Here is a 288,358-nt window from a genome sequence, read left to right on the forward strand (position 1 = left end):
CACTATCCCGATGGTCGGCATGCCGACCAACAGGGACTATTTCCACTCGTAGGTGTCCACGACACCCATAGAGTGGGAATAGTACCCGTGGCGACCACAGGTCGCCACCGAGCCCGCAGCGTGGCGAGCACAGCGAGCCCGCAAGGGGCTTGCTGCACTCGCCCCTCCCCGCCGGGATCCCGGCGTCGGTATGCTGCCGGGATCCCAGCGGCGGTCTCCTGACCGCCGGTCAGACATACTACACCCAATAATATGGTTATAATGTGGTAACATAATAATGTGGTAGTATTGTGGTAATTTTACGATAGTAAAATAGCTGTAACATGGTAGTAATATGGTAGTAATGTAGTAATGTAATAATGTGGTAGTAATGTGGTAATGTTGTGGTAGTAATATAGCTGTAATGTGGTATAATGTGATAGTAAAATATCTGTAATGTGGTAGTAATATGGTAGTATTGTGGTGCTGTAATAATGTGGTAGTAATGTGGTAATGTTGCAGTAGTAATATAACTGTAATATGGTAGTATTGTGGTAATGTAATAATGTGGTAGTAATGTGGTAATGTTGCAGTAGTAATATAACTGTAATATGGTAGTATTGTGGTAATGTAATAATGTGGTAGTAATGTGGTAATGTTGCAGTAGTAATATAGCTGTAATATGGTAGTATTGTGGTAATGTAATAATGTGGTAGTAATGTGGTAATGTTGCAGTAGTAATATAGCTGTAATATGGTAGTATTGTGGTGCTGTAATAATGTGGTAGTAATGTGGTAATGTTGCGGTAGTAATATAGCTGTAATATGGTAGTAGTAATATGGTAGTAATGTGGTAATGTAATAATGTGGTAGTAATGTGGTAATGTTGCGGTAGTAATATAGCTGTAATGTGGTAGTAATATGGTGGTAATGTAATAATATGGTAGTAATGTGGTAATGTTGCGGTAGTAATATAGCTGTAATGTGGTATAATGTGATAGTAAAATAGCTGTAATGTGGTAGTAATATGGTAGTATTGTGGTGCTGTAATAATGTGGTAGTAATGTGGTAATGTTGCAGTAGTAATATAGCTGTAATATGGTAGTATTGTGGTAATGTAATAATGTGGTAGTAATGTGGTAATGTTGCAGTAGTAATATAGCTGTAATATGGTAGTATTGTGGTGCTGTAATAATGTGGTAGTAATGTGGTAATGTTGCAGTAGTAATATAGCTGTAATATGGTAGTATTGTGGTAATGTAATAATGTGGTAGTAATGTGGTAATGTTGCAGTAGTAATATAGCTGTAATATGGTAGTATTGTGGTAATGTAATAATGTGGTAGTAATGTGGTAATGTTGCAGTAGTAATATAGCTGTAATATGGTAGTATTGTGGTGCTGTAATTATGTGGTAGTAATGTGGTAATGTTGCAGTAGTAATATAGCTGTAATATTGTGGTATTGTGGTAATGTAATAATGTGGTAGTAATGTGGTAATGTTGCAGTAGTAATATAGTTGTAATATGGTAGTATTGTGGTAATGTAATAATGTGGTAATAATGTGGTAATGTTGCAGTAGTAATAATGCTGTAATATGGTAGTATTGTGGTAATGTAATAATGTGGTAGTAATGTGGTAATGTTGCAGTAGTAATATAGCTGTAATATGGTAGTATTGTGGTAATGTAGTAATGTGGTAATGTTGCAGTAGTAATATAGCTGTAATATGGTAGTATTGTGGTAATGTAATAATGTGGTAGTAATGTGGTAATGTTGCAGTAGTAATATAGCTGTAATATGGTAGTAATGTGGTAATGTAATAATGTGGTAGTAATGTGGTATAATGTGATAGTAATATAGCTGTAATGTGGTAATAATATGGGTGGTATTCATGTGACCGGCGGTCGGGTGACCGACGGTCACATGAACTCCACCGACATCCCGCCCCCTCACTATCCCGATGGTCGGCATGCCGACCAACAGGGACTATTTCCACTCATGGGTGTCCACGACACCCATAGAGTGGGAATAGAACCCGTGGCGACCACAGGTCGCCACCGAGCCCGCAAGGGGCTTGCTGCACTCGCCCCTCCCCGCTGGGATCCCGGCGTCGGTATGCTGCCGGGATCCCGGAGACCGCCGGTCAGACATACTACAGCCAATAATATGGTTGTAATGTGGTAACATAATAATGTGGCAGTAATGTGGTAATGTTGCGGTAGTAATATAGCTGTAATGTGGTAGTAATATGGTAGTAATGTGGTAATCTAATAATGTGGTAGTAATGTGGTAATGTTGCGGTAGTAATATAGCTGTAATGTGGTAGTAATATGGTAGTATTGTGGTGCTGTAATAATGTGGTAGTAATGTGGTAATGTTGCAGTAGTAATATAGCTGTAATATGGTAGTATTGTGGTAATGTAATGTGATAGTAATGTGGTAATGTTGCAGTAGTAATATAGCTGTAATATGGTAGTATTGTTGTAATGTAATAATGTGGTAGTAATGTGGTAATGTTGCAGTAGTAATATAGCTGTAATATGGTAATGTAATAATGTGGTAGTAATGTGATAATGTTGCGGTAGTAATATGGCTGTAATGTGGTATAATGTGATAGTAATATAGCTGTACTAATGCAGTACATATAATACAGTACGTGGTAGTGTTTTCCCTGTTCTGTCATCGGGGGTGATTCCGAGTTGTTCGCTCGCTAGCTGCTTTTAGCAGCATTGCACACGCTAAGCCGCCGCCTACTGGGAGTGTATCTTAGCTTAGCAGAATTGCTAACGAAAGCTTCGCTAATTTTCTCGTAACGATTACCCCGCAGTTTCTGAGTAGCTCCAGACTTACTCAGCCATTGCGACCAGCTCAGTCCTTTTCGTTCCTGGTTTGACGTCACAAACACACCCAGCGTTCGCCCAACCACTCCCCCGTTTCTCCAGCCACTCCTGCGTTTTGCAACTCGAACGCCTGCGTTTTTCCGCACACTCCCATAAAACGTCCAGTTTCCGCCCAGAAACACCCACTTCCTGTCAATCACACTACGATCAGCACAGCGATGAAAAAGCTTCATTATGCCGTGAGTAAAATACCTAACTTTTGTGTAAAATAAATAAGCGCATGCACTCTGCGAACCTTGCGCATGCGCAGTAAGCGACTAATCGCAGCATAGCGAAAATCGGCAACAAGCGAACACCTCGGAATGACCCCCTTTGTCTGCATCTATTTTTAGAATTTAAGTATTAATATATTTTGGTTTATGTTAATGTAATAGTTTAAACAAAAATATTGACATCATTATCTACTGACAAAACAGGCAATCAAAGTAATTGATCATTAAGGTATTGATGAAAACCATATAGACACAGCCTAAGCACGGCAGACCTTGTAGACACCGATAAACTGTATTGTACATAGGCTGGGGAAAACCATTTCCAAGCAATGAATTAGAGCCGTGAGGGTGGTCTGATCTCTGCTCACCTCAGCTATAAAAGTTAAAAGCTAAACTCCCATTATAAATTAGTGTTTATCACAAATGCAAACACTGCATCAAGGACATAAACATGGATTAACCCTGACAATTTACAGAACAGGGATTTGTAAAACCCGGGTTTTTCCTTTCGTTTCCATTTTTGGTAAGTGGTTGCGTTGCAGGAAACTAAGCTGTGAAAGAAGACGTGGAATGAGCGCAGGACAGGCTTGAGTTGGCTAATGGCTAACTCCCGCCACAGATTGTACAAGAATATACACTGTGCTACTGCACAGCAGCTTCTGGTGCTCAAGTCCTGTTATACTAATGTCATAGCAAGATATATATACAACACACTCCAGACATATGTATAAAGATGGCAATAACACATTCCTGCAGCCCAGTCCAGAAAGGATAACAGTGTGTCATCTACTTCCAATTTAACATATACAGATGCGTCCTCACTAACCTATTCTCTAATAGTGCCAAATGGCCCCGTTTGGTGCCTCACCAAAAATGCAACTAAGCCCCACTATGCGTCCCAGCGGGAAACAGCGGTGGCTCGCAGAGGCATAGCCAGAACTTTGTGGGCCCCATAGCAACATTTTGAAGGGGCCCCGTCTCAATACTTCTAGAGAGACACCTCTCTGCAGCAGTTGTTAATTTTATGCCCTATAATAGTGCTCTAGTTCATTTTCTGAACCATAACAGAGCCTTATTTAATGTTAGAGCCCTAGTTTCTTTTATGAATCGTAGTAGTGCTTAAGTTCACCCTATGTCACATATCAGAGCTGCCAGTACACATTATGCCGCAGAGTACCCCCAATTCACATTATGATATATAGTGCTCCCCATTCATATTGTGCCTCATTACAGTGCCCTGGTTCATATTATATAAGATTAAAATGCCCTAAATATATTGCAGGCCCCAAGAAAATTTTTGAAAGGACCCCTACGTACCACCCAATGGCGAAAAATTTATATAACACATGTAACTTTGACAGGGAAGGTGGGCCCTTCTCAGCTCTGGGCCTCATAGCAGCTGCACTGCCTGCACCTATGGTAGCTATGCCCTTGGTGGCTCGCATAGCTCCTGGCTAACGCATAGAACTCTGAAATAAATCCTGTATACTGTGAGAGAGAACGCAGCTGCCTGCACAAACTCGCCCCATTACAGGGCCACAACACCACCTCTTTTTGAGTTTAATTTTGTTTACCACCCACATTAGCAGAGGCCTACGCAACTGAATGCGCATTTGCAAATGCAATTCGTGCATGCGCAGTAAGGGTTTCTGAGGTTATTCGTGCTTGTCTAGTAGCGAAACCCCGGCCATTTGTAAAAACATCGGTATTGCGTACAAAACGGAATCAGGCCCAGTGTGCATAACTTGTACACCACTGGTGGATTTGCGTGATATACAGTAGCAGCGCAACAAGACGCCTAAGTGCGCCTTTGCATTTATGTACATGCACTTGTGCAATTGGAAAGTTCTAAATATTAGTATGAGATGCAAACTATGAACTTTCTACCATGCCCACTAAGGGGGTTATGTAATATGGTCCCAGATTTATCAAGCATTGGAGAATGATAAATTGCACGGTGATAAAGTACCAACCAATCAGCTGTCATTTTTCAAACACAGCCTGTAACATGGCAGTTAGGAGCTGACTGGTTGGTAAATTATCACAGTGCTATTTATCACTCTCCAAGGCTTATAAATCTAGGCAATGGTCTGATATGAAGGAACAGATGTGATTTTGGTACGTTCAATGCAAAATTAGGTGGCAAATGTACAGAAATCACGCCGGTTCCTTCATCTCAGAACCTATTATACAGTATAACCCCCAGAGTCCCTGCCCACAAAATTAAATATTTCTGAAATTAAGTCCAAAAGTAAGCACCTCTATAACTCCTAACCAGTGTCCAGCTGCCAGCTGACCTAACTTATTATATGCATCTTTCTCAGAGTGACAACATATGTGCATTTTGAACGGTGCTACTCCACGTGGATGTCCTGCTGCTATTACTCCACATGGATGTCCTGGTGTTACTACTCCACATGGATGTTCTGTTGCTACTACTCCACATAGAAGTTCCTGTGCTACTGCTCCACATGGATGTCCTGTTGCTACTACTCCACATAGAAGTCCCTGTGCTACTACTCCACATGAATGTCCTGTTGCTACTACTCCACATAGAAGTCCCTGTGCTGCTACTCCACATGAATGTCATGTTGCTACTACTCCACATGAATGTCCTGTTGCTACTACCCCACATGGGTGCTACTACTCCATATGGATGTCCTGATATTACTGCTTCACATGGATGTCTAGGTGCTACTACTCCAAATGGATGTTCTGCTGCTACTACTCCACATGAATATCCTGCTGCTAGTACTTTACATGGATGTCCTGGTGCTACTACTCTACATGAATGTCCAGTTTTAGAATCAGAGGAATTTGTGTTCCCGGACTACTAATCTGGGTTGGATCTGGTGTATTAGTTGAAAATAGGAAACTAGGTGACTTTATAAAATTCCTATGCATGAGAGGGCCATTGAAGAGGAGGCATTAGATTATGAGAGCTGGTTGCTGTACTGGGACAAGCTAGGCTGAATGCCCGGCTGGGAACAGCTATGAAGGGAATGGCTATGTTGAATTACCCGCCTAGACCTGATATTGCTGGAAACTGGGCAGGAACCAGTGTGAAAGAAAATTGTTCTGCATGTGGGATTGCTAGAATCAGTAGTTCTGCAAGAACCACAAGAGTTGATCCTTGGGCGAACTAGTTTGGAAGTGGTATTGCTGGATACAGTAGTACTGCAGGGCAGATTGGAACTGGACATCTGGACTAACCAAGCTGGAACTGAAATTGCTGGGAGCAGTAGTACTGCAGAACAGGTCTGAGCTGGAGAATGTTTTAACCAGGCTGCAACTGGCATTGCTGACTGCAGTAGTGGCGCAGAACAGGTTAGAGCTGGAAGCTGTATTAACCAGTCTGGAATTGGTATTGCTGGGAGCAGTAGTGCTGCAGAACAGGTCAGAACTGGAAGCTTTATTAACCAGACCGGAATTGGTACTGCTGGGAGCAGTAGTACTGCAGAACAAGTCTGAGCTGGGGAATGTTTTAACCAGGCTGCAACTGGTATTGCTGACTGCAGTAGTGGCGCAGAATAGGTTAGAGCTGGAAGCTGTATTAACCAGTGTGGAATTGGTATTGCTGGGAGCAGTAGTGCTGCAGAACAGGTCAGAACTGGAAGCTTTATTAACCAGACTGGAATCGGTATTTCTGGGATTAGTAGTGCTGCAGAAGAGGTCAGACTAGGAGCCACTTGCAACATTGCATAGTGACGTTGCACTGGCAAGTGGCCAGCTCTTCAGGAAGCACTTTTATAGGGACAGTTGCACTTGTGATTGGAGGATGGAGTCATGGGACCTGAACTATGCTCACGTTTGGCTGAGATGCTGTTAGGTAACACTTCCCAAGATGGCAGAGCCCAGTAACCGGAGCCGACAGGAGAAGATTGAGAGTGAAACCCCTAAAGCGGTGTACGGACCAGCGTAGTGGTAAATGCTGGGGACCTGACATCCTGCTGCTACTACTCCACATGAATGTCCTGGTACTGCTACTCTACATGGGTGTCCTGCGGCTACAACCCCATATGGGTGTCCTGGTGCTACTACTCCACACGGACATCCTGGTGCTACTATTCCACTCGGATGTCTTGCTGCTACTACTTCACAAGGATGTCCCCCACCAGTATCTGCTCCTCAATACAATTGAATCCATCTGCTTGCAGTTACTATGTCCGTTCCATACTTCACTGGTTTCTGTGTTTTGGCTTCACTTAATAAGGGCACAGCTTGAGTGGATTATGTCATGGTCTGCAAGGACTAAGGTTGTCTCTATTTTTTGCCCCACAATATTAGGAGATGTGTACTAGAACACTTCACAAAGCTCACTAGACAAAACAAGAACTTGTGTCTCTTGTTTGATTTCTCGCCTGCCGTCAGCGTATAAGATCCAGCAAGCAGGCCCGTCTCACCTTCATTATGAGTTCCCGCAGTGCAGTTACTTTACAGTATATTCAAACGGGTTCTCTCTCCTTTTGCAAAGCGCGTGAAATCATAGAGCACAATATATAGAAACACTGATAAATCGACCATGCTACGCCTTTTACGAGCTTCCTCGTTGACTTTGGACAAATGGAGCAAAGCAATGCACGCTCTTGCGACGAAAGCAAAAAGAGGCAAAAGCAGACGCCGAGCCGCTGGTCCACGTTCTCCGAATATTTGTTTTCTCAGCAAAAATAGTAGCCTGTTTGTGTTGCACGACGTGCCAGTGGGCTGTCTGCTGAGATTGGAAGCACATCCACGTTGACTAGGCACAGCATCAGCCTATTGTTTCACACAATATTCCGTTACAGGGAATGAACTGTGAGCTACTTGGATAAAGTATGTCAAAAACGATACCAAGCAAAACAAAAAACAATAAAAAAAAAGCAGCCTGAAACCCAGTAACAGCGAGATGCCGATCCTAACGGACTGAGACGCTATTGTTACATTTTCTTCCATGGTGTGGAAGAGAGCCAGTGGCAATAAAAACGGACAGAATGACTGATTACCGCCGACAGAAATGCTCATTTTTATTACTGCCAAAGTGAAGCCACTGTCGGAGGAAAAGATGAGAGCGAGATGTGTGATATTTTTCTTACTAATCCACAAAACAGGGTGGCAGCTCTCAATGCGGAGGCTACGGCGCCACGTTCTACCCTGTTTTCAGAATAAACTCAAGAAATTGCACAAATTCAGCCATTTCAATGACTTAAACGTGTCACACGGTCAGCAATACAATACAGACATGTTAATAGATTAAACAGCTTGACTTGTGAGTCTTATTACAGGAACAATATATAAAATATTTGTATATATGTTATATATTAAGACTGGGTTTCCAAACTCCGCCATTACAGTCCAAGGTTTTAATATCCGTGCTTGAGCAGAGGTGACTTAATTAGTACATACAAGAAAAACCACCAGGCGCATTCTTATATAGCTGCTCCCCAATAAGTATGGTATTTTTGAATACCAAATAAATTAACTCTTTAAGGGCCTAAGTCAAGGTTGATTGCAAAACAACATTTTCCTCTTATGGGCAAAACCATGTGCAGTGCAGGGGAGGCAGATATAACATGTGCAGAGAGAGTTAGAGTTGGGTGGGTTATATTATTTCTGCGCAGAGTAAATACTGGCTGCTTTATTTTTACACTGCAATTTAGAATAGAACACACCCCACCCAAATCTTACTCTCTCTGCACATGTTACATCTGCCCCCCCCTGCACCGCACATGGTTTTGCCCATTAGAGGAAAATGTTGTTTTGCAATCAACCTTGAATTAGGCCCTATGGAAAGTGACTATTAAAGTTCAGATTATAAACTTTCTATATCAGGCACCATGTAAATCTATAATGATTTCACTTTCCTCATTAATGACATTGGTTGGGTTTATGTGCTATTAAGGAACATTTTTTATTGTTTCAGATGGAAGAATTGTGTGTCTATGAATTTATGTTTGTATATTATATTGATGCTTAAAAAATATATTTTTATATGTTTGATTAAATAATCGTATGCTTACCCCATTGGTGAGTTTTCTCCCCATCTGCATTATTTATATTTTACTTAATTAGTACCTCAGTCAATTTGATTTAAACATCTGGACTTAAGTGTGGATATCCTTAAAACCTTGACTGCAATGGCAGTGTTTGGCATTAGGTAACTGTACATAATATTTGGCTTATTGTAGAATTTTCTTTGTAACACTGCATTGCAGCCCAACTTTGATTGTCATGTCGGTTTTTAGTGAGGAGGCAGGTGTAGTATGGTATGCCGGCGGCCGGGCTCCTGGCGACCAGCATACCTGCGCCGGGAGGCCGACCTCTGGCATACCGACAGCGTGGCGAGCGCAAATGAGCCCTTGCGGGCTTGCTGCGCTCGCCACGCTGTGGGCACGGTGGCGCGCTACGCGCACCACGCTATTTTATTCTCCCTCCGGGGGGGTCGTGGACCCCCACGAGGGAGAAAAAGTGTCGGTATGGCGGTTGTCGGGATTCCGGCGACGGTATACTGTGCGCCGGTATCCCGACAGTCGGCATACTAAAGACCACCCAAGGAGGCCATTGTGTTGTCCGATCTAATATTTATGAAAATGGAGCATATCAAGTGGCCACAGTGATGTCACATGGAGTGACCATAATGATGTCACATGGAGTAACTACAATGATGTCACATGGAGTGACCAAAATTATGTCACATGGAGTTGTCAAAGTCAGAAAAATATCACGATGCACACTGCCATATTTGCACCTCATACAGGTCCGCGCTGCGCATGCGTGCGCTCTCCCGTGCGTGCGCATACTCGCTGTTGCGGGCACCCGCAGGCGCACGGTATGTGCATTTACGGTAGAGTTTATGTGTTCGTAGCGTGCGACTCAATCGTTACATATTTTAACCATATAATGTATTTTGTAGATCATGGTCCCTTTGATAGATTCTGAAAGTTTAGTTAATATAGCATGTTCATGGACAGAGAGATCCCTCTTTGTTTGATACGAAGGGTCAGACATGGGTCATACAGTGGTGTTTAGTATCCATCGGAAGAGTATTTAATTAGCAATATTCCGGTGTTGGTTTGAAGCGAATTAATCGCTCGTGCGAATAGTTATGGACATAAGAAGTTTATGTCCATTTACTATTATTTGCACTTACTTATCCATGCGGCGGGAAACCTAGTTTCCCACCCACCTGAGCAGTTGGAAATGGTCTCAGCCCACCTGTATGAATCAACCTATGACCTCTTGTTATTATGCGAAGACGAATTCCTGTGTCCAATGAACAATGAGATTGTAGGGACCATTGAATTGTATTGTGTGTGGGGCATAAATAGACAAGCCGACCATATCCAGCTCACTCTCTTCAACGGTTCTCATTGCTGATAATCGGGAGCTGGATATCGAGGCGCATGCGATCGTTCCCCTTTGTGCGTAAGTTTTCTCCGCAATCATATTGTTTTTCTTGTTATTGTGAGCCATATCTCTCTATCTATCTCTCTCTCTCTCTCTTCTCCTCTTTCTCTCTCGTATTCCCTTAAACGTAATAGTATTGTATTGTATTTCCTGTGTAGTTATCTGGTTAGTTAGTCTATGTTATATTGTAGTGTATGACTTGTACTGTATTATTCTTTTTGCAAGTATAACATTCATATAAGGCGTTAGACCCTAAGCCCGGTAGTTGTGTATTTCTTATAGTGTTAAGTATTCTCAGAGCGTCGGTGACGCTCGAACAGCTTTTAAGTTAATTAGGTTACATCGTGTTGCATCTACACCCTATCTCTACTCTAAGGTTTTACTGCATATTACATTGTTTATGGTTTAGATATAAAGGTTTAACATTGTGAGCGTCTGCGCCGCTGGTGATCTCCTCGTGGTCCCGAGCGTCCGCTACGCTATAGCGAACCATTACGTTAGTCAGCAGCCAATAGCGTGCCTGCCTGTGATCTCTTGGCCGTGAGCGAACGTGACGCTTGAGCGTCTCGACCACGGCTAAGCGATTGTTACGCAACGTGCGTACCCTTACGGTACTCCATACGTCAATAGCGTACAGTGTTCTTAGACCTCTTAAAGGGTTTTAAATAAGATAAATATTTAGCTTTATCAATTGGCGGCTCGTCCAGTCCTTCACATATCTCTGCTAGGTAATTCCAGCAGACATTATCCATCAGCAAAGGGCGGGAGATCATATTCTTCGCAGCGCTGACGGGATAAGCGTCTGCTTCACTTAGTAAAGGGTGCTGAGGGAATCCGGAACCGGAGGTAAGAACAACACGCTAGTGTCTTTTAAAACTGTTTATTTCTATCTTGCGTACGCACACACGCATATCTGCATTTCTTTTTCGTGTATTTTCATATATCACTCTCCTGTTTGCCATTTTATAATTGATAAACGTGCTAAAAGAGATTTGTCGCTATTTCATAGTTAAAGTGTAAAAGTAATATATTAAGGGATAAATTGTAAAGCGCACACGCAACTCTACCTAAAAGTACAAGGAGAGATTGGTGTGGTGCTCGGTAGATGATCGAGGATCATCTACATTGATAAACGTGTTAGTTGTGTTACGGTGGACATTGGCTTTGTGTACACGTGTCTCTAACAAAGGGCTGAGACTCGCGTACGCAAAGGCCGACGCACGCAGCGTAAATTACGCAACGGAGCGTCTGGGTACGCCCACGTAACTCAAGTCACACGATAGTGTTGATTTTAACAGGCGATAAATAGCGCAACAGGCGATAAATAGCGCAAATCTATTTTAATATCCGAAATTTAAATTAACAGATCCTTCTCCAAATTTACAACACATCTGGTCTAAAGAAAAATTTCTGCGCAGAAATAGAAATAGAAACAAAAGTGTACATGTGGTGAGTGAGTGTGTTGTATACAATTTTGAGGTTGAACCACAAGAAAAGTATCGAGTTCTCGTGAAGGTACATACATGTAAGTGACGTGCATGGTGGCTAGGGAGGCATCCCTGGTTAAACATAAAATTTGAGCATTAGAGTATAGCAGACCAGGAGGTCATACTGTAGCACAGACCAGGAGGTCCAGAACAGACCAGGAGGTCCAGGTACAGCAGACAAGGAAGTCCGCTATAGAGACGAGTAGCACAACACCAAGAAGGGTTGGTGCGGAACCCATATAGGCCATTAAGCTCTGGCTGAAGGAATTCGCAGCCGTAATTTTCGATTCCGTTGGTCGCTCCGTACATGAGATTAGTTGCTTATGTACTGAACGATTGTACCGCACGTAATTGTGTGCATTAGTAAACCTGACCGGTACCATTTGTGTACGAAGGTCATAAACGCTATTTGTACATTTTAACGTGATTTGTGAATTTTTTTTATTTTAAGGGAAGTTCGCTGGTCACTCAGGAACTATCCAACAACCGATACTTGCTGGGGAACGCGCCCCAGTAAATAAAGGTTCACAGGGGCCCTAGGTTGGGTACAACAGCTCTGGATACAGTGATTGCAGTACTGGCCAACGTGGGCGAGAAGTGAGTGGAGTACTCGGTAAACTTCACCGCCAGCCTGCCCCGGACATCTTGGTTTTTGTAAGGGTTCGCTGAAGAAAAGCAACACCTGCAAGTTATGGGGGCCAGTTGTTCAGGTAGGGGGTGATCAACCTCGGTTCGGGTTGATTTAGTAAACCGACCAATCGGGTCGGCAAGGTATGTAATGTGTGAAAAATACGGTTCACACACAGAGGTTTTATGTGATGAATGGGAGAGAATGACGGTACATGACGGGGAGAAATTCCCAAGAGTAGGTAGCTTCAGCCCAGAAGTGTTAATGAATTTAAGGAGGAGGATATGTCTCATTAAATCAACAAAGAGACGAATCCAACATTATGATTATTTGCAGTTATGGCAACAGGAGGGTGAAATACAGAGAGGATTGGCTCTGGCGGCGGAATCTAATCCTATCAAGAAATTGATGGCCACGGCCCCGCCGCCGCCACCATACATTGCAGGAGAGAAATTGGTTGCGGAGAATGACGCACTAAGGTGTAACAAACAAACACTTAGCAACTGTGTAAATGTTAAAGATAATGTTAACCAATTAACCAATGCAAGTATTAACCCGTGCAAGTTGTACCCTGTTTTGAACTTTCCCCAGGAGTGTGATCAAGAGGACGAATCGGCAACAATATCAGCGCTCTCTCTAGCAGCCACCATAGCAGAGACAACAGTAGGCACAGCTCCACCCCCGAGATTAGTAACAAAGGCCCCTAGTGGAGGGATAGGTGAGGTCGTATCAACGGGTAAGTACGGCACCATACACTATGCTGAAACTGTTTCACCACAGGCTGTAGAATCTACACAGAATGATGCTGTTAGACTTAATCCTGTTAGGGTAATAGCAGTGCCAAATGGGAAAACGGACACTTCAGGAGTCACTCCTGTTAGGAACATTGCCATGTACAGCCCGTTTTCCCGAATGGAATTAAGGACCATAGTGTCTGAATTCCCTGACCCCAGAAAAGATTTAGTTGCTAGACAAAAATACATCAGAGACCTAGGAAACACTTTAGAGCCCAATAACAAAGATTGGCAGATATTGCTGAGGGCATGTTTACCCTCCAATGTCGACGCAGCTCAATTTTTAGCTGACTGTGGATTAGATCAGGATGTACCTCTTACAGATGTGTACAACAAAGATAATGTAAAAAGAATAAGTTTACAGTTAAAGGAGTATTTCCCAGCCGTAGTTAAATGGAACAAGATATTCTCCATTAAACAAAAGGAGTCAGAAACAGCTGCAGAATATTTTCACAGGGCATTATTAGAAATGGCAAAATACACAGGCATAGAGGACATCAAAACAAACATAAACCATCGAGAAGTAGCAGTATCTGTACTAATGGATGGTTTAAAAGAGACATTAAAAACAAGGGTGCAGACCACGCAACCATGTTGGCGAGGTCTGTCGGTGGCTACTTTGAGAGAGGCTGCTATTGATCACAAACGGAATATCACCAAACACAGGGAACAACAAGGTGATAAATTAATGGCCGTAAGTATACAGGCCCTGACCACAAGGCAGCCTTTGTATAATTCACCAAACCCTGTGGGTAAGTCAAATGTGGTTACTTGTTATTCTTGTCTTAAACAGGGACACATAGCACGAGACTGTAGAGTGAAAAATTCACAGAGATCATACCAACCCCCTAGACAACGACACGAGACACGACATTGGGAGCAGGGTCCGCAGAAACGGAGTTATGAGCCACATGCAGGGGAAACAAAAAGATACCCCCCGAACAGAGACTGGCAAGCAACTGGTAGTTCCCAATTAACTCCGTCACAAGTAGTTGCTGCCAGCGGGATTCAGGGAGGTCACCATACCCAATAGGGGTGTGGCCATACCTGTAATCTGCAGCCAGTAAAATTGATTGCAAGTCTTGGAAGTGAACCCGAAATTGCAATTGATGTAGCTGGTAAAACATTAAACTTTCTTGTAGATACGGGGGCGGCCAAATCAGTGATAAATTCGACAGTGGGCATGAGAACCACTGGTAAGACAATTCCAGCCATGGGAGTAACAGGAGTAGTCCAGCACTACCCTGTTAGCAAACCAGCCGAGATTACAATAGGGCCTTTACATACCAAGCATTCCTTTTTGCTGGCTGCATCGGCACCGACTAATCTCCTGGGAAGAGACTTATTGTGTAAAATGGGGTGCGTCATTTATTGTACTCCTGAAGGTGTATTCTTGGACATACCTGAGAATCACGCTCAGGAAGTGCGAGACATGTTAGACTCCCCATCAAAATTAATGTCACATACCATTATGACAAATAGGACTCCATCCCAAGTAGAAGAAATGACATCCCAGATACCAGAGTCACTTTGGACTAAAGATGGACAGGACACTGGATTAATGGCAAACGTAGCTCCGGTAGTTGTACAAGTAAAAGATGGTAGGATAGCTCCAAAAATCCCACAGTACCCTCTGAAGCCAGAGGTGGAGTTAGGAGTGTATCCCGTAATAGAGCGCTTGCTACAACAGGGCATTCTGGTAAGAACATCCAGCACTGCCAATAGTCCCATCTTCCCTGTGAAAAAGAGTGGGGGGAGGAGTTACCGGCTAGTGCAGGATCTAAGGGGGATTAACAAAATAGTTGAGAGTCAGTTCCCCGTAGTGCCAAATCCAGCTGTCATCCTTATGCAAATCCCTCCCACTGCGAAATTTTTCACTGTTATTGACCTCTGCTCCGCTTTCTTTTCGGTACCTCTGCACCCTGACAGCCAATATTTGTTCGCATTTACATACAAAGGAGTCCAATACACATGGACTCGATTACCACAAGGTTTCATAGATAGTCCAAGTATATTTTCTCAGGCTTTGCATGATTGTTTACAGTCTTTCCAACCAGGGAGTGGATCAATATTGATACAGTACGTGGATGATTTACTACTGTGTTCAGATTCATTGGAAGCCTCCCTGAAGGATACGAAACAGCTCCTGTTTCATCTTTCAGACACAGGACACAAGGTTTCCAAAGACAAGTTACAATTATGCCAAACTAAAGTAAAATATTTGGGACACTGTCTAACACAAGGACTGAGACACCTGACCGCTGATAGAATTCAAGCAATTAGAGACATGACTCTGCCACAAACCCAGCAACAGATCAGAACGTTTTTAGGAATGTGTGGGTATTGCCGTAACTGGATCCCAGGATTTTCCATTCTAGCGTTACCTTTGCAGGAGATGGTCTCCTCAAACAAACCTGATCGGATTTCGCATACAGACGAATCCGAGATGGCATTTGAGAGACTTAAACAGTGCCTAACGCAGGCACCAGCATTAGGTATGCCAGACTATGGGAAACCCTTTGAGCTGTACGGAACAGAAAGTGCTGGTTGCGCGGCAGGCGTCCTAACCCAAAAGCACGGTGATGCCAGCAGGCCAGTAGCATACTACAGCGCTCAGCTAGATACGGTAGCGCGATCCCTCCCCACATGCTTGCGAAGCGTTGCTGCGATAGCATTGCTAGTAACAAAAAGCGAAGATGTAGTGCTAGGTCACAACCTCACAATTCATACACCACATGCAGTGTCAGCCTTGCTAAATTCTGCCCAAACCAGGCACGTCTCATCAGCGCGGTTTACAAGATGGGAATTGGCACTAATGGCCCCCGTAAACATCACCATAAGGAGATGCAGGGCATTAAATCCTGCAACATATCTCCCAGGTGTGCCTGGACAGGCACAAAGGGTGGAGGATGAGAGTGGTGGGGAAGGAGGATTTAATACAAAGGAAGACACACATGATTGTATGGAATATTTGACCCAAAATTTTACCGCAAGGCCTGACATCAGTGACAACCCACTGGAAGATGTAGAGCTCACGTTCTACACGGATGGTAGTTGTCATAGACAGTCAGACTCGGGAGACTTGTGTACTGGATACGCAGTCGTAGATGACCAAGGCACCATAGAAGCAGAACCGCTAGGCCCACCTCACTCAGCCCAGGTTGCTGAACTGGTCGCCCTAACCAGAGCATGTGAATTGGCTAAGGGTAAGTCAGCCAATATCTACACCGATTCTAGACACGCAGTCGGGGTAGTCCATAATTTCGGAGCCCTATGGCGCCTCAGAAATTTCATGACGGCAGCTGGTACACCGGTAGCGCATGCAGCTCACATTAAAAGGCTTCTAACAGCGATACAGGAACCCGACAGAGTGGCTGTTATCAAGTGTAAAGCACACACATATAGCCAGGACCCAGTATCACTTGGTAACAGCCGAGCAGACGAAGCTGCTAAGTTAGCAGCTGGTACCCCCAGACAGACAGACACCACACAATTGATGGTATTTAATACCATCAACACACAGAAGTTGTGTGAAATGCAAAATTTGTGTTCCACACAGGAAAAGGCAGTCTGGAAGGCAAAGGGATATGGCCAGGAGTCCTCAGGACTCTGGACGGATGGACAAGGTAAACCAGTGGCCCCCAGAGCATATCTTCCATGTTTAGCTGAGGCAGCTCACGGGCTGACTCATCTGGGCAAGGAGGGAATGTGCAAGTTGGTAAGAGCATATTGGTGCGCCCCAGGATTTTCATCCCATGCAGGTAAGAGAGCAATGTCATGCCTTACCTGTTTGAGAAAGAATATCGGAAAGGCAATACCAACAGAACCATCTCATATCCCACCTACAGGCGGACCTTTTCAGGTAATACAAATTGACTTTATTCAATTACCCCCTTGTCGAAATTTGAAATATGTACTTGTTTGTATAGATGTATTCTCAAATTGGGTCGAAGCATTTCCTGCGGCCACAAATACCGCTATGTTTACTGCTAAGAAAATTGTGCAGGAATTTGTATGTAGATATGGTATCCCTAGAATAATTGAGAGTGATAGGGGTACCCATTTTACAGGTGACGTCTTTCAAGGAATGTGTAAGTTGATGGGAATTGATAGCAAGCTGCACACTCCATACCGTCCACAGGCGAGTGCGAAGGTGGAAAGAGTGAACAGCACTATTAAAAATAAACTGAGCAAAGTTATGGCAGAGACAGGATTGACATGGCCAGAAGCTTTACCCATTGTACTGTACAGCATCAGAACCACTCCCAGGTCCCCTCTTAATCTGTCTCCCTTTGAAATCTTGTTTGGTCGACAACCGCATGTTATGATTAACCCTCAGGATGATTTGAAGTGTAACAATGAAGTGACTGTAAAGTACCTGGTTAACATGAGTAAACAGCTAAGGAATCAAAATGATAATTTGAAGTTGGTGATTCCTGATTTACCAGATAGTAATTGTCATGACATTGAACCTGGGGATTATGTAATGATACGGAATTTTCTACGCTCAGGTTGCCTTATTGACAGATGGGAAGGACCATACCAAGTCTTATTGACCAGCACTACAGCATTGAAGGTTGCCGAGAGAGAGACTTGGGTTCATTCGTCCCACTGTAAGAAGGTTGCTGATCCAGAGAGGTCCCGGGATAAGGAACAGACGGTAGAGGAAGTTGTATCACTGGAGTGTCTGTTCCAAGAGGACTGAGGCGGCACCTGAGCATTGAAGATCACAAGATCAAAAGCAGTTGTCGATTCCCTGTTCCCTTTTATTGTTTTTCTCCACTTCCCATCCCCTTTCCCTCAATTATTTTTTTCCCCCTTCTCATTCTTCTCCGTTTCCTCCTATAAGATGGACTTGCCCCAAGAGACTGTGATCCGGATTTTCCTGTTGACCATGATGTTGACCAGAGCAGTCTGTTCCGGCGAGAGTACCATGGAGGTCGAGAGAGGTTCTGGAATGGGTTCTGATGACAAAGATGGAGGCGTAGTTTTCCAAGAACAACTTAACCAACAAGTAAAGGCGAGTATCAGAAAACGATCCGATAGCATTGATAATAGAAGGAATTGTGAAGGATTGTTAGCTGAAGAAAACTGTATCTGCAGGCTTTGTGACAATGTAGTTGAGGATGGGTGCATTAAGAAATGCCAATCCAGTTTTAATATCCACATGGACCGGCATCCATTGAGTGACTATCACTCCTTAGTGGGTAGTGTGTTAAATCAAACAGATTGTTGGGTATGCTCTCAAGTACCTCAAGGTCATAGCAAATCAGGACTAGTACCATTTCCTTTGACGGTAGGGGAGGTACTTGAGCTAAAGGGTGGGAGACCGGTGGACAGGAGGTTTAATATCTCCAGTTCTCCTAGTTTGAAGCTCCACCAATATCTTGTGGATAGATCCCTAATATGTTTTAACATTTCCAATCCCCGAAAGCCCGGGAAATTGGGAAGTGTCATGGAGCAACCAAACCATGACCTTTTCATATAGGGCAGATAGAATGCCTACAGATACAGAGCTTATACGCCATATAGCCAGTAGAGAAAAATCTTTCCGATATAGGTATACCCTAGGAAGTAGGATTATGAGAGTTGGAGAGGTATCACCAGGATACTGTGCACATATCGTACAAACTGGTACGTGTACTAGACAGATGGGAGAATTAGGGTTAGGAGATTTCACATGGAAAATGTGTAATATGGTTATGTCCTACTCCGTCCCATATGTTCTCCCCGATGATGCATATTTCATATGCGGGAGAAAGGCGTATAAGTGGCTTGCCCCAAACTCTGAAGGATTGTGTTATATTGGAAAAGTACTGCCTGAAGTAATGACTGTATCACATGCCAAAATGAAAGATATACACCGTGTTGCCCAAGCTCCTTATACTCATACTCATTACGAGCACGTAGTTAAACGGCACCTGATAGAAAGAACAGAGCATCCGGCCTCTGACATGATCCATGAATCCACCGGGATTCAGGTTCTGCTTGCGTTAGATTTCACTCGCACCGCTAGAGGAGTGATGAACTATAGATACATCTCTGCGCTTGCAAATTTGTTAGATAATATCACTGAAATGTATGATGACACGTTTAGGTATACTGGAAGAGAACTTCAAGCTTATAAAACAGAACTGGTACAGCATAGAATGGTTCTCAATTACCTCACAGCAGTGACAGGCGGATATTGTGTCACACTGGCAACACAGTACGGCGTGAAATGTTGCACATATATTACGAATAGCACCGAGGATCCGGTCGAGGTCATAGACCAAAAGATGGACGATATTCTCCAACTGAAGTGGGAATTTCGCAGGAGACACAATCTCACTCTTGCTGCTGTAGGTAATGAGCTGACTGGTTGGGTGTCATGGTTGAACCCGCGAAATTGGTTCTCTGGTTTAGGAGAATGGGCTCAAGGAGTCATAATGGATATAGGGAAGTTTCTCCTATGTATCTTAGGTGTTGTCATATCAATTGGCTTGATATTTAGATGCGGTCAGGCTTTAATGAAGTGCAAACGTCGTACCAGGGTAATGAGTCTAAGGAGTGAGGAAATTGTAATTCCAATGGATTTGATTTATGACCCAACGGTAGAAACAATGATGTGATGAAAATGCGATTATACGGTCCGTTTCTTTCACCTGTTTTTCCGTTTTCTCCAAGGTAAAAAGACCCACTTGGACGAGGAATTTGATGATCCTGTATACAGACAACTGATGGATTAAAGAAGAAGTTTTGACAACCTTATACACAGATATTTGATGAACTATGCCATAGACCCCCAGTTTCCCTAGAAATTTTAAAATTACGCTAGCCCAACACTTTTGTAAGTCTATGGACATTGACAAAGCTTTTGCTCGCACCTTTTGGGCAAAAGCACAAAGAAGACTGCATTCAACAGACACCGAACAAGACTTCAACCGACAAATGTTCATTAACCTGACATAGAATACCACTGCATTTACCATAAGTGTTCTTTTTCTTCATCTCTACAACCTTCAGGTAATGACACACATAGTCGATAGGGAATACAGGCACAAATATCAGCAATCACATATTCCCCCATTCATGTATCATCAACTAAAATGTGCTCCCCCATTTTGTTGCAACCAAAATCCGAAAAGAGCTCGGTAGAGTTTGACAGCCCATCCACAGACCCGTACCGCGGGATAAGAAGGAATTCAAATGTATACTTCGCAATACCTTGAAGCTTGATTTACAACACGTACGGCACGATGATACATGACCCCCCAAACATGGATTCATACACACATGCTTCTGCTATCTCACTAGGTCATACCCTTTTTCCTACCTTCTCCTCTCCTCCCTTACCCAACCATGGAAATGTATTTACATTTGACATATATTTTTCTCGTTTTGAAATGTTTTAGGAAGTGGCAGTTATTGTTGACTGCCAAAGGGTGGACTGTCAAAGTCAGAAAAATATCATGATGCACACTGCCATATTTGCACCTCATACAGGTCCGCGCTGCGCATGCGTGCGCTCTCCCGTGCGTGCGCATACTCGCTGTTGCGGGCACCCGCAGGCGCACGGTATGTGCATTTACGGTAGAGTTTATGTGTTCGTAGCGTGCAACTCAATCGTTACATATTTTAACCATATAATGTATTTTGTAGATCATGGTCCCTTTGATAGATTCTGAAAGTTTAGTTAATATAGCATGTTCATGGACAGAGAGATCCCTCTTTGTTTGATACGAAGGGTCAGACATGGGTCATACAGTGGTGTTTAGTATCCATCGGAAGAGTATTTAATTAGCAATATTCCGGTGTTGGTTTGAAGCGAATTAATCGCTCGTGCGAATAGTTATGGACATAAGAAGTTTATGTCCATTTACTATTATTTGCACTTACTTATCCATGCGGCGGGAAACCTAGTTTCCCACCCACCTGAGCAGTTGGAAATGGTCTCAGCCCACCTGTATGAATCAACCTATGACCTCTTGTTATAATGCGAAGACGAATTCCTGTGTCCAATGAACAATGAGATTGTAGGGACCATTGAATTGTATTGTGTGTGGGGCATAAATAGACAAGCCGACCATATCCAGCTCACTCTCTTCAACGGTTCTCATTGCTGATAATCGGGAGCTGGATATCGAGGCGCATGCGATCGTTCCCCTTTGTGCGTAAGTTTTCTCCGCAATCATATTGTTTTTCTTGTTATTGTGAGCCATATCTCTCTATCTATCTCTCTCTCTCTCTTCTCCTCTTTCTCTCTCGTATTCCCTTAAACGTAATAGTATTGTATTGTATTTCCTGTGTAGTTATCTGGTTAGTTAGTCTATGTTATATTGTAGTGTATGACTTGTACACTATTATTCTTTTTGCAAGTATAACATTCATATAAGGCGTTAGACCCTAAGCCCGGTAGTTGTGCATTTCTTATAGTGTTAAGTATTCTCAGAGCATCGGTGACGCTCGAACAGCTTTTAAGTTAATTAGGTTACATCGTGTTGCATCTACACCCTATCTCTACTCTAAGGTTTTACTGCATATTACATTGTTTATGGTTTAGATATAAAGGTTTAACATTGTGAGCGTCTGCGCCGCTGGTGATCTCCTCGTGGTCCCGAGCGTCCGCTACGCTATAGCGAACCATTACGTTAGTCAGCAGCCAATAGCGTGCCTGCCTGTGATCTCTTGGCCGTGAGCGAACGTGACGCTTGAGCGTCTCGACCACGGCTAAGCGATTGTTACGCAACATGCGTACCCTTACGGTACTCCATACGTCAATAGCGTACAGTGTTCTTAGACCTCTTAAAGGGTTTTAAATAAGATAAATATTTAGCTTTATCAGAGTAACCACAATAACCCACCAGGTCCACCAGAAGCCTCAAAAGTTTCTTTCCCCAAGCGGTTCGCCTGCTGATCTCCTGAACATTGACTAACTAGACGTACATGTAACTCACTTATGTCCCTACGGTATTCTTATCTGTCTGACTTTACTTTACCCCCCACCTGCTTATCTGTCACCTGCTTGGCTGTTGTATAGCAAACCGAAGACAAATTCCTAGTATACGCAAGAATACCTGGCCAATAAAGCGGATTCTGATGTCACATAGAGTGACCACAATGATGTCACATGGAGTGACCACAATGATGTCACATGGAGTGACCACAATGATGTCACATGGAGTGACCACAATGATGTCACATGGAGTAACCACTCTCAGTGTTAAAGTGCATATTAACATACGGAAACAATGAAAACTTAATTTCAAGGTCCAACTTATTGTCACTTGTGGGCCACCTCCTTGCGTGGGCAGATTTCGTCACATCTTAGTATCGTTCAAAATGCGAGTCCATGTAAATGGAGGTGAAAACAGCTTTTTTCCTGGCAAGGATAATGCTGTTCACCCTCCTGGATAATAGCTCCCCCCCAGTGCTGTACATAGAATGGGTTCCAATATAGAGGTCAACAACGTCTAGGTTGACAGTCAATAAGTCAACCCTATATGGTCGACATGCATTAGGACAACAGGTACACAAGGTCAACATGGTCAAAAGGGTGAAAAGTAAAAGGTAGACAGTGCTTAAGGTCAACAGGTACAAAAAGTTGATATGACAATGGACAACACACAAATGGTTGACACAATTTATTTATTTTTTCATGTTCTTCCAACTTTTGCTTGATTTACTATCCACGTGGACTACGATTGGGAATAGTAACCTGTGCTAAGTGCTGCAGCAGCGAAGTAAGCCACGTTGCCCACAGCGTGACGAGGGTACGCGTTTCCACTAATTGTGTTTAGACATGGTTAAACATACAAAACGACACCCCAAAAAAAACAAAAACTTGTGTTGACCATTATCATGTCAGCTTTTTGTAGCTGTCGGCTTAACTCGTCGTCTATTTTTTACCTGTCGACCTTTCGACCCTGTCAGCCTAATGACTGTCTATCTAGACAGTGTAGATCTTCTATACCTGAACCCATAGAGGGGACGGTCCCAGTAATCACGTTACCCACAATTACACTAGTGCTGCATGCATAAATTCTCCCATCACTCATCCTGTGCCAACAAATAGTCCCAACGTTTCTGTTCCATACAGCAAACCACTCTGACTTGTACTGTACGGCAGGAAATGTAAGACTACAGCCTGAATGTGTGTGGTGTCAGCTATCCAATCCATCTGTACAGACAACGGTTTGTTTAATCATCCTAAAACATTCTTGTGAATGAGATAACTAGTTCGATTGGGGGGAGATTTATCAAATCTTAGGGAAAAATAAAGTGGAGAAGTTGCTCATAGTAACCAGAGATACATACAACTGAACAGATGGGCGAATATCCATGTTTAGTTCCGTGCACGCAATACAGGCGCAATTAGGTGGCCTGCGTTCATCTCTGCATCGGCCTGCAGTGTCTGTGTCAGTTTCCTCAAGGTGCTCCCGTATCCCAACACACTCAATGAAACATAATGGTAGTTTGATAGGCGCAAACTATACTGACCCTATTGTTTTTGAGATGACAGAAACTAAACTGGCCAAAGATAGGTGTGCCAAGCTTGTGGCATCCTATTCAAAAAGACTTGAGGCTGTAATTGCTGCCAAAAGGTGCATCAACAAAGTATTGAGCAAAGGCTGTGAATACTTATGTACATGTGATCTTAGTTTTTTATTTTTAATAAATTTGCAAAAATCTAAAAAAAAAAAACTTTTCTCACATTGTCATTATGGGATAATATGTGTGTAGAATTTTTAGGGAAAACATTAATTTATTCCATTTTGGAATAAGGCTGTAACATAACAAAATGTGGAAAAAGTGAAGCGATGTGAATACTTTCTGGATGCACCGTATACACATGTGATGATATGATGGAGAATAGCGGAAATGAAATGAGGAGATGGAAGAATGAAAAATGGAAGGATGGAAATGATACAACTGAATAGGGCAGATGTTCCCAAACACAGTCCAACGGTCAAGGTTTTACGTATATCCATGCTTGGCCTTAGGTGACTTAATTAGTACCTCAGTCAATTTGATTTAACCATCTGAGCTGAGCCATGGATATCTTTATTACCTGGTCCGTTAAGGTGCCTTGAGGACTGCGTTTGGGAAACTCTGGAATATGGAATAAAATGTGGAAGGCTGCGGGTAAAAAGTCAGGGACTAGGGACAAAATTTTGGGACTGAGTGAAGTATGGAGGGATATGTATGATATATTGTAGGATGAGATAGAACATTAGGACATGATTTTCACACGTGGGATGGTGGGAATAGAATTAGCAGCTATGGATCCAAAATGAGGAAGGATGAGCCCATAACATGCAAACTGGTAGAGGTGAAATGTGATGGATGGAATAAGAGGGCCTGTATGTGTGGTAGGCTAGAGATTAAATGTGTTTAGTTTATATAAGGCAGAGGATAGAATGTGTGGGTATGATATAAGGTAGAGAATGAAATGTATGTCATGTATATGAAGTTTGAAAAGAATGGTGATGATGATGAAATATATTGGAATGAGTAGCACATCGGAAGATGGAGAGGGGGATGAGTGTTAAGCAAAACACTTCTCTTCAGCCAATTCATGGCAAGCATTTTACTAGTTGACTTGATTGCATCTACACAGTGCAAAGAGGAATCTGCTATATGTTAAGTGTTCTTGGAGGTTGATGTGTTTTGTCATTGATGGATTTTGCTACTGCAGAAACCTCAGTCTATGTATTACAGCTTACTAGACGAGTAACACTAGTACTGCTGTTATCCAGGAGTGTCTGTTTAGGAGTGTCTGTTTCATCATGAGGGAGTGTGCAGTGACTAAGGGTCATATTTAATTAGTTGCATTGAGCATTTTTCAGCAAATTACGGTAGGCAGATACTGTTCGCAGTGCTATAGACTGCAGTTAACGCGCAAATGGACCCCATCATATTTAGCTGCCTTTTGAATCTGCCCCTACGTATGAGAAATAAGGAGTGTTTGGAGACTGTTGATGCATTTTATGCCGTTACTCTCTAGAAGGAACATCAAAGACACTGGTGGGAGGGGTCAGAGCTCATGCTGTCATCATTCCAATGTGATGACATCATTTTTATCAATCTCCTGCTCCATAGATCAAGACAGAGGTTGGTTTAATGCACAAAATGTCATGTTGGAATTGTAATTCATTGTTATATTTTGAGTTGAATTAAGGTAGATTCAGCTTTAATTGTTTATTACCCCTTTTTGGGTATTCCATGTATTCATTTTCCAAGGAAGTAGTAGATAACAGAAGATCAGATATTTTTTTTTTGGGGGGGGGGATTTAAGTAGTAAAAAACAAAGTGAGTGTCTTAATTTACTTTTCTCAAATGTTTACTGTACAGTAATACTGCTTACACACTGTGATGTCAAAGCTATTGAACAGGGTGGACGGGTAATCCTCAGAATTATAGTATAAGTGTAAAAGGAAAACAAAATAAAAAAAAAGACAAGAGATCAACCAGATCTGAACCATAAGCAGATTTTATGAAAGCTCCATATGGCACATTTTATACACATCTTACTATACAAAAATGTATAATATACACTTTTACATGTCTAGATGCAAAAACAAAATGACATAAAAAGGGCGATTATTACACAGGATTTATTATAAGGCATTTAGCTTCATTAGATAAAACACGACCATTTACACACGCACACACAAAAACAAAAAAAACTTTGTCATTACCAAAAATAAAATCTTATAAAAAGATATTCTGCCCAGAAGTTGGGAATTTATTTTATCTGTACAAACACACCTAACAAAATTAGATGAATGTTTCCATATGTTTCATGGATGGTGTACGCGGTTGAAACTAATACCCCTTTCACATCGCACAAATAACCCGGTACCGACACGGCATATTGCTGTGTCGAACCGGGTCAGTGTGCGATGTGAAAGCACACTGGGCGATTTAGCGGGTCGCCTGACCCGGTAAATCAACCCGGTAAAAAAGAAGGGTTTTACCCGGGTTGATTACCGGGTCAGGTGCGGTGTGAATGGGAGCCGTGTCGATGCGACACGGTTCCCATTCACAAGATAGGGAGAGGCGGCGCTGGAGATGAGCTCATCTCCCGACGCCGCCTCCACCCCCGCCCCTGCTGCTGCTGCGGCCTCCGTTGTCATGGCAACCGACCCGGTATATTGCCGGGTCGGGAAGCCTGCAACGGAGCGCAAATGCCGGATCCCACCCGGTAAGTACACGTTTGTCTTACCGGGTAGGACCCGGCATTTGCGGTGTGAATGCAGCATAATATTTAATAACTGGCTTTACTGAATAGGTTTGGAAAAGGGTCTTGTGAGAATTCTCACTACGGAAATAAAAATATGTAACAACCCATTAGACCATGCTAGGCAAACGTACAATGGCCTGGTCGTCCTGGATTTACTCACCAGTTTAGAATGTCTGAGGAGATTTTATTCACATATTTGAGGTTGAGAACTTGCCTGCAATCCACATCAGCAGCCATCTTGTGCGCTGGGCCAATATTAGGCTGTAGACTAATAATTCTCTAGGAATGAATACCATGGGCCGTATGTAATGCAGTGCAAGACGGCCGAAGCTTCGAGATTCCAGCCAAACTTGTACTTTTTTTTTTTTTTTTTTAAGCGGCAATCATTTACAAAGTTGGTTTTGCCTTATAAATGATTGGCGCTTTATAAAAACGTACAGGTTTGTCCAGCACTCGGAGCTCCTGCAGTCTCGCACTGCATCACATCCAGCCCCATGTGTCCTCATACATCAAGCCTCAATATGCCATGCAATGTGAGACGCCTGTGCACTAGTGAGCCGCCAGGTCCTGTGTGACTCAGCCGGCGCCGGGTGACTTTTTGTTTGAAAATGCGTCTTGTTCGCAATGCGTTGCGACTAGGACACACCAAGAGACTGTACTGATCAATTTGATGTGCAGCACTTGTATATTTGTGTGTGACTGAATTTGTATATGAAGCACAATGGAACTTGGCGTGGAAAAATCCCATGACCGCTGCATTGTAGCACTTCGTAAACAGATGCAGACTCACACAACTGATACGTTGCAAATCAAATTAATTGGTGCAGTCTCCCAGGAGAGCACATAGCAGATAAGACACACATCGGGCAATAAAGCAGTGAAAGAGATATCCAGTGCTAGCAGCGTCACGGGGGACCTGGCCTGCCAAGAGTGGCTGTTTGGCATGCATGCATGAGGACACATCTGTATTGAGGCTGCAGTCTTATGAACATACCTTGTTTTTCGGCAGGGCGGCCCAGATTTGCAGAGCTTTAAAAGGGCATGCATTACACAAAGGTGGATGTATTGGGGGGATGAAATGTTGGAAGGTATGCATTGATAGTGGGATCACCTCACAACATGGCTGCTGATACCATGTGCGGCTACTGGAAAAATGTAAACACAAATAACAATGTACATTTTTTTTTAAATTATTATTAGAAATGAGTGAAAGGTGAAACATTATTATTCTGTGTGTGGCTTTCATTATACAAACAAAAACCATAGCCCAGTAGTTTTCTTTAAACAGACAAAAAGATCCTAAGGCACGAGGACGATATAACCATATACATATGTTTGGCTAGATACTAGCAGTGGCATTTGGCGTAATTTCTTAATCGTATGGTATGAAAAATGTTATGTCTCAATTAGAAAGAAACATGTGCTATTGTTATTTTAAACTAAAAAAAAATGTGCAAACATCTATTGTTGCTTTACCCCTCGATACAGTGCCGGTTTATTGGCTTAATCGGGTTGGAGATATAATTTTAAATAATTAGCAAATTGTTGTTTTGTGCCAAGAAATGCTGTTTCTAAGGGGTCTATTTATGAAGCAGTGAAAAGTGTGGAGAATTGAGCTAGTGGAGAAGTTGCTCATGGCAACCAATCAGCATTGAAGTAACATTTATCATTTGCATACTGTACAATTGTACGGAGCAGCTGATTGGTTGCCATGGACAACTTCTCCACACTTTTCACCGCTTCATGAATAGACCCCGAAGATCATCTTGTAGTAGGATTTTATCGTAAATAATTAATTAAATAAGCTTTCCAAACCCAGCCTCCCAAACCCGACTGGTCAGTTCTCTTCTTTCAGCGGACATAAGGGGTGTGGCCTATGAATTAGAGGTGTAGCCTATGGATTGGAGGCATGGTCAAGGTGAATTCATGAAATCACTGTATACATTTGGGGTGTGGTTATGAGGATACAGAGGCACTGATAAGTGTGTGCATATACTAACATTGGGAATGCTGACAGTCGGTGATCCGGCGCCGGTCTACCAGAGTGGTGTCGGGCTTTCAGCGTCAGTCACGTGACTGCCGGGATGGTGACGGGTATAGTTACACTCCAACACAAAAACCCACATCTATTTGAGAATAGTACAGAAGTTTATCTTGGCAAGAAAAAGGACTTCCTTTTATTATAATCACTGCTCTGCAGTCCCGCCACGGCTCTCAATATTTTGTCCACTAGGTGGCGCTGTTCTACTGCTGTCTGTGGATTATGGTTCTTTTTAATTCCACAGGGCAAGCATATATTAATAAATAGCGATTTGGAAAGCATTAAGTCTCTCTGCGAGAAATAGCTTCTGTCTATATATCCTGCTGGACCCTTGTAGAATAAAAAACTTTAACTAAAACCTTGGTTTATTTTAGTTATCTTTTTCCTTCTAGATAAAACGTAAATAGGTCTGCAGAGGCACACGCAAGACTCGGAGATTATTAGGATTCGGCAAATGTCTGATAAAGCTTTGACCTTAGCAACGAGGGAGAGTTCTGTACAGGATTGTCAGGATCACTGTTCTTACAGAAAAGTGTACAAAAATAAGACTCCAACTTTGTTGGCAATTTAAAAAGACTACAGTAAGGTCAATGTCATCCCAATTACTAGCCAACATCATTCCCCCAATACGGCAATACTTTAGTCTTTAAATTGACATTGTTATTTGCTACATTATTACACTGATGGAGTCGCATCTGAACAAATTCACTCGAAAAAAAACAAAAAACAAAAAATATATATATATAGAAATTAACATTTTGTTGAAAATAATATTTTACATAGACATTTTCTTTCTGCTTAACAAAATAAATTAAATATACATGGCTTTAGTTTAAAATCTATATAGAATTACACATTTTCTATAGTCACAAAACGCTTTGTAAAGTCTGTATCATTATAGTAATGATTATAAGGCATCATTGAAAGCCACTGAAATGTTATTGCTTGTATCGGCTGTAAAATATTGCTTTTCAAAAGTATACGCCATCTAGGGAGACAATATCCACATGGTTTTTCTAAGCGGTTGGGTTAAGTTAGATTAGATCAGAGAGGTCTTAGGGGTTCCTTCCTCTATCTTCTCTCTTAGAAAATAATAATAGTGGCTGGGAAGACATGAGACTTCAATAGGTAGAGTGTGGCTTTGCGATAAGATGATCACGGGAAGGAGGCACTTTAAAGGGACATGAAAAACACCCAAAGACTATGATATTGTCCATTGCTGGAACATGCTAGCTTATATCTAATGTTATGCATGACTGTCTGTCTACAGCAGCTCCTTCCACCGCTTCCTTCCCACTGAGCTGAACCTCTCAGATGCCCAAACCTTGACCAGACAGTCAAAAAAAGGCCCCAGCGTGACAAATTAACTATTGAGTGACCCTTGAGTGGAAGAACCGTGACCGATTTACATCCCACTTGCGCAGGAACGCAGTGCTTCTTTTTTTCTTCTTCTTTTTTTTTTACCCCCCAAAAAAACAAACACAAACAACATAAAAGTAAAAAAACAAAAAACAAAACAGAAACATTGTCCCCCGATTACAGAGATTCTTTAATCCTTCATGATTCCATTTCTGAGTTGATCAATGGCGTTGGGTTAACCACAACCTTCCGCTATCCATGTCTACTGGCAGTGTGCGCTGATCCAGGCAGTCTGTTTCTGAGGTACCGCTGAGGAAACGAGTTCTCCTTAAGTACGACCGTTAACACTGATAGTGAATGTGTTGGTGCTGGTGAACTTTGCCTTCTACGTGAGAGTGCGTATGAGTGTGGATATCTGTGTAAATCTTTGGGTACATTTTTGACACGACTCCGTTGGCCATAAGAGGTCCTTGGGGAAGTAAATGTTGCTGTTGGGCAACGTACTCCTCATAGTTTATGGAGGAGATACAGTCTTTATCCACTATTGGCGGTATGCAAACCCTCGGCTGCGGTCTGTGGACAGCTGTCGCTGTGGGAGGGGAGCAAGGCCTCTTCTTGGTCTGGCAAAGCCACAAAAGAATTGTCCCAAATATGAAGACGGCTCCGGCTGGAACGCCAATTATCACCGGCCATGGTAGACTGCTGGACGACCCGCTAACAGGTGCAATTGGAGGCTTCGGATCTGTAAGTTGCAGGAAAGTAGGCGAAAGGGATAAAAAAAAAAAAAAAAGGATAGAGATGATTAAAACCAGAAAAGGACAATGAGAAACAGATGTCAAGCATAGCTACGGACTACTAGTGCACTACGGTTTTCTGATAACAAAACATCTGCCAAGTAGTAACGCGCTCAGCCAACATATAAAGCCTTCTTGTAGGTGTCTCATTAAGGTCTTAGAGGACAAACAAACAGTTTGCTTTTGTTCGGCGCAGATCTCAGAGGTTCTGTTTTATTTTCTCTTGCCTCAATGTAGCAAGAATAAACCTCCCGTCGGCAACATGTGGTTTCAAAATACCATCGCTCAGCAGTGAGCCTCGCCGCCTAGCACAGCCTAGGAACGAAATGTGGTTAATTGTCTCTAATACCCTCCTCGGATGTCAACGAGCCAGAAGCTGAGACTGCGAGGTCCAGTTGCGCATATCTGCACATGCCAGATTCCACTCTGCCAGACAACACGATGTTCATCCAGTGCTTTCCATTTAATAGCAATCATTTTCTGGGACAATTTAGAGCACTCTGGAGAATATCTAGTTTATGGTATTACACTACGCAGTGGTTGTTATTTACCCAGTTCTACTCAAAATAATGGATCAATCTCAAACGATTCAGCTGTCCTGCTTAATTCAGTATCATGGATCTAAACATTTACATAAAACACAAAGCCGTCAAGAAAGTACTGATTATCTAGTCGTATATTGAGTATAAGAAGTATCTAATAATTATCGCATGTCTGTTTATTTATGTATAATTAATGCTGCTTCCACAAATAAAAAGGCAGGCAACGCCGTCTGCTGTGGCACTATAAATTCCAGCAATCCTAAGCAGCTACAAATGCTAAAAAGCCATAGATTGCCTATGTTCTAAAGGCTTCCAAACTTTTTTTTTTATTATTATAATGTTACAGTAAGAAAATTGTAAATGTTTGATAATTTCATGAATTAAAAATATGAAAGCCCAAATGCCTCGTAAGCCATAACAGACAATGGGGTATATGCAATTGCGGTCGAATTGCCGCAAATGTCGAAAAACGGGGCATTTTCGACAAAAAAAAATGTCGAATTGGATTCGACAAAGCAATATAGTACTTTTCGACAAAAAAAACGGCCGTTTCAGATTCAACTTTTTCAAATTCGACAGTTGTCAAATTCAACATGTCTGCACTGTTAAAAATGCGGCTTTTCGACAAAAGTATATTCAATTGAAGAATGTCGATTCGACAACAGTGCTTTTCAACAGTAATTTCGTCAATTTCATTCCGCCTCACTTTGCTGGCGGAATGTAATAAAAAAATGTAAACCACGGGATTTTTATTGCTAATAGCATATCTATTTATATTAGAAGGGATTATGTACTTGGTTTGTCTATTAGGAGACACAAGTATTATTTATAGATTTTGTAAAATAATTTTTTTTTAACTGACTAAAATAGAGAGAGTATGGTTTTCAGTGGGAATGGGTTAAAATCACGAAAAAAAATGCGTGGGGTCCCCCCTCCTAAGCATAACCAGCCTCGGGCTCTTTAAACCGGTCCTGGTTGTAAACATACGGGGGAAAAATTGACAGGGGATCCCCCGGATTTTTAGAACCAGCACCGGGCTCTGCGTCCGGTCCTGGTGCAAAAAATACGGGGACAAAAAGCGTAGGGGTCCCCCGTATTTTTTGAACCAGCACCGGGCTCCACTAGCTGGAGAGATAATGCCACAGCCGGGGGACACTTTTATACCGGTCCCTGCGGCCGAGGCATTACCCCCCCAACTAGTCACCCCTGGCCGGGGTACCCTGGAGGAGTGGGGACCCCTTAAATCAAGGTGTCCCCCCGCCTCCAGCCACCCAAGAGCCAGGGGTGAAGGCCGAGGCTGTCCCCCTCATCCATGTCCCAGCAAGCCTACCCCGCAAGCTGGTACTTGGAGAACCACAAGTACCAGCATGCGGGGGTAAAACGGGCCCGCTGGTACCTGTAGTTCTTCTGCAAAAAAAATACCCAAATAAAAACAGGACACACACACCTTGAATGCCGACACACACATACTTACCTATGTTGACACGCCGACTCTGGCCACGTCTCCAAGTAGAATCCGGGGTACCTGTAAATAAAATTATACTCACCCAAATCCAGTGTGTCCTGTTCTTTTTTTTGTAATCCACGTACTTGGCAAAAAAACAAACCGCATACCCGATCCACGAACTGAAAGGGGTCCCATGTTTACACATGGGACCCCTTTCCCCGAATGCTGAGACCCCCCGTGACTCCTGTCACAGAGGGTCCCTTCAGGCAATCAGGGAGCGCCACGTCGTGGCACTCTCCTGATTGGCTATGCGCGTCTGAGCTGTCAGACAGCGCATCGCACAGCCCCTCCATTATCTTCAATGGTGGGAACTTTGCGGTCAGCGGTCAGGTTACTCGCGGTCAGCCGCTGACCGCGGGTGACCTCACCGCTGACTGCAAAGTTCCCACCATTGAAGATAATGGAGGGGCTGTGCGATGCGCTGTCTGACAGCTCAGACGCGCATAGCCAATCAGGAGAGTGCCACGACGTGGCGCTCCCTGATTGCCTGAAGGGACCCACTAGTTGGGGGGGTAATGCCACGGCCGCAGGGACCGGTATAAAAGTGTCCCCCAGCTGTGGCATTATCTCTCCAGCTAGTGGAGCCCGGTGCTGGTTCAAAAAATACGGGGGACCCCTACGCTTTTTGTCCCCCGTATGTTTTGCACCAGGACCGGACGCAGAGCCCGGTGCTGGTTCTAAAAATACGGGGGATCCCCTGTCCATTTTCCCCCCGTATGTTTACAACCAGGACCGGTTTAAAGAGCCCGAGGCTGGTTATGCTTAGGAGGGGGGACCCCACGCATTTTTTTTCGTGATTTTAACCCATTCCCACTGAAAACCATACTCTCTCTATGTCCCCTGTCCATTTCCCCCCCCGTATTTTTATAACCAGGACCGGCTCAAAGAGCCCGAGGCTGGTTATGCTTAGGAGGGAGGACCCCACGCAATTTTTTTCTGTGTTTTTTAACTATTTTTGCGCCGTCTGAAAAGTCGAATCCAGGACGCACTTATCCGTCAATTGGTCCGTTTTTCGACAGCGGGACTGTCGAATTCGTGTTTTATTGAATATGTTGAATTCCGGCACCCGCCAGCCGGAATTCGACGGTCGAATTGAGTCGAATTTAAAAACGGGCAAAAAAAAGCCGCAATTCGCCCGGAATTGTATATACCCCAATATATCTTTCAAATTGCACCATATAAAAATTAAGTGTTACATGGATTTCTAGGGGTTAAGCGGTCAATCCTGCTACGTACACACATAGGGGCGGATTCAGAGTTGCACGCACACGTGGCCGCATTACGGAAATCAATGAGGATCTCTGGCTGTATTTAGAGTTGCAAGCATCTGTGCGACTTCTCCGCCCCCATGCAACCGCTTGCAAAACTATCTGTCATCACCATTGGTGTGCATTTGCAAAAGCCCTATAATTTGTACAAGAGACCTATCCGAAATACAGAGAGCTGTACACGCATAACTGAACAGCCTGCAATTCCCCCTACAAGCCCATGAAACACACTCAGAACAATGCAGCAGCGAGGGGGCATACAAATGAAATGCTCTGAATGACCCATAGTTGCATACAAACTGCTACGGAGCATGCACAACGCTAATGATTAATTATCCATCTACAAAACGGGATTTGCCTAGGACTGTGAATGAGCCTCACAATGACAAAAGTGGGCAAGATCTGAGGCCCAGCGGCCGACAGTTTCCTGCATGACGGGGGCCTATTAACACACACACACTGCTAGCAGAATTTGTAGTCATCTATCAGATGTCCATCTTTACCAATCTGATAATGTTACATAGACCATTATATTCAAATGGACTGGTCACCTAGGCACAGTGGAACCAATGCTCAGCCTATCAATTTACTAGGAACAAGTGACATCACCAAAGCATGAGCCACAAAATGGCTGCCTCGTATGTGTGTGTATGACAGATCCATTTTAAATGAGCTCTATTTTTTCTCTGTTTGCATGAGTTACACAGATTATGCTCACCTGGCAACACAGTCAGAAATGCACTCTTGAAACTGTATCCCATTGTGTTAGCACCGAGGCAAATGTACATCCCAGCATCCTCTTCTTTGGCCCGTGTTATGATAAGTTTATTCAAGTAGGAACCATCAGGCCGAGACCAGACGTCTCCAGTGGGGAGAACAATGAATTTCTGTCCACCGACATCGATGGTGGAATTGTACTTATTCTCTAAACCATACTCGACTCTCTTTAACCACTGGATCACTGGCTTCACATCGCTGCGGACCTTACACTGGAAAGACGTGGTGCCGCCAAAGTCCACCGTTGTGTTGACAGGGTGGTTCCCAGTCAGTATCGGTTTAGATCTTGTTCTCTCTGAGGAAAAAACAAAACAAAAATCAATGCAGTCGTTAAGTTAGCAAAGTGGTCACTGCTTTACATCTGCTAAGATGTGAATAGAGCTGTTATTTCGACTACAGCAAATGGATGACCGGTCATTGTCTTTCCTGTAGCTATTAATAGACAATTAAAGCAAATTTTCGAAAGGTTTCCAATACTGTAATTTGGCCTAAGTAACGGAATCAGGGTCCAATTCGGACATCCTGATAGATAGCAAAATTGGATGAAATCCGGCGGGAAAATATCTGAAACAACTCCGGCCTGCTAATTTAACGATTATGCATTATGGGATGTAACTAGCCAAGATGCGCAATATATTTGTGCTTGTGGACAACATTGCTGTAAAATTCCCAATTTGAATAAAGTTATTTTCAATGACCTCTTAAACACAAGTCTACAATCCTAGATGTGCATCAGATTTGCCCTTAAAGCACATCACCTAAACATCCGGAAGACTATATATATATATATATATATATATATATATATACATATCTACGTATCTATAATGGGTGCAGCTTGCCCATAGCACATGCTCTGCGCTCATTGCTTTACTTATCCCTATGCACGTCCTGCCAGAGACCCACCACATATTTCCAGCATCACCTGCGACTGGCCCCATATTCTTGAATCTGCTACTGCTGCCATATTTTTGAAGATATTGCCAGAAATCTGCGCATGTCTAGAAGGCTCTGGTATCTTTCTAACACTGTGTCCATCTTTAATAGTGTGGGGGATGCAGACGTCTGCATGCAGACCCCCCTTCAGTTTTAAAACGTCCCTGGCTCAATTGATATTTTATAATAAATCCTGTCCCTAATTGGACCTAACAAAGAAAAAAAAAAAAGAAGAAGAAGACGGAGCGTAAGAAAATAGGCCCTCATTCCGAGTTGTTCGCTCGGTATTTTTCATCGCATCGCAATGAAAATCCGCTTAGTACGCATGCGCAATGTTCGCACTGCGACTGCGCCAAGTAACTTTGCTATGTAGAAAGTAATTTTACTCACGGCTTTTTCATCGCTCCGGCGATCGTAATGTGATTGACAGGAAATGGGTGTTACTGGGCGGAAACACGGCGTTTCAGGGGCGTGTGGCTGAAAACGCTACCGTTTCCGGAAAAAACGCAGGAGTGGCCGGAGAAACGGTGGGAGTGCCTGGGCGAACGCTGGGTGTGTTTGTGACGTCAACCAGGAACGACAAGCACTGAACTGATCGCACAGGCAGAGTAAGTCTGAAGCTACTCTGAAACTGCTAAGTAGTTAGTAATCGCAATATTGCGAATACATCGGTCGCAATTTTAAGAAGCTAAGATTCACTCCCAGTAGGCGGCGGCTTAGCGTGTGTAACTCTGCTAAATTCGCCTTGCGACCGATCAACTCGGAATGAGGGCCATAGTGCGATAGTGAAGCAGATAAAAGTAGCATGGCAGGAGATGAGAACCAGAACTATTATATCGCCAATGGTGAGTGATTCCACACTTCATAAAAACTTATTTTTTTTTATTGGCTGCCTTTTGTTATTTTGATATATCTAATATTACTATATTTTAGACTCCTGTAACCCAGCCAAGAGGGGTCCAGACGAGCAGACTCATTGCGCGTATAAGCCACTAGGAACTACAGTGCAGCTTGTGTTCACCCTGGTTTGGGATTCTTTTTTTCCCTTTGGTTTCGATACAGTGAAAATGCCAAATCTGACATTAGGATGAGGTTTGATTCATTTTCCTGTCTGTGCTCCTGGTTTTAGTGTAAACACGTGTTTTTTTGTGTCTCTACACAGCTGATTCCTGATCGTTACCAGATGTCTCCTAGGTTTCCTCTTGTGAGCACCAGACTGCCGGCTCATGTGCTTCTCATTTTTTATACCAGAGAGGAAGAGAAAAGACTCCATCACTCGCTAGGCCGGCTCTGGTACTTACGTATAACTTCCACTTTGTACGTCGCGTTGATTTGTCCCACTCTGTTGAACACTTGACACGTGTATTTCCCGCTGTCTTCTGGCTTGAGGCTCTTGAGGTTGAGTGTCCATTTCTTCTTCTTGTTCTCCCCAATCTCCTGATTTGTCAGGGGCTTGTTGTCTTTTAGCCACGTGATCTCTGGTCGGGGATTCCCGCTGGCAATACACTTCAGTCGGACAGAACTGCCCACTGGACGGGCTATAACTCTCTTCCTCATTTTTGCTGGCTGGGTAAACCGAGGTCGGGCTGTGAAAAAGAAAGTGGATTATATTTCATATAGCCCAATATTAAAATATAAGCCATCTGCAATGTCAATGGTCCCAGCAAGAGTCTGTATTCCTGACCTGCCAATGGTCTAGTTACATTGTGCACTATTTCTCAAGATAGAGAAATATACTGATGGTTTTAGGCCTAAAAGATTCCATAGTCAACAGTAGGTCTAAATAGCATTTCCCCAACTCCAGTCCCCTGAGAACCCAAACAGTGCATGTTTTCCTGATCTCCTCACAGAATCAAAAGTGAAATAACCAGCACCACCTTTTGATCTTTTGAAATGCGTCCATCAGTAAATAAATACATCTGTGCACCTAAAGGCAACATTGAAAACGTGCACTGTTAGGGTTCACTGCGGACTGGAGTTAAGAGACCCTACGATAGAACCTGTAGCCCTCCAGTTACAGTTGTAGCTACACATCCCAACATTCCCTGCCACATTTTTACCATGCCCTGACAGCAAAACTGTGGCAGGGCATGTTGGGATGTGTAGTTCCACAGCAGCCGGAGTGTGACACGTTTGCCTAACCTGGCTAAAGAATAATATAGGTCATACAATTCATTTGTTAACTGGAATTTTTTTTTTAGTTAATCTTCTTGTGTTTAGATGGATGGGAGTAGAGACAGCCCCCTTCCAAACAGGTGGCATTGTCAATATTATATACGATATAAATATAAGTAGATATGCTTTATCCATTCCAATATTTAGGGGAAAACGAGAAGATCAATAGTGCCAATTTACCCCACTGCTTGTTGGAAAACTCTTCTAAATCTGGACTGTGCCCAGCAGGAGGCTGGTTGGGTTTTCCTGCACTGGAATCATCTGCAAAATATAAGAAAGAAAAACATTGTTACATTACGCACATTCACCATCAGGGATACAAAGGGGGACATAGGCCTGTTATTTATTCAGCAGTCCGGGCAACCTATGGATGCAGCTATAGCACAGGCATATAGACACTAGCACAACGTATAACATGGCCCATACAGCTGCATGTGGTTCTGTAGTACCCAGTCTGTTGCAATCATTTTTTTTGCAGATTTACAGTACATTGTTAAAGGCATCATCCCAACACATCCTGATACATGAGTAATGCGAATACAGAAATATTTCCTTATCTTCATCAACTGTTAATGCTACGTGTATAGACATTATCAAGATTGATGATGCAACATTACAGCGGATGCAGCCCACAGGGACTACATATGAACAGTGAAGCGAAGCAAAGCAAGCGCAATTTATTGATTATAGTCATGGCCTTTCCTGCCATGTAATTCTGAAAGGAAAATAACATTTTTGCAATATAGCACTGAACCAGGGGGAGGGGGTGTGGCCACATTGCGATGGGCACATGGTTACACCCTCAGGGGCTTGCTTTTGAAGTGTTAGGATGCCACTTACCCCTCTGCACTCACCCATTTGGCCTCAAATCAAGGGATTAGCTTTAAATTGAAGCATTTGCCCATACAGGAGCTATGACCTACACATACTGTATATAGGTTTTTGCTACATCACGTGCTGGTTGTCCAATGACGTGGATTCTTGGTATTTGCCCTGTGCCAATGCTACTACCACCTGTAAACTCAAGTGTGGCTGCTGCCCTGCTTGCTTATATATATTTATCCCTCCACGTGACTGGCATTCCCCACCACCACTTGATGGCCTGCCAGCTCTTTGATGTTGGCTGCAATGCTTGAAATGTTTTTCATCCTTTGAAGATGTTACTTTCCCCTGGTTATCCAGCCAACTATCAAATAATCCTGTGCAGTTACTGACAGGACAGAGGCTGCATCCCAAAGACATTAACACAGAAAAAACTACATGACAAGGCTCAGAATGTAGCTGTACACGGGGAATGAAGTGTGAGAGGGAAAAGCTCCACAGCAGCAGGAAAAGGGGTTTTTACATCCCAAACACTCACAAGACGTACGTCTCCCTTAGCAATGAATTGTCACTTTATTAAATGACAATATATTAGTTTATTAAATGAGAATTACGTCACACGCAGCCGCTCCCATTTAAAAAAAAATGGCGGCCACTAATGCGGCCAGATCTGAATCAGCCCCTTAATTCTGAGTTGGGCAAAGCAGAGGGCAGCCTCCAAGTTCTAACGTTCTCAGCTAAAATGAAACAATATTGGCCCCTCTGAAAATCAACCACACTCTATCACAAAGAGTGGTACAAGCCGCTAATTCTCATTCTGCATAGGATGAATTACACATTTTTCTCCTTTTCTGCTTTTTAACAGTTACAAGCAGCGATATTTTTGACAGGCTAATTTCCTTTCTTCCAAATCGGAAGTTCAGGTCCTGAAATAGCGCCAAAGAAAACTTTAATAAGTCCACTGGAAAAGGTATCATATTCAGCAGATGTTTTTACCTTGTGCTAAATGACAGGGGGCCTTTCAGTTTCAGCCTGTTCACACACTGCTCCTGTCTCCATTGGAATTGTATATGCACATATGTCTATGTGATTGCGGACTGTGCGTCTGATGCCGAACGCTCAAGAACTCTACTAGGTTACAGTTTACTGTCATTCATATTTAGGGGCAGCAAGATGAAGGGAAGTCATTTAAATAAAAAAAAAATTCACACATAAATGAAAGAGCAGCACAGATTGTGTAATGGTTAGCATTACTGCCTCAAAGAGGTCATGGGTTCGATTAATGTCATGGCGCTAACTGTGTGGAGTTTGTATATTCTCCCCATGCCTGCATGGGTTTCCTCTGGGTACTCTGGTTTCCTCCCACAGTCCAAAAATATACTGGTAGGTTAACTGGCTCCCAACACAATTAACCCAAGCGTGTGTACGTGTACATGCGATAGGGAATATATAGGGGCAGATGTATTAACCTGGAGAAGGCATAAGGAAGTGATAAATCAGTGGTAAGTGCAAGGTGATAAAGGCACCAGCCAATCAGCTCCTAACTGTCGATTTGCATATTGGAGCCGATTGGCTGGTGTGTTTATCACCTTGCACATATCACTGGTTTATCACTTCTTTATGCCTTCTCCAGGTTAATACATCTGCCCCATAGATTGTAAACTCCACTGTGGCAGGGACAGATGTGAATGGGCAAATATTCTCCGTAAAGTGCTACGGAATATGTGTGCGCTATATAAATAACTGGTAGTAGTAATAATAATAATAATAATAATAATAATAATAATAATAAAAAAGGACAAATAAGCCTGTACCTCACCAAAACTCACTTCACATATATTCATAATATATAGAAATTAACAATTGCATGGATTATATAACACTTGATCTAGTATGGTCAACGAATAACATTAGGTATACATTATTTGTATATTTAATATTTTTGGTTTAAAAAACAAACAAAAAAACCCCGCTTTGCACCTGCTGGTTATGAGAGGTACCACCGCTTGCTGTTTATTTTACTTTTTTTCACCACTTTTGTTTAAAACTTTTATGATCAATATTTCTTAACGGAGAAGACTCCGAATAACCGTATTCCTACATAAAAATGATGTTACCTTCACCTAACAAGGATTTCTGCTTTAGACTTTAGAAAGGAACTGAGCTGAACGTACAGCTGTTTGCAGAGCGTAATCTGAGTGTTTTCATGCTGCGCATGTTCCGGAACTGTGCACGAGCACGTACAGGTGCTGCAGGGCAGTGTGCTTTATAATTGCATCTCCACTTATAGCCAATGAGGCATCACTGAGCTGTAGCAGTGCTATATTAACTAAGCAACGTTCTGTACGGCATGTCTATGGACCTGCGGGCTATAGAGAGCACATACTGACTCCGCACAAGGTCGATGAGGAGGAAATAGATCAAACCTGCTGCAAAGTGGAGATGTTGCCCATAGCAACCAATTGCCTTCTACCTGACAATTTATACAATGTACTTTATAAATGCTAGTTACAACCTGATTAGTTGCTATGGGCAACTCCACTTGTCTACTCTTTAGGAGGTTTGATATATTTCTTTCTATGTGGTTTAAAGTCTTGATATTAGACGGTAGCAGGGTTGTCCAACAGGGACTGATTGAAAGAGCGGTGGAGTATGTTAAGACATTCCAAAGAACGTACCCAAACACACATCTGAAGCATGCAAATAGGTCCGGCAAGCGGGATCAAGCACATGTCCTTACAAATGACCTGGCCTATGCCACGCATGATGAACATTTCCCTAGAACAATGTCTCGCTTGCCGCCTAATTATCACCACCATATAAAACCTAACTCGGGCCTACTGTTTTCCTCTTCATCTCCTCTTAGGTGCCTTAATTTGTTCTAAGGCCATGCCAGTGGCTGCTACCACCTGATAGTCCCAGATCTGCAACGTTTGATGTCAGGGGCCTTGAAAGCCCCATTTCACAGACAATCCAGCTTTGCATAAATAAACAGAGTGACCCCTGAACTTAATCCTGAGACCAGAGCACACTTCAAAGGGAACGCTCGGGGAATGAAGCAATCAGTAAGCACCAGTGCGGCAGACCCCGCTCAACACTTCTGGAAGAACAAGGGGTGAACACGGAATAAAAGATAGGGAGGGGGTATAGAGAAATGAGGGAGAAAGTGATGTAATCCTGTCAGGCTTAGGGGAAGCAGAGTGAGGAAATGCTTTTCGAATAGAGGCCAGGCCTCGTTAGGGCCCACTCACCACAGCACAGAGGATGTCTCGTTTGGGGGATGTAGTGCGTGCTCAGATGTGAACAAAAAGGATTGATCGGGAGAACAAGGTGTAGCATATGTTTATGAAATAAAGCCTAAAGTGTTGGTTGTGATTTCACCTATGGCTACTATGGCTCTTTATTGTTTCATAAGCCCCAAAAACTGCATAGTGTGCCAAAATGTACCTTCCAGCCAGAGAAATGAAAATAGAAAATGAAACCTGCGATGTGATTGTTGGCTGATATACAGGCCGTTAGGGCACAGTGCACCGTTTTAGGAAATAAGCATTAAACTACAGTAGTGCACATATACTTTGTTCACAATCAATTTTGCGTCACTGCAGTGCTGCTCTAAATGTATTAAGCTTTAACAAGAGATAAAGTGGAGATGGATAAAGAGTGATAAATGACCAGCCAATCAGCTCCTAACTACCATGTCACATGCTGTGTTTGAAAAATGACAGTTAGAAGCTGATTGGCTGGTCAACTGTCATTTTTCAAACAGAATGTGACATGGCAGTTAGGAGCTGATTGGCTGGTCATTTATCAGTCTTTATCGGTCTCCATTTTATAACTCTTAAGGCTTAATACATTTGGGCCCCCCACCCACTACAGTATTTTGCAATGCGATAACAGCAGTTCACTTATTACTGCGTTGAAGGAATAATAAAAATAAGGCAGTATTAGAGGACTGATAATTCAGTTGATGTGAATGCTCTCAATGGGATATGGATCATTAGGTCAACCCTACTTAGGGTCGAAAGTCACTAGGTCGACCCAAGATGGTTGACATGGAAATGGTCAACATAGTCAAAAGGTTGACAGGGTCATCAGCTCAACAGGTAAAAAATGGACACTGGCAAAGCTCGACAGGTACAAAAAAAGGTTGACACATGAAAAGGTCGACATGAAAAATGGTCGACAAAAAGTCAACAACATTTTGGGGTCAATTCTATTCGGCAACTAAAGAATAGCGCCGGGAATTAGCTCCCGACGCTATTCAATTCTGCTACTAGCTACTAGCAAAAGTGCTGCCTCGCGGCCGGCGCGAGGCTGATTCTGTCGGGAATCAGCCTCGCGCCGGGTAGTTAAGTCGGAGAATGCCCGTTCTCCCGACAAAACTACCTGTTAAGTCGGCGAGAACGGGACATCGCCGACTTAACTTTAGCTGAATTGAATAGCGTCGGGAGCTAATTCCCGGCGCTATTCTTTAGTTGCCGAATAGAATTGACCCCTTTGTTATTTGGTGTCGTATTCAGCATCAAAGCACACGGAACCCCAATTAGTGCAATGCTTCGCTTTCCATGCTTCAGGCAAGGTACCTCGCTCCGCTACGGCTACGCTCGGCACAGGTTACTATTCCCAATCGTAGTGAAACAAAATGCAAAAAAACCCTAAAAACTGTGTCGACCATATGAGGTCGACCTGTCATCATGATACCCCGCAGGGTGAAAAACGATGTCAGTTGGGTAATTTGATGGTTTATGTTGTCAATTTCACAGCAAAACCTCAGGATGCTGGCTAAAATGACCAGGGAATTAAGGCATGCAAGTATTGCACTAAGCATATGAATTAAGAAAAAGAAAGAAAAAAAAGAGAAAAAAAAAAAAGAAAAAGGAGGAAGACGTCCATCTCCGGTTAATGGTTTACCCGCATGAGAAATCTACTTCTACATTGTGTGGGACAAAAAAGGCTTTGTTTCTAAATTTTAGCAGAGCCATTAAAACGGATTAGTTCACACCACATATTTACTATTAAGAACATACATTTAGGTCCTAATAAGGTTGAATAACGAACGTCTAGAATATATTAAATGCTGCATTGTGAATAGTGAGAAATTACCGAATTAAGGGTTTGTTTGGGAGGAAAGGATGGAAGAGCAAATAATGGAAGGCTGTAGTGTGCGGAATACTGAACAAAAATGAAATGGCAATGTTTATTTGAGTGATGGGCAATTGGCGGCCCCAGGGCCACATGCTGTTTTCCGTGCCCTTCCTACTTTATTGCCAGAGTCATTTGTTATAGCTGGTAACACTGGTTGATCTTAGATTACAGTTGCTGCTGCATTTGATGAATGAATCTCCTCTGCTAATAAAAGATATATGAATAAGATCTTACATGCCCACAAAAATCCTGGGCTTGGAATAGCTAGCTATAACTCACTGCTCCAGCTAGGAAGCGTAGTGTGCGACACTAAAGAACGGCTACATTTGAGGAGACACTGGAGTCAGGTGATGTATAGTCTTGAGCTGGTTTCTGGCTCAGTCAGTCACATCTGTCTAAACTCTAAGAAAATGTGTTAAAAACAAAAAGAGAATTTCTTTTGTGGTAGTCAGGTCATGAACCCAGCAGATAGGAACGTAGAATGGAACTGAGGGAAGGCTCATTGCTCTCAGTCCAGATTGTATTATTCTTTTTCACATCAATGATGAAACAGATAATATTGGAGTAGGAATTTGAGATCAGACTGGGAGGGCCGAATCAGTGTAGTAGAAGACCAGGACAGTTTGTTTCCATGGTTACAAATGCTGCCAAGTTAGGTCAGATAATCTAAATTTATTGGTCAAGCGCCAACAATTGTGTGTGTCTGAGTTCTTAACAGGAGATTTCAGGCAGAAGTCCTAGTTATTCCACTGCAGTAGCCAGTGTAAGTATTTTCACTAGGCTACAGTCATGTGCTTCTGAGCTTTTGAAAACTGCGGTACTGCACAAAACATAGTCTATGCTTTTGTACAAGATCACAAGGCCACTGAGTAGACGCGATGTAGTGTTGGACATTCCAGTGCATTAACCAGAAGCCTTCACCCACTCTCTCGGAATCCGGTCACTCGTAGGTCCTGCTGGTCAACCCTAGAAGTGAATTTGTGAAGATTAATCTACAAAGAGGTTGGGATTTTCCAGGGTGGCAAGTTACATCTGTCACAGTAGAGGACACCGCTGCCCGCAGCGTAACCCTCATCTTGCCTCAAAGCTTTCATCACCCAAATCACTTTCCATCAAACGTGCCACCAACTTTGTGAGTAGGTGAGGTCTTCTAACGGGCAGTACGTATTGATAGCACATACATGGGAGTCTTCCCTCTTCGTTTGCACATACTATACTACAGCTGCTGAAAGTAACCCTAGCAAACATCAAGGGGAACAGGAGGCTTTAATGAATTAAAATATTTTAAATACTGGCTACTCATCGTTCCCTTTGAAACTAATACCCGGCCTTGGATTGGACTACATAGAGACTACCGCAGTCTTTCCATACCATAGCCCCAAAAAGTTCAGAGGGAAATACATTGTTTTACAGTAGTGCCGGCCTGTAATATCCAATAACTTCTCACTTGCAAGCACAAACGACAACATAACTTTACTAGTGACTTATAATAACAACCACTGCTGGTGCCTCATGTACAGGGCTCAATTTCTTCGCTAAGAAAAGTAAGGAAGGCGCGGGTTTACAGATCAATCCTTTGTTATTTCTGTTACTATGGATAGTTTATAAACAAGTACAAAATGTGCACGATGTGGTGGCCCACGATGCTTACTATACAATAATACGTAGTTAACTACATACAACATACATACATATATATTTATTTTCCCACAGAGTGTAAAACATGCACGTTGTCAGCTGTGCAGTGTCATGTTTGTCATGCTCTACATTCTAGGCATATCCCCGAAACGCCAGATGTATATCCTTGTATATGGTTATAAATATTGCTATGTATATAGTTATACTGTAAGAAGGTGACCTTACAGTATGATTATATAAAGAATTCACTTTTTCTAGCCACATCCGTTTCACGGAAGAGCTATGGGATATGGAACCATATTATTCTAACCAGTTCTGGAACGGCAAAGACAAATGTTGAATTTTCCGAATGGCGTTTCACTTCCAAGATCCTTATGAAACAGGACTAGCAGGTGATTCCAACCTCAGCGGACAGCGCTAGGTCCTTGGGGCATATAGGTAAACCGGTCCTGGACGTTTGGTCAACACACACATGCAGTAATTTGCAACTAACTAGTTAAAAAGAGTGCGTGCTGACAGCTATTGTGACTGGGGATTGGTAAAAAATGTATAAAAGTTTCATTAGAGATATTAATAAGAAATCTGTAGTAATATATTAAAAGGGGATAAACAAAAACATCACAATTTGATGATCAGACTTGCAATATACAGTGTCATAAGTACTTGTTACTTAGGCCTATACTAACAAACTGATAACATACTTATACATGGATAATTGAGTTATATGCTGATCATGTGCATTTGGAGAAGGGATAGGGACTTGATGTTTCAAACACAGATATTACATAAAGAAGAGATTACAGATGTTGGCTATAAATAGAGAGACATTTAAAGAATCTAAAAAGTGCTACATATATATATATATATATATATATATGTATATATAATAAGAATTTACTTACCGATAATTCTATTTCTCGTAGTCCGTAGTGGATGCTGGGGACTCCGTCAGGACCATGGGGAATAGCGGCTCCGCAGGAGACAGGGCACAAAAGTAAAAGCTTTAGGATCAGGTGGTGTGCACTGGCTCCTCCCCCTATGACCCTCCTCCAAGCCTCAGTTAGGATACTGTGCCCGGACGAGCGTACACAATAAGGAAGGATTTTGAATCCCGGGTAAGACTCATACCAGCCACACCAATCACACTGTACAACCTGTGATCTGAACCCAGTTAACAGCATGATAACAGCGGAGCCTCTGAAAAGATGGCTCACAACAATAATAACCCGATTTTTGTAACAATAACTATGTACAAGTATTGCAGACAATCCGCACTTGGGATGGGCGCCCAGCATCCACTACGGACTACGAGAAATAGAATTATCGGTAAGTAAATTCTTATTTTCTCTGACGTCCTAAGTGGATGCTGGGGACTCCGTCAGGACCATGGGGATTATACCAAAGCTCCCAAACGGGCGGGAGAGTGCGGATGACTCTGCAGCACTGAATGAGAGAACTCCAGGTCCTCCTTAGCCAGGGTATCAAATTTGTAGAATTTTTCAAACGTGTTTGCCCCTGACCAAGTAGCAGCTCGGCAAAGTTGTAAAGCCGAGACCCCTCGGGCAGCCGCTCAAGATGAGCCCACCTTCCTTGTGGAATGGGCATTTACATATTTTGGCTGTGGCAGGCCTGCCACAGAATGTGCAAGCTGAATTGTACTACACATCCAACTAGCAATCGTCTGCTTAGAAGCAAGAGCACCCAGTTTTTTGGGTGCATACAGGATAACAGCAAGTCAGTTTTCCTGACTCCAGCCGTCCTGGAAACCTATATTTTCAGGGCCCTGACAACATCTAGCAACTTGGAGTCCTCCAAGTCCCTAGTAGCCGCAGGTACCACAATAAGCTGGTTCAGGTGAAACGCTGACACCACCTTAGGGAGAAACTGGGGACGAGTCCGCAGCTCTGCCCTGTCCGAATGGACAATCAGATATGGGCTTTTGTGAGACAAAGCCGCCAATTCTGACACTCGCCTGGCCGAGGCCAGGGCCAACAGCATGGTCACTTTCCATGTGAGATATTTCAAATCCACAGATTTGAGCGGTTTAAACCAATGTGATTTGAGGAATCCCAGAACTACGTTGAGATCCCACAGTGCCACTGGAGGCACAAAAGGGGGTTGTATATGCAGTACTCCCTTGACAAACTTCTGGACTTCAGGAACTGAAGCCAATTCTTTCTGGAAGAAAATCGACAGGGCCGAAATTTGAACCTTAATGGACCCCAATTTGAGGCCCATAGACACTCCTGTTTGTAGGAAATGCAGGAATCGACCGAGTTGAAATTCCTCCGTGGGGGCCTTCCTGGCCTCACACCATGCAACATATTTTCGCCAAATGCGGTGATAATGTTGTGCGGTCACCTCCTTCCTGGCTCTGACCAGGGTAGGGATGACCTCTTCCGGAATGCCTTTTTCCCTTAGGATCCGGCGTTCAACCGCCATGCCGTCAAACGCAGCCACGGTAAGTCTTGGAACAGACATGATCCTTGCTGAAGCAAGTCCCTTCTTAGTATCTCTTGAAGTTCCGGGTACCAAGTCCTTCTTGGCCAATCCGGAGCCACGAGTATAGTTCTTACTCCTCTCCGTCTTACAATTTTCAGTACCTTGGGTATGAGAGGCAGAGGAGGGAACACATACACCGACTGGTACGCCCACGGTGTTACCAGAGCGTCCCAGCTATTGCCTGAGGGTCTCTTGACCTGGCGCAATACCTGTCCAGTTTTTTGTTCAGACGGGACGCCATCATGTCCACCTTTGGTCTTTCCCAACGGTTCACAATCATGTGGAAGACTTCCAGATGAAGTCCCCACTCTCCCGGGTGGAGGTCGTTCCTGCTGAGGAAGTCTGCTTCCCAGTTGTCCACTCCCGGAATGAACACCGCTGACAGTGTTATCACATGATTTTTCGCCCAGCGAAGAATCCTTGCTGCCATTGCCCTCATGCTTCTTGTGCCGCCCTGTCTGTTTACGTGGGCGACTGCCGTGATGTTGTCCGACTGGATCAGCACCGGTTGACTTTGAAGCAGAGGTCTTCCTAGGCTCAGAGCATTGTAAATTGTCCTTAGCTCCAGTATATTTATGTGGAGAGAAGTCTCCAGACTTGACCACACTCCTTGGAAATTTCTTCCCTGTGTGACTGCTCCCCAGCCTCTCAGGCTGGCATCCGTGGTCACCAGAACCCAGTCCTGAATGCCGAATGTGCTGCCCTCTAGTAGATGAGCACTCTGCAGCCACCACAGAAGAGACACCCTTGTCCTTGGAGACAGGATTATCCGCTGATGCATCTAAAGATGCGATCCGGACCATTCGTCCAGCAGATCCCACTGAAAAATTATTGCGTGAAATCTGCCGAATGGAATCGCTTCGTAAGAAGCCACCATTTTTCCCAGGACTCTTGTGCATTGATGCACTGACACTTGGCCTGGTTTTAGGAGGTTTCTGACTAGCTCGGATAACTCCCTGGCTTTCTCCTCCGGGAGAAACACCTTTTTCTGGACTGTGTCCAGAATCATCCCTAGGAACAGCAGACGTGTCGTCGGAAACAGCTGCGATTTTGGAATATTTAGAATCCACCCGTGCTGTCGTAGAACTACTTGAGATAGTGCTACTCCGACCTCCAACTGTTCTCTGGACCTTGCCCTTATCAGGAGATCGTCCAAGTAAGGGATAATTAAGACGCCTTTTCTATGAAGAAGAATCATCATTTCGGCCATTACCTTGGTAAAGACCCGGGGTGCCGTGGACAATCCAAACGGCAGCGTCTGAAACTGATAGTGACAGTTCTGTACCACGAACCTGAGGTACCCTTGGTGAGAAGGGCAAATTGGGACATGGAGGTAAGCATCCTTGATGTCCAGGGACACCATATAGTCCCCTTCTTCCTGGTTCGCTATCACTGCTCTGAGTGACTCCATCTTGATTTGAACCTTTGTATGTAAGTGTTCAAAGATTTCAGATTTAGAATAGGTCTCACCGAGCCGTCTGGCTTCAGTACCACAATATAGTGTGGAATAATACCCCTTTCCTTGTTGTAGGAGGGGTACTTTGATTTTCACCTGCTGGGAATACAGCTTGTGAATTGTTTCCAATACTGCCTCCCTGTCGGAGGGAGACGTTGGTAAAGCAGACTTCAGGAACCTGCGAGGGGGAGACGTCTCGAATTTCCAATCTGTACCCCTGGGATACTACTTGTAGGATCCAGGGGTCCACTTGCGAGTGAGCCCACTGCGCGCTGAAACTCTTGAGACGACCCCCCACCGCACCTGAGTCCGCTTATACGGCCCCAGCGTCATGCTGAGGACTTGGCAGAAGCGGTGGAGGGCTTCTGTTCCTGGGAAGGGGCTGCCTGCTGCAGTCTTCTTCCCTTTCCTCTACCCCTGGGCAGATATGACTGGCCTTCCATGTGCCGTTTGGAATCTGCATCACCTGACCACTGTCGTGTCCATAAACATCTTCTGGCAGATATGGACATCGCACTTACTCTTGATGCCAGAGTGCAAATATCCCTCTGTGCATCTCGCATATATAGAAATGCATCCTTTAAATGCTCTATAGTCAATAAAATACTGTCCCTGTCAAGGGTATCAATATTTTCAGTCAGGGAATCCGACCAAGCCACCCCAGCGCTGCACATCCAGGCTGAGGCGATCGCTGGTCGCAGTATAACACCAGTATGTGTGTATATACTTTTTAGGATATTTTCCAGCCTCCTATCAGCTGGCTCCTTGAGGGCGGCCGTATCTGGAGACGGTAACGCCACTTGTTTTGATAAGCGTGTGAGCGCCTTATCCACCCTAAGGGGTGTTTCCCAACGCGCCCTAACTTCTGGCGGGAAAGGGTATAACGCCAATAATTTTCTATCGGGGGAAACCCACGCATCATCACACACTTCATTTAATTTATCTGATTCAGGAAAAACTACAGGTAGTTTTTTCACACCCCACATAATACCCTTTTTTGTGGTACTTGTAGTATCAGAAATATGTAACACCTCCTTCATTGCCCTTAACATGTAACGTGTGGCCCTAATGGAAAATACGTTTGTTTCTTCACCGTCGACACTGGAGTCAGTGTCCGTGTCTGTGTCGACCGACTGAGGTAAATGGGCGTTTTAAAGCCCCTGACGGTGTTTGAGACGCCTGGACAGGTACTAATTGGTTTGCCGGCCGTCTCATGTCGTCAACCGACCTTGCAGCGTGTTGACATTATCACGTAATTCCCTAAATAAGCCATCCATTCCGGTGTCGACTCCCTAGAGAGTGACATCACCATTACAGGCAATTGTTCCGCCTCCTCACCAACATCGTCCTCATACATGTCGACACACACGTACCGACACACAGCACACACACAGGGAATGCTCTGATAGAGGACAGGACCCCACTAGCCCTTTGGGGAGACAGAGGGAGAGTTTGCCAGCACACACCAAAACGCTATAATTATACAGGGACAACCTTATATAAGTGTTTTCCCTTATAGCATCTTAATATATAATAATATCGCCAAATAAGTGCCCCCCCTCTCTGTTTTAACCCTGTTTCTGTAGTGCAGTGCAGGGGAGAGCCTGGGAGCCTTCCTAGCAGTGGAGCTGTGTAGGAAAATGGCGCTATGTGCTGAGGAGAATAGGCCCCGCCCCCTTTTCGGCGGGCTTCTTCTCCCGTTTTTCTGACAACCTGGCAGGGGTTAAATACATCCATATAGCCCCAGAGGCTATATGTGATGTATTTTTAGCCAGCATAGGTACTTTCATTGCTGCCCAGGGCGCCCCCCCCAGCGCCCTGCACCCTCAGTGACCGTTGGTGTGAAGTGTGCTGAGAGCAATGGCGCACAGCTGCCGTGCTGTGCGCTACCTTAAGAAGACTGGGAAGTCTTCAGCCGCCGATTTCTGGACCTCTTCTCTCTTCAGCATCTGCAAGGGGGTCGGCGGCGCGGCTCGGGTGACCCATCCAGGCTGTACCTGTGATCGTCCCTCTGGAGCTAGTGTCCAGTAGCCTAAGAAGCCAATCCATCCTGCACGCAGGTGAGTTCACTTCTTCTCCCCTAAGTCCCTCGTTGCAGTGAGCCTGTTGCCAGCAGGACTCACTGAAAATAAAAAACCTAACAAAACTTTTACTCTAAGCAGCTCTTTAGGAGAGCCACCTAGATTGCACCCTTCTCGGCCGGGCACAAAAACCTAACTGAGGCTTGGAGGAGGGTCATAGGGGGAGGAGCCAGTGCACACCACCTGATCCTAAAGCTTTTACTTTTGTGCCCTGTCTCCTGCGGAGCCGCTATTCCCCATGGTCCTGACGGAGTCCCCAGCATCCACTTAGGACGTCAGAGAAACATACATACATACATACATACATACATACACACACACACACACACACACACACACACACACACACACACACACACACACAGTATATACATACAAACACGCACACATACATACACATTATAGTGTTAGAGAAAAATCACAGTTGCTAAGACAGACAGTCCAGCGATTGTTTTTTTTCTTGGGTCAGTGAAAATCAGCTTAGAAGAGGTTAGGACCAGGCAAGGGTAACATGTTTAAATTAATTGGTTCATCTCTTTTCCATCTTTCCACCGCTATCTATGGGTCAGGCTGGACTAGAAAGCTTTCCCCAAGCCCATAATTAACATGGATAGAGACAAAGGGAGAAGGTTGTTAGAGAGTTCCATTAGGAGAAAGGATTCTTGTTCCTACAACGTGTCACACAAAAGGAACGCCATTAGGAATCCGCAGAGAAGAAATTCTTGAAGGTACCCAACCCTTTGAGCACCATCCCAAGTGCCTTTTCAAAGCAGCCTTCCGACATCACTAATCCCTCCACCGCTTAATGAACTACAAGCTTTCTTTTCACTTGGACAAAAGCCTCTCCCATTCTTCAGTCTAATCGAGGACAAATGGTACCCACCATGATATCTGGTAAAATCCCACTCCCCGTTTTAGTGCTGGGTTCTCACCAGGAATGTTTTCCTGCCAAGAATGGAAACTCTTGAAGTTCTCTGAGGATGCTGAGACACAAGTGGGGCGCGACATGGGAGAAAGGGAAGTTACGCTGCGCGGCATCTGCTGTTTCAATGGCTTCATCCTTCCTTTTATGTTTTATATATGTACACAGTAAAGTATTTCGTACTGTCGCATCGGTGAGAACGTCGCCCCCACACTGACACAGTCGCGGTCTGTTCCCCGAGTGAAAAACTTTTAAAATCACTGATATGCAGATTTCCAGGATTTAATGCGAGTGTTCCAGAATGGCCAGGCGTTCCCACAGAATTATAACTTTGTTTTCCTAATTCTTTGGAGTCTGCACATATAGGAAAGCATTCAGAGTTGAATGGAGTTTAAGTCTAAGCGCAAGTGTGAATTGCACCCAAGTAGGGCCAGATTAAGGTTTGCGGGGGCTCGGTGCAACTAAGCTGTGGAGGCTGCCTTCAATAAAATGGCCCCTTGCATTACTTCCCCCCCTTCCCCCCAATATGGCTACAACAACCCCCCCTGTATGCGTCACAGAGAAAGAAATATATTAAAACATTTTTTAAACGAGTTTTCAGTACACTGTAACCCTGCTATAACATCGCACGAGTTATGTGAAATTTGCATAACTGGGTGTGTCTTATCGTTAGACTAATCAAACGCAGACGCCCATAATCACAACTTGTGCCAGAGTTTGAGTACCATTTGTTCCTTTCAGGTGGCCATCTTGGGCACAATTTTCATCTAAATTACAGTTCTTTAGCCGCGCACTCCCCCTTTAACCGGAACATCTCTTAGCAGTTAAACATATATACCCCTTTCAGACCGTCAGCTAGTAACCCAGGTTGCTGTGTGATCTGAAAGGGCCCAGGGTAAATATCCCAGTTCGACCTGGGTCGCTGTGCGGTGGGAGTGGGAAAGCCAGGTCGATGTGACCCGTTTCCCGTTGACCCTGTATGGACAGGCGGTGCTTGGAGATCACCTGGTCTCCAAGGGCCACACCCGCATATGTCCCCACTGATGTCACCAACCCGGCAATATGCTGGGCAGGGGACAGAGATGTGAAAGGGGCTCATGGCGGTTCACACACGGGAAGCACCCGTGTACGGCTCCCGGGTGCGACCCGCCTATTGCGGTCTGAAAGGGGTATTCGTTTTAAATCGTTCAATGAAAGCAATCCCAGTGGGCCCTGATGCTCTACTCGTGCCTACCCTACATAATGTAACTGTAGGGGCCTATTTACTAAACCTTTGGTGGAGCTAAAGTGGACGGAGATAAAGTACCAGCCAATCAGCACACGACTGTCATTTTTCAAACCCAGCCTGTGACATGGCAGTTAGGAGCTGATTGGTCTGTACTTTATCTCCGTCCACTTTATATCCATCCAAGAATTAGTAAATAGACCTGTAAGTACTTTTTATTTATGTTTGTTTCTATTTGTTTTCATACAAAAGCACGGCGACACGCTGCAACATAGTTGTTACATTGGAAATGCTTTCCAAAGCCAAGAAACAGAATTGAATCCGCCATGCAGAAAGTAACAATATGTACCGTGACGCCGGTCAGTACTCATACTTGCCAAGGTTTGAAAGTTCTCCCTGGAGGAGAGACGCAGGAGGCCAATGAGTGTGTCTTACGGGGGGGCAAGTACCCAAAAAGTCTTGCGGATGTTCTGGGAGAGCGGACAAGTCTTCCGAACTCTAAAAATGGACTTTATTAGATGCTCCCACCGGGCTGCAATGTGTACCTTGAAATGGTTTTAAAATGCTGCCAACGATTCAGGATGATCAGAGAGCACTGTAAATGCATGTGTAAGACCTAGAATAGTACAGCAACGCCTGACTAACTTTCTTCTCACAAATAATAATAAATAAAGATTTTTGTTGTTGTACTGTACTACAACTCTTGTACAGGAAGCAATTCCAAATCACTCATGCTCTCACTCCCCAGAGGCCTAGTGTTCCAGAAAACCAGTTTATTAAGAGCTGTGCACGACATACAAAGGTGTCAGAATGACTGTTAATCAGCTTACAAGGGCCTTCCACTGCTGGAAAACAAAGCCCAGGCTTTTTTCAGACCTGGCATATATGATTCAGCAAAGCGCTCTGCATGACTTCCCAATACCTGCTGAGAGGCACAAATACGCAGCTTCACAGGCCACAATAGGACAATTAGCCGAGGATAATGTATGAGAATATTCAGCGCAAGGCCAGGGAAACTTGGAAGATGTGGAGTGATCTTGGCTTTGGCATTAAGAAAATGTGACTATTGCTTTACACTGCTGGTTGCAGCTGTGTGGCTTTTTTTAAGGGTAAAGAAAAAAAAAATCCCCACTTTTCCTCACCTGTAATCGAGTAACGCAACGGGAATAGTCTACTAACATGGCGTTACTGTTCGCCTTCTGAGAACATTCAGTACAAATTCACACAAAATGAGCGCACAACTCACTCTGCATCAGTGAGCACAAATATACTCATACAGTACGTACATACTGTACGAAGCACCAAATATGGCCGTCAAGGACAGTTCCTAAAAGCAGACAGGGCAAGGTGAACAGCAGCCAGTACTGTTGTCTTCATCACATTGAATGAAAGCAAGTAACCGCATACAGCTGTCCACACAATACACAATTTAGGCTGATTCATTCAAACAAATGGAACCTCTGTTGCATCACGTGCGGGCACAGCAAAACCAATCAAAAGCTGCTTTGCCTGGTTTGGATTTGACCAATTTATTAGAGAAAACGTGGTTCCCTCCACCAGGTGTGGGTTAATTATTCTGTTTAGGAAATCAGGAGCATAAGACTAAACTAAAAGACAAATCTTTAAGAAATACTGTCCTGTCGTGGTGATGCCCTTAGTCCATTCAGCCGTGTCCCATATCATCGTGGCCGTAGCATACTTTGACTGGAGGCAGGAATTTGGAATGGTCGCATTGAAAATGTTGGAAGATACTTGCTGCGATCCATTTGTTGACTGACGGCTGCATAACTTGATCCGTGTAATTAGGCCCCACAATCCGGTGAGCAATTTGTTCAACTATAGGCTTACTGCAGTGGTTCCCAAACCTTTTTAAAACCAGGGCGGACTAGAGTATCAGAATTTTTTTCACGGCACCCCTAGGCCAAACGTTTCTTATGGAGAAATTTAGAGAGAGAAAAAATACTGCATTAAGTAAATTGTGTTTATAGGTCATCCATAGGTTCAGTTATATGGTGAGGAACAGGATTTGCTTTTGTTTGTCCACATTATTTTGACTGGCAGCCCCACCAGCACTGGTTTTCCTATTATATTGACCATAAATAATTTGAATTGGTCCTGGACCACCAACCCAGGGCACTCTTGCAAGTGCCCTGCAGTACCCAGTTTGCGAACCACTTACTGACTTTCAAAGCCTTACATGACCCAGGCCCAAAGTACCAGATGCAACATTTGATTCCTAACTGTTCCACTTGATTACTGTAGATGAAGGACTATTACAAGAACTTAGAATCTCCCTGAATTCATCTGGGGGTCAAGCTTTCAGCTTTGCATCTCCAAATCTATGGAACAGTGCAAGAGGTCTTCAAAAATAGACTCAAGACTTACCTTTTCACTCACACATTTCACTACTGTCCCTTGTAGAGATAAGAGAGTTCATATTTACTCGGTTCTTAACGCCAGAATTATCGCAAGTTCTTTTTTTCTGGATTTTTCTTATTGGCTAACCAAAACAAGTGACGTTCGTGAGCCAATAAGGAGATTCGGGTAAATCCGTGTAAAACCGAACTCACTCATCTCTAGTCACTTGTCAAGCTGTATTGAATCGGATGTTGTAAAGGGCAAATGTAAAGCACTTAGGGGGGCATTAAAATGTTTGCACAGGCAGCTCTCACTGCCGGGCACCTGACAAAGCAATTCAATTGTAGATCTGTCTGGGTGTGAACAGTTGCTGGTGACTGCATTTCTACTCGCTGCCTCCGGTGCAGGCGAGCATAAATGTGCTAAAAGCAACCCGTTTGGGCGTCCACGGCACTTTTCGCATTGCGTCCAGCACTTTTGGTTGGGTTTAGCAGTTTTCCGTAGCTAAACCCGACAATTATGGGCGCAATCACTTTAGACGGGACATCGGGTATGCATAAACAATTGAATTGTCTACTTTGAGTCCTAATGGAAGAAAACGGATATTATTATTATTATTATTATTATTATCTTGCTCAAACTCTGAACTAATCGCAACTCAAAGGGCGGTATTCAATTCTTTACACCCCCCTTCCACACCCATTCTGTTTCTGCCCTCGGGGGCGTGGTATCAATTCAGCTCGCTACCCCCGGGGTAGCGAGGCACCCAACCCTTTACATAGCTAAACTTCATTACTATGGGCGCAATATGCGCGATAACAGGGATCATTTTAGAAAGGAGATTGGGCGTGATATATCATTTGAATACTGCCCACAGTGCGTGGGGCCCACTACGTCACGAAAAATATGGCTTTTCATGCTTTACACTTAATTCATTTGGGTCTAGAACGTATTAGTCCTGGAAATGAGAGATTCCACCCTCACGCAATGTTTTAGTACGCGGAGTCCAATTATTGCACATGCGTTAGCGTTATCTGTATGCGCTGTGCAAGCAGTCCTGTCTTGAGCTGGTTACACTGCAAGCAGCGAGTGAAAGGCGGTCATACATGTGCATTACTCAGCTCAGGCACACAACACAGATCATTAGACAGGACTGACTATACCGGGGTTAGTTCCTTTCTAGCCTCTAGAAATTGGCCAGTGTTCTGCTAGCAAATACAGCAGAAAACATCTCAACCAAGACAATGATTATAAATGTGTTTTTCAACATCAAAGGACAGCTCGATTTCTTTTCATTCTCACATAAAAAAAACAAAAATAAATCCCCCTGAAAAATACAGTAAATTACATATGTGACCATTGTGTTGAAAGAAAGGGGTGAGGCGTCTCTCACCTGAAACGCAGTAATTCCCATTAGCATTCTATCCCCTCTGCCTTCAAAAGGATTGGTAAAGCTGAATCGCTGTCCCTACATGCAGGGCTACACGCCAGCCTTTAGAAGAGCGATCTCCTTTCTGAGATGGTTTTACCTGCAAATCCACCTATTCTAGGCCGCACCTCAGCTACAAGACGACAAAGAAAGCTACAGGCCGAGGACAAAGCAGCAGCTGTTTGATCACACGAACGTTATCTGATGTAAATATTGTAAGTCCTTCAGCTGCGGACGGTCATTTATTATAAAGTGTCAAAGTGGGAAAGTTTTGTTTTCTTTATTTTCTAAGGCATTTCTTCTGTTCCTCCTCCCCCGCATCAAGTGAAAGTGACAGAAATGGGCACATTACCAGGCACTGTACTTGCGTTTGCAAACTGACTGCGCCACACACGTCACGTACAGCACACCGATATACGCAAATACCCAGACGTCATGAGATATTAGCCAAAATTCAGTGGAACTTATTGTTTTATAGCACTGCGGTGACTGAGGGATCTCAAAAATCTTTATAAAAATACAAAATAAATTCTGTTACTCTCTCTCTGACATGCAAAAGCAGATAAGAGACAGACGGGCCAGTAGTAATTTTATCCCGATCCCGTCTGATACACTCTAAGTACACTGAGCTCCCCACATTGGGCGAAGGTGGGTACGGAAAATAGCCTGATCAATAAACAAGCTATGAATAGCTGATCATATTACTTCATTATCACATAAGTGGAAACAACAAATGTGTTTTCAGATCTGACTCCATGTGGAACGTCTGCTTTGGGGGCCTGCCCAGTCGGCCTCTCTGAAAATGGATACCCCCACCCCCGACTCATATTAACAAACACCGGAGCGTGAAATACAATCTCGCATCTGCAGCGCTGCCTTCCCTTATGGTGCCAAAGTGTCAGCAGCTGCTTTTCACCTCTTCTTACTGATTGCAAGTAATCAGTGACAAAGTAGTCGCGCCAAAGCACACCTGTGCATATATTAATGAGCGGCTATGCAGGCCTTGTTTTCTTTCCATTTATTCAATGAGAACTTTTTTACTAAATAAACCTACTAGTGATCAGCAGGTGGATTTTACACCACGAGTGCACATAAACGGCAGGCAAGCCCTCATTTCAGAACGGAAAAACCGCGAGAGAACAGGTCAATACAAAAAGGTCACTGATTCAAAGAGTAATCGCTATGAGTAGAATGGATATTCCCATTCGTGTAAAAAAAAATTGCAGGGCGGCATTTATTAATAAGCAGCAGTAACAAATAATTAGAAAAAAACTAAGGGGGTCATTCCGAGTTGTTCGCTCGGTAAAAATCTTCGCATCGCAGCGATTTTCCGCTTAATGCGCATGCGCAATGTCCGCACTGCGACTGCGCCAAGTAAATTTGCTATGCACTTAGGAATTTTACTCACGGCATTTCCATCGTTCTGGCGATCGTAATGTGATTGACAGGAAATGGGTGTTACTGGGCGGAAACAGGCCGTTTTATGGGCGTGTGGGAAAAAACGCTACAGTTTCCGGAAAAAACGCAGGAGTGGCCGGAGAAACGGGGGAGTGTCTGGGCGAACGCTGGGTGTGTTTGTGACGTCAAACCAGGAACGACAAGCAGTGAAATGATCGCAGATGCCGAGTAAGTCTGAAGCTACTCAGTAACTGCTACGAGGTGTGTAATCGCAATATTGCGAATACATCGTTCGCAATTTTAAGATGCTAAGATTCACTCCCAGTAGGCGGCGGCTTAGCATGAGCAAATCTGCTAAAATCCACTTGCGAGCGAACTCGGAATGACCCCCTAAATAAATCGTTATCAGTGCTTATCGCTGCGGTGTAGCAATAAAGTTTCAACAAAGCAGCTGAAGTGACTGGCTGGAGAACTATTTATCATACGCAACTTTACCTCTCTCCACAATATCTCTCAAGCTTTGGTAAATCTCCCCCCAAATCTCTTTAGATTTGTGAGGTGATGGCACCTTACAGCTGGGGAGAACTTACAGGGGTCTATTTACTAAGCCTTTGATTGAGATAAAGTGGAGAGAGATAAAAATAAGATTTTAAACCTACCGGTATATCTTTTTCTCGTAGTCCGTAGAGGATGCTGGGGACTCCGTAAGGACCATGGGGATAGACGGGCTCCGCAGGAGACATGGGCACTTTAAGAAAGACTTTAGGAATGGGTGTGCACTGGCTCCTCCCTCTATGCCCCTCCTCCAGACCTCAGTTAGAGAAACTGTGCCCAGAGGAGACGGACAGTCTGAGGAAAGGATTTTTGTTAATCCAAGAGCAAGATTCATACCAGCCCACACCAATCACACCGTATAACTTGTGATATACTAACCAGTTAACAGTATGAAAACAACATAGCATCAGCCCAAGACCGATGAAAACTCTAACATAACCCTTATGTAAGCAAAACTATATACAAGTCTTGCAGAAGTAGTCCGCACTTGGGACGGGCGCCCAGCATCCTCTACGGACTACGAGAAAAAGATTTACCGGTAGGTTTAAAATCTTATTTTCTCTTACGTCCTAGAGGATGCTGGGGACTCCGTAAGGACCATGGGAATTATACCAAAGCTCCCAAACGGGCGGGAGAGTGCGGATGACTCTGCAGCACCGATTGCACTAACAGGAGGTCCTCCTCAGCCAGGGTATCAAACTTATAGAACTTTGCAAAGGTGTTTGAACCCGACCAAGTAGCAGCTCGGCACAGCTGTAGTGCCGAGACCCCCCGGGCAGCCGCCCAAGAAGAGCCCACCTTCCTAGTGGAATGGGCCTTAACCGATTTTGGTACTGGCAATCCAGACGTAGAATGAGCCTGCTGAATCGTGTTACAGATCCAGCGACCAATAGTCTGCTTTGAAGCAGGGGCGCCAACCTTGTTGGCCGCATATAGGACAAACAGTGCTTCTGTTTTTCTGACTCTAGCCGTTCTGGCCACGTAAATTTTCAAAACCCTGACTACATCAAGGGACTCGGAGTCCTCCAAGTCGCGCATAGCCACAGGCACCACAATAGGTTGGTTCATATGAAAAGATGACACCACCTTAGGCAAGAATTGAGGCGGGTCCGCAATTCCGCTCTATCCATATGGAAAACTAGTTAGGGGCTTTTATGAGACAAAGCCGCCAATTCCGACACTCGCCTAGCCGAAGCCAAGGCTAACACATGACCACTTTCCAAGTGAGATATTACAACTCCACCGTTTGAAGTGGTTCAAACCAGTGCGACTTAAGGAAACTCAACACCACGTTAAGGTCCCAAGGCGCCACCGGAGGTACAAAAGGAGGCTGAATATGCAGCACTCCCTTTACAAAAGTCTGTACTTCTGGGAGAGAAGCCAATTCTTTTTGAAAGAAAATGGATAAGGCCGAAATCTGAACCTTAATGGAGCCTAATTTTAGGCCCAAATTCACTCCAGTTTGTAGGAAGTGAAGGAAACGGCCCAGATGGAATTCTTCCGGAGGAGCATTCCTGGCCTCACACCAAGCAACAAATTTTCGCCATATACGGTGATAATGTTGAGCTGTCACGTCCTTCCTAGCCTTTATCAGAGTAGGAATGACCTCATCCGGAATGCCCTTTTCCGCTAGGATCCGGCGTTCAACCGTCATGCCGTCAAACGCAGCCGCGGTAAGTCTTGGAACAGACAGGGCCCCTGTTGCAACAGGTCCTGTCGTAGAGGAAGAGGCCACGGATCTTCTGTGAAAATTTCCAGTAGATCCGGATACCAGGTCCTTCGTGGCCAATCTGGAACAATGAGAATTGTCTGTACTCCTCTTTTCCTTATTATTCTCAACACCTTTGGGATGAGAGGAAGAGGAGGAAACACATAGACCGACTGTAACACCCACGGTGTCACTAGGGCGTCTACAGCTACCGCCTGAGGGTCTTTTGATCTGGCGCAATACCTCTGCAGCTTTTTGTTGAGGCGGGATGCCATCATGTCTATCTGGGGCAGTCCCCACTGACTTGCAATCTGTGCGAAGACTTCCTGATGAAGTCCCCACTCTCCTGGATGCAGGTCTTGTCTGCTGAGAAAGTCTGCTTCCCAGTTGTCCACTCCCGGAATGAACACTGCTGACAGTGCGCTTACATTATTTTCCGCCCAGCGAAGAATCCTGGCGGCTTCCGCCATTGCCACTCTGCTCCTTGTGCCACCTTGGTGGTTTACATGAGCCACTGCGGTGATGTTGTCTGACTGGATCAGAACTGGTCGGTCGCGCAGTAAGGTCTCCGCTTGACGTAGGGCGTTGTATATGGCCCTCAGTTCCAGGATGTTGATGTGAAGACAAGTCTCCTGACTTGACCAAAGACCTTGTAAGTTTCTACCCTGCGTGACTGCTCCCCAACCTCGGAGGCTCGCGTCCGTGGTCACCAGGATCCAGTCCTGAATGCCGAACCTGCGGCCTTCTAGAAGGTGAGCACTCTGCAGCCACCACAGGAGATATACCCTGGCTCTGGGGGACAGGGTGATCAACTGATGAATTTGTAGATGTGACCTGGACCACTTGTCCAATCCCTTTTCTGGTCTGTATCCAGAATCATGCCCAAGAAAGTCAGACGAGTCGTAGGAACCAACTGCGACTTCGGGAAATTGAGAGTCCAGCCGTGTTGCTGTAACACCTTCAGTGAAAGTGATACGCTGTTCAGTAACTGCTCTCTTGATCTCGCTTTTATGAAGAGATCTTCCAAGTACGGGATAATTGTGACACCTTGCTTGCGCAGGAGCACCATCATTTCCGCCATTACCTTGGTGAAAATCCTTGGGGCCGTGGAAAGCCCAAACGGCAACATCTGAAATTGGTAATGACAATCCTGTACCGCAAATCTCAGGTACGCCTGATGAGGTGGATAAATGGGAACATGAAGGTATGCATCCTTTATGTCCAGAGATACCATAAAATCCCCCCCTTCCAGGCTGGCGATGACCGCTCTGAGCGATTCCATCTTGAACTTGCACCTTTTCAAGTATAGGTTCAGGGATTTTAAATTTAAAAAGAGTCTGACCGAACCGTCCGGTTTCGGGACCACAAATAGGGTTGAGTAATATCCCCTCCCTTGTTGAAGCAGGGGAACCTTGACCACCACCTGTTGAAGATACAATTTGTGAATTCCATTTAACACTATCTCCCTTTCCGGGGGAGAAGCTGGTAGGGCCGATTTGAAACACCGGCGAGGAGGCACCTCTTCGAATTCCAGCTTGTAACCCTGGGAAACAATTTCTATTGCCCAGGGATCCACCTGTGAGTGAAACCAAATGTGGCTGAAAACTCAAAGACGTGCCCCCACTGGGGCGGACTCCTGTAGCGGAGCCCCAGTGTCATGCGGTGGATTTTGTAGAGCCCGGGAAGGACTTCTGTTCCTGGGAACTAGCTGTGTTGTGCAGCTTTTTTCCTCTGCCCTTACCTCTGGCAAGAAAGGACGCACCTTGTACTTTCTTGTTTCTTTGTGATCGAAAGGACTGCATTTGATAATGTGGCGCTTTCTTAGGCTGTGAGGGAATATAAGGTAGAAAATTTGATTTACCAGCTGTAGCTGTGGAGACCAGGGCCAATATTTACTAAGAATTCGAGTTTGTCCGATTTGTGTTTTTTTTCTAAGTCCCAATCCGGGAATTCACTAAGCACCAATCTCGGCAGTGTTTGGACTATTCGTAATGGTTTGATTTGTAAAGTTCCGAAATACGAATGAATAGACCATCGGTCAAACACGGCTGTTATTTCATACAATACGGGCATTCACTATTTATTCGTATTTGGGTGTTAGTTTCTGAGTGCTCAAGTGCGGGTCTGTTTTTTTTCGATTCGTTAAAAAAAGCAGCAAAAAAATAGACCTGCTTTTTCCAGTCGAGTTTGGATAACCATGCACGGATCAGTGAGATCTGTGCATGGTCATCTATGGGAAAGGGTCTGTTTAGTGTAAAAACGGGGAAAAAAATTGCGTGGGGTCCCCCCTCCTAAGCATAACCAGCCTCGGGCTCTTTGAGCCGGTCCTGGTTGAAAAAATATGGGGGGAAAAATTACAGGGGTTCCCCCATATTTAATCAACCAGCACCGGGCTCTGCGCCTGGTCCTGGTTCCAAAAATACGGGGGACAAAAAGCGTAGGGGTCCCCCGTATTTTTGAGACCAGCACCGGGCTCCACTAGCCAGGTACATAATGCCACAGCCGGGGGACACTTTTATACTGGTCCCTGCGGCCCTGGCATTACATACCCAACTAGTCACCCCTGGTCGGGGTACCCTGGAGGAGTGGGAACCCCTTAAATCAAGGCCACCCCCCCCCCTCCAGCCACCCAAGGGCCAGGGGTGAAGCCCGAGGCTGTCCCCCCCATCCAAGGGCGGCGGATGGGGGGCTGATAGCCTTTTGAAAAAAATGTGAATATTGTTTTTAGTAGCAGTACTACAAGTCCCAGCAAGCCTCCCCCACAAGCTGGTACTTGGAGAACCACAAGTACCAGCATGCGGTGGAAAACCGGGCCCGCTGGTACCTGTAGTACTACTACTAATAAAATACCCCCAAAAAAACAGGACACACACACCGTGAAAGTATAAGTTTATTACATACATGCACACCTCCATACATACATACTTACCTATGTTCCCACGAGGCTCGGTCCTCTTCTCCATGTAGAATCCTTGGGGTACCTGTGAAAAAAATTATACTCACATAATCCAGTGTAGAATCAGACTTTTGTATAATCCACGTACTTGGCAAAATAATAAAACGGAAACCCGACCACGCACTGAAAGGGGTCCCATGTTTACACATGGGACCCCTTTCCCCGACTGCCAGGACCCCCCCTGACTCCTGTCAAAGAGGGTCCCTTCAGCCAATCAGGAAGTGCCACGTCGTGGCACTCTCCTGATTGGCTGTGTGCTCCTGTAGTGTCTGTGAGGCAGCACACGGCACAGATACAATGTAGCGCCTATGCGCTCCTTTGTAGCCAATGGTGGGAACTTTGCGGTCAGGTTACTTTTGGTCAACCGCTGACCGCAAAGTTCCCACCATTGGCTACAATGGAGCGCATAGGCGCTACATTGTATCTGTGCGGTGTGCTGCCTCACAGACACTACAGGAGCACACAGCCAATCAGGAGAGTGCCACGACGTGGCGCTCCCTGATTGGCTGAAGGGACCCTCTTTGACAGGAGTCAGGGGGGGTCCTGGCAGTCGGGGAAAGGGGTTCCATGTGTAAACATGGGACGCCTTTCAGTGCGTGGTCGGGTTTCCGTTTTATTATTTTGCCAAGTACGTGGATTATACAAAGGTCTGATTCTACACTGGATTATGTGAGTATAATTTTTTTCACAGGTACCCCAAGGATTCTACATGGAGAAGAGGACCGAGCCTCGTGGGAACATAGGTAAGTATGTATGTATGGAGGTGTGCATGTATGTAATAAACTTATACTTTCACGGTGTGTGTGTCCTGTTTTTTTGGGGGTATTTTTTTAGTAGTAGTACTACTACAGGTACCAGCGGGCCCGGTTTTCCACCGCATGCTGGTACTTGTGGTTCTCCAAGTACCAGCTTGCGGGGGAGGCTTGCTGGGACTTGTAGTACTGCTACTAAAAACAATATTCATATTTTTTCAAAAGGCTATCAGCACCCCATCCGCTGCCCTTGCATGGGGGGGGACAGCCTCGGGCTTCACCCCTGGCCCTTGGGTGGCTGGAGGGGGGGACCCCTTGATTTAAGGGGTTCCCACTCCTCCAGGGTACCCCGGCCAGGGGTGACTAGTTGGGTATGTAATGCCAGGGCCGCAGGGACCAGTATAAAAGTGTCCCCCGGCTGTGGCATTATGTACCTGGCTAGTGGAGCCCGGTGCTGGTCTCAAAAATACGGGGGACCCCTACGCTTTTTGTCCCCCGTATTTTTGGCTCAAAGAGCCCGAGGCTGGTTGTGCTTAGGAGGGGGGACCCCACGTAATTTTTTTCAGATTTTTAAGACTTTAATCAACTTTTTAAGGTACACAATGAAGCCCTGCACGGATCTCACAGATCCGGCCGGGATTCCTTGTGTTTTGTCAGGCAGTGTTTTACTCATCACTCCCGTAAAACACTGCCTGATATTACGAATCACATCGACATCGGAAAAAACGATTGTGCAAAACTCGGCAGCTTAGTGAATGATCGTATCAGGATTCAAAAAGTTGCAGTAAAATGCACCCGATACCATTCGAGTTCAAACACCCTTCAAAACGGCAAAAACACGAATCTTTGTAAATATACCCCCAGTTCCGAGAGACCTTCCCCAAACAATTCCTCACCCTTGTAAGGTAAAACCTCCACATGCCTCTTTGAGTCGGCATCACCTGTCCATTGCCGGGTCCATAGGACTCGTCTAGCCGAAATGGACATCGCGTTGATTCTAGAACCCAGTAGACTAATGTCTCTTTGAGCATCTCTCATATATAAGACCGCATCTTTTATATGCCCTAGGGTCAATAAAATGGTATCCTTATCTAGGGTCTCAATATCCGCTGATAAGGTATCTGTCCATGCTGCTACCGCGCTACAAACCCAGGCCGACGCAATTGCCGGTTTGAGTAAGGTACCAGAATGTGTGTAAATGGACTTTAGGGTAACCTCCTGCTTGCGGTCAGCAGGATCCCTGAGGGTAGCCGTATCTTGGGATGGTAGCGCTAACTTTTTGGATAAGCGTGTTAATGCGTTGTCCACCTTAGGGGAGGATTCCCACCGTATCCTGTCCGTAGGCGGGAAAGGATACGCCATAAGAATCCTTTTGGGAATCTGCAGTTTTTTGTCTGGAGATTCCCAAGCTTTTTCACATAATTCGTTCAACTCATGTGAGGGGGGAAAGGTGACCTCAGGTTTCTTTCCCTTATACATGTGTACCCTCGTTTCAGGGACAGGGGGATCCTCTGTGATATGCAAAACATCTTTTATTGCAATGATCATATATCGAATACATTTAGCCACTTTTGGCTGTAACTTTGCATCATCGTAGTCGACACTGGAGTCAGAATCCGTGTCGGTATCTGTGTCTACAATTTGGGATAGTGGGCGCTTTTGAGACCCCGAAGGTCCCTGCGACATAGGGACAGACATGGGTTGACTCCCTGGCTGTACCCTAGCTTCAACTTTGTCTAATCTTTTGTGCAATAAATTTACCTTAGCACTTAAAACATTCCACACATCCAGTCAGGTGTCGGCGTTGTCGACGGAGACACCACACTCATTCTCTCCTCCTCCTCCCCCTGAAAGCCTTCTACCTCAGACATGTCGACACACACGTACCGACACACCACACTCGCAGGGAATCCTCTTATCTGAAGACAGTTCCCCCACAAGGCCCTTTGGAGAGAGAGAGTATGCCAGCACACATCCAGCGCTATATGACCCAGGAAAAAACACTATATAAATATATGTTTACCCAGTAGCGCTGTTTGTACATATATAAATGCGCCAAATTATGTGCCCCCCCCCTCTTCTTCAAAACCCTGTTTAACCGTGGTTAAGCAGGGGAGAGTCCGGGGAGCTTCCTCTCAGCGCTGTGCTGTGGAGAAAATGGCGCTGGTGAGTGCTGAGGGAGAAGCCCCGCCCCCTCGGCGGCGGGCTTCTGTCCCGCTCAAATATACTGAAACTGGCGGGGGCTCTTTATATATACAGTGCCCAACTGTATATATATATTTTTTTTTGCCAGAAAGAGGTTTATTTGCTGCCCAGGGCGCCCCCCCCTGCGCCCTGCACCCTTACAGTGACTGCCGTGTGTGAGGTATATGGGAGCAATGGCGCACAGCTTCACCGCTGTGCGTTACCTCAGTGAAGATCATGAAGTCTTCTGCCGCCTCTGAAGTCTTCTTTTCTTCTCATACTCACCCGGCTTCTAACTTCCGGCTCTGTGAGGAGGACGGCGGCGCGGCTCTGGGACGGACGGCGAGGGTGAGACCTGCGTACCGATCCCTCTGGAGCTAATGGTGTCCAGTAGCCTAAGAAGCAGAGCCTTGAAACTCACAGAAGTAGGTCTGCTTTTCTCCCCTCAGTCCCTCGATGCAGGGAGTCTGTTGCCAGCAGGCTCCCTGAAAATAAAAAACCTAACAAAATACTTTGACAGGAAACTCAGGAGAGTTCCCTGTAATGCACCCAGTCTCCTCTGGGCACAGTAGTAAACTGAGGTCTGGAGGAGGGGCATAGAGGGAGGAGCCAGTGCACACCCATTCCTAAAGTCTTTCTTAAAGTGCCCATGTCTCCTGCGGAGCCTGTCTATCCCCATGGTCCTTATGGAGTCCCCAGCATCCTCTAGGACGTAAGAGAAATACCAGCCAATCAGCCCCTAACTGCCATGTCAAAGGATGTGTTTGAAAAAAATGCCAGGAGCTGATTGGCTGGTACTTTATCTCCATCCAAGACTTAGTAAATAGACCCCTTAGTTTCTAATTTAAGAAGGCTTTGATATAAAGAAGTGAGAAATATATTCTATTATAAACCCACATAACAAATTCAAGTCCTGCTTATTTTAAAAGAAATGATGTATGACAATTTTACGATGGAGAGATGCCAGTGTTTAGTAGACCTATAATTGTACCGCACTTGGCCCCGGGGTGCAGTCATTACACAGAGCGGGTACAGCAGTCTGCCTGCAGAAGGCGGCTGGTACATGACAAGTGTACTGAAAGACAGGGGAGTTGGATCTATCACTGCTCCTAAGAGGTGGACACTGGTAACCAGTAATGCGGGAGGCAAAGAGGCTTGTGTGCGGACAAGTAGATGGTAAACATACAGATCCATTCATCTTCAAAGGGGTACAGTTGCTCTCATTAGCAGCCGTCCTGTCCCGCTTCATCTTATTTATATCTGTGATTTACGATGACTAGTGACACTTGTCAGAGAGGCTCAAATCTGCACATTCCCTGCTGTAAGTCAAATTCCAAGGGCATGGTTATTAATAATGATGGGTTATTAATAAAGGGGTGCCCCCCGCTGAGATTGACAGGGTACAAGACTGCGCTGCAAGGCCCATTAAAAAGGGTGTGGGCACTCCCTGCACAGTGGTAATGTTACTCACGCACACCGACGGCAGCCATTTTGTAAGTTGAAACATTATTTATACCATCTGTCCTATCCTGTGTCCTATCTCATGTCCTATCAATCTAATCTTTCACTGTATCTATCTTGTACTGTATCTATCCGTACAATTTTAGGTCTACCTCATACCTATTTAATATCTACCGATATAATATTTATCTCTTTCATATATCTACCTCAGCTACAAAGGGCCGTCACCCAACATGGCATTTCCATATAATTCCAGTGGCTTGCAACCGCAATGGACCCACTCCTTCCCACACCCACTTTGCCAGGCAGACCTAAGTACCTGTTGGCGCTGTATGCTGCAGCCTATAAATTAAAGTTTATTTGCAAGGCAGACTCACTACTGTGTAACACACGCCTTTAGCATTAGGGGCAGATAGAGAGAAGCCTTGGAGAGTGATAAAGTGCCAGTCAATCAGCTCCTAACTGCCACGTTACAATGACAATTGTGAGCTGATTAGGTGGTATTTTATATCTATCCACTTTATCACTCATCAGGGTTTAGTACATCTGCCCCTTACAGAATGCTAGGCTTAGTGTATTTTAAAATATTTGCCTATGGGAAATGTTGCTTGCCGAATGCCAGGGTTTACAGGCCACCAAGAAACAAACAATTTTTTTATTTTTTTTACTTCTGAGAATACCCCGAGCAGTTTAGTTAGCATAGCAATATCTTCTGGAAAATTATAATTATATATATGAACTTTCCGGAAAATTTCCAAAGATGTAAATGAACTGGAAACAAAATCTGGTGTGACGCGTTACGATAAGCTCAAATTCTTAATTTATTTACATGGTGGAAGAAAAAAAACAAGCGGCATTCTGGGAAAACTGGCTGTGTTTGTGGTGCTCAAATAAGGATGCAAATGTTGGAACCAACAAAAAGGTCTGAGTGAGGACATGTGGGATAAGCAAACAAGCAGGGAAAAGTAACGGAAAAGGAAAAATCTAAATGACATAACGTACTTGTCATGTTCACAACACAAGCAGCCATTCTCAATGTGGATGCAGCCATTTTGTGGGCTGAATCAATGTTCATGAGAAAATGGCTTTGTCAATTCACTAGAAACCCTTGGCATCAATAATGGACAAAGACACTTAATGTCACGAACCATGTTCACGCAATGAAAATACTACTTAACAAAATGGCTGCTCCTCTGTACTGTGCGTAGGTGACCGATGCATGGCAAGCTCTCACCACTTTCTTGGTTAATGCCAGAGGCTCTACCAAGACAAAGAAAGTGATTCGAGGGGGAGATTTATCAAAACTTTCTAAAGAAGACGGCAAGCAGAGGTTGTTGCCCATAGCAACCAATTAGTACTAGACAAAGTATAGCTAGAATCTGATTGGATGCTATGGACAACACTTTAATTTGTCCTCTTTTGATAATTTGCCCCCTGAGTTCCAGAGAGTTCTTATATATGGTCATAGAAGTCATCAGTCACTTCCAATATCCATATAACTTATAGTCAGGAGAGCATTAGCCCATATACAATAAATATATATATATATATATATATATGTATTAGTACCAGTATTCCCCTACCATTAGCCTCTGTGATAGTGGTGTACTGAGCCCCCCCCCCCCCCCTCTTCTTGTAGGCAATTAATGCATAACATTCGTGCCCACATCATCCTGTCTGCAGACACATGCCTATTGAGGACCACTGAAGGACAAGTAAAGACACATTAACCAAGCTGAGAAGGACAATGCCTTAGTTAGCACATGAAAGTGTTTCTGGGGCCCAATCCTGGCGTGCTTTCAGCCTGGGAAGCAGGTGGTGTCCACATCATAGCTTATCAAAATGGCCTTTTTTTTTTTTTTTAAACAACTAGACAAGTGAAGGCATCTGCTGCAGTGAAATTATGTTTCTGCAAGCCCACACTCACTCGCCCCTCTCCGAGAACGTCCTGCTAGAAAATGACTTACAGGTGACCCTACTGCTGGAAATTAAAACAATAATATATTATGTGGGGAGTCACTTCTGTAAATACGGCAGATAATGGTCCACCATGATGGGAATGTACATTTTGTCCAGAGACACAAAACATCTGCTGGATATCAGGGGGGAAAAACAAACAACCAACCTTTGGAACCAAACAAGCTTTTTGCAAACGTGTATGTTTGTGGGACGAAATAGATAAGCATTATTCTACTTGTTGGTAAATAACAAAGGGGCCCATTTATTGAGTGATAAAACTTGTTGCGTATGATAAACGGAGCTCCAGCTAATCAGCTCCCAATTGTCAGTTTTCAAACACGACAGTTATGAGCTGATTGGCTTCAGCACCATTTATCATACGTAGCAAGTTTTATCATTCACGAGTTTTATCACTCATTGATAAATGAGCCCCTAAGACTCAAATGTATTTTCGTACAGTCCTGTAAATAGCACGTAGATTAGAAATACAGTGGCCCAGATTTATCAAGCCTTGGAGAGTGATAAATATCACGGTGATAAAGTACCAACCAATCGGCTCCTAACTGTCATTTTTCAAACACAGCCTGTGACATGGAAGTTAGTAGTTGATTGGTTGGTACGTTATCACTGTGCTATTTATCACTCTCCAAGGCTTAATAAATGGGGGCCAGTATGTGAAACCGCTCATTAATTACTATTATCACTTTTTCTTAAATAGAGTATACTCAGTTATATGCATGGCTCGCATTTGCATGAGGACACGCTCACTCAATTTTGCCCAGTTACAGATGTGTCCACATACACCTATCCTCTTAGTAATGCACGGACAAAACACAGAGCACTCATCCTAAGTACATACAACACCATACGCGAACAAATACTCAAAAGTATGGTGGCCAATCCCGGGATCAGCGGGATTCCGGGATTTAGGGCCAAAAATGTCTGGGATTCAATCCCGGGAATGGAAGCTCCAATCCCGGGGATTGAGGGATCAGCGTGCTGCCCGGCTTCCTTCTTCCGGCTCCCCAGCGCAGCGTGAGAGGTCACGCTGCGCCGGCACACAACGCTGGGAGCCGCCAGGAAAGAGCGGAGGATGTTCCCCATTTGCGCCCGCCTCTGGTATATGGTAAGTTATGTGGGCGGGGTGGGACAAGAGGGCGGCCACATAGTTAAAAGCCAATCCTGGGTAACCCAGGAATCCCGGAATTGGCTTCCCTACTCAAAAGTGATGAAAAAGTAGTAAATTTGAGGAAAAAGTACACAATCTAAGGATAAAAATGGGGGCGTGTCAGGAGCATTTTCGGGGAGGCTGCGTGACGTCAAAATGGCGCCGGACTTATCCCTAATTCCATGCGTTCCGTGCGATTGCGGGCCCTATTTCAGCTGATCAAAACAGCCTCTAATTGGATACTGCAATAATGACCATCAGTCATGCATCGTGGTATCCGTCCATTTTGATCGTCCGAAGGGGCATCAGTGCTAATAGGATACCACCCTATGGGCCTTAGTCAGGTCAGTTAGCAACCAAAAAAGGACTCAACTGGGCAAAACCATGTTGCAGTGAGATTTAGATTGGCAGCATGAACAGATGGAAGGAGAAGATGGTGCACCAAGGAGGGGCGCGGTGGGGGGTGGCATTGCTTCTCCTCTTTGGCGGTATCGGGCACCCACTCGGCCCCCCTAACCAAGTCCAGGCCTGGCTCCACTATATATATATATATATATATATATATATATATATATATATAATAAAGTATATATCATCCAGTAACATGTGCTACTACTCCAACTTGCACTGGAAAGATAAAAGCCAATGACTGATTGGTGGTACTTTCTGAACCAGATCTTCTAATTATAATGCCATGCATTAACTGCAATGACACGGAGGTTAAATGACGATATCGCTTACATAGTACGTCTGTCTACTCAAATCTATCGGAGATAATTTTTGCTTTTAAAAAAACCAGTTTGGTAAATAAGTGTAGTAAACGGTATATGCACAAAGATAAAAGGTGCTTCCACTCTGTAAAAGAGAACATGCGTCATGATTAAAGTCTATTCCTAAGAACCCTTAATAGAAAAAAAATGTCAGTCTCTTTAATCCTCGGCCTATGAACGTCAGAGATGCTTTCCTTACCAATTAAGCGAGGAACTCATGTTCTCTTATGAAAGACACAGTTCAAAGGAAGAGACATATGGACTCATATTCTGGGGAGGAAAGGAACGGTGATGTAACACTGACGTAGGGGAGACAATGCTACACGAGGGGGTATTAGATGGAAGCGTACGCTACCATATCATGTCCAGCAACTGCTGCTCATGCCTACTGTATGCTTTACATACTGGGCATCAAATAGGAAAAAAAATATTACAAAGTCATAGTAATACAGGAGAGACAACATGGCTTCCATGAGAACATAATGTAGTGGGGGAAGGGATGCGATGATGTGACCGGCATTTATACTAATCTGCAACGCCAATCCACCCGCTTTGGATAATATAATTGACCCCTATGCCAGCTAAACATTGTCCTTGAGCAGTTAAGGTCAACTGGATACACTTCATCGGCCACATTGAGCTCACTAAAGGGGAAGATTTAACAAATATTGGAGACAGCGAACGCAGAGAGAGTTAAATTACCAACCAATCAGCCCTTGTCAATTTTTTTAAAACACATCCTGTAAAAGGCAAAGACGCTATTTGGTTGGTCGCAGGGAAGCTTGCATTGCTAGGGTCACCTGTTGGCTATCGCTGCCCTAAAGCCTTCGATCAGGTACTAGCCATTAATACATCCAACCTGGGCCTAAAATGCATGCAGGTCCAATAGACAGTGACTATCCCAGGAAAAGCACTCTAGACGGGGAAGTCAATTAGCAGCGATTTCTGTCCCGCAAATTTGTGGTTCAAAAATCAGGAATACCACGGCTAATTTTCTTGATGCGCGCTTCACAGGATTCAACTGTAATCAGAGAGCGGTGGGTGTGATGAAACATTGGGAAACCACCCTGTACCCCCCAAAAAAGTGCCAAGACAGTAGAACAGTATGGAAGGCTGTTGGTGGCGATAAGCAATAAGTACTGGTGGTTCTTAAAACCTGTCAAATAGCAGAAAAAAATAAAAAAGGAAATTATTAAAGTGATGAAAAATGAAATAGCTAGCAGATGTTTTTCAGTCAAATACAGTCTTTACAGTATTTTGTGGTATATTAAAACTGTATTCTGGAATTTTTTGTGTTTTCATACAAGACTGTAAAATGTTGTAAAAAAAAAAAAACCCACACAACAAAACAAATCCCTTGCAACTCCCATCTGGAAGTTCAAAAAGGTCTTTCCCATCAATAGAAGAAAACAGAAAAAAAACACAAAACAGTGATCCAATTCACTGCAAAAACGCTAATTGGATTGCCCAGTAGGGCCCTGTTCGCGATTTGCAAGTCATCTGGACGGGGGATAGAGACGCCTGATGGAACTTCTTAGTGCAGTATTCGGACAGTTTACCCAAGAGGAAGGTCGCGTTCTACAACCCTTGCATCTGGCATTTTCATGTGACTGTGTCATTTAATAATCAACCATATGCATTCACTTAAACTCTTCAACTCTTTTTATTAATTACTTCTTTTCACGTCCACCCATTTATCTCGGCACCCAACTCTCGATGAACTTCCCCAGAGAAATATCCGGTTACTCTCCATTCTGTAAGTCTTACACCGGCGGCCGCTGCAGGCCCATCTTATAACTGTTCAAAACCATAACATTTCAGATATATACTGTAATTTAGCACACGTCCTTTCATCCAGCGAGCGCTCATTTAATTGATATGTAAAACTCAAACTCTGCACCTTCCGAATGCCAAAAATAACATTCTCAAAGAGGACCCAGTAGCCGATCCACAGTTTTTCAGCGGAACAAAAAGAAGATGAAAGGTGCACAGATGAAGTCTTTTCCCAGAGATGTCCATCTGCAATAAGCACGGTATGTGAGTAATGGTATTTATCTAGGGTGGAATGAGTTAAAAGATACCAGCCAACAGAAACAGGGTGTTCCTGCCAGGAACGGGGGCTTCAGATATAGAACTTTTATGAATTTCACAATTTAATTTTACAAGGTGTATTAAAAAGCACTTCCACAACCATATGTTTTTGTAGTATAGAAAAATTAGGAGGACACCTGGGGGAGTCATTCTACAGACTCCCGCTATTTTTTTCCCATAAAGTGTTTTATCAATAAAAGCATAAACCTAAAAACGTAGGTTGCAATATTATATCAATCTATCTATACATATATCTATATACAGTGATAAAAGTACTGGTAAAGTTATAAATGGGATATATGTTTGGTCCAGTTTCTGACCTACAGTATAGGATTTAAGCCCCCAGGAAAGAAGTCTGGTTGGTTAGGTTTTGGTCTTTAGTAAAAGCTGATTAAGGGTTCCTGGGGTATGGATGAAGACAGAGGGCGGGATTCATCCATTAAGCCCATCCGGGTCTTCAGCCTGAGAGCAGGATAATTAGTACCTGCACCTGTAAGAGGCTGAAATAAAGTGTGTAAGGGCTTCACTCAGGGTCTCACTACTTCGGGAAACAGGCAGCAGTCTAAGTTATGAGGCACTGTAATTTACGGACTGTGAGTACTGTGCATATGCCTATGTTTGTGGTAGGGGCATTAAGACCTACCATATTTTGAGAGAGGTAACCTATCTATCTGTCAGAGCCCAGACGGGCTAGGATTTATTTTCATGTTTTATATTTTCTGTACTGCACAATAAAGCTAGCTACAGCTAGTCTGCACGAAAACCCTGGACTAGTGTGCTCTTTCCTGGCTTCTCTATGTTTGGACGTGCCCATCTGCCCCAGGAGAGGTCACACCTACCTTGATCTCCTCCAACTGCCATCTTAACTTGCATTTCAGGTTTTAAGGGCCTAGTACCCTAGCATCATTGCTTTAGCTCTTTTTGAAGCTACTGAAAATGCATGGCATTGCAATACTTGAATAGAAAAGGTTTGCATATATGGAAAAAATGTTTCTTTGCCAGGATTAATAACATAAAATGTTCAGAATTCCAATTAAAAAAAAAAAAATTAAAAACACAAAAAGTGCAAAACAACCAATGGAAAGCAAGAAAAGAAGAGAAAAAAAAAAAAACACAACTGGCAAACAGAACGAAGCAGCGCCTACATTTCTTGCACAGCGTTTTATGTTCCTGTGTGTAACATTTTCAGAGCAAGGTCAATTTGGATTGAGAAAACCTGTGCATTGCATATGGAGAGGTTACTCATGGAAACAGGGAATCTGTTTTAGAGGCTTCTCATACTGATGAGCACTGAAAGGAAAACAGAATACCTTGAGTGTAGCTGTTTGAAACCTGCCAAAACCCAAACATTCACTTACGGCATCGCATAAATCATCCCTTTACAGAGGGGGGCACTACACTCGTGCAGAATTACAATGAATACCTTGACACTTTACAATTTCCTGCCACTGTACATCTGTCAGCGGTGTGTGCACTCTATCAGTCGGCATGTAGGACCAAAAAATAAACCCCCACCATAATAATATAGTGAACTTTCTTACTTTTACCTATGGGAATCTTAGGGGGTGCCTGCTAAACCATGAGAATCTGTCTGCTAGACCTATAAATCGCAATACTTCACGCTGATGTTTTGTCTTGGGAGGAAACTGGAGAATTCAATTGGCAAAAAAAGAAAAATAATAAAAATGAAACACACGACCTGCAAAATGCAATAAAACTGACAAGTCTGTATGTGCATTAATGTGTGTACATACTGTATGTGTACACCTTTCACATAAAATGACTGCACAATATGTTTGTGGGGTGAACTTTACAGTGCCAAAAATAGGTAAAACTTCATTACATAACATGAACAAGTAAGAAAACAGTTCTACAAGAGTGTACACCACTATAACAAAGCGAGACTACACACTGATAGCTTAAGACACAGCGCCACCTAATGTCCCCCCGGTATAGCCTCTCTGTCATACTGACTATAGCTGTTGCTATACTCCGATAAAAACCACCATAGCACCTACACATACACCAAAATTATACCTATTTATACGCCGAATATCGGCATGGTATCTTTCTGAAATTCTTAGGTGACACTACAAATCTTATTTCTGTGTATATTTGAATTAATTCACACAAATGAAAGCTCCAGCTTTCTTTACCTTGGCCAGCTCATACTGGGACTTTCAGTTCCACAAAATCTAAATGCCCCAGGTTGCCTTCATTTGCCATAGAAATTATATTACTATAACCGTGCCATACTGCTGTAAAATGCAAACAACTCTTTATAGAGGAAACTATATGAAACTTTTTTTCATACTTAATACACAACTGGTTTGATGTGCATGGCTAAATGCAGCAGTACACAGGCAAAGAAGTGTAAATAGTATATACAGTACAATTTTAAATATTTTAGATACTTTCATGGAAAAGTTAACTTTGCAATTTTATCCTGATGCAATATCGGCAAAAAAACATGGAAGTGAGATCTTCAAGCACTTTGGTTTCTATGCCGAGTTTTGAATCCGGTTACTTTCTCTAAATGACAGGCAGAATGGGGAGTGGTGGGAAGGATCAAGCCTGCAAGTAACGGAATCTATGATTAACCTTACAGACTGCTAAATCTACTGAGTGGTAGCTGTAAATTTGGTGAGTCTGTTTGGTGTACACTTTGCGCTTGCAGTCTGTTGTGTTTACTTTTAATGCAGGCAAGTATTAGATGTATCTTTTACCATTATGTAAGTCAGTAGGACAACTCGTAATGGGCATACCCCTAAACTGTTCTGATTCATGCACCTCAAAAGGGGTGGAGCTTACATAAAAATGGTTATAGGTTCATCCAAGAGTGGGTGTTTTGAGAAGGATGTAGGTGGGGTTTGGGCGTACCAGAGCGGAGGGAGCTCTGGTCTGATCCTCTGGGAGGTGTGCTTTGTGGGGATATTATTCCTGGGGGAAACAGATTAAATACACCTTTGTGGGTGTTAATAAGATTTTATTCATGAATAAACAAAGCAAGAAATCACAAAGAAAGTGAAGAAACTGCTTCTAGCAAAATAAATATATGAATGTAAAAAGGGGAAGGGGGGGCACAATACGTAACTCTTTCACGTACCAGGCATTTATAGAGTGTATTGGGCAACAGTTATGCCTGATCTGTTGGTACTGACGGGGTTAAAATAGCACAAATGAGCTGTTTCAGCTGTTGGCTCCGTCTCTGAAAAACCACAGAACATTCTTTGTGTTTTCAGCTCCACCATGAGGGAGGATGACATCACCGGGATTCATTGGTCTGGTGGGCCAATAAAAATACCCGTTATAAACCAAAAGCACTATTGCAGGGAATATTTTTGGAAGCAAGCTCTACATTCCAGTAAATCTCACTCTTCCTAGTGCAAACACATTGTGGCCTAGAAATTCTCCGCATTTCGCAGCCATGTATTTCCTCTAGGTTCACACAATAGTGCACTTCTTCTGAGACATAGGGGGAGATTTATCAAAGCTTGGAGAGTAATAAACTGGAGAGAAATAAAGTACCAATCAGCTCCTAGCTGTCATTTACCGTGTTTGAAAAATGTCTGCTAGGAGCTTATTGGTTGGTACTGTACCTCTCTCCACTTTACCTCCATCCAAGCTTTGATAAAACGTCCCAGAATGTCTTAAGGCCAAAACAACAACTGAGCGCAATGGCTGACCAAGATTAAACAAAATAAATGAAATGGAGTAAAACATTTTGTGCAGCTTGCATCAACAGATGCATCTCAATACATCCATCTTTGCGAGGGTAGCGTAAGAGCCAGTTTCACAGCAGGAAAGAACAATTGTATATGCGGCTGGTTGGCGCCATGAGAGAAAACAGGGGGAGGGATTCAGCCAATCAGAAGCAGCTGCTGATCAGCATCACATACCCTCCAACTGTACCTTTTTAATAGGTACAGTAACTTTTTTTAATGGTCTGTACCGATTTTTGGCTCTCCAAACTTCCATTGAAAGTATAGGAAAAGGGGCATGACCACGCCCCCTTTACCAGTGACCATGCCCCTTGTTGTACCACCACTCAAAACTACAGAAGCCTAGATAAATTCAAGGGCAAACACCAAACATCCCTCTAATAATCATTCATGGCAGATAGAGGATTGTAAATGTGAAATCCACCTATTAAATCAGTAGCAGCTAATTCTATATTTTGTTCATAATACAAAGTCTAATGGCACCAATATCAGTGAAATGGTTTATTGCATATACATTAAGCACAGGAATAGCAAGCATGGTCCTCATATTCAGAGGCTGAGGTCAGGCAATCCGGCAAAGATTCAATTTCACAGTCTCACCAGGCCTCACGTATACAGAACAGAAGCGCGTATACAGAAGGTGGCATTCACCTTCCCAGACGGTGGGAAGGTGGCATTCACCTTCCCAGACGGTGTAACCTGCTCACTTGAGATCCTTTACGTGGGAGCCTAGTTCTTGCGTGTATCTTAACACAGTCTCAGCATCCCGCACAGTCGCACACAGATTGCGAATCACAGGAGAGCGCGGTGACCAGTGCTGGGGCCAGCAACTCGCATTTGGCCAAATGTTTCACCTATTCCCAAACAGCTTTCTCAAGGACACAACTGTAAGGTTTTGGGGTTAAAAAAATAAAAAATGTAATGTAAGTTGTCTGGGTTTGGCAAGTTTAAACTTCTTGATATTGTAAGATGACTACATATTCACACTTCCTTTTCCTCTGAATCACTCATATTCCATAAACATCTCCTAAAATGAGTGTGCTTGTTTCTGAATAGGAAATATGAGTAGTGCTGTAATACACATAATTTAAAAAAAATGCCCAAAAGTAGGTTTGTCCTGGGTACAGAAAACACCTGACCTCAAGTAAGCACCATTCTGTACCATTTTGATGGCCTTTACAGGTAAACTAGCTTCATAACATACAAAACAGGTGAGGGACAGGTGTGCACATAGGGGGGAGTGACAGTTGCCCTGGACAACTAATGTAGGTTGACAATACAGACCAGTGATGTGTTAGGTGAGATCACTAGTAGACTCTGTACAGAACTACATGAGTGGGCTAATATTTGGCAATCTATGTCTGTTCTTCTAAATTAATCCCCAGCACTGCATGTGAATTGATGTTAATATCCCCTGGTTTACTGTGGGTTAAGAACTTGCATATTCTGTCCAATCAATGTGCAAGTACAGAAAATGTGAGATTTTTATTTTTTTACAAAGCAAATTAAAACTGGAAAGGATATTAACTTTATAGATCTCTGGAGATCCTTGTAGAGGAGGAAGCGAGTTCCACAAATTACTGTTGGCAGCTATAATATGGAAAAAGAACGTTTGCAGCCTGCTGAGAATCCACTGGTCGCACTAAGCAAATGACCAAAGATTAAGCTGGATAAAGGCTGCATGCAATCTCTCGAGCTGGAAGACCGCGTCACCTGGGGATGGAAGGTCAGACTTGCATGACTTCAACAGCAAGTAAAATCACTGTTTTGATCTTTGTATGGAAGGCTGTGTACTACTGAGCGGAGTAATATCCATAAAGTGTGTACACTTCTCTAATAATCCTATCATGTGTGCTCTCATTCCTCTGCAGGGATCACTATGATTTACATACAATCAAAATCCCGACAGTCAAAATCCCGACAACAATTGTCCGATGGTTAAAATACAGACAAGGTCTATATACTGACATAGCCAATATACCGACATTTAAAATGTCAACACGGTCAAAATACAGACATTTAAAATGTTGACAGGTCAAAAAGTCGACAAGGGTTTTTAAATAAATGATGTGTATGTCGACATAGGTCGACATGGACACCGTATAAGTGTACCACTGCGCTCTCCATGCTTCAGGCACAGCCCGGCACACTATTATATTCCCCCTCCACGTCCACTGGGATGGTAAAGCATGAACAAGTCGGTTTCAATGAAAAAATCATGAAAAACGCATGTTAATTTTTTGACTTGTCAACATTTTACATGTCGGTATTTTGACCATGCCGACATTTTTAATGTCGGTATTTTGACCGTGTCTGTATTTTGACCATCGGTCAATGGCTGCCGGTATCTTGATTGTAGGTAAATTGACTGCATCCCCTTCTGCAGCAGGACGCTGTGCTAGGAGGGAGTAAGCAGGCAGAGTATAGTGGCAACTCTACAATCTTGCTCTGTAGGAATGTGGGGTATTGTACAGGTGCTGCATGCTCCATTTATTTTCTACTCACTGTAAGTGAATGTAAGGGGGTCAATGGAGTGCCCTCACGAGCCCCCATCCAGTGACCCCCACCATTGGACATGTGGAGTCATTGAGGTTTTTTGATGCCAATGGACAACCAGCCAAAGTCAGCTTGGCGCTACCGTTGTCACAGTATAGTGAACCTGGGCAGTATGGATGGTGTAATGGTTAGCATTACTGCCTCACAGCACTGAGGTCATGGGTTCAATTCCCACCATGGCCCAACTGTGTGGAGTTTGTATATTCTCCCTGTACTTGCGTGGGTTTCCTCCGGGTACCCCGGTTTCCTCCCACAATCCCCCCAAAAATAAAATATATACTGGTAGGTTAATTCGATCCCCAAAAAAATTAACCCTAGCGTGAATGTGTGTGCGTGTACATATGGTAGGGAATATAGATTGTAAGCTCCACTGGGGCAGGGACTGATGTGAATGGCCAAATATTCTCTGGAAAGCGCTGCGGAATATGTGTGCGCTATATAAATAACTGGTAATAATAATAAACCTGAAAATGTGTAGACGTAAACTTCTATACAGGAAGAGCTGAGCTGAGATTTAGCGGGTCTTACAGAATTCTGCTTCTGTTCCGAGCGTAGGAAATGAGAGCTGCATTCTGTTATATATATTTGGGGCCTGGTGAAGCAGATGTACAGTAAGTGGTCCTGCACTGTGTGCATATACACCCACATACAGATATGTACGCATCTTAGAGTATGCAAATCCCCCTCTCCATATGGTGATCAGCATCTGGGCGGATTGCACCAGTCTACCTATATGTGTGCAAATGAAACGCCTGGTAACAAGCTCACGTCCAAATCTGCATATCGGCTGTTCCACCGACACTGTCACTGAACTTTGCCTATGTGACAATGCTCTGCTACAACCCAGTCCTGCATCTCCCACCACAAGCGGAAATACTCCCTTAACGGCCGGCGCTCACTCCCGAAGCATGCCCAGTAAACGAAAAAAACTAAAAAATAAATAAAAAAATCTACACTCTTCAATTTTAGATGGAAAAATAAATACATAAAAATTCCTGGAATTTTCTGCGGTAACTCAGCAGCACAGGGGATTTCAGTTTTTCCTCAAACTTCACAAAACAGCCGTCAGAGAAGGGCTGGGGCAGTCTCTGTACAAGCTCACACTACACACACTGGGCCTACTTCATGTTTGCACGCGATTTTCTAAGCTACGGAACTGCTAGTGTCAGCAAGTGAAGCTGCCGCCAGAACAGAAGAGACGCCCATCCAGAGCCATCGCAAACTCATTCACACCCTATACGCAAATACAAGGAACATCGAGGTTAAGGGTAGGCCTATGGCTACGAAGACTGGACACAGCAGTAGCAACACAGGCGCCATGTTTTTCCACGTAAGAACTTGCAGCTGACTGCAGACACACGCCTCAAAAACGCCCATGTCACCCCTTTTTTTTCCCAACCACTCCCCATTAACACCTCCAAACAGTCACTTCCTGTCAATCACTTCTTCGAGAAATACTCATTGAAAGCGAGATCGTAGCTGCTGACACATGCGCACTGTGATTGCAGCACATGCTCAGTAGGCGGATAATCGCTCCGTTGCGTGAACATGGGCCATTGCATTCAAATGTGGTTCAGGAATTTTAAAATAAAAATAATAAATAACCAAACTATTTACTGTTGAAACATAAATGAATTGCTAATATAACAATGCATCACCAAGTACTGAAATTGCACCAAGCATTTATCTTTTTTACCCTGGCACTGTAAGCAGAGATGTACAAGGCCAGATTAGGCACGATCCTCCTGCCACTGTATCTTCAGGTAATGCAAGGACATATTTTCCAAAATTGTTGTGTTAACGTAGTTCGTTAACATTTTTATAAGAGGACGTAAATACAACAGACACATAGCTACCAGGCCACTATCTGTGTGGAGTTTGCATGTCCATCTATACGCCAGAGTAGGTCTTCTGCTGGTGCTTTCGTTTCTTCTCAAAATACAAAAATATACCAGTAGGTTAATTGGTTTCTGATAATAAGCACCCTAGTGTGTATGTGTAACTAGGTGTTTGGGTTTATTATTCAAAGACAGATACTATTGCACACCTGCAATAACTTAATAAATAACTTCATAAGTAATACGAAATAACTAAATAGTAAGGATATCACGGCCAGCTGACATCCTGTGCCTGAAGTGATAGATGTCTTGTCGATAAGAAAAGGTGAATCGGAGCAGTACGGAAAAACTTAAGGAAAAAACATTTATTTATTTTTTATATAACTTTGTTACAGGTCTTAAAACACTGAGGGAAAAAAAAAAAGGAAGAGTGTGGAGGGGGTAATGTCAGGAGACAAAACCAGAATAAACTGAAGCTTCGATGTTTGTCTTCTAGCATTTCTCTGTGATTCACAGTCGCTTTGGAGACCAGAAAAAAAAAAAAAAAGGTTGGCACACTGCTTTCAGAGATGAGCCTTGTGGTTTGATTTATATATTGGCCTTTCCAAGTCCTTCGGCTCAAACATAGCAAAAGTGTGACAAGTAAACCCTGACATCTGGAAGTCGTTGGTGGAACAGATCCCGAGTAAACAGTAAATGGATGTCCACTTCCTCCATACTGGATTTCCTCCGGCTACCAAAGCTTTACTAGTGTCATCCTGGAAGATGGAGCTAAAGATAACACAGACAGGCAGAGAGCACGAGGCTGTGTGGACATAACTATAGGCAGGTGCCAATAACGGCTGGTGTATTGGAAGAGCAGCTCATCCAGCTTATAGTAATATAAACCAAAAATATTAAATGTGATACCAATATTGTCTATTCGGCAATATATTACAACACGGATAACATAGGTAACTTATGTCCTATCACGGCATTTGTCAATTCACGAAAATGATTAACCAACATCATAGAGGCAAAAAACATGCTTAAATAGATTACTTTTATCGAGTCACGATATCACTATGAAATAAAAGCAGTTACACTGTTAAAACACTACGGCCCCTGTCCAGTATGAAAGAAGTCTATTCTGCACTAGAATTTCCTGTCAGGAGTGACAAAATGGCCACCACAGAGCACAACTCCTTGGAAGGTGTTAAATTCAGAAGACGCCACCTCACTCTCCTGTCAGATTCTTGGGATTTCTGTGCGTGACTGGCAGTTGGGTTTATTTAACTATATGCTGCCATGTTTACTGCTGTCCTCCCCCCTCCGTCCCCTTATTCCCTGCACCATCACCCACACATTTCCTAGAGTAAATTCTCTGTATCCCTAATCCCGCTCATGTAACATGAATGAATGTCAACACATTGTTGGTCTGCTACAGATGCACATGGGATATTCGTTGTTCTATCCTAACTAAAGAAGGGCTCACTGATTGGATACCATGGGAACGGACTTTTAAGCATGCCCGTCGCAGACTCACAGGGGACAGCATTGTCACTAGTTCCTAGTAAATTAACAGGTGTGGATCAATAGTTCTACATGGAAAAAAATAGTCAATAGGTCGACCCCAAATGGTCGACATCCAAAAGGTCAACATAGTGAAATGACGACACAAGTTTTTTTTTTTTTTTTTTTAAGTTTCTCTGTTCTCATGTTCAATGTTTAATCATGTGACCCCAATTAGTGTACCGCTCCGCTCACCATGCTTTGGGCAAGGTTACTATTCCCAATAGTAGTCCATGTGGATGGTAAAGGATGAAATAGTTGGGGGGCAAAAAACTTGTGTCGACTATTCTCATGTTGACCTTAAGCACCGTCTACCTTTTACTCGTTGACCAGTTGACTGTCTATCTGTAGTCCAGAACCCAAATTAACAACGTGAAAATTGTTTATGCCACAAAATATCTGTCCTTAGTCACATTATTATACATGACTGTAAACATGGCATTTTATGTTAATAAAACTCAATATAATGCACAGAATAAACGCTACGACACAAAGTTTCTGTTCCATTCACTAATACTTGAGTGTCCACTGAACTTCTCCGTGAAACTAATATCTGCCCACTATATAAGATTGCCTTTGTTAGCTCGGTTTTAGTTAATGTTTCATATAGGATACCGCGCACATATTATAATACATTATTATCATTTATTTAGAGAGTTGTAGCAATTAGGAACAAACTGGTAATAAAACTAGACATGGAATTAGATAAAGAGGGCGCTGCTCACAAATTACAATCTATAGGACACTTGTGATCCACATACATTAAAACTTAGGGGGACATTTACTAAGCAGTGATAAGAGCGGAGAAGTGAGCCAGTGGAGAAGTTGCCCCAGCAACCAATCAGCAGCTCTGCATCATTTTATAGTATGCAAATTATAGATGTTACTTCAGTGTTCATTGGTTGCCATGGGCTACTTCTCCACTGGCTCACTTCTCCGCTCTTTTTACTGCTTAGTAAATGTCCCCCTAAGTCTTAAAATGTGCAGCAGTTGCCTAATTGTATGAGTTATGTTTCCACAAGCGTACAGAGAGTTTAAACTTCAGAAATATTATCATTTGTCCTTCAAATTACCATGTGGCCATCAGTGTACGTGCGATAAATTGTAACTTATACAGATCTCAAGGCTGGAGGGGTTTGAAGGGCAGAAATTAATATAAAAGTTCATTATGTAACAAAAGAAACAATAAAAGCTAATGTTTCTCAACAATGAAAATATAATATGGTCAGGGGAGTAGCCGGAACTTTGTGTGCCCCATAGCAACAATATAAATGTAGTAGTGAAATGAAGTAGTGCCCTAATTCATATTATACCCCATAGTATTGCCCAGGTTCATTTTATGCCCCCATAGTAATGCCCTGGCTCATTTTATGCCCCATAGTGGTGCCCTGGCTCATTTGATACTCTGAGGTAGTGCCCAAGTTCATTTTATTCTCCACTGTAGTGTATACTAGTTCAATTACACAACATAGTGCCCCTAGTTCATATTATGCCACATTGTAGTGCCCCAGTTCACAATATACCACACTGTAGTACTGCCAGTACAATTTATGCCAAAGAGTGCCCCCGTTCACAGTATGCCCCAGTGTCCCCAATACATGTTATGCCACACAGAATTGCCCCCAGTGGTCACACTGTAGTCTCCTAGTTACTATGCCACATCGTAATGCCCCAGTTATGCCACATTGCAGTGGCCCAGTAAATACTGTCAAATATTACAGTGACCCCTAGTTCCTATTATGCCATATTACAGTCCCGTCCCTCCCCACAGATTAAATTATTCTTAATCCCCACCTCCCCATGGAGCTCAATCCCACACCCCTCACTTCCAAAAGGCTATATTAAAAAAATAAGCTTAATCTCAGACCGTGCCAGGATCATTAGCTCAGCTGTGCCTGTGAGAGTAAAACATGGGTCATATCGGTTATGGAGTTTTACTGAGAGAGAGACAGAGACCACCACTTATAAGGGCTGATGAGACCCCCTTTCCAAGACGGGCAACGGGCCAGACCTAATTGCTTAGCAGGTAATGCCATGGTAGACAACTATATGTCATGTGTACACCATACTTGCCTACCTGACCCTCTCCATGAGGGAGAAAATGCTCTGTTCCTGGACTTTCCTGGTAATGTATGATTGCCATCACCTGAGGTGAGCTAGTTAATTGATAAGAAAGGTGTTTCACCACAGGTGGTAGCAATCATACATTACCAGGAAAGTCCAGGAACAGAGCATCTTCTCCCTCATGGAAAGGGTCAGGTAGGCAAGTATGGTGTACACTCCCCTTTAAGTCTCTGAGTCCAACAGCAATGGCACCACCTGCAGCTACCGTACTATGGCTAGCTATGCCCAGGAATATAGTCAAGGACCTTTGTTCAGGAAACATTTCAAGGCAACTTCATTTACGGAAGGACCACTAACGTTTACAAGTGAAACGGCTTGCTGTCCGCGGCATTTACCAGAAGAAAATTAGGCATCGCTTTTTATTTTTTTATTTATGTTTTAATGTGTTTTACATGAATTTTTAGTCATACAGCACATTGGACAGCTTGATGGCATCTAATACCCCTTTCACATCGCACAAATAACCCGGTACCGACACGGCATATTGCCGTGTCGAACCGGGTCAGTGTGCGATGTGAAAGCACACTGGGCGATTTAGCGGGTCGCCTGACCCGGTAAATCAACCCGGTAAAAAAGAAGGGTTTTACCCGGGTTGATTACCGGGTCAGGTGCGGTGTGAATGGGAGCCGTGTCGATGCGACACGGTTCCCATTCACAAGATAGGGAGAGGCGGCGCTGGAGATGAGCTCATCTCCCGACGCCGCCTCCACCCCCGCCCCTGCTGCTGCTGCGGCCTCCGTTGTCATGGCAACCGACCCGGTATATTGCCGGGTCGGGAAGCCTGCAACGGAGCGCAAATGCCGGATCCCACCCGGTAAGTACACGTTTGTCTTACCGGGTAGGACCCGGCATTTGCGGTGTGAATGCAGCATAAGTTAGCCATCTGCATGCGTTCCAATTGAATGGTAATCGTGGCCATTCTCTCTCCCTCCCTCCATGCAGGAGGTGCCGGTGTGCCCTGGAAAAATAGGGTAGGAGACACTGTAAAAGTTATTTTAGACTTTTTTTTTTTTAATTATCCAGTTGTTTCATTAGTTTAGTAGAAAGAGCGAGGGAGACTTGCCAAATGTTTCTTCTTGCCATTTATTATGAAGCATTTGGAATGGTTGCTTTCCCCTTCTGTTGAATCTTTATACTGTGTATTTAATTGAATTTCCTTGTTTTTATGGACAAGCTGAAGTTGGAAAACAATAAGGTTAATAGAAATGAAGTGCTACGAGGGAACTGGCAGGAAGCGGCGCTCTCCATTCCATCACAGTTTGCTTATGATATATTTGGAGAGACTGTTCCATTAATATCTTCACAGCAAAAAATATACCAGGTGCCCAGAAATATTTTTTATTGGGGAGGGGAGTGGGGGATCTGATCATCCAGGTATGATAAAAACAGTACCGGAGGGATCCGTACCAGTCTATACTGCATGCTAGAACCATAAGATCCGGTGGCAACTCTTAACTAAAACAGCTCTCTTAGCCACTAAATGTTCAATATAATTTGGACGTATTACAGTGACATCACCCATTATATTTATGGCAGTACGGACGGTGTAATGGTTAGCATTACTGCCTCACAGCACTAAGGTCATGGATTAGATTCCCACCATGGCCCTAACTGTGTGGAGTTTGTATATTCTCCCCGTACTTGTGTGGGTTTCCTCCGGGTACTCCGGTTTCCTCCCACAATCCAAAACTATACTGGTAGGTTAATTGGCTCCCAACAAAATTAATCCTAGTGTGAATGTGTCTGCATGTACATGTGATAGGGAATATAGGGGGTCATTCAGAGTTGATCGCTCACTGCCGTTTTTCGCAGCGCAATGAACACGGTACCACTGCGCATGCGTATGCACTGCAATGCGCACGCGCGTCGTACGGGTACAAAGCGGATCGTTGATGGGCGATGGATTTAACGCACAGCCGATCGCAAGGAGATTGACAGGAAGAGGGCGTTTGTGGGTGTCAACTGACCATTTTCAGGGAGTGTTTGGAAAAATGCAGGCGTGTCCAGGTGTTTGCAGGGCGTGTGTCTGACGTCAATTCCGGGACCAAAAAGACTGAAGTGATCGCAAGGGCTGAGTAAATCCAGAGCTACTCAGAAACTGCAAAAAAAACGTTTTCGTCCCGCTTGGCTGCACAGGCGTTCGCACACTTGTATAGCTAAAATACACTCCCCTGTGGGGGGTGACTATGCGTTTGCACGGCTGCTAAAAGTAGCTAGCGAGCGATCAACTCGGAATGACCCCCATAGATTGTAAGCTCCACTGTGGCAGTGACTGATGTGAATGGGCAAATATTGTCTGTAAAGCGATGCGGAATATGTGTGTGCTATATAAATAACTGGTAATAAATTTAAAAAAATGATATTGTATTCCTACCACATGATTTATGACATCAGCAGCAGAACTGCGCACTTCCTAGCAACATTCCACAAAGCAACTCTACAGAACTGCCTTGAAGAGGCGTATGTCACCTCAGTGACCATTGTGGAAATGCAATAATGCATTATCATAAGCCTTGCCCCTTCCCCCTTCCGCTTGATGTCTGACCGTCACCATCAAGTTATGCCCACCTTCGCAGTGTTATACCTCCCCTCCCAAAAGCGAGGTATGGAAGTAATGCCTAAAGGAGCCCAACAATTAAAAATAGAAATTGGCAGCAGTAGGGCAGGCTGGGCGCAGTTATCAGATGCATCAGCTCCTGGGTGTTACAATCCATAAATCTGTCATCATTACTGGGGGGTAAAGGGTCATCGTGGAATTCTCACAATAAAGGCACTGTACACAATCAGTGGGCCGAAAAGGGCAGAAAGTAGGCCTTCTACAAATACCTCACTGCTGATAGATGGATGTTTTCAAGGAACTTAATGTCTTTAGCAGCCCTGACTGAGAGCAGTCTCGTTCCTCAGAGCTCTCGGGACCGTTCGTCTAGAAGAGTCTTCTTTTCCAAACATTATGCCAGAAAAAAATGCTTCCAGCCCCCATTTCAACTCTTGAGACGGCCATTCATGCAGCCGTGTGTGCACATGAGGAATCCGCATTCATGAAACAAAGACTGGACACTCTAAATAATAGTATGATCACATTGTTTCTAGAAACAAGGGAGATGTTTTAGAAACTAAGCTTATTTGCTGCTCTAGATATATATTCATATAGGTCTACGCTTATTATGCTGACATAGTGCCTAATTCAGAGCTGATCAGAGATGTGCTATAATTAGCACATCTACAACCAGAATCTCTGACATGCTGGGGGACGCAGAGCACAGGGCTAGTCCACCGCACATGTCAAGCCCTAGACACATCCACCCCACCCCCCCGCCCCCCCGCGAGGCAAAAACATTGCACGACAGCGGTGATGCTTTCGCACCCAGTCAGTAGCTACCTGCCTATGCAGCCTAGTGTTTTGGGTCGCAGCGGCTGCGTGTGAGGTCACGCAGCCGCCGCAGCCAACCCCAGCAGCGGTCCAGACCGCACCCTCCACCAACGGCATTGAAACGCCACTGGCACGCCCCCTCCCCGACCGCCTGTGCCTGTCAATCAGGCAGAGGCGATCGCAGCAGTGAGATGCTTATGCATCTCACCGTGTGCGCGCGCACACAGCGGCTGCTGCATGTGCGCACGACACAAAGGGCATCAGGGTCTGAATTAGGCTCATAATCGTAATGTCTCCCCACAAGGTTATCACCTTTAAAAGGAAGAAATGAAGGAAAAGAAGTTGGAAAGTTCCCTCTTATATTCTTTTCCCAGCTGGGTCTTCTGCTCCCGAATCTCGAATCCTGACCGCACACTCTGAAAGAAAAACATTAGTCCTCAGGACGCTTGAAGGGCCATTCGAATAAAAAGTGTGACTGAACAAGACGGTAAACTGGCACAGTGCAAGATCCGAAGAAGAGTCCCCAAGGACAGTGGTAGCAAACAGATCCTCCATCCAATGACCCCGAGGTAGCCAAACATCACTAAGAGGTGACACACCACTCCATGTCCTTTGATCAGAGAAACAAATGCATGAAATGGAAGACACGGACAGATAAGACTATGAAAAACATCTGTCTGATCTTTGATCTCTTGCTCACCATCTGAGGCAGAAGGAACCAAATGTATGGGCCACGCTCACCGCACATGGCATTAATGAGCTGTGGAAATAGCTACCACCTGGGCACCATGGGCAATTTGGAGGGGATAATCCAGTTATGGTATAAAGAGATGGAAGTATGAGGACTGTCTTCAAGGTCAAGAGATACAATCGGTGCAGACACTCTGGCAACATGTACTGAGCAGATAAGCCAACTCCAGGACGCCCTCAGAAATAAAATAAGAATTTACTTACCGATAATTCTATTTCTCGGAGTCCGTAGTGGATGCTGGGGTTCCTGAAAGGACCATGGGGAATAGCGGCTCCGCAGGAGACAGGGCACAAAAGTAAAGCTTTTACAGGTCAGGTGGTGTGTACTGGCTCCTCCCCCTATGACCCTCCTCCAGACTCCAGTTAGGTACTGTGCCCGGACGAGCGTACACAATAAGGGAGGATTTTGAATCCCGGGTAAGACTCATACCAGCCACACCAATCACACCGTACAACTTGTGATCTAAACCCAGTTAACAGTATGATAACAGAGGAGCCTCTGAAAGATGGCTTCCTAAACAATAACCCGAATTAGTTAACAATAACTATGTACAAGTATTGCAGATAATCCGCACTTGGGATGGGCGCCCAGCATCCACTACGGACTCCGAGAAATAGAATTATCGGTAAGTAAATTCTTATTTTCTCTATCGTCCTAAGTGGATGCTGGGGTTCCTGAAAGGACCATGGGGATTATACCAAAGCTCCCAAACGGGCGGGAGAGTGCGGATGACTCTGCAGCACCGAATGAGAGAACTCCAGGTCCTCCTTTGCCAGGGTATCAAATTTGTAAAAATTTACAAACGTGTTCTCCCCTGACCACGTAGCTGCTCGGCAGAGTTGTAATGCCGAGACCCCTCGGGCAGCCGCCCAAGATGAGCCCACCTTCCTTGCGGAATGGGCCTTAACAGATTTAGGCTGTGGCAGGCCTGCCACAGAATGTACAAGTTGAATTTTGTTACAAATCCAACGAGCAATCGACTGCTTAGAAGCAGGTGCACCCAACTTGTTGGGTGCATACAGTATAAACAGCGAGTCAGATTTTCTGACTCCAGCCGTCCTTTAAATGTATATTTTTAAGGCTCTGACAACGTCCAACAACTTGGAGTCCTTCAAGTCGTCTGTAGCCGCAGGCACTACAATAGGCTGGTTCAGGTGAAACGCTGATACCACCTTAGGGAGAAAATGCGGACGCGTCCGCAGCTCTGCCCTATGTCGAATGGAAATTAAATAAGGGCTTTTATAAAACAAAGCCGCCAGTTCAGATACTCTCCCGGCCGAAGCCAGAGCCAGTAACATAGTCACTTTCCATGTGAGATATTTCAAATCCACATTCTTTAGTGGTTCAAACCAATTGGATTTGAGGAAATCTAAAACTACATTTAGATCCCACGGTGCCACCTTAGGCACCACAGGAGGCTGTATATGCAGTACTCCTTTGATAAAAATCTGGACCTCAGAGACTGAGGCCAATTCTTTTTGGAAGAATATTGATAGGGCCGAAATTTGAACCTTAATAGATCCCAATTTGAGACCCCTAGACAATCCTGATTGCAGGAAATGTAGGAAAACGACCCAGTTGAAATTCCTCCATCGGAGCACTCCGCTGCTCGCACCACGCAACATATTTTCGCCAAATACGGCGATAATGCTTCGCGGTGACTTCCTTCCTTGCCTTTATCAAGGTAGGAATGACTTCTTCTGGAATGCCTTTTCCTTTTAGGATCTGGCATTCAAACGCCATGCCGTCAAACGCAGCCGCGGTAAGTCTTGAAAAAGACAAGGACCCTGCTGAAGCAGGTCCCTTCTCAGAAGTAGAAGCCACGGATCGTCCGTGACCATCTCTTGAAGTTCCGGGTACCAAGTCCTTCTTGGCCAATCCGGAGCCACTAGTCTTACTCCTCTTTGCCGTATAATCCTCAATACCTTTGGTATGAGAGGCAGAGGAGGAAACACATATACCGACTGGTACACCCAAGGTGTTACCAGCGCGTCCACAGCTATTGCCTGCGGATCTCTTGACCTGGCGCAATACCTGTCCAGTGTATTGTTGAAGCGAGACGCCATCCTGTCCACCATTGGTTTTACCCAACGGTTTAATAGCATGTGGAAAACTTCTGGATGAAGTCCCCACTCTCCCGGGTGAAGGTCGTGTCTGCTGAGGAAGTCTGCTTCCCAGTTGTCCACGCCCGGGATGATACTGCTGACAGTGCTATCACGTGATTCTCCGCCCAGCGAAGGATCCTGGCAGCTTCTGCCATTGCCCTCCTGCTTCTTGTGCCGCCCTGTCTGTTTACATGGGCGACTGCCGTGATGTTGTCCGACTGGATCAACACCGGTCTTCCTTGAAGCAGAGGTTCCGCCTGGCTTAGAGCATTGTAGATTGCTCTTAGTTCCAGAATGCTTATGTGAAGAGACTTTTTCAGGCTCGACCACACTCCCTGGAAATTTCTTCCCTGTGTGACTGCTCCCCAGCCTCTCAGGCTGGCATCCGTGGTCACCAGGATCCAATCCTGCATGCCGAATCTGCGGCCCTCCAATAGATGAGCCTCCTGCAACCACCACAGAAGGGATACCCTTGTCCTCGGCGACAGGGTTATCCGCAGGTGCATCTGAAGATGCGACCCTGACCATTTGTCCAACAGATCCCTTTGCATGGAATCTGCCGAAAGGGATTGCTTCGTAAGAAGCTACCATTTTTTCCCAGGACTCTTGTGCATTGATGTACAGACACCTTTCCTGGTTTTAGGAGGTTCCTGACCAGGTCAGATAACTCCTTGGCTTTTTCTTCGGGAAGAAAAACCTTTTTCTGAACTGTGTCCAGAATCATCCCCAGGAACAGCAGACGAGTTGTCGGCATTAATTGGGATTTTGGAATATTCAGAATCCATCCGTGCTGCTTTAGCACCTCTTGAGATAGTGCTAAACCCATCTCTAGCTGTTCTCTGGACCTTGCCCTTATTAGGAGATCGTCCAAGTATGGGATAATTAATACGCCTTTTCTTCGAAGAAGAAATATTATCTCGGCCATTACCTTTGTAAAGACCCGAGGTGCCGTGGACAAACCAAACGGCAGCGTCTGAAACTGATAGTGACAGTTTTGTAAAACGAACCTGAGGTACCCCTGGTGTGAGGGGTAATTGGAACGTGGAGATACGCATCCTTGATGTCCAAGGATACCATAAAGTCCCCTTCTTCCAGGTTCGCTATCACTGCTCTGAGTGACTCCATCTTGAACTTGAACTTCTTTATGTACAGGTTCAAGGACTTCAGATTTAGAATAGGCCTTACCGAGCCATCCGGCTTCGGTACCACAAAAAGAGTGGAATAATACCCCTTCCCTTGTTGTAGAAGAGGTACCTTGACTATCACCTGCTGAGAATACAGCTTGTGAATGGCTTCCAAAACCGTCTCCCTTTCTGAGGGGGACGTTGGTAAAGCAGACTTCAGGAAACGGCGAGGTGGCTCTGTCTCTAATTTCAACCTGTACCCCTGAGATATTATCTGCAGGATCCAGGGATTTACCTGCGAGTGAGCCCACTGCGCGCTGTAATTCTTGAGACGACCGCCTACCGCCCCCGAGTCCGCTTGCGAAGCCCCAGCGTCATGCTGAGGCTTTTGTAGAAGCCGGGGAGGGCTTCTGTTCCTGGGAAGGAGCTGCCTGTTGCTGTCTCTTCCCTCGTCCTCTGCCTCGTGGCAGATATGAATAGCCCTTTGCTCTCTTATTTTTAAAGGAACGAAAGGGCTGCGGTTGAAAGGTCGGTGCCTTTTTCTGTTGGGGAGTGACTTGAGGTAGAAAGGTGGATTTCCCGGCCGTAGCCGTGGCCACCAAATCCGATAGACCGACCCCAAATAACTCCTCTACGCATCGCCTGTCCACTGTCGTGTCCATAAAGCTCTTCTGGCCGAAATGGACATAGCACTTACCCGTGATGCCAGTGTGCAGATATCTCTCTGTGCATCACGCATATAAAGAAATGCATCCTTTATTTGTTCTAACGACAGTAAAATATTGTCCCTGTCCAGGGTATCAATATTTTCGATCAGGGACTCTGACCAAACTACCCCAGCACTGCACATCCAGGCAGTCGCAATAGCTGGTCGTAGTATAACACCTGCATGTGTGTATATACCTTTTTGGATATTTTCCATCCTCCTATCTGATGGATCTTTAAGTGCGGCCGTCTCAGGAGAGGGTAACGCCACTTGTTTTGATAAGCGTGTTAGCGCTTTGTCCACCCTAGGAGGTGTTTCCCAGCGCTCCCTAACCTCTGGCGGGAAAGGGTATAAAGCCAATAACTTCTTTGAAATTAGCAGTTTTTTATCGGGGCACCCCACGCTTCATCACACACGTCATTTAATTCTTCTGATTCGGTAAAAACTACTGGTAGTTTTTTCACACCCCACATAATACCCTGTTTAGTGGTACCTGTAGTATCAGCTAAATGTAACATCTCCTTTATTGCCAAAATCATATAACGTGTGGCCCTACTGGAAAATACGGTTGATTCGTCACCTTCACCACCGGAATCAGTGCCTGTGTCTGGGTCTGTGTCGACCGACTGAGGCAAGGGGCGTTTTACAGCCCCTGACGGTGTTTGAGGCGCCTGGACAGGCACTAATTGAGTGTCCGGCCGCCTCATGTCGGCAAACGACTGCTTAAGCGAGTTGACGCTATCCCGTAATTCCACAAATAAAGGCATCCATTCTGGTGTCGACCCCCTAGGAGGTGACATCCTCATATTTGGCAATTTCTCCGCCTCCACACCAATAACGTCCTCATACATGTCGACACACACGTACCGACACACAGCAGACACACAGGGAATGCTCTATACGAAGACAGGACCCACTAGCCCTTTGGGGAGACAGAGGGAGAGTCTGCCAGCACACACCAAAAAGCGCTATATATGACAGGGATAGCCTTATGATTAAGTGCTCCCTTATAGCTGCTTTTATATTAATATATTGCCATTTATTTTGCCCCCCCTCTCTGTTATACCCTGTTTCTGTAGTGCAGTGCAGGGGAGAGACCTGGGAGCCTTCCTGACCAGCGGAGCTGTGACAGAAAATGGCGCCGTGTGCTGAGGAGATAGGCCCCGCCCCTTTTTCGGCGGGCTCGTCTCCCGCTATTTAGTACATTTAGGCAGGGGTAAATATCTCCATATAGCCTCTGGGGCTATATGTGAGGTATTTTTAGCCTTTTTAAAGGTTTTCATTTGCCTCCCAGGGCGCCCCCCCCCCAGCGCCCTGCACCCTCAGTGACTGCCGTGTGAAGTGTGCTGAGAGGAAAATGGCGCACAGCTGCAGTGCTGTGCGCTACCTTAAGAAGACTGCAGGAGTCTTCAGCCGCCGATTCTGGACCTCTTCTTGCTTCAGCATCTGTGAGGGGGCCGGCGGCGTGGCTCCGGTGACCATCCAGGCTGTACCTGTGATCGTCCCTCTGGAGCTTCATGTCCAGTAGCCAAGAAGCCAATCCATCCTGCACGCAGGTGAGTTCACTTCTTCTCCCCTCTGTCCCTCGTTGCAGTGATCCTGTTGCCAGCAGGAATCACTGTAAAATAAAAAACCTAAGCTAAACTCTCTAAGCAGCTCTTTATGAGAGCCACCTAGAATTGCACCCTTCTCGGCCGGGCACAAAAATCTAACTGGAGTCTGGAGGAGGGTCATAGGGGGAGGAGCCAGTACACACCACCTGACCTGTAAAAGCTTTACTTTTGTGCCCTGTCTCCTGCGGAGCCGCTATTCCCCATGGTCCTTTCAGGAACCCCAGCATCCACTTAGGACGATAGAGAAAATATATTTAAGATCTTTCCCTTACCTGGATCCTCTGAAGTCTGGAGACTTCAGTGTGTGTATGTGGTTGTCAGAGGACTACACTGTATTGTTTGCTCCTTGCAAGCTAGTTATTCACTGAATGGCCCATCAGATCCCTATAGTGTGGTTCCAAATTAGTCACTTACCTGGATGTTTGGTTTGGAAATAGGATGAACAACAGTAATTTTGCATGACTGAGATGTGCACATACGTTCAGCCATTTTAAAGTGGATCTGTCACCTACGCAGTAGAGGCAACCATTTTTTCTGAGACAAACCCAATATGGAGTCACTGGAGTCACATCGCTAAGATATGAGGCACCAACTTCACCCACCCACTTCACTAGAACCTAGGGACATAATTGAGGGATTAGGCACTAAGACTCTTCCTATCCTTTCACTACTATTAACTACAGTAGCAACATCACTGAGGGAAGAGGCATTTAAATTAATCTACAGTATTCACTTGGAACTAGTGACATCAGTGAGGACATTTTATATATATGTGGTATTATGTACACATACTTTACTGTACACTATAAGCATACCTATAAGCATACCTAAAGTCACAGAGACCACCAAGGCACAATGCTTAATGCTAAGGGGGAACCCTGGGAAGATACCCACAGCTTCTAACTGCCATTTATCTAGCACAGTCTTTGGTTACTTTTGGAAACTTCTCCACGTTAGCTCTCTCCAAGGCTTGATGCATTTCCCCTCAAGTACTTCAATACAGTTCGTGGACATTCTAGTCATCTTCTGTATACATAATAGTTATAGTAGGAGAAACCTTATATCTTATAATACACACATTTTCCTACTTGAACATTAAAGTGATAAACTCAGCATATAGGTAATGACATCAGAAGTCAACATTCGCATAGATAGGAGTTGCAGAAGTTTGTATATAGCAGTGTATTTAGAGAGAAAAAAATGTGTATTATGAGATTTAGGTGGGATTCAATTGCTAGCAAAGGGTGCCAACCAGCAATTGAATCCCCTTTTAAACACTGACCACAGCCCCCACCTCACACCCTTAAGGTGGGTACACACTAGTAGATATATCTGCAGATCAATTGATCGGCAGATATATCTATGGACGGATCGGGCAGTGTGCTGTGCATACACACCGTCGGGGACTGACGTCATGAACTGGGCGGGCGTGTACACACGCTCACCCAGTTCAGCTGTCAATCACCGCCGGCCGCCGCAGCATGTGTACGGGCGGTCGGCCGACCGCCCCGTACACACACAGCGACGCGCCAATATATCGGTAGATATATTGCCCGTTGGTTGTGCTGCACGGCCGACGCGATACGTCTGTGAACGACGGAGTTCACAGACGTATCGGCCGTACACACTGGCCGATGGTCCCGCGATATATCGGCCGTTTAAGAGAACGGACGATATATCGACCAGTGTGTACGGGCCTTTAGCCCAGCAGGCTGAATGCCAGATTCCCACAAAAGTGCTTGTTACCCTATGGGCCGGAGAACACTTATGCGTGAGACTGGGCTGGCGTGCGGCTGTTATCATGCTGATTCGTGTGTGCGAATGGATCTGCCGGAATTTAATTCTCCCCCTAAGAGCATAATTTAAATATAATTAATTGTACACAACATTTCTAAATACACCACTACATTGTCCTTATTCAACAGCACTAGTTTATGTTGCTTCAGTTCTCTTCACAGACTGGGAACGTCCAACTGAATGAAATATTTTTGAGTGAATATTACTGTTTACATAATTGGGTTAACCCGGAACACACAAAATTAATAGGAAACACACTTACTTCCTGTTAATCCCTAAGGGAAGTGATATTTGAAAGGCATTCAAGAGACGATGGACAGCATTGCATATTTCAACGAGAAATCTTTTTTTTTTTTTTTACTTTGGCTGTCTGCTTTTTTTTTTTTTTCGTGGATTTTATTCTTATTTTTTTTCTGTGTTTTCATGAACTTTGTTTTTCTTTTTACCATACTTTTTTGTAAAGTAGATAGCTGCTGGTTAAAAAAAAAAAGAAAAAAAAAAAGGTTCCCTCTCGCTGAACTCGTAATTGTCGTTCTTGTATAGTAATTGGCAGTTCCAATCTTGTGGTAAGCCACAAAGCCTGTTAAACTAGACTACTGGTTAAACACGCTCTGTTCTCTGCTGTCGCCTCGCTGTTCATTAACTTCTTTTGTGTGAACATTTGTATATTTAGATGATGCCGGAATATTATAAGCAGAACCAGGTCTAGCTGGCAACCGAAAGGTAAGTATGCTGCTTCTCCTATTTGTCTAGGAAGAAATCTACAGCATGTCGGATGCAGCAAACCATCACAAAATCTGCTTTGCGGTACCAGCAAGGAAAACAACAGCGTGGAGACACATGTCTGACTAGACAGCTCTACACAGAACCTTTCTGTGTGTGTGCCACGGCCTCCAACGCTGCACCCTTAGGGGAACACAGATTAACATGCAATTCCTATTATTCAGCAACAATATCATGTATAGCAAAGTGTAGCATAGATTTAAAAAAAATCATAGTGATTGTTAAAAGGAATCAACGCTTAAGGCTCACGGGGGCAGATGTATTAACCTGGAGAAGGCATAAGGAAGTGATAAACCAGTGATAAGTGCAAGGTGATAACGCACCGGTCAATCAGCTACAATATGTAAATTAACAGTTAGGAGCTGACTGGCTGGCGCATTTATCACCATGCCTTTATCACTGGTTTATCACTTCCTTATGCCATCTCCAGGCGTAATACATCTGCCCCACTATTCAGAGAGACTCTTGAACACAACGGCGAGGAATACAACTACGGCATAAGGAAAGCAAATGAAAAGACAGAAGCATTCATTATTTCATATTTTAACTTACTCTGGGGTCTATTCATGAAGCGGTGAAAAGAATGGAGGAGTGAGCCTGTGGAGAAGTTGCCCATGGCAACCAATCAGCTGCTCCGTACAACTGTACAGTATGCAAATTATAAATGTTACTTCAATACTGATTGGTGTACATGGGCAACTTCTCCACTGGCTCACTGCTTCATGAATAAGGGTGTGGTATGGAAGGTCGACAGTAACTATTGGTCGACAGTAAATAGGTCGACAGAGTCTCTAGGTCGACATGGTGAAGGTCGACAGGTCAAACGGTCGACATGAGTTTTTTAGGTGTCGTTTTCTCCATACCGGGAACCCCAATTAGTGCACTGTGTCCCCTCGCATGGCTCGCTATGCTTCAGACAGGTTACTATTTCCAATCGTAGTCCGTGTCGATCGTTAAGTATGAGAAAGTTAAAAAAAGTAAAATGTGAAAAACTCATGTCGACCTAGACACCCTGTCGGCAAATAGTGGTCGACCTAGAGACCGGATCCCCATGAATAGACCCCTTTGTACTTTATTGCCAGGCTAGCAAGTCTCATTAGTATTACAATACACAAGATACAGTAAACCTACAGTATGTATAACCTGCTTTAACATCACACTTTCCTCCCGGAATTTACGAGATAACTCCCAATTTCTGAGTGTTCTCCCAGACTCGAAGGTGTGTAAAGCACCCTGCCAGATCCCACCAATTTAATCAGGGAAGTGGATGGGAAAGGGCATTGCTGACACGTTTCACTATGAGCTGCATCATCAGAGGCTGGCCTCCTGCTGAGTTATGATGGTCAGAAAAAAAAAATATATATATACATAAACGCATATATCACTGATTAATAAAGCCTAAACAAAACACAGGTCAGTTTAAAAGAAAACAAATAAAATCGGGTGGGTTTTTTCCTTTTAAAAATACGGTCTAACTCCCCAGAATCACGGCCGTGCATGCTAACCGCAGGCTATTAAGAGGGCCCGAGAGTCCTTAAAAGATGTTGGCTCCACAGAAAATCCTGACAAAACCCTGGGGTCTATTTACTAAGCCTTGGAAGAGGATAAAGTGGGTGGAGATAAAGTACCAGCCAATCAGCTCCTAACTGTCATGTCACAGGCTGGGTTTGAAAAATGACAGTTAGGCGCTGGTTGGCTGGTACTTTATCTTCATCCACTTTATCTCCATCCAAGGCTTTAGTAAATAGACCCTACTGTCAAGTTGTGCCAAGGCAACAAGCATAAAATCCAACTGATCCCCATAAACAACACATACCCAGGTTGTGGTTTGTTACACAGTGCTATTACTTACAGTGAAGTATGTATGAAATAATGTATTTTTATTTTGCGGCTCTTACGTCCCCGTTCCTTGCACACAGGTCAAACACGAGCTAAAGCGATGACTGAGGCCTGACACTGTAGGGTTGGATTACCCTCATCCCTGACATGCAATGCTACACAACGCAGTACACACAGACAGTTTATGGGAGAGAGCTCCACAAAGGACATTTTTTTGGGAGCTAAAAAGTGGATGTTTATTCATTTTCTTGCACATATCCATAATCCCTGAAGCTTATCCTATATCCACACTGTACTAAGCCCAGGCATCTGGAGACAGCGTGGATGTGGGATGTGGGGGGGGAAACAGCAGAAATACTTTTTACGACTCTTCTGAACATCTGAAAATGTTAAGAAGTAATATTCAGTATTCCAAGAGTATGTTTCTGATATGGATAAACTATAAATAGTCTTCTGGAGTCTAATTTAATCTTAAAGACAGGTTATTTAATAGTGCAAATAGAAGACATGTGTGGAAACCCGCAGCAATCCATCAGATATCAGTTATCATTAGTTGGAGCGCAGCGGCACTGTAGACAGGCAATACCAAACTGGTTGCTATGGACTGAAAGTTCATCACTGCTCCGCTACACCACGGGGCCTATTTATTAGTATGGCTCGAATGGGGAGATTTTCTATTCCTGCTTATACTAGTTATAGAGAATTATTTTCAGGCCATTTCACCCAACACACACAGCTACCTGGCGATAATTGCTATCTGCAGCAATAGTACTCTTAGCACCCGCCAGGACAATGCGGGAAGTGTCTGTCCTTGTGCAAATCCTGGAGAGGTAGATGCGTACTGCACTAGGGGAAAGGTTTCAGTCGCTACAGTCTAAAAAGAAAAAAAAAATGATCAATTTTATCTGTGTCCAGCCAGATTACATTGGCCCACCTGGCTAACACTTAATACCACCTGGGTGGCTGCATTTTCTGGGGTGACCACTGGCACGCCATGTCATGGCGGGAGCGCACCAGCTGTTGCTGGTATCATGCATAATCCAATCACTGGCGGTGGGGCCTGACAAAATCGGGAGATGTTGTATTTCCGGCAAAAACCTCCAGATTTAGTACTCTTCCCCCTTTGATCAGCAGACCCCCAATGCTATGTAGAGAGGAGTATAATTTTCAAAACAGACACAAAATATTTGCCAAATTCTCACACATTTTGCTGACGGAATCTAGGCTTGAGCTTTCCCAGTCTTCCCTTAATTAACAACCACACAACAGAATGAATAATGAATCCATTCCAACTAAGCTATTTTTTTTTTTTACGTACATATGTGTCCTCATACATATTTGCTGCGTCCGCGCCAAACAGACCTTCTTAGCACCCCAGGTCCTGTGAGACTATGTTAGCATCAGGCAATACGCATCTACGTCTTTTTTGCCAAAAATGTCTCAACGCAACTAGGATGCACCAGGAGACTGCGCTGATTAATTTTATGTTTGTATATCTGTGTGTGACTAAGTCTCTCATTATGCATACGAAATGCTACGATGCAGCGGCGTGGCTTTTTTGGATTACGATTTTCTATACATACTGATTAATCAGTACAGTCTCCCTGTGCGTACTAGTTGCACTGAGTTGTGACTAAGATGCATTTTCGGTATAGAAAGACGCCAGACGCTGGCAGAGTTGCACGGGACCTGTCAGCTCACTCACGCCAGGCATCTCCCGCTGCGTGGCGTATTGAGGCAAAATGTGTGGGGACACATCTATAGCCTAGACACTTTGCAAAACACAGCATATCCTGTGAAATAGTCCGTACCAACAAGCCAGACTACAGATTTAAAAAAAAAAAAAAAAAAAAAAAAGACTCAAAATATTAATGACATGTTGGTTGGGATGACATTAAAATGACCTTTCCAACAGTAGTGCGCTGCAGCACAAGTGAGGTAACAATCTCAGGTAACAGAAGTAATTTGCCTCCACAAATACTCAAACACAATCATGTTAGCAAAACAAAAAGTTTACTCAGTTTTGTTAATCTGCAAGTAGATTTTAGAGACCCCCCCCCATCTTAAATCAGGATACCTGCCAATCGTGCAGGCCACGAATAAAGTAATGAGAAGCTGTTACCATTCTGTGTTAAAAGTTTATCTGTAATGCAAACAACTTTCAGTATTCACATCTCAAGACCAATGAGTGGGTGACATAATATGATAGGGGGCCTCCGTGGACTGGGCGAATCAGTACGCGTTTTTCATCTCATATCTGGATAACTCACCAAAACACCGATAGCAAGCCATATACATAAAAATAAACAACGTCACGCTGTGGATGTGACATCACATTAGTACTGACAACACTGATTCATATGACATTAATACACCCATAAATCACAATTCAAAACAGAGCAAGAGCCGCTTAGTCTATTTGATTTAAAGGTGCTCATACACCAGACGACCTGTAAATGGTGATTTGCTGTTAATAAAACGATACAGTACAATACACATGATGTATCTTTAAGATATATCTTAAGATCTGGGAGTGGCTACATCTAGGAGAATGCTGTAGTTGACGACCAACGACCAGTGGGACCGCGCATCGTGATCGTTCAGACACTGAACGATCTGCACTATTATGAACGATTTGTAGTTCCGATCAATCGGATATGGACAAATCTGTCATAATATCGTCTAGTGTATGGCACCTTAAGGCGTGTGAAAGCGGATAACCGTGCAGCATGGCGCACACTCAGAGCAGACATTTAAACTTGAAAGAAAAGAAAAATAAGAAATCTTCTCAACAGAGACATAAAGACAGATATCATATGGGGTATACATGTCTAACCTCAACTATACAGCATGGGCCATGTACTGTACTTCTGATATTTCACTATGGGGGGAATTCAATTAGCAGCAGTAATTTACCATACAGGAAACAGGGTGGTAGCCTCGGGCTTTAACGCCAAGAGCTAGTCAATAATAGCATTTTTTTCTCAGCCAGTTAATTACCTTGTTAATACAAGTTAACCAATAGAATCCGGGATAAGGACACAGACCTATGGGTCAACATGTTCTCGGCACCCGCAAACAGACCAATTAATGTGGATTTCTTCTCCAGCATAAATAAATTCTTGGTAACTGCAGCCTGTGGGCTGCCGCTGGCTACAACTGAATAGCCCCACTGCTTCAATTAGCCCTCCTTAAATTATCATGGCTAACGGAATTCCCTCTTATATCTTTTTGGGTCAGTGTGACATTTATATGATTATATGGATTGGGTCAGATAGGCCGGTGGTCAGGATGCCGGTGGTCAGAATATCAACTGCGGCATCCTGATGGTGAGTATCCAATGGGGGCAAAGTAAGTATATTTACCTTTCAGCAATGACCTCCTAGCCACCCCTTGCTACAGCCTAACCCTAACCGTCCCCCCCCCGTAGCCTAACCCTAACCCTCCGCGGTGGTGCCTAAACCTAACCCCCCTTGCCACAGCATAAACCTAACCCACTCGCATCTTACCTCTCCGATGGCCCAACAATCACTCATTTAGGATCCCGGCTGTCGGTATTCTGGCGCCGGGACTGTGTTCATAGTCAGGATGCCGGCACCACCATTCCGAGCAGTGTCGGGATTCCGGTGTCTGTATTTTGACTGCCAGGATGCCGATCAAATTGTATATCTCTTTGAAATTGAAATCCTGACTGAAATTATAGTAGACGATGCTCATCATATTGCTTTGGAAAGCGATCTTTGATGATCTAGAACAGTGTTTTTCAACCACTGTGCCGTGGTACACTAGTGTGCCCTGAGCAGTCTCCAGGTGTGCTGCCATAGAAGCAGAGCCAGGCCCGTCAGTGTTTTGCCGCTACTGAGGCCCTGGAACGATCAATACTGGTGGGTTTAGTGGTTGCAGAGCCAGTTCTAATTTTGGGCCCGGGCAGTGTTGGGCTCTTCTGGCTTTCTCAGAATTGGCTCAGGCGTTACCTATGGAGAAGCTGCGACATGACATCCTAGGACACACAACTGCAACATGCATCACCATTATATTTGAGTGTGCCTTGGTAATATTTAAATTTTGTTCAGTGTGTCGCAAGTGGTGAAAAGGTTGAAAATATCTGATCTAGAACGTTCAACCCCGCAAATGATTCAATCAGAAAACATTATTTTGTGTACAGAACATTCCAACCCATATCATCACAGTCAGGTAGAAGCTAACAAAAGGATCTTTCAGCAGAAAATTTACCCACAGAATCCTGAAGAATGCCAGATACACACACACACACACTATGGGATCCATCAGTCTTTTCTAGGCCTACAAAGTCCATATGGATATCCGTTTCCCCACCTCAGCAAGTCCCTGATTGATGCATTATATCCTATTGCAGCATAGGAACCACAGTCAAAATTAATTGTCTGGATAAAGGAAATCCCCATACCGATCAGCAGAGACAACCACAGTAGTGCAAGATCACGGAAATCCATTAACTTTCACAGCGGATGTAAAACGGTGGTCATCCCGCTCTGGCATTTTCACATCATGCCGTGTTACACCAGGGAATCAGAATGGATTGAACTGAAATTTATTCCCACTAATCAACACAAAGTACTCAATAATGATTTGTCAAACTTAATTAGAATGGAAAACGCAAAATGTGATCGAGCCCAGAGGGATGTCTACGTCTTACAGCTCTTTAGCGGTGACTCTCAAAACAAAACAGACCATGATCACTACGAAACCAGACATTACAAAATGCACATCTTGAGGAGGTACGTACCGATTACAATGAGCGTGTAATTGACATTGATGCTTCCAAACCCATTGGTGGCTTTGCAGATGTAGCTACCGGCGTCCTCACTCTCCACATCTTTAATTTTCAAACCTTGAACATACGTCCTGAATCGCGTCCAGCCACTGTGGATTGAGCGCCCGTCTTTCATCCACATGGTAAGAGGAGGAGGGTCGCCCTCCACCGGACACAGCAGCTTAATGGTTCTTCCCAATCTTACGGTCTGCCGGTGAATCACTTTGTCGGAAATGCGCGGAGGACCTATAGAAAACAGCAAAAACAATCGTATCACACAAATATATTTGCCATGAAATGCAGATAGATCAAGTGCGGATCCTGAAGAATTTCTACTCGGTTGCCGGTAGTAGGCCATGGTCAAAACGCCCCTTCTATTACATTGACCTTTGATTGGAAGGCATTTTGGACCGGTTTCCTGCAATATGATCTACATGGAGTGTCACCAGTGCATCAGAAATTTATTTTATCTCTAAACTCGTTTTTCTCTGTATTTTGGCTTCTGACGCGGATTGAATTCATTAACCAAAACGGTTACATTTGCTGCGCTTTTTAAAAAAAAAAATTAAATATTGACATAAAACAATACACATATTTATACTTATTATGTTAAAAATACTTTTTCCCGTTCTACGTGTCATATTTATCTTATTTCCAAAAAAATGTTGACCTTTCCCAGCGCTGAGCCAGCATACTGCACAAAGGCGATTATGGAAGCTTCATGTGGTTTCATTCTGCGATGCGCATACGATGCACTTTGTAGGAATATGATCCATCTTATTCCAGCCTGTGATTGCTGAATCGCTGCCCTCCGGCTGCTATTTTTCACGTTCAAATGCCCTTTGGCACGGGTCCCCAACCAAGTCAATAGATTTGACAAGATACCAAAATATAAATAAATAAGGGTAGCACCAGCCTCGAAGGCTCCCCGGGAGTTAAATATCAGGAGCAACATCGTTTAATGGAAATATGAATTATTTTGCCTCATAATTAAATCTAAATTTTAGGTATTGTTATGTGCAACCATTCAAACTGGATGTCAGCCCAAGCTTCCAGGGGTTCGTCCAACTTTAGCTTTTATGTTGGCAACTGCATTGTATCTTCAGAACTCCAGATTCAATATTTGGTTTCATCATTTACAAAGATTGGCCTTGTGTATACAGTAAATGCACTTTTCGGAGTAGCCGAGAAAATTAGCGACATTGCTCATTTTCACACTTCCTGAGCGACGTCGCTCATTTTCTCGGCAAGTCTGTATGCCGCTGTCGACCAGCGATGTGTGGCCCCACGGGTCGTTAACGACCCTCTCTGTCGGCCGTGCAGGCAGCTCAATCTGGACTGTCGTCCACGAGCTGCCTTTACGGCCCGGCCGCTGCGTGACGTCACTGAGCGATGTGAACGTCATATCGCTCAGTGTGTATGCCCAACCGCCGACCGCCCGGCCTGGGAGGGGGAAACACTAGGAGACGTAGCTCATAGAGCACGTCGCCTAGTGTGTGCCTACCTTTATTCTACAATGAGGACTCAAATTGGCTAAATGACGCAGTTTGTATTGTAAATTAAAAACAACAACAAATTGACTGATTAATGGGGGTAATTCCAAGTTGATCGCAGCAGGAATTTAGTTAGCAATTGGGCAAAACCATGTGCACTGCAGGGGAGGCAGATTTAACATGTGCAGAAAGAGTTAGATTTGGGTGGGTTATTTTATTTCTGTGCAGGGTAAATACTGGCTGCTTTATTTCTACACTGCAAATTAGATTGCAGATTGAACACACCCCACCCAAATCTAACTCTCTCTGCACATGTTATATCTGCCCCCCCTGCAGTGCACATGGGCCCTCATTCCGAGCTGTTCGCTTGTTGCCGAATTTCGCTATATTGCGATTAGTCGCTTACTGCGCATGCGCTTAGTTATTTTACTCAAAAGTTAGGTATTTTACTCACGGCATTACGAGGATTTTTCTTCGTTCTGGTGATCGGAGTGTGATTGACAGGAAGTGGGTGTTTCTGGGCGGAAACTGCCCATTTTATGGGTGTGTGTGAAAAAACGCTGCCGTTTCTGGGAAAAACGCGGGAGTGGCTGGAGAAACGGGGGAGTGCCTGGGCGAACGCTGGGTGTGTTTGGGACGTCAAACCAGGAACGAAACTGACTGAACTGATCGCAGTGGCAGAGTAAGTGTGGAGCTACTCAGAAACTGCTAAGTAATTTCTATTCGCAATTATGCAAATCTTTCGTTCGCAATTCTGCTAATCTAAGATTCACTCCCAGTAGGCGGCAGCTTAGCGTGTGCAATGCTGCTAAAAGCAGCTAGCGAGCTAACAACTCGGAATGAGGGCCATGGTTTTGCCAAATTGCTAACTAAATTCCTGCTGCGATCAACTTGGAATTACCCTCAATGTGCGATAGTAACAGATGCCTGTAAGATGTGATTCTATTGGTAACATGATTATACCATATTAGCAAATATATAGGACGGCGCTGTAAATTATAATCAAAAGTGGCAGGTCACGAGGAAGTCCTATGACCATATTAAAGTATAAGGCCGCAGGCCATGGAATACTGGCAAGACATATACAATAATAATAAAAAAGTATGACATTTAATATCACATTATATTATCAGTTTATAAATGTGTATATAATAATACACAGTCACATACATAGGGGGTAATTCCAAGTTGATCGCAGCAGGAATTTAGTTAGCAATTGGGCAAAACCATGTGCACTGCAGGGGGGGCAGATTTAACATGTGCAGAGAGAGTTAGATTTGGGTGGGTTATTTTATTTCCGTGCAGGGTAAATCCTTGCTGCTTTATTTTTACACTGCAAATTAGATTGCAGATTGAACACACCCCACCCAAATCTAACTCTCTCTGCACATGTTATATCTGCCTCCCCTGCAGTGCACATGGGTTTGCCCATTTGATAACTAAATTCCTGCTGCGATCAACTTGGAATTACCCCCATAAAGTATAAGAACAAATTCTTGCAGTTAATAAGTGCAAATATATTCTTGACCGTAATAGTGCTAAAGAGATAAGCAGATTAATAGCTATGGAGCTCAGGCCACTGTAAAGTCAACCTAATTACCCTGGCAAATATGTCTTTTAATGCAACGGCTTATCACAGTATACATTTAATACATCAGCTGCTTAGCTCTCCACGTAATGACTGGAGCTTCTGAGCTGTGGAATGAGGTTCGGTCATATACCCACACGTACACGTGGCTAACTCACAATTATTTACCACCGCCGACTGGAAAAAGGTCTGGACTTCCAAGTAGGGCAGTTGTGTCACTCGTGTGATGCAGGCCATCTGGAGTGTACTAATACACACTATTTGTACGTTACACATCATGAAGGAGATTGATAACTAACGGGAAGGACGGTGATGTCAACGGTTTGAGGGAAAAACAATTCTAACAGGTTTCCACTACAAAGAAACAAAACCGAATGTATTTCAGAAATGAGACAACAATCTTGTAATAAATAAGGAGATTTATGGTAAGACTTACCATTGTTAAATCTCTTTCTGCGAGGTACACTGGATTCCACAGGGAATAACATCGGGGTGTAGAGTTGGAGCTTGATCAGAGGCACCAACAGGCTAAAGCTTTGACTCTTCCCAGGATGCACTGCACCGGCTCCTCTATATCCCCGCCTCCAGGCACTGGAGCTCAGTTTTGTCAACCAGTCCAATGCAGCAGCAGGTAAGAGAGACGATAACAGTTAATAGCCACAGCGAACCACATTCTCACCACTGGAGAAGGTACCAGCGGCTAATGCCACACAAACCCAAAGAAGATAAGTGCGTCAGGGTGAGCGCCCTGTGGAATCCAGTGTACCTCGCAGAAAGAGATTTAACCATGTTAAGTCTCCCATAAATCTCTTTCTGCAGCGGGGTACACTGGTATTTTACAGGGAATAATATCGGGGATGTCCTAAAGCAGTTCCTCATGGGAGGGTACGCACTGTAGCGGGTACAAGAACCCGGCGTCCAAAGGAAGCATCCTGGGAGGCAGAAGTATCAAAGGCATAGAACCTTATGAACATGTTCACTGAGGACCAAGTAGCTGCCGTGCACCATTGTTCAGCGGACGCGCCACGGCGTGCCGCCCAAAAAGGTCCAACAGACAGAGTAGAATGGGCTTTGACAGCAGCAGAAGCTGGGAGGCCAGCCTGCGCAAAAGCTTGTGCAATCACCATTCTAATCCATCTGGCCAAGGTTTGCTTATTCGCAGGCCAGCCACGTTTGTGAAAACCAAAAAGTACAAAAAAAGGGAGTCTGACCTCCTGAGGGAGGCAGTCATCTCCACGTAAATATGGAGAGCCCGTACCACATCCAAACACCATTCTTTGGAGGACAAAATAGAAGAGATAAAGGCCGAAACCACAATCTCTTGGTAACGATGAAAAGATGATAACATCTTAGGTAGGTAACCAGGGCGAGTTCGAAGAACTGCCCGGTCCCGGTGAAAAATCAGAAAGGGTGGATGACAGGACAAAGTCCGACACCCTCCTAGCAGAGGCAATAGCCAGTAAAAACACGACCTTAAGTGTAAGACATTTAAGATTCACAGACTCAAGGGGTTCAAATGGAGACTCTTGAAGGGCATTCAAAACAGACAAATCCCATGGAGCCACAGGAGGGACATAGGGAGGCTGAATCCATAAAACACCCTGAGTGAAAGTATGAACATCAGGAAAACACGCAATATTTCTCTGAAACCACACCAACAAGGCAGATATAGGAACCTTGAGGGAGGCCAGACGAATGCCTAAGTCCAGGCCTTGTTGCAGGAAAGCCAAAAGTCTGGAAGTACTGAATTTGTATGCATCATAATTCTTACCAGCACACCAGGTGAAGTAAGAATTTCAGACCCTGTAATAAATCCGAGCTGAAGCCGGTTTACGGGCTTTTAACATAGTTTGGATGTCGAGTCAGAAAATACTTTGGCTCTCAGGAGTGATGCTTCAAGAGCCACGCCGTCAAGGCCAGTCTGGCCAGGTCCGGGTAGACACAAGGGCCCTGAACGAGGAGGTCTGGGCGTTGAGGAAGTAGAAGAGGACGCTCGATCGATAGACCCTGTAGGTCTGAGAACCAATGCAGTCTGGGCCACGCTGGAGCGACTAGAAGTAGTAATTCTCCTTCTTGCCTGAACTTCCGTAGAACCCTGGGCAGGAGTGACACTGGAGGGAACACGTATGGCAGCCGAAAGTTCCATGGAATTGCCAGTGCGTCCATGAACGCTGCTTGAGGAACCCTTGTCCATGATCCGAAGACCGGAACCTTGTGATTGTGTCGAGACGCCATCAGGTCCACATCTGGTAGGCCCCACTTGTCCACTAAGAGTTGAAAGACTTCCAGATGAAAACTCCACTCTCCAGCGTGAAAGTCCTGACTGAGGAAATCCGCTTCCCAGTTGGACTCCGGGGATGAACACTGCCGATATTGCTGGCAGATGGCGTTCCACCCAACGGAGGATTTTTGATACTTCCAGCATCGCCATGCGGCTTTGAGTGCCGCTTTGATGATTTATGTATGCCACGTGGTGGCGTTGTCTGATTGTACTTGAACAGGCCTGTTCTGTACCAGAGGCAGGGCTAATGTCAACGCAATGAACACTGCCCGAAATTCCAGAATGTTCATCGGGAGGAGAGATTTCTCTCTGGTCCACTGACCCTGGAGAGATTGTTGCTCCAACACCGCGCCCCTACCCCGCAGACTGGCGTCCATTTTCAGGAGGACCCAGTTGGAGATCCAGAAAGGATGGCCCCTGCTCAGCTGTTGGTCTTGTAGCCACCAGCTTAGTGACAGACGAACCTCCGGAGTCAAGGATATCATTTGAGACTTGATCCGGTGAGGCAGGCCGTCCCACTTGGAAAGGATTAACCTCTGCAGAGGGCGGGAATGAAATTGAGCGTACTCCACCATGTCGAAGGCAGACACCATGAGGCCTAGTACTTGCATCGCCGAGTGTATCGACACTCTTGGGCGAGAGAGGAAATATCTGATCCTGTCCTGAAGTTTCAGGACTTTCTCTGGATACATAAACAATATTCGGTTGTGTGTGTCCAGTAGTGCCCCAAGGTGCACCATGCTCCGAGCAGGGACCAGCGATGACTTTTTCCAGTTGATGAGCCACCCGTGGGCTTGTAGAAATTGGACCGTCAGTTCCAGATGACTGAGGAGAACATATTGGGAGTTCGCCAGGATCAGCAAGTCGTCCAGATACGGCAGAATCCTGATTCCCTGACGGCGGCGAAGAGCAGTCATCACGGCCATGAACTTGGTGAATATCCGAGGGGCCGTGGCCAATCCAAAAGGCAGTGGCTGGAATTGATAATGTAGGTTGCCAATAGCAAACCGCAGATATTGCTGAGGCGACATGGCAATAGGTTTGTGCAGGTAAGCATGCTGTATGTCCAGGGAAACCATATAATCTTCTGGTTCCATGGGCAGCACTATAGAGTGCAGAGTTTCCATATGGAATTTGGATACTCTGAAAAACTTGTTCAATGATTTGAGGTTGAGTATAACCCGGAAGGACCCATTTGGTTTCGGAACTAGAAACAGGGTCGAATAGTATCCCCTGTCTGAGACAGAGGAACCGGTACTACCACTCCTGTATCCAAGAGGGATTGTACAAATGAGTGTAGGGCTTGCGCTTTTAACGGATCCGCAGGGATAACCGTTGTGCAAAAAGACTGCACAAACAGAGAGAAAGAAAAATCATGCAGCAGGCTTGTCTTATTTGGAAGCAGGCTGACGGACGGCCCAGGATTGTTTAGATTTAGGCTTCGTGGTTTTGGAAGTACGAGCCTGTCGTCGATACGCTTGACCCTTTGCTTTTCCTGGAGGTCAAAAGGAACGAAAGGTGGTAGTTTTAGCCTTCAGAGCAGAAGGATTAGTATTTGGGAGACACGCAGTCTTGACAGTAGCCAAGTAAGTTACAATCGTGTTCAGTTCTTCCCCAAATAGGATGTCTCCTTTATTGGAGTCCAGGTCCACCTTCCAGGACCTCAACCACATAATTCGACAAGCCAGGACAGATGTAGTAGATGCCTTGGCTGCCATTACACCTGCATCAGAGGCCGCCTCCTGAATATAGTGGAAGGCTGTGGTAATAAAAGACAGATATTGTCTGGCAGCGTCAGAGAAATCCTGAGGCAGCTCATCCTCAACTGCCTGAACCCAAGCTTCAATTCCTTTTGCAGCCCAAGAGGCTGCCATAGTTGGTCTATGCACAGCATCGGTAAGAGTGTAAATAGACTTCAGGCAACCCTCCACACGCTTATCTGTCAGTTCCTTCAGCGTGGTGACTGTGGACAGAGTTGAGGACACCACAAGATGAGCGACATGAGAGTCCACCGGCGATGGAGTTTAACACTTGTTACTCAACTCCGCAGGGATAGGATAACGAGCTAGCATCTTTTTAGACAGGGAAAATTTCTTTCCTGGAGATGCCCAGGATTCCTGACGTATGTCAATTAAATGGTCAGAGTGTGGTAAGACTACTTTAGTAACCTTCTGATGTCTGAATTTATCAGGTTTCTTAGCTGTAGGCGTGGGCTCGATATCATCCTCCATTTGGAGAATCCGCTTAATAGCCTCCACTAGGTCAGGAACATCAACCTGTGTTGTAGATTCCTCAACAGAAACAACTGTATCAATGTCCCGACGGATCAGTATATTCCCCATCTTCATCAGAAGAATTATCCGAAATATTAGTGGACTGTAAGGAAGAAATGGCCCACTTAGAGGACCCCATGGCCCCCAAGGGGCGAGGGGTAGGTTTCTGAGCAATCAAAGATTGATATCATTTTTGCACCTGAGTAGATAGTGAATCCGCCCATGGCGGGTTCACCACAGGGACAATATGTGGCTGTAATGGCACAGGAGGTCCCACTGGGGGCGTAAGAAGCGTTACCAGCATAGTCAGCATATTTGAAAATGCTGCCCAGGGTGGTTCCTGATTGGCCACAGGTGCTGCGTGCTGGCTGGGTGATGTAAATGCACAGCGCTGATGAGACAGGCGGCTTTACAGAGGAGACAAAGCCCTGCAGTCCCGGAGATCAACCCAGCTAGTAGTGAAGATGGCGCCAAAATCTCTGTCAGGGAGTGAGGGAAAAGGATATGCAGCTCCAAGGCGTGAACACCAGCAGTAGATGGCGGCCGGAGCTGGGGTAGGGGCTACAGGTCAGCGCCTTATTCCTTATGCTGGACTTCACCACCGGGTACTGTGGAGCCTATATCAAATGGATTTTAGTAAATCCGACCTGTGCTCCCTGCCCTGGTGGATATAGCGGGGTCCCTGTGCAGTACAGTGTCCACACCAGCAGCGCGGTCCGTCTCCTGGGACCACGACCGGATTGCGATTACCGGCGGGTCCCACCTGGGGGGCCCCTCTTACCTCCTCCCTGATGTGCAGCCACGCGATCCTGGAGAGCGGCAGCGATTGTGTGCCTGATGACCAGTGCGCCTCAGCTGCAAGTACCCGGGAACCCGGCCGCGGGAGTATGCAGCGCTGCTGGGGGAGGTGATGGAGCCGTAGCACAGAATGTGAGAGTGACATAAACAGTGCTGCGGCCCTTGAAGTCTTCTTAGAAAGCTCTTTTCAGGGCTGCCTAGCGCAGCCCCACCTGTTAGTGACCTGCTCTGCTGGCACCAACTTACAAACTGAGCTCCAGTGCCTGGAGGCGGGGCTATATTGGAGACGGTGCAGTGCATCATGGGAACAGTCAAAGCTTTAGCCTGTTGGTGCCTCGGATCAAGATCCAACTCTACACCCCCGATGTTATTCCCTGTGGAATACCAGTGTACCCTGCTGCAGAAAATACGGTATCTCTTTACAATGGTAGATGTTGAGTGGCCAGGGATTCTCAAATTCTCCAGCAACGTGACAATTATTCCTGTACATCCATACACAAAAATCCCCCAGTACAATAAAGATCTTTGGGATTAATGTAGAATGAATCAGTTTCGGGAGACAAATATCTTTATAAAGTGTTGTCGGTTGGATTATTGCAAAAGGAAACATATTTCTAACAACCTATAATGTGGCCATCAGCAGTTTTAACCTTTTAAGTCCTCCTATAAGTCTCTGTATGGGGACAGGAGGAGGGGGCAGTATCCAAATGGCCCCAAAAAGGTTTGAAACATTTTCACCAAGTTTTTTAATTTTTTTATTGGACCTATCCAATGGTTACGGCTGAACCCCCCCCCCCCTTTTTTTTGTGCGAAAATACATAGGGTCCATGAAAAGCCGTAGTAAACCAATGTATTTTCGCAGCCGTGATTGCTGAAAAAAGCCTGCTTATCTTGGATATGGCCTTGCAAAACCAAACCCTCTCATAAGTGCCAGAATCTGGACTATTTGGCTACCCTCCAACACATCCATTATTCGTGGTAAATTAATAATTGGATACCGGCCTAAATAGTATGTAGCGCTTATCATGTGAATGTGTATTCATTTATATACACACAAAAATATATGTACTATCTCTCTCTACTTATATTTTCATTTTATTTTTATATTATATACATATACAGGTTGAGTATCCCATATCCAAATATTCCGAAATACGGAATATTCCGAAATACGGACTTTTTTGAGTGAGATTGAAATAGTGAAACCTTTGTTTTCTGATGGCTCAATGTACACAAACTTTGTTTAATACACAAAGTTATTAAAAATATTGTATTAAATGACCTTCAGGCTGTGTGTATAAGGTGTATATGAAACATAAATGAATTGTGTGAATGTACACACACTTTATTTAATGCACAAAGTTATTAAAAATATTGGCTAAAATGACCTTCAGGCTGTGTGTATAAGGTGTATATGTAACATAAATGCATTCTGTGCTTATACTTGGGTCCCATCACCATGATATCTCATTATGGTATGCAATTATTCCAAAATACGGAAAAATCCCATATCCAAAATTCTTCCGGTCCCAAGCATTTTGGATAAGGGAGACTCAACCTGTATATATATATATATCAGTTGAATAGCGCTGGGAATTAGCTCCAGCCGCTATTCAATTCTGCTCAAGTTAAGTCTGCGAATGCCCGTTCTCCCAGACTTAACAGGTTGATTTGTCAGGAGAACGGTCATTCACCGACTTAACTGTCCGGCGGGATGCTGATTCCCGACAGAATCAGCCTCGCGCCGGCCGCATGCCAGCACTTTTTTCGGATTTCCGCTCGCAACCCCCGGGGGTGAGAGAAGAAATCCCGACAATTAAGTGTCACATGGCACTGTACTGAATAGTGCCGGAGGGTAATTCCCAGCGCTATTCAACTGACAGCAAATTAAACTGACATAATATATATATATATATATATATATATATATTTATATTCAAATAAAGTAAAAACAAAGAAATGGACACACTGCACGCAGCGACAGGCTAAAATAAGATTAGTTCTTGGAATATGCCAGATAAAAAGAGCAAAGCAAGTAGTGACAAAAGTAGCACGTTTATGTTGTGTTGTATTTTTGGAGTATTCATTGTGAAAACCAGGCAAACCATTAGTGAATCCGATATAGAACAGGCAATGCCAGCTCACGTGCTATTGTGCAATGCTTATTTTTATGTCAGCTTCCCTTTGGTTCTATGAAATGAATACCATGGAAAAAAAAAGCTATAAAATTGTGCCTTAAATCTATTTAGCTGCTCTTTCTCCAGACAAAAGTGGCAATGTATTGGTGTGTCTGCTAGGGATAAGCAACTGCAGTGTCAATTCTCTGAAAAAGAGATGGGTTTCCCACCTGTCTCCCGGAACAGCTGTGCGACTTTCAATGTATATTCTTCTGTGGATTATAATAGGCCCCCTCCAAACTGGGAACCCATGCCAATGCAAACAAACGCTAAGCAGCTAGAAAGGCCATCTGATGCCACACGCGCAAATGAAGGGGAAACTGTGCCTCGCAGCGTAGCTTTGTCAGGGGCGCTCTTTGTACACAGTACAGTAACTCACAGCTATGTTTATTTTGCATACTTGCTAGGTTTTGTTTGTTTTTATTTGACCTTTGACCCTTTCATTATTTGGATTTCATTGAATCCTAGTATTATTATAAGATAGATAGATAGATAGATAGATAGATAGATAGATAGATAGATAGATAGATAGATAGATAGATAGATAGATAGATAGATAGATAGGATATGCAACCCTGCACCCTTTTTGTAATTACGGAAGGAACACCTCATACATTTTTTGCTTGGGCCTCTACTGGATGAAAGTGCCAATCAGCTGCTGTCATTTTTCAAACGCAGCCTTTAACATGGCCGTTAGGTTGGTACCTTATCGCTCTCCAAGTTTTGATAAATCTCCTCTTAAATCTCGCTCTCTAGAACTTTCTGGGAAATACTTTTAATGGTATCCTGGGTGCTGAGCTCGCTCAAGCCGGAGCCTTGTTATTCTGCCACTCAAAAGTGGCGTTTACCCAGAGATATCCACACATGGCTCCCATACCAATGATGAAATGGTTCCTACGAGACCATTTACCACAATGCAGTTTAATGTGTTAATAAAGACCACTTTGAACACAATTACAAAGCAGAAATTCCAAGGAAGGTCGTACAGAGCATTTTGGGGAAAAAAGGGGGAGGTCATTCTCCGTATCCTCAGTACATTAAAGTGTACAGTATATAGATATACAGTAGAAGTTGCACTGAGGAATTTAGTGGCCCTCTGACATTTGAAGGAAAATGCAATGAATATAAAAAGTGCTGTGGAAACGAAGCGATTGCACTTAGTTTAATTAATCTCTGGCTGTCACTCGTAAAACTTGGCATTTTCCCCCTGGTTACAGGAAGATTAGTACAGGTCTCACAGTACCAGTGTGACCTGTATAACTAAATGTTCACGAATACTACAGTACAACACGATAGAAGACATACATAAGCAGTGATCATTGGCAACTGCTAAGAAAAGGTTCTGTTTCTTGCTGCCATTTTGATACAGTTCAAGATGGCGTGTCAGATTGGTTGTCAAGGGCAAAACTCCCTTTCATTCTTTTTGTTGAACAGTTTTCATAAGCCCAAAATACTAGCAGAACACTTTGGGGGAGATTTATCAAACCTCTTGTGGAGGATTTGCCCATAGTAACCATTAATTGGTTGCCAGGGGCAACACCTCCATTTGTCCTCTGTCGGTTTGATAATTTTCTCTCTGTTCGCTGAATGCATATGTTATTCCACTTTAAAGAGGATATTTTTGTAAAGCAGTCACCGGAAGGGAAATTATACCACACAAAGCGCCAGATACTAATCATCCCTTTTAGTAAACTAGATCATAAACAGCTGATTTTAGCATGAACCCTCCTGAGGTATTATAGGCCCTCTGCTGCCTGGGAGTGTAATACATTCCAATGATTATAACAGTGTCATCACTCCACATCAAAGTGGGGAGTTGAAAGCCATTCAGGGAAGTCCAGAGCCTCAATGTCTATACACGCTAGGCAGGTGTCTGCCATGTTGAAACCGGCCCATTTGCGTTAATGCTATAGAACAGCTGAGAGAAATTCTAAAAGATGGGATGGAGCGTCAGCGGCCAATGAGAATGCAGCCCCCTGCGTTGGGACGATTTGCCAGGTTCCGATAATAGGGTCAGTGTAGACCCCCATCTGGAACAAGTCTTGTAAATTGTAGGTTTGATAAGTTGGCCTTCCTCCAGTTATGCTCACAGAAAGGGACACGAGATCAAAGCACAAGTCTTATTTAAGTACACCACTAGCAGAACTGTTTATGTAGGGTTCCTGTGTTGTGAATAGCTGCTGCCTGTCAGCACTTAACATGCTTTTATTTGAAGGCGGTGATTAACCATTTTATCACCAGATAAAATCCCAAACACATACTGCGAAATTCTGAAGGACGGCCCTGTAGGTCAGACTTGCACAAAACCAATGATATCCAAGAGAAATGACATTTTTCCCTTTGCATAAGGTCCAAGTTTTGTTTCAAAGTCACTGCTGTTAATTGTTCATGACTATTTGGGCACTAGGTGGCAGTGTTCTATATCTATATAAAATGAAGGGGCCTGATTAAGAGCTGGAGGCAAGCCCATGGGAGTAATTCAGATTTGATTGCTGCTGTGCGTTTTCACACAGCAGGCGATCAGGTCATAACTGCGCATGCACCGCAATACGCAAGCGCATCGGACAACAATGGGCATCGCTGGTTAGCGACAGGATGGTGCGAAAATTCAGATCGCACGGGCGTTTGCAAGGTGATTGACAGGAAGAGGCCGTTTGTGGGTGGTAACTGACCGTTTACTGGGAATGTCAGGGAAAACGCAGGCGTGCCCAAGCGGTTTCAAGGACGGTGTCCGACGTCCGCTCCGGCCCCAACCAGCCTCTTCTGATCGCACTGCAGGAGTAAGTCCTGGGCTGTGCAGAGACTGCACAAAGTGGATTTTTGCAGCTCGGCGTACACATGGGATCGCACCCTTGCACAGCAAATTTACACTCCCCCTGGGGGAGGCGACTATCTTAACGCAGGACAGCAAAGTTAGCAGCCCAGCGGAGATTCACAGTTCATGGCGATGGACACGGACTCTTGGCACGGACATGTCTACATGACACATTTAAAAAGTTGCACTTATGTTAAGATACATGCAACTCTAAATACAGCCTCGGAAACTGTGAGAGTGGATTTTTTGCAAGGGTCACATATTTACGCAATGTTATAGTGAGCACAGGCATTTTCCCTTTAACCAAGCCATTTTATAAGCTGGTACTAACACAAGTATGAGGGATATCATCAAAGCTTATTATTTACCTTCCATGGAAAAGCTTCTATAAATGACTGAACTCGGTTGCAACCAAGGAGAGTTACTGTATGTCCGCAGCACATCCCACACACAGCAAAGCCCCCTTTAGGTAATACTTCACTGTTGGGATATAAACTGTTTAAATAGCTGTCAGCAGAAGTTCTGTCATTGTGGATGAAACCATCAGAGGAATTCTTCCTCTGAAACAGAAGCCAGTCCGTCCCTGCCAGTGTCCCGACACATACAGAGACATATCGGAGGACTTAAAAGGTAAATCTCCTCTTACAGATGTCTGGTGTGACAGCATTCAAAACCCGGTCCCTCAATCTCAGAGCCAGCTCTTAGTTTTCCAGGCATGCAAAGGAAAGGGATCCAGTGACGTCACGCACTGGCACAAACCAGTCCCAATAAGGTTTCACTACGCCAGATTTTATAACACAGGGTTTTAGTATGCGCCCTATCAATATCTTCAGATTTAAGTTTGTTTCAGAAATATTTTATTCCGCCATCCATAAAACAACACCATTTCTACTAATCCTCAGCGAAAAGACGTGGAAAACCAGGCCATTACTGTAATACGGTCTTTCAGGCAGATGCCAAAATCCACATCAGTAAAACACTGGTACTCAGGAATATCATAGGTATCCCAAAGGACTCTGGGAAAATGTTATTTTCCGTGGTATTACCATCGCTGGTAAGAAATGTATTTTCCCCACCAGACAGACATGTTTCAAGTGTCCAATTTTTATTGCAATCTTTGTAAATGTAGGACCTGTGTATTTAACACAGATGTCTTTTTGGACCATAACTGCCTGGAAAGTCTTGTAGTATTGAAAGAAAAAAAAGAATAAAAAAAAGAAGAAGAACATTCTTCATATAAGAAGAAATCCCGAATCTGCTTTCCTTGGAGTCAGTTCCCTGGCACCCTGACATTTCTGGTTATCTCCCATAAATGTATTTACATTCACTGTTCAGTAGATACCGTGCGCTACTGCCAAGGCTTTGCCAGACGAAGACGGATCACCAACAAATATTTATGAAACATAAAGTGAAAGTTAAGACACTATTAAAATAAAGACTGCTGTTCTGCTCTTATTTCCAGAAGAACAGACCCAGCTCCTTGGCAGATTGTCTTGTTTAAATGCTATTAGAACGCACTTTTAATAGCTGATGGGAACCACACGCTTTACATGAACAAGAACCATTCACAACCCAATATCTGAAGTGAGTTTTTAAGATCAATAATGACAACACAACACAAAGTAACACACAAAAACAACAATATTCTCATATTCGTTCAACTCACAGAAACGGCTGCATCTGCTGTGTGGATTACCGGTACACCACTGCCGCGGTAACACATACGGAACCCATGGGATATCACCCTGCCGTCTTCCAGCCAAATAGGTAAGCATCTTCAATGTGTAATACAATTCCATCACCCTTTGTACCGTGCTCCAAAATAAGCTCATGCTATGTAAATAAGGCACAATAATATAATACTACTACCAATACATAGGGGGGTATGCAATTATCTCCGTTTTTTTGCCTAGGTGGAAAAACTGAGCTTTTTTCCCCGCTATTTTTAATGCAAATGGAGATTCGCCCTACGCAATAGCAGGGCCCGATTTTCGCCTAGGTGAAAAATGGCGGCACTGACGAAAAACACGTGGCTTGGTGAATTCACTCCCGATCCATGTGTTTTGGCGAGTTTTCGCCGGTTTTTGGGGCCATTTTCGCCAATGCGCCTACAAAACAAAGGTGAAATAGCATGGGCGAAAATGGGCGAAATTACCCGCAAATGAATACGGTGGCTCGAATTAATTCAGTTTTTTTTCGGCTAGGCGAAAAAACTGAGCTAATTGCATACCCCCCATAGACTTCAAAGTAACCCTGCCCCCAAAGGCCACTTTGAGATTACAAATATGGTACCCTGGCTGCTTTACATCATCAAGCTTTACATTTAGAATTAAGCGGTCTATTTACTAATCCTTGGATGGAAATAAAGTCGCTGGAAATAAAGTACCAACCAATAGGCTCCTTACTGTCATTTTTCGAACACAGCCTGTGGGCATGGCAATTAGGAGCAGATTGGCTGGTACTTTATCTCCAGCGACTATATCTCCATCCTAGTAAATAGACCCCTAAGGCTTAGATTTATCAAGCCTTGGAGAGAGTGATAAATTGCACAGTGATAAAGTACCAACCAATCAGCCCCTAACTGACATTTTTCAAACACAGCCTGTAACATGGCAGTTGGGAGCTGATTGGCTGGTACTTTATCACCGTGCAATTAATCACTCTCCAAGGCTTGATAAATTTGGGCCTAACGCTGGGTACACACTGATAGATATATTTGCAGATCAACTGATCTGCAGATAGGTCTATAGGTGGATCGGGCAGTGTGTTGTGCATACACACTGCCCGATCCGTCGTGACTGACGTCACGCACTAGGCGAGCGCTTCCATGCGCCTGTCCAGTTGAGCCCTCAAATCGCCAGCGGCCTCTGCAGCACGTGTACGGGCGGTCGGCTACCTGAGAGCGTAACTAACAGATTATAGTCATCATGAGAGAGGCTGCATTAACATATTCTTTAAACCCCCCACACGGTATGCAGTGGGCAGACATTTCCTTTAAAGTAGTATATAATTGTATAACTCTACTTGCAGAGATGGGATCAGTCTATTTGAAGTTGCATTTGAAGGGTAATAAAGATATGAATGCACAGATACCAGGATCAGACGATGGACCTGGATCTATGGATAAGGAACACTGACCAGCAACAGGGATGCAGCCAGCGGTGCTTCTGTTTATTCCTGCCAGGAAAAACACTAAAGGGGGGAAATAAACCTGCACACGTCCTGTAGGGCTGAGGAGATCGCCTGAAGTGACAGAATAACAGCACAGTATCAACAAATACACACTTAAAGACAGGTCACGCGTATAACTGCCGGAGCTGTCACAGGTCAATTGTAGACAACCTGAAGACAGTTTAATTTTTAGTGTTCAGCCCCCAGGGTTCCAGATCCTGTTCTTTTAATGAACACTTAGAACAACTGCCTCCCCTCATGGGACACCTGGAGTGTGATATCCAGATCTCTGACGGAAGCTCCATACAGGATTTCTATCCAGGCCTCAGCAGTCTGAGCCTGGCATGTAAAATACGTGTGCGGAGGGAGGAATGATGCTGACTGAGAGCCTGCAGCCAGCAAAAAAGCTTCCTAAAATGCAGGAACTGCCCCTCTCGAAAAGTGTTTGCTCTGCCACATCTACCCGGCCCTTCAGACCCAAATCTGCCCTGCCCCTGCGTGCCGCCCTTACCCTGCCTCTAGCTCCTCTGACCCACATTTGCCCTGCCACATCATCCGGCCTGCCCTTCCGTCCCACATCTTCCCCTGCATCCCACACTTGCTCCCTTTAGCGCCTCTGACCCACATTTGCCCTGCCACATCCGGCCTGCAGATCCATCCCACATCTTTCCCTGCATCCCACACTTGCCCCCTTATCAGCATTTAAGAAGGAGGTTGCATTAAAGCAGAGTTTCCCAAACTCCGCCATTACAGACCCAGTTAAGGATATCCATGCCTTGAGCTCAGATGGTTAATCAAATTCTCTGAGGTATTAATTAAGTCACCTATGCGCAGACATGGATATCCTTAAAACCTAGACTGTAATGACGGAGTTTGAGAAACTCTGCATGAAGGAGAAGAAGAAAACAAAATATATAAATTGTGGTGTTGTAAAATGAATGGTACATAATGCTTACTGGGTAAAAACTCGCATTAGTCATCAACAAGCTCTTCAATACAATAACCAAAATGCTATATACAAAAAAAATACTTAATTTACAGTTATGTGAAGGGACCCTCGCTGGTACCTTACACACAGCAGGAGGGGCCATCTCCTGTTATTGCCGAGTCTTTAGTGCAAATGGAAAGATTTTGCACAAAAAATAAAATAAAATAAGCTTAAACTTTTTTTTTATAGATATTTATATAAGGATTTTTATATTACTACAGCGGCAGTGCCCTTAGGAAACAGGTTTAATAAGAAAGCAATACATAACCGCGTGATGAAAAGAATAACACGAGTCTAACACATTACCTCACAGCTTACAAGCTGCTAATGGTGGCACAGAAGATGACACTGGTGTTTCATAATGCCAATGACATCCCGTCACTGGTGAGCCATATGCTGCGGCTAGCGTCCAAAAACCACTTCTTCTAACACTTGTTTCAGCATTTAATTTGGCTTGTTCCAGAGACAAAGCTCTAAAAAAAGTTGACTGTTAATGGGAACCGGGGACAGGTGGCAACTGGGAATTGGTGCATGTTGAAGTTCTCTTAAAGACAGATTTATATTGGGCTTTCACACCCGAACAGAAGTAAAACTATATTTTCTCCTGACTCCTTAGGACTATGCATTTCACCCTGTGGTAGCCCTTTGCCTAAAAACAAAAACAAACACCAAAATAAAAAAAATAAAAAAATAAAAACTCCTGATAATTGGCTAAAAGGAACTGCAATAAAATGTGTTCATATTTGTTCAGTAGTGAGAGAACTGGGAAAACAACTTCAGCTGGAAGAGCCTCGGGGCTGCGGCAGATGTCATGAGCGGCTTCCTACAAATTAGCAAAGCAAAACCACTCTTCAGGTTAATTACAAGGAGAGGCCACACACGGAGCTGAGCTACTAGCCTGCAAAGCACAGACAGAAAACACCTCCTATTGTATTACAGGAGACAGGGCATGAAATCTCTTGTCACAATTACATTACATTCATTTAAGGAGAGTATACAGGGCTAATGTTTTTTGGGTGGGGGTGGGTGGGTGCCAATTCCCTTGAAACACTTAACGTTTAAGTGGGCAAGCATACGTAGGGTGCTGCGGAGTGCCTCCGGAACCGTGATGAATACACTCTGAAACAATAGGGCAGGCTTTTTCAACCAGTGTGCCGTGGCACACTAGTGTGCCGCGACCAGTTGCAAGGTGTGCCGCGGAGCCAGAGCAGCTTCCTGCATCTACAGAGTGAACTGTTGGCCTGGGCTCTTCTTAGAAGATCAGTCATGCTCCGGCCGTGACCTATGCCTTCAAGACGCGGCGGTGTGATATCATAGGTCACGACCGCCGCGTCTCACCACCCAGCATGCCCACCCACCTGCATACACATCTTCCAGTTTCTGCCTGCATACACAGCGTTCCTTGCCCACCCACATCCACACCTGCCCGTCTGCCCACTGCTCAGTATTCGCAGCACTCCACTATGAACAACCCCCGCCACTGAGGGACAGGAAGGAGGACAGCTGACCAGTAGGGGCTAATATTTGTTATTTTAGTTTTCCTGTGGGGAACAATAGGATTTATGTGGGGAGAATAAGGATTTATGGGGGGAACAATGTGAATAATTCATGTGGGGAGCAATAGGATTTATGTGGGGAGCAATGTAATTGATTTATGTGGGGAGCAATAGGATTTATGTATTGAGCAACATGATTTATGTGGGGAGCAATGTAATTGTATTTTCTGTGTAGGCCAATGTATGTGTGGATTTTTTTTTACTGTGCGGGCTAATGTGTGTGTGTGTGTGTGGGGGGGGGGGGGGGTTTCTGTGGGCAACTTATGGTGTGCCTTAGCAATTTTAAAATATTGCTCGGTGTGCCGCCAGTAAAAAAAGGTTGAAAATCACTGCAATAGGGTCTATTTACTAGAGATAAAGTACCAGCTACAAAGACAGGGAATACATTTACCAGCCAACAGGCCTGATTTTCCAGATTGTTCAACTAGGCATGTGCCGAGCAGCCAAAGCCTAGATGGGTTAGGGAGTGACATAAAGCGTGACAAGTTTCCAGTTGGGACTGTCCGGTGGCTTTAGCATCACATGGTGTTACAGTGTACAGACTGCTACATTTCTCATGTGCAAACCTCTAGAACTCTCTAGTCAGGGAGTGCCGCCATTGCTGCTTCTTTCAGGCCAACCCTATGGTCATATTTTAGAGTACTTATCTAGGCTGAAAATGATTGGACTGAATTGGCAGAACATAGTTTGCATGCGTTTAACACCCTATTATATAGCTTAATAAACACTACATAAATAACATGGGGACGGGTGAGGGGGAAACGAGGCATGTAAAATGTCTGATAAACACCAAAAGGTTTTAATCGCTCTGTTTCAGCAAATACGCGGCTAAAACAAACACGTTATCTTCAACCATGGCACGTGCCAATGTATAAATGAGGTCAGCACGACGCAGGGCAGAAAAGCCATGGATGCAACGGGTGTGGTATGTTAGAGATAGGTCGACCACCTCTGGTCGACAGTAAGTAGGTCGACATGGTTTCTAGGTTGACAGGGACTCCATGTCAACATGTACTAGGTCGACATGAAAAAGGTCAACACGAGTTTAAAAAAAAATTGGTGTCGTTTTCTTTGTAGAGTGACCGGGAACCCAATTAGTGCACCGCTTCGCTCGCCATGCTTCGGGCAAGGTGCCTCGCTCCGCTACTGCAGCACAGGTTACCGTTCCCAATTGTAGTCCACGTGGATTGTAAAGTATGAAAAAGTTTTTTTTTATTTTTAAAAAACGTGAAAAACTCATGTCGACCTAGAGTCCCTGTTGACCTAGAAACCATGTCAACCTAAACACTGTCGACCAAGTGGTCGACATAGACATTGTCGACATAAGTCTTGTCGACCTAGAGACCGGATCCCCTCCTAAACATACAGAACTGCACTGTCTGCAGCGCAGCGTTGCAGATCTAGCCAATCAGAGGGAAGCAAGGGAACCTCCAGTTACCTCCCAACTTAAGGGACAAAATAAAAACTCAGTAAACAATGTAAAAAACAGTACATATAACATAATACAATAAAACGTTCCATTCTGTAAAGGAATGAAGGTATTTGTGACATTCTTGGGTGAGAAGAGACCATAACAAGGTTTTGAGAAACATAAATTGTGTATTGTGAGATTTTCACTCTACTGTGAAACTAATGGTGTGTACACGCGGTGAGATTTTTTTCTTACGATTTTGACTATATAGTCAAAATCGTAAGAAAAGTTAGTGCAGATCGCAAGTGAAGTCACCTTGCGATCCTGATTCAATCCCGATACGCGGTCCGGCGCGCTCGGCATCGCAAGAATAGATAGACTGTGCAGGAAAGTCAATTTCGACTAGCTCTATAGAAGAGATAGTCCAAATTGACACTTAGCCAAAATCGCACATAGTCGCGATACTGACTATGTGCCAACCTAGCCCCTGTCGCATAGTGAGAATCGGGCATAGTCCGAATCTCACCGTGTGTATGGGCCATTAGAGTTATTATTCACAGATAGATAGATAGATAGATAGATAGATAGATAGATAGATAGATAGATAGATAGATAGATAGATAGATAAAAACAGTTGTATACAAATTTGTCTACAGTGACGGATGATATGTAATTACAGGCGCCCACAACACAACTGAATCCCTCCCCCCTCCTTTACAGTCTATAGAGAAATAGACGTGCAACACACAAGGAAGTGCTACATGTTGCAGATTTTAATCCTTAATGAATGTGACAAAATAGTGACAAGTTGTTGTGTAATTGTAGCAATAAAATGCCAATGTTAAACTTGACAGGTATCTCAACTAGATAACAGCAGAAATGATTCCCTCTATTAAGGGCGGGGGTGATTTATAAAACAGAAGTGATGAGAGCAAATACATTTAGGGTTTTTCTCCCATTCCAGATTGCAGAAGATAAAATAACATCATCTCTCTCTCACTCGGGTCAGAATTGTGCTGAGAGTCAGCCTGCCAAAAAGATGACTAACCAGCCTACCTAAATCACAATTACATTAGGAGGCCAGGAAGAAGGATCAATGAGATCAGCCAATGTAAGCTACTGAGACAATCTGTCTGCCTGCCAGGCTTTTCCTAAATTCAACACCTTTCAAAACAGATTGTTCTCCCCGTCTGCTTTACAATGCCTCTGCTAAGCCATACCAGCCGCAACCCAGTCATTACAGGCCGAGCTGCCTAAGGCTGTTTGCCAGCCGGCTGAGCGGCCATGCTGGTTTCTCCTCCCTCAGACAACTCGGCCCTTCAAAGTTTAAGGGGGAAAAAAAACCAACAGATATATTTCACCGTATGCTCAGGACTGAAGACTGTACGGCAAATATCTGGCCTTCTCCTGAGAAAACCGGGACATCTTAATGTCAAACGTTGCAATATGTAGGTCTGCTCAGTTTTTATGGTTTGTTAAAACACTGCAGCGAATGTAAAAAAAATAAAAATAAATTGCAGCACCATATCTCCAACTTTTTCTTTTCACAGAATCCTGCTTCCCATATTTTAATTATAATTATAGTCTCCCTACCAAATTTATTGACATTCTGGGTGTTAGATCGCGCTATAGACAGCTCCGAGTTGGGGGAAGATTACAAAATATGGCCGCCCTGTACTAAGGGTTTGTAAAAGTTGCCAAGTTTCCCGATGCCCATCAATTACAATGAAAACAGAATATAACGTGCGGGCAATTTAACCGTTGTATTATTAGTACACTTTATTTATAAGGCGCCATAAGTGGTCTGCAGCTATGTACATAGGGCATAATTGCCTACCCTCCCGGAATGGCCAGGAGGCTCCCTAAAATCTGGTGCTATTCCCGCCCCCAGCCCAGAAAGGTGGGCAAGTCTCCCACAGCACAGCAGACCCACCTTCCTGCACCACCCCTCAGCCGCCCACTTACAGAGCACAAATGGGCGGTCCACGGGTGACTGGATAACGCGATTTGCGCTGAATTGAGTCATCGCAGCCCAACCCTCCGCTGTACAATGCCTGTAATATCGGCAATGTATAGCAGGGGCGTGGCTAAGATGACACAAGGAAGCAAGGTAAGGGTGCAAGTAAATCAGCGAAGGGCGGAACCTGTCTCCAATAGCTACGGCCCGACTAGCTGGAGAAGACCCGCTGGAAGTGATGAGTGGCTGTGAGTAAAAGGAATTTCCTGGCTAAATGGCCACAGAAGTGCTAGAGAAGAGGGCCGTGAGAACATGGAGGAGAAGGACCCTGCTCCTAGGAGCTTACAACCTAGGGGTGGTAAAGTGCTGTTATGGCGGGGTGCGTGGGTTGGACTAGGAAGCAAAATATCTGAATTGTAGGACTTGAATGAAATGATGCGAGCAGGATGTGCCGTGAAATGTGTTTCTATTAGGACATGTTCGCTGCAAGAATGAACAGGGCACATCTGCAGCAGGCTCAATAGCCAGTGCTAACAAGGAGCTAAACCAATAACATCTAATCTGGAAGGTGGAGTCTGGCACTGGAACAGAGCTACAAAACAAGAGCAGGATTTGGCTATTGTGAATCCCATGTTATTTCAGTTCAGAAAGTAAAAGCTTCTCTATACTGTGGTCTTTATGTATTTTGTGCCATTTAGAATACCCTCGATATGGCTTGCTTTGTAGATAAGAAGGCTTTTGATGAGGTCTCTGTTCAATCATCGGTGACGAGAATGTCACATATTTCACATGTATGCTTTAAAAGAGGTTTATTTGTATACTGTCCCAAAGGAGCAGCTTTAAAATCCCCCAAAGTGTTCCGGGGATGGTGACTCTATAGCACTTCACAAGCAGAGCTGAAAATGCTGCATTATCAACACCCATCCTCACATACAGACCTCAAGAGAATATACTATATACACACACATACACTCCTCGAAGATGCGGCACTCTGGTTCACTTAGGAATGAAGACGGACATAACACACACACACACACACTACCGGTCCAAAGTTTCAGGCAACAAGCAATGTTCTTTCAGCTGTCCTGCAGCAGTAAAATAGGCTTACCTGGTACATGGAGCAAGGCCAGTGCACTACTGAAGGCTGGAAGAAATTCATATGGGCCTGTTGTATGCTGCTGAGAAGCTTAAATGATGGTTCCTCAGTGCGTGAGGTTTATTTACTAAACGGTGGTATGTTTAAGCCCAAAATTTAACAGCAATGCTTTTAAAAATCAAAAACACCCCAATGCTTTGCTATTGAAAACACTGTCCTTTTACATTTTGGCTTTAAACATGGAGGAGAGTAGCAGCTCTTACAAGCCACGCTTAGTGAATAGACCTCTGTGAACCTATCTGTCAGACATTGAGGAGGAAGTGTGATGGTTTGTATTGTATCCCAAGTCGGTGACTTTTTACAGAATGATTGTCACCCTCAGCCAAAAGGACACCACAGCACTTTTTCAGTGTCATGCAATACCACCTGCTCAACACCAAATTGGTCAAGGGTTCATCCTGCAGCAAGATAATGACCAAAACATACCACCAGGCTATGTCAGAAGTACCCTCTGGAAAAGAACAAGACGGAAGGCTACAAATCATGGAATGACCGCACAGTCTTCAGACTTAAAGCCCACTGCGCTAGTTTGAGTTGAATGGGGCAAAAGGCTGAAGGCAAAGCAACCGCAAATTACATTTGTCAGAACTTCTGCAAAGTTGGGAATATTGGATTCCACTGTAGATAGAATACCACGGGTGTGTTCAAGCAGCTACTTTAGAGGAGTCAAAAATGTAGCTTAAATTTTGTTAAACATGATTCTGTGATTTATATTTTATCTCCAATTGTTTATTTGTTCTGTGGTTAAACAGAGACATTAAACTGCGTAGATTTAAACAATAAAAAAAACTTCTAAAGTTCTAAAAGTTTTGTAGTGTCTATAGTTTCCCTCTGAGGTGTCCCCATGTCTATGTAGCATTAATAAGTCTTCGTGTGTCCTATCAAACTGTAAGGAATGTTGTCAAAAATGGTCATGATGCATGATGTACAGATGAGTAATAAAGTTCTAAGATTCAAGTACAGTACTTATGCATTAGTCACTATTCTTATGTTTGGTGCCAGCAGTAAAATTGCAGGCGCCACGGTCTATAGGTGGCTCCTGGTAAATAGTATGAGCTGTCAAACAATTCAATGAGTCATCTCAGTGGAGGTCTATGCCAAGCTTATAAAAAAAGTAGTGTGGTCAACTCTAGGAACCAAAGGCAATGGCCTTACTTTTGATCACTGTAAAGTTGGCTTGAGTGGACACTATTAGGGGTATGTTTATTAAAAGTGTGGATTTTTAGAAGCGGAGATGTGGCCCATAGCAGCCAAATCAGATTGCACTTATCCCTTATCTGGAACCTTCTAGAAGTTAGATAAGTGATAAGTATAATCTAATTGGTTGCTATGGGCAACATCTCCTTCTAAAAACACCCTCTTTAGTAAAGAACTCCATTAATGTCTTGTTTCCTACAGTCCCCTTATCCCTCTGGTCTGAAGGAGTGCCATGCTATTTAGCAGGGATTATTATGGAAACTATGGAAAGCATTTTAGAGGGAGGGGGCATTTAAATCCATCTTTTCATTTGGTCTTTTAAAATATAATATTGCCACAATAATCATCCCAATCCAACGCTGTACTCTGGCTCACACTCAACCCATCAATGCTACAACTGTGAACCTTTCCAATCTTAAAAAGTTAGACGATGCTTGATAAAGTCAAAGCCGTTGTGATCACATCGAGAGAGAGAGAGAGAGAGAGAGAGAGAGAGAGAGAGAGAGAGAGAGAGAGAGAGAGAGAGAGAGAGAGAGAAGCAAATTGGGGATAGGAAGTCAGCGTTCAGTGAAGGCCCTGTTCAGCAACCCATGCAGACCTGCAAGTGTTTGTAAGACTGTTGGATGGCCTATATCTTGCACCTATTATAGGGAAGGTGCAAGTACACAAGAGATGAAGCTGAAGACAACAACTTGTAGTAAACCAGGACGCATATGCTGCCAAAATGAAAGCATAGGCGTTCATCTCTACATATATGTGGAATTACGCAATGTTTCCATCCAATTTTCTCTAATATATTCTCATCTTACATATCAGCTCCTATAGAACTATTAACTATTCCACAAGTTGCCACAGAGGATGACTTTTACCACAGCACAGGTAGAACCATCGCCTCAATATCGCCGACAGAAGGTTCTGCTTGCTACATCGGAATATTTGTGTTTTGATGGAGCTCCAACTTTAAAAACTGCCCTCTGTATAGCCTCCTTCCAAGAAAACATGGCATGAAACTAGACTCTGCAGTAAAATAATAGAAGGTAGATGGTATACCCAAAGAACTGAAGATGCAATTATCAAAAGAATCAATGAATATCCTATTAAATCTCAAAGGAAAGGCGATCAGAGAATGAAGAACCATTAGTATTGTACGGTTCAAGACAATATCTTCATCTCCAAAAGAGTTACATTTACCAGTCCCGCCGATCCTATCACTGGCTGTCCAGAAGATAGCAGCTACAGAACATTCCAAAAAGGTCCCCATACAAACTGAAGAGGTTATCGGGAGACTGTAACCAATCTCGCTGTCATAATCCATTACGTAAAATATACATGGAAAGGCTACAAAGCGTCTTTATTCACTGTCCTTTCCCCACGGCTTCAGCTTTAAAAACGAACCGACTGGGAAGTAAAGCATGGAACAGGATGACGGGCCTATCAGGTAACGCTAAATGCTCAGCTCGCGATATGGACTTTTGTCTTGAAAAAGACAGGCATCCTTTGAAGAACATGATCCGGGCAATCACAATGGCTAGAGGAAGGAGAGGGAAAAAAAGGAACCGCTTCACTGAGTTTTTAGGATGGACCATCAGACTATATCAGGATGCTATCAGGCTTCCTTATTTTCCTATTCAAACCAATTCAAATGGTAATGGCATAGAAGGCAACACAAAGTCATCGTGTTCTAATGGAAGTCTTGGGTTTCTGTCCTTGCTCATCAAACAGTAAAACAAATGACATCTATCGCTCCAAATCAGTTCAGCATCTCTTGTCGTCTAAATATACAGTATTAATGGATGTAAACTGACAGGATGTAATGTGTGTCTATCACACTGTACAGTATACGGCGTTGGTATCTATCTCATGTCTTCCTCGTCTTAGACGTCATAGATAGTGGCCTACGTAAAGATATAATAAACCTAACACATGCACTGCCATTAAAAAAATGAATTGGGGTCGATTCAATTCGGCAACTTATGAATAGCGCCGGGAATTAGCTCCCGACGCTATTCAATTCAGCTGCTAGATACCCGCAATTGTCGGGAATACTTCTCTCATCCCCGGGGGATGAGAGAAGAAACCAGACAAAAGTGCTGCCTCGCGGGTGGCGCGAGGCCGATTCTGTCGGGAATCAGCCTCGCGCAGGGGAGTTAAGTCGGAGAATACCCGTTCTCCCGACAATTCAACCTGTTTAGTCGGCGAGAACGGGCCATCGCCGACTTAACTGGAGCTGAATTGAATAGCGTCGGGAGCTAATTCCCGGCGCTATTCATAAGTTGCCGAATTGAATCGACCCTATTGAATAACTTCCACAGACAAATAACAAAAACATAAAGTTATATTGACCGACCTTGATTGTATTTAATAATGCAGAATCGATTTTTCACGGTTCTCAGATGTTGAAAAGGCACATTGCTGCAAACTGAATAGCCCCTAAAATGGGCTAATATAACCAGATGTTAGAAGTTGAACAGATCAAACTACTAGGCATTAGACAAACAAAACAAAGACGACTGATTGGCTATAGCTAGACAACAAACATTAGGGTGTATAATCTACTACTACTTACTACTACTACTACTACGGAGATGTGCTATGCAGTGAAAAGTGAAGAAGTGAGCCAGTGGAGAAGTTGCCCATGGCAACCAATCAGCTGATCTGTATAATTTTATAGTATGCAAATTATAAATGTTCCTTCAATGCTGATTAGTTGCCATGGCCAACTTCTCCTCTGGCTCTCTTCTACACTTTTCACTGCTTAGTACATCTCCCCCTAAGTACTTACTTTTTATTTTTTACATCCTATCCGGTAAAATGAGCCAACCTCCAACACGCTGTTTAGGCAGCCATACTGCGGAGTGAACCGGTTAAGATTGTAAGCTTGCGAGCAGGGCCTTCCTACCTCTGTCTGTCTGTTTTTACCCAGTTTTGTTCTATTACTCTTGTTCTAATTGTAAAGCGCAACGGAATATGCTGCGCTATATAAGAAACTGTTAATAAATAAATAACTGGGAAGGGGGGGTCATTAAGTAATTCACTAATGTCACCAATTGTCATTACATTTAAAGAGCCTACTCTTAAAATGGCTGCCACCAGTGTGTCAGTAATTGGTTAACAAGAAGTTACCACAATTTTTTTTAATTTTTTGTAAGCAGGCAACCACCATATAACCTGGAGTTATTTAAAAAAAAAAAAAAAAAACAAGCTATTTTGGAATACGTGCATAAAAAAGCTACTGAGCCAAATACATAGATAAGCCTATACTCTACTTATCAGAAAGGCCTCTGAGGGAAAACAACACACTGGGTCCGGCTCACAATGGCTGACGCAGACTGGCGCAAAAACAAAAAAACAAATCATGGAGACAGTCTTATCCAGACCTCTCCTAAAAATGGAAAACATTTTGATTATCAAAACAATCCCGTCCGTTTGGCGCATTACTGTAAACTAAATCGATCTTCTATTAAACAATCCTGACATACTGCATAGATAAAGGCCATTCAGGAAAATGACCAATTCTGAGGCACTGCAGGCTGTTACAGACCCCGATAAAAGAAAATTCCTTTACGAGGGGTGGTCATAGCACAGTCACATGCACAGATCTCTCATTAACCAGGCAATTTCCTGCTAATTCCCAGATCTCAACGCCACTGATTTAGTGTAAAATTGGAAGCAATGCTCGCTTTAACCGCAATCAGAAAAAGGAGATTCATAAACAGCCCAGTGCACTAGTGAGAAGGGATAACATAGCATAGCCTTAAACAAATAACCATCCCATAAGCCTGTAATCCACAACTTCTCCTGTTTCCCCCTTAAGATCTGTATTTATTATTCTTCCTTTCAGTAGCAACCTTTGAACTATTGGGTCTCCAGTTCCCCTCCTCTAAACAATCCCAAAATTGTCAATGATTGCAATAGAAATGAGAACACAAAATCAAAACCTTATTTTCTGCAGTTCGTGTCAGACAATGCAAATGAGAACTTAGAGAGAGTGCTGGACGGGCACAGGACGTTCACCCTCATGGGTAAGGTTACTAAAATGTGTAAAAATAAAGGGTTGAGGTTTTGTGACTAATCAGATTCTAGCTTTCATATACAGCACAGTCTAGACCAGGCTTTTTCAACCAGTGTGCCGTGGCACACTAATGTGCCGCGACCAGTTGCAAGGTGTGCCTCGGAGCCAAGCAGCTTCCTGCACCTTCAGAGTGAACTGTTGGCCTGGGCTCTTCTTAGAGGATCATTCATAATCCGGCTGTGTCCTGTGCCTTGATGACGCGGCAGTGTGATATCATAGGTCAAGGCCGCCGCAACTCACCACCCAGCCAGCCCACCCACCTGCATCCACAGCTTTCCAATTTCCACCTGCATCCACAGCTTTCCTTGCCCACCCACATCCACACCTGCCCAACCGCCCGCTGCTCAGTATTCGCAGTAATCCACTATGAACAACCCCTGCCACTGAGGGACAGGGAGGAGGACAGCTAACCAGTAGGGGCTAATATTTGTTATGCTATTTCTCCTGTGGGGAGCAATAGGATTTATGGATTTATGGGGGGAACAATGTGAATAATTCATGTGGGGAGCAATAGGATTTATGTGGGGAGAAATGTAATTGATTTATGTGGGGAGCAATAGGCTGTATGTAAGGAGCAACATGATTTATGTGGGGAGCAATGTCATTGTTTTTTTCTGTGTAGGCCAATGTATGTGTGGATTTTTTATTATTGTGACGGCCAATGTGTGTTTTTTGGGGGGTTTTCTGTGGGGAACGGATTATGTGCCTTGGCAATTTTGAAACATTGTTCGGTGTGCCGCGAGTAAAAAATGGTTGAAAATCACTGGTCTAGACAAATGATAGCCAGAACCTGATTGGGCAACACCTCAACTTTTCCTTTAGAAATTTTAACAGATCTGCCCTTCTGCCAAGATCTCAGTAAGGGGTGTGGTTCATCAAATCGACAGTGTCTAGGTCGACAATGTTTAAGTCGACCACTATAGGTCGACAGTCACTAGGTCGACATAGATGGAAGGTCGACAGGGTTTCTAGGTCGACAGGTCTAAAGGTCGACATGAGGATTTTTTTTTTTGTGTCGTTTTCTTCGTAGTGTGACCGGGATCCCAAATTAGTGCACCACGTCCCCTCGCATGGCTCGCGGGTTCGGGCATGGTGCCTTCGCTCCGCTACCGCTTCGCTCGGCACACTTTACCGTTCCAATCGTAGTCCACGTGGATCGTTAAGTATGAAAAAAATCAAAAAAAGAAAAAAAAATGTGAAAAACTCATGTTGACCTTTAGACCTAGCACATGTCGACCTAGAAACCCTGTCGACCTTCCATCCATGTCGACCTAGTGACTGTCGACCTATAGTGGTCGACCTAAACATTGTCGACCTAGACACTGTCGATCTTCAGACCGGATCCCCTCAGTAAATGCCTCAACTAGAAGTGTGGCAATACGGTCGTTTGCGCGGAGGCAGAAATATCTGGCGGAAACACGACACAAAAGTGCACTTTTACAATTACTCCTGTCCCAACATGAAACTTTAAAATTTAAGATTTTTCTCCTGACATACTGATCTATTAAATCCTCTAGTTCAAATGAACTGCGAGATTGCTGATGATATGGAACTATTTTATTCAATTTCACACTTTTGTGCGTTTCAGTTAGTTTATTTCTATTTTATATTGGACAATGCTTAGAACTGTATCTGTAAGGTATAAAATGCAGCTCAATGAGATGTGGTGTAAATTTACTGAAATGCGGTTTGGTGGCACCGACTGGTTTTCAACAATTATACTGGCTGTTTTAAAGAGATTGATTTTCTAAATGCCATCGCTGAAACAACGCTACATTTTAAATGAGCACATTAGCCATCGCAGATGCAATTTTTATTACATATTTAGAAGGAAAAAAAAAAATAGGATTTTGGTACCTACCGGTAAATCCTTTTTTCTTAGTCCGTAGAGGATGCTGGAGACTCCAAAAGGACCATGGGGTATAGATGGATCCGCAGGAGCTTGGGCACACTATAAAGACTTAAACTGGGTGTGAACTGGCTCCTCCCTCTATGACCCTCCCCCAGACCTCAGTTAGAAAACTGTGCCCAGGAGAGATGGACATTTCGAGGGAAGAATTTATTGTTATAAACACGGTATCATACCAGCTCACACCTCAAACACACCGTAGAACGTGGCATTCATTAGAATACCAGCCAACGGCATGAACAAAACACAGCCACATGCTGAGAGAATATGTAACACAAACCATGTGTCCACATAAGCAAAAATAAGACCCCGCATGCTATGGCATGAACAACGGTAGCAACCGCCTGACAGAGAAGACACACCACCAGGGTGTAACCAAAAGCAATAACTGCAGACACAGTACGCACTGGGACGGGCGCCGAGCATCCTCTACGGCAGGCATTCCCAACCACGGTCCTCAAGGTACACCAACAGTGCAGGTTTTAGTGATATCCAGTCTGCAGCACAGATGATTAAATCAAAATAACTGAGCTACTAATTAAGTCACCTGTGCTGAAGCCTGGATATCACTAAAACCTGCACTGTTGGTGTGCCTTGGGGACCTCGGTTCGGAATGCCTGCTCTACGGACTAAGAGAAAAGGATTTACCGGTAGGTACCAAAATCCTATTTTCTCATACGTCCTGGAGGATGCTGGGGACTCCAAAAGAACCATGGGGTTTATACCAAAGCTCCAAAACGGGCGGGAGAGTGCGGACGACTCTGCAGCACCAAATGAACAAACAAAAGGTCCCCAAAAATCAGGGTATCAAATCTTGTAGAGCATAGCAAAAGCGTTTGATCCTGACCAAGAATCCGCTCAGCAAAGTTGGACCGCCGAGACTCCTCGGGCATCCGCCCAAGAAAAGCCCATCTTCCCAAAAGAATGGACCTCCACCGACTCCAGTGACGGCAATCCAGCCATAAAACGAACATGCCAAACCGCATCACAGATTCAGCGTGTAACAGACTGCATAACGCAGCCTCCCAAACCATGCTGGGAACATACCAGACAAACATAGCGTCTGTTTCTCCAAACTGAGCCAAATTGGCGACCTACATACTCAAAACCCTGGCTAGATCGAGGGAATTTGAATCAGCTAATGCCTAAGTAACTACCGGCATCAAAATAGGCCAATTTCTGCGAAACCCAGAAACCACTCTTGGTAGAACCACCAACAGAGTACTCAATTCCTCTCTATCCACCTGAAAGGTCAAACAAGGCTCTTGCGAGACAAAACCACCACTTCCGACACCCGCCTTGCGGCCGTCAAAGCCAATAGCATTACCACTTTCCAAGAGAGAAATTTTGTAAAGAAACTTATTAGGCTTGCCTCCACACCAGCTTGTAAAGTATGGATAAGTACGACCTAGCTGAAAGTCTTCCATAGGAGCCTTCCTGGATACAAACCGAGACACATAATTACTCCAACTACGGTGGTAACACTTTGCCGTTAGTTCTTTCCTAGCGTGAAGAATTGAGGAAACGACTTAACTGGGAACACCCGTTCGGCTTAGGATATGACATTCAACCGCCCCGCCGTCAGACGCAGCCGCGGTACGGCATGATACACGCCCTGATCTTGTTGTAACATTACCTCACTTAGAGGAAGAGGGCAGTAATCTTCTTATGAGTAAACCATGAAAAACTGGATAGCCAACCCTCGCTGGCTAGACCGTATTCCAGAGGATCACCGGAACCTTTAATCATCTTACGCTTACCACCGTCAGAAAAGTGAAAACAGAGAGGCCACATAGACCGACCAAAAACACCCACAGTGTCACAAGGATGTCCACTGCTATATCCTCAATGTCCCTTGACCTGGAACAATCTCCATGAGGCCTCCCGTGGAGGCGAGACGCCAACATGTCCAATTTCGACACTCCTCAAAGACTTGTCACGTCTGGGAAAGCTTCTCGATGATGACTGAATTTTTCCCGGCTGGATATCGCGTCAGCAGAGGAAATCTATTTCTCCGTCGTTTACCTCCGGAACTAAGACTGTTAATATAGCGTTTACCAGACTTCCCACTCAACTGCCAACTGTGCATCTTCCGCCATTGCCGCTTTGCTCCTTGTTCCGCCATAGCGGCTTACTTACGCCACTGCTGACAGGTGGTCTGGCAGAACTAACACGGGCAGAACACGAAGAATACGTTCGTCGAAAATAGCTCTTAATTCAAGAAAGCTTATAGCAGACAAGTTTCCCAACTTGACCTTACCCTCTGGAAATACGTCCCTTGCAAAGGACAGCTCCCCAGCTTCGGAGATCTGTATGCACAGACGCCAGGATCTAACCTGGATCCCGAACCTTCATTCCTCTAGGAGATAACCTGCATGCGCAGGCGAGACCCGGACCACATTTCCAACTGGTCCCTTGAAAACCACTCTGGTATTAGACCTGCTCACCGAAAAATGCCTCTTAGGCCGCACCCATCTGTTTTATTAACGGAACCTATTGATGAGGTGTCACAGCAAAGCCGAACCAACTCTGGATCCTCAGACCTTTTTCCACAGGAAACACACCGAACCTTAACCAGTCAGTATCCACTCTGAAACCCACTTTCGACATCTGCGTCGTTGGGAACAACAGCCAATCCCTGTGTCGAAGAACAGTCAGAGAGAAACAACGATTTGCACCTTCATACAGGGACAACCCAACAATGTCCTGAACCTGACGCACCTCTATATGGAGCCGCGTACTACCACCCCTTCCAGAGGGGAACGGCAAGATCTATTAGGAAAAACAGTAAGGGGGAAAAACCGTAACACAGAATGTCCCCCTTTGGATTCTATAAATAACTCACAGGTCCTAGTCTATTCCTGGGCTAACTGAAACTAGTAGACAAGCGGTCACCGGAGTGGGGACCAGCCAAATAGACTCAGCGACCAGTGGTGGATGTAGTGGAAACAGAAAACGACATCCACTTCTGCGAACCTAACAAGGTTGCAGAACACATACCTTTTCACCTTCCCCTGCCTGCACAGAAAAGGAAAATAGAAACTCTATCGAACCGGATAAAACGACTGCATCCCACAAAAGAATGCGTCGCCAACCGTTGTGAAGGAGGCTAACTCACGAAGTTAGACTTACCAGTGGTATCCGCCGAGAGTGACTGAACAGAGGTCACACCAAACAGCTGTATACCTCCCTCCAGTATCACTCGGGAGACATTCTCAGCATTTTTCCAGTCACACCACCAGCTGTCATGTGGTAACCTGCTGTAATGTTATAAGGTAGAATCAACATCGGCAAGCTTACCCACTCTGGGTAGGGTAATTCTATCGGATGCCTACCCGAATACAACACTCCCTCATGTGCATACAGTGCAAATAAGGTCAAAGTATAGAAATAAAATTTAACTTAGCTGCCTGTGTATGATCCTTCTCAACCGGGCTCTGCATCGACCAGGAGTCGACTGTCATACAGTTCTCTCCGCGTCAGGCAGAGAATAATATTCGGACTCCTTGAGAGGATCGAAAACCAACTCGCCACAGTCAATCTAAAGCTTAATCAACAGAGCGACCTGCACATGATAAGAATACCATTATTTCAGCATTCATTGATATACATCCTGCAATACACAATAAAACACATATATCCTAATCATGCATATATAAACCCATATCTACATATATAAACATATAGACATAACCTATATGCAAGTGGATTGTCCCGACCAGTCAGGTCCTAGAGACAGTAATGTGTTGTAAATGTGTATGATCATGTACTGACACGCCCCCGATGTGGATCTACCAGGAACGTTATGATCGACGGAAAACTTAGTAAATGTCGACAGCAAGGAATAGTAAGCGGGCAAAAAATAATAATAAACTTGGAACCCCGAGGGGTCTGAGGGAAGCATACAAATACAAATTTGATAAGACTCCCCCCACAAACACCAACTTGGTAATACTTAATTTTCCGAATCAAGTACCGCCCTGCATCGGCGCAGCCACCAGTTATCCCCACAAGCACTCGTGACAAAGACCCCACACCCGTCGACACATGTCGACTAACCGATAGTGGGTAAACTAACAGGGAAACAGGGAATTTATGTATTACAACAAGGATTATGCATCCAGTATCAAACATAATGCTATATGACATATAGAATTAAAAACACTGTGCCCCCCCTCCATCTTACTATACAGCAAGTACTGGCGGGGATGTGAGGAAAATGGCGCTGACTCCGGTCTGAGGACTAAACTCCGCCTCTTCCCAGCGCGCTCTCGCCCCTTATCCGAAATATACAGTCTGGACACCTATATAGTGTAAATCCACTATATATCAACAAACACTGCCGTTCAGGGCGCCCCCCTGCGCCCTGCACCCAACTAAAACGTTGGTGTGTGGGAGCAACGGCGCGGCGCGCGACCGCCTCTATGACCGGCGGTATCGCGTGCGACGCCGGGGACTAACATTTATAAACAATATATGCAGCCCAGGGTGCCCTGCACCCATGGAGCTGGCGTCGGGCGAGAAATGGCGCGCAGCGCGCTAGAATATGCTGATGGAGGTCTGGGACACGGAGCTCCGGCACCACCAGACTGATCTCACACAGCCCAGAAAACTGTAATACACTGCCCAGGGCGCCCCAAGCGCCCTGCACCCGTGGGAGCTGGCTGCGGGGAGGAATGGCGCGCAGCGTGCTGTTATATGCTGGTGGGGGTATGAGACACAGTGCCCAGGCACCAAAATGCTTTTATGCCAACCTTAAAAAGAAAACCGTAACTTCTGCCCAAGGCGCTCCCCCCCCTAGCGCCCTGCACCCTGTGAGTGCCATTGGTGTGTGGGAGCATGGAGCGCAGCGCGACCGCTGTACCTCCGTTACTGAAGTCTTCTGCCGTCACTGCAGTCTTCTGTTCTTCACATACTCACCCGGCTTCTTTCTTCTGGCTTCCATGAGGGGGGTGACGGCGTGGCTCCGGGAACAAGCAGCTAGGCGCACCAAGTGATCGAACCCTCTGGAGCTAATGGTGTCCAGTAGCCGTGAAGCAGAGCCCTTGAACTAAGAAGAAGTAGGTCACGATGCAGGGAGCCTGTAGCCAGCAGGTCTGCCTGAAAATAAAAAACCTAACATAAAGTCTTTTAGAGAAACTCAGGAGAGCTCCCCTAGTGTGTGACCCATCACTCCTGGGCACAAAGTCTAACTTAGGCCTGGGGGAGGGGCATAGAGGGAGGAGCCAGTTCACACCCAGTTTAAGTCTTTATAGTGTGCCCAAGCTCCTGCGGATCCGTCTATACCCCATGGTCCTTTTGGAGTCCCCAGCATCCTCTAGGACGTATGAGAAAAAAGTATAAAGTACACAGCTAAAAAAAAAAAACTACAACTTAGATAAAGAGATGGTTACAACAGGCAAGCTTGTTTAAATTGCTACCCACTGGTCTGTCAGTGATTGCAACCGTGGGTATGTAAGGATAGCATTGATAGGCAAATTGTTTGAAGTAATAGTGGATATTAGAGCGCTTAAAAATCAATTCAACTGGGCTGGGCCCGCTACTCCGTGCGGGTAAATGTAGCTATTTACCGCACCTATGGCAGCTTCGGTTTTGTTCTCAGCACCACAGGGCTGCATTCAAAAATTAGCAAATCCAGATTTGAGATGGGCCGCGAGGGGGCGAGATGATGAGACGTTTCAATGTCAACTCGCCCTTCAAGTGGCTATTTGAATCGGCATCTTTGGATCTCAAAGGAGAGGAGAAAAAAAATGGATGAATAGTACCGCACAGGGGGACAGATTCAGATATTGCTGCTTACAACCTGCTGCATTCTGCAACACAAGTGGATGGCTGCATGAACCATGGGGGGTGCGTGTAAGCCGGCCGCTGCAGACCCAACAAAGAGGCCAAGAAATACCAATGGAGATCCTGCGCCCGTCAACAGTTTTGGGAAACTGAGGCAGTCGCTGCCCCCTCCCCCGCTCACAAACAGCAAACCGTCAATCACTGTCTGCAGCAGATATGTATCCGACTTTGCCGACACATGCGCAAAGTACCAAACACCAGTACTCTGCGGCATGAGCCGCTGCCACGTTGGGACCTGTATCAGGCCACGAGTCTGCGGAGACCCATAGTGTATGCGATTATAGACAGCGACTGGCCCTGGGCTCACTCTTCGAACAGGAGGTTGTGCAAATATTTAGCCTAGCTCCTTACAAATGACCAGGCTGCTATTTCTTAAACTGGATAAAAGTATTGCAGGCCTCACTCAGTCCGATCACTAATTGCTAGTAAATTTACTGGCTGCTTTCTCATGCGGCCTCCATCACAAGTAGCCCAAATGGTGCACTTAACGTCTTTGTGCAGTGACATTTAGCACAGTGCAAGGCCCCCAGAAGGCAGAACTGTCTGGTAGATTATATTAGAACAACAATAAAGTAAATCTTATCATAATCCTTGAAGCCATTAGGCTCCATCTGGCTGCAGAGTGTAATAAATGTATCAGGAGTCACCGGATCACGCCGAAGAGCTGGGAAGGGAAGTGGAGTCTACGAGTGAGGGTTTGTTATCACACACATCCGCAGCACCTCTCTTGCTGCAACGTCCTCGTGCGGGGAAAAGTGCTATCTGTATAAACGTGTCCGCCTAAACCGTGCCGATTACGGTTGGCATGTTGCAGCTGGAAAATCCCGTTTTATTGGCTAGTAAAATGTCATGATATAAAGCTTTTAGCGTCTTCTGCGGGAGGGTACAAGGGCTTGCAGAGCAGGATTTCTAAGAAAAATGTTTGGATTTTGAAATTCTCCCAGGAGACGGGGCATTTACAGGTCATTAATTAATAAATCCAAGGCTACACAATAGGTTTGGTCTTTGCAATTCTTCATGATGTATAACAAAATCCAATACAAACAATAAAAATAAAATAAAAATATTTTTCATGTATAGGTTTCACGTATTCAGACATATAACCCGTTAAGTAAAATTTCATAGGAAGAAATTCAATTGTTTTATCGCTCCTGCAGCCCACGTCTACATGTATTCCGAACACACGGAGTTGCAGCAATGCTTCGGTGCCTCTAAGCCATCTTTACCAAGGACCATCAATGGTGTCTTCCTGTACGGCTGGGATAGACTTCCTATTTCATTTATACCCGACAAGCGATTTACCATAGACACATATTTACCTAGATGTACATAACAGTCAACCACTGCAACCTGTCCTAGGATTACGTAATCCAGGAATGAAAATAAAAGGGCATTTCTGGTTATGCAATTTCAAGGAGGAGGTATCGTTTCCATAGCTCCAGCATTTCATTGAGTTCCTAATTTATACATAACAAATCATAACAAAAGTGTGATTGATTACTGAAACTTCTAAAACATGAGACATGGAGGTGGTGCCCATAGCAACCAATCAAATTCCAGCTATCACTTCTAAATATGAGCTGCGGAGGTGGTGCCCATAGCAACCAAATTCCAGCTATCACTTCTAAACATGAGAAGTGGAGGTGGTGCCCATAGCAACCAATCAAATTCCAGCTATCACTTCTAAACATGAGAAGTGGAGGTGGTGCCCATAGCAACCAATCAAATTCCAGCTATTACTTCTAAACATGAGAAGTGGAGGTGGTGCCCATAGCAACCAATTAAATTCCAGCTATTACTTCTAAACATGAGAAGTGGAGGTGGTGCCCATAGCAACCAGATTCCAGCTATTACTTCTAAACATGAGAAGTGGAGGTGGTGCCCATAGCAACCAATTAAATTCCAGCTATTACTTCTAAACATGAGAAGTCGAGGTGGTGCCCATAGCAACCAGATTCCAGCTAGCATTTCCTAGACTGTGATAATTACAATCTAATTGGTTGCTATGGGAAACAACAGCCCTACCACTTTTCCATTTTACAAGTTTAGGTAAATCTACTGAAAGATGGTGATGAGAAAGTGTCTGGCAGATTTTAATTTGAATTGATCCAAAATAACAAAATTTGGGACTCATAGTAAAGTTGTATAACAGCCGAGAGGGAATCTGTCTGCATGTAATATACTAGAATATCATGGGGAAGTTACTACTAAACAGTCCTGGGGTTCTGCCACCTAAAGCCACACACTAACAATAACAATCAGCACCCCATCTAGGTCACTAGAAATATGAAGGAGGAAGGGGTATATCTGAACAAGCGATACCTTTTTGCGGGCCGTGTGTGGCCCTGCCGGTGTATGAGGTTTTCCATCACAGACATAAAAGACACAGCTAAAACAGCACTAAAAACTACTACAAGACAAGGGGGTCAATTCAATTTGCAGACAGTTGAATAGCGCCGGGAATTAGCTCCCGCCACTATTCAATTCTGCTCAAATTAAGTCAGCGAATACCCGTTCTCCCAGATTTAATAGGTTGATTTGTCGGGAGAATGGCCATTCTCCGACTTAACTGTCAGGCGCGATGCCGATTCCCGACAGAATCAGCCTCGCGCCAGAACTTGAGTCGGATTTCTGCTCGCAACCCCCGGGGGTGAGAGAAGAAATCCCGACAATTAAGTGTCACATGGCGTTGTATTGAATAGCGCGCTATTCAACTGTTTGCTAAATACATTGGGGTCAATTCAATTTGCTAAGGAGCAAGGTGGGCATGAAGAATATCAACATTTAATTTGTTGTTGGGAAGGTGGGGGGTGGGGGGGGGGGATTTTTCCCTTTACATTATTATAGAAACTGGATCCTAGGCACACAACCCACCCTAATCTGTTGTAGACATATTCAAATACAGATGTCACCCTGGAAGACGCTCCAATGTATTTTTATATTTCAGCTGATAAGGGAACTATGCGCTCAGAAGAGGCTGGCATTCCAGAAATGAGGAGATATCATGAGTAAGGAGGCAGCAGGCCTGGGAACCTGCAGCACACATGCAGGGAAAGCGATACGCAGAGGAATGGGAGATTACACAGGGCCGGCTAAGGCTGGTGGAATCTCAGCAATCTGGTAGCTACACTCCACAGGCCGGCCTTTGGCACCGCCAGATCATTCTGACACCTAGACATGTAGAGCCCACAATTATTCACTCATCAGTCAAACATCGTAAACACTGAACTGCAAATCCCAGCATGCCCTGCTGTCCAGTAAAAGCCTGGGTAAATCATGAGTAAATAATCATTGGCCTAAGAGGACTTGTCATATATATATATATATATAGGGGGTAGCTTGGAGAGATAAAATATCAACCAATTGGTTCCTGTTATTTTTCAAACAAAGGGGTCTATTCATGAAGCAGTGAAAAGTGTGGAGGAGAAGTGAGCCAGTGGAGAAGTTACCCATGGCAACCAATCAGCATTGAAGTAACATTTATAATTTGCATACTATACAATTGTACGGAGCAGCTGATTGGTTGCCATGGGCAACTTCTTTACAGGCTCACTTCTCCACCCTTTTCACTGCTTCATGATTAGACCCGAGAGCCTGTAACATGGTAGTTAGGGGCCGATTTTCTGGTACTATATCTCCATCCACATTATCTCTCTGAAAGGATTAGTACATAGACTCCATAGTCTCTTGTGGCACACTTCCACTGAAATGTGCTTATGTTGCACTAGAAGCACAGAATTATAACGCCAGAATGTAAGCAGTACTTTCATTTTTTTTTTTCCACGTTTGCCTGCACATTTTTGGAATTGCTTTATAAGCCTTTTTTTTTTGTTCATGAAATGGATGTAGAGCCAGCTGTACTTACACAGAACAGGTGTGAAAGACAGCTAAACATTTAGCATTTGTGACCCTCTACACTGGTATGAGGGTGGCCATGCCCCAGCTGTGAAAACACAAAAGAAACACAAAAGCACTGAGTGATATGCTTAAAAAATATATGATAATGGGGTGTAACCTCACTCCTCTACTAAAAAGCAGAGCTTCCCACTAACACAGGTACGACTGAATGACAAGTGGTGAGCTGCCCCTCTGTACCTTTAAATAAAATAAACAGGACAGGAAGATCTCCCACTGACATATTTCAGGTGCAAACACGCATGTACAAATACGCCGGTGGCATGTAGACACATTTAACCACTTAAGGTGTGAGGTCAGCAGCTTAATAACGTCAGCCTGGAAGGGAAAACCCCTCTTGGAAACCATCTTCAATTAGGACCCCAAAAAAAAAAAAGTGAGCAAGGACAATGGCTGAGGGCAGCCATTTTGTGGTTATCACAAAGTATACTGATGACAATGCAGCCTACTATTTCACTAGGAACCAGTGAGGCAGCCATTTTGTTGAGGTCCTGCTCAACGCTTCACAAGACTGCAGCCTTTAATTTCAGTAGGAATCAGTGAGGCGGCCATTTTGTGGAGGTCCTACTCAACATTTCACAAGACTGCAACCTATAATTTCACTTGGAACCAGCAAGGCAGCCATCTTGTAGCCAAATCAAGAACGCAGCCTATTAACTCACCATGAACTAGTAAAATCACTGAGGAGTTTGTAGGATCCATTTCATAATTATGTTCTAATTTACCCTAAAACTCAATACATGTAAGAAGCACAAAATGGCTACCTCGCTGCTTTCAGAAAATTTCCAAAAGGCATCTGTAAACCTTAAATGAGAACTAAAAGCTGAATGTACCAAATGACAGCTCACTTTTTCGCACGATGGAGGAGTGTTAGGCCTGTAATGTGATTAATTGGTTTGCGTACATTGTCTGGCTATAGCGTAAAACATACATATAGGAAAAAAAGCATTATATGAGATAAAGTCCACAGCCTGTACTGTTTCCACAGCTGCGTTCCCCAAGACTCCTCCACAGGAAGACCGCCTAAGAACAAGGCTGTGACCCCAGGGGTCCTACTCAATCATTCCCCTTCATTAATCTGCTGTAATGTGAAGGAGGTAGCATCCCACATGTACTGATTTCTCTCATTAGTTAGGTGATTTTTATACCATTATTATTTTTCTCACAGTTGCTACAGCTATTTTTTTTTATACACTTTCTTATTGCGTCAGCCCACTACGTCCACGATAACAAGGCATTTTAATATATCATCTGTGTATACTTCATTACTACATAATATAAGCATTCTAGTAAAATATTCTTATCAGTTTCCAAAACATATTTTTAAAAAAATATTTTATTATAGGCTTTTAATAAGGTTTTCTGCAACCAAATAACTTTAATTTATTGGCTAGGCCAGTACTGTTTAAATGCTTCTTACTGCAATGTGTAAACCAAGCTGGATCCAGGCTTTTCCACGATTCGCTCAATGGGGTGGTGTCAAAACTCCACAGCTGCTAATCTGTGGTTCATATTTTTAGCAGTGTTAAAGAATAAGTGGGAGTTTTGTACGGGGAAGGCAGTGCTTCTTTAATAACAAAAATCCTTTCATTGGGAAGAAAGCTATAATTTCAGCGTCATTTGGTTCTCCCTTTCATAACCACTCATACGCTGCTAGGGAATACAGCAATGGGTCTTTGTGTGAGGTGATAGTCCCCGCTGTGAAGGTGCTAAGTCAGTGGCTCCCAAGCTTTATTGATGCACGGCTCCCTAGAGTAGCAGTATTTTTTTCAAAGCACCCTTAGGCCAAAAGTTTCTTATTAAGAAATTATTTTAAATGATTAAATTAAGTAACTTGTGCTTACCTTCTTAGGTTCAGTTAAGGGGTGGCGGATAGGGGTTCGCTTCAGTTTGTCCACGTATTTTATGAGTTGCAGCCACCAGAGCTAGAGTTGCCTATCAGATGGACTATACATTATTTTTATTTGGTACTGGACCACCAGCCCGTGGAACCCCCTGCAAGTGTTCCGGCACAGATTGGGAAACAATGTGCCAAGTAATCCATTATAGAACGTCCAAAATGAGTCACGTGGGAAGGGTCTGTTTAACAAGTATATATGAATTGACGAGTGTGGTATGCAATGTCGACCACACTTAGGATGACAGTGTCTAGGTCGACCACTAATGGTTGACAGTAACCAGGTCGACAGGGTTTCTAGCAAGACATGGTATCTAGGTCGACATGAGAAAAGGTCGACATGAGTTTAACGTTTTTGGTGTCGTTTTCGCCATACAGTGACCGGGAACACAAGGTTACCATTCCCAATCGTAGTCCACGTGGATCGTTAAGTATGAAAAAGTTAAAGAAAGAAAAAAAAAAAGTGAAAAACTCATGTGAACCTTTTGACCTGTCGACCTAGAACATGTCGACCTGGAAACCCTGTCGACCTAGTTACTGTCGACCAATAGTGGTCGACCTAGAGAACGGATACCAAATTGACAGGAGGATCGGGATATACGAATCTGTATAGATTGAATTTTTATTTTATTTTTTTGGGGTGGCACTGTTGACATTTATTTTATATGAGGGGTTTGTGAATTTCTTGTTTTCATTGGTCCGGTGTACAAGAACATACTACTGTATATACTTAGTAAAATTAAGCAAAAGGGACTGCTGCTCAACACAATAATTGAAAAACACCAATAGCTACAGTATAATTTATTATAAAATCTCCAGGAGTCTGCACCGGTGTGGTATGGAAGGTAGATAGTAACTAGGTCGACCACTATTGGTCGACAGTAACTAGGTCGACATGGCCTTTAGGTCGACAGGTCAAAATGTCGATATGAATTTTTTACGCTTTTTTGGTGTCGTTTTCTTCGTAGAGTGACCGGGAACCCCAATTAGTGCACCATCTCCCCTCGCATGGCTCGCTTCGTTCGCCATGCTTTGGGCAAGATTACCGTTCCAATCGTAGTCCACGTGGATCGTTAAGTATGAAAAGGTTAAAAAAGAAAAAGAAAAAAAAATTGTGAAAAACTGAAGTCAACCTTTTCATCTGTCAACCTAGAACATGTCGACCTAGAGACCCTGTCAACCTAGTTACTGTCGACCAATAGTGGTCGACCTAGAGACCGTATCCCGTCTGCACACTCATGTACGGTGGAACTGAAATTCACATCCGGGTTTTGAGTCCCAATAATTAAAATCTTCTACGAAAAAAAATAATAATAATAAATAATAATAATAATATTAAAAATAGTAATAAGAAACACATATTTTTGGGGGAATATATTGCCCATTGCAAACATACTTTACTGCAAGATTCTTTTGAGATAGATAGAAGAGAACTACCCAATTGTTTAGCAATTTTATCAAGTGTTCTAAAATTACCACAGCGAAAGTAAAACCAATGCTGAGGAGAATATCAATTAAATTACTTCTTCCTTTTTTTTTTTTCTATCTGACATTCAGCCGGTAAGTGCTCCCAAACAGAGTGGCCGCAACACAGTGACTCCACAGAGGAACACTGGTGAATGCCAAACATTATCCTTTGTGCTGAAGAATTCAATTGCAGCAATAAATCAACCCGAGTCACCTGCCTGACGTCAGCCCTGGCACGGATCCTTCAAACTCCCTCTTCCCCATGCAGCCAGCAGGGCCTGCCAAATGCTCGCTGACAGTCTAAGGGCCACATTCAAGCCGCGGAATATTGTTTGAATGAATCTGTCATCGCAGCCCTGTTGTACCTGTCATTACACACTGATTCCCACCTCCTCGAGAAGCAGGCAGCCTGTGTCAGCCAGTTCAATCTCTCTAAGCAGCTTCTTTTCCCGACAATCACACAAGGTCAGGGGCTTTGGCTCACCAGCGAGAAGTCAAACAAGGGCCTTCACTGTCTTGCCTGCCAACCTCCAGCCCCCCCTCCCCCCACCAAGCATCCATTAAGTATGCATTTATCTGCTTGATTGAAAAAAAGCCCTTTCAAAAGCCAATAATTCAGGTATCATTCCATTCAAAAACCGGAATGACCTCTAGAGAGGTTTTATTTCCTCTTTAGAGTCTTTTAAACCGTATTGTAAGAACTTGGCTTATTTACTGCCCCGAAAGAGAGACAACATGGCTGCTTGTTGTCTTTCCAGCACTGACTGAAAAAGTTTTTCTCCCAAATCTCTCTCAGGGCTAACAGGTTGGAACTATTACCCAGCCTGTGGGTGTTCTGTTCTCGCACGTGATGTTAAGCTCTGTTTACCAAGAAGCTTTGTGTGTCACTATGAGAACATATTTTCCTTTTTTTTTTATTTTATGGCAATAGAGCATTTTAGCCAAATTCTATTTGGCTGCTGACAAAAACATGTGATTAATAAAACACGCACATACTTATAAAAAGTAGCTGCTGGTCCCCCCACCTGCTGTAAGAACTGAAACATAGATCAAAATGTATAAAAACTTTATAGACACATTAAAGTGGAATTCGGGAGCCAGCCATCTGAATTTAGGGGTCTATTTACTAAGCCTTGGATGGAAATAAAGTCGATGGAGATAAAGTACCAGCCAATCAGCCTCTAACTGCCATGTCACAGGCTGGGTTTGAAAAATGACAGTTAGGAGCAGATTGGCTGGTACTTTATCTCCATACACTTTTCTCCATCCAAGGCTATGGGGGACATTTACTAAGCAGTGATAAGAGTGGAGAAGTGAGCCAGTGGAGGAGTTGTCCCATCAACCAATCAGCAGCTCTGTATAATCTTATAGCATGCAAATTACAGATGTTACTTCAGTGCTGATTGGTTGCCATGGGCAACTCCTCCACTGGCTCACTTCTCCGCTCTTATCACTGCTTAGTAAATGTCCCCCTCAGTAAATAGACCCCTAAATCTCTGTCCACTATCTCCATCCAGGGTTTAGTAAATAGACCCTTTAGTTAAAAGCAAGATGTGCTTATCATTTTAAGGGGATGAAAGGGGGGCGTTGGGTATTTTCTGGGAATTTTAAATTTAGCCAAAACATGGTGTAATGAATGACACTGATGCATGCAAGTGGTAAATAGTACAATACAGGTTGAGTATCCATTATCCAAAATCCAAAATTTTTGGGTCCTCTACTGAGATAATGACATATACAGGTTGAGTCTCCCTTATCCAAAATGCTTGGGACCAGAGGTACTTTGGATATGGGATTTTTCCGTATTTTGGAATAATTGCATACCATAGTGAGATATCATGGTGATGGGACCTAAATCTAAGCACAGAATGCATTTATGTTACATATACACCTTATACACACAGCCTGAAGGTCATTTTAGCCAATATTTTTTTATAACTTTGTGCATTAAGCAAAGTGTGTCTACATTCACACAATTCATTTATGTTTCATATACACCTTATACACACAGCCTGAAGGTCATTTAATACAATATTTTTAATAACTTTGTGTATTAAACAATGTTTGTGTACATTGAGACATCAAAAAACAAAGGATTCACTATCTCACTCTCACTCAAAAAAGTCCGTATTTCGGAATATTCCGTATTTCGGAATATATGGATATGGGATACTCAACCTGTATATTATATATTAAGTGTATATATAAATATATTATATATAGATATATAATATAATATACATATATATGTGTGTCATTATCTCAGTAGGGGAACCAGAAATGTGTGATTTTAAATTTTGGATAAGGGATACTCAACCTGTATATCGCAAGTCAGCGTTTTATATATCGGTACACCACGCATTTGCCGGGTTGACCCATCTAACGCAGATGGTGGTCGGGAGCGCGCAATCGGATACAGACTATGCAACGTGGCCGATATATTGTTATGATCCGCTTCGGAATGATATACCACCCAGATAAGTCGTGTAGTGTGGACCCAGCCTAAGAACAGTGATCAGTCCATGCAGACTGACGAGTCACCATCAAGTGATAATGAAGCACTGTACGATTCATCATGGCTAATCAAGGAGTTACAGAAGAACTGTTATGCACTAGAACACCAATAACGGATACAGAAGGCTCACCTATAAATTTGTGCAAAGTTTCTTTGAGCTGGGGAAAAAAAAAAGCTCCCTTAACATATGTTATTACATGTGCAAAGAATGGAGCTCCAGTCATGGTTGGCTGGTGTTGTGGTTTTATCACACATCTGAGAACACATGTCATGGCTGTTCAATGCAAAGCACTGGGGTGACTGGTTGCATGAATCTCTGCATAATGACATCAGTACAGCTATCTAACATACATCTGTGACAAATTATACGAAGTAGAGGGGTGAATGGGGAGGGGCCATCAAAGGGGCTAGGCTAAAGAAGGTTGGGAAACACGGAGTTAAATATACTCATTAAAGTAAAACACCAACTTGCATACTTTGAACATTAAGAAAATATATATTCCCACTATCTGGTTTATTTTTTTTCTCTCAGAAATTAGACACTATGCGTAAACCTCTCCCCTTACCCCCGCCTCATGTCTTCTCGCAGCGTCAGGCCTCTGTCACGCAATTACCTTCCAAATACACCAAGTGATTATGGGGTCCATTTATCAATGATTTTAGCCATTTAAAACTCATTGCGTATGATAACTGATGCTCCAGCCAATCAACTCCCAACTGTCGTTTTTCAAACACATGACATTTAGGAGCTGATTGGCTGGAGCCCCAGTTATACGCAACAAGTTTGAAATAGCTAAAACCTATTGATAAATGGGCCCCTATATGCCGAGACAGTGGTTCCCAAACTTTTTGGGAATCGCCGCGTTATAGAGTATCAGCATTTTTTTTTTTTTATGGTACTCCTAGGCCAAAAGTTTCATATTGAGAAATGGAATAAAAATTCTGAAGTCAATTTTGCTGATCAGTCGTCCGTGGGGTCAGTTATTTGGTGGTGGACAGGGTTGTGCTGCTGTTTGTCCTAGAATTGCTGACTTAAGTTCTCCTCTCCCGGAAAAGGCCTGGAGAGGAGCTGCAGCTGGCAAGTTTGGGGGATGAAGCTGGGTCCTTGCGTCAATAGGCCTCACCCTTGAAACTGTAAAATGCTGCGATTTGCAGATCCATGTGAAGGGGCGGTGATATATGAAGTGATTATGCTCCGCCCTCTCCATGCACTCCTGCTAACTCTTCATGAGGTGCACAGGACTACCCTAAAAAATCGTGAGTCTCCCACAGCTGTCAGGTGAGCAGGTGAGTATGCTTTGCCACATATTTTCCAATTGGTAGCCACTAGCACTGATCGAGCACGTCGCCTAGTGTGTACCCACCATAAAAGAGGCGAAGGATTAATTTTAAGAAAAGGTTCCGGAGCGGAATTAGCTATTAGTCAGACACCGCTCTGTATAACGAATCAGCCGGCATTTTAAACAAGTGCTAAAAGCTATTAAAAAAAAAAATCAAAGCAAGAAGGACCTGGGGGCCAATTTGAGGGTACAGTGGGTGGCATATGGTCAACGGGCCACCTGTTGCTCATCACTGCTGTAGGCTATGAAATGATGTACATAGCATATACAGTAGAATAATGAGTATCTCTGCAAATCTCCCTTTAGGAGGGGAGCAGTCAGTGGAAGTCAGCTGAGTGCATGTAATCTGTGCAGAGATATTTTTTTGTAGTCTGTGTGTCTGACATGTCTACTGACCTTGCTAGTATCGGAGAGAACACGCTTATCTAACGACAAAGCACGAGACACTTGTGCTCCAGGAGCAGGGAGAAATTTCACAGGACACTGAATAATTAGACACGGAGTAGGTCAGGGAGACTGGAACCCTTTACTAACAGCCAACAAGTCTGCAGCTCGCTCAACAGGCGGCTGCAGTGTTTTACACACCCGAAGCATAAAATGCCTCAATATTTACTGCCATTATCTACTCTAAAGTGCCACACTCTGATATATTGGTTTGTCTTATTTATTTATTTTAAATAAGCAATTGGTACTGTGTGGATCAGCGAGTTAAAACAGAGTCAATCTATTCTAAAAGACTGGATCATGGGGGTCATTCCGAGTTGATCGCTAGCTGCCGTTGTTCGCAACGCAGCGATCAGGCTAAAAAGCTGCACTTCTGCGCATGCGTATGGGACGCAATGCGCACGCGCGACGTTCTTTCACAAAAGCCGATGCAGTTTCACACAAGGTCTAGCGACGCTTTTCAGTCGCACTGCTGGCCGCAGAGTGATTGACAGGAAGTGGGTGTTTCTGGGAGGTAACTGACCGCTTTCGGGGAGTGTGTGGAAAAACCCAGGCATGTCAGATACAAACGCAGGCGTGGTTGGGGAAACGCAGGGCGTGTTCGTGACGTCAAAACAGGAACTAAATAGTCTGAAGCGATCGCTAGCTAGGAGTAGGTCTGGAGCTGCTCAGAAACTGCACAATCTTTTTTTGTAGCAGCGCTGCGATCCTTTCGTTCGCACTTCTGCTAAGCTAAGATACACTCCCAGAGGGCGGCGGCTTAGCGTTTGCACGGCTGCTAAAAGCAGCTAGATAGCTAACAACTCGGAATGACCCCCTATGTCTGATATTTACAAATTATACACTCATCTCTTAACCAACCCCCTACCCCAACCACCATGTGCTAACTCCCCCAATACCCTTGTTAATGTCCATTAAAGCACCATGTTAACACATTAAGCAAAAAAAAAAAGCACACACCTGGCCAAAACCAAGTTGCACTGCAGGTTGGGCAGATGTAACATGTGCAGAGTGATTTAGATTTGGGCGAGTTATATTGTTTCTTCTGTGCAGGATAAATACGGGCTGCTTTTGCATGTAGCCCACAAATGTTAGACAGCTTTATTGTTACACTGCAATTTAGATTTCAGTTTGAACACACCCCGCCCACATCTAACTCTCTCTGCACATAATACATCTGCCCCACCTGCAGTGCAGATGGTTCTGCCCAGTTGCTGGTAATGGGGGACAGAACAGCAGCACTAGCTGCAGCCGCATAATGACAACACCTGCACGACTTCGTACAGGAGGCTGAAAACACAAACAACGCAAACCACCATGATTCACAGGGAACCCAGGGAGACAGACTGGTTTCTCCTACATCACCCTCTACACCTCCATTCACGTCTGTGTAACTACTCGCCCGATACGCAGGATCAAGTTTCCCCTTCATATTGTGAGCATCCAGACACGGTGCTTTGTACTGTCTTTCACCGACTCCTTATCTCCATTAATGAAAAACTGGAGGGGGGAATAGAAGACACAAGGACAAAACTAAAGCTAGGAAAGCAATACATTACTCCCTGACAGGCCAAGGAATTTCCATGAGAAAAGGATTCAGGAACAGGGCAACCAGAAAGGTCTTCCTACAACCATAACAGGGTGCACTGAGGTGGTGTGCACATGTCCACACAGGGAGAGGAGGATTCTGGGAAGTTTACAAAATACTAAAACTCTCACCATACTCTCTGTATCTATATATCATACAGTTCACACTTGAACCTCTTGTGTTCAAACAGACTCATGCTAGATCTTATAGGCCCTACACACTGGCCGACATCAGTCAAAGATATGAACGATCTTGTTCATAAATGAACGAGATACCGTTCATATCTTTGAGTGTGGAGGCTCCAGCGATGAACGATGTGCAGCCCCGCGCTCGTTCATCGCTGGTCGCCCGTCGGCTGTACATGCAGGCCACTATGGACGACCTTGTCCATATTTGCCTGCACTTCAGTGCAGCCGGGTCGGCCGTATCTGCCGTCGGGCAGCTCGGCGGCGGATCGGCCAATGTGTAGGGCCCTTTACACTTGACTGATCGGTTCCAGAATACTTCTTTAAATGTCTCTCCTAACATTTAGTGGGAGAGGTATCAAACCTTAAAGAGATAAAATGGAGAAGTTGCCCATAACAGCCAATGAGCTTCTAATATAATTTTTTTTTATACTGTGCTAGATAAATCTCTACAGCATATTTGTTTCTTTGGACAACATCTCCGCTTTATCTCTCTCTAAGGCTCGATACACCGACCCCTTAATATTTGTAATTTGTTTTAAATAGTTACTTTACGCTTGTGCGGGTGTGTGTGTGTGGTGGCGGGAGGGGGGCTCTGTTGGGGGGTGGATTATATGTAGACATACAGATCATTCTAAATATAAATTCACGTAGAGTTCTAACAGAATTTGAGACTATTAAGAGAACACCCCTACTGTGATAAGAGCCTTTTCAGATGTATGAATCTGCATAATTAATTTAGAAAAGCAGATCCACCCCATGTCTTTTTCCAGACACAGACAAACGAGACAGTCTTCAAATGCCGATATAACTCGTGCCAAGACCGTGTGATGTCTCTGGCTTCAAAGTTCCTCTCCCCGAGCGCTATGCAGGTGATCCAGTGGGCACCGACTGGGAAAGGAACCTGCAGGGATTTCTCTGGAGCGAGACTATATTTGAAGCCAGCTGGTAAATACTGGTGAGATTAAACCTGTGCCAGTCGCAGCTGGGGGGGCCACGCTACACAGGGGAAAGAGGAGGACGGCGCAGAGGCTACAGCTGGATGGCAAGGCAAGCCAAACTAATGTCTCTATAAATATGCAGCCGTGTAGACCATTATACATAAATAAAATGTTTTAAAGATTAAATGCTAGATAAAGTAATTTCATGCTCAGATTGATTATTTCATGGACATGCTAATAGCAGTGCTGAAAAGACTTAATCCGGGCGGCATTTGTTTTGCACAAACACCTCTTTAAAGACAGAGCAGCTAAATAGCAGCATAGCTGAGTGCAGAACGGATCCGAGACAAGCCAGCAGCCCAATTCATACGGCATCAGATAATCATTATAGAAGAGACTATTCCAAATATGTGCTCAAGACATGAGAAACACATCAGCCTACCTGAGGCTACGTCATTCCATGAGTTATACAGCATAATATATAGTGAGCTGGAGAAGAGATGCCACTGGACAGATGAACAGATGGAAAGAGATGGAAGGGGTGCCAGACGGAAAGACAGATATAACAAGTATATACAGGTTGAGTATCCTTTATCCAAAATGCTTGGGACCAGAGGTATTTTGGATAATGGATTTTTCCGTAGTTTGGAATAATTGCATCCCATGAGATATCATGGTGATGGGACCTAAGTCTAAGCACAGAATGCATTTATGTTACATATACACCTTATACACACAGCCTGAAGGTCATTTTAGCCAATATTTTTTTATAACTTTGTACATTAAACAAAGTGTGTCTACATTCACACAATACATTTATGTTTCATATACACCTTATACACACATCCTGAAGGTCTTCTAATACAATATTTTTAATAACTGTGTATTAAACAAAGTTTGTGTACATTGAGCCACCAAAAAAAACAAGGGTTTCCCTCTCTCACTCAAAAAAGTCCGTATTTTGGAATATTCCGTATTTTGGAATATTTGGATATGGGATACTCAACCTGTAGTTAGAGGAATGGAAAGAAACCATGTAGGTGGAAAGAAAGATACAAACAAAACAAATGAGGGACTGAGGGCTAGAGAGAAAAGTGCAAACACTGAGAAAATGAAAGGATAGGAGGACAGAGAGAGAAGTGAATGGACGGATGGACACAGCAGTGGAAGGGTAGGTAGGCAGGGGAATGGAAGGACAGAGAGAGGGATAGATGGACACAGCAGTGGAAGGGTAGGTAGGCAGGGGAATGGAAGGACAGAGAGAGGGATAGATGGACACAGCAGTGGGAGGGTAGGTAGTCAGGCAGGGGAATGGAAGGACAGAGAGAGGGATGGATGGACACAGCAGTGGAAGGGTAGGTAGGCAGGGGAATGGAAGGACAGAGAGAGGGATAGATGGACACAGCAGTGGGAGGGTAGGTAGTCAGGCAGGGGAATGGAAGGACAGAGAGAGGGATGGATGGACACAGCAGTGGAAGGGTAGGCAGGCAGGGGAATGGAAGGACAGAGAGAGGGATGGATGGACACAGCAGTGGAAGGGTAGGCAGGCAGGGGAATGGAAGGACAGAGAGAGGGACGGATGGACACAGCAGTGGAAGGGTAGGCAGGCAGGGGAATGGAAGGACAGAGAGAGGGACGGATGGACACAGCAGTGGAAGGGTAGACAGGCAGGGGAATTGAAGGACAGAGAGAGGGATGGATGGACACAGCAGTGGAAGGGTAGGTAGACAGGGGGATGGAAGGACAGAGAGAGGGACGGATGGACACAGCAGTGGAAGGGTAGGCAGGCAGGGGAATGGAAGGACAGAGCGAGGGATGGATGGACACAGCAGTGGAAGGGTAGGCAGGCAGGGGAATGGAAGGACAGAGACGGATGGATGGACACAGCAGTGGAAAGGTAGGTAGGCAGGGGAATGGAAGGACAGAGAGAGGGATAGATGGACACAGCAGTGGAAGGGTAGGTAGGCAGGGGAATGGAAGGACAGAGAGAGGGATGGATGGACACAGCAGTGGAAGGGTAGGCAGGTAGGGGAATGGAAGGACAGAGAGAGGGATGGATGGACACAGCAGTGGAAGGGTAGGCAGGGGAATGGAAGAACAGAGAGAGGAATGGATGGACACAGCAGTGGAAGGGTAGGTAGGCAGGGGAATGGAAGGACAGAGAGAGGGATGGATGGACACAGCAGTGGAAGGGTAGGCAGGCAGGGGAATGGAAGGACAGAGACGGATAGATGGACACAGCAGTGGAAAGGTAGGTAGGCAGGGGAATGGAAGGACAGAGAAAGGGATAGATGGACACAGCAGTGGAAGGGTAGGTAGACAGGGGAATGGAAGGACAGAGAGAGGGATGGATGGACACAGCAGTGGAAGGGTAGGTAGGCAGGGGAATGGAAGGACAGAGAGAGGGATAGATGGACACAGCAGTGGAAGGGTAGGTAGGCAGGGGAATGGAAGGACAGAGAGAGGGATGGATGGACACAGCAGTGGAAGGGTAGGTAGGCAGGGTAATGGAAGGACAGAGAGAGGGATGGATGGACACAGCAGTGGAAGGGTAGGTAGGCAGGGGAATGGAAGGACAGAGAGAGGGATAGATGGACACAGCAGTGGAAGGGTAGGTAGGCAGGGGAATGGAAGGACAGAGAGAGGGATGGATGGACACAGCAGTGGAAGGGTAGGTAGGCAGGGTAATGGAAGGACAGAGAGAGGGATGGATGGACACAGCAGTGGAAGGGTAGGCAGGCAGGGGAATGGAAGGACAGAGAGAGGGATGGATGGACACAGCAGTGGAAGGGTAGGTAGGCAGGGGAATGGAAGGACAGAGAGAGGGATGGATGGACACAGCAGTGGAAGGGTAGGCAGGCAGGGGAATGGGAGGACAGAGACGGATGGATGAACACAGCAGTGGAAAGGTAGGTAGGCAGGGGAATGGAAGGACAGAGAGAGGGATAGACGGACACAGCAGTGGAAGGGTAGGTAGGCAGAGCAATGGAAGGACACAGCAGTGGAAGGGTAGGTAGGCAGAGGAATGGAAGGACAGACAGCAGTGGAAGGGTAGGTAGGCAGAGGAATGGAAGGACAGACAGCAGTGGAAGGGTAGGTAGGCAGGGGAATGGAAGGACAGAGAGAGGGATGGATGGACACAGCAGTGGAAGGGTAGGTAGGCAGAGGAATGGAAGGACAGACAGCAGTGGAAGGGTGGGTAGGCAGGGGAATGGAAGGACAGAGAAAGAGATGGATGGACACAGCAGTGGAAGGGTAGGTAGGCAGAGCAATGGAAGGACAGAGAAAGAGATGGATGGACACAGCAGTGGAAGGGTAGGTAGGCAGAGCAATGGAAGGACACAGCAGTGGAAGGGTAGGTAGGCAGAGGAATGGAAGGACAGAGAGAGGGATAGAGGCACACAGCAGTAGAAGGGTGGGTAGGCAGGGGAATGGAAGGACAGAGAAAGAGATGGATGGACACAGCAGTGGGAGGGTAGGTAGGCAGGGCAATGGAAGTACAGAGAGAGGAGTGAATGGACAGGTGGACACAGCAGTGGGAGGGTAGGTAGACAGGCAGGGGGATGGAAAGACAGAGAGAGGGATGGATGGACACAGCAGTAAAAGGGTAGGTAGACAGAGGAATAGAAAGGCAGACAGAGGAGTAAATGGACTGATGGATACAGTAGTGGAAGGGTAGATAGGCAGAGGAATGGAATGAAAGACAGAGGGAGGGATGGATGGATGGTTGGACCAGTGCAAGGGTAAATAAGCAGATGAATGGAAGGACAGAGAGAGGTGGATGGGTAGATGGACACACCAGTGGAAGGGTATGAAGGCAGGCAGAGTAGTGGAAGGTTAAGACTATAGGTTTACTGGCAGCCAAGTGACACAGATGGGCGAGTGAAAAGGTAGATTGGATGATGGGTTGGTTTACCTGGGGCTAAGGTTGAGAAACAGACAAATAGATGAATGGACAAGAAGATAGGTGACATGGAAGAGAGAGGTATATCTCTGGTTGCAGAGATGGGTGGGTGGTTGCAGAGTCAGAAAGGCATGTGTAAAGACAGACGAGTGGATGAAAGGACAGTCATGTGGGGCACAGGGCACAAGTGACTTTGAAAATGCAAGGGCAAATCGGACAGACTGATGGATAGATGTCCAAGTGAACAAATAGGACTATAGGAACCAGGTTTTTCGCTCAGATTGTTCCATGTGCATTTTGCTAAATATAAGGAACACATAATACCGATGGCCTCAGCTACAAAGTGTGACAAGTGGAGACGGCACAGAACACCAGAAACATGCATACAGTCTGTACAGCCCTCACTAACAATGGCAGCATTACCATCAAGGCTTCCACCTGACCTATCCCAAGACGGGAACATCCCTAAAGAGAGAGTATGCCTCCACATCAGCAGAGATAATGGAAGCTTCTTTCAACTCTAGTGTGTAAATGAGCCCAAGACTTGTTTTCTGCAAACTCAGCCAGGCATTACTGCTGCCACAGTCACTTTCAATCAAGCCTACAGAGCAGAACAAAACAAAGGAAGGAGTCTAAACCATGGGAGATTTGCAATGAATACTTAAGACAGGGAATGCAGATGGAGAGGAGAGCTCTGCAGTCATGTTATTTTAGCAAGGTAGGGTTTTCATTTCCAGAATGACTCTGTTATACAACTCATGGGGGCCAGTCATAGGGGATTAATATGGCTTGTTGAAAATATCCTTTTAGGGCAAAGGAAATAAGGAACAAAAGCTCCGGAAGATGAAAGACGCTGGGACACTGAAAAGAGGATCCTGGAGGTGTGCAAACTTGCTGAGAATCCCACATGTACCAGGTGTTCAGGTGTATCAAATAAACAGGACAAAGTCGATTCCAGCACAATGACTGCAAAATGTACATACACACATACTATTAAAGAACAATTCCGCCAACTATATACACACACACAATTAATTATTATTATTTTTTTACACACACACACACACACACACACACACACACACACACACATTATAGGAATAATCTGATTTCAACCCACTACCCATATATTGCTTACATGGGGTCCAGACAACTCTTTATTCCGATAGATTGTGGTATACCGGCATACTCTCAGCGGCAGAATGCGGGAACAGAGGGAGCAGCGATAGAGAGCACGGGAGAAATCAGTGGCGGGCTCTATGTCCCAGGTGCAGGACCCTACCGGGATTATTATTATAATTATTATTATTTATAGCCAAGGTTAATCCCAGACCATACAACAGGGCCCACAATCTGGGGCACAGCGGTCATCACTTCTGCCTCACAACCCCGGGGTCATGAGTTAAGGTGGGTACACACTAATAGATATATCTGCAGATCAATTGATCTGCAGATATATCTATGTACGGATCGGGCAGTGTGCTGTGCATACACACTGCCCGATTCGTCGGGGGACTAACGTCATGAACTGGGCGCCCGCCCGCCCAGTTCAGCTGTCAATCACCGCCGGCCGCCGCAGCATGTGTACGGGTGGTCGGACGACCGCCCCGTACACACACAGCGACGCGCCAATATATCGGTAGATATATTGGCCGTCGGCTGTGCTGCGCGGCCGACGCGATACGTCTGTGAACGACGGAGTTCACAGACGTATCGGCCGTACACACTGGCCGATGGTCCCGCGATATATCGGCCGTTCAAGAGAACGGCCGATATATCGACCAGTGTGTACGGGCCTTAAGATTCCCAACCAGAGCTCCAGCTCTTATCCTCATGTTTCCATGAATTTCCTCCCAAATTCCAACACACCTTATGGGCAGGTTAACCAGCTGACAATGAGATTTCACCGTACTCTGCTTGTGTGCCAATACACTTTGGGGTCTATTTACTAAGCCTTGGATGGAGATAAAGTAACAGCCAAATAGCTCATATCTGCCATGTCACAGACTGGGTTTGCAAAAATTACAGGAGCCAATTGGCTGGTACTTTATCTCCACCCAATGCTTAGTAAATAGACCCCTTAGATTGTAAACCCCAATGGTGCAGAGATGGACGCGAATGGCCAATATTCTCTGTACAGTGCTGCACAATATGCTGCCACGACAGCAATAAGGATGCATGCTTTTCCCAATCTACTGTGTAACAAAAACTAAAGAATGGTACCTCATTTTGTATAAGCTCCCACTAATCTATTCAATACAGAAATTTATACTGATTTTTAATTAATTTATTTTAGTCTGCAAAATTACGTAAGGCAGGCAAGCAGACAGATCATTTGGCTGAAGATTGTGACAGGAAGTTCTCTTTTTCTAGGTACAGTTCCAGGTACATAGGGGGCGATGTATCAATGCTTGGAGAGGGATAAAGTGGAGAGAGATAAAGTACCAATCAACTCCAAACTGACAATTTTCAAACACGGCCTGCAGCATGGCTGTTAGGAGTCAATGGCTATTACTTTATCGCTCTCCACTCTTTCTCTAAGCTTTGATAAATCTCCCCCCCCCCCACCCATAATCTAATAGCAAATGATACAAAACCTCCAGAACAGTAACGATGACACAATGGCTCATCCTTTTACTGGCTACTCCGAGGTTTATCACACCCCAAGCTTATTAAACTCCTGACTTCAAAAGCAAGGAGTTAAGGTCATGTAAGCATGAGAAAGTGTTTGATCATCCCAATCGCCAGTTTCAAAATAAATGTCTATGGCCGGGAGTTTTTCTGTCATCACTTATCTCAATAGCTAGTGAAGGTCTCCCTTAGAACTCCCACAAAATTACTAAGCTACACTGCTGGCAAACCAATGTAGTTTCCATTCTGAAACAGATGATTGGTATGTAGTAATGAAAAATGATAAATAAATAAAAAAAGAGGTGATCTATTGAAACTGAAAAGATGTTCCAGGTGACGACATCCTTCCATGAGCAGATTAAACTACTCGCAAGGTTTTGCTGAGGTCACACGGTGGGATATTCGGTTAGAAATACCTGGTTTAGTTTTGCACGCAGGGGTCTATTCAATGCCTGTCGGATCCTCTCCGACGGAGAGGATCCGACAGTTCAGTATTCAATTTGCGGGCAATTCTGAAAATGACGATCCAACTTTTTTTTAAAGTCCGATTGACATTGTCGGAAACGGGCCAAAAAACTGTCTAAATCGCTCGCAAATCCGACAAAACACGTGGATCCACGGCTAAGCCGCCGATCCACGTGTTTTCCGACAAGTCGGGTTTTTAAAAAAAGTCGGAAAAACTGCACTATAATTGACTAGGTCGAATCCAAATTCGACCTAAAACAGTCAGAAAGTGACGATTTTCTGACTTTTTAAAAAATTTGACAGTAATTGAATAGACCCTTATATAGGTGTGAGCTAAAGCAAGCAAGGTTTTATCTACGGTGATAAAAGATGTGTGAGGAAATGATGAAACCTCCCGACTAACTGAATCTGACCTTAAAAGGGCAGTATATGCAATCCTGAAAAAGTTGGCGGTATCAACAGTACAGATTAGCAAAGTCCATGTAAACATCAAGTTTTATATTTAAACCAGTTGTTAAGTTTCACGTCTTTAAACACTAGTCTCTATTCAATTCAACACCATCTGAATATCACCCGAGAAGGAGGTCCCGGAGCTATTCAATTGTCCCCTTCGCATCCTGCACTTAGTCGGGAAATGCCGGTTACTGCGCCTTAAACCGGACGTTTAGTCATGGTAACCAGCTTTCTTTGACTTAAGTGCTTGCCGCAATGTGCTAAAGGCAGAAAACATTACGGCATTCATTTAGTCGGATTTCTGCTCGCATCTCCAGAGTGGTGCAAGTAGGATTTCTCTAGTCGGGCTTAGCTCAATTGAATAGCCCCGGGACCTTCTTCCCAGCGTTATTTATATCACGCGGAATTCAATCGACCCCTATGATAGTAAAAATTTGTTGCGAGTCATGGCAGCTTATCAGATGCTGGCTTTGATCTAGTGCAAGAATGACTAATGAAAACAAGCATGTGATTGGTTCCCATAGACACGGTAAAACAGATGGGAAAAATTAAAGTATTCAGTTATCTCTAAATCTAAAGCAAGTGTTATATATTTTTTGTGACCTATTCTGTTATCGTGTATCTGCCCTTGTGAATTTTAGCACTATTCAATAGAAATGCAAAAAAAACCCACTTAAGATCTGAATGTCTGTGATTACTGTAATCTTAGACCTGGGACTTGATTAAGGGTCAACTGAAAAATGGAAAATTAAATCTTTAATTAAGAAAAGATTTGCAGCGAGCATCACATGACAGAGGCCGCTGTTTTCCTAAAATCTCACATGTACCACAGCCCTTTCCGTAATGTTGTTTTATGTAACTAGAGCTTAAAAAAATAAAGGCTGGAGTGTTTGGACCACTAAAAGTTATCAAGTACTACAAAGAGCACAGTCTCCCCAGGATAAACACAACATACAACTCACACATGACAAATGGCAGCTGCCGCACTACTTACTCTCAATACATAACATTTCCAAGAATTAGATTTTTTTAAATGATTCAAGTGGAAACCTCCAGCCAAATTTAAAGTTAGGAATAACACAATATATCTTTATAAAATTACCTATGTATATTTTTTTTTGCAAAATTATCCATCCGTACAGCAAGTTAAAAGGTAAAAAGCTTAAAACTTTTCTACAACAGCAATGACTGCTTATGCCGACTTACAGGGTAAATGACAGTGCTAATTTGCACAACTCTTTACCTGTGATGTCTTATCACTGGGTATCAGCTACTGTTTTCTATAAGCCCTGAGAGGGGTCTGCCAACCAGCCCTAAGCCGCCCACCATACGGATAAGATGCGGCCCTGCCGTAGGGAGAATCCACATTCCTTGGGTGGTGGGTGCAGGAATAATAAAAAAAATAAAAAAAAAATAAGAATTTACTTACCGATAATTCTATTTCTCATAGTCCGTAGTGGATGCTGGGGACTCCGTAAGGACCATGGGGAATAGCGGCTCCGCAGGAGACTGGGCACATCTAAAGAAAGCTTTAGGACTATCTGGTGTGCACTGGCTCCTCCCCCTATGACCCTCCTCCAAGCCTCAGTTAGGATACTGTGCCCGGACGAGCGTACACAATAAGGAAGGATTTTGAATCCCGGGTAAGACTCATACCAGCCACACCAATCACACCGTATAACCTGTGATCTGAACCCAGTTAACAGCATGATAACAGAGGAGCCTCTGAAAGATGGCTCACAACAATAATAACCCGATTTTTGTAACAATAACTATGTACAAGTATTGCAGACAATCCGCACTTGGGATGGGCGCCCAGCATCCACTACGGACTATGAGAAATAGAATTATCGGTAAGTAAATTCTTATTTTCTCTAACGTCCTAAGTGGATGCTGGGGACTCCGTAAGGACCATGGGGATTATACCAAAGCTCCCAAACGGGCGGGAGAGTGCGGATGACTCTGCAGCACCAAATGAGAGAACTCCAGGTCCTCCTCAGCCAGGATATCAATTTTGTAGAATTTTACAAACGTATTTGCTCCTGACCAAGTAGCTGCTCGGCAAAGTTGTAAAGCAGAGACCCCTCGGGCAGCCGCCCAAGATGAGCCCACCTTCCTTGTGGAGTGGGCATTTACAGATTTTTGGCTGTGGCAGGCCTGCCACAGAATGTGCAAGCTGAATTGTACTACAAATCCAACGAGCAATAGTCTGCTTAGAAGCAGGAGCACCCAGCTTGTTGGGTGCACACAGGATAAACAGCGAGTCAGATTTCCTGACTCCAGCCGTCCTGGAAACATATATTTTCAGGGCACTGACAACGTCTAGCAACTTGGAGGCCTCCAAGTCCCTAGTAGCCGCAGGCACCACCAATAGGTTGGTTCAGGTGAGACGCTGAAACCACCTTGGGGAGAAACTGAGGACGAGTCCTCAATTCCGCCCTGTCCGAATGGAAAATCAGATAAGGGCTTTTTCAGGATAAAGCCGCCAATTCTGACACGCGCCTGGCCCAGGCCAGGGCCAACAGCATGACCACTTTCCATGTGAGATATTTTAACTCCACAGATTTAAGTGGTTCAAACCAATGTGACTTTTGGAACCCAAAACTACATTGAGATCCCAAAGTGCCACTGGAGGCACAAAAGGAGGCTGTATATGCAGTACCCCTTTTACAACGTCTGAACTTCAGGGACTGAAGCTAGTTCTTTTTGGAAGAAAATTGACAGGGCCGAAATTTGAACCTTAATGGACCCCAATTTCAGGCCCATAGACACTCCTGTTTGCAGGAAATGTAGGAATCGACCCAGTTGAATTTCCTCCGTCGGGCCTTACTGGCCTCGCACCACGCAACATATTTTCGCCAATTGCGGTGATAATGTTTTTGCGGTTACATCCTTCCTGGCTTTGATCAGGATAGGGATGACTTCATCCGGAATGCCTTTTTTCCTTCAGGATCCGGCGTTCAACCGCCATGCCGTCAAATGCAGCCGCGGTAAGTCTTGGAACAGACAGGGTCCTTGCTGGAGCAGGTCCCTTCTTAGAGGTAGAGGCCACGGATCCTCCGTGAGCATCTCCTGAAGTTCCGGTTACCAAGTCCTTCTTGGCCAATCCGGAACCACGAATATAGTGCTTACTCCTCTCCATCTTATCAATCTCAGTACCTTGGGTATGAGAGGCAGAGAAGGGAACACATACCCTGACTGGTACACTCACGGTGTTACCAGAGCGTCTACAGCTTATTGCCTGAGGGTCCCTGGACCTGGCGCAATACCTGTCGAGTTTTTAATCATGTGGAAGACTTCTGGGTGAAGTCCCCACTCTCCCGGGTGGAGGTCGTGCTGAGGAAGTCTGCTTCCCAGTTGTCCACTCCCGGAATGAATACTGCTGACAGTGCTATCACATGATTTTCCGCCCAGCGAAGAATCCTTGCAGCTTCTGCCATTGCCCTCCTGCTTCTTGTGCCACCCTGTCTGTTTACGTGGGTGACTGCCGTGATGTTGTCCGACTGGATCAACACCGGCTGACCTTGAAGCAGAGGTCTTGCTAAGCTTAGAGCATTGTAAATGTCCCTTAGCTTCAGGATATTTATGTGAAGTGATGTCTCCAGGCTTGACCATAAGCCCTGGATATTCCTTCCCTGTGTGACTGCTCCCCAGCCTCGCAGGCTGGCATCCGTGGTCACCAGGACCCAGTCCTGAATGCCTAATCTGCGGCCCTCTAGAAGATGAGCACTCTGCAACCACCACAGGAGGGACACCCTTGTCCTTGGTGACAGGGTTATCCGCTGATGCATCTGAAGATGCGATCCGGACCATTTGTCCAGCAGGTCCCACTGGAAAGTTCTTGCGTGGAATCTGCCGAATGGGATTGCTTCGTAGGAAGCCACCATTTTACCCAGAACCCTTGTGCATTGATGCACTGAGACTTGGCTCGGTTTTAGGAGGTTCCTGACTAGCTCGGATAACTCCCTGGCTTTCTCCTCCGGAAGAAACACCTTTTTCTGAACCGTGTCCAGAATCATTCCCAGGAACAGCAGACGTGTCGTCGGGGTCAACTGAGATTTTGGAAAATTCAGAATCCACCCGTGTTGTTGCAGCACTAGTTGGGTTAGTGCTACTCCGTCCTCCAGCTGTTCTCTGGACCTTGCCCTTATCAGGAGATCGTCCAAGTAAGGGATAATTAATACGCCTCTTCTTCGCAGAAGAATCATCATTTCGGCCATTACCTTGGTAAAGACCCGAGGTGCCGTGGACAATCCAAACGGCAGCGTCTGAAACTGATAATGACAGTTTTGCACCACGAACCTGAGGTACCCTTGATGTGAAGGGCAAATTGGGACATGTAGGTAAGCATCCTTTATGTCCAGGGACACCATAAAGTCCCCTTCTTCCAGATTCGCTATCACTGCTCTGAGTGACTCCATCTTGAACTTGAATTTTTGTATGTACAGGTTCAAAGATTTCAGATTTAGAATAGGTCTTACCGAGCCGTCCGGCTTCGGTACCACAAATAGCGTGGAGTAATACCCCTTTCCCTGTTGTAGGAGGGGTACCTTGACAATCACCTGCTGAGAAAACAGCTTGTGAATGGCTTCCAATACCGTCGCCCTGTCTGAGGGAGACGTTGGCAAAGCAGACTTTAGGAACCGGCGAGGGGGAGACTTCTCGAATTCCAACCTGTAACCCTGAGATACTACCTGCAGAATCCAGGGGTCCACCTGTGAGCAAGCCCACTGTGCGCTGAAATTCTTGAGTCGACCCCCCACCGCTCCTGAGTCCGCTTGTAAGGCCCCAGCGTCATGCTGAGGGCTTTGCAGAACCCTGGGAGGGCTTCTGTTCCTGGGCAGGGGCTGCTTGCTGCCCTCTCTTACCCCTTCCTCTGCCCCGAGGCAGATATGACTGTCCTTTTGTCCGCTTGTTCTTATAGGACCGAAAGGACTGCGGCTGAAAAGACGGTGTCTTTTTCTGTTGGGAGGGGGTCTGAGGTAAAAAGGTGGATTTTCCGGCAGTTGCCGTGGCCACCAGATCCGATAGACCGACGCCAAATAATTCCTCCCCTTTATACGGCAATACTTCCATATGTCGTTTGGAATCCGCATCACCTGACCACTGTCGCGTCCATAAACTCCTTCTGGCAGATATGGACATCGCATTTACTCTCGATGCCAGAGTGCAAATATCTCTCTGAGCATCTCGCATATAAAGGAAAGCATCCTTTAATTGCTCTATAGTCAATAAAATACTGTCCCTATCCAGGGTATCAATATTTTCAGTCAGGGAATCCAACCAGACGACCCCAGCACTGCACATCCAGGCTGAGGCGATGGCTGGTCGCAGTATAACACCAGTATGTGTGTATATACTTTTTAGGGTAGTTTCCATTCTCCTATCAGCTGGATCCCTGAGGGCGGCCGTATCAGGAGACGGTAACGCCACTTGTTTTGATAAGCGTGTGAGCGCCTTATCCACCCTAGGGGGTGTTTCCCAGCGCGCCCTAACCTCTGGCGGGAAAGGGTATAATGCTAATAACTTTTTTGAAATTAGCATTTTTCTATCTGGGTTAACCCACGCTTCATCACATACATCATTTAATTCCTCTGATTCAGGAAAAACTACAGGTAGTTTTTTCACCCCCCACATAATACCCCTTTTTGTGGTACTTGCAGTATCAGAGATATGCAAAGCCTCCTTCATTGCCGTGATCATATAACGTGTGGCCCTACTTGAAAATACGTTTGTTTCATCACCGTCGACACTACATTCAGTGTCTGTGTCTGGGTCTGTGTCGACCGACTGAGGTAAAGGGCGCTTTACAGCCCCTGACGGTGTCTGAGACGCCTGGGCAGGTACTAACTGGTTTGCCGGCCGTCTCATGTCGTCAACTGATTTTTGTAATGTGCTGACATTATCACGTAATTCCATAAACAAAGCCATCCATTCCGGTGTCGACTCCCTGGGGGGTGACATCACCATTATCGGCAATTGCTCTGCCTCCACACCAACATCGTCCTCATACATGTCGACACACACGTACCGACACACAGCAGACACACAGGGAATGCTCTTATCGAAGACAGGACCCCACTAGCCCTTTGGGGAGACAGAGGGAGAGTTTGCCAGCACACACCCAAGCGCTATAATATATATGGGAACAACCTTATATAAGTGTTGTTCTTTATAGCAGCTTAAATATATCAAAATATCGCCAAAAAAATGCCCCCCCTCTCTGTTTTACCCTGTTTCTGTAGTGCAGTGCAGGGGAGAGTCCTGGGAGCCTTCCTCACAGCGGAGCTGAGCAGGAAAATGGCGCTGTGTGCTGAGGAGAATAAGCTCCGCCCCCTATTTCGGCGGGCTTTTCTCCCGTAGTTTTAGATAACTGGCATGGGTTAAATACATACATATAGCCTCAATGGCTATATGTGATGTATTCTTTTGCCATAAAGGTATTAAATATTGCTGCCCAGGGCGCCCCCAGCAGCGCCCTGCACCCTCCGTGACCGCTTGGTGTGAAGTGTGTGACAACAATGGCGCACAGCTGCAGTGCTGTGCGCTACCTTCATGAAGACTGAAGAGCCTTCTGCCGCCTGTTTCCGGACCTTCAATCTTCAGCATCTGTAAGGGGGGTCGGCGGCGCGGCTCCGGGACGAACCCCAGGGTGAGACCTGTGTTCCGACTCCCTCTGGAGCTAATGGTGTCCAGTAGCCTAAGAATCCAATCCATCCTGCACGCAGGTGAGTTGAAATTCTCTCCCCTAAGTCCCTCGATGCAGTGAGCCTGTTGCCAGCAGGACTCACTGAAAATAAAAAACCTAAAAACTTTTTCTAAGCAGCTCTTTAGGAGAGCCACCTAGATTGCACCCTGCTCGGACGGGCACAAAAACCTAACTGAGGCTTGGAGGAGGGTCATAGGGGGAGGAGCCAGTGCACACCAGATAGTCCTAAAGCTTTCTTTAGATGTGCCCAGTCTCCTGCGGAGCCGCTATTCCCCATGGTCCTTACGGAGTCCCCAGCATCCACTTAGGACGTTAGAGAAATCAATAGACTCAATCGGGAAGAATCAATTGGCCACAGGAATTACCAAAGGGTTTTCGCTCCTGGGTTAAGTGCCCGGAGCTATTCAATTATTTCCCATGGTTAGCCCATAGCGAATGTGCAGCAAGAAACATCTCCCGGAGTTATGCAGTTACTGGTATGCCTGCAACTAGCACCAGAAGCACTAGATAACATGGTTTTCTAGTTGTACCTCAAGGGGGTGCGAGCAGAAATCTGCATTAAGTGCATCCTCTGGGCTAATCGCAGGCAGTAATTGATCAACTCCGGGCATTTAACCCGGGAGCTTACACCCTGCTGTAATTCTCATGGCTAATTGTGTCTGCACCAATATATATATATATATATATATATATATATATATATATATATATATATATATATATATATATATTTATTTATTTTTACTGGTGCAGACCAAGCCTGATGGCACCTGTAAACAAAAATATTACAAAACACACTGCACACACACAAAAAGAAAAAAAATTAATAAATAAATGCACCGCTGACCCCTCGTTTACCACTTTACTACTCTCTTACATTCTTTAACTAAGGATTCTCTTCACTCCATGTAGGATTCCCAAAAACTTTGAGAAATTAAAAAAATATATATACACTGCTCAATAAAATAAAGGGAACACTAAAATAACACATCCTAGATCTGAATGAATGAAATATTCTTATTAAATACTTTGTTCTTTACATAGTTGAATGTGCTGACAACAAAATCACACAAAAATTATCAATGGATATCAAATTTATTAACTCATGGAGGTCTGGATTTGGAGTCACACTCAAAATTAAAGTGGAAAAATAAGAATTTACTTACCGATAATTCTATTTCTCGGAGTCCGTAGTGGATGCTGGGGTTCCTGAAAGGACCATGGGGAATAGCGGCTCCGCAGGAGACAGGGCACAAAAAGTAAAGCTTTCCGATCAGGTGGTGTGCACTGGCTCCTCCCCCTATGACCCTCCTCCAGACTCCAGTTAGGTACTGTGCCCGGACGAGCGTACACAATAAGGGAGGAATTTTGAATCCCGGGTAAGACTCATACCAGCCACACCAATCACACTGTACAACCTGTGATCTGAACCCAGTTAACAGTATGATAACAGCGGAGCCTCTGAAAAGATGGCTCACAACAACAATAACCCGATTTAGTTAGCAATAACTATGTACAAGTATTGCAGATAATCCGCACTTGGGATGGGCGCCCAGCATCCACTACGGACTCCGAGAAATAGAATTATCGGTAAGTAAATTCTTATTTTCTCTATCGTCCTTGTGGATGCTGGGGTTCCTGAAAGGACCATGGGGATTATACCAAAGCTCCCAAACGGGCGGGAGAGTGCGGATGACTCTGCAGCACCGAATGAGAGAACTCCAGGTCCTCTTTTGCCAGGGTATCAAATTTGTAGAATTTTACAAACGTGTTCTCCCCCGACCACGTAGCTGCTCGGCAAAGTTGCAATGCCGAGACCCCTCGGGCAGCCGCCCAAGATGAGCCCACCTTCCTTGTGGAATGGGCCTTAACAGATTTAGACTGTGGCAGGCCTGCCACAGAATGTGCAAGTTGAATTGTGCTACCAATCCCACGAGCAATCGACTGCTTAGAAGCAGAAGCACCCAGCATTGTTGGGTGCATACAGGATAAACAGCAAGTCAGATTTCCTGACTCCAGCCAACCTGGAAACTATATTTTCAGGGCCCTGATAACATCCAGCAACTTGGAGTCCTCCAAGTCCCTAGTAGCCTCAGGTACCACAATAAGCTGGTTCAGGTGAAACGCTGACACCACCTTAAGGAGAAACTGGGGACGAGTCCGCAGCTTTGCTCTGTCCGAATGGACAATCAGATATGGCTTTGTGAGATAAAGCCGCCAATTCTGACACTCGCCTGGCCGAGGCCAGGACCAACAGCATGGTCATTTTCCATGTGAGATATATCAAATCCACAGATTTGAGTTGTTTAAACCAATGTGATTTTTTAGGAATCCCAAAACTACGTTGAGATCGCCCAGTGCCACTGGAGACATCAAAGGGGCTGTATATGCAGTACTCCCTTAACAACTTCTGGACTTCAGGAACTGAAGCCAATTTCTTTCTGGAAGAAAATCAACAGGCCGAAATTTGAACCTTAATGGACCCAATTTGAGACCCATAGACACTCCTGTTTGCAGGAAATGTAGAAATTAACCTAGTTGAAATTCTTCCGTGGAGCCTTCCTGGACTCACACCCTGGCACATATTTTCACCTAAGTGGTGATAATGTTGTGCGGTCACCTCCTTCCTGGCTCTGACCAGGGTAGGGATGACCTCTTCCGGAATGCCTCTTTCCCTTAGGATCCGGCGTTCACCCGCCTTGGCGTCAACGCAGCTGCGGTAAGTCCCGGAACAGACACGGTTCTTGCCGAATCAAGACCCTTCTTAGTATCTCTTGAAGTTCCGGGAACCAAGTCCTTCTTGGCCAAACCGGAGCCACGAGTATAGTTCTTACTCCTCTCCTTCCTATCATTTTCAATACATTGGGTATGAAAAGCAGAGGATGGAACACATACACCGACTGGTACACCGACGGTGTTACCAGAGCGTCCCAGCTATTGCCTGAGTGTCTCTTGACCTGGCTCTTCAGGTGGGACGCCATCATAACCACCTTTGGTCTTTCCCAACGGTTTACAATCATGTGGAAACTTCCAGATTAAGTTTCCACTTTTCCGGGTGGAATTCATTTATGCTGAGAAAATCTTCCCAGTTGCCCACTCCCGGAATGAACACTGCTGACAGTGTTATCACATGATTTTCCGCCCAGCGAAGAATCCTTGCTGTCATTGCCCTCCTGCTTCTTGTGTCGCCCCGTCTGATAACGTGGGCGACCGCCATGATGATGTCCTACTGGATCAGCACCGGTTGACTTTGAAGCAGGAGTCTTCCTAGGCTCAGAGCATTGTAAATTGCCCTTAGCTCCAGTATATTCATGTGGAGAGAAGTCTCCAGACTTGACCACACTTCCTTGGAAATTTTTTCCCTGTGTGACTACTCCCCAGCCTCTCAGGCTGGTATCCGTGGTCCCCAGAACACAGTCCTGAATGCTGAGTGTGCTGCCCTCTAAAAGATGAGCACTCTGCAGCCCCCACAGAAGAGACACCCTTGTCCTTGGAGACAGGATTATCCGCTGATGCATCTGAAAATGCGATCCGGACCATTCGTCCAGCAAATCCCCTGAGATCTGCCGAATGGAATCGCTTCGTAAGAAGCCACCATTTTTCCCAGGACTCCTGTGCATTGATGCACTGATACTTGGCCTGGTTTTAGGAGGTTTCTGACTAGGTCGAATAACTCCTTGGCTTTTTCCTCCCGGAGGAACACCTTTTTCTGGACTATGCCCAGAATCATTCCTAGGAACAGCAGACGTATCGTCGGAAAACAGCTGCGATTCTTGGAATATTTAGAATCCAGTCGTGCTGTCGTAGAACTACTTTAGATAGTGCTCTTCCGACCTCCAACTGTTCTCTGGAACTTGCCCTTTTCAGGATATCGTCCAAGAAAGGGATAATTTAGATGCCTTTTTTCTTTGAAGAAACATCTTTTCGGCCATTACCTTGGTAAAAGGCCCGGGGTGCCGTGGATAATTCAAACGGCATCGTCTGAAACTGATATTGACAGTTCTGTACCACGAACCAGAGGTACCCTTGTTGAGAAGGGCAAATTTGGACATGGAGGTAATCCTTGATGTCCAGGGACACCATATAGTCCCCTTTTTTTCGGTTCGCTATCACTGCTCTGAGTGACTCCATCTCGATTTGAACCTTTTATGTAAGTGTTCAAAGATTTCAGTTTAGACTATGTCTCACCAAGCCGTCTGGCGTCAGTACCACAATATAGTGTGGAAAAATAATACCCTTTTCCTTGTTGTAGGAGGGGTACTTTGATTATCACCTGCTGGATATACAGCTTGTGAATTGTTTCCAATGCTGCCTCCCTGTCGGAGGGAGCCGTTGGTAAAGCAGACTTCAGAAACCTGCGAGGAGAAGATGTCTCGACTCTCCAATCTGTACCCCTGGGATAATACTTGTACTATCTAGGGGTCAACCTGCGAGTGATCCCACTGCGCGCTGAGACTCTTGAGACTACCCCCCCACCTTGAGTCCGCTTGCATGGCCCCAGCGTCATGCTGAGGACTTGGCAGACGCGGTGGAGGGCTTCTTTTCCTGGGAAGGGGCTGCCTGCTGCAGTCTACTTCCCTTACCTCTATGTCTGGGCAGCTATGACTGGCCTTTTGCCTGCATGCCCTCATGGGAAAGGAAGGATTGAGGCTGAAAAGACGGTGTCTTTTTCAGCTGAGATGTAACTTGGGGTAAAAAGGTTGGATTTCCCAGCTGTTGCCGTGGTCCCCAGGTCCGATGGACCGACCCCAACTAACTCCTTCCCTTTATACGGCAATACTTCCATGTGCCGTATGGGATCTGTATCACCTGACCACTGTCGTGTCCATGACATCTTCTGGGTGATATGGACAACGTACTTATCTTGATGCCAGAGAGCAAATATCCCTCTGTGCATCTCACGTACATATATATAGAATGCATCCTATTAAATGCTCTATATGAATAAAATATTTTCAGTCAGGGAATCCGACCAAGCCAACCCAGCACTGCATCTCCAGGCTGATGGCGATCGCTGGTCGCAGTATAACCACCCTATGTGTGTATATACTTTTTAGGATATCTTTCCAGCTTCCTATCAGCTGGCTCCTTGAGGGCGGCCGTATCTGGAGACGGTAACGCCACTTGATAAGCGTGTGAGCGCCTTATCACCCTAAGGGGTGTTTCCCAACGCGCCCTAATTTCTGGCGGGAAAGGGTATAACGCCAATATTTGCTATCGGGGTAACCCCACGCATCATCACACACTTCATTTTATTTTATCTGATTCAGGAAAAACTACAGGTAGTTTTTTCACTCCCACATAATACCCTTTTTTGTGGTACTTGTAGTATCAGAAATATGCAACACCTCCTTCATTGCCCTTAACGTGTGGCCCTAATGAGAAATACGTTTGTTTATTCACCGTCGACACTGGATTCAGTGTCCGTGTCTGTGTCTGTGTCGACCGACTGAGGTAAATGGGCGTTTTTAACGCCCCTGACGGTGTTTCTGAGACGCCTGGACCGGTACTAATAGTTTGTCGGCCGTCTCACGTCGTCAACCGACCTTGCAGCGTGTTGACATTCTCACGTAATTCCCTAAATAAGCCATCCATTCCGGTGTCGACTCCCTAGAGAGTGACATCACCATTACAGGCAATTTCTCCGCCTCCTCACCAACATCGTCCTCATACATGTCGACACACACGTACCGACACACAGCACACACACCGGGAATGCTCTGACAGAGGACAGGACCCACACTAGCCCTTTGGGGAGACAGAGGGAGAGTTTGCCAGCACACACCAAAACGCTATAATTATATAGGGACAACCTTATATAAGTGTTTTCCCTTATAGCATCTTTATATATATCTCAATATCGCCAAAATCAGTGCCCCCCCTCTCTGTTTTAACCCTGTTTCTGTAGTGCAGTGCAGGGGAGAGCCTGGGAGCCTTCTCTCCAGGCTTTCTGTGAGAGAAAATGGCGCTGTGTGCTGAGGAGATAGGCCCCGCCCCTTTTTCGGCGGGCTCGTCTCCCGCTATTTAGTGAATCTTGGCAGGGGTTAAATATCTCCATATAGCCTCTGGGGGCTATATGTGAGGTATTTTTCGCCAAAAAAGGTTTTCATTTGCCTCCCAGGGCGCCCCCCTCCCAGCGCCCTGCACCCTCAGTGACTGCCGTGTGAAGTGTGCTGAGAGGAAAATGGCGCACAGCTGCAGTGCTGTGCGCTACCTTTAGAAGACTGCAGGAGTCTTCAGCCGCCGATTCTGGACCTCTTCTTACTTCAGCATCTGCAAGGGGGCCGGCGGCGCGGCTCCGGTGACCATCCAGGCTGTACCTGTGATCGTCCCTCTGGAGCTGATGTCCAGTAGCCAAGAAGCCAATCCATCCTGCACGCAGGTGAGTTCACTCCTTCTCCCCTAAGTCCCTCGTTGCAGTGATCCTGTTGCCAGCAGGACTCACTGTAAAATAAAAAACCTAAGCTAAACTTTCTCTAAGCAGCTCTTTAGGAGAGCCACCTAGATTGCACCCTTCTCGGCCGGGCACAAAAATCTAACTGGAGTCTGGAGGAGGGTCATAGGGGGAGGAGCCAGTGCACACCACCTGATCGGAAAGCTTTACTTTTTGTGCCCTGTCTCCTGCGGAGCCGCTATTCCCCATGGTCCTTTCAGGAACCCCAGCATCCACAAGGACGATAGAGAAAACACACTACAGGCTGATCTGATCCAACTTTGATGTAATGTGCTTAAAACAAGTCAAAATGAGGCTCAGTAGTGTGTGTGGCCTCCACGTACCTGTATGACCTCCCTACAACGCCTGGGCATGCTCCTGATGAGGTGGCGGATGGTCTCCTGAGGGATCTCCTCCCAGACCTGGACTAAAGCATCCGTCAACTCCTGGACAGTCTGTGGTGCAACGTGGCATTGGTGGATGGAGCGAGACATGATGTCCCAGATGTGCTCAATTGGATTCAGGTCTGGGGAACGGGTGGGCCAGTCCATAGCATCAATGCCTTCGCCTTGCAGGAACTGCTGACACACTCCAGCCACATGAGGTCTAGCATTGTCTTGCATTAGGAGGAACCCAGGGCCAACCGCACCAGCATATGGTCTCACAAGGGGTCTGAGGATCTCATCTCGGTACCTAATGGCAGTCAGGTTACCTCTGGCGAGCACATGGAGGGCTGTGTGGCCCCCCAAAGAAATGCCACCCCACACCATTACTGAACCACAGCCAAACCGGTCATGCTGGAGGATGTTGCAGGCAGCAGAACATTCTCCTTGGCGTCTCCAGACTCTGTCACGTCTGTCACATGTGCTCAGTGAGAACCTGCTTTCATCTGTGAAGAGCACAGGGCGCCAGTGGCGAATTTGCCAATCTTGGTGTTCTCTGGCAAATGCCAAACGTCCTGCACGGTGTTGGGCTGTAAGCACAACCCCCACCTGTGGGCGTCGGGCCCTCATACCACCCACATGGAGTCTGTTTCTGATCGTTTGAGTAGACACATGCACATTTGTGGCTTGCTGGAGGTCATTTTGCAGGGCTCTGGCAGTGATCCTCCTGTTCCTCCTTGCACAAAGGCGGAGGTAGCGGTCCTGCTGCTGGGTTGTTGCCCTCCTACGGCCTCGTCCACGTCTCCTGATGTACTGGCCTGTCTCCTGGTAGCGCCTCCATTTTCTGGACACTACGCTGACAGACACAGCAAACCTTCTTGCCACAGCTCGCATTGATGTACCATCCTGGATGAGCTGCACTACCTGAGCCACTTGTGTGGGTTGTAGGGAGGTCATACAGGCACGTGGAGGCCACACACACTACTGAGCCTCATTTTGACTTGTTTTTAAGGACATTACATCAAAGTTGGATCAGCCTGTAGTGTGATTTTCCACTTTAATTTTGAGTGTGACTCCAAATCCAGACCTCCATGGGTTAATAAATTTGATTTCCATTGATAATTTTTATGTGATTTTGTTGTCAGCACATTCAACTATGTAAAGAGCAAAGTATTTAATAAGAATATTTCATTCATTCAGATCTAGGATGTGTTATTTTAGCGTTCCCTTTATTTTTTTGAGCAGTGTATATTATACGGACCACCTCTTACGAGGCCCTGGCGTTAGTGGCAGGTCATACATGGGCACAGGCATCAAAGGGAGCACTGTGGTTGGTCAGAGCACAGCAACTCCAACGCTCTAAACTACAGTTACCAATATGCTCAACGAGCCAGCAGCAAAGTATGCTGGGAGCTGTAGTATGACAACAGCTGGAGAGCCACTTGCTAGCTAATCCCTGCACTCCAGAGGCAAATCCAGTTGTTCGCTCTTCTGCACAATTTCTTGTTTAGCCGACGCTCACTGACCTACTCATTTAATGGACTACAAATGTTAATGACACAGTCAGGCTTTGTATTTTGAAGTACAGTTCAGAGCACGCTGCCAAACCACCTTCCTGTCTGTACTGGGAAAAAAAGGGCAGCTAAAAATGGCTAATTGGAAAGCTGCTTGAATTAATGTCAGATGCCGAGATTCTTACCTGTGCGAACGCCAACTTAACAGCAAACACTGTGCACTATACTATAATCAGACCTCTCACACTGCGCCTTTGTTTCTCTAGGAAACATGCAATTAGCATGCATAATAGCAGTGTATAACGAATGCAGGCTGCAGGCACCAACACATGAATGCAGACTTTTCATCCTGTGTGTAAAATACAGGTTTAAAATCAGAGCCACAATCACTATAGACACTGTTTAAGGAGTTGCCATATACTGTATGCCTGTGCATTTTTTTTAATGGGTAAGAAGCGGGTAGAATTTTTAATAGTTACTGTAATTACTTCATAGCAGTGTACATGTCCTTCTATGACCTGAATAGCCACAGGTCATAGTAACCCAATGTATTTGGACATGAAAAACGCAGATGTTATACTTTTGTAGCTGCGTACTGTATACCAGGGATCTAAATAATGCAAATCAGAATGGTTGGTTTGACTTCCTACATATCCATACCAAACCACATTGGTATATAAAAAAACTAAAATGAATTATATTATCACACACACTATAGGTTTTCCTCCATCAGAGGACTTTGATTTATTAGCAAGTGTATACCTTTTCAGCAACTTTATCCGTATAGCTTTTTTTATTGCACAACACAAAGTTGGTTCCTGGTTACAGGGCTTAATTCAGACTTGGGGTATATTTACTAAGATGGGAGTTCTATTTAAGATGGGATGTTGCCCATAGCAACCAATCATATTCTACCTCTCATTTATCTAGCACATTCTAGAAGATAATACCTGGAATCTGTTTGGTTGCTAGGGGCAACATCCCATGTTAAATAGAACTCCCATTTTAGTAAATTTACCCTTTGGTCGTAGCCGTGCAAAATTTTGCACGGCTACGATCAGTTACTCAGACATGCTGGAGGTACGCCCAGCACAGGGCTAGTCCGCCCCGCTCCGCCGCACAAGTACAAAAGCATCTCACAGCGGCGATGCTTTTGTACTTGATGAGTAGCTCCCCACCAGTGCAGCGCCTGCGCGCTGGAAGGGAGCTACTCGTTGCTGACCGGGTCACAGTGGCTGCGTGTGACGTCACGCAGCCACCGTGGCCCGCCCCCCTCCAGCCTCTGCCTGTCACTCAGGCAGAGGCGATCGCAGGGCTGAGATGGCCGTCGGCTGTCTGACATGCTCCGGAACACTGTGGCGCATGCGCAGTTCAGACCTGTTCGTCTGCTGTGTGAAAACGCACAGCAGCGATCGGGTCTGAATTAGGCCCATAGTAACAAGAAATATACATGGCTCAGTAAGTGGTATAAAATCCCAAGCCCAATAGGGTAAAAGTTATGTAAAGTTGTAAAACCCGCGGTATTCTTTGAATATGTAACGCTGTGTAGAATTTAACCTTGCCTTCAATAGACCGATTCAGGAGATGCAGTCAACCCTTGGTAAAACAGAATTCAGGATAAGACGTTTATAACGAAAATTAAATTAATTCTATGGAAAAGAAAAGCATTTCATACTAATTAAAGAAAGGCCACTGACAAAAGGCCTAAAATTATCTCCTTTCCTCAGAACTCCCATCAAAATATTTTTAAAACCAGTGCAACCGTTTGGTTTAAATTAAAATTTAAATGAAAAGTACACAATGGATTGAATGTTCTCCAGCAGCTGAATCAATTTTAATTGAGGGGGCAACATTATTTCCATGACATTTTCGCACCCTTTCCAGCCTGCGTGAAACTATACACCGCAGGCCCCTAACAAGCCTTCTCATAGGTTCCAACATTTCATTCTAGCAAACGAAAGGTACAGCAGGAAATCCTATTAGTGTTCAGTCACTACTAGAATTCGCCTGCGTGCCAACTCTGGTTACAGAAAGCAAACAGTGTTCTGGAATATAATCTGTGAAAGGGCAAAAAAAAATAAAAAAATTCTACTTCATATCTGGCCTTAATTTACTTGTCATACCTTAGACATCGTGCACGGGCCAAATGTTACAGGTGTGAACAATTAACGTGAAGCTGGTTAGCATTCATTACAATTTACCAGGCTGTGTGGTGGAGAGACTGAGCTAATCCCTTACTTTTGAGGCAATAATAAAATGACATGGCAAAACATACTCAGCGTAGCCACAAACTAAACCAAAGGCGAGGACCCACGTGAGCCCGGCTCTCACTTTCTCTTCATAGAAAATCAGTGGCCTGAAAATTCTCCAGGAGGTTTGAGGCACTAAAACAAAGACCTGTGTTTAAGCACGGAATATGCTCTAGGTCTAGACAGGGCTGGCCAAATCGGTCCCCGAGATCTACCAACAGTTCATGTTTTCCAGGCCTCCTGGAGATCTGTAGAAATGTCAGTTAGGAATGAATGCACCACATCCTAGAGGTCTATTTACTAAGCCTTGTATGGAGATAAAGTGGACGGAGATAAAGTACCAGTACTCACCGGTAATTCTATTTCTCGTAGTCCGTAGTGGATGCTGGGAACTCCGTAAGGACCATGGGGAATAGCAACTTGGAGTCCTCCAAATCCTTAGTAGCCGCAGGCACCACAATAGGCTGGTTCAGGTGAAACGCTGACACCACCTTAGGGAGAAATTGGGGACGACTCCTCAACTCTGCCCTATCCATATGGAAAATCAGATAAGGGCTTTTACATGATAAAGCCGCCAAATCTGACACTCGCCTGGCTGAAGCCAAGGCCAATAACATGACCACTTTCCACGTGAGATATTTCAGATCCACGGTTTTTAGTGGCTCAAACCAATGTGATTTTAAGAACCTCAACATCACGTTGAGATCCCAAGGTGCCACAGGAGGCACAAATGGGGGCTGAATATGCAGCACTCCTTTCACAAATGTCTGAACTTCAGGTACTGAAACTAGTTCTTTTTGAAAGAAAATCGACAGAGCCGAGATCTGTACCTTAATGGAGCCTAGTTTCAGGCCCATATTTACTCCTGCTTGCAGGAAATGCAGAAATCGACCTAGTTGAAATTCCTCTGTTGGGGCCTTTTTGGCCTCGCACCATGCAACATATTTCCGCCATATGCGGTGATAATGCTTTTGCCGTAACATCTTTCCTTGCCTTAATAAGCGTAGGAATGACTTCTTCCGGAATACCCTTTTCCTTTAGGATCCGGTGTTCAACCGCCATGCCGTCAAACGCAGCCGCGGTAAGTCTTGGAACAGACAGGGCCCCTGCTGTAGCAGGTCCTGTCTGAGCGGTAGAGGCCACGGGTCCTCTGAGAGCATCTCTTGAAGTTCCGGGTACCACGCTCGTCTCGGCCAATCCGGAACCACGAGAATGGTGTTTACTCCTCGCTTTCTTATTATTCTCAATACCTTTGGTATGAGAGGCAGAGGAGGGAACACATAAACCGACTGGTACACCCACGGTGTCACTAGAGCGTCCACAGCTACCGCCTGAGGGTCCCTTGACCTGGCGCAATATCTTTTTAACTTTTTGTTGAGGCGGGACGCCATCATGTCCACCTGTGGTTTTTCCCAACGGTTTACCAGCATCTGGAAGACTTCTGGATGAAGTCCCCACTCTCCCGGGTGGAGGTCGTGTCTGCTGAGGAAGTCTGCTTCCCAGTTGTCCACTCCCGGAATGAACACTGCTGACAGTGCTAGTACATGATTCTCCGCCCATCGGAGAATTCTTGTGGCTTCCGCCATCGCCATCCTGCTTCTTGTGCCGCCCTGTCGATTTACATGGGCGACTGCCGTGATGTTGTCTGACTGGATCAGCACCGGCTGGTGTAGGAGCAGGGATTTTGCTTGACTTAGGCCATTGTAGATGGCCCTTAGTTCCAGAATATCTATGTGAAGGGAAGTCTCCTGACTCGACCATAGTCCTTGGAAGTTTCTTCCCTGTGTGACTGCCCCCCAGCCTCGAAGGCTGGCATCCGTGGTCACCAGGACCCAGTCCTGTATGCCGAACCTGCGGCCCTCTAGAAGATGGGCACTCTGCAGCCACCACAGTAGCGACACCCTGGTTCTTGGAGACAGGGTTATCAAGCGATGCATCTGAAGATGCGATCCGGACCACTGGTCCAACAGGTCCCACTGAAAGATTCTGGCATGGAACCTGCCGAAGGAAATTGCTTCGTAAGAAGCCACCATCTTTCCCAGGACCCGCGTGCAGCGATGCACTGATACCTGTTTTGGTTTCAGGAGGTCTCTGACTAGAGAGATGACAACTCCCTGGCTTTCTCCTCCGGGAGAAACACTTTTTTCTGGACTGTATCCAGAATCATACCCAGGAACAGTAGCCGTGTCGTCGGAACCAGCTGTGACTTCGGGATATTCAGAATCCAGCCGTGCTGGTGCAGCACCTCCTGAGATAGTGCTACTCCCACCAACAACTGTTCCTTGGACCTCGCTTTTATTAGGAGATCGTCCAAGTACGGGATAATTAAAACTCCCTTTTTTCGAAGGAGTATCATCATTTCCGCCATCACCTTGGTAAATACCCTCGGTGCCGTGGACAGTCCAAACGGCAGCGTCTGGAATTGGTAATGGCAATCCTGTACCACAAATCTGAGGTACTCCTGGTGAGGATGGTAAATGGGGACATGCAAGTAAGCATCCTTGATGTCCAGGGATACCATGTAATCCCCCTCTTCCAGGCTCGCAATAACCGCCCTGAGCGATTCCATCTTGAACTTGAATTTTTTTATGTATGTGTTCAAGGATTTCAAATTTAAAATGGGTCTCACCGAACCGTCCGGTTTCGGTACCACAAATAGTGTGGAACAATAACCCCGGCCTTGTTGAAGTAGGGGTACCTTGATTATCACCTGCTGGGAATACAGCTTGTGAATTGCCGCTAGCACCGCCTCCCTGTCTGAGGGAGCAATCGGCAAGGCAGATTTTAGGAACCGGTGGGGTGGAGACGCCTCGAATTCCAGTTTGTACCCCTGAGATACTATTTGAAGGATCCAGGGATCCACCTGTGAGCGAGCCCACTGATCGCTGAAATTCTTGAGGCGGCCCCCCACCGTACCAGGCTCCGCCTGTGGAGCCCCACCGTCATGCGGCGGACTTGGCAGAAGAAGCGGGGGAGGACTTTTGCTCCTGGGAACCTGCTGTTTGTTGCAGCCTTTTTCCCCTACCTCTGCCTCTGGATAGAAAAGACCCGCCTTTTCCACGCCTGTTTTTCTGGGTCCGAAAGGACTGAACCTGATAAAACGGCGCCTTCTTAGGCTGTGAGGGGACATGGGGTAAAAATGCTGACTTCCCAGACGTTGCTGTGGAAACTAGGTCCGAGAGACCATCCCCAAATAATTCCTCACCTTTATATGGCAACACTTCCATGTGCCTTTTAGAATCTGCATCTCCTGTCCACTGGCGAGTCCATAAGCCTCTCCTAGCAGAAATGGACAATGCACTAACTTTAGATGCCAGTCGGCAGATTTCCCTCTGTGCATCTCTCATATATAAGACTGAGTCTTTTATATGGTCTATGGTTAACAGGATCGTGTCTCTGTCTAATGTGTCAATATTTTCTGACAGTTTATCTGACCACGCAGCGGCAGCACTGCACATCCAAGCTGACGCAATAGCTGGCCTAAGTATAATGCCTGAGTGTGTATATACAGACTTCAGGATCGCCTCCTGCTTTCTATCAGCAGGTTCCTTGAGGGCGGCCGTATCCGGAGACGGTAGTGCCACCTTTTTTGACAAACGTGTGAGCGCTTTATCCACCCTAGGAGGTGTTTCCCAACGTGACCTATCCTCTGGCGGGAAAGGGAACGCCATTAGTACCTTCTTAGGAATTACCAATTTTTTATCAGGGAAAGCCCACGCTTCTTCACACACTTCATTTAATTCATCTGATGGGGGAAAAACTACGGGTAGTTTTTTCTCCCCAAACATAATACCCTTTTTAGTGGTACCTGTATTTATATCAGAAATGTGTAACACCTCTTTCATTGCCTCAATCATGCAGTGAATGGCCTTAGTGGGCATCAGATTAGACTCATCGTCGTCGACACTGGTGTCAGTATCAGTGTCGACATCTGGGTCTGCGGTCTGAGGTAGCGGGCGTTTTAGAGCCCCTGATGACCTGTGCGACGCCTGGACAGGCACGAGCTGAGAAGTCGGCTGTCCCACATTTGGCATGTCGTCAAATTTCTTATGTCATTTCTTTCCATAAGCTCAACCATTCAGGTGTCTGCCCCGCAGGGGGTGACATCCCTTCTAAAGGCATCTGCTCCGTCTCCACATCATTATCCTCATCAAACATGTCGACACAGCCGTACCGACACACCGCACACACACAAGGAATGCTCCAACAGAGGACAGGACCCACAAAAGCCCTTTGGGGGGACAGAGTGAGAGTATGCCAGCACACACCAGAGCGCTATATAATGCAGGGACTAACTGAGTTATGTCCCCTATAGCTGCTTTTTCTATATAATTTATACAGCGCCTAAATTTAGTGCCCCCCCTCTCTTTTTTTTTTTTTTACCCTTGTAGTGTAGACTGCAGGGGAGAGCCAGGGAGCTTCCTTCCAGTGGATCTGTGAAGGAGAAATGGCGCCAGTGTGCTGCAGGAGATAGCTCCGCCCCTTTTCCGCGGCCTATTCTCCCGCTTTTTTCTGGATTCTGGCAGGGGTATTTTCCACATATATAGCCTCTAGGGCTATATATTGTGGTATTTTTGCCAGCCAAGGTGTTATAATTGCTTCTCAGGGCGCCCCCCCCCCAGCGCCCTGCACCCTCAGTGACCGGAGTGTGAAGTGTGTGTGAGGAGCAATGGCGCACAGCTGCAGTGCTGTGCGCTACCTTGGAGAAGACTGATGTCTTCTGCCGCCGATTTTCCGGACCTCTTCTTGCTTCTGGCTCTGTAAGGGGGACAGCGGCGCGGCTCCGGGACCGAACACCAAGGACTGGGCCTGCGGTCGATCCCTCTGGAGCTAATGGTGTCCAGTAGCCTAAGAAGCCCAATCCGGCTGCAAGCAGGCGAGTTCGCTTCTTCTCCCCTTAGTCCCTCGCTGCAGTGAGCCTGTTGCCAGCAGGTCTCACTGAAAATAAAAAACCTAAGTCTATCTTTCTTTCTAAGAGCTCAGGAGAGCCCCTAGTGTGCATCCAACCTCGGCCGGGCACACAATCTAACTGAGGCTTGGAGGAGGGTCATAGTGGGAGGAGCCAGTGCACACCAGGTAGTCATAAATCTTTCTAGAGTGCCCAGCCTCCTTCGGAGCCCGCTATTCCCCATGGTCCTTACGGAGTTCCCAGCATCCACTAGGACGTCAGAGAAATTAGGTTTTAAGAATGTATTGTATATAAAACAAGTGTTAATTGTAAGTGAGAGTGGCTCCTCCCAGCAATTAGGAATACTAACTCATAAGGGTATAAAGGGCTGGAAAAGGAGGCCACTAAATTATGCCTTGACAAAGATCAACGACTTTGATCGAAACGCGTTGGATGACGGTGAGGATTTGTGGCGGACGTACCAGACGAGGAGAGGACGGGGTGCTGACCATTGGAGCTGGTCTTCCCGGGATTGCTGAAACATCTGCACAGCTTTTTTATAAGCGCTTCAAAATTTCCAAATCTGGTAGGAAGCCACCCTCACAAATTATTGGATGTAAAAGTGGATATATGCCATATCCCTATGTGATTGAATTGTATTCCATGACTGGAACTGCTTTTAGTATTAAAGAAATTGTGTTTTATATACATGTGTGGATCACACTTATCAGAGATTAAGATTAATGAATCTATGGTGCATTATCTCTAATTGAAAGGTTCTTTATGATGGTAATACACTAGATTGTGTTTTATATATTTTTTACATGGTTTGACATTGGACCATTGGATACATACTGCCCATTATCACTCACATTGAAAACTTTTGAGAAGGAAGTGGGACGTGAGAGAGATTACCGGCCTTTAAAGATAAGTAAAGGTCTACTCCTTCTTTTAAAAAAGTGAACTGGGAGAGCGCAGGAGATAAGATATCCAAATTTTACTAGTAACTCGATAGCTTTACTGGGGTGAGGGTAACACCCCTTTTGGATATCCATTCCTCTGCTGCTTGTGAGCGCATTTTCATGCAGGTGTAATCTTTTTATTAGTGTACTCCTTTTTATTAGTGTACTCGGCCTAAGTCTGCTGAAAAGCTCTGTAAATATATTCCATGTGTGGTCTTGGTGGTAAGTCCAGAATGGCATTAGGACTAAAGTTCCCTTCAGTTTCCATTCAATGTGCGTTAGCCACACTCTGGACAGCTAAAACCTATGGAGATTGATTTATCTCTATGGTAAATGCAGCATCAGGACAGACTGCCAGCTCATGATCCTGCGTTCTACCAGTCTCTGTGCTTTTAGTGACTCCACCACAATCACCAGTCTGCAAGGACAATGGGGGTCATTCAGAGTTGATCGCTCGCTGCCGATTTTCGCAGTAATCAGGTAAAAAAAACGGCAAAACTACGCATGCGTATGCACCGCAATGCGCACGCACGTCGTACGGGTACAAGCAGCATCGTTGCTGTGCAATGCTTCTCGCGACGATTCCATTCGCACAGCCGATCGCAAAGAGATTGACAGAAAGAGGGCGTCTATGGGTGTCAATTGACCGCTTTCTGGGAGTGGTAGAAAAAACGCAGGCGTGACCAGGCGTTTGCAGGGCGGGTATCCGACGTCAATTCCGGGACCTCCGACGCTAGGATCATCGCACAGGATAAGTAACTTCAGGGCTGGTCTTGTTTTGCACAAAATGTTTTTGTGCCGCTCGGCTGCACACGCGATCGCACACTTGCAAAGCGAAAATACACTCCCCCGTGGGCGGCGACTATGCGTTCGCACGGCTGCAAAAAGTAGCTAGCGAGCGATCAACTCTTAATGAGGGCCATTGTTTTTACCATAGAGATCAATGAATCTCAAAGGTTACGTCTGTCCATTGTGCAGTCAACAGAGGCTTTAAGAAAAAAGGGGAACTGCAGCAGTAAGCAGATAAAAAGAATAGTACACATTTAAATCCCCTAATGATACATTTTGTTTTGCAAATATTGGATTCCTAACTTAGTAATGGATATCTCTAATTAATAGCTATATACAGTGTATATACCGATAGAATACAATAAACAGTCTATTTATGTTGGTCAGGGAGCTTGGGTGCCACCAAACCACCGTGGTGGTCCGCTAAGATGATAAAGGATGCTCTTTGTTGAGCCAAACTGAACAACTTTGACCAGCGTTTTTGATACCCCAAGATGTGCTTCAAAGCCCTGCAAAAAAGCTTACAACTGTGTATAGTGTCGCCAACCTGGGCTTCCCAGAGGGAAAATGTCACAGTAAGGTTTGGGGAGACTCCAAAAAAACCGCCGGAAATGACAATAGTCTCATAGTCCGCCTTACAATCGGTCCCCACTGAAGGGTTGCCGGACGACGCTCAGTCCTGTAATACATTAAGCACCATCCAGCCTTTGTTTCCCAAAGACAGAGGCTGCAGGGGGGTAGGGGCTAGGAATTACTTCTCACCATCCCATTTGTTAAGTGACAGGAGGAACAGCTGGGGGTAAAGCAATGTGTTTTCTGTCAAAAGAAATGTTCATTGAGGAGAGAGAAGGACCCCGCACCACGGACCCTGCCCTGTTGTTCCAAAACCTGCTAGGAAAGGGTGTTAGGGCAACTACCCTTGACCTTATAACACTCACTCCCTTTCTGTACACCATCTAATTACCCTGCAGGCCCACAAATCTTCCATGTGGATGTTCACTGCTACACTAATATTCATACCTTCATCCTAAAGCTCTAGAAATCCCAAATATCCAGACGGATAGTACAGAGCAAGTTATCTCTGAAATCGGCTTGATCTTCTGACGTGTAGTTTTAGCTGCACTACAAACCATGGTGACCATACACAATGATCACATACAGTTATTATACTCTAAATGGACCTTCACCCAGTTATTTGCAATTTAATAAAATATATATATTTATTTTTTTTGTAGAAAGTTAATTTTTGCGGACTTTCTGGTGATTAATGTCTGTTTTGCAGGTAAAACGTCAATTGTGTATCTAAAATTGGGTACACACTCGCCGATATATCATGCGCTCGTCGGCGGGTGTGTATCCCAGATACGTCTGTGAACGACGTCGTTCACAGACACATCGCGTCGGCCCCCGCAGCTCAGCCAATGGCAGGTAAATCAGAGCACATTCACTTGCTGCAGAGGCTGCCGGTAACGGACATCACAGCTGGGCGGGCACATGTAAATATCCGTCCAGACGCGACCTCAGACACAACACATCAGGACGACGATCAACAAGTTAGGTCGGCAGGTCTACCGGCTGTTGAGTGTGTACCCAGCATAAGACTTTCCTGCAGATACCGCACTTGCTGCAGTAATGGCATTTAGGAGCGTATTCACTGGTTCTTTCGTCCAGACGGAAAAAAAAGGCCCTTTTCGGCTGTTTTATAGGTGATTGACATTCGACTTATTCAATGCCCGTGCCGTTTTTTCGACAGGAGAAAAAAAAAAGACGGACCAAAACCACGTGGATTTGCGAATTCACAGCCGATCAACGCGTTTTGGCAAATTTGCGAGTGTTTTCGCCCGTGTTTGGGTCCATTTTCGCCCATGCTGTATCGTCCACAAAAAAAAAAAAAAAGGCACGGGCGAAAAGTGACTCCAAAATGGGCGAAAACGCCCGCAATTGAATACACTAATGTCGAATTAGTGCCGTTTTTTCGTCTAGCCAAAGAAAACGACACTAAATGAACACGCCCCTTAGAGTGCTTTGTTTATACTAAACTGACACCAGTGCATCACAAATGGTGGTGGAGGGCATACATTGTTGACGGCATTCTGCATGTCAACATTCACAATGGCCAAAGCAGAAGGTTGACACTGATGAAGTTGATATGGTTAAAATATCAACACTGACAAAATGTCGACATTTCCAGGAATCTTAAGGTTAGGGTTAGTTTTAGGGCCAGAAAGAGAGGAAAACCAGTATGTCAACAGTCGGACAATGGCGATAAAACATCTGCGTCGACATACAGGATGTCTGCGTAATCAACGTCTACACTGTGAATGTCGGCCACATATATCTAACCTGTCGTGGAATGTTGTAGACTGAGGACTGCATACACCTGGCCCACCAACAATTAAGAATCTGAAGGATCCATTTACCTAGTGCATGCGGGGGACCATCATTTTGTACTTGTTATTTTATACACTATTACCCCTTTCACATCGCCAATGCCGGATCCCACCCGGGAATTGGAAACGGGTCCTTCCTGGGTGGGATCCGGCATTGGACCCTACTGCAGGCTTCCCGACCCAGCAATTTGCGGGGTCGGTTGCCATAGTGGCGGGGGGCGGAGCCGGCAGCGGGGACGGAGGCGGCGCTGGGAGATGAGATCATCTCCGCGCCGCCTCTCCCTATGTAGTGAATGGGTCCCATCGACTCAGGAACCCGTTCACGCTGCTACTGACCCAGTATTTATTCTGGGAATAACGCTGCTTTATTCCCAGGTTGAATTACCGGGTCAGGTGACCCGGGAATTCGACCGTGGCCCTTTCACACCGCACATCGACCCGTGTCGACCCGGCAATATGCCGGATCAATACCGGATTATTTGTGCGGTGTAAAAGGGGTATATATTGGTCAGCACAGTTGGTGTAGTATTTAGCATAGCTGCCTCACAGCCCTAAGGGGGGGGGAATAATGTTACATTCCTGACCCTGTGTAGCTTTTGCACCTCACTGGAGTAGGGGCCGATGTGAATGACAAATATTCTCTGTAAAGCGTTGCATAATAATGTGTGTCACATATCTACACATACACACAGACAGACTTCTGACTTTTCTCTACTTAATAAACAGACCTGTATGAGAGTGACACGTTGCAAATCACATATGCGACATTACATGGCTGACGGATCGCGCAGCTACAATCCTCCAGGTACAAATAAGTACAGAAGAATAATTGTTAGGTTAAAGGATTTTTTTTTTTTTTTCTTTGCTGCATCATTTCCATTGGCCACCAGTAAACCGTAAAACCCACAGGAGCGATTTTTGGGCACCAAATTCCTCTGGATATCTTTGGAGAAAGTCTTTGCCTCATAATCATGTTATTGTTCAGTGTAAATGGACCCAGACTCGGTAAACACGCTCGGAGGTGGAAAGGGGGAGTTCACTGTGTGTCTTGTTTTAAAAACAGTAAATTATGTTAATTCATTTCCTCTAGCTAAACAGTGGTAATAAACCTGAGGGGAAAAGGGCGGACAGGATAAACAAGAGTCAATTACATAGGCACTGAGAGAGTCTTAACAAATGCCCCCACCCCCCACTGATTACATTATGACTTTAGATGGGGTCTCACAAATGACTCCTTTGCAGCGGGGTAATTAAATGCTGCTTTTGTTCCACACGGGGCATGTTTGGAGAACCCGATCACTGAACTGGATTATAGTTAAATATAAAGTAGGTGTGACTTGCATTCATCAGACAGGCCTTGCAGGGCTCTTACCCACTTATCCACACTGAGGCCATCCATAGGAAACCACAGGCTTTTCACATAGCAAACTTGCCTACTTTTTTTTATACCTCGGAGTAAAGGGCCAAGTGGGAACTGTGGGGAGCTGCGGTGATGCCATTTGCACTGCCGCCATTGCACAATGCCCAGATTTGTGCCACTCATTTCCATTGACGAGGACACAAAATGGCCGCCACCCGCTGTATGTACATGGCAGGTGAACTTTGATATTAAAAATAAATAACACATCAATGCCAGCTTTAAAAAAAAAAAAAAAGAACAGTTCATATCAGGGGGTAAGCAGCTAGTTGTGAATTACAGAGCGGCAGGCTTATAAATCCATCACACACTGGAGAGGGCAGAGACTGTCAGGACAATAGGGCTGTTTAATTGCCAAGGCTAGAAACCCATTCAGGCATTCACACGACAGAAAGGGAGCCCGTGAAATAACAGGGGCTGGCAAGCAATGAATGCACCCATTAGAGCTCCCTCGCTAGCGAGATAGCGCTCGGTAATTCACATGTATTTGCCCATTCACTCACAATTGGTTTATAGCTACTGTGTCTCATTCAATCAAAACTGGTTAGCAAAACAAACATGTAATAAAAAGCATGCTGGGTTGTAATACCAAAACGAATTAATTCACAAAATAAGGAGCGTGATCATATTATGTGACTAATTACCCCCTTTGTCTAGTGGTGTCTGGGGTCAGCTCTTAAAGAGACGTTAGCTGTAAAGATTTGGTGTGTCCCCCCCCCCCACACACACACACCTTAAATTTGGCTCCTTTTCCATGGGGGTCATTCCGAGTTGATCACTAGATAAAAATGTTCGCTGCGCAGCGATTAAATGTAAAAAGCGTCACTTCTGCGCATGCGACGCAGTGCGCACTCACGACGTACTTTCACAACGGCCGAAGTATTTTAACACAAGGTCTAGCGAAGCTTTTCAGTCGCAATGGCAGCTGCAGAATGATTGACAGGAAAGAGGAGTTTCTGGGTGTCAACTGACCGTTTTCAGGGAGTGTTCGAAAAAACGCAGGCGTGCCAGGAAAAATGCAGGCGTGCCAGGAAAAATGCAGGCGTGGTTGGGAGAACGCAGGCGTGGCTGGGAGAACGCAGGGCGTGTTTGTGACGTCAAATCCGGAATTAAACAGTCTAAAGTGATTGCAAGATAGGAGTGGGTCTGGAGCTACTCAGAAACTGCACAATTTTTTTTGTAGCCGCTCTGCGATCCTTTCGTTTGCACTTCTGCTAAGCTAAGACACACTCCCAGAGGGTGGTGGCTTAGCGTTTGCACGACTGCTAAAAACTGCTAGCGAGCGAACAACTCGGAATGACCCCCCATGGGCGCTGAGGGGTTTACAAAAAGTTTTTGTTAAATAATACCATGTTCTCATTAAGGGTCAAGGATTACAGTTTTCATTAAATTGGGTGGGTTTGTTTGTGGTGGAGGTAAGGGCAAGCCCCTACTTTTCCCGTTCCAAATGCAGCTCCACATAAAGTGTATAATAACTTAGTTTTATTTAAGAATTTAATGCCCTTATTTATCAATGGGCGATAAATTGCACCAGCCATACTGTCATTTTCCTAACTGTCATTTTTCAAACCGTCTGTAATATTCAGGTAGGAGCTGATTAGCTGGTGCAATTTATCACTCACAGTGAAATTTATCACTCATTGATAAATAAGGGCATAGATCCACAACCAGTAGAGAGAGATGACCGGGGCAGGTGGGTTCCTCAGGTACTGCCATCTTACATGGGACCATACATAAATGTCACAATTTCCCAATACTGATCAGCAGTGGCGTAAGTTCGTCACAGTTGCCCGGAGGCAAGATAAATATTGGTGCCCCCCTATTACCAATATCAAGATAAATATATATGTGTGTGTGTGTGTGTGTGTGTGTGTGTGTGTGTGTGTGTGTGTGTGTGTGTGTGTGTGTGTGTGTGTGTGTATGGAGTGTTCTGAATAAAATTTATATACTGTATTTATACATTTAATTGTCTTTTATTTTAAATCACCCATGACCTGTTAGACAGCAGACACTTTACTGATGGAGCTATTTGCTCCTGTAGAGGAAGCATGAGAATTCTAACTATATGAAGTTACGTGTAATTGTCAGAGAAGTATCTTCATATAGTTAAAATTCTCATATTTCCTATACAGGAGCAAACAGCTTCATCAGTAAGGTGTCTGCTTCCAGTGTAATAGGTTGTGGTTTCTAATCCTGGGTGTGATACTTGTAAAATGTGTATATTCAGTATAATAAAGAGGGTGTGATTTGTAAGGTGCAGGGACCAGTGAGGAAGTCGACCACTGAAGAGATAGTGACAGCTATCAAATAACTTAATTCAATGGTGCCCCAGAATGGGAGGAGAGGTGCCCCCCTTCAGAGCAGGAGCCCGGCGGCAGATGACTCCGTTGCCTCCCAGAGTTCTGCCTCTGCTGATCAGATACCCTGATTGGTGTCCAAAGCCACATCGATCTGTCACGGAATCAGGGAAATTCAGCATGTTAAAAATCCGCGACTCACAGATCCCAACCAATGGTCAGAATCGAGTTGAGGAAATCCAAGATGTTGGATTTTAACACCTCTTCGTTTGAGTCAAATCATACGGAAAGGTTATCATCTATAGTCATTCTTTTTTACAGAAATGTTATGTTTTCCTCATATCTTGCATAACCCTATTATATTTCCTCACTCCTATTTAGGTAATGTGTGTCTATAGTTATAAAAGGTACATTCAATACACCTAGGAGTGACATTATTACCTCAAAAAAAAAAAAAGTTTGTAAAAATAGCCTCTCTCGCTGCCTGCCAAAACTCCCTTTAAACAGCTTTACTGGCATCATAAAACGCAGAAAATATACGATTGGAGTTATATTTGTGGGTAACAGGAAAATATTTTTACAAAACAGTGCGCTTTCTTTCTCGAATAACTTTAAAACAAAACAGCAGAAGCCAAACGAGGTGCAAATTTATTTATTTTTTGTCGGTGCCACCTATTGCTCTATACACGCTGGTGAGGTGACACCTCAGACTGCATCTTAAGCTCTCCTGTAGTCAATTGCCAGATGGAAGAAAGGGTGGGGGAACTATACACGGGGAAAATAACTCATCCGGCTGCCAAAATAAAAACCACTTTGACTTCTACAGTTACGCAGAGGGGAAAAAAAATATATAAATATATTGGAGGAGAAAAGCAAGAAAAGGTCTTTTCGTTAAAAAAAAAAAAGTCTCTGTTACTGATTTAAATCTTTTCTGCATCGAACGTAGACAAAAAATAAAATAAAATGCAGTTCACACACTTAATGGAAGACGTATAGCCTGGAGTAACTGGACAGATTTCCCTCAGAAAATTGAAGAGTCTTTGATGAAATGAAAATACTGGGTTATTTGCTGCGCTGAGGGATAATATGGTACTGTGGGAATACAATGGGTGGACTGTGCAATCAGTACAAATAACCAAACACCATACAGCTGATGTTTATTTGACTCGGAAGGGGAGAAAAAAAAAAAAACTGTAAAAAACGTGAAAGAACACAGCGTCTATTAACTTGTTATACCCCACATCTGATCTCGCTCCAGAGACCTAAGCTTCTGCCGGGCTGATATGTGTAGACTGGGGGCTTGGCGGGTAACTTGAAGCCAAACCATATCTGCCAAACGGCAACTACTCTGCGTGAGCCAAATCAGGTTATTCACGGCCATGACATTAAGCAAACCCATTGAAATGGCGAGTCATTTTTTTCTCCCCATTTAATGGATACCATCTGCTGAGTTTATTTCATGTCACAAGCGATGTAGTCAATTTTTATTAGTACATGGCAGGGCACGTGATGTCATCGGAGATGTATTTTTAGACGCAAGAATAATGGTGCGCCATTAACCCCCTAACGCTTGGGTAAACGGAGTGCAGAAGCTAAAATGCAAACTCACAATAAACACTAATTTGTTTCTCATCTGATAAGAGCAGACCAATTAGTGGCCAGAAGAGGTGCAGCTTATCTTATCCTTGAAAACACCTTGCAGACTTGTGACATAGTTAATGCCCTGAGTGGATAAATAACTTTTTCAATGTAAAAAATAAAATGCTTAATCTTCTCAAGCAAACCTTTATTAAATTGTATTATTTCAGGTGCGGGGAGGGGGAGGGGGGGAATTATAACATCAACACTTATTAAGGGTTTATTGGCCTTTTAATATACATACAGTCACTTGAAGGACTGTGCTTAGGGGAGAGTATAGAATGATGTATCACAAATAGCTTTGAGATGACAAATGAAAGTTTAGGGGCGTCCACAAAACTGGCGGACATCATTTGGTTATCGTTAAGATGGTATAGTTTTTATAAGAAAGGTCTGGTAAAGACTAGATTTCAGTACTTAATGAGTTTCGACAACATGACAAACGGAATTTTGACAGATGCAATATCACCAACCCCGCACAGAAGTTACACTCTTCCCTGAAATAGGTCAACTGGTCAGACTGCTATAAATCAATTGGAAGAATTAGCGAACTCTACGTCTCCCCTTAATGGAGAAAGATGGTACTGCAATCCCCAGGGTTGCATTTTTCAGACAACAGCCTAAGCATTAGTTCAGGGATAGATAGGGATTCCAGACACCTGTTTTCATTCTCCCCCACCCTTAAAAATACTTGTGGTTTTACCAACAGTGAAGAGCACTACCCGACAATATAAGATGGGTAGCAGGCTTTAAAGCACCTAGCACCAGATCTCACACTACACAAAACACAGGGAGGTAAATTTACTAAGATGAGCATTCTATTTAAGATGTGATGTTGCCCATAGCAACCAATCAGATTCTACTTCTCATTTATCTAGCACCTTCTAGAAGATAATACCTGGAATCTGATTGGTAGCTATGGGCAACATCCGATCTTAAATAGAACTCCCATCTTAGTAAATTTACCCCAGGGACTCTGCTATTCTACAAATATGTCATGCTATAAATCTTAAACTTCGTTTACAAACTTAACGTCAGACCTGAAATACAGCTAACACCACCAATAAAATAAATTCCCCTGTGGGTAAAAAATACCACAACAATGACATGTATATATTTGTTGGTTACCATGGCCCAAATTCTTGCAACCATGCAGAAGTTCCTTTGTCTCTGTGCCCCAGGGAACGAAAAAAATTAATTGTAAGCTCTACTGCGCAGCTAAACAGCACCTGGCAGATTTTATGGATTGGTTTTCTACAGTGATATAAACAATACTGTACAGCCGTTCCAGATATGTAAAAATACCTGCTACAAAAGTACATACGATCGAGCATATTGCGGAAAACAGGCTTTCTATCAATTAATTAAGCTTTAAAAAGTCTGTAATTTTGGTAAAACAGTCTAATAAATATACGGGTGGCCATGTTACGCCATGGTTCCATGGTCACCGTTTAAAATGGCAGACATATACAGTGTGGTCACGAGTGGTCTTATCTGTGAAAACAAAAAAAGTTTCTTTGTAAATCCACTCCAGAAAGAAGAAAAGAAAAAATAAATTAAAAAAAAAAAAAAAAAAAGGGAAAGATGACAGACTTAAAAAATAAATAAAAAAAAAGGACTTCTGATTTTGAAGCGAATGTGTAATTGACAGCTTTAAACATAGCTGTACTATTGCATTGGGCAGACTAGAATAAGACTTGCAACAAACCATGAAATCGTTTTAAGGGGTCTATTCATGAAGCAGTGAAAAGTGTGGAGAAGTTGCCTATGGCCACCAATCAGCACTGAAGTAACATTTATAATTTGCATACTATACAATTGTACAGAGCAGCTTCTCCACTCTTTTCACTGCTTCTTGAATAGACCCCTAAATACCAGAGAAGGATGACACACGGAAGATATTACTCATGTGTATTATCATTCAAACATTTACAGGTTGAGTATCCCTTATCCAAAATGCTTGGGACCAGAAGTATTTTGGATAACGGATTTTTCCGTATTTTGGAATAATTGCATACCATAATGAGATATCATGGCGATGGGACTTAAGGCTAAGCACAGAATACATTTATGTTTCATATACACCTTATACACACAGCCTGAAGGAAATTTTAGCCAATATTTTTAATAACTTTGTGCATTAAACAAAATGTGTGTACATTCACACAATACATTTATGTTTCATCTACACCTTATACACACAACCTGAAAGTCATTTAATGCAATATTTTTAATAACTTTGTGTATTAAACAAAGTTTGTGTACATTGAGCCATCAGAAAACAAAGGTTTCACTATCTCACTCAAAAAATTCCGTATTTCGGAATATTTGGATAAGAGATACTCAACCTGTATATATTTGCGCCATTTGATCTATAAGCTCTGCTACGGTGCATTCTTGGGGCTGTAGTTTTAATTGAGGTCAAGGGTCAATGTAAACAAGGGGGGGGGGGGGGAATAAGGGGTAGATTTCATAAAACTTCTAAAAAAGGAAAAGAGGGGGTCAGATTGTAGCGGCCATTTATCTAGTACAATCTCGAAAATGATAGCTGAAATCTGACTAGTTGCTATGAGCAACATATCCTTATTTGTAAATTTTAGTACATCTACCCTACAATCTTACTATATATCATATATCTTAAAATTGCCTCAGTGGTATCACTGGACTCCATTACACTAGACTCTGGAATACGGACCTGCAAACCTAGGACAGCACATAGGTGTAAACGGAGAGGGGTAATAATTACAAGAGAAACGATGTATAAAAGGTATAAACAAATCAACACTTTAACCTCCAACCACTTTAGAGGTCGATTATTATTGCGGGCGATGTGCCGTTGACGCCAGTAACAGCACCCTTCATTTCCCCTAAATCACCACAATTTTACCCCTAAATTGTGCTTTTTCGTTTTCAGCCCTTAGGGGTGCATATAAAAATGTACGATTTAGGAGCCCCCATATGCAGGACTGATGTGTGCACTGCATTGCTCCTAAATCGCATCAACCTCATAGAATCATCTCTTTTCATTAAAGGAATAAAAAGTTACCGTTCTGTCTCGAAAAATACACCACGATTAAGCGTCAATGTGATTGTGAGAGTGAATGCCGACCACTACACAGAACAAAACTACTGCATATGGTCATGTACATGAATGTTCTAGAACGAGCGTGAATGAAAACCTGTTCAGTGTTCCAGATTATCTGACAATTAAAGGTTTAGTCCCCACAAAAAGAAAAAGTTCAGGGCCCTAATCCCAGAGTACATTATCTGCTTTAAATCTTATCACTTGTTTGACACTAATTACAAGACTGGATAAGCAGAACAGTGACCCCCTGACTCTGACTGGCTGCTTATATTAATGGCGAGAGCCAGGTTCTAGCAGCTTATAGGGCTCCTGTATCAAGGACTGTGCGTATTATGCATATCCAGTATCACAATCCCCAGTGCAGGATGCAGACACGGAATGGCCGCATAACGAGAGAGACGCTGCTACGGCCATTGCAGTCACCCCCAGCCTCTGATTCACCAGCAACCACCAGGAGCACTAATCTAACGGATAGACACTGCTGGTGACACCCAGGCATTCTGAGAAATTAGACTTATGGAACAATAAAAGGTGATTTTCACGCCACCCACAAACAAACAAAAAAGGTGTAATTAATGGCTGAAGTTTCCAGCTCATGTCACAACACATTCGTTATATACCCAACTGCGAGGGAAGGGACACCATCTGCAGATAAATACGCAGGCTAAGGAGCTGCGTGGGTTGTTTTTGTGAAAGCCACAGCAACAAAAATACACAAGGGTATTTACTTAACCCCACAATTCTAGCCTATTACTGAGAGACGTTCTAGGTCACCTTCTAAACAAACGTCGCCAATCATCGATTTTCCCATACTTAGTAGAAACTGGAATAATGACACCTGAATGCAAACCACTGCACTCTATAATAGCATGCTGAACCGTCATAAAGTGCTTTATGTGCACCAATTTAAACTTTTTGTGTGAATATATCCCCCCACCCACCATCTCCCAAGCAGACGATGCCCAATAAGCGTATCAATTAATTTCTGTGGCTGCCATTCCTTACATCTATTGCACAAAATAGCATATTCTACTATCCATCAGGGGAACACTCCGTAGGAGTAGTGGCGCCAAAGTACTGTACTCAAGAGAACCAGGACATTGAGCAGCAAAACTGTACCAGCTTCATGACCAAAAATCAAACTATTCCCAAATGAACAATTTACCCAACCAACCCGATTAGGATATTTTTGCTTTAGTTTAAACATGTATTTTGAAAGTCAGGAGGGACCAATTGCATCCACAGATATTCCTAATGTGGTGTGGAATGTTAGGTAGATTATACTTAGGTCGACAGTGTCTAAGTCGACCACTACTGGTCGACAGTAAGTAGGTCGACATGGTTTCTAGGTCAACAGGGACTCTAGGTTGACATGAGTTTTTTCACTTTTTTTGGTGTTGTTTTCTCCGTACAGTGACCGCTCGCCATGCTTTGGGCAAGGTGCCGTTCCCAATTGTAGTCCACGTGGATCGTGAAGTATGAAAAAGTTCAAAAAAAATTGAAAAACTCATGTCGACCTTTTGTCATGTGGACCTAGAACATGTCAACCTAGAAACCATATCGACCTAAAGACCGGATCACTCCTAATGATAGCTGTCCCAAGCTCATTCAAGTTTCACCTGTCACATAAAAAACTGGGAAGGTGGCCATTTTGTAAAAGAGCCAATATTCACATAACCTAGCAATTCATCAGGGAACAGTAAAACCCCACAGGTAGCCATCTTTTGAGAAACAAAAAAAACAAAAAACTGTACCAATCCGAAAGAAATCCATCAATTCGGCAACTCGTACAATCAGGCATTGATCTATCTTGGGCAATACGGACAAATTGACAGTTACTGCAGCCAATAATCCCCAATTTGAGGAAAACCATTCGGCTCTGCAAAATTCACAACCAACAAGGTAGAACTGTTCTGAAAACACACAATCACAGGCACATTACATAAAACAGTATAGAAGAAAAAAGTTGCCCCCTCCCCCCACAGACATCTGAAAGGAAGAAAAAAAACAAAAAAAAGACACCGTCTCTGCTGGAGAAAGTGCGAGTTATACACACAAGGGTTGGATCCAGTATAAACAGTGCAAAACTAAATCACAGCATTAAAACCACAGTCAACGCCGACTGGGTCAGAAGCCTGTAATTATGGCAGCACGGCCTATATTTTGAAAAATCCATAGCAAAGACTTTAAAACTTTAATGATAGAAAACATCTGTCTTATTTGTATTAATAAAACAAGTTATTTCGGTGACTGCCGGAATGCTAAAATTATCCGTCCGGAGAAACACCCTGCAACCTGTCAAATACTTTCTTGGCGACCAAACTTTTTACCACAGGAACAATCTTAACGTGTCAATATTTCACACACAGTCTTTGCAACAAAAATACATTAATAATAAATAAAAAATAAGTAAATGAACTATGAAAAAAATATGTATTTATTTTTTCAAAGAATGCTGCTTTCTCTGAATAGGAGAGTCCGTGTCAAATGAAAGGGTCCTATTAAAATTAATCTCCTTTTTCGATAAGCTCTGGCTATAGTGTGTACACTGGACATGCTACTGCAGCTAACAGCTGCGTAATTGAGCCGTGCTGGAAAACAAGGGGAGTCTGCATACACTAGGGTTAGACGGGCAAGAGAACGCAAGGAATGGCTTGCAGTTGACATTGTGTCTATCAAGACACCAACTGTAATTCCCTAACTAACATTAAATGTTGCGCCTGGGTAGCGGATACTACGCGGCGATCTATCGCACAGAAATCCTGGGACCCGTCCGGCCTGGCACGGGGAGTCACGGCTGCAAAATATTTCACACATGCATCAAAAACATTCCCAACACGAAAAATGTGTGAGGGGAGGGGGGGTGGAATTAAACAAGAGTCGGCGGCTGCACAGGAATAAATTGTAGGGTACATGTGCTACAGGATCGAGACAAAAGCCCTTTTGTGAGGAACAATCGTCTCCAACTAGATTCACTTTGCTGTACCAGGTACAACGCAGCGGCACAGCCAACGAATTTCAAATTCTATAGCAATTTTAGCGCAACCTTGAAACGAAGCCAGATGTGGTATGTTGGGTTTTATCCCCCTTTCTCTGCTTGTTTAGTTGTTTCCACTCAATTCTAACTATCTGTGCAGTTTCACACTTTTCAAAAGGTATGCTTGAGTGAACGTGACTTCTGCAGTAAAACATTCTGTACAGGTTGTGTGGGAGCCAAACAGGGGAGAGGGGAGGGGGGGGGGGGGGGTGCTGACCAGGAGGAAAGAGAAATCCACAAGTGGATGTAATCAGATTGGGAGCTGAACAGCGTTTCAGGTTCACGTGTTAAATTCTACGGAGGGAGATTTACTATTAAAAAAAAAAAAATCTTCTAAAGAGGAGAAATGCAGGCTATTCCATAAGAAGCCATTTGTATTCCAGTTAACATTTTCTAGACTGCACTGGTTACATTATAGCTGGGATCAGATCGGCTGTTGCAGGCAACACCTGCACTTTTCCTCTTTAGCAAAATCTAGATGCGCAGGTTTACGATATTTGTTCTAATACTGCTTTATTCAGATTTAAAAAAAAAAAAAAATACCACACTGGAAAAAGAGATAGAATCCAACAGCGAAGTAATTGCTATAGTCCAGTAATATTGTGATTGAAATAATAATGATCACCAATACAAATCACTGTTAGAAGCACTGCTAAAAATGTAATAGAGAATGGGAATGCGAGGGGCAGTTTATTTAGCATAGTTTACATTTGGCGCATGAAATTAGAGAAATTCAGATACGTATAACAAGTACAACCTGCCACAAGCATTCTGGATAATAAACCCCAGCCTTACAAATGGACTAAAACTTTACCAACAGCAGATCTACTAAAACACAACTTGTCTCTGTCACAATTGGATAAGATGAAGCTTTATAACTTAGGCATGCTGGGCACTGTACACTTAGGGGGACATTTACTAAGCAGTGATAAGAGCGGAGAAGTGAGCCAGTGGAGAAGTTGCCCATGGCAACCAATCAGCACTGAAGTAACATCTATAATTTGCATACTATAAAATGATAGAGCTGCTGATTGGTTGATGGGGCAACTTCTCCACTGGCTCCCTTCTCTGCTCTTATCACTGCTTAGTAAATGTCCCCCTAAAACACAGACTCAAGCCTTGTAGAGTGATAAATTGCACGGTGATAAAGTACCAACTAACCAGCTCCTAACTGTCATGTTACAGGCTGTGGGGCAGATGTACAGGTTGAGTATCCCTTATCCAAAATGCTTGGGACCGGAGGTATTTTGGATATCGGATTTTTCCGTATTTTGGAATAATTGCATGCCATAATGAGATCTTATGATGATGGGACCTAAATCTAAGCACAGAATGCATTTATGTTACATATACACCTTATACACACAGCCTGAAGGTAATTTTAGCCAATATTTTTTATAACTTTGTGCATTAAACAAAGTGTGTCTACATTAACACATTTCATTTATGTTTCATATACACCTTATATACACAGCCTGAAGGTCATTTAATACAATATTATTAATAAATATGTGTATTAAACAAAGTTTGTGTACATTGAGCCATCAAAAAACAAAGGTTTCACTATCTCACTCAAAAAAGTCCGTATTTCGGAATATTCCGTATTTCGGAATATTTGGATATGGGATACTCAACCTGTATTAAGCCTGGAGAAGGGATAAAGAAATGATAAAACAGTGATAAGTGCAATGTGATAACGCACCAGCCAATCAGCTCCTGTCATTTTTCAAATCCATAATGATTGGCTGGCGTGTCATAACCTTGCGCTTATCACTGCTTTTTCCCATCTCCAGGTTAATACATCTGCCCCTGTGTTTGAAAAATGACACTTAGGAGCTGGTTGGTTGGTACTTTATCACCGTGCAATTTATCACTCTCCAAAGCTTGATAAATCGGAAACCTTAGATTTCTTCAGCTACATTAGTCCAATAACATTATCATTTTGCTGGGCAGGTGTAGTGCACAGAAGAAGCCACATGCATCACTGAATTCACAGCACTTCACCTACTTCCACTAGTCCCACAATCTGGCCTATTTCTAAAGGGCTATAAAACATTTAGCATTCCACCTCCTCCAAGATAACCAAATGATGCTCTCAGACATCTGTGGGATCCTTGTTTGCAGAAAGCCATTATCTGCGGACAGTGATAACTTAGGTGACACTATAGGAGCTGTTGGACTTGCCACTTAGGAGAGTGCCATAATTGCTTGTTTGGTTTACTAAGGAAAACAGATATAAAAAGGAGGATGCTTAAGAGCTCCTTCTGAAATCTCCCTTAGTGGAATCATTTATTTAAGTCTAAAAAGCAAGGCCTTTGGGTGGACTCGCAATAAGCTGCAATTCATAGCAAGACAGGAAACCACATGGGCTATATTACATGTAGAAAGCTGCAGAGTGCTGAAAAAATAGGGTCTGACGTGTCAGTCGATCTGTTTTTCTAAGGATGGTCTGTACCCTAACGAACAAAAACAAATAAACAGCGTATGGTATTTACCATCCAGCCACTGGAGGAATCTCTGGATGTGCTTACAATTATCACGCTTACCTCTTGCCGAGTCGGAAAACGCAATTATCCCAGCAATAAGGAGAGCAAACTGGAATTCCATGGCGAAACGCTGTTAATGTTTTTTAATAAATACCTAAAAGGCAAAAGAAAAAAAAAAAAAACATCTTAATTTAATATAGTCTAATAAGCTTCTACAATATCATTTTTTCAAGAAATAATTCCCAAAATAAAAAACAAAAATAAGATATAATTTATCTCTGGGGGACTAAGGACAATATCATGACATGAAACAAAAATAAAGTCAGAGCAGAAACGCATGCGGTCGAAACGGAACGCGGTAAGAGTACGGAGGAATCCGCCAGGTGTTCCGATGCCAAGTGTGAATCAGTGCAAACGTTCCGATGGAAGTAAGGCTAAGCTCTCTATATGTACGAGTATAGAAGTGTGTTTCGGAGTAGCAGCTTCTCTTCTGCAGCTCATCCCGTCCCGTGTGTGACAGTTGTGACAATAGGATGTTGCTGCCAATTAACTGTACAAAATACATGTCAAAGGGCGTTAGGGTTTACAAATGCATTGCGAAAACAGCCCAAAGGTGTACATTAATTACAGCCAAATACGCTACACCACTCTCACTCTCTAAACAGTGTCTGAATTCCTGGCTCTTGTAAACGCTTTCTACCCTGGGGACACACAACAATCCTTGTATTGATTCCAACAAGTTAAATAATTACACCTAGCATTTGGCGAACAAATTTCCAGCGGGGCTCTCCTTAACCCCACGTCAGCCGGAGAGGGCCTTCACGGTAAATCCCTCGCCTGCCTTCCGGCACAGGACGAGTTAAACCACCCACATTGCCTTGTGCAAAGATCCCCCCCCCCCCCCCAGTATAAATAGCCCCACGTGCTATATACGGTACAGCTTCCTATAGACTCTGGTCACATTGATGAATAAGTATGAAAAGCTGTATTGAGGGAACAGAGCTAAGCTTTAGCACACACACGTTTGCTGAGGGCAGCCGGATGAATGCAGCACTGTGCCTCACTCTTTATTAGTTTTGTGCACGACGCTTGGCTCTGCTAGTCAAAATATCAAATCCCCCCCTTCCGATGCTCCAAGACAAATAATATCCCTTCAAGCCATCTTACTAAAAAATAAAATAAAATATAAGACTAAAATAAAAATTGCTGAAAAGTCTGAACGAGCCGTTAAAACGTAAGGAACATTCTCCATTGCATTAAACTTGCTTTTAAGAATGAAAATGTGGGGAAAAAAGAAAACTATAAAAAGCAGGCTGGGTAAGCGGGGCTGATCGCCAGGGAACTTACAACAAACTTCCCAAACTTTTACCAGGACGTTAAATTAAATCATTTCTGTTTGACAACGTACATAAATGATCACTTTAAAATGGAATAAAAGGTTTTGTTTTTAAAAACATAACACTGTAGCAGACGTGACTTTTAAATACTTTAGCATATTCCAGATCATAGTGTAAAGTGACCTCATGAGAGGAATTACAGGACAAGCTAACCTGGCGCACACTGAAGACAAGACACTACTACCAGGTACATGGGGAAACATATGGCGAGAAGGATACCATTCATTCCAATAGCACAGTGACATTCTCTTACATTACACATTATACACATCTCAGAGATCCATCATATTCCATGAGTGACAGCTTCCAACCCATTTACCTAGGAATACCTCTATTTAATCCATAATACTCGTAGACAGTCTGTTTGATACATTATAACCTTTTATGGCCCCAACTTAGCCAAACACAGTGAACAATAGTGACTACTGTATAATACATACAGCTCTGATTTACTATATGTAGTATATTCGCTGTACAATGTCCACTGGATTTCCCTACCATGCCTTCTATGTAGGAGTCAGGGGTGCTGTAGTACCATGTATGTGATACCTGCTGCTCATACAGTACATGTGAGGATAGATAGATAGATAGATAGATAGATAGATAGATAGATAGATAGATAGATAGATAGATAGATATTAGCACATGGTACTTGGGAGCATGGAGTAATGTCATGCAGATAGCAGTAGTAAGCAGCAGGGGTGGCCAGAGTGTAGTAATATATATATATATATATATATATATATATATATATATAAAATGTATGTAGGTTCTTGCCCTGGTAACAGCAGGGCAGCAGTGAGCAGCATGCAGAGGCGGAGGGGTGCAGTGATGGCCAGAGAGTGTAGCAGTAGTAATAGTAACACACTGTGTGCACACACACATATAGAGAGTGCAGCTGGTAACCCACCTCCAGGCAGTCCGTGCGGGGACACCATACCCCGGCCTCTCTCACACTGCTCTCATCCCCCGCTGCTCTCTCCCCTGGCCCCGGGGGCCGGTGCGCTGCTGGGACAGACAATGGAACACCGGGAGCCCCCGCAGCAGCAGCAGCAGCCTCCTCGCACTGTGCGCTCCCCGCAGGCTTTGTGATCCCAGCAGCGGACTGCAGCACGCCGGGTCCGCCCACCTGGAAACTTCCAGCCAATCAGCTGGGGCGGCTCTACATCCAAGCCTATAGCGGCTTGCCGGGCGCTTAACCCCTAGTGCACTGCTGCGGCTGCTGCGCCAGGAGTGTGTGTAGGAGTATACCCTGCGCGAGGCGAGGGTGATGCGCACAGTGCCGCAGCAGCAGCAAGGTATACACAGTAGCACAGGGCAGCACTATGCATGCATCATATACTAGAGGGAGCATCACAGGCACTGCATGCATCATATACTAGAGGGAGCATCACAGGCACTGCATGCATCATATACTAGAGGGAGCATCACAGGCACTGCATGCATCATATACTAGAGGGAGCATCACAGGCACTGCATGCATCATATACTAGAGGGAGCATCACAGGCACTGCATGCATCATATACTAGAGGGAGCATCACAGGCACTGCATCCATCATATACTAGAGGGAGCATCACAGGCACTGCATGCATCATATACTAGAGGGAGCATCACAGGCACTGCATGCATCATATACTTGAGGAAGCATCACAGGCACTGCATGCATCATATACTAGAGGGAGCATCACAGGCACTGCATGCATCATATACTTGAGGGAGCATCACAGGCACTGCATGCATCATATACTAGAGGGAGCATCACAGGCACTGCATGCATCATATACTAGAGGGAGCATCACAGGCACTGCATGCATCATATACTAGAGGGAGCATCACAGGCACTGCATGCATCATATACTAGAGGGAGCATCACAGGCACTGCATCCATCATATACTATAGGGAGCATCACAGGCACTGCATGCATCATATACTAGAGGGAGCAACACAGGCACTGCATGCATCATATACTAGAGGGAGCATCACAGGTTCTGCATCCATCATATACCATAGGGAGCTTCACAGGCACTGCATCCATCATATACTATAGGGAGCATCACAGGCACTGCATCCATCATATACTATAGGGAGCATCACAGGCACTGCATCCATCATATACTATAGGGAGCATCACAGGCACTGCATGCATCATATACTATAGGGAGCATCACAGGCACTGCATGCATCATATACTAGAGGGAGCATCACAGGCACTGCATGCATCATATACTAGAGGGAGCATCACAGGCACTGCATGCATCATATACTAGAGGGAGCATCACAGGCACTGCATGCATCATATACTAGAAGGAGCATCACAGGCACTGCATGCATCATATACTTGAGGGAGCATCACAGGCACTGCATGCATCATATACTAGAGGGAGCATCACAGGCACTGCATGCATCATATACTAGAGGGAGCATCACAGGCACTGCATCCATCATATACTATAGGGAGCATCACAGGCACTGCATGCATCATATACTAGAGGGAGCATCACAGGCACTGCATGCATCATATACTAGAGGGAGCATCACAGGCACTGCATGCATCATATACTATAGGGAGCAGCACAGGCACTGCATCCATCATATACTATAGGGAGCATCACAGGCACTGCATGCATCATATACTAGAGGGAGCATCACAGGCACTGCATGCATCATATACTAGAGGGAGCAACACAGGCACTGCATGCATCATATACTATAGGGAGCATCACAGGCACTGCATGCATCATATACTAGAGGGGGCATCACAGGCACTGCATCCATCATATACTATAGGGAGCATCACAGGCACTGCATGCATCATATACTAGAGGGAGCAACACAGGCACTGCATGCATCATATACTAGAGGGAGCATCACAGGTTCTGCATCCATCATATACCATAGGGAGCATCACAGGCACTGCATCCATCATATACTATAGGGAGCATCACAGGCACTGCATGCATCATGTACTAGAGGGAGCATCACAGGTACTGCATGCATCATATATCATAGGGAGCATCACAGGCACTCAGAGGCGTAACTAGGGTTTTCGGAGCCCAGGGCAAGGTGGAAAGTGGCCCCACAGTGCTGGATACATGCCCCACAGTGCCGGATACATGCCCCACAGTGCCAGTTACATGCCCCACAGTGCCAATTACATTGCCCCACAGTGCCAGATACAATGCCCCACAGTGCCGGATACATGCCCCACAGTGCCAGATACATGCCCCACAGTGCCAGTTACATGCCCCACAGTGCCGGATACAAAGCCTCACTGTGCCGGATACATGCCCCACTGTGTCAGTTACATGCCCCACTGTGCCAGATACATGCCCCACTGTGCCAGATACATGCCCCACTGTGCCAGTTACATGCCCCACTGTGCCAGTTACATGCCCCACTGTGCCAGATACATGCCCCACTGTGCCTGATACATGCCCCACTGTGCCAGATACATGCCCCACTGTGCCAGATACATGCCCCACTGTGCTCCCTCCCCCCGGTCACTCACCGCTTGTGGCTCTGGCTCGCCTCTGATATGTGAGGGGAGGAGAGCGCAGCGCAGCGCCTATCCTTCCCCTCACCGCTCCAGGTCTCCGGCGGCTGTGTGGTTTCGGTTCGCTAGCCAATCAGAGCTCGCGGACCGGCAGCCAATCAGGAGCCGGTCCGCAAGCTCTGATTGGCTAACGCCGACGGAGACCGGACACAGCAGCGCTGCTAGTGCTGGCAGCGGCGGTGAGGTAGAGACGCTGCGCTCTCCTCCCCTCACATTTCGGCATGACGGGGGCAAGTGGGGCATGATGCCCTGGCCGCCGGCGGCGCCCCCCTCTCCTGGGCCTGCCAAGGCGCCCAGGGCACGTGCCCCACTCGCCCTACCCTAGTTACGCCTCTGCAGGCACTGCATTCATTATATACAATAGGGAGCAGCACAGGTACTGCATCCATCATATACTATAGGGAGCAGCACAGGCACTGCATGCATCATATACTATAGGGAGCAGCACAGGCACTGCATCCATCATATACTATAAGGAGCATCACAGGCACTGCATTGTAAGCTCTCACGAGCAGGGCCCTCTTCCCTCATGTGGTTATCCTTTGTCTTACTTTAATAATCTTCAACTGCATCAATTCCATCAGTCTTCTGCCACCTGATACTTATTCCAGTGTCATCTGCTGATGTAGTTATGTTTATTTACCCTGTACTTGTCCTATATTGTCGTCAACTGTAAGTTGCTGTTTTCCTGTTTGATTATTTGTTTATGTACTCTGTAATTGGGCGCTGCGGAACCCTTGTGGTGCCATATAAATAAAGGATAATAATAATAATAATAATAATAATGCATCAAATACCATAAGGAGCATCCCAGGCACTGCAGCCATCATATACCATAGGGAGCATCCTAGGCACTGCATCCATCATATACTATAGGGAGCATCCCAGGCACTGCATCCATCATATGCCATAGGGAGCATCCCAGGTACTGCATCCATCATATACCATAGGGAGCATCACATGCACTGCATGAATCATATACTATAGGGAGCATCACACACACTGCATCAATGTACTATAGGGAGCATCACAGGTACTGCATGCATCATATACTATAGGGAGCATCACAGGCACTGCATCCATCATATACTATATGGAGCATCACAGGCACTGCATCCATCATATTCGACAGGAAGCGTCACAGGCACTGCATCCATCATATACTATAGGGAGCGTCACAGGCACTGCATCCATCATATACTATAGGGAGCAGCACAGGCACTGCATCGATCATATACTATAGGGAGCATCACAGGCACTGCATCCATCATATACTACAGGGAGCAGCACAGGCACTGCATCCATCATACATTATGGGGAGCAGCACAGGTACTGCATCCATCATACATTATAGGGAGCAGCACAGGCACTGCATCCATCATTTGCTATAGGGAGCAGCATAGGTACTGCATTCATCATATACTATAGGGAACATCACAGGCACTGCATCCATCATGTACTATAGGGAGCATCACAGGCACTGCATACATCATATACTACAGGGAGTATCACAGGCACTGCATCCATCATATACTACAGGGAGCAGCACAGGCACTGCATCCATCATACATTATGGGAAGCAGCACAGGTACTGCATCCATCATACATTATAGGGAGCAGCACAGGCTCTGCATCCATCATATACTATAGGGAGCAGCACAGGTACTGCATCCATCATATACTATAGGGATCAGCACAGGCACTGCATCCATCATACACTATAGGGAGCAGCACAGGTACTGCATCCATCATATACTATAGGGAGCAGCACAGGCACTGCATGCATCATATACTATAGGGAGCAGCACAGGCACTACATCCATCATTTATTATAGGGAGCATCACAGGCACTGCATCCATCACATTCTATAGGAAGCATCACAGGCACTGCATCCATCATATACTATAGGGAGCGTCACAGGCACTGCATCCATCATATACCATAGGGAGCATCACAGGCACTGCATGAATCATATACTATAGGGAGCATCACACACACTGCATCCATGTACTATAGGGAGCATCACAGGTACTGCATGCATCATATACTATAGGGAGCATCACAGGCACTGCATCCATCATATACTATATGGAGCATCACAGGCACTGCATCCATCATATTCGATAGGAAGCGTCACAGGCACTGCATCCATCATATACTATAGGGAGCGTCACAGGCACTGCATCCATCATATACTATAGGGAGCAGCACAGGCACTGCATCCATCATATACTATAGGGAGCATCACAGGCACTGCATCCATCATATACTACAGGGAGCAGCACAGGCACTGCATCCATCATACATTATGGGGAGCAGCACAGGTACTGCATCCATCATACATTATAGGGAGCAGCACAGGCACTGCATCCATCATTTGCTATAGGGAGCAGCATAGGTACTGCATTCATCATATACTATAGGAAACATCACAGGCACTGCATCCATCATGTACTATAGGGAGCATCACAGGCACTGCATACATCATATACTACAGGGAGTATCACAGGCACTGCATCCATCATATACTACAGGGAGCAGCACAGGCACTGCATCCATCATACATTATGGGGAGCAGCACAGGTACTGCATCCATTATACATTATAGGGAGCAGCACAGGCTCTGCATCCATCATATACTATAGGGAGCAGCACAGGTACTGCATCCATCATATACTATAGGGATCAGCACAGGCACTGCATCCATCATATACTATAGGGAGCAGCACAGGTACTGCATCCATCATATACTATAGGGAGCAGCACAGGCACTGCATGCATCATATACTATAGGGAGCAGCACAGGCACTACATCCATCATTTATTATAGGGAGCATCACAGGCACTGCATCCATCACATTCTATAGGAAGCGTCACAGGCACTGCATCCATCATATACTATAGGGAGCGTCACAGGCACTGCATCCATCATATACTATAGGGAGCAGCACAGGCACTGCATGCATCATATACTATAGCAGTGATGTGCGGTGGGGTGAGGCAGGTGAGGCAGAGCCTTTAATGTCATACTAATGTTTGTACCAGAGTTTTGATTGTATAAAGTATATGAAAAATACAAAGAATATGTTTGAAATATCTTCTTTGTATTATTCTAATCATTTTTATAGCCAAAACTCTGGAGTAAAAACTCTATGGCAGGTGTGGCAGTGCCTCACCTGAATATCTTTTCTGTACTTCTCAGACCAAAACACACCAAATTTCCAGGAGTTTATACTGCTGCTCCTGTGTATAATGCCCAGATGTACCCTTTGGCCCATATATTGTGTTAAAATATGGCTTTGGTGCTAGCCAGTGCCTCCTGAGTCATTTAGCTCACCGCACGTCCCTGTACTATAGGGAGCATCACAGGCACTACATCCATCATACATTATAGGGAGCAGCACAGGCACTGCATCCATCATTTGCTATAGGGAGCAGCATAGGTACTGCATCCATCATATACTACAGGGAGCAGCACAGGCACTGCATCCATCATATACTATAGGGAGCATCACATGTACTGCATCCATCATATACTATAGGGAGCAGCACAGGCACTGCATGCATCATATACTATAGGGAGCATCACAGGCACTGCATCCATCATATGCTATAGGGAGCATCACAGGCACTGCATCCATCATATACTATAGAGAGCAGCACAGGCACTGCATCCATCATGTCAAAGTCAGAAAAATGTCTCTATGCACGTTGCCATATTTGCACCGCACACTGGTCCGTGCTGCGCATGCGTACGCTCTCCCGTGAAGGCGCATACCCGCAATAGCGTGCACTCGCAGGCGCGGTATGCGTATTTACGGTAGAGTTTATGTAGTCGTAGCGTGCGACTCATTCGTTACATATTTTCACAATTAATGTAGTTTATAGATCATGATCCCTTTGATAGTTTCTGAAAGTTTGGTTAATATAGAAGGTCCCTGTTTAAAGTAATCCCTCTTTGTATCGTACGAAGGGTCTAACAAGACTCATACAGCAGTGTTTGGTACCCATCGGAAGAGTATTTAATTAGCAATATTCCGGTGTTGGTTTGGAGCGTATTAATCGCTCGTGCGAATAGTTATGGACATAAGAAGTTTATGTCCATTTCTACTATTTACTCATACTCAGGTATGCGGCGGGAAACCTAGTTCCCCACCCACCTGAGCTGTTTGAAATCGTCACAGCCCACCTGTATGAATCAACCTATGACCTTTTGTTGTGATACAGGGTCGAATTCCTTCATCCAATGGACAATGGGATTGTAGGGACTATGAGATTGCATTGTGTGTGGGGCATAAATAGGCAGGCCGACCACATCCAGCTCTCACTCTTCAACGGTTCTCATTGCTGAAAATCGGGTGCTGGATGTCCAGGCGCATGCGATCGTTTACCCTTGTGCGTAAGTTTCTCTCCGTAATCATTGTCTTTCTGTGAGCCAATTTCTCTCATCTCTCTCCGTCTCTCTCTCTTTCCCTTCTCTTTCTCTCGTATCTCCCCTAGACTAGTATTGTATTGTATTAGATAGTATTGTATTTTGGTTAGGAAGTCTTTGTTATATTGTAGTGTATCATTTGTACTGTTATCCCCTTTTTACAAGTATATTAGATAAAATACAGTTAATAGGCTTTGGACCCTAAACCAGTATCTGTGTATTTCCTATAGTGTTAAGTGTTCATTTGAGCGTCGGTGACGCTCAAGCAGCTTTGTAGTTAGTCAGGTTACACAAGGTTGCACTTACACCCTGTATTCACATTAAGGTATTCCGTGTATTTCATTGGTATAAGGTTTAGACATAAAGGTATAGCGTTGTGAGCGTCTGCGCCGCTGGTGATCTCCTCGTGGTCTCGAGCGTCCGCTACGCCATAGCGAATCATTACTCTAGTCATAGCCAATAACGTGTCCTGTGATCGCTGGGCCGTGAGCGAACGTGACGCGTGAGCGTCTCGCCTACGGCTGAGCGATCGTTACGCAATTAGCGTACCATTACGGTACTTCTTAAGTAAACAGCGTACAGTGTTCTTAGCTTCATAAAGGGTTGTTTATACGACAAGGGAATTTAGCATTGTCAATTGGGGGCTCGTCCTATCCTTCTCATATCTGCACTAGGTAGATCAGCAGACATTATCCCCCCAGCAAAGGGTGGGAGGTTGTCTCGCAGTGCTGACGGGATAAGCGTCTGCTTCGCTTAGATAAAGAGTGCTGAAGGAATCCGGGAACCGGAAGTAAGAACAAAACGCTTGTGTCTTTTAAAACTGTTTTATTTCTCTTCTGTCTTGCGTATACACGCACGCATACATTTATCTGCATTTCTTTTTCAAATTTCGTATATCACTATTCCTGTTTGCCAAGTTTTATAGTTGATAGAAAGTGCAAAAAGAGATTTGCTGTTATTTCATAGTAGAGGTAATAGTTAAAGTATAGACCAACACACGGCTTGTCTGGGAGATAAGACAGTCAGTGTGGTGTGCGGTAGATGATCAGGGATCATCTACATTGATAAAGGTAGAAATTGTGTTACGGTGGATCTTTGTTTTGCGTACACGTGTCCCTAACAAAAGACTTGCGTACGCAATCCAAACGGCAGACGCACGCAGCGTACATTACGCAACGTAGCGTCTGGTTACGCAACGTAGCTCAAGTCACGAAAAGTTGAATTAGCGCAAAGCGATAATTAGCGCAAAGGCGATAAGTAACTCACAGCGGTAAATAACGCGACGCGGTAAATAACGCAAATCTATTTTTGGAAAAATCTGAAATTTAGTTTAACAGATCCTGCTCCTAATTAGTAACACTGTTGGACTGAAGACAATTTCTGCGCAGAAATAGATATAGAAACAAAAGTGTACATGTGTTGAGTGAGTGTGGTTTTGTATACATAAGTTTATATAACTTAAGAGGTTGAACCAAAAGGAAAGTCGGGTACTCGTCAAGGGACATACGTGTAAGTGACATATACGGTGGCTAGGGAGGCATCCCTGGTTAAATAATATTTGAGCATTAGAGTATAGCGGACCATAAGGTAACAGACCAGGAGGTCATAAGGTAACAGACCAGGAGGTCATAAGGTAACAGACCAGGAGGTCATAAGGTAACAAGACCAGGAGGTCGTAAGGTACTAAAGAGGTCCGCTATAAAAGTCCAGTGGCACAACGCCTGGGGTGTTGGTGCAGAACCCATATAGGCCATAAGCTCTTGCTGAAGGAATCGCGGCCGGAAACATCGATTCCATTGATCTTTCAGTACATGACAAGTAGTGCTTATGTACTGAACGATTGGACCGCACGTAATTGTGTGCAGTAGTTAGTAATCTGACCTAATACCATTAGAGTAAAGTGGTCACAAACGCTATCTGTACATTCTGACGTGATTTGTGTAATTTTTTATTTTTGGAAGGGAAGTTCGCTGGTCACTCAGGAACTATCTAACAACCCCACCTTTACTGGAAAGAGTAAGTGTCCTGCGGGTAACCCTCATATGTTCCAGTAAACAGAAGGTTCCATAGGGGCCCTGTATCGAGTACGCCAGCACCATATCGGTGTGATCAGGTCGTATTGGTCGAGGTGGGCGAGTGAGTGGGGTACTCGGTAAACCGCCACCGCCGGCCTGCCCAGGACATCTTGGTTTGTTTGTAAGGGTTCGCTGAAAACCTTGAGATAAAGATCCAAGGAGGAATAAGCAACACCTGCAGAATTATGGGGGCCAGTTGTTCAGGTAGGGGGCGATCAACCTCGGTTCGGGTTGATTCAGAGAACCGACCCGTTGGGTCGGCAAGGTACATCATGTGTGAAAAATACGGAAGTCACACAGAATCTTTATGTGATGAATGGGAAAGAATGACTGTACAAGACAGGGACAAATTCCCAAGAATAGGTAGCTTCAGTCCAGACGTGTTACAAAATTTAAGGAGGAGGATATGTCTCGTAAAATCATCAAAGAGACGAATTCAGCATCATGATTACTTACAGTTATGGCACCAGGAAGGTGAGATACAGAGAGGTTTGGCTCTGGCGGCGGGATCTGGGGCAGTCAGGAAGCTGATAGCCACAGCTCCACCTCCACCATACATTGCAGGAGAGAAGCTGATTACGGAGAGAAACGCACTGGGTTGTAAAACACAAACTCTTAGTAACCCTGTAAATGTTAATGATGTTAACCAAATAACTCATGCAAGTATTAACCCGTGCAAGATGTACCCTGTTTTGAACCTTCCTCAGGAGTGTGATCAAAAAGAAGATTCGGCAACAATTTCAGCGCTCTCTCTAGCGGCCACCATATCAGAAACCACAGTAGGAACTGCACCACCCACGAGATTAGTGAAGGCCCCTAGCGGAGGGATAGGTGAGGTCGTGTCAACGGGTAAGTACGGCACCATGCATTACACTGAAACAATTGTACCACAACAAGCTGTAGAATCTATACAGGAAGAGGCTGTTAGAATTGCTCCTGTAAAGGTGATAGTAGTTCCCAATGGGAAAACAGATGCATCAGGAGCCACACCCGTCAGGAACATTGCCATGTATTGCCCGTTCACTAGAATGGAATTGAGGACCATAGTGTCTGAATTCCCAGACCCCAGAAAAGATTTAGTGGCAAGCCAAAAATACATCAGGGATCTAGGAAACACTTTAGAGCCCAATAATAAGGATTGGCAGATAGTGCTAAGAGCTTGCTTACCTTCCAATGTCGACTCAGTTAAATTCTTGGCTGATTGTGGACTAGATAAAGATGTACCGCTTACAGATGTGTACGACCAGGATAATGTAAAAAGGATAAATTTACAGCTAAAGGAGTATTTCCCAGCCGTTGTTAAATGGAATAAAATATTTTCCATTAAGCAAAAGGAGTCCGAAACGGCAGCAGAATATTTCCACCGGGCACTATCAGAAATGGCAAAATACACTGGTATAGAAGACATTAAGACCAACCCAAACCATCGAGAAGTAGCAGTATCTGTACTGATGGATGGTTTGAAAGAAACATTAAAGGCTAGGGTACAGACCACACAACCATGTTGGCGAGGTCTGTCAGTGTCCACCTTGAGAGAGGCTGCTGTTGATCACGACAAAAACATCACTAGACACAGGGAGTCGCAAAGTGATAAGTTGATGTCCGTAAGTATACAGGCGCTGACCACAAGGCAGCCTGCGTATGTACCACCGAATCCTGTGGGTAAGGCAAGTGTAATAACATGTTTTTCTTGTAACAGACCGGGACACTTTGCACGAGAATGTAGAACAAAGAATGTACAAAGATCTTTTCAACCCCCTAGACAACCACACAACACACGACATTGGGAGCAGGGTCCACAGAGGCGGAGTTTTGAGCCACATACAGGGGAAACAAAAAGATATCCCCCGAACAGAGACTGGCAGGCCTCTGGTAGTTCCCAGCTAACTCCCCCACAAGTAGTTGCTGCCAATGGGATTCAGGGAGGTCAGCATACCCAATAGGGGTGTGGCCACACCTGTAATCTGCAGCCAGTTAAATTGATTGCCAGTCTTGGAAGCGAACCAGAGATTGCAATCAATGTAGCTGGTAAAACTTTAAACTTTCTTGTAGACACAGGGGCGGCCAAGTCAGTGATAAATTCGACAGTGGGCATGAGAACCACTGGTAGGACAATTCCAGCCATGGGAGTAACAGGAGTAGTCCAGCACTACCCTGTTAGCAAACCAGCCGAGATTACAATAGGGCCTTTGCATACCAAGCATTCCTTTTTGCTGGCTGCATCGGCACCAACTAATCTCCTGGGTAGAGACTTACTATGTAAAATGGGTTGCGTCATTTATTGTACTCCTGAAGGTGTATTCTTGGACATTCCTGAGAATCACGCTCAGGAGGTACGAGACATGTTAGACTCCCCATCAAAATTAATGTCACATTCCATTATGACAAATAGGAACCCATCCCAAGTAGAAGAGATGACATCTCAGATACCAGAGTCACTTTGGACAAAAGATGGACAGGACACTGGGTTAATGGCAAACGTAGCTCCAGTAGTTGTACAAGTAAAAGATGGTAGGATAGCTCCAAAAATCCCACAGTATCCTCTGAAGCCAGAGGTGGAGTTAGGAGTTTTCCCAGTAATAGAACGCTTGCTGCAACAGGGCATTCTGGTAAGAACGTCCAGCACAGCCAATAGTCCCATCTTCCCTGTTAAAAAGAGTGGGGGGAGGGGTTACAGGCTAGTGCAGGATCTAAGGGGGATTAACAAAATAGTTGAGAGTCAGTTCCCCGTAGTGCCTAATCCAGCTGTCATCCTAATGCAAATTCCTCCCACTGCCAAATTTTTCACTGTTATTGACCTCTGCTCCGCTTTCTTTTCGGTACCTCTGCACCCTGACAGCCAATATTTGTTTGCATTCACATACAGAGGAGTCCAATACACGTGGACTCGGTTACCCCAAGGTTTCATAGATAGTCCAAGTATATTTTCTCAGGCTTTGCATGATTGTTTACAGTCTTTCCAACCAGAGAGTGGATCAGTATTGATACAGTATGTGGATGATTTATTACTGTGTTCAGATTCACTGGAAGCATCTCTGAAGGATACGAAACAGCTCCTGTTTCATCTTTCAGACACAGGTCACAAGGTTTCCAAAGACAAGTTACAATTATGCCAGACTAAGGTAAAATATTTGGGACACTGTCTAACACAAGGACTGAGACACCTGACCGCTGATAGAATCCAAGCCATTAGAGACATGACACTGCCACAAACCCAGCAACAGATCAGGACGTTTTTAGGAATGTGTGGGTATTGCCGTAATTGGATCCCAGGGTTTTCCATATTGGCGTTACCTTTGCAGGAAATGGTCTCTTCAAACAAACCTGACCGGATTTCGCATACAGACGAATCCGAAACAGCATTTGAGAGACTCAAACAGTGCCTAACGCAGGCACCAGCACTAGGTATGCCAGACTATGGGAAACCCTTTGAACTATACGGAACAGAAAGTGCTGGGTGCGCAGCAGGTGTACTAACCCAAAAACACGGTGACGCCAGCAGGCCAGTCGCATACTACAGCGCCCAGCTAGACACGGTAGCGCGATCCCTCCCCACATGCTTGCGTAGCGTTGCGGCGATAGCATTGCTAGTGACAAAAAGCGAAGATGTCGTGCTAGGCCACAACCTCACAATCCATACACCGCATGCGGTATCTGCCTTATTGAATTCTGCCCAAACCAGACACGTCTCATCAGCAAGGTTTACAAGATGGGAATTGGCATTAATGGCCCCAGTAAACATCACCATAAGGAGATGCAGTGCATTAAATCCTGCAACATTTCTCCCAGGTGTGCCTGGTCAGACACAAAGGGTGGAAGGTGAGAGTGATGGGGAAGGAGGATTTAATGCAAAGGGAGATACACATGATTGTATGGAATATTTGACCCAAAATTTTACCGCAAGGCCTGACATCAGTGACAACCCACTGGAAGATGCAGAACTAACGTTCTACATGGACGGTAGTTGTCATAGACAGTCAGACTCGGGAGACTTGTGTACTGGATACGCAGTCGTAGATGACCAAGGCACCATAGAAGCGGAACCGCTAGGCCCACCTCACTCAGCCCAGGTTGCTGAACTGGTCGCCCTAACCAGAGCATGTGAATTGGCTAAGGGTAAGTCAGCCAATATCTACACCGATTCTAGATACGCCTTCGGGGTAGTACATGATTTCGGAGCCCTATGGCGCCTCAGAAATTTCATGACGGCAGCTGGTACACCAATAGCGCATGCAGCGTATATAAAAAGGCTTCTAACAGCGATACAGGAACCCGACAGAGTGGCTGTTATCAAATGTAAAGCACATACATATAGCCAAGACCCAGTATCCCTTGGTAACAGCCGAGCAGACGAAGCCGCAAAGCTTGCAGCTGCTACCCCCATACAGACAGACACCACACAACTGATGGTATTTAATACCATCAACACACAAAAGTTGTGTGAGATGCAGAATTTGTGTTCCACACAGGAAAGAGCAGTCTGGAAGGCAAAGGGATATGGCCAGGAGTCCTCAGGGCTCTGGACGGATGGACATGGTAAACCAGTGGCCCCCAGGGCATACCTTCCATGTCTGGCTGAAGCAGCTCACGGGCTGACTCATCTAGGCAAGGAGGGGATGTGCAAATTGGTAAGAGCATACTGGTGCGCCCCAGGATTCTCCTCTCATGCGAGTAAAAGAGCAATGTCATGCCTTACCTGTCTGAGAAAGAATGTTGGAAAAGCAATACCTACAGAACCATCCCATATCCCACCTGCCGGCGGCCCTTTCCAGGTAATACAAATTGACTTCATTCAATTACCCCCATGTCGAAATTTGAAATATGTACTTGTTTGTATAGATGTTTTCTCGAATTGGGTCGAAGCTTTCCCAGCAGCTACAAATACCGCTATGTTTACAGCTAAGAAAATTGTGCAGGAATTTGTATGTAGATATGGTATCCCTAGAATCATTGAAAGTGATAGGGGTACCCATTTTACAGGTGATGTCTTTCAAGGAATGTGTAAGTTGATGGGAATTGATAGCAAGCTGCACACTCCGTACCGTCCACAGGCGAGCGCGAAGGTCGAAAGAGTGAACAGCACTATTAAAAATAAATTGAGTAAAGTAATGGCAGAGACAGGATTGACGTGGCCAGAAGCTTTACCCATTGTTTTGTATAGCATCAGAACCACTCCCAGGTCCCCTCTTAATCTGTCTCCTTTTGAAATCTTGTTTGGTCGACAACCGCATGTCATGATTAACCCTCAGGATGATTTGAAATGTAACAATGAAGTAACTGTAAAGTACTTGATTAACATGAGTAAGCAGTTGAGGAATCAAAATGATAATCTGAAGTTGGTGATTCCTGATTTACCAGATAGTAATTGTCATGACATTGAACCTGGGGATTATGTAATGATACGAAATTTTCTACGCTCAGGTTGTCTTATTGATAGATGGGAAGGACCATACCAGGTCTTATTGACTAGCACCACAGCATTGAAGGTGGCTGAGAGAGAGACTTGGGTCCATTCATCCCACTGCAAAAAGGTTGCTGATCCAGAGAAGTCCCGTGATAAGGAACAGACGGTAGAGTTTGTGTCACTGGAGTGTCTGTTCCAGGAGGACTGAGGCGGCACCTGAGCCTTGAAGATCGAAAGCAGTTGTCGACTCCCTTCTCCCTTTTATTGTTTTTCTCCACTTCCCATCCCCTCTTCCTTGAAATTTCTTTTTTCCCCCTTCTCATTCTTCTCTATTTCCTCCTCAAAGATGGACTTGCCCCAAGAGACTGTGATCCGGATTTTGATGTTAACCATGATGTTGACCAGAGCAGTCTGTTCCGGCGAGAGTACCATAGAGGTCGAGAGAGGTTCTGGAATGGGTTCCGATTATGATGATGGAGGCGTAGTTTTCCAAGATCAACCAAACCAACAAGCAAAGGCGAGTATCAGAAAACGATCCGATAGAAGAAATTGTGATGGATTGTTAGCTGAAGAAAATTGTATCTGTAGGCTCTGTGATAATCTGGTTGAAGATGGATGCATAAAGAAATGCCAATCTAGTTTTAATATCCATATGGACCGGCATCCATTGAGTGACTATCACTCCTTAGTGGGTAACGTGTTAAACCAAACAGATTGTTGGGTATGCTCTCAAGTACCTCAGGGTCACAGCAAATCAGGGCTAGTACCATTTCCTTTAACGTTAGGGGAGGTACTTGAGCTAAATGGTGGGAGACCGGTGGACCGGAGGTTTAATATCTCCAGCCCTCCTAGTTTGAAGCTCCACCAATACCATGTGGATAGGTCCCTCTTATGTTTCAACATCTCCAATCCCAGAAAACCGGGAAATTGGGAAGTGTCATGGAGCAACCTTACCATGACCTTTTCACACAGAGCAGATAGAATGCCTACAGATACAGAGCTGGTACGCCACATAGCCAGTAGAGGAAAATCTTTTCGGTATCGATATACCTTAGGAAATAGGATTACTAGAGTTGGAGAGGTATCACCAGGATACTGTGCACATATCGTACAAACTGATACGTGCATTAAGCAGATGGAAGAATTAGGGTCAGGAGATTTCACCTGGAAGGTTTGTAACATGGTCATGTCCTTCTCCGTCCCATATGTTCTCCCCGATGATGCATATTTCATATGCGGGAGAAAGGCGTACAAGTGGCTTGCCCCAAACTCTGAAGGATTGTGTTATATTGGAAAAGTATTGCCTGAAGTGATGACTGTTACACATGACAAAATGAAGGACATACACCGTGGTGCCCAAGCTCCTTATACTCACACTCATTACGAGCACCGAGTTAAAAGACAACTGTCAGAAAGGTTAGAGCATCCGGCCTCTGATCTTATCCATGAATCCACCGGGATTCAGGTCCTGGTAGCGTTAGATTTCACTCGTACCGCTCGAGGAGTGATGAATTATAGATACATTTCCGCACTCGCCAATTTGTTAGATAATATCACTGAAATGTATGATGACACGTTTAGATACACTGGAAGAGAACTTCAAGCTTATAAAACAGAACTAGTTCAGCATAGGATGGTTCTTAATTATCTTACAGCAGTAACAGGCGGATATTGTGTTACATTGGCAACACAGTACGGCATAAAGTGTTGCACTTATATCACGAATAGCACCGAGGATCCGGTAGAGGTCATAGACCAAAAGATGGATGATATTCTCCAATTGAAGTGGGAATTTCGTCGGAAACACAATCTCACCCTTGCTGCTGTAGGTAATGAGCTGACTGGTTGGGTGTCATGGTTGAACCCGCGAAATTGGTTCTCCGGTTTGGGAGACTGGGCTCAAGGAGTCATAATGGATGTTGGAAAGTTTCTACTATGTATCTTAGGTGTCGTTATATCGATTGGATTGATATTTAGATGCGGGCAGGCTTTAATGAGGTGCAAACAAAGTACAAGAGTGATGAGCTTGAGGAGCGAGGAAACTGTAATTAACCTGGATTTGATTTATGACCCAATGATAGAAACCAGGATGGGATGAAAATGCGATTATACGGTCCGTTTCTTTCACCTGTTTTTCTGCTTTTCTCCAAGATACAAAGACCCCCTTGGACGAGGAAGTTGACGAGACGCTATACAGACAACAGACAAGCACCAAAGATGAAGTTTTGACCACTTGAGAAATGGACACTTGATGAACTTTGCCATGGATCCCCAGTTTCCCTAGTACATTTAAACTCACGCTAGCCCAACATTTTTTGTAAATCTGATGGCTCAGACAAAGCTATTTGCTCATGCCCAAGGAGCAATACAGCGCAAAGAAGACGACTCTCAACAGATACCGAACACAACTTCGACGACAGATGTACATTTCCCTGACATAGAATATCATTGCATTTTCCATAAGTGTTCTTTATCTTCATCTCTACAACCCTCAGGTAATGACACACATAGACGATAGGGAATACAGGCACAGATATCAGCAACCACATACCTCCCCCATTCATGTATCATCAACTAAAATGTGCTCCCCATTTTGTTCAAAATCCGAAAAGAGCTCGGTAAAGTTTGACAGCCCATCCACAGACCTGTACCACAGGATAAGAAGGAATTCAAATGTATACTTCGCAATACCTCGAAGCTTGATTTACCACACGTACGGCACGATGATACATGACCCTCCAAACATGGACTCATACACACATGCTTCTACTTTCTCACTAGGTCATACCCTCTTCACACCTACTCCTCTCTTCTTCCTTACCCCACCATGGAAATCAATTAACCCCTGACTTGCATTTTTCTCCTTAAATGTTTTGTGGCAGTTATTATTGACTGCCAAAGGGTGGACTGTCAAAGTCAGAAAAATGTCTCTATGCACGTTGCCATATTTGCACCGCACACTGGTCCGTGCTGCGCATGCGTACGCTCTCCCGTGAAGGCGCATACCCGCAATAGCGTGCACTCGCAGGCGCGGTATGCGTATTTACGGTAGAGTTTATGTAGTCGTAGCGTGCGACTCATTCGTTACATATTTTCACAATTAATGTAGTTTATAGATCATGATCCCTTTGATAGTTTCTGAAAGTTTGGTTAATATAGAAGGTCCCTGTTTAAAGTAATCCCTCTTTGTATCGTACGAAGGGTCTAACAAGACTCATACAGCAGTGTTTGGTACCCATCGGAAGAGTATTTAATTAGCAATATTCCGGTGTTGGTTTGGAGCGTATTAATCGCTCGTGCGAATAGTTATGGACATAAGAAGTTTATGTCCATTTCTACTATTTACTCATACTCAGGTATGCGGCGGGAAACCTAGTTCCCCACCCACCTGAGCTGTTTGAAATCGTCACAGCCCACCTGTATGAATCAACCTATGACCTTTTGTTGTGATACAGGGTCGAATTCCTTCATCCAATGGACAATGGGATTGTAGGGACTATGAGATTGCATTGTGTGTGGGGCATAAATAGGCAGGCCGACCACATCCAGCTCTCACTCTTCAACGGTTCTCATTGCTGAAAATCGGGTGCTGGATGTCCAGGCGCATGCGATCGTTTACCCTTGTGCGTAAGTTTCTCTCCGTAATCATTGTCTTTCTGTGAGCCAATTTCTCTCATCTCTCTCCGTCTCTCTCTCTCTCTCTCTTTCCCTTCTCTTTCTCTCGTATCTCCCCTAGACTAGTATTGTATTGTATTAGATAGTATTGTATTTTGGTTAGGAAGTCTTTGTTATATTGTAGTGTATCATTTGTACTGTTATCCCCTTTTTACAAGTATATTAGATAAAATAAGAATTTACTTACCGATAATTCTATTTCTCGGAGTCCGTAGTGGATGCTGGGGTTCCTGAAAGGACCATGGGGAATAGCGGCTCCGCAGGAGACAGGGCACAAAAAAGTAAAGCTTTTACCAGATCAGGTGGTGTGCACTGGCTCCTCCCCCTATGACCCTCCTCCAGACTCCAGTTAGGTACTGTGCCCGGACGAGCGTACACAATAAGGGAGGCAATTTGAATCCCGGGTAAGACTCATACCAGCCACACCAATCACACCGTACAACTTGTGATCTAAACCCAGTTAACAGTATGATAACAGAAAGAGCCTCTTAAAGATGGCTCCTTAACAATATAACCCGAATTTGTTAACAATAACTATGTACAGTATTGCAGATAATCCGCACTTGGGATGGGCGCCCAGCATCCACTACGGACTCCGAGAAATAGAATTATCGGTAAGTAAATTCTTATTTTCTCTATCGTCCTAAGTGGATGCTGGGGTTCCTGAAAGGACCATGGGGATTATACCAAAGCTCCCAAACGGGCGGGAGAGTGCGGATGACTCTGCAGCACCGAATGAGAGAATTCCAAGTCCTCTTTTGCCAGGGTATCAAATTTGTAGAATTTTACAAACGTGTTTTCCCCCGACCACGTAGCTGCTCGGCAGAATTGTAATGCCGAGACCCCTCGGGCAGCCGCCCAAGATGAGCCCACCTTCCTTGTGGAATGGGCCTTAACAGATTTAGGCTGTGGCAGGCCTGCCACAGAATGAGCAAGTTGAATTGTGTTACAAATCCAACGAGCAATCGTCTGCTTAGAAGCAGGGGCACCCAACTTGTTGGGTGCATATAGTATCAACAGCGAGTCAGATTTTCTGACTTCAGCCGTCCTTGAAATGTATATTTTTAAGGCTCTGACAACGTCCAACAACTTGGAGTCCTCCAAGTCGCCAGTGGCCGCAGGCACCACAATAGGTTGGTTCAGGTGAAACGCTGATACCACCTTAGGGAGAAAATGCGGACGAGTCCTCAGTTCTGCCCTATCCGAATGGAAGATTAGATAAGGGCTTTTATAAGATAAAGCCGCCAATTCAGATACTCTCCTGGCGGAAGCCAGGGCCAGTAACATAGTCACTTTCCATGTGAGATATTTAAAATCCACCTTTTTCAATGGTTCAAACCAATGGGATTTGAGGAAATCTAAAACTACATTTAGATCCCACGGTGCCACCGGAGGCACCACAGGAGGCTGTATATGCAGTACTCCTTTAACAAAAGTCTGTACCTCAGGAACTGAGGCCAATTCTTTTTGGAAGAATATTGACAGGGCCGAAATTTGAACCTTAATAGATCTCAATTTGAGACCCATAGACAATCCTGATTGTAGGAAATGTAGGAAACGACCCAGTTGAAATTCCTCCGTCGGAACACTCCGATCCTCGCACCACGCGACATATTTTCGCCAAATGCGGTGATAATGTTTCGCGGTGACTTCCTTCCTTGCCTTAATCAAGGTAGGAATGACTTCTTCTGGAATGCCTTTCCCTTTTAGGATCTGGCGTTCAACCGCCATGCCGTCAAACGCAGCCGCGGTAAGTCTTGAAAGAGACAGGGACCCTGTTGTAGCAGGTCCCTTCTCAGAAGTAGAGGGCACGGGTCGTCCGTGACCAACTCTTGAAGTTCCGGGTACCAAGTCCTTCTTGGCCAATCCGGAGCCACTAGTATTGTTCTTACTCCTCCTCACCGTATAATCTTCAATACCTTTGGTATGAGAGGCAGAGGAGGAAACACATATACTGATTTGTACACCCAAGGTGTTACCAGTGCGTCCACAGCTATTGCCTGTGGATCTCTTGACCTGGCGCAATACTTGTCCAGTTTCTTGTTGAGGCGAGACGCCATCATGTCTACCATTGGTCTTTCCCAACAGTTTACTAGCATGTGGAAGACTTCTGGATGAAGACCCCCCTCTCCCGGGTGAATATCGTGTCTGCTGAGGAAGTCTGCTTCCCAGTTGTCCACGCCCGGGAAGAACACTGCTGACAGTGCTATTACGTGATTCTCCGCCCAGCGAAGAATCTTGGTAGCTTCTGCCATTGCACTCCTGCTTCTTGTGCCGCCCTGTCTGTTTACATGGGCGACCGCCGTGATGTTGTCCGACTGAATCAACACCGGTTTTCCTTGCAGGAGTGGTTCCGCCTGGCTTAGAGCATTTTAGATTGCTCTTAGTACCAGAATGTTTATGTGAAGAGACTTTTCCAGGTTCGTCCATACCCCCTGGAAGTTTCTTCCTTGTGTGACTGCTCCCCAACCTCTCAGGCTGGCGTCCGTGGTCACCAGGATCAAATCCTGTATGCCGAATCTGCGGCCCTCCAATAGATGAGCCTTTTGCAACCACCACAGAAGATATACCCTTGTCCTTGGCGACAGGGTTATTCGCAGGTGCATCTGAGGATGCGACCCTGACCATTTGTCCAACAGATCCCTTTGGAAAATTCTTGCATGGAATCTGCCGAATGGAATTGCTTCGTAAAAAGCCACCATTTTTCCCAGGACTCTTGTGCATTGATGTACAGACACCTTTCCTGGTTTTAGGAGGTTCCTGACAGGTCGGATAACTCCTTGGCTTTTTCCTCGGGAAGAAAAACCTTTTTCTGAACCGTGTCCAGAATCATCCCTAGGAACAGCAGACGTATCGTCGGAAAACAGCTGCGATTCTTGGAATATTTAGAATCCAGTCGTGCCGTCGAAGAACTACTTTAGATAGTGCTCTTCCGACCTCCAACTGTTCTCTGGAACTTGCCCTTTTTAGGTCGTGCAAGTAAGGGATAATTTAGATGCCTTTTTTCTTTGAAGAAACGTCTTTTCGGCCATTACCTTGGTAAAAAGGCCCGGGGTGCCGTGGATAATTCAAACGGCATCGTCTGAAACTGATATTGACAGTTCTGTACCACGAACCAGAGGTACCCTTGATGAGAAGGACAAAATTTGGACATGGAGGTAATCCTTGATGTCCAGGGACACCATATAGTCCCCTTTTTTCCGGTTCGCTATCACTGCTCTGAGTGACTTTATCTCGATTTGAACCTTTTATGTAAGTGTTCAAAACATTTTAGATTTAGACTATGTGTCACCAAGCCGTCTGGCTTCAGTACCACAATATAGTGTGGAAAAATAATACCCTTTTCCTTGTCGTAGGATGGGTACTTTGATTATCACCTGCTGGATATACAGCTTGTGAATTGTTTCCAATGCTGCCTCCCTGTCGGAGGGAGCCGTTGGTAAAGCAGACTTCAGGAACCTGCGAGGAGAAGATGTCTCGACTCTCCAATCTTTACCCCTGGGATAATACTCGTACGATCTAGGGGTCAACTTGCGAGTGATCCCACTGCGCCCTGAGACTCTTGAGACTACCCCCCCACCTTGAGTCCGCTTGCACGGCCCCAGCGTCATGCTGAGGACTTGGCAGACGCGGTGGAGGGCTTCTTTTCCTGGGAAAGGGCTGCCTGCTGCAGTCTACTTCCCTTACCTCTATGTCTGGGCAGATATGACTGGCCTTTTGCCTGCATGCCCTCATGGGAAAGGAAAGATTGAGGCTGAAAAGACGGTGTCTTTTTTAGCTGAGATGTAACTTGGGGTAAAAAGGTTGGATTTCCCAGCTGTTGCTGTGGTCCCCAGGTCCGATGGACCGACCCCCAAATAACTCCTTCCCTTTATACAGCAATACTTCCATCTGCCGTATGGGATCTGTATCACCTGACCACTGTCGTGTCCCTGACATCTTCTGGGAGATATGGACAACGCACTTATCTTGATGCCAGAGAGCAAATATCCCTCTGTGCATCTCACATACATATATATAGAATGCATCCTATTAAATGCTGTACATGAATAAAATATTTTCAGTCAGGGAATCCGACCAAGCCAACCCAGCACTGCATCTCCAGGCTGATGGCGATCGCTGGTCGCAGTATAACCACCGTATGTGTGTATATACTTCTTAGGATATTTTTCCAGCTTCCTATCAGCTGGCTCCTTGAGGGCGGCCGTATCTGGAGACGGTAACGCCACTTGATAAGCGTGTGAGCGCCTTATCACCCTAAGGGGTGTTTCCCAACGTACCCTAATTTCTGGCGGGAAAGGGTATAACGCCAATATTTGCTATCGGGGTAACCCTACGCATCATCACACACTTCATTTTATTTTATCTGATTCAGGAAAAACTACAGGTAGTTTTTTCACTCCCACATAATACCCTTTCTTGTGGTACTTGTAGTATCAGAAACACGTAACACCTCCTTCATTGCCCTTAACGTGTGGCCCTAATGAGAAATACGTTTGTTTATTCACCGTCGACACTGTATTCAGTGTCCGTGTCTGTGTCTGTGTCGACCGACTGAGGTAAATGGGCGTTTTTTAAAAACCCCTGACGGTGTTTCTGAGACGCCTGGACCGGTCCTAATAGATTGTCGGCCGTCTCATGTCGTCAACCGACCTTGCAGCGTGTTGACATTCTCACGTAATTCTCTAAATAAGCCATCCATTCCGGTGTCGACTCCCTAGAGAGTGACATCACCATTACAGGCAATTTCTCCGCCTCCTCACCAACATCGTCCTCATACATGTCGACACACACGTACCGACACACAGCACACCCACCGGGAATGCTCTGACAGAGGACAGGACCCACTAGCCCTTTGGGGAGACAGAGGGAGAGTCTGCCAGCACACACCAAAAACGCTATAATTATATAGGGACAACCTTATATAAGTGTTTCTCCCTTATAGCATCTTTTATATATATATACAATATCGCCAAAATCAGTGCCCCCCCTCTCTGTTTTAACCCTGTTTCTGTAGTGCAGTGCAGGGGAGAGCCTGGGAGCCTTCTCTCCAGCTTTTCTGTGAGAGAAAATGGCGCTGTGTGCTGAGGAGATAGGCCCCGCCCCTTTTTCGGCGGGCTCGTCTCCCGCTATTTTTGAAGTTAGGCAGGGGTTAAATATCTCCATATAGCCTCTGTGGGCTATATGTGAGGTATTTTTTGCCTCTAATAAGGTTTTTATTTGCCTCTCAGAGCGCCCCCCCCAGCGCTCTGCACCCTCAGTGACTGTTGTGTGAAGTGTGCTGAGAGGAAAATGGCGCACAGCTGCAGTGCTGTGCGCTACCTTTATGAAGACTCAGGAGTCTTCAGCCGCCGATTTTGGACCTCTTCTCTCTTCAGCGTCTGCAAGGGGGCCGGCGGCGCGGCTCCGGTGACCATCCAGGCTGTACCTGTGATCGTCCCTCTGGAGCTAGTGTCCAGTAGCCAAGCAGCAAATCCACTCTGCACGCAGGTGAGTTCACTACTTCTCCCCTAAGTCCCTCGTTGCAGTGATCCTGTTGCCAGCAGGACTCACTGTAAAGTAAAAAACCTAAGCTAAACTTTCTCTAAGCAGCTCTTTAGGAGAGCCACCTAGATTGCACCCTTCTCGTTCGGGCACAAAATCTAACTGGAGTCTGGAGGAGGGTCATAGGGGGAGGAGCCAGTGCACACCACCTGATCTGGTAAAAGCTTTACTTTTTTGTGCCCTGTCTCCTGCGGAGCCGCTATTCCCCATGGTCCTTTCAGGAACCCCAGCATCCACTTAGGACGATAGAGAAAATACAGTTAATAGGCTTTGGACCCTAAACCAGTATCTGTGTATTTCCTATAGTGTTAAGTGTTCATTTGAGCGTCGGTGACGCTCAAGCAGCTTTGTAGTTAGTCAGGTTACACAAGGTTGCACTTACACCCTGTATTCACATTAAGGTATTCCGTGTATTTCATTGGTATAAGGTTTAGACATAAAGGTATAGCGTTGTGAGCGTCTGCGCCGCTGGTGATCTCCTCGTGGTCTCGAGCGTCCGCTACGCCATAGCGAATCATTACTCTAGTCATAGCCAATAACGTGTCCTGTGATCGCTGGGCCGTGAGCGAACGTGACGCGTGAGCGTCTCGCCTACGGCTGAGCGATCGTTACGCAATTAGCGTACCATTACGGTACTTCTTAAGTAAACAGCGTACAGTGTTCTTAGCTTCATAAAGGGTTGTTTATACGACAAGGGAATTTAGCATTGTCAATCATATACTACAGGGAGCAGCACAGGCACTGCATGCATCATATACGTTAGGGAGCATCACAGGCACTGCATCCATCATACATTATAGGGAGCAGCACAGGCTCTGCATCCATCATATACTATAGGGAGCATCACAGGCACTGCATCCATCATATAAAATAGGGATCAGCACAGGCACTGCATCCATCATTTATTATAGGGAGCAGCACAGGCACTGCATCCATCATTTATTATATGGAGCAGCACAGACACTGCATCCATCATATACCATAGGGAGCAGCACAGCATCCATCATATACTATAGGGAGCATCACAGGCACTGCATCCATCATATGCTATAGGGAGCAGCACAGACACTGCATCCATCATATGCTATAGGAAGCAGCACAGGCACTGCATCCATCATATACTATAGGGAGCATCCCAGGCACTGCATCCATCATATACTATAGGGAGCAGCACAGGCACTGCATCCATCATATACTATAGGGAGCAGCACAGACACTGCATCCATCAAAGGCTATAGGGAGCAGCACAGGCACTGCATCCATCATATACTATAGGGAGCAGCACAGACACTGCATCCATCATATACTATAGGGAGCAGCACAGACACTGCATCCATCATATACTATAGGGAGCAGCACAGACACTGCATCCATCATATACTATAGGGAGCATCCCTGGCACTGCATCCATCATATACTATAGGGAGCAGCACAGGCACTGCATCCATCATACACTATAGGGAGCAGCACAGGCACTGCATCCATCATATACTATAGAGAGCAGCACAGGCACTGCATCCATCATATACTATAGGGAGCAGCACAGGCACTGTATCCATCATATACTATAGAGAGCAGCACAAGCACTACATCCATCATATGCTATAGGGAGCAGCAGAGGCACTACGTCCATCATATGCTATAGGGAGAAGCACAGACACTGCATCCATCATATACTATAGGGAGCAGCACAGGCACTGCATCCATCATATACTATAGGGAGAAGCACAGACACTGCATCCATCATATACTATAGGGAGCAGCACAGGCACTGCATGCATCATATACTATACAATAGGAAGCAGCACAGGCACTGCATGCATCATATACTATAGGGAGCATCACAGGCACTGCATCCATCATATACCTTAGGGAGCAGCACGGGCACTGCATCCATCATATACTATAGGGAGCAGCACAGGCACTGCATCCATCATATACTATAGGGAGCAGCACAGGCACTGTATCCATCATATACTATAGGGAGCAGCACAGACACTGCATCCATCATACATTATATATCAAATATCATACTTTCTCCTACGTCCTAGAGGATGTTGGGGACACTTCAAGAACCACGGGGTATAGACGGGATCCGCAGGAGACATGGGCACTTTAAGACTTTAAAATGGGTGTGAACTGGCTCCTGCCTCTATGCCCCTCCTCCAGACTCCAGTTTAGAATCTGTGCCCAGTGAGACTGGATGCACACTGAGGAGCTCTCCTGAGTTTCTCTGAAAAATACTTTTGTTAGGTTTATTATTTTCAGGGAGACCTGCTGGCACCAGGCTCCCTGCATTGTGGGACTGAGAGGAGAGAAGCAGACCTGCTTCTGTGAGTTTCAAGGCCCTGCTTCTTAGGCTACAGGACACCATTAGCTCCTGAGGGTCTGAACGCTAGGTACGCCTAGATGCTCGTTCCCGGAGCCCGCCGTCACCCCCCTTACAGAGCCAGAAGTCAGAAGACGGGTGAGTAGAAGTAGATCAAAAGACTTCAGTGACGGCTTTGAGGTACCGTACAGCGGCCGCGCTGCGCGCCATGCTCCCACACACACAGCGGCACTACAGAGTGCAGGGCGCGGGGGTGCCCTGGGCAGCATAAAATCCTCATTTTGAGACTGGATATGTGGTATTAAAGTGCCTAGGCCCTAAATCCGAACCCCCGCCAGTATAAATAATTTAAAAAATAGCGGGGCTGAAGCGCTTAGCCCTCACAGCTCTCATCAGCGCCATTTTCTCATCACAGAGCTGCAGAGATGCTGGTCCTTCCTCAACACTGCTGTATCAAGTAACAGGGTGCAAAACGGGGGGGGGGAGGCACAGTTAATTTGGTGCTGGATTAATGATATAAAAGCGCTGGGTTGTGAGCTGGCACACTCCCTCTGTGTTTCTCTGACAGGCTTTACTGTGGGTCTGTCCCCTATATGCCCAGTGTGTTTGTGGTGTCGGTACACGTGTGTCGGCATGTCTGAGGCTGAGTGCTCTTCCCAGGAGGAGACTGAATTAGGGAAAGAAATGGCTGTGGGAGTGACCCTGTCGGCACCGCCGACGCCTGATTGAGTAAATGTTTTGAGTGCTTTGAATGCGAATGTGGCTCTATTAAATAAGAGATTGGATAAGTCTGAGTCTCAGACCCAGGCATGGAAGAAATCCGTGGAGGATGTGTTGTCACAAGTTCAGACCCCCTCGGGGTCACAAAAGCGTTCTTTTACCCAGATACAGATACCGACACGGACTCTGACTCCAGTGTCGACTATAGTGATGCCAGATTATGGGGGTCATTCTGAGTTGTTCGCTCATTGCCGATTTTCGCTCTGCTGCGATTTGTTGCTAATTGCGCATGTGCAAGGCACGCAGGCGCATGTGCTGTTATTTAACTAAAAACTTAGCAGTTTTGCTGTGGATCCTGCGGCGCTTTTCAGTCGCACTGCTGATCGGTGAATGATTGACAGGAAAGTGGCGTTTCTGGGTGGTAACTGAGCGTTTTCCAGGAGTGTGCTAAAAAAACGCAGGCGTGTCAGGGAAAAACGCAGGAGTGTCTGGAGAAACGGGGGAGTGGCTGGCCGAACGCAGGGCGTGTTTGTGACGTCAAACCAGGAACTAATCGGACTGAGCTGATCGCAATCTGTGAGTAGGTCTGGAGCTACTCAGAAACTGCAAGGAATTATTTATTAGCAGTTCTGCTAATCTTTCGTTCGCTATTCTGCTAAGCTAATATACACTCCCAGAGGGTGGCGGCCTAGCATGTGCAATGCTGCTAAAAGCAGCTAGCGAGCGAACAACTTGGAATGAGGGCCTAAATCCGAAACTGGCTAAGAGCATTCAGTACATGATTGTGGCGATAAAAGATGTGTTACATATCACGGAGGACCCTGCTGTTCCTGATACAAGGGTCTGTATATATAAGGGAAAGAAACCTGAGGTAACGTTTCCTCCCTCTCATGAACTGAACACGCTGTTTGAAAAGGTTTGGGAAAATCCTGACAAGAAGTTTCAGATTCCCAAAAGAATTCCGGTGGCATATCCGTTCCCCTCTGGGGATAGGGAAAAGGGGGAGTCACCCCCTACTATGGACAAAGCTCTATCACGGCTGTCCAAAAAGGTGGCGCTTCCGTCTCCTGACACGGCAGCCCTAAAGGAACCTGCGGATCGTAAGCAGGAAAATACATTAAAATCCATTTATGTCACTACGGGTACACTGCTCAGACCTGCCGTTGCTTCGGCGTGGGTGAGTAGTGCTATTGAAAAGTGGGCAGATAACTTGTCATCTGAGATAGATACCCTGGATAGGGATAGCATTCTTTTGACACTGGGTCATATCAGGGATGCTGCAGCCTACCTTAACGAAGCTGCGAGGGACATTGGCCTTTTGGGATCAAGGGCCAATGCCATGGCAGTCTCAGCTAGGAGAGCATTGTGGATTCATCAATCGAATGCTGATGCTGACTCTAAGAAGGCTATGGAGTCTCTGCCGTATAAAGGTGGTGTCTTGTTTGGTGACAGCCTTGCTGACCTGGTATCTATGGCTACCGCGGGTAAGTCATCATTTTTACCTTATGTTCCTGCACAACAAAAGAAAGCGCATCACTACAGGATGCAGTCCTTTCGGCCCAAAAAATACAAAAGAGGACGATGGTCTTCCTTCCTTGTTTCTAGAGGAAGAGGAAAGGGAAAAAGGTCACCGGCTGTGGCAGGTTCCCAAGAGCAGAAGTCCTCTCCGGCTTTTACCAAATCCACCGCATGACGCTGGGACTCCTCTGCGGGAGTCCGCACCAGTGGGGGCACGTCTCCGACTCTTCAGTCATTTCTGGGTTCGTTCGGCTCTAGACCCATGGGTATTAGAAATAGTGTCCCAAGGGTACAAGCTGGAGTTTCAAGACGTTCCCCCTCGATGATTTTTCAAAAGCTATACAAAAGCTATGTCCAAATCATGTCATTGTCACGGTGCCCCCGTCACAACAGGGAGAAGGCTTTTATTCGAGCCTGTTCGTGGTCCCGAAGCCGGACGGCTCGGTCAGACCAATTCTGAACTTAAAATCCCTCAATTTCTATCTAAGAAAATTCAAATTCAAGATGGAGTCTCTCCGAGCAGTGATCTCCAGTCTGGTGTCAGTCGACATAATGGATGCCTACTTACACATCCCCATATATCCTCCACATCAGGCTTACCTGAGTTTTGCCGTTCAGGATTGTCATTACCAATTTCAGACGTCGCCGTTTGGTCTGTCCACGGCTCCGAGGGTTTTCACCAAAGTTATGGCAGAAATGATGGTTCTCCTGCGCAAGCAAGGAGTCACAATTATCCCGTACTTGGACGATCTCCTGATAAAAGCGAGGTCCAAGGAACAATTACTGCAGAGCATGACGCTCTCCCTGACAATTCTGCAACAACATGGTTGGCTCCTAAACTTGCCAAAATCACAGTTGGATCCAACAACAAGGCTGTCGTTCTTGGGTATGATTCTGGACACGGAATTACAGAGAGTTTTTCTACCAGTGGAAAAGGCTCTAGAAATTCAGAACCTGGTCAAACAGATTCTGAGACCAGCAAGAGTGTCGATTCATCAATGCACTCGGTTGCTAGGGAAGATGGTGGCGGCCCAGAGTGTTTCAGTGGGACCTGTTGGACAAATGGTCCGGGTCCCGTCTACACATGCACCAACAGATAATCCTGTCTTCCAAGACCAGAATCTCACTCCTGTGGTGGCTGCACAGCTCTCACCTCCTAGAGTGACGCAGGTTCGGGATCCAGCACTGGATCCTGGTGACCACGGATGCGAGTCTCCGAGGCTGGGGTGCAGTCACACAGGGGGAAAATTTCCAGGGAAAATGGTCAAGCCAGGAAGCTTGTCAACACATAAACATTCTGGAATTAAGGGCCATTTACAACGGCCTTCTACAAGCGGAACATCTTCTTCACGATCTGCCCGTCTTGATTCAGTTGGACAACATAACAGCAGTGGCGTACGTAAACCGCCAGGGCGGAACGAAGAGCAGAGAGGCAATGGCAGAAGCCACAAAAGTTTTCCGCTGGGCGGAAAGGCATGTAAGCGCTCTGTCAGCGGTCTTCATTCCAGGTGTGGACAACTGGGAAGCAGACTTCCTCAGCAGACACGATCTCCATCCAGGAGAGTGGGGTCTTCATCAAGAGGTCTTTGCAGAAGTGACAAGTCATTGGGGAATTCCTCAAATAGACATGATGGCGTCTCGCCTCAACAAGAAACTTCCAAGATATTGTTCCAGGTCGAGGGACCCTCAAGCAATAGCGGTGGACGCCGTAGTAACACCGTGGGTGTTTCAGTCGGTATATGTGTTCCCTCCGATTCCACTCATTCCAAAAGTGATAAAGATCATAAGAAGAACAAGGGTTCATGCAATCCTCATTGTTCCAGACTGGCCAAGGAGGGCCTGGTATCCAGATCTTCAGGAATTGCTCATAGGAGATCTCTGGCTTCTTCCTCTACGAGAGGTTCTGTTACAGCAGGGGCCGTGCGTGTACCAAGACTTACCGCGGCTTTGTTTGACGGCTTGGAGGTTGAACGCCAGATCCTAGCCCGAAAGGGTATTCCCGTTGAAGTAATTCCCACACTGCTTCAGGCTAGAAAAGAACTAACGGCGAAACATTATCACCGTATTTGGGGAAAATATGTGTCTTGGTGTGAATCCAAGAAGGCTCCTACGGAAGAATTTCAGCTGGGCCGTTTTCTCCATTTTCTGCAAGCAGGGGTGGATGCGGGCCTAAAGTTAGGCTCAATTAAAGTACAAATTTCAGCCTTGTCAATTTTCTTTCAAAAAGAATTGGCCTCCATTCCGGAAATTCATACTTTCGTGAAAGGCGTGCTGCACATCCAACCTCCCTTTGTGCCCCTGGTGGCACCATGGGATCTTAACGTGGTGTTGCAGTTCCTGCAATCTCATTGGTTTGAACCTTTACGTAAGGTAGAGTTGAAATTCGTCACTTGGAAAGTGATCATGCTGTTGGCCTTAGCCTCTGCAAGGCGGGTGTCTGAATTGGCGGCTTTGTCTCACAAGAGCCACTATATGATCTTCCATGAAGATAGAGCGGAGTTGAGAACTCGTCAGCAATTTCTGCTAAAAGTGGTGTCATCGTTTCACATGAACCAACCTCTAGGACGTAGGAGAAAATAGGATTTTAATACCTACCGGTAAATCCTTTTCTCTTACTCCGTAGAGGATGCTGGGCGCCCGTCCCAGTGCATACTGTATCTGCAGTTTATTGGTTATGGTTACACACGTGTTGTGTTGCGTTTATAGTCAGCCTGTTGCTGTCATTATTCATGCCGTTGCATGCGTTGGGTTGAATGCCATGTTGTATGGCATGCTTGAGGTGTGAGCTGGTATGTATCTCACCTTAGTTTAAATCAAAATAAATCCTTTTTCCTCAAAATGTCCGTCTCCCTGGGCACAGTTCCTATAACTGGAGTCTGGAGGAGGGGCATAGAGGGAGGAGCCAGTTCACACCCCTTTTAAAGTCTTAAAGTGCCCATGTCTCCTGCGGATCCCGTCTATACCCCATGGTTCTTGAAGTGTCCCCAGCATCCTCTACGGACTAAGAGAAAAGGATTTACCGGTAGGTATTAAAATCCTATTTTATATATCAGACTCAATTTATAAGACTCAAAAGCAGACCCCAATATATCAGGCACGAGAAAGCAGACCCCAATATATCAGGCACGAGAAAGCAGACCCCAATATGCCAGACACAATAGAGCAGACCCCAATATATCAGACACAAGTGAGCAGACCCCAATATATCAGATACAAGAGAGCAGACCCCAATATATCAGATACAAGAGAGCAGACCCCAGTATATCAGATACAAGAGAACAGACCCCAGTATATCAGGCACGAGAGAGCAGACCCCAATATACCAGACACAATAGAGCAGACCCCAATATATCAGACACAAGTGAGCAGACCCCAATATATCAGATACAAGAGAGCAGACCCCAATATATCAGATACAAGAGAGCAGACCCCAGTATATCAGATACAAGAGAACAGACCCCAGTATATCAGGCACGAGAGAGCAGACCCCAATATATCAGGCACGAGAGAACAGACCCCAGTATATCAGGCACGAGAGAGCAGACCCCAAAATGTCAGACACGAGAGAGCAGACCCCAATATACCAGATACGAGAGAGCAGACCCCAGTATATCAGACACAAGAGAGCAGACCCCAATATATCAGACACGAGAGAGCAGACCCCAATATATCAGGCTCGAGAGAGAGAGAGAGAGAGAGAGAGAGAGAGAGAGAGAGAGAGAGAGAGCAGACCCCAATATACCAGATACGAGAGAGCAGACCCCAGTATATCAGACACAAGAGAGCAGACCCCAGTATATCAGGCATAAGAGAGCAGACCCCAAAATTTCAGACATGAGAGAGCAGACCCCAATATACCAGACAAGAGAGAGTAGACCCCAATATATCAGACGCGAGAGAGCAGACCCCAATATATCAGACATGAGAGCAGATCCCAATATATCAGATGCGAAAGAGCAGACCCCAATATATCAGACATGAGAGCAGACCCCAGTATATCAGACATGAGAGCAGACCCCAATATATCAGACACGAGAGTGCAGACCCCAATATATCAGGCTCGAGAGAGAGAGAGCAGACCCCAATATACCAGATACGAGAGAGCAGACCCCAGTATATCAGACACAAGAGAGCAGACCCCAGTATATCAGGCATAAGAGAGCAGACCCCAAAATTTCAGACATGAGAGAGCAGACCCCAATATACCAGACAAGAGAGAGTAGACCCCAATATATCAGACGCGAGAGAGCAGACCCCAATATATCAGACATGAGAGCAGATCCCAATATATCAGATGCGAAAGAGCAGACCCCAATATATCAGACATGAGAGCAGACCCCAATATATCACGAGAGAGCAGACCATAATGTATTGACACAAGAGAGCAGAGACAAGTATATCAGAGTGCAGAGTCCAAAATATCAGACACAAGAGAGCAGACCACAATACAGAGACACAAGAGAGCAGACCATAATACAGAGACACAAGAGAGCAGACCACAATACAGAGACACAAGAGAGCAGACCACAATACAGCGACACAAGAGAGCAGACCATAATACAGCGACACAAGAGAGCAGACCACAATACAGCGACACAAGAGAGCAGACCACAATACAGCGACACAAGAGAGCAGACCATAATACAGCGACACAAGAGAGCAGAACACAATACAGCGACACAAGAGAGCAGCCACAATACAGCGTCACAAGAGAGCAGACCATAATACAACGATACAATAGAGCAGATGACCATAATATAGCGACACAAGAGAGCAGACCACAATACAACGACACAAGTGAGCAGACCACAGTATAACGACTCAAGAGAGCAGACCACAATACAGCGACACAAGCGAGCAGACCACAGTATAACAACTCAAGAGAGCAGACCACAGTATAGCGACACAAGAGAGCAGACCACAGTATAGCGACACAAGAGAGCAGACCACAGTATAGCGACACAAGAGAGCAGACCACAGTATAGCGACACAAGAGAGCAGACCACAGTATAACGACATAAGAGAGCAGACCACAGTATAGCGACACAAGAGAGCAGACCATATTACAGCAACACTAGAGAGCAGACCAAATTTAGCCCAGAAAAGAAAGCAGACCCGACAAACCCACTATGAACCCCTCACCAGCAGTGCATAGCATAGATACACAGCACATGCCATGCCAGACACAAATATGTATTGCTCAGGATTATTTTCCTGGCTTTGCTGCATTCTGTTTATGCTGGAGTAATGATAGCACAGCACAGCAAGACTCTCCTTACATCATATGATCCCATGATGAAAATAAGTGAAATTGTAAACTGAACAGAACTGCAGTCCTGTGCGCACCCCTCCTGTCATAACAGGTGATTTGCAGGACATGTTTGGGATTAGCGGGTTCTACTTGTAGACATAACGCTGCTGCAGTGTTTCCGAGAGTAATCTAATTTGCATAGTTCCGTCACTATTGTCGCTGTGTTTTAGTGTATAACTCACTTAGGCTGTGCGTTAAAATGATCTTTAGTTGTTGTGCTATTTATTTACTATCATTGCTTAACACTGGGGATCTTGCACCCATTATGTAGCTTGTGTTTGGTTTCTGCAGCTTTATTGCAGATTTATACCTTTGTTCTACAGCAGGCCTGGCCAACCTGTGGCTCTCCAGATGTTGTGAAACTACACATCCCAGCATGCCCTGCCACAGTTTTTTAGCCTTCCCGAATAGCAAAACTGTAGCAAAGCATGATGGGACTTGTAGTTTTACAACAGCTGGAGAGCCACAGGTTGGCCAGGCCTGTTCTACAGTATCTTAGTAAATACAGAATATGACAGCAGCAAGGAACACTCTGGCCCATTTAGATATGTTATTGCATACTGTAGTCTTTTTATCATGTTTTTTACTTCATGTAATGGTAATCATTATTACTGGTATATTTATTTGGTGATTTCGTGTTATGCGGGCTACACATCTAAATGGCAATTCCCCAACGCCGATCCGAATGGGTCAGGGAATCAGCAAAATCCAGCATGTTAAAAATCCCTGACTCGCTGATTCTGAGTATTTTGGGGTTGGAATGGGCGAATCGAGGATTTCCAACATGCTGGATTTTTCCGATCCCCTGACCTAGGCATGGGGAAAATGGGGAATTAATATTATTATTATTATTATTATTATTATTATTATTATTATTGGGATCAGTATGAATTGCCGGCGCAGGGGATCCCGGTAGACGTAATTCCGACGCCGGGAACCCGCTGATGAGAAGACCGACAGGGGTGAGTAAGCCCCTAACCCAAAATACTAACCCACCCTTCCCGCAGCCTAACCATAACCTCCCCCTTTAGTGCCTTACCCTAACCCCTGTCCCCGCTGCCTAAACCTAACCCCCCTCCCCCGCAGCCTAACCCTAACCTCCCCCCTGCAGCCTAACCCTAACCCACACTCCCCGAAGCCTAACCCCCCCCCCCCCCCCCCACCCCCGCAGCCTAACCCTAACCTCCCCTGGGGATGCCTAACCCACACTCCCTGCAGCCTAACCCTAACCTCCCTCGGTGATTCCTAACCCTAATCCACACTCCCCGGAGCCTAACCCTAACCTCCCCCCCCCCCCCCCCCGCAGCGTAACCCTAACCTCCCCTGGGGATGCCTAACCCACACTCACCGCAGCCTAATCCTAACCTCCACCCCGCAACCTTAACCCTAACCTCCCCCAGTGATTCCTAACCCACACTCCCCGCAGCCTAACCCTAACGTCCCCCAGGGATGCTGACCGCCCATACACACACAATGGTGCACCAATATACTGTGCAGTCATCGTGTGTGCTGCAGGGCCGACACGTTATGTCTGTGAATGACGGCGTTCACAAACATATCGTTGGTACACACTGGCCGACAGGCCAGCGATATATCGCCCGTTCAATAGAACGGCCGATATATCGGCCAGTGTGTACCCAGCATTAGTCTTATATGATATTTTTTATTGTTAGTTTGTGTAGAACCAGCACATTACGCAGTGACAACTGCTGGCAGAAACCAGAGCACCCAAAGGAAACACAAACATACAAATTCTACTCAAATAGTGCCACTGACGCCGTGACTCCAGCATTGTGAGGTAGCAATACTAACTACTCAGCCACTGTGGATGCATCGGCGCTAGAATAGATGCATTTGTGTAAGAGAATTAAAAAAAGCACTTATGCATTTTTTTTCTAGTTTGCAAATGACCCCCATAGAAGAAAATGTGTCAGAGCTGACTTTCCAGACTTCTCGTTATAGGGTCATCAAGTGGGAAGCGGTTAAAATACCGCCGGTCGGGATCCCAGTGGTCACAATAGCGACACCAGAATCCTGACAGGGGGTGAAATTCCACCGCCAGAATACCAGCAAAACAAGCTATTCTCCCTCTGTGGGTGTCCTCGCCACTGTGCCCGTTGCGTGGCGAGTGCAGCGTGCCCGTAGCATGGCGATCACAGCGAGTCCACAAGGGGCTCTCTAGCGCTCACCCCGCTGCTGGCATTCTGGCGGACGGGATCCCGCTGTTACAACCTGGACCGTTGGGGTGCCTTGAGGGTTGAGTTTGGGAACCTCTGCTGTAAACCATGTGTGACTATATAATCGGGATTACACCTAGAATTGATTAAATTGTTTCTCCATTCAATATAAGAAATAGCTGGTTTTGTACCAGTTACAAATTCAGTAATGAAAAGTGAAAGTTCTCCCACATCCTGTATCTGTTTTGTGTAGATGTTGACATGGGCGCCATTTTATCTCTTTTGAGACAGCAGAATGACTTTATCCGGTCTCATTGCTGACTCCATTATGAAGTGACGTGTTTGGAGCTTTGCAGTGACAATGTACGTACCAGCACTTGCCGCAACCTGTTACTAAGGGGTGTATTTACTATGCCTTGGACGGAGATAAAGACGCTGGAGATAAAGTCAGTAGCACACACAGGGGAGGGGTTCTGAGAACCCAGAAACCCCCCCCCTGACCAGCCGAATTCTTTTATTCTGAGAAGGAGACAGCTCCGTCTCGGTACAAACCGCGACCGCGATCACAGAAGCTGCTGCTGGCCTGCTGCTGCACGGAGCTTTCCCGTACACAGAAGGACAGAAGAGCATAGTAAGTGCTGCTCCCGCTCCTCCTCACATTCTGCCCTGGGTATGCGTGTGTGTTTATGTTTGTGAATGCATGTGTGACATAAGTAAATACATTTTATGGACACCATATATATATTTTATATATATATATATATATATATATATACATACATACATACATACACTATATCTACATTGGTGGTCAAGTCATCTCTTTGAGTGCCACACACAATATATATATATATGTATATGTATATATATATATATATATGTGTATATATAATGTGACAAGAACACTGGGATAGTGTTTGAGGGCAGGTATATTTGTCCCAGGTTCTTGTCTTACATGTTTTAGAAAATGTTAACTTCTAGGAAAAATGCTTTTTGTTTTGTCTGAACCTTTTCAGTTTGCTGTAAAAGCTGGGTAAAGGCTCTGAGAGAGAGATAAGGCGAGTTCTAGACATTGGGCCCAGTTCGGGTCTTTGGCCTCACAGAGGGCTAATCAGGGTTTCAGCTGTGTAAGAGTGATATAGTGCTTCTAACCTGATTAGTATGGGCAGACTGCCTGGGAAGGCTGCAGGATCTGTGTGTGAGAGACACGCTTTCTGATGCAAGTAAGCTATACAGTATGTACTGAAGAACTCTGTGTTTTGTTTAGTGACAGTTAGGAACATCTTATGTTTAGTTAGTGCCGGACAGGCAAGGTATTTTTATTTTGGGGTTTGTTTTATTTTCTGTTTCAATAAAACTGGCCGGGGTCAGTTGTACCAGAAACTGGACTTGTGTTGTTCCTCAGCTGCTGCGTCCTGCCATATTCCCCAGGAAAAGGCACCTTGCACCCCTACAGTGTTACAACTTGGTGGAGAATGCGAGCAGGCCGTTCTGCGCATAAGTGAAAGCAGCTGCAAAGCCGCCTGAAAAATCTGTTGACATGGAGGATCTGCTTAAAGCCTTGCTGCAAGCTACAGCGGCTCAGCAGGTGGCAATGGAGGAAAATAAGAGACAACAGCAGGTGGCAATGGAGGAAAATAAGAGACAACAGCAGGCAGTTGTTGATGAACTTTACAGGCAACAGCGTCAGGATAGAGAGGCCTTAGCAGAAGTGGTGCAGAGACTTGCAGCTCGGGTTGGAGATGTGGCCGTCAGTGCTCCAACCAGCTCTAGTTCTATACGAGCCAGTCACTTCCTGCAGAAAATGACAGAGGCTGATGATGTGGAGGCCTATCTGACCACGTTTGAAAGGACTGCCGAGCGTGAGAACTGGCCGAAAGCACAGTGGGCCAGTCTGCTGGCACCTTTCCTGTCAGGTGAGCCCCAAAAAGCTTACTTTGATTTAAGCCCTGCTGAGGCTCGGGACTATGATAAACTAAAGACTGAGATCCTGACCCGCCTGGGAGTCACGCTGTCAGTACGAGCACAACGGGTGCACCGTTGGCTGTACGCCATGGAGAAGCCTCCGCGCTCCCAGATGCACGACCTTATTCAGCTAACAAAAAAATGGCTACAGCCAGAGACATTAACTGGTCCCCAGATGGTGGAAAGAGTCGTCATGGACCGCTACTTGAGATCTTTGCCCATGGTCCTGCGCAAGTGGGTGAGCCATGGAAACCCGGGTACTGCTGACCAATTAGTGGACATGGTAGAGAGGTATTTGGCAGCAGAGGAACTACTGATGACCACCCAGCAACCCATAGATCCTCGACAGCGCCCTTCAGTAAAGACTGGTAAGACTGTTCCGTGGGAAAACGTTGCTGGGCGGTTAAGAGAACGCAAGGCTGGAGAGACTGTAAACACTGGCCCTGGAAACAGGCCAATGGGGCTAGAACGGTCTATGCTGCCCAAATGGGTTGATAATCGTGTGGTTAAATGTTTTAGGTGTGGTATGCCAGGTCATGTTATTGCCAATTGCCCAGTCACGCAAGAACCCATGCAATGTGATGCTGCCTTTGAATGTCGCAGAATATCTTTCTTTGCTAGGTTAGCCTGTACTGTGGTACCTTCACCTGAGCTGGAAAAACAAATGTGTGATGTGTTCTTAGAAGGTAACCGGGTAGAGGCCTTGCTAGATTCAGGAAGTTTAGTTACCCTCGTGAAAGCTGGGTTAGTGAACCCCTTAAAGGTCCAGCAAATACCTATTGGGGTAACTTGCATACATGGGGATACCCAACATTATGCCACTGCTGAGGTGAATATAGAAACTTGTTGTGGGTCAGCAATGGTTAAAGTGGGACTGGTCCCTACCTTGGTGCATGAGGCCATAATAGGGAGGGATTTTCCTCATTTTTGGAAACTGTGGGAATCACGGTTATCAACAGATGTGAGAAGTAAAAAGCCAGTTGATAATACCGGTGATTTTATGGATGTACGTGGGTCTTCGGAACTTTCTGGCCCTTTGCCTTTTGCTAGCTTGGCTGGGGAAGTGACAGATGGGGAGTCCAGTGAGGACCCTCTTGCCGGGAACAGAGACATAGTAGTTAGAACTGAAAGCGTGCCTGACCTGGAGGTAAAGAAGGATCTGTTTGCGTCTGAACAGTTAAAGGATCCTACCTTAATAAAGGCTAGAGAGAATGTTAAGATTGTTAATGGGGAACCTGTGGTACCAGGTGACAGGGTTACGTATCCCCACATGGCCATCTGTAATGAGCTCTTGTACCACATTGTCAAAAGGGGTGAGGATGTGGTGGAACAGCTGGTAGTTCCCCAGCCTTATCGGAGAACGGTACTAGATTTAGCTCACAGTCACGTTACCGCAGGACATTTAGGGGCAGAAAAAACCACTGAAAGAGTTTTACAAAGGTTCTTTTGGCCAGGGGTTTATAAAGAAGTGTCTGAATATTGTTCTTCCTGTCCTGAGTGCCAGTATTATGCCCCTAGATCCCATTTCAGGAGCCCACTAGTTCCCATGCCTATTATAGAGGTCCCGTTTGACAGAATAGCCATGGATCTCGTGGGGCCCTTGTTAAAGTCTGCTCGGGGCCATCAGTATATCCTGGTAATTATGGACTATGCCACTCGATATCCTGAGGCTGTCCCTTTACGCACTATCACAACCAAGGCGATAGCTAGGGAGCTGGTGCAGGTATTTAGTAGAGTGGGAATACCAAAAGAAATTTTGACTGACCAAGGTACTCCATTTATGTCAAGGATCATGAAAGAATTGTGCAAGTTATTTAATGTCACTCACCTCAGGACGTCCATCTACCATCCCCAAACTGACGGGTTGGTGGAAAGGTTTAATAAAACATTAAAAAGTATGTTAAAAAAGGTTGTTGAGAGAGATGGGAAAAACTGGGATTGTTTGTTGCCCTACTTGTTAATGGCCATCAGAGAAGTTCCTCAGTCCTCTACGGGGTTTTCTCCATTTGATTTGTTGTATGGTAGACACCCCAGAGGGCTGTTGGATGTTGCCAAAGAGACGTGGGAAGGACAGCCCACTCCTTATAGAAGCGTTATTGAGCATGTAACACAAATGCAGGATAGGATTGCAGCCGTGGTACCTGTTGTCAGAGAGCACATGGAACAGGCCCAAAGTGCTCAACAGAGGGTCTATAACCGGAGTGCCAAGATACGGGAATTTGCTCCTGGAGATAGAGTTCTTGTTTTGGTACCCACTGTGGAAAGCAAATTCCTAGCTAAATGGCAGGGTCCATTTGAGATTAGGGAAAAAGTGAATGAGGTTAATTACAAAGTATACCAGCCGGGAAAGAGAAAACCCGAACAGATCTACCATGTTAACTTAATCAAACCCTGGAAAGATAGGTTGTCTCTGTCAGCGGAGCCTTGCCCTTCGGTGTCTTCACCCCGGTTGCTTCCCGCAGTGAAGGTGTCAGAGACATTATCAGCTGATCAGAACAATCAGGTTAAAGAATTTCTCATCCAAAATAGGGAGGTATTTTCAGAGCTGCCTGGCCGAACGACCATAATAAAACATGACATTGTCACAGAACCAGGGGTCAGGGTTCATTTAAAGCCATATAGGATTCCTGAAGCTCAGCGAGAAGCTATTTCTAAGGAAGTTAAAACCATGTTAGAACTTGGAGTCATAGAGGAGTCTAACAGTGAGTGGTCCAGTCCCATAGTGCTCATCCCGAAGCCCGACGGTAGCATACGCTTCTGTAATGACTTTCGTAAGTTAAATGAGGTGTCCAAGTTTGACGCATACCCCATGCCCCGTGTGGACGAGCTTGTAGAAAGGCTGGGAACAGCCAGGTTTCTCACCACATTGGACCTGACCAAAGGTTACTGGCAAATACCTTTATCTGATAGCGCCAAAGAAAAAACAGCCTTTTCGGTTCCGGAGGGGCTGTACCAGTATAAGATGTTACCCTTTGGGTTGCATGGGGCTCCAGCAACCTTTCAACGGGCGATGGATAAAATTTTGAGGCCCCATAGAAAATATGCAGCTGCCTATTTGGATGATGTGGTAATTCACAGTACAGACTGGGGGTCACATTTGGTTAAAGTACAAGCAGTACTGGACTCAATCAGAGAGGCAGGGTTAACTGCTAACCCAAAGAAGTGCTGCCTCGCAATGGAGGAGGTCAAATACTTGGGCTTCACCATAGGCAGAGGTCTGATTAGGCCCCAATTGAATAAAGTTGATGCTATTCAAAACTGGCCTCGTCCAGTGAATAAAAAACAGGTGAGGGCTTTTTTGGGAATTACTGGGTACTATAGACGGTTTATTCCTAATTTTGCGACCACAGCGGTGCCGTTGTCAGACCTTACCAAAGGGAAGCAGTCAAATGTGGTGAAATGGAACCCTGATGCAGAAAAGGCGTTCCAAGCGTTAAAAGTGGCTTTGTGTTCACAACCGGTGTTGATAACACCAGATTTTTCAAAAGAATTTGTGGTACAGACAGATGCCTCAGAGGTAGGGATAGGTGCTGTGCTGTCCCAAACCAGAGATGGGGACGAACACCCTATCATTTATTTGAGTAGGAAACTCAATGAGCATGAAAAAAGGTATGCCATTGTGGAAAAGGAGGCTTTGGCCATTAAGTGGGCACTAGATACCTTGAGATATTACCTCTTGGGTAGACAATTCAGACTAGTGACAGACCATGCCCCTTTAAAATGGATGTATGTAAATAGAGGCAAGAATGCTCGTGTAACTAGATGGTTTCTAGCGTTGCAGGACTTTAAGTTTACTGTCGAACATAGACCGGGAACACAATTGGCCAACGCAGATGCATTGTCTCGCATCTTCTGTTTGGGGGCTACAAGTGTTCCGGCCCCTAGGTCGAAACAGGGGAGGGGGATATGTGACAAGAACACTGGGATAGTGTTTGAGGGCAGGTATATTTGTCCCAGGTTCTTGTCTTACATGTTTTAGAAAATGTTAACTTCTAGGAAAAATGCTTTTTGTTTTGTCTGAACCTTTTCAGTTTGCTGTAAAAGCTGGGTAAAGGCTCTGAGAGAGAGATAAGGCGAGTTCTAGACATTGGGCCCAGTTCGGGTCTTTGGCCTCACAGAGGGCTAATCAGGGTTTCAGCTGTGTAAGAGTGATATAGTGCTTCTAACCTGATTAGTATGGGCAGACTGCCTGGGAAGGCTGCAGGATCTGTGTGTGAGAGACACGCTTTCTGATGCAAGTAAGCTATACAGTATGTACTGAAGAACTCTGTGTTTTGTTTAGTGACAGTTAGGAACATCTTATGTTTAGTTAGTGCCGGACAGGCAAGGTATTTTTATTTTGGGGTTTGTTTTATTTTCTGTTTCAATAAAACTGGCCGGGGTCAGTTGTACCAGAAACTGGACTTGTGTTGTTCCTCAGCTGCTGCGTCCTGCCATATTCCCCAGGAAAAGGCACCTTGCACCCCTACAGTGTTACAATATATATATATATATATATATATATATATATATATATATATATAGAGAGATAGACGGCAAGCGTGGCACTCCAAGTGACTTGGTCAATAAAAGCTCTTAGACAGGCAGGTAGTGTAAATACGATGTTTTAATGCCGCTTTTATTTGGGCATTTTCCTCAGGTATACCTGAGGAAAATGCCCAAATAAAAGCGGCATTGAAACGTCGTATTTACACTACCTGCCTGTCTAAGAGCTTTTATTGACCAAGTCACTTGGAGTGCCACGCTTGCCGTCCATCTATTCTAAGAAATTACGGAGGCACCTGGTGCAGCTATGAGGTTACAGGAGAGCCGGATCCATGGGACTGTGTATATATATATATAGATAGATAGATAGATAGATAGATAGATATTATATATAAATATATATATATAGATATTTATTTATTTATAGATATATAGATATATAGATATATATATATATATATATATATATATATAAAATCTACTATATATATATATATATATATATACTCAATATCTACTCTATATCTATAGAGATGTATTTCCAGGTCGAGTGTCCCTTATCCGGAGTGCTTGGGACCAGGAGCATTCCAGATATGGGAATTTTCCAGACAACAGAATACCTGGTATGCGGACGGGTCCCGGAGGTCCGCGGTGGGTCTGTCTCATTGGTGGGGGGGTCCCGGGGGTCAGCAGCATGTCAGCAGGGGGATCTCGGGGGTCCGCGGTGGGTCCTGGCAGTAGTGACGGTGAGGGAATGGCTGTAAAGCCAATCCCCCACATGTCTGTGATTGGCCACAGACTCCAGTGATGTCATGATGCCAGCACACATCATGACGTTACTACAGGGCTGAAATATTCTGGTTTTCGGAATATTTTGGTTAATGGGTATCCGTATATATACTAATATGGAAACCCACCTCAGTAAATCCTGCGTTTGCCCCTAATAGTACCAGCCAATCGACTCCTTACTGCTATGCCACAGTCTGTGTTTGAAAAATGACAATAAGAAGCCAATTGGCTGGTACTTTATCTCCAGCTACTTTATCTCCTTCCAAGGCTTAAGGCCAATATTGACGGGCCGATGCAGGAGAGATGTGTGCTGAGCGAACCGCTCAGCACACATCTCTCCCGCCGCTCAGCACAGAGCGATCTGTGCTGAGTGTGCGGGGGGAGACGGGGGGGGGCGCTCATTTCACCCAGCGGGTGAAGTGAGCGACCCGCTAGATTGGCCAATCTAGCACCAGCGATAGCGATGCGCGGGGCTGCGCATCGCTATCGCTGTTAGGAATACACACGGAGCGATCTTGCTGAAAATCTAAGCAATCTAGTCAGATTGCTTAGATTATCGCTCCGTGTGTACCCCCCTTTAGTAAATAGACCCCTAGAGCAAACGTAGCTGGTTAGCAGTACAATACACTGCAGTACAAAACAGCTCTGAACCCGGCGTACTGTAAATATTATTTAAGACAGGTGTTTCTTCCAAAGCTCCTTCAGTAATGTGAGGAATCGCCACAAGAAACAATGCATTGGCCTGTGCACAAGGAAGGCCGCTATTTTGTGGACTTAACCGCACTTAGCCTACCGGTTCACCAGTTCATTCAGGAATTAGGCATGAGGTGTCTCAGTGATTCACCGCTTCCTTATGAATTGATAAGCTTCATTCTGACAAATGTTGGCTCGTAGCACAAAATTGTCTTGTTATAACATCTCTCTCCCAGCCATCATGTTTTTGGCAGGATATTCCCATTTATAGGGAACTGTCCCGCCGTCCAACACGTGCTGCAGTGTCCCGAGAGGTGAGGGAAAAGTTGGGGGAGCACTATCTTACTGCTGCTCTGCATAGGCATCTCAACAATGACCCCAGCCTGACGAAAATGGGGGGCTGACAGTGCCCCTTGCCATGAGGACACACCCCTCTTCCCACCATCCTAGGGAAGAGAGGTCAGGCGAGGAAAGGTAAATTTGAGTGTCATCAGCATACAAGTGGTATTGGAGACAGAAGGAGCTGATGAGTGTTTACTGTAGGTGGCGGATTTAGGTTAAATGGGAAACACAGCTGTTTATTTCATGTATTGACCCTATAAAGGGTTGACGCCGTTAAACAAACTGCCCTCAGTTTGAACTGGGGTCACCAGTGACATTTAGTGATGAATCAGCAGCTTTCATCTTGTATTGAAGCCGGTCTGATACGTTTCCATTCCCACCATTCTGTTTGGATCACACTAATTAGTCGTTTTGTATAAAAACACCCTTCTATCATACCGGAATTCAGTTTTTGAGCCTTTGAACTGGTTAAAAAAAGGGTAACAATGAAAATATTTATCATCTGCTCCCTAGAATAGATGTTACCAAAGGTGTATACATATACAGTAATTAGAACCTGCATCTGTGATAAGCTCTGTCTTTCCTGTTTCTCAGAGAATTATTAGGATGTAAATGACTTTATATTCAGTATCCCAGTGCAGAGAAATCAGACTGGTGTTATACCTTATTCCCACCGTATTCAGAAATAACAATACATCCTAAAAATAAGTAATCACAGCAGGTGTGTATGCTAAAAACTGTATTAAGGGTAATATCCAATTAGCTGTGGAAGAAGTGCATGAAAAAGTGGGGGTACTTCCTGGAACCCAAATAAGTGGGCATAAGGAAAGTACTGAAGGCTCTTAAAAGGTGACAAAAGGACGATTTGTGCATGATTTGTGCATCTTTTGGAGGGGAAATATATATATATATATATATATATATATATATATATATATATATATATATGTAGCAAACAAGTGTTGTTTAATTACATAATTACAAAGGAATTTGCATCTGGACAAACCAGAGCTCTCATTCCGAGTTGTTCGCTTGCTAGCTGCTTTTAGCAGCATTGCACACGCTAAGCCGCCGTCCTCTGGGAGTGTATCTTAGCTTAGCAGAATTGCGAACGAAAGATTAGCTCAATTGCGAAAAGAAAATTCTTAGCAGTTTCTGAGTAGCTCCAGACTTACTCAGCCATTGCCATCAGTTCAGTCAGTTTCGTTCCTTGTTTGACGTCACAAACACACCCAGCGTTCGCCCAGACACTCCCCCGTTTCTGCAGACACTCCTGCGTTTTTCCCATAAACGCCAGCGTTTTTTCGCACACGGCCAGTTTCCGCCCAGAAAACGTCCAGTTTCCGCCCAGAAACACCCACTTCCTGTCAATCACACTCCGATCACCAGAACGATGAAAAATCCTCGTTATTCCGTGAGTAAAATACCTTACTTCTGTGTAAATTAACTAAGCGCATGCGCTCAGCGAACCTTGCGCATGCGCAGTAAGCGACTAATCGCAATATAGAGAAAATGGGCAACGAGCGAACAACTCGGAATGACCACCCATATTGTGAAACCGTACAGATATTTTTTTCTGTGCAGGGAAAGTACTGCCTGTTCTTGCATGTAGCTTTATTTTAACACTGCAATTTGAACTATGACACATTACCCTGCAAGCTGCCAATCTATAACATATTACATTTGCCCACCTCCTACAGTGCAACATGGTTCTGCTATAGTGCCACTCTAAATGAGACCCGTATTAACTCATGCAAAATCAAACATAAGGTACTCATACACAGAGCGGTTCCCATACGGTGTGCCTGTATGATGATCATAAACTTGTTACGCCATCACATGTGACATCAAAGAAAAGAGGGCCAATTACAGGATGCTGGGCCGAGCCTTTCACCCGGATGCCATTTCAGAGCTGAAAGCAGGCCAGATACTGTATAGTGCTCAGCCTTGCACCATGTGCAGCGGCATCTGTTGCCCTCCTCTAGTTATGGCCATGGTGGTACAACTGACATCTCTACTGCGCAAATCTCCGGGAAAATGGCCGCCACACCATTTTCCTGGTGATTTCTGCCTGTGTGTGCTGCACACCCTGCACCTATTATATATACACACTGGTGATGACTTACTGATTATAAGCGAGGACATCAGTACTCACAGTTTATACTTATTTTATTTACAGTGGTTTATAGTTACATATATTAGCGGTATACTTACCGACTCTTCCAGAACATCCGGGAGTCTCTCCAATCTGTGGTGGCTCTCCCACACTCCCGGAAGAGTAGTCGAGTCTTCCAGAGGCTGCCAGCGGCTGTCCACTTCCCGAGTGAAGAAGGCGGTCCAGATGACTTGATTATACAATTTGCACTGAATTGCGTCATCGTAGTCCCGCCCCCTCTTTAAAATACTGGTAATAGCTACACTGTATAGTGGTGGCAGGGTCACCAAGTATATTTAGCCCCCCTCAAGTATGTTTAGCGTGCATTATAATGTGCCAATTTGCCTAGACTGATTTTCCCTCATTATTGGTGTTTGTTGGGGTGGTCTTCAGTATGCCGAATGTCGGGATCCCGGCGCACAGTATACCGGCGCCGGAATCCCAACACCCGGCATACCGACACATATTCTCCCTCGTGGGGGTCCACGACCCCCCTGGAGGGAGAATAAATAGCGTGGCGCGCGTAGCGCACCACCGTGCCCGCAGCATGGCGCGCGCAGCGAGCACGCTAGGGGCTCCTTTGCGCTAGCCATGCTGTCGGTATGCCGGCGGACGGGCTCCCGGCGCCGGCAATGGCATACCATACTACACCCGTGTGTTGATGGTATGGATGTTAATACAAAAGATATTAATTACGATGTGACTCAGTATAGCATTTATATTCCTCGGTTTTCGCAATGGCCTCTGTATGTATTCTGCATTTTTACAGAAGAACTTTCAGGTGATTGTTATTCTTCTTACTCTAATTGCTTTTACAACTAATTCTACATTTCCTTCGTGAAATAATCGTTTTTCTGGTTTGTTAGGGAATTATTTCGCTTCTGGGTGCGCGTTAAGGGATTAAGACACATGTTTCGGGCGCTGAGGGCTATGGACCACACCCAGGGCGTGCATCACAATCCCTTAATGCGCAGCCTGTCGTGTCTTATTGCTTCCTTATAAATCACACAATGTAAACATCTGAAGTGGAAAATCTATTGGAACAAGTTGCTTAGCAATTTAAAAGTACAGGTGATTAGTGGTACAATTTAATCCCCAGTCTATGAACATCGTTATGCCATCATACATATGTCATTTAGGAACTGAACATGTAACACATATCCATGGATGTCAGTTCAAATGAAGATTACATTTACTATAGTGCTGTAGACAGGGGATGTAGTTACATTGCCGCCAGTCGGGATCGCGGGAGACAGGATACCACCGCTGGAATCCCGACCACTGACAATGCCACCAGCCGGAATTCCGGCTAAAGGGCTATTCCTACTCATGGGTGTCCACGACACCCACAGAGTGGGACTAGAACCTGTGGCTAACGCAGCGAGCCACCGGTTCTAGTCCCACTCCCTGTAAATTTTCTGGTTATACCTCGTGGAAGTAGTACTGTGTATTCCTCACTGGAAGAGGCATTGGTTACACCTCACTGGCAGAGGAACTGCACATTCTTCACTTTAACAGGGGATGGCTATGATTCACTGGATCAGGGTTGGACTGGCCCACAGGGGAAACCTCCGATGGGCCCTACTGCTGGAAGGAGGGAGGGGGAGGGGCCTCCTCTTCCAGCCTGTGCACTTGAATTCTAGATTATACATGTTACCTCATAATATACAGGACTATGGCCCTCATTCCGAGTTATTCGCTCGGTAAAAATCTTCGCATCGCAGCGATTTTCCGCTTAATGCGCATGCGCAATGTCCGCACTGCGACTGCGCCAAGTAAATTTGCTATGCAGTTAGGAATTTTACTCACGGCTTTTTCATCGGTCTGGCGATCGTAATGTGATTGACAGGAAATGGGTGTTACTGGGCGGAAACAGGCCGTTTTATGGGCGTGTGGGAAAAAACGCTACCGTTTCCGGAAAAAACGCAGGAGTGGCTGGAGAGACGGGGGAGTGTCTGGGCGAACGCTGGGAGTGTTTGTGACGTCAAACCAGGAACGACAAGCACTGAACTGATCGCAGATGCCGAGTAAGTCTGGAGCTACTCAGAAACTGCTACGAGGTGTGTAATCGCAATATTGCGAATACATTGTTCGCAATTTTAAGATGCTAAGATTCACTCCCAGTAGGCGGCGGCTTAGCATGAGCAAATCTGCTAAAATCCGCTTGCGAGCGAACAACTCGGAATGAGGGCCTATATTGTATTTTCTATAGTACACTGCTGATATTAATCTGCTACATTATCATACATGTACTAGCAGTATTTACTATATATATTTATCAAGGGACTCAGACCATGCACTCTCTTGTGGTTAGGCAAACCAATGTGGCAGCTGGACACCCCCCCTCTGGAGACTAGCCACACCTCTACACATGGGCCCCTACAACTGCATACCCCCGGTGGGCCTTTCATGCCCCAGCCCGACACTGCACTGGATGCCTTGTTTATTCCTTGTAACAGGAGATGACTACTGACTACTGTATATATCACTGGAAACAGAATTCTGTATTCTCTGGAGGAAGTAGGTATGGCTATCGGTAAGCTCACCATCATTGATGGTGAAGCTATGCGTGGCCATTGATCGGCAACAATCTATGCTATGGTAGACCAACGATGGTTTCACCCACCAATGGTCATCCCTTTCTTTCACAGTCCAATCATAATCTGAGGGCGGGGCTTCACTCATGTCAGGGGTGGAGTTATGTAGAAAAAAAATTGATGCTTCTATACCATTGATGGCGGGAAACTATTTGGTTCTCCCTCAACGATGGCAAAAGTATTCAACATTCGGTATAGACCATTAATAATTTTGAATCATTGATGGTCTATGGCCAACCCTAGGAGGTAGAGCAAGATATAAATAATTGGAAGTTGTTGGATGGTGCCTGGAAATGGCTTCCAGCACTTGTGGCAGGCATTGGTTGGTGTACCAGTCCCCAGTGATGATGTGCTGCTGCATGAGTAGTACTGTAGCTATATGACCAAAGCAGCCACCACCTGCTTTGCCACCCTGCGCTCGCGTTGGAGCTTTTGTGGCGGCGCACCTCCAACTTGGGTCCACTGGGCCAACTGTTTGGCTTCTGGTATAAAACTGTAGATACAGGATTCATCGCCACTGATGACAGCCCAGAGCTTGAGCGACTACCATCAAACCTGGCCAGTATGTTGCGGCACCAAGTCACCCGAGCAACCTTTTGCTCTCGAGTCAACTGATGGGGCACTCAGCACGCAGAAACCTTGCTCTGGCCAAGCTTTTCATGGATTATCAAGTGTATGTATCCCAATGAGATGCCTGTCTCCTTCTCTAACTGGGCAACGGCCACCCTGGCATCCACCTGAACTATGGCAGCAATGTTGTCATTGGTGATGGCAGACAAAGGTCAGCTACATCGCTCCTTGTCTTCCAGGGTCTGTCATCCGCAACAAAATTCTAACTAGGGTAAATGAGATTGGGAACTCCAGTTCGGGAGACCAATAAGTTATACAATCACTTGATAAAAAGTTATTATCTTCTGGGAAAGACCTGTAGGTGCAACTGTGTGCAGAGGAATCAGGTGTTAGCACTTCAAGGATAACATTGGCCATGGAGTAAGTACCTGTGTGGTTTGTGGTCCGCCCTGTATGTATGAGGGTCTGGTTCCCTCAATGAGAACACGCTGGGTACTGGAGAGCTGAATAAGAATACCACTCTTGTTATAGAAGTTCTCAGATAGATGGGATTCCCTTTTGAGTGGTGTCACCTCCGAAGCTCTTTGTACGGTGATGATAGAGTCCCTGCAGTGGCAGCAGGAGGTATTCTGGTAGCTGTGAACCCGTCCATACACCGGATAGTGGAATACCAACGTGTCCCAAAAATCAAGTTTCTAAAGGCAACTTATCCACTGACCAACTTCTTCACTGTTTAAACTGTTTGATACATGAACTCCAAAGTTCCAGAAAGCGCTAGTTATAGGTCTGCATAACTGATTTGAATACACTTTAAAATGTTAAATATATTTTAATCCCAACACATAGTATCGTATAAAGGAGCTCAGACCAAAAAGCAAACCTTCCCCAGCATGAGGCAGAGATCATATTTGAGAATGGCTTAAGTCAGGTATTATCAATGGCTGTTTCTGGGTTGTAACAGCCAGATTTGGGTCTAGCACTGGTAAGGGAGGCCATGTTCTGATGGCAAAATTGCACCTGCCATAGGACTGGTGCAAGCATCGATGTTGCGACCGATGGTGCATCTAAGTACGTGCCGAGATGAAAAAGCGCCGCTGCCAGTGGGAGTCTCAGTAGGCTCAGAACCGGTCATGACATTAGCATAAATATGCAAAAGCAGCAATAATCGCGTCTGATGTACCTCAGAATCCCGTCCAGTGTGTCTCTACTCTATTTTTTCAAATTTCATATTTTTTTTTCATGGCCTGATCATAAAAGTTTTACATACTGTACAAATCTCCTGAAGGCCCATGCAGGTCGAGCATACGGCCCGTTTGTGGCGGATCAAACTGGGGGGGTGTTGGCAGCATTTTCAGGGAGGCTGCATGACATCACACGCAACCTCTCTGAAAAAAATAATGTCACCAGACTGCCTGCCAGCGCAGCAAGGGGTCAACCACAAATTAATGCGTCCGCAATTTGCGTCCGCAATTTGCGTCAGCAAGCGAGGAGATGGACGCAGATCTTACTGCGAATGCAACAAATCTCTGAATGAGGCCCTCTGTCTGCTCTGGCACTGGGGTATTCTACATCTGGGCTGTAACCGGACCTGCGTTCTCATACAGGCAAAGCTCAGAGGGGAACGTCGACGGAATAGCAGGCTATGCAACATTGGCAGGAAGTGTAAATACGCCTGATTTCGCCTGGGATATAAGGTTGGTGCAAGTACATGTGCTGATGATGATGTGTATGGATAGCGACGGTCCATATGCCAGCATGCGTATAACTGCATATGGGTGAATATACGTATTAGTCCTACACACGTAATTCGGGAGTATTATGGCCAAGTTGTGTCCAACTCTGCATTGGGCCCATAATATTTGGGTTTTGGTGTTCTATTACAGCTACGACTTGACAGACAATTTTGGTCTTAGATCACTGACAACCACGTGTGATCATTCAGATGACAATATAACAGACTGCCGCCTCTGTGAGGAGAGTATGAAGCCTACGTAGGGCCATCTTAACATCATTAAGGGTCCTGGGCAAAGCAATGCATTGGGGCACCTACACACCCATTCACGGGAATCAATAAAAAAAAATGATGACATACCCCTCCTGCGGGCCGCATGCTTCCATACAGTGAATGGCTGTCAGCACTCTGATTGATGGATAGCTCCAGCCATTCACTGTCTGGCTGGAAGGCAGGTAAAGAATGCAGCACTCTGACTGGTGGATAGCTTCAGCCATCCACCAATCAGCATGCTGACAGAAAATCCTTGTCTGGCTGCAGGCTGGGAGGCAGGTAGCGAATGTTGCCTGGCCACTCTGATTGTGTGACCACCACCTGCCCCTTCTCAAAGGCCCCAATAATTGTGGTGCCTCGGGCAACTACGTAAAGATGGCCCTGATCCTACACCGCTAATGCCAACAGTCGTAGGAGACTGCAACACGTGTAACCAGTCCTATAGGTTGCTGGCTGCATGGCATGAGATTGTGGCTTTGATTCAGTGCTACACAGTAATTGCGATTCAGAGTCGTTCGGCTGGATTGCTGTAACTGGGTGGCAGTGGAGCATTCGCACATAGGACATGTTTCCTGTGGGAGGGCGTGGACGTGTAGACGGAACTGCGGCCTACTCAGAGGTAAGTGTGAGCAGCGATCTGTCTCATTTCAGACAAATCCCTTGTGTCAAGGGTAGGGCCTATGCCAGTGCATGCTGATTGAGAGTGCAGCTACTTCCACAAGCGGATGTATAAGGGCGGCCAATTCCAAATACAGGTGCAGATCCGAAATTATTTGCAAACATGCAATTCTCTATGAGCCATGGCGAGTTTGCAGAGTGGGGGTAAGCGGGCAGTGGTATGACATCTCAACAGTTAGAATTTCGACATTGACCAGGCCGACATCATGTTGACACTGATAAAATGTCGACTTGTTAGAATAACAACATATACCAGGTGGCCCAGTATCGGCATTGTACGTGCTGACCTAATGACTGCATCCCCCTAAGCGCACACGTGGCATACTGATGACTTTATCCACGGCTGCCCTAAAGGTGTATTCTTTTTGTGTCTTTGATTAGCGCAGTGCGTTTAATCATGGCATAAACTGCTCAGATAGAGCGCAGAGTAAATTGGGCGTCAGGTGACAGTTCAGATTTCTATTTCATCCTGCATCAAGTAACCGCAATTATCCCAAAATTATGTCGGGAGAGCGGAAACCGAGATCAGTGAAATGTAATCTGCATTGTTCCTGCAGCAATTAAAATGTTCTCGCAGTCACGAGTTACAAAAACAAAGCCGGTCGATTACGCCTGATGTCAAGCAATAAACAAGTTATTTTCTAGATTTCCATAAACACATTTAAATGTTTAGAGCTTTGCACAAATTATCATCACAAACAGCTTTCTGCTGATTAGATTTTCATCTATAAAGCTGGAACAGGGCCCGGTCTGCCAAGGAAAACGGTGAGGATTTAATGAATGTGTAATAAGCAGAAATGATACAACAATGTAACACAATATCGCTGGAGAGAGTTCGGTGAGGTGGGGGGGGGGGGAGATGACTTTTGACAAATGACAAGAATTTGGCCACATAAACAATAGGGGAAGACATCAGCTTTGCTTCCACATTGTGCAATGAAGTGGTGTAGAAGTAAGTGTCCCTTTGTACCTAGAGTTTACACACAGGATGTAGTCAAAAGGTAGATAGTTACACTGTCGACGTACTCAGAATGTTGACGGGTGAGATTTTGACCTTGTCAGAGTGTCGATATTAGGGATACGGTGCGGGGGTAGAGATGAGGGCATCTACCCGATTGCCGGAAGATCGGTGGTCTGATCCGGAAGTAACAGATACATGACCGCCTGGACCTAGGGGACGTTGTTGCAGCAGGTAAGTGACCGCTGGGCCACCCGCGACAATATGTTGAAATGCTAACATACTGACATATCCTCACTGTTTACATGATGAATGCCGACATTATGTACCCAGCCCCTAAACGCAGCGGACTGTAATAATATCCATGAGGTTGTTACGTAGCAATCAGCCAGGAACCAATGACAACACTGAGGCACCATGTGGTTTTGGCAATTTGTTTTAGTGGCTGTATTAATTTTGGGGCTTTTATGTTTTTTTTGTTATATTGATTCTGGGTAAAATAAAAAAAGCAAGATATAACAAAAATACAAAAAAATCAAGGAAATCACAAGAACTAAACCCATGCAAACGATATATCATGCTTAGCCTCAGGCAGATCTCACGGGTGCAGGTCCAAGTGGGTGGTGCTGGGGGGTAGGGGGGATCTACAGATTGGGTCATTGCAGCCCTGTCCCCACTGCTCATTGGTGTACTCTTGCGGGAGTGCATGAGAGCTTTCCAAAGTGTGATGCTTTAGATTCAAGAGCTCAGGTATACATTGTGATTTTACATTTCTATTCCCTTTATGTGAAGCAAACATAATGTTATACAGTATGTATGCCAAGGCGTTAGACACAGATAGATTTACTATACATACTCGCTTGAACTCCAGGAGACTCCGTAGATGCCCAACCCCCTGTGACTTAGCTGTAGGGGAGGGGTAACTTCATTACCCCGTCCCCTGTCAGCATTGTAAAAGTCGGGATGCTGGGGTTGGTCATGTGACTGCCCGCATCCCAACCGCCGGGATTTGCTATCACACCCAGGGTAGTTGCCTGCAGGCGCCTTCTGCACTGGAATCAGCCACAGAAACTGGGCATGCATACGCTTCTCTTGCAAGCCTTGGGCATTAGACAAACAGTGCCTATAGGGTAATCATGGAGCAGATGTATTAACCTGGAGAAGGCATAAGGAAGTGATAAACCAGTGATATGTGCAAGGTGATAAACGAACCAGCCAATCAACTCCAATATGTAAATTAACAGTTAGGATGTGATTGGCTGGTGCCTTTATCACCTTGCACATATCACTGGTTTATCACTTCCTTATGCCTTCTCCAGGTTAATACATCTGCCCCCAATGTTCTTTCCCTCAGAACTGTATTCTAACCTTGGCGGTCATGCTACAACTCCTCTAATATGCAGTAATTACACAGAAGGAAACACTGCTCGTTATACACCCAAATTAATTCTATTTGACTTTATTAGTGTAGTGTGAGCATGAGACTGGAGATGGCTCAAAAATGAAACCTAGGGTTTTGCAAAACTAAATGAAGGCCGTTGAACTTGAAATGAGCAGATGGCGCACAGATAACTGCTGAAATTGAATAACCGTTGTCTTTATTATACTAATATATATAATATAGTGTTATTATCTAGCACATAGCTCAACCTTTGCACTGTATACTGCATTATCTTCGGGTTCGGTATGAATCCCAACACTGAAGATCCCGACATCGGAGGGGGTAAGTATTTTTATCACCCCCTCCCCTAACTCTCCGGGGGTGGCGGCTAGGGTTAACCATTGTTAGTGGCGGCTAGGGCTAAACCTTTCCCCCCCCCAGGGCCTAACCACCATCCCGGCTCTGACTCTAACAGTGCCCCCAATACTAGCCTTCGGGATATCGGCTGCCGGTCTTCCAGTGCCGGTCTCTTGAATGGTGTCAGGATTCCAGCGTTGGTCACATGACCGCCGGCATCCCATGCATCAGATGCTAAACGCATCCCCTATCTTCAGATGTCTATATATATATATATCAGATTTCTGTGTCTAAAGGGCGCATCAGCAGCTGAAGTTCATCGCCAACTTTTGGCGGTGCGCGGAGTAATGTCATGTCACAGAAAGAGGTTTGGGTTTGGTGTACTGTCTATGATGGACGTGCTCATCTTGAACGTCTATCCTGCCATCACAGGCACTGCACCAAACCCAAACCTGTTTTCGTGACATGGCGTTTTCACTTAACCAGCTTTTGTCCTTACTTACAAGTCACCAAGAGTGCCGCCCGTGGACACACTATTTGATTCCCCATAATCCAATCGGGTAATTAGGAGGGCACCTGGACACAATTATTGAGTCATTGCATAGGAGTGCCGGTCCATTGCTGATATACTGTTTATCCCTTTTGTCCACGGACATGTCAGTTAGGGTTAGGCATTTATGGGGGGGGATGGTTAGGGTTAGGCACTAAGGGGGGAGGTTACAGCATACCTCCCAACATGACCCTCTCCAGGAGGGACAGAATGCTCTGCTCCTGGACTTCCCTCTTAATTTCTGATTGCCATCATCTGTGGTGACAGACCTTTCATAACCATTAACCTGTTCAAAACACCTCCTGGAGAGGATCAAGGCCCTCATTCTGAGTTGATCGCACCAAGCAACTTTTTGCTGCTGGTGTGATCAACTAATCTCTGCCTATGGGGGAGTGTATTTTAGCATAGCAGAGCTGCGATCGCTTGTGCAGCCCTGCTATGCTAAAAAAGTTTCTCACAAATCAAGACCAGCCCTGGACATACTTACCCTGTGCAACGATCTCAGCGATGATGGGCTCGGCTTTGACGTCAGATATCAGCCCTCCATTCGCCTGGACACGCCTGCGTTTTTCTTACCACTCCCTGAAAACGTCCTCCAACGGTCAGTTGACGCCCCGGAACGCCTTACTGCAGTCAATCTTCTTGCGGCCGCCACTACGACCGCTTTCTCCACTGTCTGTGTTGTTGCCCGGCAATGACGCGTATGCGCATTCCAGACCCGATCGCAGCGTGCGATCGGGTCGGAATGAGGGCCCATGTTGGGAGGTATGGGTTACAGTTAGGCTGCGGGAAGGGAGGGTTAGAGGGGGGAGAGGATATAACACCCCTTACTTACCCTTGTCGGCTTTTTCACGGTCGGGATCCCGTGCGCCGGCTTTTCCTACTGAACTGATTATAGGTACGTCTATGAGCGTTTCACATATAACTGTGTAGAAAAGGCACTATTAGCCGTAGCATCTAATCAGATACAAATCATTGTCTTCACTGTTTTTACAGTTACTTCTTCAATGTCACAAATGTGCCGCAGTGTTTCTGTGATAGCGAATGTGAGAAAGTTATTAGTCAGACTTTATTCACAATCCTCTCTGTCTTTCTTACCACCGCCGACACTGTTCCGGGAGTAATTTGTAGAGTGCCCCAGAATTAGATGGTCATTCTGTCCCTGTGAGAGGACACAGGTGTTTAGACTTTGTCCTGTGCTTAGTAAGTTTGGCTAGTCGGTGAAAAGCCTGTGTTGGAGATTGTGTAAAAGGTTTGAGCTACGTACAAGTTCTGTTCCCTAAATGACAGCAGGTTGAACGATCTCCATTTTCATGGTGCACCAGCTGTTCAGTGTAGGAATACAATATTTCATTGGTACGTACCAGGGGAGACTTGGGGCTACCACATAATAGGATGCAGAAACATGAAAATGAAAAATAGTCGACATATTTTAATGTGTTGCTTTTTTTAAAATCCATTTTAACAGCCTAACTTAGGGGCTATTTCAGACCTGGTCGCTGCTCTGCGTTTTCGCACAGCAGCGATTAGGTCTGAACTGCACCGGCGCCACAGTGCGCCGGCGCATGCTAGACAGCCGACGGCTGTCTCAACCCTGCGATCGCCTCTGCCTGATTGACAGGCAGAGGCGTTCGCTGGGCGGGAGGGAGCGGTCCTGCGGCGTTTGGCAGCCGTTTTTATTGGCGCGGTCTGGGCAATGCAGGCATGCCCGGACCGTGTGTGTGTGTGTGGGGGGGGGCGGGCCGCTGTGGCTGCATGACATCACACGCAGCCACTGCAACCCTCACAGCGATGGGTAGCTCCCTGCCAAGTACTCTTCAAGTACAAAAGCTTCGCCGCTGTGTGATGCTTTTGTACTTGTGCGACGGGGCAGGGCCTGACATGCGGGACGGACTAGCCCTGTGCTGGGCTAAATTTAGCACATCTACGATCAGGTCTGAATCACCCCCTTAGTACAGTGGTAGGATAGAAGCATCAGCCTGAAGCAGGCAGGGTGTGCTGGGTGTTGTAGTGCTGTCTATTTACTGTGCAGGCAAAAGGGATCTTGCAGAGATAATCGGTGGTGATACTACATCATAATACTGAAGCCCTTTGGGCTGTTGCAGAGTCCAGAGCATGAGGGGCAAGTTTGTGCACCCAAGAAGCTGAGGGAGACAGTACATGTTGCAGGACAGACCTACTGAGAGAGCCGCGGCAGGTCCCAGTGCCCGCCAGCTCCGGCTAAGTAACCGGCAGCCCAGAGTGCTGCACCTTTAGCAATTCATACAGCACCAACTCATAATGGCTGCACCTTCCTAATACCTGAAACAGGGACAGTGGGTGTGTTCCAATATTTAACAATTTTGGAAACACGTACACACTTATATAACATTAACATCAAGATACCATTTATCTAGACCAGTGGTTCTCAAACTCGGTCCTCAGGACCCCACACAGAGCATGTTTTGCAGGTCACCCAGCAGGTGCACAGGTGTATTCATTACTCACTGACACATTTTAAAAGATCCACAGGTGGAGCAAATTATTTCACTTGTGTTCTGTGAGGAGACCTTCGGCCGTCTGGCATGCTCCGGCCACTACGGCACCGGCGCATGTGCAGTAGGGACCCGTTCGCTCTGCTGCATTAAAACTCAGCAAGCGAATGGGTCAGAATGACCCCCATGGTTACTTACCTTATACAGGGGCAACAAGAGGTGATGGGGGTGCATTAATTACCTGGGCATTTTTAGTGCAGGAGAGTTGTTGCTGGAACCATGGGGGTCATTCTGACCCGATCACGCTGCAGTTTATCGCAGCGGTGTGATCGGGTCAGTACTGCGCATTCGCCAGCGCCGCAGTGCTCCGGCGCATGCCAGACGGCCAAAGGCCGTCGTTGCCTAGTGATCGCCTCTGCCTGATTGACAGGGAGAGGCGGTCGCTGGGCGGGAGGGGGCTGGACGGCTGCGTTAAGCCGGCGTTTAGTGGGCGCGGTCCGGACCGTTAGGGGCATTTCGCTGTGACCCGGGCAGCGAAGAGGTTCTCCCGGCCAACCGCGGGAGCTGTGCTGGCTGGGAGGTACTCCTGAAATGCGAAAGCATCGCTGCAGTGCGATACTTTTGCACTTCTGCGGGGGGGGGGGGGGGGGGGACCGGCACTGACATGCTGGGCGGACTAGTCAGTGCTCGGCGTCCCCCCACATGTCTGAGTGCCTGATCATAGCTGTGCTAAATTTAACATAGCTACGATCAACTCGGAATGACCCCCAATGCCACACCGGAGCACAACACCCGAATGTTTTTGCAGCCCTAACGTTATGTACATACATACATTCCCAATCTGGGAGTACTGTTGGGCAGACATCTCTTAGAACAAACAATGCAGTGGTACCCAAACTGGGCACTTGTAGGGGGGCCACATATGGACAAACAGAAGCACTACCCTGTCCACCGTCACATTAGTGAACCTATGGATGACAGAGCACAATTTACTTTTGTCCTAGGAGTGCTGGGAAAATGCTGACTCTGTAGGGCGCTGTGATTCAAGAGAGTTTGGGAACCACTGCCCTAATGTATCATACTGTCTATGTTAGTGAGGTATTGATTGACTCCTTTATAATCTCTTCCGGGATGCGGTCAACATCCCGCTGGACGGGATCCCGGCGGTCGAAATACCGACGCCGGAATCCCGACCGCCACAATCCCAACATATTCTCCCTCTGTGAGTGTCCACGACACCCATAGAGGGAGAATATAATAACCGTGCCCGCAGCGTGGCGAGCGAAGCGAGCCCGCAAGGGGCTGCGTTCCGCTCGCCACCCCTGTCGGGATTGTGTGGTCGGGATTCCGGCGTCTGTATTTCAACCGCCGGGATCCCGTCCAGCGGGATTACGTACTGATCCCTCTCTTCCAAAGTGTTTCAAACACCAGACTTTATATATATATATAAAAGCAGGCAATCACTCACAGCTGAAAGTAGAGTGTTTGAAGCAGTTTTGTCTACAGCATCAATGTATTATTTATTAATGTTTATAATTCCCAGACGGGCTAAACAATCATTGGGTCATTTACTAAAACAAATGTTTCTTATATTGGTATTTGTTTATTTTATCAGCGTCTATAGTACATACACAGGGCTTATGCTGCGTTGGCTGCATGTATCAGAAAATGGAGATCTAAAAAGCTGCACCTAAAAATACAGTATTTACCAGCGTGTGCGGAGTCGCGGGCTTCACTGATTTTGCATCAGTAGCGTATACTGTATGTCTTGTATAAATACACAACCACAAGAAGCACAAAAAAGTTTTTTTGCCATTGTTTTGACAGTGAAAACGCGTTGGATGTTTGGTTTGTTCTGAATGATAACAAAGAAAAACCCCTCTGGGGTACTTGCCGGGGTGCCATGGGTTGGTGGTCCAGTACCAAATCATATTATTCATTGTCAGTGTGATCGGCAAAACCGTGGCGGTCACTCATAAAATAATATGTGGACAAGCAGAAGCGCAGCCACGGCACCACCACATAACTTACCCCAAGGTGACAGTTAAGCACAAGTTATTTAATTTCATCATTTTTTTTCTGAATGTCTTAATAAGAAACTTTGGAGCAGATGTATTAACCTGGAGAAGGCATAAGGAAGTGATAAACCAGTGATATGTGCAAGGTGATAAAGGCACCAGCCAATCAGCTCCAATATGTAAATTAACAGTTAGGATCTGATTGGCTGGTGCCTTTATCACCTTGCACATATCACTGGTTTATCACTTCCTTATGCCTTCTCCAGGTTAATACATATGCCCCTTTAGGCCTAGTGGTGCCGTGAATTGCTGATAATCTAGGGTGCCGTGATTCAAGAACGTTTGGGAGCCACTGCTCTACAATACAGCACAATTATACAGAGGCGTCATCGGGTGTGGTGACACTTAGTGCTCACCCTAGATCTCCCTGCGCGCCAGAGGCGCGCTTGCCGTGAAAAGGGGGCGTGAGCACATGCATAGAGGGCGTAGCCTCAAGGGGATCCCGAGGCCGTAACGCCGGGGGCGTGCCCAGCATCTCCAGTGATGCTGGGCTGTACTGTGTAGCCCCCGGTGACACTCTTCCTTCGCTGTTGGCTCCTCATCAATGACAGAAGCCGGGTGCTGTAGGAGGCTGTCACACTGTAGCACCTGGCTACTGTCACTGCAGAGGAGCAGGCACTTTGGAGTCACCCCCTCCGAGGGTGACACCCAGGTGCAGGCCGCACCCACCTTATAACGCCACTGCAATTATATAAAGTATGCACACTCTATAAAAAAGCACCTATCAGCTTTCATGGCAAATCTTCAGTTAGCCAATCAGAATCAGCTAGGTAGCACATCATCAGTGTGTATACACGCCAGCCCGCGGGCACCAACAATTGCTGCTGCCACTGACAGATGTGTATGCATTTCAGTGTGGGCCTGCGTCTGCCTGTAATTAATGCAAAGTGCCCTTCCTGTACTCACCCTCCTTTCCCTCCCCACATCCTGCCAGTGCCAGATATGAACATAACTGCAAAGATGTATCTATGTGCACCAGGCCCGTATATAAAATACACATTTTGGCCTCCAGAATCCGCTTTTGTTATTCTTGTAACCTTATTCCCGGCGATGGTAAATTAGGTGCAGTGTGACACATTTTATGACGGGCGTGTAACGTTCAGCAGAGACACAAGAGACTCCTGCATTCTGTTCCTAGAACCCCACTGACTGTTTCGGAACTTTGGCAATTCTGTGATGAAGTCATGAAGTGCGAGTGCTCACAATGGTAACTTAATGCCACAAATATTCCTGTTTGACTTAATGCAATAATATTTAAATATAAGGGCTTAATCAGTTCGCTATATCCAGAAGCCAAGAGGATTTTAATCAGTCCTATAAGACACAGCTAAAACATTTATACTGCATTGCAGCAGGGCGGGGAGGCCGGGGCACAATAAAACTAGAGGCTGCATACTCACCGCATTAAAACATGTCTGAACTAAGACTGCAGTCGTTAAATCTTTCAACTCTTTAGTTACTAACACAATGGCTGGGAGACAAACACAGACAGACTCACCAGAGGCAGAGTGCTGCCTGAGTGACTGAAGGACCCAGGACGAAGCCCCTTTCACCATCTCCTGTCTGAGCTATATGCTATGTATATCTACCACAGATAAAAGCACAGGTGTTTCCAATGCAGCTATAGAAATGCACGGCTTCAATCCCTTAAAGGGTCATGTATAGGTGAAGTCTAAAATGTCATATTGCTGATTTGTTCCATGGACACAAGCTCACGCAGCTGTTGGATTCAGATCTTCTACGAGACTGTGTAGTCATCGGTTATTAATTGGTTAACCGGGCTGGGTTATAGATGGGAGATGCTCTGATGTCTGTGCAACCTCTCAAAATTAGGGACGGCCATTGATAACTAGCAATTATCGATTGTTTGCCACCAATGGCAATGGACTATGGTTTTGCCATCGATGGCGTAGGGCCGGTGGTTCTCCACCATCAGTGACACAGAGGTAGTGATGTTTTATTTTCTTGTTCTTGGTGCAGGGGTCACTGTGCTTAGCCACGCCCCCATAAAGTCACTAAACTCTGCCCCCTCTTGCTGATTGGTCCATCATCTCACATAATGGGTATGGTCATTGACCATGCAAACCACTGATGGTTCTCTGACATTGGTTTCTTGCCATCAGTGTTAAACACTGTTGGCCGATCAATGGTTGACCCTTTTGATGGCCATACTGCTCAAAACATTCCAGTATATGATATTTCACTATACACCCTCCTTATGTTTGCCCATTTTCCCTCTAGAACAGGCATTCCCTACCTTGGTCCTTAAGGTGCAGGTTTTAGTGATATCCATGCTTCAGCACAGATAGTTAAATCAAAATAACTGAGGTACTCATTAAGGGGCTATTTACCAAACCTTGGACAGAGATAAGATAGATGGAGATAAATGACCAGCCAATCAGCTCCTAACTGCCATGTCACAGGCTGGGTTTGAAAAATGACAGTTAGAAGCTGGTTGGCTAGTACTTTTATATGCTGTTTTTTTACCAGCACACAATCCATTTGATTTAACCAGTTTATCTGGTCATTTTCATACGTTTATCATTTGCTCCCGACCAGATTTTCATTCCAATCAGCCAACTAGTTGGATGGTCGGAACGATGATCATTAGGTGGCCAGCTTAAGAACTATGGGGGTCATTCAGATCTGATCGCTGGGCAGCGATCAGATAGTCGCCACCTACAGGGGGAGTGGTTTTTTGCTGTGCAGGTGTGCGATCGCATGTGTAGCAGAGCTGTACAAACTGATTCTGTGCAGCCCAGGACTTACTCTTCCAGTGCGATGAGAACAGGCTGATCGGAGCCGGAGCTGACGTCACGCACCCTCCCTGAAAACGCCTGAGCCCGCCTGCATTTTTCCAGACACTCCCTGAAAACAGTCACTTGCCACGCACAAATGGCCTCTTCCTGTCAATCTCCCTGCGAACGCCCGTGCAAATGGATTCTTCACACCATCCCATTGCAGGGCTCCGATGCCCGTTGCAGCCGTGCGACACGCCGGCGCAGTGCGGTGCATACCCATGCGCAGTTCGGATCGGATCACCTGCAGTGCGAAAATGCACAGCAGCGATCAGATCTGAGTGACCCCCTATATTCAAATCCAACATCTGCCAGTACCATCTGACAAGGCAGAGATTATTATAGTGACTGATATACAACAATGGGAGCATGGATCATATAGCGGAGGTGCCATAGGTGCCACTGTGTCACCACCGCTTACTCTTAAAGAGCCACTGACACCACTGAATGTATAATACAGGTGAGTGCTACCCTAAAACGTACACTACCTGCATTCACCACATAAGCTCCTGGCTGGATCTGTTTGTATCGGTTATATATACGTCACACCTGTGTAACGCTTCAACCTGTTATGAGCCTGTTATAAATAAACCAGTACACCTGGATAAGTTATCTGCCGTGTGGACTGACCACCGGAGGGCCGTAAGTAGGGTGGTGCCAATGGTGCTCAGCACATAGCGCATATACCCTGTGGGTGGAGAATCATCGGCATCCACCCGCGGGTCTATAGATCCTCACGGGTGTATGTAGCACCACCGTCAGTTGCAGCACTGCCTGCTCTAATATATGGAGCGTTGTGCCCGGCTCCTTCTCTGCTGGGGGCAACGCTCCATACTGTACATTACAGCGGGCAGCGCTGTAGCTGCCTGCCAGTGTTCTCCGACTGCCCCGGCTCCCGCAATGTCTCTTGGGAACGGATCTTTCCTACCAGGCTCTCACAAGAAGAGGGAGGGCATACGAGCCACATGATGTGAGGAGTCAGATGACACTCTAACCATTATTGCGGAGCTGTCAACCATAGTAACATAGTATCTAAGGTTGAAAAAAGACAATTGTCCATCGAGTTCAACCTATTTGTGGTCTCCTATGCAGGATTATTTTGTATAAAATTTTGACTAAAGTTGATGACTGCCGTTACGTTTTACCCCTCTTTTTTATAATAACCATAGTGTGTGACTATGCCCCGTAACCCTGGATATCCTTATCCATTAGGAATTTATCTAACCCATTCTTAAAGGTGTTGACTGAGTCGGCCATTACAACTCCCTCAGGCAGGAAATTCCAAACACATATCGTCCGTACCGTTAAAAAGCCTTTACGCCGTATTGTGCGGAATCTCCTCTCCTCTAACCTGAGTGAGTGTCCACGAGTTCTGTGTGTTGATCTAACCAAAAACAGGTCCTGCGCAAGATCTGTATATTGTCCCCTTATATATATGTAAATGTTGATCATGTCCCCTCTTAATCTCCTCTTTTCCAGTGTAAACATGCCTAGTCTTGCAAGCCTTTCCTCGTATTCCAGCGTCTCCATACCCTTAATTAGCTTGGTCGCCCGCCTCTGAACCTTTTCTAGCTCCAGGATATCCTTTTTGTAGTAAGGTGCCCAGAATTGTACACAGTATTCAAGGTGTGGCCTCATAATTGATTTATATAACGGGAGTATAATACTCTCGTCCCTAGCATCAATTCCCCGTTTTATGCATGCTAATATCTTATTAGCCTTCTTTGCTGCAGTCCTACTTTGGGTACTACTGCTTAGTTTGCTGTCTATGAGGACACCTAAGTCCTTTTCCAGTACAGAATCCCCTAATTTTACCCCATTTAGTAGGTAGGTGTTATTTTTGTTCTTGTTACCACAGTGCATTACCTTACACTTGTCTGTATTGAAGCGCATTCTCCATTTCGCTGCCCAAGATTCTAATTTAACTAAGTCGTTCTGAAGTGACTCAGCATCCTCCTCCGCATTTATAACTTTACACAATTTGGTATCATCTGCAAAAATTGACACCATGCTCTCTAGACCTTCTGTTAGGTCGCTAATGAAAATGTTGAACAATAGCGGTCCTAATACTGAGCCTTGCGGCACACCACTTAGCACTTCAGTCCAATTTGAAAAAGATCCATTAACCACAACGCACTGCTCCCTATTATCTAACCAGTTTTTGACCCAAGTGCATATTGTGCTTCCTAGCCCCGATTCTTGTAGCTTGTAGATAAGTCTCATGTGTGGTACAGTGTCGAATGCTTTGGCAAAATCTAAAAAGATTACATCCACCTCTTTACCCTGATCTAGGTTTGCGCTTACTGTTTCATAAAAGCCAAGTAAGTTGGTTTGACAGGATCTGTCCTTCATAAACCAGCTCTTACTACCTTCTGCAGCCTGCTCCTTAGAAAGAAAAAGGTATGAAGTACAGAGATAATGGTCGGTAGAGGAAAGTGTTTAGAGGGAGAGGGTAAAAAAGATGAGGAATACATCAGAAACAGAGATGTGGACATAAGCAGCGCCGGCTCCTACCTGACGGTGGTAGAGGGCCTGCCCGGAGAGGTGAAGACAGTCAGCAGGGTCCTGTCTCCACAATGAATATGGCAGGTGCCGGAACCGGCGCACGTGCATTCCCCTGGCTTCTATGGACTACATCGGCTGCAGCCCATAAAAGTCGGATTGGGCTGACGATCAGGCAGGGATTGGCTTTCTACAGGAAGCAAACTCTCTGCCTGTTGCAGCCCCGGAGAGAAGAAACACCTCCCAATGGGATTGCCTGTAGTGTCTGTGACTGGCAGGTAGGACTTCCAATAGCTATCACTTGGGATATTAGCTCACAATGCTGCAATACAGTTCCTGTAAGACGGCCATATTACGCTGGTCCTCCTGTTGCCCAGGGGGGGGGGGGGGTAGACGTGCAGTCAGGGGAGGCAGGGGAGGCAGTGCCTCCCCTGTCATTAATGATTAAAATAATACAAAGAAGATACTTATGACACATATTCTGTGTCATAAGTATCTTCTTTAGCCTTTATATTATTTTAATCATTATCTTTCTAAAAAAAACTGATTTAAAAAGGTTTCAGAGGCACCGCTCTCGGTGCCTCCCGCTGTTAGTATGAAAGGGCCGGAAGCGGGGGACGGGGCCAAGAATTGGGCAGAAAAAAACCCACTGAAAAAAGCCCTGTAAGCGGCACCTAGTACAAGTGCCGCTTTGACAGGGGCGTGCTTTCAGCCGACATGAAAGCACGCTCCTGTCACTTAGTCAGGTTCTGATTGGTCACTGGTCGATTCGGGGAGGGGGGCACCAAGGAACATACCCCCCCCCCCTGTCATCTAGTAAATATGTGGCAGCCTCCTCCCATCTGTCCACCAGCCCATCCCGCAGCCTGTCCCCCTGCACAGTGACAGACACGGTAGAGGGGGCTGCTGCTGGACCAGGGCACAGCCAGAGAGTGTACCTTCACCTTGAGCAGACTTATCCTCACTCCCCCTGTGACACCGCCGAAGGGCCTGTTTTACGCATACGCGGGTGAGTAGGGCGCCGCGTAGAGGAGGGCGTCCTGACATGCTGCAGTACCTTGTTTAACCATCTGGGTAGTTGCCTGCAGGAGACGCACACAGAGTAAGTGTCATTGGCGCTGGTGTCCGGCACCGCAACGCTTCACAGTTCAGGGAAGAAACAGTAGATAAACTACAGCTCCCAGCAACCCTTGCAAGGGTTGCTGGGAGCTGTAGTTTATCTACTGTTTCTTCCCTGAACTGTGAAGCGTTGCGGTGCCGGACACCAGCGCCAATGACACTTACTCTGTGTGCGTCTCCTGCAGGCAACTACCCAGAGGGTTTCCAGCCCTGTAAGTGATCAGACAATTCTGTCTCTTGTATCTATATTATTTAATAAACTAGTATTTGATTTTAAAATTTTTTTAGCGCTCCTTATCATTGGGAAGAGACCAATGTGCTTTGTATGTTCTTGTATCTATGTACCCATTCTCTTTCTTTCGTGGAGCAGCATAAAAATTCACTGCAATAAGTATCACTCAGCTCTGAAAAGAAATTAAGATATTTATCTCCTGTAATCAGTGGTCGAAGTGGGGCGGTATACGGTGGTATGGTATACCGCCACTTCTTCCACTGACCCGGAAATTAAAGTGCAGCAGGAGGCGAGGGATGTGGCCATCCTGCTTCACATGGTGCTCCGCCCGCTGCTCACCGCTGCCAGCAGCCGCCAGCCACCCAACGCCACCAGCCGCAACAAATGGCGGTCAGAGGAACCTCCCCACCGCTACCCATGGGTGCCTCCGCCAACCACAGTCAGGTAATGTTCCTCTGCTGTCACCCTCTCTCTCTGTCAATACTGTCCCTACTGTCACTCTCTCCCTGCTGTCACTGTCGTCACTCTCTCTCTCCCTGTCGTTACTCTCTCTCCCTGTTGTCACTCTCTCTCCCTGTCCCCGCTGTCACTCTGGCTGTCCCTGCTGTCACAATTTCAGCTCATTCAGTGTGCTAAAATGTGAATTTCGTCTCATTCATTGTGCTATAATGTGAATTTCGGCTCATTCAGTGTGCTATAATGTGAATTTCGGCTCATTCAGTGTGCTATAATGTGAATTTCGGCTCATTCAGTGTGCTATAATGTGAATTTCAGCTCATTCGTGTGTTATAATGTGAATTTCGGCTCATTCAGTGTTCTATAATGTGAATTTCGGCTCATTCAGTGTGCTATAATGTGAATTTCAGCTCATTCAGTGTGCTATAATGTGAATTTCGGCTCATTCAGTGTGCTATAATGTGAATTTCGGCTCATTCAGTGTGCTATAATGTGAATTTCGGCTCATTCAGTGTGCTATAATGTGAATTTTGGCTCGTACCATGTGCTATAATGTGAATTTCAGCTCGTACCGTGTGCTATAAGGTGAAAGGGACACCAGTACTAGATAGTATAAGGGGTTCTACTACACTGGACACGCCCCCTTTTCTGGAGCACGCGCGCTTTCGGCGCGTGCATAATTGCGTCCTTGACTTTTCCATACTTCTCGATGGTGTCACCCTCTCCCTGGCATCACACTCTTCCTGTCACCCTTTTATTTTATAAAAATGTACAATATATTAGCCGCCTACTCATCACAAGTCTTATGAGCAGGCAGGCTGGCGGGGGTGGTGGCCATTAGTGGCAGGGGTAGCGGGCATCAGGAATGGCGGCGGTAGCAGGCATCAGCTTAGGGGTAGTAGCAGGCATTGGTTCCACGGTGGTAGTTGTCATTGCAGGACTCGGCAGACATTATGGCTGCAGTGCCTCACCAGCCACTGACCTCACTGCACGCCACTGATCCAGCCCTATCTCCTATATAATAGCCCTATTCTGTGACCTTGTGATTCATTTGCCAACGCTGGGCGGAGTCACAACAGTGGGCGGAGTTATTCAAATGAGTCACAGAGATCTGGCCAAATCTACAGGAGACTAGGAGCAGAAGCAGATAGCATGGGCATTGGGCATGTCACAGGCAGGGCTGCATACCTCCCAGCTTTCTGCAGGAGCTTTCTCCAGGCAGATGGAGGGAAACACACTCGGCGAAAAGGGGGCATGGCTTCACGGGAGGGTCCCCATTTTCGTCAGTGAGGGGGCATGCCCAGCGCTCTGTGAGCTGCTGGCATGCTCCCAGGGGCTGATTATGAGTCTGGGGGGGCCAGGGCAATTGAGACAGGGGAGCCCTATCTCATTGCTGTGCCTGCTGGGTGTTGGGGGCGTGGCCTAATCGCGGACCGCGCGACCACGCCCCCTTATGCAAATTCAGATTTTTGTTTTTATTTTTTTTATGGGATTTTGGCCCCTCAGCTAGGGCTAAATCCAGAGGAGGTGGTCGCTCCCCCCTACACACCCGCACAGGGAGAAGAAAGCAGGGAGACTGCTGCCTCCCTGCAACACCACAGACCTGCCAATATGCAGCAGCGTGTGCTGACTGTAGCACAATGCTGCCACTGTTGCTGGCAGGACGGGGGGGGGGAGCTTCTGAGCTGGGACAGAGCTACTCCAGCCGGGGGGGCCTCTAAAACTGTGGGGCCATCGGTACGTATCCCCCGCCCCCCCCTTAATCCGGCTCCGCTGCTGGAACCCCCCCATTAATCCGTACCCCCTGATGCCCCCTCTCCCTCTGTCTCCACTATTCACCGCTGCTCTGCTAAGCAGAACAGCGAGTACAGGAGCTTTCCAACTGCCCCCCCCCCCCACCGCAGGACACTGCGACCCGCGGGTGGGACAGCGGGACAGACCCCAAAAAATGGGACTGTCCCGCGAAAATCGGGACATTTGGGAGGTATGGGGGTGTGTGAGGGGTATGTCATACAGACAGACGGGCACCAGCTCACTGTGTGCTTGATCCCCCACATCGGCATACTCAGCAGGGTCTCTCTGGTGCGGAGGAACGTCACTTTCTGACACACTCCACGCTTCTTAGCTGCAGTTTAGTGAGGCACCTGCCGCTGTGCAGGTTCCATACTGCCTCTGTTATCTCCAGCCCCGGCAACCCCACCGCTAGCTGTAGCGCTGCAGAAATCCGAGCTGCTTGCAGGCTCTGACCCACTCCTCCCTCCAGCCGCAGCGTCTCCTGGGAGCTAACCAGTCACTCCCAGTCTCCCCTTACCACAGTGCCCGGAAGCCGTGAGGTCCGCGCCACGTGCATGCTATGACCCCCTCCTCCCTCCAGCCGCAGCATCTCCTGGGGGCTAACCAGTCATTTCCAGTCTCACCTTACCACAGTGCCCGGCAGCTGCGCGAGGTCTGCGGTGTGTGACTGAGGAGGGGGGGAGGGATGCGGACTGGCAGAGAAAGCAGGACTCCAGCCTGAGAGAGTCAGCCATGCCAAGTCTCCAGCAGCAGCAGATCCCAACAGGTTGGAATGGAACAGCAGCAGCCAGCAGCAGTGACTCCGGTAAGACACATCTGTCTGTCACCACTGTTTTGTCCCTAATACCAATCTCTCCCGTGCCCTGTGTTCTGTCATGTCCCTGGCCTTGCCCTGCCACCCTTATCCTGGCCCTTTCACCCTTATCCTGGCCCTGTCACCCTTATGCTGGCCCTGTTCCCCTATCCTGGCCCTGTCACCCCTGTGCTTGCCCTGTCAACCCTATACTGGCCCCGTCACCCCTGTCCTGGTCCTGCCGCCCCTACCCTGGCCCTGTCACCCCTATCCTGTCCCTATCATTTCTGTCCTGGCCCTGTCACCCCTGTCCTGGCCCCGTCACCCCTGTCCTGGCCCCGTCACCCCTGTCCTGGACCCCGTCAACCCTGTACTGACCCTGTCACCCCTGTCCTGGCCCTGTTACTGCATACCCTCCAACTACCTTTTATGGCATGTACAGTACCCGCAGCGCCTCCAGACCTCTCCCCAATGCACCACACCTCCGCACCTTCCCCTCCACCACATGCGGCACTCCACCCCTCCCCCACATGCTGTGCCTCCAGACCCCCTACACCACCCGTGGCTCCCACTCCTCCACCCCTTCACCACCCACAGCACCTCCAGGCCCCTTCCACCATTCACCCCCCTTATACGTCTCCCCCCACACCTGCCCCCCTCCACCCGCAGCATCTGCAGACACCCTCCTCCATCAGCGGTCCCCCCCCTCACCCACCCCTCCCCCACCAATGACACCCCTGCACCTGCCCCTCCACCACCTGCAGCACCTCCGGACCTCCTTTCCCATCCGCCGCAACACCCATACCTGCCCCTACCCTACCCATGGTGCCTGCGGTCCCCTACCCAACCCCCGGCACACCCGTCCCTTCCCATCCCACAGCACCTCTGGAACCCTTCAGCCATCCACAACATCCCCACACCTGCCCCTCTCCCACCCGTGGCACCCCTGCCCCTCCCCCACCTGCGGTGCCTCCGGACCCCTCCCCCATCTGCATCCCCCACTCCTCTGCCCCTCCCCCACGCGCAGCACCTCCCGAACCTTCCCCATCCGGGCCCCACCCCCACTTCTGCCTCCCCTCCACCAGCAGCATCTACAGACACCATCCGCAGTCCCCCCCGCACCCGCTACATTCTGTACATCGTGCCCTGCAGGTGCTGTTCACGCCGTCGCAAGGGGCTGCGCCTCCTTCACCATCGCACGCCCTTTCATTGTGCAATATTTAACCACTAACAAAGGAATGCAGGTAATACTCCATATAATACAAATATTAAACCCCAGAAAGGCATGCAAGGGTTAAGGGGGCGTAGCCCCTTGCGACGGTGTGAAGAGCGCCCGTAGGGCGCGATGAAGCACCTAGTATATAGCATACTTACCTACTCTCCCGGAAGCAGCGGGAGGCTCACGTTTTTTGGGGTAGCCCCCCGCACCCCCGGAAGAGTGGGCAGGTCTCCCGCATCCTGCTCGCACCCTAGTGATGCGAGCAGGATGGAGAGAAAATCTCCCGTATTCGCGGGTCCGTCGGGTGGAGAAATCGCGTCATTTTTAGCCCCGCCCCCTTAGCGGCTTAGCGATGTCACAGTCCAGCCCCGCCCCCCCGAATACTCCTGCAGCGTCTCCTCTCCGGGCTTCTCCCGGAGAGGAGAAATAGAATGTAGGCAAGTATGATATATAGTCACACACACTGGCCCTCATTCCGAGTTGTTTGCTCGGTATTTTTCATCGCATCGCAGTGAAAATCCGCTTAGTACGCATGCGCAATGTTCGCACTGCGACTGCGCCAAGTAACTTTACTATGAAGAAAGTAATTTTACTCACGGCTTTTTCTTCGCTCCGGCGATCGTAATGTGATTGACAGGAAATGGGTGTTACTGGGCGGAAACACGGCGTTTCAGGGGCGTGTGGCTGAAAACGCTACCGTTTCCGGAAAAAACGCAGGAGTGGCCGGGGAAACGGTGGGAGTGCCTGGGCGAACGCTGGGTGTGTTTGTGACGTCAACCAGGAACGATAAGCACTGAAATGATCGCACAGGCAGAGTAAGTCTGGAGCTACTCAGAAACTGCTAAGTAGTTAGTAATCGCAATATTGCGAATACATCGGTCGCAATTTTAAGAAGCTAAGATTCACTCCCAGTAGGCGGCGGCTTAGCGTGTGTAACTCTGCTAAATTCGCCTTGCGACCGATCAACTCGGAATGAGGGCCACTGTTCATTCATAAACCCATTCCTGTATGTTCTGTTGACCAGGAGCCAGGGTGTCAGCCACAGCCTGCAGTAGGTTAAGTACCTGATGCTGAACTGGTTAACACCTGATGTCCTAATGACTTTCAGCTGTATAGCACTGGTAGCCCTGCAATAATACACCAGGGTAATAAACTCCTGTCTCCCTTATCTCGCTGCCTCATGGACTTTACTGTTTGATTTTCTTGCACACTGTTTACTTCCCAGTCACAATTTGAAGGGCTGACCTTCACTAGAAATCTCATGACTCAAAAGACAAACTATATGTTTGTTAAAATTTCCTGTTGCACCATGCGGAGGGTTTATTGCGCTGCATGAGTGAATACTGTGATACTGTGATATGTACAGAGCAAAACATAAAATCACCTATAAATAAAGGCATTTGCTGATGATGTTCTAAGACAGTGTTACACTATCATTTACCCTCTGCTACTTCTGTATATGGTATAAATAGTTGCATTTATGTTTATAGTGCAGGTAGCTAATGATGCAGTCTTCTATTAATTCTCTGCACTGTGTCCTGCATAAACATTTACTTAAACCCCCCCAATGCCCTTTTCTACTGATGAGGTCAGATAAACATCTGCATTTGCCATTGTTTGATGAGAGATGCTTGATGTGTGGTAGAGAAAAGAACTTAGGTGTGAGTCTCCCCGCACTCCGGTGTCACTCAACTGTGGGATCAGCTGAGGTAACACATTCTTTCTGGACAGAGGATTCCCGAATACAATACTTGTGGGTGTTGTTAGGACTTACACTGGGACAACCCTTGTTTTCTGTTTTTACAACCCAAGCTAATAGTTATTCCTGTGGGGAATGTGTGCACATTCCTGCTGCAAGCCTTGTCTGATGGTCCAGGGGTCTTCCACATAAGAAGGGGGCAGATGTATTAAGCCTGGGATAAAGAAGTGATAAAGCAGTGATAACAAGGTGATAATGCACCAGCCAATCATTACGGATTTGAAAAATGACAGTAATGCTAGCCATACATCAGACCAACTTTTCTCCAACACTCCAAACTTCCAACCATCCAACTTGTCTGTTCAACTAAAACAGTGCCCCACACATCTCACCAACTTTTTACCAGTGCTCCACACATCTAACCAACTTTTCATCAGACCAACCAACCTTCCAACTTCTGTCCAACTTGTGATGTCACCGAAGTAGGCGGACAGTGCCTGCCTACAGTTCTTCAGTTTTGTTTTGTTTTTTAATTTCAAAACATGCAGAAGTGTCTTTTTTTCAGTGAAACTGGGCTTTTCTTTCACCACCATACATTTATTAGATTTACTTATTTTTATACTGAACTATGGATACCAGCATGGTTGGGCTGCCAAGGCAAATATATATATGTATGTATATATATATATATATATATAAGATGTAGATATTCGGCACTCCCAATGTAGTAAAATGTACAGCTTGCCTGGTGCCCTCTTTTTTGGAGGCACAAGTATTATTTATATATTTTTAAAAAGATTATTATTATATATATATATATTTTTTTTAAATGGAATGGGAAAAACCCGAAAAAAAATTGCGTGGGGTCCCCCCTCCAACGCATAACCAGCCTCGGGCTCTTCGAGCCGGTCCTGGTTCTAAAAATCCGGGGTAAAAACGGACAGGGGATCCCCCGTATTTTTAAAACCAGCACCGGGCTCTGCGCCTGGTGCTGGTGCAAAAAATACGGGGGACAAAAAGAGTAGGGGTCCCCCATATTTTTTACACCAGCATCAGGCTCCACTAGCTGGACAGATAATGCCACAGCCGGGGGTCACTTTTATACAGTGCCCTGCGGCCATGGCATTAAATATCCAACTAGTCACCCCTGGCCGGGGTACCCTGGGGGAGTGGGGACCACTTCCATCAAGGGGTCCCCCCCCCCCCAGCCACCCAAGGGCCAGGGGTGAAGCCCGAGGCTGTCCCCCCCATCCAAAGGCTGCGGATGGGGGGCTGATAGCCTTGAGAAAATGTAAAGAATATTGTTTTTTCCAGTAGTACTACAAGTCCCAGCAAGCCTCCCCCGCAAGCTGGTACTTGGAGAACCACAAGTACCAGCATGCGGGAGAAAAACGGGCCCGCTGGTACCTGCAGTTCTAATGGAAAAAAAATACCCAAATAAAAACAGGAGACACACACCGTGACAGTAAAACTTTATTTCACACATGTCGACACACACATACTTACCTATGTTGACACGAAGCAGTCGGTCCTCTTCTCCAAGTAGAATCCACGGGTACCTGAAAATAAAAGATAATTATACTCATCTGATCCAGCGTCCTTATACGTAATGCCACCCCTGTAGTAGTAGCATCCTTATACGTAATGTTCCCCCAGTAGTAGTACCGTCCTTATACATAATGCCCCCCCAGTAGTAGTAGCATCCTTACATGTAATGCCCTCCCAGTAGTAGTAGCACCGTCCTTATACATAATGCCCCCCAGTAGTAAGAGTCCTTATACATAATGCCCCCCAGTAGTAAGAGTCCTTATACATAATGCCCCCCCAGTAGTAGCGTCCTTATATGTAATGCCCCCCCAGTATTAGTAGCCTCCTTATACATAATGCCCCCCCAGTAGTAGTAGCATCGTTATATGTAATGCCCCCATGTAGTAGTAGCATTCTTATACATAATGCCCCCCCAGTAGTAGTAGCATCGTTATATGTAATGCCCCTATGTAGTAGTAGCGTTCTTATACATAATGCCCCCCAGTAGTAGTAGCATTGTTATAGGTAATGCCCCCCCAGTAATAGTAGCGTCCTTATACATAATGCCCCCCCAGCAGTAGTATCGTTATATGTAATGCCCCCCCCAGCAATAGTAGCGTCCTTATACGTAATGCCCCCCCTATAGTAGTAGCGTCCTTATACGTAATGCCCCTCCTATAGTAGTAGCGTCCTTGCATGTAATGGCCCCCCTAGCAGTGGCATCCATAAAGCGCGCACACACAGACATACCTCACACACACTCAATTCACACATATATACAGACACACACACACACACACACACTTCACATATATACAAACACACACACACACACACATATATACAAACACACACACACACACTCACTTCTCTCTCACCCTCCACTTACCAAGTCTGGCTGGCCGTCACTGCAAAGCTGTCTGGTCCCGTGTAGCTCCGCCCCTCTATTCCGTGTAGCTCCGCCCCCTCGTGCCGCCGTAGCTCCGCCCCCTTTTCAGACCCCGCACTGCACAGCCCGCTATCACAGGTGATTGGGGGGGGGGGGGAGGGGGGCTTTTCATGCTGCCGGCACAGTAGGCAGACACTAGCAGGCAGTGTCCGCCTACTTATCGTTCAGTTGGGGGGAAAGTTTCCCCTACACCTGAACGATTGGTTGGGAAAATCAAACAGGTTTGATTTTCCCAACTAGTTGGACAGACCGTTTCTGTCCGTTTTTCAGCGTGTGGGAGCAAACGGCTGATAATCGTTTGCTCCCACACACTGCCACATTATCTTTCCAACCAGCCAACTAGTTGGCTGGTTGGAAAGATATCGTCCTGATGTATGGCCAGCTTTAGGAGCTGATTGGCTGGTGTGTTATCACCTTGCACTTATCACTGCTTTATCACTTCTCCAGGGTTAATACATCTGCCCCGCGGTGTGTTGTCTTCTTGTTTAGATACTGCTGGGTAAATGCGGCTGGCCAGGGATCTGTTGATTCCCATGCTGTTCCATGTGCATTGTCCACTTATACCTCTTTCACATCGCAAAAATAACCCGGTATTGACCCGGCATATTGCCGGGTCGACGCGGGTCAGTGTGCGATGTGAAAGGGGCCTTGCAGAATTCCCGGGTCGCCTGACCCGGTTATTTAACCCGGGTTATAAGAAGAGTTATTCCCGGGTTGAATACCGGCTCAGTGGCTGTGGAAGCGGGTTCTCGGGTCGATGCAACCCAGGACCCGTTTACTACATAGGGAGAGGTGTCGCGGAGATAAGCTCATCTCCCAGCGCCGCCTCCGCCCCTGCTGCCAGCTCCGCCCCCCGATGCTATGGCAACCGGTCCGGCATATTGCCGGGTCGGAAAGCCAGCGCTGAAACTCCAATGCCGGATCCCACCTGGGAAGGATCCATTTCCAATTCCCGGGTGGGATCTGGCATTGGAGATGTGAAAGGGGCTATAGGCAGAGGCGGAACTACCGCTAGTGCAACCAGTGCGTTGCACTGGGGCCCGCCACTGACTAAGGGCCCAAAGCAGCGCGGCATGTAATGAGTCAAACTGACTCATTACATGCCGCTGTGTTCTGCGGGCAACCGCCGCCCGCAGCACACAGCCTCCGCCGAGGACAGGAGAGGAGCAGCGGCTACGGGGGTGAAGGAGGAGGAGGGAGGTGGAGGAGGGAGCCGCAGCAGCGCACTGTAATTGGTAGAGGCGCTGCAGCTGCTGCTGTCCCTTTCCTTCCCCATTGGCTGTCCACCGCCGTTGTGAATGCTGGGAAGCGCGTCCCAGCATTCACAGTGGCGGAGGACAGCCAATGGCGAAGGAAAGGGACAGCAGCAGCAGCGCCTCCACCAATAACACAGCGCTGCTGCGGCTCCCTGCTCCACCTCCCTCCTCCACCTTCTCTCCTGCCCGGGATCATCATCTGCCAGAAGCTGCACGAGGAGCCTGAGCCAGCGGAGACTGTAAGTATAATTCTCTTTCTTTCTTTCTTTCTTTCTTTCTTTCTTTCTTTCTTTCTTTCTTTCTTTCTTTCTTTCTTTCTTTCTTTCTTTCTTTCCTGTCTGCCTCAATGTGTAAAAAGGGGGTCACTGTCTGCCGTAATGTGAAAAACGGGGGTCACTGTCTGCCGTAATGTGTAAAACGGGGTCACTGTCTGCCGTTATGTGTAAAAAGGGGGTCGCTGTGTGCCGTTATGTGTAAAAAGGGGGACGCTGTCTGCCGTTATGTGTAAAAAGGGGGTCGCTGTCTGCCGTACTGTGTAAAAAGGGGGTCGCTGTCTGCCGTAATGTGTAAAAAGGGGGGCGCTGTCTGCCGTACTGTGTAAAAAGGGGACGCTGTCTGCCGTAATGTGTAAAAAGGGGGATGCTGTCTGCCGTACTGTGTAAAAAGAGGACGCTGTCTGCCGTAATGTGTAAAAAATGGGACGCTGTCTCCCGTAATGTGTAAAAAGAGGACGCTGTCTGCCGTAATGTGTAAAAAATGGGACGCTGTCTCCCGTAATGTGTAAAAAGAGGACGCTGTCTGCCGTACTGTGTAAAAAGAGGACGCTGTCTGCCGTAATGTGTAAAAAATGGGACACTGTCTCCCGTAATGTGTAAAAAGGGGCCGCTGTCTGCCGTTATGTGTAAAAAGGGGACGCTGTCTGTCGTAATGTGTAAAAAATGGGACGCTGTCTGCCGTAATGTGTAAAAAGGGGACGCTGTGGTACTATTTTGTGGCCACACCCCTTCCCCACAAAGCCATGCCCCTATATTTTTTGGCGCGCCTGCGGCACGCACTGCCCCTGTTTTGCATGGAGGTGGGGGGGCTCCGATGCCATTTCTTGCACACAGTGACGGCACTGTTGCTAGGTATCCATTTCTCTGGCCCTGAGCAGGTCCCCCTCACCAGATCCTCTCCAGGGGTGAGGGGGTGGACTTGGATGGGATGGAGGGGCCCAAAGCATTTTGTCGCACCTGGGCCCACCGCTCGCTAGTTCCGCCACTGGCTATAGGCACCAATGAATGACAGTGAACAAAAAGGCTTGTACTGTACATCATTTTCTTGCAGTTAGTCATGTGTAAGCATATGTCATCAATGGATCCCTTGCCAGTGGAAATAACCCTGCAGTTGGTAAAGCAACTCCCTACTTGTTGATGAGTCCTTAGTACGTGTTGTGGTACTGAACCCTTAGGGGGAGATTTATCAAAAAAAAAAAAAAAACTGTGTTCCCTAATGCACACCGAGTGAATAATATTACTATATAATAATCAGATAATACGGAGATCTTAGTTGCGTATATCTGCAGATATAGGGTTAAGCCCCCAGGCCGATCGACAAGGCTTCTCCGTCACTGGGGGTCCCTAATACTAGGTATGGGCCCGGGGCGCAGGACCCCACAATGTCGGCACAGGTCGGCCACCCCAGGCCAGCACACAGGTGAAAATTAATAGGGGTTAATAAGAAGCACAGAAGTGCTATGTAAGTGGTGTGATTAAAATAATATATACAAAGTGATAGGAAAAATAATAAGTGTTAATAAAGTGTTAGGGTGTGCCGACCTGCAGCAGCCCACCCATACCGACACAGGGGCCACTGCACCCCACACCCACCCCATAAATAATTACATATATATATCTGGGTTAAATTCCCAGTGTAAGGCAGATATACGCAACTAAGATCTCCGTATTATCTGATTATTATATAGTAATATTATTCACTCGGTGTGCATTAGGGAACACAGTTTTTTTTCCTACACAGAATTACCCCTCCCCTTTTAGCACCTGAGTGACATTACAATCTGATTGAGCAGCTTCCCACCTTGTGTATTGGAGATTTATCAAAGCCTGGATGGAGATAAAGTGGAGAGAGATTTTAGGGGTCTATTCATGAAGCAGTGAAAGAGTGGAGAAGTGAGTCTGTGGAGAAGTTGCCCGTGGCAACCAATCAGCTGCTCTGTACAACTCTATAGTATGCAAATTATAAATGTTACCTCAATGCTGATTGGTTGCCATGGGCAACTTCTCCACTGGCTCACTTCTCCATACTTTTCACTGCTTTATGAATAGACCCCAAAGTACCAACCAACCAGCTCCTAACTGTCATTTTTTAAACACAGCTGTAACATGGCGGTTAGGAGCTGATTGTCTGGCATGTTATCTCTCTCCAAAGCTTATTAATAGACCTCATAGTACCAACCAATCACCTCCTAACTGTCAGTTTACCGGCTATGTTTGAAAAATGGCAGGAGCTGATTGGTTAGTTTATCTCTCTATACTTTATCTCTCTCCAAACTTTGATTCATATGCCCCTTATCTCTCTCCAAACTTTGCTGCATGTGCCCCTTTATCTCTCTCCAAACTTTGATGCATATGCCCCTTTATCTCTCTCCAACCTTCGATAAATCTCCATGTTAGTAGTTATGGTGCTGGTGATGTTTTTCAGAAATAGCCCACAAGTTCTGAACTGTACCTCATACAAAATTATGAGATAAGGAGGGCAACATGAAGTGTTTAGGTTAATCTATGGCTGGCTAGATATCACCAGCTGGTGATACCAGTCTACCCGGCTACAAAGATCAGATGAATCTACTTAGATCATTCAAACACAATGCAATCACAAGGAAAGATTCAAAGAGGGCCACACTAAATTCCTTTGAGGGCAATGTGCACCATGTAGGCTGCCTGATGTGGTTGGCTTGGGGGCTCGTCGGCAAATGGGGGAATTCAATTGTTTGAAAAGTCGATTGGTTGTCTGTTTTTTTCCTGTCTATTAGATAGGAAAAAACAGACACCCAACTGACTTTTCAAACTATTAAATACCTCCCTATATATGATGGTGTCATGTGATTGGGTGTTGACCAATTGTGTAACTCTAACTGACGTGATGTCCTCTTTGAACTGTTCTGCCCAATTGCATTAAATAATGTGATTCCTGCTGGCGGTATCTGTCCCATTGATGAAATTACATTCATTTCCCAGATCAGTAGAGGAGCCAGCGCTGGCACACTTTCTGTACTGGTGTAAATGCATGCTCTATTCCTGTAATCAGAGACATCTACTGTTAAACTATACAGCATGTGCACATCCTCCAAGGCTCCTAACCACGACCCATGTGGAGTTTCTGCAGCGTACCTGTTACCCCTAAAGAAGCCTTTTTTTTATTAGGAAACCAAAACATTTCTAAAAGACAATCTCTATCCAGTGCAATCAGATGTACATTACCATTGATAATAGGTGGATAATCACTTCGGAATAAACTTTTCAACTGGGAGCAATCAGGGTGAAGATTACTAAAGACTGTGGGGCAGATGTATTAAGCCTGGAGAAGTGATAAAGCTGTGATAAGTGCAATGTGATAACGCACCAGCCAATCAGCTCCAATATGTAAATTGAGAGTTAGGAGCTGATTGGCTGGTGTGTTATCACCTTGCACTTATCACTGCTTTATCACTTCTCCAGGCTTAATACATCTATTCCTGTTGTGTGCTGTAATTGTATTGAAATGTGCAATTAACGTCTATGGGGCTGATATGGGGTAGAACATACAGTACGTTTCTTTGTGGAGCTCGTATTCCACATAGGACCTGATTCATGTTTGTAAGTCAAGCGAAAAAAGCAAGTAACTTTGTGTCTGAAACAAACCATGTTGCAATGCAAGAGGAGCAAATACATTTATATGTTTTCTGTGCAGGGTAAATACAAATGGAGCCACGCTCGCTATATCGCAGGTGGAGGCGAGTGGCGTGCCTAGGCGCGCCTGCGCCTCGGCCTGCCACCGAGCATACACAGATGCTCCCATTCACTTTGAACGGGGCATGTGCGCGTCTACACCGCATGCGCACCCTGTTCGCTCCCGGCGGTCCGCCTCGCCGGGCGCGACTAGGCACAGACAGAACCACGATTAGCGGGGCTCCAGCTGTACTGGCTGCTTCTGCATGTAGCCCACAAAATCAGTGACGTGTGGTGGAGTGAGGCAGAGCCTTTCCTGTCACACGTATGTATACCCCAGAGTTTTGACTGTAGAAAGTATCTGAAAAATACAAAGAATTATCTTGTATTATTCAAATCATTTTTATAGTCAAATCTCTGGAGTAAAAAGTCTATGACAGGTGAGGCAGCGCCCCCCTGTCTATATTTTCCGCACATCTCTGATAAAAACTCACCAAATTTCCAGGAGATTATACTACTGCACCTGTGTATTATGGGCATAAATCAGGTTGGATCACAAATGGCGATCCAACCGGAATCTTTGCGTTCGCCCGGTGGGCACATGCGCAGGGCCCATCTTGCGCATGCGCCCGCATGTACTGCGGGTGACCCCCAGTTAATGCGAATGCCTCTACCTGATTGACAGGCAGAGGCGTTTGCTGGGTGGGAGGTGGGCGGCAACGCACCGTTTCCAAGGCAGAGATGGAGCGTTGTGTGGGCGGCGGCAGAGAAACGGGGTGTGGAGGCGCGAACGGGGGCATGGGCGTGATCTGGGTGGCTGCGTGACATCACACGCAGCCGCTCCGATCAAAAAGATGGCGGCGGCTCTCCTGCCGTTGCAGCCAGGCTGCACCAGCAGGTGGCTTCCCTACTTTCTGCATCTGCGCACTATTTGGACAGCCTTGCCTTGCGATAGGCGGACCCCGGCATGCGACTCAAAGGACTGCAAATTCTGCTAATAAGCAGAATTTGCAATCCTTACTGAATAGGGTTCACTGCCCACATGTACCCTTTGGCTCATATTTTGGGTGTAAATCTGGCACTGATGCTAGCCAGTGCCACCTCAGCCATTTACCTCACCGCACGTCCCTGCCACAAACGTTAGCTTTATTTTTACACTGCAGTTTAGACTTCAGTTTGAACTAGTGATGAGCGGGTTCAGTTCCTCGGAATCCGAACCCCCCCAACTTCACCCATTTTACACGGTTCCGAGCAGACTCGGATCCTCCCGCCTTGCTCGGTTAACTTGAGCGCGCACGAACGTCATCATCCTGCTGTCAGATTCTCACGAGATTCGTATTCTATATAAGGAGCTGCGCGTCGCCGCCATTTTCACTCGTGCATTGGAGATGATAGGGAGAGGACGTGCAGCGTTCTCTCAGTTTCTGTGTTCAGTGTGCTGCAAATATCTGTGCTCAGTGTGCTGCAAATATCTGTGCTCAGTGTGCTGCAAATATCTGTACTCAGTGTGCTTGCAAATATCTCTGCTCAGTGTGCTGAAAATATCTACGTTCTCTGCCTGAAAAACGCTCCATATCTGTGCTGCACTGTAGTATATAGTAGGAGGACAGTGCAGAATTTTCCTGACCAGTGACCACCAGTATTATATAGCAGTACGGTACAGTAGGCCACTGCTCTACCTACCTCTGTGTCATCAAGTATACTATCCATCCATACCGGTGGTGCATTTTAGTTGTGCGCAGTATATATAGTAGGAGGACAGTGCAGAATTTTGCTGACCACCAGTATATAATATATAGCAGTACGGTACAGTAGGCCACTGCTCTACCTACCTCTGTGTCGTCAAGTATACTATCCATCCATACCTGTGGTGCATTTTAGTTGTGCACAGTATATATAGTAGG

At 45.3% G+C, this 288,358-nt stretch overlaps 1 protein-coding gene across 1 annotated transcript; it reads right to left on the bottom strand.

Moving 5' to 3' along the window:
- Positions 1-25,838: 25,838 nt before the first annotated feature.
- On the bottom strand, positions 25,839-206,473 carry FGFRL1 (fibroblast growth factor receptor like 1). Its single transcript, XM_063924962.1, has 7 exons — positions 206,276-206,473; positions 204,029-204,122; positions 105,231-105,503; positions 38,187-38,267; positions 37,133-37,417; positions 34,837-35,190; positions 25,839-30,749 (listed from the first exon to the last, which is right to left on the bottom strand). Exons 2-7 carry the CDS (start codon positions 204,087-204,089, stop codon positions 30,349-30,351), a joined length of 1,455 nt encoding a protein of 484 aa, XP_063781032.1. The 5' UTR covers positions 204,090-204,122; positions 206,276-206,473; the 3' UTR covers positions 25,839-30,348.
- Positions 206,474-288,358: the final 81,885 nt, after the last annotated feature.

The sequence above is a fragment of the Pseudophryne corroboree genome, chromosome 1 (assembly GCF_028390025.1).
Source record: "Pseudophryne corroboree isolate aPseCor3 chromosome 1, aPseCor3.hap2, whole genome shotgun sequence".
NCBI classification, from domain to species: Eukaryota; Metazoa; Chordata; class Amphibia; order Anura; family Myobatrachidae; genus Pseudophryne; species Pseudophryne corroboree.

Excerpts from the sequence above, each read along its gene's own strand:
- FGFRL1 (XM_063924962.1), bottom strand. The coding sequence starts at position 204,089 with ATGGAATTCCAGTTTGCTCTCCTTATTGCTGGGATAATTGCGTTTTCC. Across the intron at positions 37,418-38,186 it reads GTTTTCCAACAAGCAGTGGG|CCCGACCTCGGTTTACCCAG; the intron begins GTAAATTGGCAC and ends TCTTTTTCACAG. Across the intron at positions 30,750-34,836 it reads ATTTCTGACTGTGTTGCCAG|ATCCGAAGCCTCCAATTGCA; the intron begins GTGAGCATAATC and ends TGCAACTTACAG.